Source organism: Narcine bancroftii, chromosome 2 (genome assembly GCF_036971445.1).
Source record: "Narcine bancroftii isolate sNarBan1 chromosome 2, sNarBan1.hap1, whole genome shotgun sequence".
In the NCBI taxonomy this organism is placed as follows: Eukaryota; Metazoa; Chordata; class Chondrichthyes; order Torpediniformes; family Narcinidae; genus Narcine; species Narcine bancroftii.
Window position 1 is genome coordinate 85,547,891 of NC_091470.1, and position 223,188 is coordinate 85,771,078.

Below are 223,188 nucleotides of genomic sequence, written 5' to 3' on the forward strand. Positions count from 1 at the left end.
CTCATCTCCATCCTAAATCTACTACCCTGAATCTTGAGGTTATGTCCTCTAGTTCCGGTATCCTCACCAATGGAAACAGCCATCTTTCCACTCACATACCACTTTGTAATCCCTATGCCATTGGTGCTCTTGATTAGTAAGGGATTGCTTAAGACGGTATGTGGGTGGGAAGGGAAGGTTGAGAACCACTGTTCTAGACCCAATTTTTACTGAAATATTTTGGTTGATAAAAATTGTTATTGGCCCATTTCCTTTGGAATTCTGAAACCGTGCACATAACGAATCAATTAGGTATGTTTAAAACAGTGGTTTTCAATCTTTTTCTTTCCACCCACATCCCACCTTAAGCAATCCCTTACTAATCACAGAGCACCGATGTGAGTGGAAATAAAAGGTTAAGAACCACTGGGTTAATGGATAGAGCACATGTTGGTGGTGGTGACTAGAACATTGGGCAATGCTCAAAAATAGTTTGGGAACAGAATATGGTTCTGACTGTACAGGATTTTAAAACTGAAGACAATCAAATTAAGGTGGTCTCCAATAAGTTAATTGGGGACAAATCTCTGCAGCTCCAATTGGCCTGAATCAAGTTCCCTCCCAGACAATAAGATAAGAGAGCAGCAGGGATCTTCCTGAGGGAGAAGCAATAGTGCAAAGCATGAGAGACTTGCATGAAGAACAGACAGCAATGAAGACTCACAGGGCCATGTGGTCTGCAAACACCATGCTGTTCCACAGCCAGGGATAAAATTCCACCTCTTTAAATGGATAGTTGGTCTTTAATTTCCAAGCTTCCAATTGTTTAGAACAGAGAACATTACAGCACAGTACAGGCCCACTGGCCACCATGTTGTACTGACACATATAAACCTACTCAATGATCCAAAACTCCCCTACCTCATTCCCATAACCTCTATTTTTCTTTCATCCATGTGCCTCTCTTCGAGTCTTTTAAATGCCCATAGATTACCAGCTTCTACCATTGCCCCTGGAAATGCATTCTAGACACCCACTACTCCGTGTAAAAAAAAGCTTACCCCTGACTTCTCCCTTAAACTTTCTTCCTCTCACCTTAAACAGATGTCTTCTGATATTTGCTACTGTTACCTCAGGAAAAAGGTGCTGGTTGCCCCTCAATCTTGTAGACCTTCAAGTTTCCTCTCATCCTTCTCTGTTCCAAAGAGAAAAGTCCTAGCTCTGTTAACTCTGTCTCAAAAGAAATGTTCTCCAATCCAGGAAGCATCCTGGTAAATCTCCTCTGCACCCTCTCCAAAGCTTACACACCTTCCTATAATGAGACGACCAGAACTGAACACAATATTCCAAGTGTGGTCAAACCAGAGTTTAATAGAGCTGCAACACTACTTCATGGCTCTTGAAGTAAAACACAACTCTGCTGACTCCATGGTTGAAGTAAAAACAGAATGCTGGAGAAACTCAGCAGGTCAAACATTGTACTTTATATAGCAAAGATACATAACCAATTTTTTGGTCCTGAACCCTTCATCTGGGTATGAAAAATGTAGATAGGCACTCAAACAAAATGGTGGGTGAAGGATGGGCAGGTGGAGGAGCACAGACCCAAAGGCAGGAGGTCATAGGTTGCTAAGGGAGGGAGAGCACGCCAACAAGAAGGGGGAGGAGGGATGGCTCTCTGAATGGAGAGGGAAGAGCTGGACGTAAGAAGACATAGGGAAAAGGAAAGGAGGGTGAATGGAGAGTTGGCTGGCAGAAAGTGGAGCAGTCAATGTTAATGCCCTCTGGTTGGAGAGTACCCAGATGGAATATCAAGTGTTGCTCCTTCAATTTACGGGTGGTCTGGGTGGGACAGGCCATCATGAGTCCATTGACAGTCATGTGAGTATGGGTGTGTAGTATGGAATTGAAGTGGTTAGCTACTGGGAGATCCTGCCACTGATGCAGACAGAGTGGAGATATTCAGCGAAGTGATCTCCCAGTCTGCGACCAGTCTCTCCAATGTAGAGAAGGCCACAAAGGGAGCATCGGATGTAGTAAATCAGTCCTGTGGATACACAAGTGAAGTGTTGCTTCCCTTGAAAGGCCTGTTTGGGGCCCTTGACTGTGGTGATGGAGAAGGTGTGAGCACAAATGTGGCACCCTGCAGTCACAATGGAAGGTGCTGGAAGAGGGAGGGTGTGCAATCGATGGGGAGGGATGAATGCATGAGGGAATCACAGAGAGAGTAATTTCTACAGAAGGCAGAGATGGGAGGAGAGGTGAAGATGTGTCTGGTGGTAGGATCATGTTGTAGGTGGTGGAAATTATAAAGGATAATGTGTTGGGGGAGGAGTCACGTGATGGAGTAGTGGCCGGACGGAGAACTCCAGCCCTCTCCAGAAAAGTCGGGAAAAACAAGAGAAAATACAAAGGCACAGAAAAAAAAGTTAAAGAAAAGTGAGTATAAAGGTGAAAAGAAGGTGGAGACAAAAGAAGAAAAATCAAAATCAATGGTAAGAAGAGAAGAAGAGAAGACAACGGAGGAAAAAGGTGAAGGCCTTACCTGTCCGAAGAGGCCCGCTGTGGAGAGAGGAGCCCGACCTCGGGTCGGTAGAAATTGGACTACAAAAATGGCTCGCTGAGCCGAATAAAAGTGCGCAACCGCGCATGCGCGACTCCTCGCGCATGCGCGATGCGCATGAAAAAAAAACACACCGACGGGAGGGGGGACCAGCTGGGGAGTCGATCTCCACAGCCGGCAACGACAGCTGCAGAACACCTGCAGCAAGAAGAGACCACAGAAAACAATGAAAACAAGAAAGAAGAGAAGGAAAGGGCAACAAAGAAACAACAGATGGCCAACCCAGAGGAAGAAGAAGAGGAAGAATATAGTGAAATAGATGAAGGGAAAGGCAAGGTAAAGGATATACTTGCTATTGTTAGAGAATACATGGAGTCATTTAAAGAATGGCAAACACAGGAATTCAATGATTTAAGAAGAAGAATAAACAACACAGAAGAGAAAGTGAATAAAATAGATATGACCTTAACAGAAATGGGGAAAAAAATGGACAAGATGGAAGAACGGGCAGTAGCAGCAGAAATGGAGGTAGAAGACTTAAAAAAGAAATTGGAGGAATCTAATAAAAAAACTAAAGAGACACAAGAACTACTAGCTCAAAAAATAGATATAATGGAAAATTATAACAGAAGAAATAACATAAAGATAGTGGGCCTTAGGGAAGATGAAGAAGGCAAGAATATGAGGGAGTTTATAAAAGAGTGGATCCCTAAGACCCTAGGATGTCCAGAACTACAGCAAGAAATGGAAATAGAAAGGGCACATAGAGCATTGGCCTCTAAACCACAACCACAACAAAAACCAAGATCTATTGTAGTAAAATTCCTAAGATATACTACAAGAGAAAAGGTACTGGAGAAGACAATGGAAAAAGTAAGAGAGGGCAACAAACCACTGGAGTATAAAGGGCAAAAAATCTTCATTTATCCAGATATAAGTTTTGAACTCCTAAAGAAGAGAAAAGAGTTCAATACAGCAAAGGCGATCTTATGGAAGAAAGGGTATAAATTTATACTGAAGCATCCTGCGGTATTGAAAATATTTATTCCAGGACAACAAAACAGACTGTTCTCGGATCCAGAAGAAGCACGAAAATTTGCAGAACAATTACAAAAATAGACTGAGAGATGAAGACGGGTAATGAGAGTAAAAATGATCACGATTGATAAGTATGTGGGTAAAGACAAAAATAGACTGAGGGATGAAGACGGGTAATGAGGGTAAAAATGACCACGATTGATAAGTATGCGGTTAAAGAGGTATAAGAGTGAATAGAGACAATGGGCATACGTGAAAGTATCTGTAATTAGAGGAAAACATAGATAGTATAGGCAAGAATTAATAAGGGAAGGTAATGGAATAGAGAGAATAAGGAGGGAATTAAAAGAGTGACCTTTGTGACATATGAAAAGTGAAATCTTTTCTGGGGGGGGCTGGGTGGGGGAAAAGAGCGGTCACTGCAAAATCAGTTGACGCTTGCGAGTGGATTCGCAAATCCAAATGGAGAGGGGAGATGTGGTTGTCCGACAAGGGATAAAGGGCAACTCAGGAGGGGAAGGGGAGATTGGGGATAAAGAAGCTAGAAATAGGAGAATAAGGAAAATGTTGGATGTTGTAGGAATGTTGTCTGGTAAAGAGTTGAAAATAAGAAAACAGAAATGGAAAAGGAGGAAAGGTAATGATGGAAAAACGGAAAGAGAATATAAACAAAATATAAAATGGCTACGCTGAACTATATGACTTTAAATATTAATGGAATACATAACCAAATTAAAAGGAAGAAACTACTAAATTTACTGAAAAAGGAAAAAATAGATATAGCATTTGTCCAAGAAACACACTTAACTGAATTGGAGCACAAGAAATTAAAGAGAGATTGGGTAGGACATGTAACAGCAGCATCGTATAATTCAAAAGCAAGAGGAGTGGCTATATTAATTAGCAAAAGTGTGCCATTTAAAATAGAAGAGGAAATAATAGATCCAGCAGGGAGATATGTTATGATAAAATGTCAGATATATTCGGAGCTTTGGAATCTACTTAATATATATTCACTTAACGAAGAAGATCAAAAGTTTATGCAAGATATCTTTTTGAAGGTAGCTAATACGCAAGGGAACATACTAATAGGAGGGGATTTCAATCTGAATTTGGATCCAAATATGGATAAAACGGGGAAAAAAATTAACAGGAAGAACAAAGTAACCAAATTTATAATTAAATCAATGCAAGAAATGAAACTTGTGGACATATGGAGGAAACAAAACCCAAAAGAAAAGGAATACTCATACTACTCGACTAGACATAAAACATACTCAAGAATAGACCTATTTTTGTTATCAGCTAGTATGCAGGATAGAGTAAGAAAAACAGAATATAAAGCGAGAATGCTATCGGACTATTCACCCTTAATACTGACAGTAAAGCTAGAGGACATCCCTCCAAGAATGTATAGATGGAGATTAAACCCCATGCTACTTAAAAGACAGGATTTTAGAGAATTTATTGAAAAACAATTAAAAATGTATTTTGAAGTAAATACGGAATCAGTGGAAGATAAGTTTATACTATGAGACGCAATGAAAGCATTCATTAGAGGACAAATAATAAGTTATGCAACCAAGATGAAGAAGGACTATAATCAGGAAACAGAACAGTTGGAAAGGGAAATAGTAAACATAGAAAAAAAATTAGCAATAAAGGAAGATACAACCAAAAGAAGAGAATTGGCGGATAAAAAAATAAAATATGAAAATTACAAACATATAAGGTGGAGAAGAATATAATGAAGACAAAACAGAAATATTATGAACTAGGTGAAAAAACACACAAAATCTTAGCATGGCAGCTTAAGACAGAGCAAACTAAGAAAATGGTATTGGCAACAAGGAAAAAAGACAAACAAATTACATATAATCCAAAAGAAATTAAGGAAAACTTCAGAGAATTCTATGAACAATTATACCGAACTGAAAACGAAGGGAAAGAAGGGAAAATAGATGAATTTTTGACTAAAATTGAACTACCAAAACTACAAATAGAGGAACAAAATAAATTAACAGAACCATTTGGAACAGTAGAAATACAAGAGATAATAAAAAAATTACCAAATAATAAGACACCAGGAGAGGTTGGACTCCCAATAGAATTCTACAAAACATTTAAAGACCTATTAATACCACCCCTCCTGGATGTAATCAACCAGATTGATGAGACACAAAACTTACCAGATTCATGTAAAACAGCAATAATTACAGTGATACTAAAACAAGGGAAAGATCCACTCTCACCAGCGTCATATAGACCAATATCTTTGCTAAACACAGATTATAAGATAATAGCTAAACTATTAGCAAACAGATTAGCAGAACAGGTACCGAAAATGGTAAATTTAGACCAAACTGGATTTATCAAAAAAAGACGCACAACAGACAATATTTGTAAATTTATTAACTTAATTCATGCAGTAGAAGGAAATAAAGCACCTACAGTAGCAGTTGCTTTAGACGTAGAGAAGGCCTTCGACAGAGTAGAATGGAATTATTTGTTCAAAGTATTGCAAAAATTCAGTTTACCGGAGAAGTATATTAATTGGATTAAAGCATTATATAAGGGACCGTTAGCGAAAGTAACAGTAAATGGACATGTATCAAAGCAATTTAACTTAAGCAGGTCAACGCGGCAGGGATGCCCACTATCACCATTATTGTTTGCGCTAGCTATAGAACCACTAGCAGAATCGATAAGAATAGATAATAATATAAAAGGAATAAAAATAAAAGACAGGGAATATAAAATCAGTCTATTTGCGGATGATGTGATAGTGTACTTAACAGAACCAGAACTATCAATAAAAGAACTATATAAGAAATTGAAGGAATATGGAGAAGTGTCGGGATACAAGATAAACGTAAATAAAAGTGAAGCATTGCCTATGAATAATGCGGATTTCTCAAAATTTAAGAAGGAATCCCCATTCAGATGGCAAATGCAGGCAATAAGATACCTAGGTGTACAAATAAACAAAAATCTAGGCCAATTATATAAACTCAATTACAATCCACTAATGAAAAAATTACAGGACGATTTAGAGCATTGGAAAGAGCTACCACTAACACTGATAGGAAGGATAAACTGTATTAAAATGAACATTTTTCCAAGGATACTATACTTATTTCAGGCATTGCCAATACAACTGACAGAAAAATTCTTCAAAGAGTTAAAGAAAATAATAAGGAAATAAACAAAAATCTAGGCCAATTATATAAACTCAATTACAATCCACTAATGAAAAAATTACAGGACGATTTAGAGCATTGGAAAGAGCTACCACTAACACTGATAGGAAGGATAAACTGTATTAAAATGAACATTTTTCCAAGGATACTATACTTATTTCAGGCATTGCCAATACAACTGACAGAAAAATTCTTCAAAGAGTTAAAGAAAATAATAAGGAAATAAACAAAAATCTAGGCCAATTATATAAACTCAATTACAATCCACTAATGAAAAAATTACAGGACGATTTAGAGCATTGGAAAGAGCTACCACTAACACTGATAGGAAGGATAAACTGTATTAAAATGAACATTTTTCCAAGGATACTATACTTATTTCAGGCATTGCCAATACAACTGACAGAAAAATTCTTCAAAGAGTTAAAGAAAATAATAAGGAAATTTTTATGGAGAGGGGGGAAACCGAGGATAGCACTAGATAAATTAACAGAATGGTATAAACAAGGAGGCTTACAATTGCCAAACTTCAAAAATTATTATAGAGCCGCACAATTAAGATACCTATCAGATTTTTATCTAACAAGGGAAAAGCCAGATTGGACTAGATTAGAACTAGATAAAATAGGGGAGAAGATACCCGAACATATATTATATAAATGGGATGAAAAATTGGTGCAACGTAGGAATTCTCCAGTATTACATCATCTGCTCAATATTTGGAAGAAGATTCATGTAGAAAGAAATAAAACAAATTATCAATTACCAAAACTAATATTGACGCAAAATAAGCTACTCCCTTTTACAATAGACAACCTTTCCTTTAGAAAATGGGAAAAAAAAGGGATTAAAAGAATAGAAAATTGTTTTTCAGGAAGTAGATTCTTATCCTTTGAACAAATGAGAGATAAATACAACATAACTGGAGATACAGCGCTGGCATATTACCAACTGAGATCCTACTTGAAAGATAAATTAGGAAGCAATTTGAGTTTACCAGAGGGAAGTAACCTTGAATATGTGATTACAGATACAATGTTAATCAAAAGATTTATAACAAATATGTATATTAAACTGCAAGAAAAGGAGAATGAGGAAACAAATGGTAAAACTAAACAAAAATGGGAACAGGATTTAAATATAAAGATAAAAAAGGAAACATGGGAGAAATAATGTTCTGGAACGATGAGAAATACAATAAATACGAGGCTGCGTATGATACAATATAATTGGTTACACAGACTATACATTACACTGCAAAAGTTAAATAAATGGGACCCAACAGTATCTGATAGATGTTTTCGATGTAAAAAAGAAAGGGGAACAACAATTCATGCAATCTGGACATGTGAGAGAGTAGAAAAATTTTGGGATGATCTCAATCAGATATTAAATAAAATAACAGAAAACAATATACCAAAGAATCCAGAGATCTTTCTCCTAAGTAACATAAAAAATAAAGAATTTGGAATTGACTTGGAAGATGCACAAAAAAGATTTGTTAAGATAGCCCTAGCCGTAGCAAAAAAATGTATTATGTCAACCTGGAAATTGGAAGATAATTTGAAAATACAACAATGGTATATAGAAATGAATAAATGTATTCCATTAGAAAAAATAACATATAGTTTAAGAAATAATATTGAAATATTCGAACAAGTATGGGAGCCTTACATTAAATACAATAACGAAAACCTACCGGGAACAAACATTATCTAAGTTGATGGAAGGAGAAGAGAAGAAAAGAATGGACTCAGTAGAATTTCTGGTGTATTTTTGTTGAATGACAACATTGTCTGACTGGCTTAATGCAACCTAGATTGTATACCTAAAATGGATGAGAGGGGGGGGTGGGGGGGTGGCTTGGGAGGAGGGAGGGGGGGGGGAGAAAAAGTCACTGTATATGTGTGAAAAAGAAAAAGTGTATATCATGGCTAACGTGATTTATGGTGTGAAAAATAAAAAATTTAAAAAAAAAAAGGATAATGTGTTGGATGTGGAGGCTGGTAGGATGGTAAGTAAGGACAAGGAGAATCCTGTGTTTGTTACGTCTGGGGGCAGAGGGGGTCAGGGCAGATCAGGGGGAAATGCAGGTAAGGGCTGACTTGATGGTGGTAGAGGGGAAGCCACGTTTGTGGAAGAAGGCAGACATTTCAGATGATCTGGACTGGAAGACCTCATCTTGGGAACAGATACGGCGGAGACGGAGAAAATGTGAGAAGCAGAAGGAGCAGGGGACAGAGTGTAAAGAAGTGTAGGCAAGGTAGTTGTGGGAGTTAGTAGAGAAATATGTCAGAGATAGATACAGAGAGATTAAGAAAGGGGAGAGTGCTGACGGTGATGTACCACATGAATTTGAGATCGAGGTGGAAATCGGCAGCAAAGTGAATGAAGTTGATGAGCTTATCACGGGTGCATGAGGCAGCCCCGATGTAGTCATCAATATAGTGGAAGAAGAAGAGTTGAGGGGCCTTGCGTTCATGGCTCTTGAACTCAATTCCTTGACTAATGGGGGCCAGCATATCATAAACCTTATTAATTACCCTTTCAACCTTGAGAAATCGATGAATTTGGACATCAAGGACTCCCTGTCTCACCTGTTAAGAATCCTGCCATGCACCATGTACTTCACCTTCAAGTTGGACCTTCTAAAATGCATCAACTTCGGTGATTAAATTCCAAATTTCATCCCCCTCCCCCCAAGTTCATTGTTGGGCTGCTCTCCAAAATATTATTTCTGGAACAAAAAAAATATAAGTACAATTGAAGTGCAACTGCAAGTGGAGCAAGATTGCAGCTGCCCTCTCTATGGAAGCTGCCTGACCAGCTGAGTCCCTCCAGCAGCTCGTTGTTTGCTCAGGATTCCAGTGCCTATAGTTCTTGTGTCTCTCCATGGTTTCGAAGAGCACATTAACACATACGTGACGTCAACTAGGCCAGCCTTGTTAAATGTACCTGGTGTGGCCCCTTCTACATTGGTGAGACTAAACCCAGACTGGGTGACTGCTTTGCTGAATACCTCCTCTCTTGTCTATGGGACTTCTGGTAGCCAACCTTTCCAAACTCCATCCCCCCAAAACAAGTTTAGAGTCCAGACCCAATCAGGTCTATGCTGGTATTTATGCTGTCACTCACACCATCACATTCCTCTCTCCTGTGTTTTTGCTCCACAAGTTCCTGTCATGATTAAATTTAGATTTTTTAAAATTTAAACTTACAGCACAGAAATAGGTCATTTCAGCTCACGAGTCCGTGCCACCCAATTAACCTACATCCCTGGTACGCTTCGAACATGGGGAGGAAACCAGAGCCCCCAGGGAAAACCCATACAGACACAGGGAGAACGTACAAACTCCTTACAGACAGTGTAGGATTTTAACCCCAGTCCCAATTGCTTGCGCTGTAAAGGCATTGCGCTAACCGCTACGCCAATCGTGCCACCCCAGTTCTCATTCAGCTTCCTATTCTACTGATGTCTGTCACTGCACAAAAATTGAATGTTTTTCTAAATAGAACGTAGAAAGCTACATCATAGTACAGGCTCTTTGACCCAGTGTTGTGCCAACATAATAACCTGCTCTACCATCTACCCAGAATTTCCCTACTGTTTAACCTTCCATTTTTCTTACTTCTACATATTTATCTAATAGCCTCTGAAGTTAAAAGGTACAGAATGTGAGGAATAATCAGGGTCCATTGCTTGTTAAAAATAACAGGGTGTTTTTTTTTAATGCTGAATTGAGTCAAGCTGTGATTAAATATCATAAAGAATTTAATTCAGTTAAACCTGTCCTGTGGAAGAAGAGCTATAAATTTCCATTTTATTACCCTGCTGTTTTTTATGGAGATTATCAGTCTCAATTTTTTTCTGATGAAGCTAAAGCTCTTGTCTTTGCTAACTCTTTATCTGATCATAGACACGCTTTCTCCGCAGCTTGTTCTTATTCAGAAAGGGAAGAATGGTAAACATGAGATGGAATCTCAGCAGTTGATTGATATTGGCATTGATGATGATCAAGTCAACTGAGATTTGGAAAAGACGTCTCATACGAGACAATTTTTTGTGTTAATTTTGATTGTTCTGCTCGGGTTGGGGGGGTGAGGGTTGGGTGGTTTAACTACTGACTCTTCTGAAGTCGTCGGCCACCTTGTGGCATTTGTCACTCCCGCATAATTGAAGGAGGTAATACTATTGAGAATTCTTTTTTTTTGCTGTTTTTTTTCATGGGGATTCTTTTTTCTTTTCTTGGAGACCTTTAGCTTTTTTTGGTATTGATGCCATGAGGAGGTATATAGAGATACTATTATAGAGATACTTTATGGCTAACTTAAATTTTGCTACTTTTAATGTTAATGGGCTGAATAACCCAATTAAGAAAAAGAGAGTATTGGCTTATATTAAAAAAATTGAAGGTTGATGTGGCTTTTTTGCAAGAAACTAATTTGACTGATAAAGAACATCAAAAATTAAGAAGTGATTGGGTTGGGCAGGTTATATCATCTTCTTTTAACTCTAAAGCAAGGAGGATTGCTATTTTGATTAATAAAAAGTTACCTTTTAAATTGGAATCAGTTTTTGAAGTGGCTGGTAGGCTTTTGATAGTTAATTGTACTACTTGTTATGAATATTGGACCTTAATGAATGTTCATGCCCCCAATATTGATGATGAACAATTCATGGAGGATTATTTTTTTAAATTTAAATCAAGCTTATGATAAAATTATGGTAGAAGGTGATTTTAATTGTTGTTTAGATCTATTATTGGACAAATCTCCCAAATCGGTAATTAGAACTAAAATGGCTAAGCAGCATGAAAGACATGAATTTAGTATATATATGGAGGAAATTAAATCTGAAGGAAAAAGATTTTTCATTTTATTCATTTTGCCACAATTCTTATTCAAGAATAGTTTTATTTTTAGTATCAGCCCAATTACAAGGTTGATTTTGTAAGGCTGAATGTAAGTCTAGGATTTTGTCTGATCGTTCCTTGTTAATAATTACCTTTACTGCTTCAGAGAGAGTTGAGAATGTTTATCATTGGAGATTTAATTCTTTTTTGTTGAAGGATCCTGAATTCTGTAAATTCACAAGAGATGAAATTCAAATCTTTTTGAAAACAAATATAGGATCAGTTGATAGTAAATTTGTTTTGTGGGATGCTTTGAAGGCTTGTTTAAGAGGAGAAATTATTAATTATACTGTTAAAGTTAAGAAACAACAAATATCTGAACTTAATAAATTGGAAAAGGAGATAGGTAGTTTGGAAAAAGATTTACAACGAACTTGTACAGAAGATAAGAAAATACGTTTAGTCATTTTGAAATTACAGTATAATTCCTTTCAAACATATAAGTTTGAGAAACTATTACAGAGAACCAAGCAGCGGTATTATAAATTGGGGGAGAGAGCTCATAAAGTTTTAGCATGGCAGTTAAAAATGGAACAGACTTCTAGAACAATAAACACAATTAGGCATCATTCAATGATTACGTATAAACCTCAAGAGATTAATGATGAGTTTCGTATATTTTGTGAGAAATTGTATACTTCTGAGGTAGTGCAAGATGAGGTTAAAATTGAAAACTTTTTATCTGGCTTGAGTTAACCCTCTTTGAAGGATATGGATATTAAGGAACTGGATACTTCTCTTACTGCTAAAGAATTGATTGACGCACTTCGGTCTATGCCAAGTGGTAAGCCTCCAGGTGATGATGGGTTTACTTCTGAATTTTATAAGGAATTTCAAGATTTATTAATTCCCTTATTGATGGAGGTTTTAGATCAAGTGGAAAAGATTGGGTCCTTTCTGGATTCTTTTACAAAAGCAATTATTACTGTCATCCTTAAGAAGGATAGGGTCCTCTTGAAAGCCGGATCTTATAGACCTATTTCTTTGCTAAAATTGTAGCCAAGGTTCTGGCTAATAGATTGGCTAAATGTTTACCTGATTTGATACATGTAGACCAGGTGAGTTTTATTAAGAATCATTATACAGGTACACAATCCATTATCCGGACATCTAAAATCTGGAAAGCTCCAAAATCCGGAAAGTGGGGAGAAACTGGCAGCGCAAGTCAAGCAGGTGAGGGGGAGAGACCGGCAGCACGAGTCGGGTGGTCGAGAGACTGGCAGTGCGAGTTTGGCGGGCAAGGGGGAGACCGGCAGCATGAGTCAGGCAGGCGAGGGGGTGAGGCCGGAAGCGCAAGTCAGGCGGGTAAGAAACTGGCAGCACTACTCAGGCAGGTGAGGGAGGGGGGGGGGGGGGAGACCGGCAGCGCGAGTCGGGCGTGCGAGGGGAGGGTGACGGCAGCATAACTGGAAGGGGGTGGGGGTGGATACGGCAGCACAATTCAGATGAGCTTAAATCTGGGTTTCTGAAATCCGGAAAAATCTGAAATTTGGAACACACTGTCCCCCAAGGGTTCCGGATAAAGGATAATGTTGTGAAGTTGATTTCATTAATTAATATTTCTTGGGAGCTTTGCGGAAACTGCCAAAATGTTTGGCCTGGAAGTCAGCCTGAAGAAAACTGAGGTCCTCCATCAGCCAGCTCCCCACCATGACTACCAGCCCCCCCACATCTCCATCGGGCACACAAAACTCAAAACGGTCAACCAGTTTACCTATCTCGGCTGCACCATTTCATCAGATGCAAGGATCGACAATGAGATAGACAACAGACTCGCCAAGGCAAATAGCGCCTTTGGAAGACTACACAAAAGAGTCTGGAAAAACAACCAACTGAAAAACCTCACAAAGATAAGCGTATACAGAGCCGTTGTCATACCCACACTCCTGTTCGGCTCCGAATCATGGGTCCTCTACCGGCACCACCTACGGCTCCTAGAACGCTTCCACCAGCGTTGTCTCCGCTCCATCCTCAACATCCATTGGAGCGCTCACACCCCTAACGTCGAGGTACTCGAGATGGCAGAGGTCGACAGCATCGAGTCCACGCTGCTGAAGATCCAGCTGCGCTGGATGGGTCACGTCTCCAGAATGGAGGACCATCGCCTTCCCAAGATCGTATTATATGGCGAGCTCTCCACTGGCCACCGTGACAGAGGTGCACCAAAGAAAAGGTACAAGGACTGCCTAAAGAAATCTCTTGGTGCCTGCCACATTGACCACCGCCAGTGGGCTGATAACGCCTCAAACCGTGCATCTTGGCGCCTCACAGTTTGGCGGGCAGCAGCCTCCTTTGAAGAAGACCGCAGAACCCACCTCACTGACAAAAGGCAAAGGAGGAAAAACCCAACACCCAACCCCAACCAACCAATTTTCCCTTGCAACCGCTGCAATCGTGTCTGCCTGTCCCGCATCGGACTGGTCAGCCACAAACGAGCCTGCAGCTGACGTGGACTTTTTACCCCCTCCATAAATCTTCGTCCGCGAAGCCAAGCCAAAGTAAAGTAAATTTCTTGGGAGCAATCTGACCAACCAATGGTAATTTCCCTTGATGCAGAAAATGCCTTTGATAGGGTGGAATGGAGTTTTTTGTTTAAAGTTTTGGAAAAGTTTAACTTTGGCCCTCTTTTTATTGGTTGGATTAAGGTGTTATATAAAAGTTCTACTGCGAGAGTGGTGACAAATGGACAAGTGTCTTTACTTTTTGTGTTATCTAGATCGATCTGACAAGGCTGTCCTCTGTCACCAGCTCTGTTTGCTTTAGTCATTGAACCTTTAGCCCAGGTGATTAGGTAGGATGATACTATTAAAGGTATTATGGTGAATTCTGATGAATATAAGATTAGTTTGTTTGTGGATGATGTCTTGATGTATTTAACACACCCTTTGCAGTCTTTGGAGACTTTGCATAAACGATTGGAACAGTATGGTGCATTATTGGGATATAAAGTTAACTGGGAAAAAAGTGAGCCTTTAGCTCAAGTGGATTATTTGTCTTGTAGACAGGTTGTGAAATTTAAATTGTCTGATCAGATTAAGTGTTTAGGTATTATTATTGATAGTGATTATAATCATTTATTTGTTTCAACTACTTATCCTTACTGTCGAGAATTAAGTAAGAATTGAATCAGAGGAAGGATTTACCCATAACGTTGATAGGACAGGTTAATTGTATTAAAATGAATATCTTTCCCTGAATTCAATATCTTCTTCAATCTATTCCATGTAGGATCCCTCAAAAATTCTTTGAAGATTTGAATACTTCGGTGAGAAAATTTTTGTGGAAAGATAAAATGATGAGAGTTTCACTGCAGAAGTTAACTTGGAAATATGTATAAGGAGGTTTGCAACTTCCTAATTTTCAAAATTATTATGAATCAGCTCAGTTGAAATTTATTAATAGGATGATTCAAGTGGACAACCCTCTGATATGGGCTAATATTGAATTATCTCAGATAGGTGAAAAGAGGATGGATCAATTTATTTATCAATGGAATTCTCAGTTATTAAGTAATTATAATTTACCAGTGTTAAAACATCTGATGGAATGAGAGAATAAAAAAATTGAACTTATAGGTACCCAAGGGAAAATTTTGGCTGAAACACCTTTATTTCAAAATAAGCTTTTTCCCTTTACAGTTAATAACTAACTTTTAAAGTTGTGGGAGAAAAAGGAATAAATTGGTAGAAGATTGTTATGACAGCACGTGCTTGTAGCGTGTGCAGATGAAACCACGTGATTCGCAGCGTCATTGTAATTAGGTAATAATGACAGCTCTGACCGGAGCGCATTAGAAGGTTCAAAAATTAGCATAGAGTTTTAGCCTCAATACATGTAACATGCTTACGAAAAATGTTTTTCTTGTTATAACTAACTACAGGGACATTTTTATATAAATAATAAATTTGCTCTGAAACACTGCACAGAACTTTTATAGACAATCATTTTGGTGTCACCCACCCCCACCCCACTCCCTGATGGTGTCACCAGGTGGTGGTCCGCACCCCCCACACCCCCAACCCTAGTGGCACCGGTGCCAGATTGTGATGCAACCAGTCAATATACTTTCTGCCTTAGTCAGAAAGGCTCCAGCAATTGCTCCAGATTGCACTCTGCTGGCTGATGTCGTATTTTCACATTAGGTCAATGAATATTTATGTCAGAAGGAAGCTATCCGATTACTGCCACGTCTTTGTCATTAAAATCAAGTATCCCAGATGTCTTCTGGATGACTCTACCATGTTGAGGCATTTGAAAGCACTGCCCTCTATATTTCAATAGCCTCTTACTACAACCACTTGTCGACATCTAAAATTTTTCCCCCTGTGGATAAATTCTCAATTCTGCAATCACAGATCTCACTGACTCACAGTTGTCATCAAGTAAGTGCTTGGTTTTGATATTGTATTCTCACTTCTATCCTTGCTTCTGCTCTCATCCCTCCTTATCTGTAACATTACCCGTAAGGTTTATAGACAAGAAGGCGTATGAACCGTAGAATATTACAAAACAGAAACAGGCCCTTCAGCCCATCTAGTCTGTGCCAAATATTATTCTGCCTAGTCCAGTGGTTCTCAACCTTTTTATTTCCACTCACATACCACTTGAAGTAATCCCTATGCCATCAGTTGCTTTTTGATTAGTAAGGGATTGCTTAAGGTGGGATGTGGGTGGGAAGGGGAGAATCAATGCTCTAGACCCAATTGTTACTGAAATATTTGGCTTGAGAAAAATTGTCATTGGCCCATTTCCTTTGGAATTATGAAACCATGCACATAATGAGTCAATTAGGGACAATTAAAGCAATGGTTCTCAACCCTTTTCTTCCCACCCACATACCACCTTAAGTAATCCCTTACTAATCACAGAGCACATATGGCATAGGGAATATTTAAAGTGGTATGTGAGTGGAAAGAGAACCACTGGCCTAGTCTCACTGACCCGCACCCAGTCCATATCACTTCATACCTCCCCAATCCATGCACCTGTCCAAATTTTCTTAAAAGTTAAAATTGAGCCTGCATTCACCACTTTATATGGCAGTTCATTCCACAGTCCCACCACTCTTGGAGTGAAGAAATTCCCCCTAATATTCCCCTTAAACCTTTCCTCTTTCATCCTTAACCCATGTCCTCTGGTTTGTATCTCACCTAACCTCAGTGGAAAAAGCAGACTTGCATTCACTCATCTATACCCCTCATAATTGTGAATATTGTAGATCCCCCCTTATCCGCGGAGGATATGTTCCAAGATCCTCAGCGGATGCCTGAAACCACGGATAGTACCAAACCCTACATACAGTATACTGTCTTTTCCTATACATACACACCTATGATAAAGTTTAATTTATAAATTAGACACAATAAGAGATTAGCAACAATAACTAATAATAAAATAGAATATTTATAATAATATTCTGTATTGCATTCCATAAATGTATATGGGCTACTTGAACACAAGCACTGTGATACCATGACAGTCGATCTGATAACTGATACAGCTACTAAGTGACTAATGGTGGGTAGCATATACAGTGTGGATATGCTGGACAAAGGGATGATTCACATCCCGGGCAGGGTGACATGAGATTTCATTATGCTAATCAGAACGGCGCACAATTTAAACCTTATGAATTATTTATTTCTGGAATTTTCCATTTAATATTTTTGGACCATGGTTAACTGAAACTGAAACTGCAGATAAGAGGGGGGTGGGGGGAACCACTGTACTTTAAATCTCCCCTCATTCTTCAATGTTCCAGGGAATAAAGTCCTAAACTGTTTAACCTTTCCCTATAACTCAGCTCCTCAAGTTCCAGTGACAACCTAGTAAATCTTCTCTGCGCTTTTTCAATCTTATTGATATCTTTCCTGGAGTTAGGTGACCAAAGCTGCATACAATACTGCAAGTTTATTATCATCCAATTTTACAAATTCAACTGGACAAAACTGGTCCTTGGTGCAAAAACATGCAATCACACATGCAGACATAGCACCCATATAAATGATTTACATCCAGTACATACAGTGCATACATATATAAAAATAGATAAATCTTGTTAAATAAATAGTAGCGTCTTGGCGGGTTTGTACGAGCAGTTCAACATTCATTAAGCAGTCTCATTGTCCCTGTTCCTCAGCCTCTGAGACCTGTATCTCTTTCCCAACGGGAGTACCTGGAAGATCCTGTGTGTGTGGGGTGGTAGGGGCCCTTAACAATTTTCGATTTTATTTTCCTTCATATTTAGCCTCACCAATGTTTTGCACAAATATACCATAACATTACAATTCTGACATTCAGTACATTGATTTAAGAAGGCCAATGTTCCAAAAGCTCTCTTTACAACCCTATCTCCCTGTGGCACCACTTTTAGGGACTTAGATATCTGTATCGACAGATCCCTCAATCTCACACTCCTTAGTGCCCTACCATTTACCATGTATCTCCTACCTTGGTTTGTCCTTCCAAAATGCAACACCTCACACTTGTCTGCATTAAATTTAATCTACCATTTTGCAACCCATTTTACCAGCTGGTCCAGATCCTATTGCAAGCTTTGAAAGCCTTCCTCACTGTCTACTACTTCTGTAGGAACTGCTAAACTCTCATCACACAAATAAAGATGATTCACACTGCTAGCTTCACCAAACAACCTTGTGTCATTTATTCTTCATATTCAACCATATCCAAAGAACTCCCCACTTGCCCTTCTCTCCCATGGCCCCGCACTGCTTGATTCACTCCTTCCTCACAGGTGACCGCGACGCTGCCCTTGCTCCCACTGTCAGCCCGCTCATGCTCGTTTGCATACTTGAGTGTGACCTCCGTTGTGTCACAAACAACAACTGGCCCACAAAGCCCGCATGGGCGTGCGGCCATGACATTCCCCCCATAGTCTCTGAGTAATGCAAGGTGGCGACTGTCTGGATCTGTCCTGCCACATAACAGTCAGGTGGGTTGATTGACTGGCCTGATTTGGTCTGGTACTGAAGGATTGGCAGGATGGGCTGGGGTCTTCGCTGGTTTATTGGATGCCATTGTCAGCTGGTTCTCGACGTACGCTGGCTTTACATGGTCAGCAGATACAGTGTCAGTCTTTCTGTCCTGATGGATCACAAAACCTTTGAGGTGGTGTTGGATGACTTGGTATGGGCCATCATATAATTGCTGAAGCAGACATCGAATGGCATCATGCTGAACCAAGGCATGTGTGCAGTGAGGTAAGTCAGCTGGCAAGTAGATCGTGGTGGCTGCTTGCTGCATTGGCCTGAGTGATTGCATGGATTGCCAGTCAGATGACATAACTGGCAGAGTAAAGTGATCTAGTTTTAAGAGCGTGGTCAACAAATTCTCCGGGAAGTGTAAGAATGGTGCCAGAGACCATCTTTGCCGCTGGGCAACCTAGCTCTGCTTTTATGGCCATAAGAATGCCAGGCAATTGTCTCCGTAGAGATATCGATGACTGGGATAGCCTCTTGCCAACTTGTAGTCCGATCTTCACAGGTGAATAAATAGGTATAACTTCTCGATCATGGGAGTGGACTGAGCAGATCAAGGAGGACATATTTGAAATGAGAATCTGGGACAGGAAAATCACCGAGTGTGGTCTTGGTGTGTCTGCAGACCTTGGGATGCTGATATGGCAAGCAGGTCTTTGCCCATACTCCGATGTTGTGCTTAATGTGTGGCCTGGTGAAACATTCAGTAACCAGCTTAATCGTCACTTTCTTGCCTGGATGAGAAAGGTTGTGTGGCACACTGAAGACTACCCAGTTCTTTGTTGTGGGCACAAAGGGTCTTGGCTTGCCAGTGGATGTGTTGCATGCTATTGTTCTACCTAGTCATCAATACACAAGTATTCCAGTTTGAGACTTGTGTCATTCTGGTGGTACTGAATGAGCTCGGGATCAGAGTGCTGAGCGCAGCTCTTTGCATTGAAATCGATAGTTGCAAACCATTCACTTCCAGTCACGAGAGGGCATCAGCCACAGGATTCAATTTCCCTCTGATGGTGGATGGTAGCAGCTGTTCCTGGCCTGGTGGTGTGAGTCTTGTGACACCTCTACTTTTTTCAATGGCAGAAGCGAGTACATTGTGTGCTGGGTGGTGGATTCTTGATTGCTGCTGCTTTCTGACGGCAGTGCAAGGAAAATGAGCAGTGAGGTCATGGAACCTATACTGATTAAATAGGAGGAGGTGCTTACTATCTTAAAGCAAATGAGGGTGGATAAATCCCCAGGGCCTTGGACCTTGAGGGAGGCTAGTATGGAAATTGCAGGGGCTCTGGCAGAAATATTTAAATGTAATGAGATTGATGGAGCTATTTAAAATTATGAGGGGATAGACAGTTAATATAGATAAGCTTTTTCCAATGAAGATGGGTGAGATATAAACCAGAAGACATGGGTTAAAGGTGAAAGGGGAAAAGTTCAGGGGAAATATGAGAAGGAACATCTTCACACAGAGAGTAGTGGGAGTGTGGAACGAGCTTCCATCTGAAGTGGTGAATGTGGGCTCATTTTTAATAGTTAAGTAGAATTTGGACAGGTACATGGATGGAAGAGGTGCAGAGGGCTATGGACTGAGTGCAGGTGAGTGGGACAAGGCAAAAAAATTAGTTTGGCACAGACTAGAAGGGCTAAAGAGGCTCGCTCTGACAGGGCATAGACCCACCTGTTTCAAACAGGCCCAAATGTACTGGTGAAACGCGATAGGCTGCAGGCACTGTGATTGAGGTAAACACCAAAATGCTGGAGGAACTCAGCTGATCTTTTCAGCATCTATAGGAGAGAAAGATATATTCCTGAAATTTTGGACCTGAGGTATCCTTCGAGAAAAAATCAGAACAGGCAGAAGCAGGATCTATCAGAAAGAACAACTTCCTCCACCTGGACACCTCGTTCTGGTCTTCAACCTGCTCTGGACCTTTATATTTCCAACTCCCACCGTGACATCAACCGTATTGACTTCACCTCTCACTCATTCCAATCTCACCCCCTCAGAAAGCCTGGCCCTCCACACTCTCCACACCAATCCAAACCTTACCATCAAACCTGCAGACAAGGGTGATGCTGTTGTGATCTGGGGCATTGACCTCTATCTGGCTGAAGGCAGGCAACAACTCTTAGACACACCCCTCCAACAGGACCCCACCAAAACTCATCAAACCACTGTATCAGGCACCTTCTCTGAACTCACCTCCCTGGCACAGCCTCCAACCTTATTGTTTCCCAACCCATACTGCCCGTTTCTACCTCCTACCCAAATCCACACACCCAATTGTCTTGGTAGACCCATTGTGTCTGCGTGCTCCTCCCCCACCGAATTGATCTCCACTTACCTTGACTCTGTTTTGTCTCCCCAGTCTAGTCCCTCCCACCTATATCTGGGACACTTCACAAGCCATCACTTCAACAACTTCCAGTTCCTTCAACTTAATTGTCTCATATTTACCATGAATATCCAATCCCTATACAACTCCATCCCCCATACTGAAGGCCTCAAAGCCCTTTGTTGCTTTCTGGACAATAGAACCAACCTGTCCACCTCTATCACCGCCTTCCTTCGGCTGGCAGAACTTGTCCTCACTCTTAATAATTTCTCCTTTGATTCATCCCACTTCCTCCAGGTTAAAGAGGTAGCCATGGGTACCCACATGGACTGGCTTTTTGTTGGCTACATGGAACAATCTATGCTGCAAGCCAGCACAGGCAAGGCCCCTCAATTCTTTCTCCATTACATCAATGACTACTTTGATGCTGCCTCATGAACCCATGATGAGCTCATTGACTTCATCCACTTCACTGCCAATTTCCACCCCAACGTCAAATTCACTTGGTCCATCTCTAGCAACACTCTCCCTTTCCTCGATCTCTCTGATTTTTCCTTGAAGAAGGGCTCAGGCCCAAAACGTCGGCATTATATCTTTGTCTCCTATAGATGTTGAAAAGACCAGCTGAGTTCCTCCAGCATTTCAGTGTGTTTACTCAAATGCACTGGTGCTCAAGTACAGTGTGGTAACCTGCTTAAATGAGTAGCAACTAGTGACACTCACAGCTACAATGATAAAGTGTTGGTGTTTTTTTGAAATATTTTATTTAGTATAAAACCACTAGCAAACGTATCACAATATTTCAAACTTAATCCAAATGCCTGTGGTATTTTATAAAAACGAAGAAAGTAAAAAAAACAAAAAAAAAGAAAACTTCCCCTAAATCCTCCCCATCCCCCCAACCCCCTAAAAACTAAAAAAAAAATGAAAAGAAAAAGAGGGACAGGTAAACCACAACAGGAGCACTTCACTTTCTGATACCGTTAAATATATAAATGTTCATGGAGACCTTTAAGAGAAAGGGTATTTTCGAGATTCATTTAAATTTTAATACCAACAGTATGTAAATATGTGCTCCATATTTCATAAAATGTATGATATTTATCTCTTAAATGATAAGTAATTTTATCAAGTGGAGTATAACTGCAAACTTCTGCATGCCAGCTGTCCATTCCCAAATCAGTATCCGACTTCCAAGTTATAGCAATACATTTCCTAGTTATTGCCAAGGAAATTTGAACAAATCCTTGATACATATTCAATTTTAATTTAGGTTTAATCCCTCTAACATCTCCCAATAAAAATAACATTGGATCCTGTAGGAATCTTACTCCAGTTATTTGTTCAAATAAATTATTCAAATCAAGCCAAAAAGATTTAATTGTGGAACACTGCTAAGTTGAATGAAAATAAAGTACCAACTTCTTGTCCATATCTAAAACATAAATCTGAATATATATAATTCATATTATGAAACTTTTGTGGTGTTAAATATAACTGATGAATAAAATTATACTTAACTAACTGCAATCTCACTTTTATTTTACCTTTCATACTTTCTCTACATATCTGAATACATCTACATTCATTTGCTTATTTATGTCTTGATTTATGAACTCCTGTTTGAGCCTTCTTTTGTACTAATTTAGACATCTCTGAAATGAATTTCTTTCCATCCCAAGTATTTAATAATAATTCTACTTCTGTCTCCGCTGAAAATACTAAATCTTGACCAAAAGAGAGGCTGGTGTTGAAGTATATCAGCTCCAGTCTGAGTAGAGACACGGATCACTTCCAATTTGTCTACTGCAGCAATCTCTTTGGATTTACATAAAACCCTGACACATCTGGACAACTAAGATGCATACATCGGGATGCTCTTTATTAACAATAGTTCAGAATTCAACATCATAATTCCTGAAAACTAATCAACAAACCCCAAGACCTGGGCCTCAATATTTCACTATGTAATTGGATCCTGAAGTTCCTCAGCTCCAGACACCAATCAGTGTGGATTGCCAAGAACATCTCCTCCACAATCTCCACCAGCACTGGAGCACGACAGGGCTGCATACTTAGACCCTTGCTCTACTTGCGTTACACTTATGACTGTATGGCCACACCACCATTTATTAATTTGTTGATGATACCATGGTAGTGGGTTGTATAAAAAGGGGAAATGAGTCAGCATAGAGGAGGGAGACTGAAAACTTTACTGAATGTATACTAACAACAACCTCTCACTCAATATCACCAAATCCAGTGAACTGATTGTAGACTTTAGGAAGGGAAAACGAGAGGTGTACAATCCCATGATCGTTGGGAGATCAGAGTGGAGAGAGTGGGCAAATTTAAATTCCTGGGAGTCACTATCTTGGATGACCTTTCCTGGACACAAAATACTAATGTAGTTGAGAAGAAAGCATGTTAGCACCTTTACTTTCTCAGGAGCTTGTGGTGGTTCAGCATGGCATTGGAAACCTTGGCAAACTTCTACAGATGTGCAGTGGAAAATGTGCTGACTGGCTCACCATTGCCTGGCACTGGGGCATCAATACCTCCGAGTGGAGTGAGGGAGGGAGGGGGGAAAAAGGGGGAGAAAACGACACTGTATATATTTAAGAAGAAAAATGTCTGTATGTATCTTGGTCAATATGGTTGAAAGTGTGAAAAATAAAAAATTTAAAAAAAACAAAAAACCTCAGAGTGGAAAGCCCTGCAAAAGGTCGTAGATGCAACTCTGCTCACCATTGAGAAAATCTACCGGGAATACTGTGGTCAGAGAACTGCAGCAATCATCAAATATCTGCACCCTTCGGGACATGCTCTGTTCTTGCTGCTGCCATCAGGAAAGAGGTGTAGGTGCCACAAGACTCATACCACCAGGTTCAGGAATAGTTGCTATCCCCCCACCATCCCACTCTTAAAAACAACAGATTGAATCAGAGACTCGTTTCAGAATTCCAACTTTACATATTATTTATTACTGAATATTTATTTTTTGCTGTAAAGCAGTCAGTTTGTTCATATTTATTTCTTTGTTTACATCACTCTATTTTGTATACATATCTGTCTTCTTGAGTACAGTTTACAGTTACTGATAAGTAGAAATTCTGCCTGGCCCGCAGGAAAAATAATCTCAGGGTTGTATGTACTGACAATAAATCTGAACGAACTTTGACTTTGAATTTTGAACTTTGAATGTCTCTGTTGAACAACCCTACAGGCACTCACTACTTTCTCAGTAAAACATGTACCTCTAACACAGTGGTTCTCAACCTTTTTCTTTCCACTCACATACCACTTTAAGTATTCCCTATGCCATTAGTGCTCTGTGATTAGTAAGGGATTGCTTAACCTGGTATGTGAGTGGAAAGAAAAAGACTGAAAACCACTGTTTTAATCGTCCCTAATTGACTTGTTATGTGCACAGTTTCATAACTCCAAAAGAAATGGGACAATGAGAATTTTTCTCAAGCCAAATATTTCAGTAGCAATTGGGTCTAGAGCAGTGATTCTCAACTTTCCCTTCCCTCCCACATTCTTAAGGTGGTATGAGGCCATCGACCTCATAGCAGAATATATCCATCTACTATAACCCTCTTATATTTGCAGGCAAGTTAATTCCCAATTGAATCAACCAAGATTCCTTGGATCCCATGGCTCATGACTTTCTGAATGAGCCCATCGGTGGGGGTGGCAAGGGGGGGTGGAGGAGAGGGGGACCTTGTCAAACGCCTTATCAAACTCACCCCTACCAACTCCAACTTACCCCTGCCAAAACCAACCCTTCAAACCCTTGACCCTGTCTCAAAGCTTGACCCTAACCTTAAGTCTAATCCAAACATTAAATTTAACCCAAACCTGTACCCTAACCATAACCTATACTTGAACCCTAACCTTAATCCTCATCTCCTCCACCCCTAACCTGTTCTCTAACCCTAACCTTAATGCTTCTCAGGATCCTGGCTGCATTTGGACACGGCTCTCTAAATCACAGCCTCCTCAGAAATGGGTCCAAAATAATTTAAAAGCTCCCAGGCCTACACCATCCTCAGGAGCCCCTACAGCCAAAATCCCCATGCCATAGGGGTGAACATGTCCACTACCTGTTACTTTGGGCCTCTTGTCGCAGTTAGATGATGCCCCCAAACCATAATGTCCTCACAATTCTGTCCACATCACTCAAAATCCTTTCAGACACACACTTTCCTCTATTACTCCCTATCCAGAGTAGGGGTGTACAACCCCAACAAAAGAATGGGAATAAAGTCACCCACTAAACATTGGACATAACAGCCTTGAAGAGAAGAGGGAGACACTGATCCCAATAAGGGCCAGGAATAGGACGAGAGTAATGAAGGCATGTGCTAACACAAAGTGGCAGTTAACAGTGACATGGAACCTCCAAGAATGGATGATAATCCTGCTGCCCATACATCAACACCCTAACCCTAACACTGAGAAGTGGTGAGAATGGAGGGCAGCTTGCGATTTGGGGAGGAAGCTGACAGGAGTGGAAGGGGGCTGCTGAGTTTGACACACAGCTGCAAGAGTAGCAGGGAGCTGGTTAGAGTTGGAGGCAGATGGTGAGAATGGGAGACTCACTGTTCTGATGGTTCTACACTCACCTGGTATCCATCCATCAAGGATTGGAAGCTCTCCTCCCCAATCTCTAATGCGGGTCATCACCTAGGCCTTGGCTGCCAACAGGATCAAGCCTCCGTCATATAAAATATCACAGACTTTTGTGTTTCACTGACTTTGTTGTTCCCTGCTTTCATGGTGAAATTTGAATCTCGGTCTTTGCATTACTGCTCCAGAGATGCTCTTTATTCAAGTGAAACAGAGGAAGGCCATTGCTGACATTTCTCAAGATGTCCCTTACATTGGACACAAGCAGAATGCAGATTTTTGTAAACATAGCAATTATAGTGAACAAATTATTTCAGACTTCTAACCTCTAAGTGAGAAATTGTCTTCATAGATACAATTCCAATTAGTTACTTGATTTACAATATGCCTGGAGATTTTAATTGCAACATATTCTCAAAACAGGTTTTCTATTCAAACATTCACAAACTTAATTCAGCTTTTATCCCCCCAGAATGTGCAGCGCCATTAGAGTAGCGGTTAGCACCTTGCTGTTACAGCATCAGTGAAGAGGTTTGAATCTGGAGTTATCTGTTAGTAGTCTGTACATTTTCCCCATGGTCATGTGTTTCCTCTGAGTGCTCTGGTTTCCTCCTACCCTCCAAAAACAAAACATGCAGGGTTTGTAGGTTAATTGGTGTATCAGGCTCGTGGACTGGAAGGGCCCAATACTGTGCTGTATCTCCAAAAAAGAACTAAGTATAAATATTCTCTTTTTATCAAATAAAAACACAAGACATTGGAGCAAATTAGGCCACTCAGCCCATTGAGTCTGATCTGCCATTCGAATCATGCCTGATGTAGTTTTCCTCACAACTCCATTCTTCTGCTTTCTCTCCATAATCTTTGACACTGTAGAAGTGATCTGTGTGTGTGTGTCTCTCTCTGAGAGAAAGCCTTTGACTCTCTCTGCTTGCAAAACCACATGACCCTCTTAGAACAGCAAGTTCCACTGCAGACAGAATGCAGCTCCGACAAGCTCTTTTATCTGTTGCCTTTTTTTTAAACAACACTCCATTAGTGAAGTCTCTTGGGCAAAGGCTTTGAGACCCCGATTAGCAGAGCTCTAGTATTTTAAATATCTGTTTTAAAGTGTTTGTTTGTGACCTACTCTAATAAACCCTGCCCCAATTTATCTCCCAAAAACATTTCTATATTCTGTCACAAAGGACAGCAAAGTTACTGTAGTAGTTAGCGCAATGATATCACAGCTTCAGTGACACGGATCAAATCTGTTGCTGGGATTCCTCCGGATACTCCAGTTCCCTCCCAGGTTCGAAAGATGGACGAGTTTGGCAGGTTAATTGATCACATTTATTTACAAAGAGCCATGCCATCAGTGTTGAAGATTTATTTATTCAAGGAGATTAAAGTCATACAACTCTCAACTCCCACACAACATGTGTGAATGAGACTTTTTAAATAGGAGAAAGCTCATGACATTTTTTTTGATGTCTTTGAAAAGTTTATAGAATACACCTAGCATGAAAGCTTTTCAGATTGGAGTCCTGTGACTAGTGGTGAGCCTCAGGGATCGGGGCTGGGACCATTGTTGTTTGTCATCTATATCAGTGATCTGGATGATAATGTGGTAAATTGGATCAGCAGGTTTGCAGATGAAACTAAGATTGGAGGTGCTATGGACAGCAAAGGTTTTCAAAGCTTGCAGAGGGACCTGGACCATCTAGCAAAATGGGCTAAAATATTGCAGATGTAACCGTTGAGGGCTGGAAGGGCCTGTAGCTGCGCTGTGTCTGTCAGTTAAGATCAATGCCTTGTGGGACCAAAGAGTGATTGTTGTGAAACGTTGATAACAGAATGTCTTCAATTAGAATTGAGCAACAGGAGACTGCAGGAAACAAATAAGGTTGTTAACCTAACATCTGCTGTCGCAAGATTACTGGAATCTTTAATTAAGAACTGAACAATTTAACATTTTGACAATTTTTAGTCAATTGGAGAACACCACAAAAAGATGCAGAGCTAACTGGTCTTCATTTTCCCCCTTGATATTTGTCATATTTACTAAAGAATAGTCAAGAGCACAAATGACAGAACTTTGGTGGAGTCCTGAGTAACCTTCCACTGTTTATACCCCTGTTTCCACTGAAGGAGTTGAAAAAAAGTGTCTGGTGGATTAGCTGCTGTTTGGTGGAATTTTTCTTTGTTAGTATTATCTTGTATGTGTTAATGATGATGAGAGTTTATTGGCATACACATTGTACAATGCGCATATGCACCAAAAGTTTCCTTGCTGCAACTGAAAAGGTACTTCATTAAAAAAAAACAATATTAGAACATTAGAATAAATTGAAAAAATAAATACGAGGGCTCATCTGCTGAGGCTATATGGGTGGAGCTAAGGAACGCAAAGGTATGACCACACTCATGGGGTCATATTATAGACAGCCCAATAGTCAACGAGAATTGGAGGAGCAGATCTGTAGAGAGATAGCAGACAGCTGCAGGAAACATAAAGTTATGATAGTATGGGATTTCAATTTTCCACATATAGACTGGGGCTCCCGGATTGTAAAAGGGTTGGATGGCTTGGGGTTTGTTAAATACTTTCAGGAAAGTTTTATAAATAAATATATAGAGGTACCAACGAGAGAGAATGCAATACTGCATCTTATTAATACTGAACAAGACAGGACAGATGACAGAAGTATGCATAGGGGAAGATTTTGGGTGCAATGATCATAATGTCATTCAAGTTAATTATGGAGAAGGATAGGTCTGGGCCTTGTGTTGAGATTCTAAATTGGAGAAAGCCCAACTTTGAGGGAATGAGAAAAGATCTAGAATGCGTGAATTGGGATAAGCTGTTCTGTGGCAAGGACGTGCGAGGTAAGAGGAGGACCTTCAAAGGTGAAATTTTGAGAGTACAGAGTTTGTATGTTCCTGTCAGGATCAAAGACAAGGTTAGAAGGTTCAGGGAACCTTGGTTTTCAAGGGATATTGGGGATTTGGTTTGGAAGAAGAAACAGATGTATAACAGGTATAGGCAACATGGAGAAAATGAGGTACTTGAGGAGTATAAAAAAATGCAAGAAAAATCTCAAGAAATCAGGAAGCCTAAAAGAAGCACGAGGTTGCTATGGTAGACAATGTGAAGGAAAATTCTAAGGGGTTCTATTGGTATATTAAGAGCAAAAGAATAGAAAGGGACAAAATTGGTACCTTTGAAGATCAGAGTAGTCGGCTTTGTTTGGAGCAAAAAGATATGGGAAGATCTTAAATTTTTTTTTCCTATCACAATTCACTCAGGAAACGGGCATAGAGTCATGGGAAGTAAGGAAAATGAGCGGTGAGGCCATGGAACCTATACAGATTAAAGAGGAGGAAGTGTTTACTGCCTTTAAGCAAATAAGGGTGGATAAATCCTCAGGGCCTGACAAGATATACCCTCAGATCTTGAGGGAAGCTAGTGCAGAAATTGCAGGAGCTCTGGCAGAAATATTTAAAATGTTCTTAGCCATGGATTTGGTGCCAGAGGATTAGACGGTAGCTCACGTTGTTCCATTGTTTAAAAAAGGCTTCAAAAGTTATCCTGGAAATTATAGGCCAGTAAACCTGGCATCAGTAGTAGGTAAATTATTGGAAGGTGTTTGAAGAGATTAGATATCAATTATTTGGATAGCCAGATACTGATTAGGGATAATCTACATGATTTTGTGCATTCTAGGTCGTGTTTAACCAATCTTATAGATTTTTGAGGAGATTACCAGGAAAGTTGATGAAGGAAAGGTCGTGGATGTTGTCTACATTGGTGGTTAAGTCAGGAAGGTTCAAATGCTAGGTATTCATGGTGAATTAGTAAACTGATTGAACATTGGCTGTATGGGAGAAGCCAGAGATTAGTGGCGGAAGATTGCTTCTCAGATTCGAATCCTGTGGTGTGCATCAGGGATTGATGCTGGGATCATTGTTGTTTGTCATCTATATCAATAATTTAGATGATAATGTGGTAAATTAGATGAGCAAGTTTGCAGATGACACTAAGATTAGAGATGTGATGGACAACAAAGAAGGTTTTCAAAGTTTGCAGAGGGACCTAGACCAGCTGGCAGAATGGGCTAAAAAAATGGCAGATGAAATTTAATGAAGACAAGTGAGAGGTATTGCATTTTGGAAGGACAAACCAGGAAAGGATCTACAGAGTAAATGGAAGGGAACTGAGGAGTGCAGTAGAACAGAGGGATCTGGGAATACAGATACATAATTCCCTGAACATGGTGTGACAGGTGCATAGGATTGCAAAGAGAGGTTTTGACATATTAGCCTTCATAAATCAAAGTACTGAGTGCAGAAGGGGATGTTATATTAAAGTTGTATAAGACATTGGTGAGGCCAGATTTGGAGTATTGTGTGCAGTTTTGGTCGCCTAACTACAGGAAAGATATCAATAAGATAGAAAGAATGCAGAGAAGATTTACTAGGATGTTGCCCGCAATACAGGAACTGAGTTACAGGGAAAGGGTCAACAGGTTAGGACTTTATTCCCTGGAGTGTAGAAAAATATGGAGAGATTTAAATGAGGTATTTAAAATTATAAAAATACTACTTCATGCTTTGCATTTTCTTCACTCAGGAGAATAAAGTGGTTCTCAATGACATTTTTGAACTGTCCACTTGTGATCTTTTTAAATCATTAACTGTATTTTATTAAATAACCAGCTATTAAATAAAATTGAAAATTTTCAACACCTTTTGGCCCTTAACTAAATTTGGCTCAATATTAATCAAGCTTTGACCAAATGCCTCATATGAGGAGGCTAAAAGATACCTGCTCAGAGACATTTTGAGTAACATTAAATTTCAAGAATTAGATCTATTGTAGCGGTAGCTACGATGAAGGAGACTCACAACCATCATGTTGGAGGTTCTCAACAGCAGTTTATTTCAAAACTCACGTGTGCCCCTTTAAGGGTAGCTTGAGCTCCGCCCCTGCAAGGGCGGTGACATCATCACGCCTGTCTGAGGCGTGCGTTGGGTTCAAGCCATGAGGCAAAGAGGTCCCCCGATTGCGCCATCTTCTTGTGGGTGCCTCAGCCACGTGGCGGTACAAGTGGGGCCGGTTCACCGTGAGTATGTGCGCCGCCACACAACCACCCCCCCCAGAACCGGCTCATGCGTTCTGCTGCTTTGGCGGCCGGCCTCGACGTTTGGGCCGTCTGAATTGGCTGACTGAGGTCCAGGTGTGCCGCCTTGAGGTGGTCAACCATGAACAGTTCCCTTTTACCCCCAATGTCCAATGTGAAAGTCTTGCTGGATCGCTGCAGGACTCTGAAGGGGCCTTCATAAGGGCACTACAGGGGCGCAGTGTGCGAGCAACGCCAGACGAAAACGTAATCGGCCGTCTCCAGGTCCATTGGCAAATGGGATAGTCAGCTACCATGGTGGGTGGGGGAAGTGGGAGCTAGCGAGGCGAGCTTGCTGCGGAGGTCTGCCAACAACATTGGGTTGTTGGTTGCTGAGTCTATGTCCGGACCGAAAAATTCCCCAGGTAGCGACAGTGGTGTGCCGTAAACCAACTCCGTGGATGATACCTGCAGATCCTCCTTCGGGGCCGCCCTGATGCCGAGCAGGACCCAGGGCAACTTGTCCGCCCAGCCGGGACCGGTGAGTCGAGCCATGAGGGCCGACTTCAGATGTCAGTGGAATCGCTCCACCAGGCCGTTTGCTTGAGGATGGTACGCCGTGGTGTGGTGGAGCTTGACCCCCAGAAGGCTTGCCACTTGTGCCCAGAGGGTGGATGTGAATTGGGCGCCACTGTCGCTGGTAATATGTGCCGGGACCCCAAACCTGGCGATCCCGTGAGCGAGCAAGTTCCTAGCGCACGTTTTGGCAGAAGTGTCCTTGAGTGGGATGGCTTCCGGCCACCTCGTAGCTCGGTCGACCTCGTAGCGCACCTCCCTGGACACCGGCAGGGGGCCCACGATGTCTACGTGTATATGCTGGAGCCTCTTGGCCGCAAAGTCGAACTGTTGTATTGGGGCGTTAGTGTGATGATGGACTTTGGAGGTCTGACATTACTTGCAGCTCCTCGCCATCTGGGCTACCTGCTTCTTGAGCCCATGCCACACAAACTGCTCTGCCACTATCCACACCTATGTCTTGACCGAGGGGTGGGCTAGGTCGTGGGCCATTCTGGATGCCCGCGACCTCCTCTGAGGCGGGTCTACTGGGCGTGGCAAGCCGGTGGAAACATCGCAGAGTAGTGTGTCCGGGCTGCCCGGCACACAGATGTCTTGGAGTTGGAGCCCTGTAATGGTAGTGCGGAGGGCCTGTGTTTCCGCGTCCTCCCTCTAGACCTGCGCCAGCTGGGCGTAGTTAAGGCCGGGGGAAAGGTTGTGAATTGCAGGTCGTGGAAGTGCGTCAGCCACAACATTGTCATTACCTGCCCAGTGTCGGATGTTGGTGGTGAACTCCGACACGTAGGATAGGTGTCGCTGCTGGCGAGCCAACCAAGGGATCTTTAGCCATCATGAGGGCTTGCGTGAGCAGCTTGTAATCGGTGAATGCGGTGAATGGCCTTCCCTCCAGGAAGTACTGGAAATGTCTGATGGCCAGGTACAGGGCCAGGAGCTCCCTGTCGAAGGCGCTGTACTCCCGGGGGTCGGAGGTGCTTGCTGAAGTAGGCTAGCGGGTGCCACTGGCCATCGACCCATTGTTCCAGCACGCACCCAATGGCTGTGGCTGAGACATCCACCGAGAGCACAGTGTGGGCCTCTGGGCGCAGGTGGGCCAATAACGTGGCGCTCACCAGCGCATCCTTCATTGTGGTAAAAGCACCCTCCGCCTCATCTGACCTTACCAGGACCTCATCGTTCACGGCGATCAGCGAGAATAACGGCCGCATGATGCAGGCTACCCCGGGGATAAACCGGTGGTAGAAGTTCATCATGGTGACGAACTCCTGCAGGCCCTTGAGGATGGTGGGTTTCGGGAACTGGCGCATGGCTGTGACCTTCTCTGGTCCCAGGAAGGATCCGGCCGCCGAGATGGTGTGTCCCAGGAATTGCAGTGTCTGACTGCCAAACTGGCACTTGGCCACGTTGACCGTCCAAGCAGGTGAACAGGGTACGGAGATGGACCTTGTGCTCATTGTGGTCTCGGCTGGCGATGAGGATGTCATCAAGGTAGATGAACACAAAGTCCAGGTCCCTGCCCACTGCGTCTATCAGGCGATGGAAAGTTTGGGCCGCGTTCTTTAATCAGAAGGGCATCCGCAAGAATTCGAACAGTCCAAACGGGGTGACAATCACGGTCTTCGGGGTCGACCGGGATTTGATGGTAGCCCCATACCAGGTAGACTTTTGAGAAGACCCGTGCACCGTGCAAGTTCGCCAAGAAGTCCTGGATACGCGGAATGGGATATCAGTCCGGCGTAGTCGCATCGTTAAGGCGGCGATAGTCCCCACAGGGCACCAGCCTCCCGAAGTCTTGGGTACCATGTGGAGGGGGGTGGGAAGCCCAGGGACAATCAGACCTGCAGAGGATTCCCAGCTCCTGCAGGCGGGAGAACTCTTCCTTGGACAGTTGTAGCTTTTCTGGGGGTAATCGCCTGGCCTTGGCGTGCAGCAGGGGGCCCTGAGTGGAGATGTGATGATAGACTCAATGTTGGGGCATGGCGGCGGTGAACTGTGGCAGCAGGATGGCGGGGAATTCGTCAAGTATGCTGGAATACTAGATCCTGGGTGCGCAGATGACAGCTATCTCCGGCTTAGAGGCTTCCGTGATGTCAAGGCGACGGACTGAAAAGTGCGGGTGTTGACTAACCATTTGCCCTTGAGGAAGTTGGCCCCCAGCAGCCCAGTGCCCACTGAGCATGAACCTCCAGCGGAACTTGTCCTTCCCGATCCGGATCTGCGCCTTGCGGGTGCCAAAGGTCTTGATGGCGGATCTGTTGGCTGCCCGTAGGGTAGGGCCCTGTGCTTGGGTGTGGATCTCAAAGGCAGTTGGGGGTAAAATGCTCAGTTCCGCTCCAGTGTCCATTAGGAAACATTGGCCGGTGGACTTGTCTTTCACGTGCAGGAGGCTGTTCGTGTGGCCAACTACTGCAGCCATCAATGGCGGCTGGCTGAGTCATTTCCCTGAAAGGTACAGGGCTGTCTGTATTTATGGGCTTGAGCCCCCCCAGCGTTGGTGGTATTGACATGAGGTGGGTGGTGTTCCTCCGGCTTGTGCTTGGGGGGGGTGGGGCGGTGCTTGCAGCCGATTAGGCCCTGAGTGTGTGACCTGGTGGTGGGCAGCTTCGTTCTCTCGCTTGGTGCGTCAGAGGATGTCTGAATGGGCCACGACTCGCCGTGGATCAGAGAAGTCCTCGTCCACCAGCAAGAGCTGTATGTCTTCAGGCATTTGCTCGAGGAAGATCTGACGGAACAAGAAGCAGGGCTTGTGATCCTCCGCCAGCGCTAGCATCTCATCCATCAGGGCTGACGGGGTTCCGTCTCCCAATCCGTCCAGGTGCAGGAGTCTGGAGGCGCGCTGTTGCAGGGAGAGAATGAAGGTGCCAAGGAGTTGTTTCTTGAGGGCGGGGAATTTACCGACCTCCAACAGGTTTTGGATGAGGTCATCCACCCTGGCTGTGGTCTCCTCGTCGAGTACGCTCACGACGTGGTAAAACATCGTGGCGTCTGAAGAAATGTTTTGGAGGCGAAACTGCGCTTCCACCTGCCCGAACCATGCATGTGGGCGATGTGTCCAGAAAGGTGGCAGTTTCACCATGACTGCATTGATCTTTGCGGAATCCATACCGAGAGGCCAGAGAAACGCCTGGACTTGTCGGGATCACTAATGTAGCGGTAGCTACAATGAAGGAGACTCACAACCACCACTTTGGAGGTTCTCAATGATCATTTATTTCAAAACTCGGGCACGCTCCTTTAAGGGCAGCATGAGCTCCGCCCCCGTGAGGGCGGTGACGTCATCATGCCTGCCTGAGCTGCGCGCTGGGTTCAAGCCACGAGACAATGTCCCCTGATGGTGCCATCTTCTCGTGGCTGCCCCGCCACAATGTCCCCTGATGGTGCCATCTTCTCGTGGCTGCCCCGCCACGTGGCGGAATAAGCGGGGCCGGTTCGCCTTGAGTATGTGCACCGCCACACTATTATCTTAGTTTTGGCTCTTAATATATTGAGTTGCTTATCTGTGAACAATTTTTTTCCCTTGTTGATAGGACATACATGATGCCTATCGTTCCTTCTTAATTGCCTCTGAACTGAAGAGACAGTTTCATCGGCCACTTTGATTGTCCGGGAGTGTCATACAGGCCAGAAAGTGTAAGAATGACAGATTTCCTTTCCAGACATTTAGTTTCACTCTAGTTAATGACAATAATAATTTTTAAATTTCATAATTACTTGAATTTAAATTCCCTAATTGCCACGGTAGGATTGAACCTCATTGTCTGTAGATTAACAGACGAGAAATCTGGCTCCCACTTTTGATACCACGATGCTTCCATGCTCCTTATGTACCAGATGTGAGGTCACCTAAATCAGATAAAAGAAAGCTAAAGTGGAGAATGGTGAGAAGCTGGAAACATGGAACATCAAAGAGTCCGGAGTGCCATTGTATTTAGATCATTATAATGTCAGGAACAGGAGTAGAAAATTGGTGCAGACTATTGGACCTTTTCATCTTGGGAAAGAGCATATAAGGGGTTGGAAGTTATCAGCACCAAAAAGCCACTGAACATCAGAACTGGGAAAGTGAAATACAAGCATGTTTTAAGTTGCAGATAAGGGCATGGGGGAGTCTGCTGCCAGTAATAACAAAGTTATAAAGGCATGAAAAACATGAAAGGTAGATATGAAGTTACTTGAAATTGGTTTTTGAAGATGAGATTCTCTACGCTTGTTAAGAATATAGCAAAATGTCAAAGCAATGGAAGTTATAGTACAGCTAATGCAAAGCTTTACTAAGATTTTATCTAAAGCTTTTAACAATTAACCAATACATTGGCCTTGGATGGAGTGCAAGATATTAACAGAGTACCACAAAAATGATAAGAGCTAAGGAAAGATTGCACAAACTGCAACTATACTCCCAAGACATTTCATATTTAGATGGCAGATTGATCAAAAGGTTCAAGGTTATTACTTGAAACAGAGGGTAGATAGGACCAGATTAATGAGAGTTCAGGTTTTCGAGAGTAAAATTTAAAAACAGTTCTCCGTGGAAAGGGAGGCCTAATTTCTTTTTGCATAGTTGATCTTCAAATCAGAAATTGGTTTTGTTTTCTATGGTTTTTGAACATGAGTTCAAAGTTTGATATGTGGAGCAAGATCACAAATTAGCTAATATCTTTAATGGCTTATATATCTTCTGCAAATTTAGATCCATTGATCACCTGTGCAATTTCACCAATGCCCCAATGGTGACAGGACACTACTCTGCGACTTGTCCATGGGCCACTCCTGCATGGCTTACTCTCGTTTCATATGGCACGGCTTGTGAAAACAGGTCAGTGAATGGGCACAGATGTGGATGGCCAAGGTCCATAGGCACACTAAAGCCCCCCTTGGCAGATTTGCTCCTATACACGTCGACATCATAGGGCCCCCTACCAGTCTCTCAAGGCTACTGGTACCTCCTCAGCATCGTCGGCCAGTTCACCAGACGGCCCAAGGCTGTTCCCATCACCGAAACCACAGCTGACTCCTGCGCCAGAGCCCTGCTGTCCACGTAGGTACCCCATTTCAGCATCCCAGCACATCTAACCACAGACCAATGACCCCAGTTCACTTCTGCCCTTTGATTAGAATCAGCCAGACTTCTTGGCACAGATATGCCACACCACACCCTACCACCCCCAATCCATCGACCTCTTTGAACGGTTTCATAGGCACCTCAGATCTGCCCTCGTGGCTAGGTTAGCTAGTCCCAATTGGGTTGATGAGCTACCCTGAGTCCTCCTCGGGATCCGCATGGCCCCAAAGAAAGACCTACAGGTGTCATCAGCTGAGATGGTGTATGGTGTACCCCTGACAGTTCCTGGCGGTCACACGCAACCAAGGCCTGAAAACACCGTAGTGCTACGATGACTCTGTGAGAAACTAGGCAACCTTGCACCTAAACCACCAGTCCATCATGGACAATCCACCTCCTCCATCCCCAAAGACTTAAAGCACTCTGAGTTTGTGTTCATCCGCAGGGCATGCATTGCTCGCTCCTCCAACGACCTTACGAGGGCCCTTACTTGGCTCTACTTTCACTTTGGACACTGGGGGAAAAGAGGAGCTTTTCAGCATTGACCATTTGAAACCGACACACCTGGACTTAAGCCAGACTGTTTCACTACAGCTGGCCAAGCGCAGGGGTAGACCCCCTAAAAGTATGACTGTGCAAACTTTGCACAATACAGACACTAGTGCTGGTTCGAGGTGGTGGTGGTGGTGGTGGGGGTTTGTGCAATGATGCACATCATTGATGGACAGGTAAACTGGTTCCATGTGTTACACGCACGTCAGCGGAATAGCCGCATCAAAGATGGCACCGCGCAGTCTTTCTTATCCAAAAGAATGTTGGAGCCCGTGTGTGCGCAGGAGCGTGGAATGCCTTAAAACGGCAGCATGCTAGCCATAATAAAGTTCCCAAGTTCTGACGAGCCCATCGACCGCGGGTCTCGTTCATTCACTTAGTCAGGTTGCTCACAACATGATCTGTTTTACTGTTTGAAGCAAATGAGAATTTCAAAGTACAGTTAGACACAGTTTAGAGAAAAAAAAGTACATTTTCAGTACAAGTTCCGTAGGAAAAGAATGCTGACCTTTTGGTGTGATCTCTGCCGAATTTGCTCATTCTAAGATTGTAGTTCTTATAGGTGTTCTGGTTTCCTTTCATGCACCAAAAACATGCAGGTTGGCTGGGCAATTGGCTGCTTCAAGTTGCCCTGAGTGTGTAAAGTGATTGGCTGAATCTGAAGGAACGAGAAAAATGTGGGGAGAACAAAACATGCAATGAATGTCAGATATTAAATGGATTGTTTCCATGGCTGAAGGAGTGTGTTTCTATCGACATTTGCATAGACACATGATGGTGTTTGACAATAGTTCTGACAGTTTACAACATAGGAGAATTATGGCAAAGTTATGAAAAGTCCTGGGATCTTCCAGGATTATTTCCCTGCCACTTGACTTCACAGGACAGGATGGAATATTCTGCATAGCATTTAATTAACCTTTAAGTAACCTTGCCACTCAAGCAGTGAAAGTTCAAACTTCATACAAATTATATACATGTCCAAACCACAACATAAGAATCAAGAATGGTGCATGCACAAGTGTCAAGAGAAGTGCTTTCGACTCATATAAAGTTCACATGGCATGATGAATTTCTTCTCAAGGATGGAATTATTCAAATAATCCTTGCAAATAATTTTGATAGAGTAATCCAGCTGATAAACTGAGCTCTTTTCACTGCTATATATAATGTTGGAGATAACCTGTTTGTCTGTTTGCATAAGAACCCTTCTCACAGTACTAGGTATTTTGTGACAAACTTAAGTTCACACCATTCCATTTAAAGACTATTAACAGCATCAAAGGCAATCCATAAACTTCCACACCTATTGTGTACCTAATTTATTAAGCTATAGCTTAATTTAGTTTAATTCAAACAAAAGACCAGGAGGCAAAATAACAAGGATAAAATAGTTTTTATTTATAGTCCTCATAGTAAAGGTCAGCCTCAACTTGCAAGACAATTCTTGGCAGTATGTACAACATACCTGTAACTTCCATGGAATGGAATCAAATAACAAAGACAAATCTACATAATACTACAACCTAGTTTAAGCTGAGACCAGTAATTGAAAAGGCAGAGACAGACAAATGTACACGCACCCTTGACGTAGCTTGAATGTGCCTGGCAGTCAGTTGATTGTTCAAACATCAATAATTAGCTGTTTGCAAATCATTTTAATTTTGTATTACGATGACTGCGGCTTAAATTCAATTATTTCAGTTCCTGCTAAAAAACTTAAATTTTACATAACTTTTCTGGATGTACTGACAGCTAATATTTCAGTATCAAATATTCCTTCATGGGCACTGAAGCTGTTCCATCATTTTTTTTGTTTGTAGAGTCAAACCAAAGCGATTCATGGCACAGAATATTTGAGTACTTTAATCTGTTAGACATTTAGAAAAAATGAAGTGCAACGACTAAAGTTGGAGTTTAATGTCAAGTTTCAATGAAATTTCATAATTGAATAATGGCAAAAAACATTCAAAGCAATATTTTAAAAAGTCATCGGCAAATAGTTTGAAATACACAAACCTACAGATTAACAGCATATCAAATAACATGTGCCTTGTTTCTTTAATCATTCAATCGCATAAAATTTCCACTGGGTGCCACGAGTGGACAAGTCTTAAGAAATGCTGCAAAGTTTCTTTAACAGCAGAGTCCGTAATAGTTTAACAGCTGCCATTGTAACTTCGAGGAGGAGCAGGGAGTCCTTCTACTGATGAACCAAGATACTTTCCAATTAATAGCATCTTGTTAGAAATCCTTACAGCACAAAGGGGTCTGACAGAAGACAAACTGAAAAGTAAAGCTATACACAAGAATCCCTAGTAAAAGCCAGCCAGTTTATAGCCCAAACAGGCTCAGCTTGCCTCGATTCGCAATTTCTTTCTGGTCTGGGGTTCTTCGGTTTCGGACTCTGAAGTCGAGTCGGAACCTCCGTCAAAGGCAGAAACTGCGCTGCCCTTGGGATTGGTGTACAAACTGCTGTCAGAGGATGAAAAGTTGGCTTGTAGCTGAGCCGCTGCTCGTGCCTTTTCCAATGCACGTACTGTAAGAGAAAGGCAAGCCCATGAGATAACTAGACAAAAAAATGTTCACAGCACAGAGAAACTCGACTGCAGTCAACTTCCACACAGAACAGTTGAAATGATCATGCAGCTTCTTGGAATCTTCTACTGCAATAAAAATGCTAAGTAATATTCCTGATAGAAAATATGGATTTATCTGGCTGTAACTTCCAAACAAAAATTCTGCTTAAGTTTATGTTCAAAAAGATGGAAAATCTTGCAACAGGTTACAGTCTTTGTTGCTGTCTGTAAGATGCTTGTACTTTCTCCCAGTCTCTGCCTTTCCTTCAGGTGCTTCAGTTGCCTCCCACCCTTCAAAATTGTACAGGGTTTGAATGTTAATTGTGTACTCAGGAAGAATAGGCTTGAAGGGCTTGTTACTACACTGCAATTTAAATATTTTTAAAAAGGAGTTCTACAATTACTATTAGTGAAATTGGATTAATGTTTTAGATTATCGACTGCTCTTGTGAAAGTAAAAGAAATAATCGAGCGCAGATGGGAATGAGGAGGTACAATTGGATCAGCCTTAATCTTACCGAGTGTCAGAGCAGGTCCAAGGGAATGAATGCTATGCACATATTCCTGCTTTGTATGTTTACACATATGCTCTGCATACAACAAACCCCATGCAATGGAAAAATCCTTACAGGCAATCAGCTGAAAATTTCATAGATTGTTCAGTACAGAAACAGGCCCTTTGAGCTCACTTTGTCAATGCTAACCATGATGTCCATCTATATTAATCCCATTTGTCTGCATTAGGGCTATCTTTCTCATCCAAGTAATTGTCCAAAAGCTTTTTCTAAAAAAAATGTAGCTTCCACAACCCTCTGGCAGCTCATTCCAGATGACCACCACTCTACGTATAGACAAACTGATCCATCAAATTTCTTTCCTGATTAAAACCTCTGCTCTTGAGTCCTCAATTACCTGAAGCCGGGAAAAGGACTGATCATCTATGCCCCACATAATTTCTATGAGCTTCTCAGGTCACTTCTCAACCTCCTATGAGGATGAACCCAGCCTATCCATGTAACTAAGCTCCCCATTCTAAGCCACATCCTGGTGATATATTTTCTGCACTCTCTTTAGTGCTGACATATCCTTCTGAACTGTGGTGACCAGAATGGTACATAATACTTCAAATGCAGACCAACCAATCTTTTGTACCGCTGCAATATAACTTCTCCATTCCTGCTCATTGCCACAACCTGAGGTTAATATACAAAATGTCTTTTTTTCACTACTGATCCACCCATGTTACTAGTTTCAGGTGGAGAGGAATGTGCACCCCAAGGTCTCTTTCTACGTGAATACTTCCAAGGTCCCTGCCACACAATCCTGCAAATCAAATTCTGGTAGGACAAAGTGAGCAATCTCATACTTAACTGGATTAAATAAAATCTGTCACCGCTCTGCCCATTTCTCAGCTAATCTTTGTACCTCTGCATCCCAAGACAACTTTCTTCACAATCTATGACCACCAATTTGAAGTTCTCAGACAATCGACATTCTCAATGAAGCCATACAAAAGCAATTAAGGTACAAATGCCAATCATTATGATACACCACTTGATACAGACTTCCGGTCAGAAAAACACCCATCCACCATCATTAAGCCAAGTTTAGAATAGTTTACAACACAAAAAGTGGCCCTATTGCCCATCCCATTGAAGTTGTCCAAACTAGACCCATTTGATTGTGTTCACCCATATTCCTCTAACCTTTCCTATCCAAATTGACAGTTTGCAATATATCTCAGATCCTTTGTGCCCTAATCTTTTGGACCTGTCAACTATGTGGGTCTATGTCAAAAGCCAAACTGAAGTCTGTAAACCATGAAGCTGCCTTCATCTGCTTTCTTAGTCAACTCAAAAAACTCAGATTTGTGAGTCATCGTCTCTGCACAAAACCATGCCGACGATTCCTCATCTGTCCCTGCCTTTCCAAGTGAACACAAATCCAGTCCATCGGAATCTTCTCGAACACCTTTCCGACCGCTGATACAAGGCTCCCCAGCCAGTAGCTTACAGGCTGATACCAAATGCCCTTTTTTGAAATGGGAACAACATTGTCTCAATTCTTCTGCAACCTCAAGGGTAGCTAACAAAGATGCAAATCCTCAGTGAAAGTCCCAGTAATCTGCCTTTATATCTTCGCATCCTCAGATAGATGCAGTGCAGCCCTGGAGATTTAGTATCTTTAATGTGTGCCAGCATTTCTTATGTTTCCTTCCTGATACAAATGTACTTCAGAATATCAGAACACCCCTCTCTTAACCACCCAGACTCCACATTCTTCTCCCTGCTGAACAACAATGTTAAATAATCACTGACCTCAGTGCAAGGAGAGTTCAGGGAGTTGGACACTAGGCTAAAGGGCAGGACCTCCAGGGTTGTGATCTCAGGATTGCTACCTGTGCCTCATGCTAGTGAGGTTAGAAATAGGAAAATATGTAGCTTAACGCATGACTGAAGACATGGGTGTAGGAGGGAAGGATTCAGGTTTCTGGATTATTAGACTCTCTTCCAGGGAAAGTGGGACATGTTCTGAAGGGACATTTTGCATCTGAACTGGAGGAGGACTAATATTCTTGCGGGATGGTTTGCTAGTGCTGCTCCAGTGGGTTTAAACTAGATTTGCAGGGTGATGGGATCTAGAGTGACAGAGCAGAGAGAGGAATGAAGGAGGGAAGGATGATGTGAAAATTGCATGGACCCTTTGAAGTCAACAGGTTGAACATGGTGAAAATGTTCTAAGGTGCATCTATTTCAATGCAAGGAGTATTGTAGGAAAGGCAAACGAGCTTAGAGCGTGGATTGGCATGTCAAATTATGATATGGTGGCCATTAGTGAAACTTGGTTGCAGGAGGGGTAGGACTGGCAGCTCAATGTTCCAGGCTTCCATTGCTTTAGACGTGATAGAATGAGGGGAGATGAAAGGGGGAGGAGTGGTATTACTTGTCAAGGAAAAATTACAGCTGTGCTCAGGCAGGGCAGACCAGACGGCTTGTCTACTGAGGTTATATGGGTGGAGCTGAAGAACAGAAAAGGTATGACCACACTCATTGGGTTGTATTATAGACCACCCAATCGTTAGCAAGAATTGGAGGAAAAAAATCTGTAGAGAGATAGCAGACAGCTTCAGGAAAAAAAAGTTGTGACAGTTGGAGATTTTAACTTTCCACATATTAACTGGGACTCCCATACTGTGAAAGGGGCTGGATAGCTTGGAGCTTGTCAAATGCGTTCAGGAAAGTTTTCTAAATCAATAAAGATACCAACTGGAGAGAGTGCAATGCTTGATCTCATATGAGGGAAAGAGATAGGACAGCTGACAGAAGTATGTTTAGGGGAACATTTTGAGTTCAGTGATCATAATGCCATTAGTTTCAAGTTAATTATGGAGAAGGATAGGAGAAAGGTTGGAGAAAGATCAATTTTGAGTAAATGAGAAAGGTTCTAGAATGCATGGATTGGGACAGTTTGTTTTCCAGAAAGGATGTGTGAGGTAAGTGAAGGACAAGGTGAAATTTTGAGAGTACAGTGTTTGTACGTTCCTGTCAGGATCAAAGGCATGGATAGAAGGTATAGGGAACCTTGGTTTTCAAGGGTTATTGGGGATCTGATTCAGAAGAGAAGTGAATAACCAGTATAGGCAACATGGAGCAAATGAGATTCTTGATGACTATAAAAAAGCAAGAAAAACATCAAGAAATAAATCAGGAAAGCTAAAAGACACAAGGTTGCTTTGGCAGGCAATATGAAGGAAATTCCTAAGGGTTTCTGCAGTTATATTAAGAGAAAAAGGATAGTAAGGGACAAAATTAGTCCCCTTGAAGATCAGAGTTCAGCTTTGTATGGAGCTAAAAGAGATGGGGAGATCTTAACATTTTTTTTCATCAGTATTCACTCAGGAAACAGGCACGGAGCCATGGGAAGTAAGGAAAACAAGCATTGCGGTCATGGAACCTATATTGTTTAAAGAGGAGGAGGTGCTTGGTGTCTTAAAGCAAATAAGGGTGATACATTCCCAGGGCCTGGACCTTGATGGAGGCTAGTGCAGAAATTGCAAGGGCTCTGGCAGAAATATTTAAAACATCCTTAGCCATTGGTGTGGTGTAGCTTACATTGCTCCATTGTTTAAAAACAGCTCCAAAAGTAATCCTGGAAATTATAGGCCAGTGAACCTGACTTCAGTAATGGGTAAATTATTGGAATGTGTTCTAAGAGATTGGATATACAATTATTTGAATAGCCAAGAACTAATTATAAATAATCAAAATGGCTTTGTGCAGGGTAGGTTGTGTTTAACTGATCTTATAATTTTTTGAGGTTACCAGGAAAGTCAACGAAGGCCGTGGATGTTGTCTTCGTGGACTTTAGTAAGGGCACTGACAAGGTCCCGCATGGGAGGTTATTTAGGAAGGTTCAGATGCTAGGTATTCATGGTGAAGTAGTGAACTTGATTTAACAATGGCTGGATGGGAGAAGCTAGAGTAGTGGTGGAAGATTGTTTCTCAGATTGGAGGCCTGTGACTAGTGGTGAGCATCAGGGATCAGCACTGGGACCATTGTTGTTTGTCATTATATCAATGATCTGGATGATAGTTTGCAGATGACACTAAATTGGAGGCATTGTGGATAGCGAAGGAGGTTTTAAAAGTTTGCAGAGGTATCTGAACCAGCTGGTAAAATGTGTTGAAAAATGGTAGATGGGAGTTTAATTCAGAAAAGTGTAAGGTGTTGCATTTTGGAAGGATGAACTGAGAAAGCAGAGGTAGGGCATTGAAGAGTGCAGAAGAACAGAGGGATCTAAGAATACAGATACATAATTCCCTGAAAGTGGCTTCACAGGTGGATGGGGTTGTAAAGAGAGCTTTTGGCCTAGTGGCCATCATATATCAAAGTATTGAGTACAGGATTTGGGATGTTATGTTAAAGTTGCATAAGATATTGGTGAGGCCAAATTTGGAGTATTGTGTGCAGTTTTGGTCACTTAACTACAGGAAAGATAGCTATAAGATAGAAAGATTGCAGTAAAGATTTACTAGGATGTTGCCTGGACCTCAGCAATTGAGTTACAGGGAAGGGTTAAAATGGTTAGAAAATTATTCCCTGGAGTGTAGAAAAATGAGGGGAGATTTGATGAAGGTATTTAAAATTATGAGGATAAATGTAGATAGGGTTTTTCCACTGAGGGGAGGTGAGATACAAATCAGAGGACATGGGTTAAGGGTGAAAGGCGAAAAGTTTAGGGAAGGGGTGTCAAACTCAAATTCACAGAGGGCCAAAATTAAAAACTTGGACTAAGTCGTGGGCTGAACTAAATATTTATTGAAAATTTTCAACAACATCTGCATGTTTTCTCTTCTTTCAACATATGTAATGTTAAACTTTTTCTTATTAAAATAAATGTTTAATAATAGTTTTGGTTAAACTCTTTCCAGAAGAAGCATCAACAAATTAGAAATAAAATATTCAATAAATAATATTTCTCTATAGCCTTTAAGCTCCTTTTAAATATATTTTTTTCCACAAGCCAACAAGTCAAAAAAATAACAACTTGCTTCAATGACAAACAGGTTTGTCTTTTAAAATGATGAACATATAGTCTGCCTCCCACCTGTCTTGAAAGGTCCTGTTTTCTGTCTTTCATTTGGCCATTTTTCGTAAGGGGTTTATTACATGTGAGTTGGGCGACAGGTCGCAGATGCTAATGAGAGTAAAGAGAGGAGGTGGGGGCGATTAACGGGCAGACGCGAACGCATTTGCAAAGCATTCTGGGATTTGTAGTATTAGCTGTGCATGCACTATACTGGCACGGCGGCCAGCAGGCCAGCTCTAATACATATTTGATATGATCTTGCGGGCCAAATATAATTATATCACGGGCCAAATTTGGCCCGCGGGCCTGAGTTTGACATGTGTGGTTAGGGAATCAAGAGGGAAAAACTTATTCACACGTAGAGTGGTGGGAATATGGAATGAGCTTCCAGCTGAAGTGGTAAATGCAGACTCAATTTTAACATTTAAGAATTTGTACAAGTACATGGATGGGCGAGGTATGGAGGGCAATGGGCTGGGTGCAGGTCAGTGAGATTAGGAAAAAATGGTTCGGCCTGTTTCTGTGCCGTAATTGTTCGAGGGTTAACATGTGTGGACCGTTTAATGGCTCTGGGCCTGTATTCGCTGGAGTTTAGAAGGAAATTAAAACCTACTGAATATTGAAAGGGCTGGATAGAGTGGAAATGAAGATGGTTTCAGTTGCAGGAAGGTCTGGGACCTAAGGGAACAGCCTCAGAATGAAAGGACATCCGTTTAGAACAGAGATGAGGATAAATTTGTTTTGCCACAGGGTGGTGAATCTGTGAAATTTGTTGCCACAGAAAGATGTGGAGACTGTCACTGAATAAGTTTAATGTGAAGGCTGACACATTCTTTATCAGTGTATCAAAGTTTATGGGATAAGGCAGGAAAATGGGGCTGAAAGGAGGACTATATCAGCCATGATATGAATGGCAGAGCCCCCTTGATGGGCCAAATGCTCTATTCCCAACTTTTATGGTCTAAAAGGCTTAAAAATATATCATCTTTAATTTTGCATCACACAATTATGGTAATGAATAACAAGAACATTTGAATTCAGTTGAAATACTGATACAGTTGAATTAAAGCCTGATTAATCACTGAAACCTGTAGCTGTGATGCAGGGAGCCATTAATGAAAAACCTAGTTTTGATTCCCAAGTATGGAAGACAAACCTGGATATTCTGTATCTCGTTTTCAGTTGAGAAAACTATTTCAAGGGATCTGCAGTTTTATTTGTGATGGGGGGTGGGGGGTGTGGGCAGTAAAAGACACCATGGTGCTCAGGTATGATCTGTGTAGCCACCGGAAATTATAAGCTTAAATACCAAATGAATGTTTCCCAATTTACTTGGTGTTTGAGAATACTCTTCTGTGGCTAAATTAAATCATAATGGTTTTTTTTAAAAAAAATACCATTGTCAGATTTTTGATTTACTTGTTGATATTTAAGTAATAATGTGACCACTTAAAAGTACTTTCACCAAGTGGCTAAATTGGCATACACATTCCTTTATCCAGTCCCTGCTGCACACGATGAAAGCTTAAAGAGCTGAATGGATTTAATTCATGAAGCTGTGAAAGTATTTCAGTCATAGTGTAGATATAAAAGATAAAACAGGAGTATTCTATTACAGATGATAGCAAATATTTTACTGTTTTCTTGCATGCATAATTAATTAAATATACCCTGCTTCTTCACTGGAGTATTAAGGGTATTAATGTAAATAACTCCAGGTAAATAGAAACTGAAGCCAGTTCTTTAATAAGGCAACTGCTCCTTTTCATTGCTGCAAAATGAAAATGTTGGCAACTTCTGCTTCAAAACTTTAATGATTAGAAACTTTTTTTTCTTAGAACCAGTGTGAATGAGAGGGCCACAGCCAGGATATACATTAATGCAAATTTAAAAATATGAACACAGCAAACTGTATATTTCTGCTCTTCTACCGTGTCAAATTGTTTATTTGTAAATTCATTCTGATAACACTTGGAAGAAAAGCAATTTATATCCACTTTCAAGCTTTTCCTACTGTTTTAATGAAGAAGCATTGGAAACATGTTATGCAATATTCATTATTCAGTCAAATCCAATACTTTTATATAGACTGCATTCAAAATGAGCTCAGCTGATGAAATCCTCATTGGAGACCAAGGGAGAGGATGAAAGGAGAGGCAGGGGAGGACCGCAGGCCACAGCCAAGAGAACATAGGTGGATAAGAGGGCAGGACTTAGAAAAATGGTAACGCTGCCAGAGCTGCTGCAATGAGAGCACTGTCGTTGGTGTGGATCCGTGGAGCCACAGTATTCCCATGAGGTCCAACTGCCCACCCCAACTTCAGTCAGTTCTGTACAGGGTTTAAACAGCCTGTAAATGGTGTCAATGGTGATTTTATTTAAAAAATACTGCAATTGCTGGGTCTGACCCAAGGTGGGGGAAACCTGTGATCGGCAGTAGCCATGAGATTACAGACTCCAGGGAAGCAGAGTACTGGTGCAGGGCATCAGAAAACAAAACCACCCCCTGTTTGAGAAGGAGAAGCAGAGGTGATGACTCTGTGGGAATAGTGTCCATGGCAGCAGACCAGTGACGGGCTCTGAGGCTGAAGAAAATAGAGGCAATGGGCTGTTAACGATTCGAGGCGAGGAACCCATCCAGGCGGTGGGCTATTGGCGACTGAGTTTGAAGGATTCACACTGGGCTGTGGACTGCTGGAGCCTGGCTCAAGACTGGATAAGGGGTACTAGGTATTACAACTGGGATGCAAGAGGGTGCCGAGGTCACTGAAGGGTTCCTAATCATATCAGAGGTTCAGATCTGGAGCTTGGATTGCCGATGGTCTGGACTGGACTCTGTGGCCTCAGAGGCAGTGCTGAAGGCAAATCCATGGACATACCTGTATGGTGACAGGTTTTATAGCTTTTCTTTCTCTGACTGCAAGAGGCCCTTCAGGCAATTTCTGCCCTTTGGCAGATGAAAACAAATTTTGTATAATATTTATTACATAACAATAAATTGAATCTTTAAGTCTCTAAACATGGAGGAAATTTCCACATTCACATTAATTCAAAATGAAGGCTTTTTCATCCAAATGTCTTTCAACACAAATCCACAATTGGTGTCTTTGTACAACACAGGTGTATTAATAAAAATTAAGAAGCCTTTACAATGAAAGTAATAGGAACAAATAAAATTAGTCCCATCTTTTATTGCCTTGGGAGAAATGTTAATTTTAATGGTCTTAAATACTTATTGGTCTTAAAATGGTGTGTTTAGTTCTGGATAAATCTTCTGTAGATCATCAGTTGCCATCTTAAAGTTAATATTCAAAAGTGCTGAAGGAATTCAGCAGTTCTCGCGGTGTCCATGAGGGGGCAGACATACTGTATTGGACATGAGCCCGTCATCAAGATGTGAGCAAAGAGTATGCAGACATCTGAATAAAAAAGGGGGCGGGGGCGGGAGAGAGAGAATGAGGGGCAGGGGGTGGAGCACAGGGCACGGTCAAGAGGACATAGGTGGAAGGGAGGGCAGGAGAGATAAATCTGAGAATTGATTAGGGGAGGGGAGTAGCTTTATGAATGCAGAGCTAGGAGGGGGGAGAGAGAGGGGGGAGAGAGAGGGAGAGGGGGGGAGAGGGGGGGAGAGGGGGGGAGAGGGGGGGAGAGGGGGGGAGAGGGGGGGAGAGGGGGGGAGAGGGGGGGAGAGGGGGGGAGAGGGGGGGAGAGGGGGGGAGAGGGGGGGAGAGGGGGGGAGAGGGGGGGAGAGAGGGGAGAGAGGGGAGAGAGGGGAGAGAGGGGAGAGAGGGGAGAGAGGGGAGAGAGGGGAGAGAGGGGAGAGAGGGGAGAGAGGGGAGAGAGGGGAGAGAGGGGAGAGAGGGGAGAGAGGGGAGAGAGGGGAGAGAGGGGAGAGAGGGGAGAGAGGGGAGAGAGGGGAGAGAGGGGAGAGAGGGGAGAGAGGGGAGAGAGGGGAGAGAGGGGAGAGAGGGGAGAGAGGGGAGAGAGGGGAGAGAGGGGAGAGAGGGGAGAGAGGGGAGAGAGGGGAGAGAGGGGAGAGAGGGGAGAGAGGGGAGAGAGGGGAGAGAGATGGGGGTTGTTAAGTTAAACTGAAAGAATTGATGTTAATGCCTTCTGGTTGTAGTTTTCAGATGACATACAAGGTTTTTTTAAAATTTAGACATACAGTAGAGTAATAGGCCATTTCGGCCTACAAGCTCGTGCCACCCACCCAATTAACCTACAACCCCCTGTATGCTTTGACAGAGGGAGGAAACCGGAGCCCCCGGAGAAAACCCACAAAGACATGGGGAGAACAGACAGCACAGAATTCAAACCCTGGTCCCTATCACTACCACTGTAACAGCATTGCACTAACCACTATGCTATGCTAACTGTGCCGCTCCAGTGCTGTTTCACCAATTTGAGAGTGGTCTTGGTTTTGCAGTGTATAAGACCATGGACAGACATGTCAGCATGGGAATGGGGTGGGGAAATGAAATGGGTTGCCACTAGGCGATGCCCGCTATTACAGCGGACAAAGTGAAGGTGTTCAATTAAGCAATCTCTCAGTCCACGCCCAGTTTCTCCGATTATAGACGAGGCCACAATGGGAGCACTGGACATAGAAGATGACTTTTGCAAATTCACAAGTGAAGTCTTGCTTCGCTTGGAAATTGTTTGAGGCCCCGAATGGTGGTGAGGGACAAGGTGTGGGCACATGTGTAGCATTTCCTGTGATCATGGGTAGGTACCAAGAGGACGATTAATAGGAAGGGATGAGTGGACAGGGGAGTCACGAAGGAAGCAGTCCCTGCGGAAGACAGAGAGGGGAAGATGTGTCCCGTGATATCGTGTTGTAGGTGGCGGAAATTGCAGAGGATGATATGGAGTCTGGTTGGGTGGAAGGTGAGGACAAGTGCACATGGAGTGTTAATCTTAATGTATTTGTGTCTGCAGAAAACTTAAGTGCATTAAACTGAGTATCCATTGCAAGCTAAATGGATCAGTGGACAAGATTTTAGCAAGAATTCCCATATGGAGGAATCAAATTGTAAAAAATCTTTGTTCCAAAACTCCTAATACAAAACACTCTTACCTTGCTGCTCAAGCAGAGTATTTTGTCGTTTCAGGTCATCTATGTCCTGTTGATGCGTGTGGTTTTTCCGCCTCATATACTGAATATACTCTGTAGCTTTATCTAAGATTTGGGCACGAGATGCCTATTGGAACAAATTCAAGTAAAAGTGCAAATTAAAGTTGCTGAAGCATTGTGCTATCAATCCAAGTACAAATCTTCATTCCATCAAGGTAGCAAAATGTCGTGGTCAAAGAATGAAATTTGCCAATTCAATATTGATTTTTTTTGGTCTCCAATATGGTCACGTCTTTTAGTATCTTAGAGGAGCACATAGTTCCCACAGTGATGAACTAAGATTGCTGCAGTCCACAATGGCGACTTGACGTATATCAAAAAGCATCTCAAGCTTTCAAGGAAAAGGAATAAACATGATTTAAAAAAATCAAGAATCTTAAATGAGGCACCTTATTGGTTTTTACATCTGAAATATGGGAAATAGACTAAAGCTTAAAAATATCCAAATAAGAAATGGGACTCAAGTCTAACAGCTCCTCAAAATATCCCATTCATTAAAACCACAACTTATCATCTAACTCATCGCTTTCTCACACAATCCCAAATTTGACTTCAAGCCAAAAAATGTCATGTGTACTCAACAATTTTGTACCATATGCCATGCAGAAACTCAGTAGTATTATGTTGCCCATATAACCAAGTGCTTGAATACCAATGCAAGATGCAGCAATCGAAGGATTAAAATACTATATTCAGAGCCACAAATTCAAATCTCAACATGACAGTTGAGAAATTTAAATTAATTTGAATAAGCCTAGAATTAGAAATTGTTATTCACAGCAATGATGAGACTGAAACTGCTGGACTGTTGTACAAACCCATCTACTTTACTAATATCCAGGAGGTTGACAATTAGCTGCCCTTCTCAATTCAGAGCCAATTTAGATTGAAGATAAATGTCACATTTGCAGTACTGTCTAAATCAGAGCATCAACAGAAGCTTAGTCATTTTTATGAAGATCACAGTTCAAGATTATTTTCCTTCCAAAGCAATTACCTATTATAGTAAATTCATGTCTAGGGCTGACTGCACTGTTCATGTCAAACAACAAGCATCTTGCATGGGTAACTAAAATTAACGACGACTTTGGCGACTCCTCTTGCTTTACTTGAGGTGCTTTTGTAATGAGTTTATGAATGGTGTATTGGATCATTATACTAGTTAACAAAAAAAAACTGACATGCAAACAATTGCACAAACGTTAAATCATAATTCAAGCTTTTACCTGTTCTAACATACTCAATGCTAACAAATTCCTATAAAGATGACTATTCAATGAATTATTCATATTTATCCCTTTATAGATGTTATCAAAAGAGTAGCCAAACAATTATTGCACAATACAAGAAGGAAATGGTTCAAATAGGAAGCCAGTAATTTTCATTTTAACCAAAAGATCAAAATCAAAAAAACACATTACAAAATTGTTTCATCACACCAAATGATGGAAAAAGTAATTTTATTTTTCACCAAATTTATCAATTTTTCACAAAACAGTCTCTGCACAGACAAGTCTCTGCATGGAACTGCATATGTCGATTTAAATAATTGGAAGTTCAAATATCTTGCACTTCAAAACAAACATTGCATTTACAATTTTAACTTGAGTTAATTTAAATGCACCCAAATTATTTTAATTACTCAAAAGCAAAAAAAATGATTCCGGAAACAACTTGAGATGTTAATCACAGATGCTGCCTAATCTACAGAATATCTCCATCATTTCAACGCTGCTGGAGCTGCTGCCGCAGGTGTGGACCTGCGGGTAGAGGAATTACAGCGCTCCTGAGGGATCCAACTGCCCAGACTGAATGCTATCAGCTCCAAACAGTCTTTGTAACTGGAGCCAATGGTGGCTTTATTTAAAAATACTGCAACCACAGGGTCTACGCCCAAGATGGTGGTGTCTATGATTGGCAGTAGCCACAAGGGATTACAGACTCCAAGATTGGCACCAGAAAACGGGGAGACCACCCACCCAACCATTTAAAAGGAAGCAGAGAAGTCAACCCACAGATCGATGTCCACAAAGGCAGACCAGTGAGGGGCTCTGTGGTTGAAGAAACACAGGCAGCAGGCTGTTGGTTACTCGAGGCAAGGAACCCACACAGGCTGTGGACTGCTGGTGTCTTCAGTTGAGGGATTCATACTGGGGTGTAGACCGTTGGAGACTGGCTCAAGGCCGGGATGCCAGAGGGTGCTGAGGCATTGAAGGGTTCCTGATTGTGTCAGAGGTTCGGATCTGGAGCTTGGGCTGATGATGATTTGGACTGGACTCTGTATGGCTGCGGGAGCCGAATCCACAGACACTCGTTGCTTCCATCTCTGAAGATAAGAGGTGCTTTTTTTTTTTTTTTAAATTTTTTAATTTTTCACTCCATAAACCACATTGACCATGATACATACATTTTCATTTTCAAATATATAGTGTCATTTTCTCCACCCCCCTCCTCCCATCCCACCCTCCCTACCTCCCCCCCCATGGTGAATCTGTCTGCCTTTCGACAGACAAAAATAAATTTCATCTGTGTCATATTGCATTGTCTTTATTTGCAAATAAATTCTGTGCAATAATGCAATGTCTTTATTACATGACAGTAAATTGAATCTTGAATTTTGTTAAGATATATCAACAAACATTCAATTTTCAACAGCTAAGACTGGTGGTCTGTTTCATTATGCTAGTACAATTGATGGGAAGAAAAATAATAGCAGATCTTGTGTCACCTTGAGCCTGCTCCATGATTAAAAGTAATCATAGCTGATCCTCAAAATAGTTTTTCCTCTCGTTGTACCTCGATGCCATGAGAATAAATCTGTTGATATATTTGACATGGCCTCCAAACCAGCCATTCTCAACTCTTAGGACTGCTCAGTTTATAGGCCCCCTTGTGAAGCAGTCAAGTTTAGTTGGTTTCTTCTATATTTTTCTCTCCTACCGACTACATAAATTTTTTTTTTTCATGATTTTCAGTCCAAGGCTTCCCCCAAATATGCTGTGGTCCTCAGAAGAGGCATATGGCCCCAGTTGAGAATGGCTTTTCTAAACTCTTACAGGCGGGAATTCTGCAACATTCTCTCTAGCTCAGTTCAACACATTGTGTTCTGTAAATTGGGATCGTGATTCCTGGGTTTAGACCCCTAGTCCACCCAGCCAGGTAACACATCTGCTGAGAATTGGGCCTGTCATGCCCAACCAGAACTTTGTCCCTCTCAATAGTTTGCTATTACTGGAACTCCACATGGCCAAGAGCAGTACTAATCAGTTCAGAAGCAGCTGCTCTACGGAAGATAAAAATCAGCTACCTGCACCAGGTAAGGGTGTGTTTAGCAGGCTGTAACACATATACTCATCAAGGAATCTCAGCTATAACAAATTACAGCTCTCAATTTTTTCACTGTGTATACATAATAAATACATCTGAACAATGGATTTCCTTAAAGGCACCTGTCTCATAAAAAATAAGAGTTTAACAAATACTTTCCCTCACCCACTTCAGCAAAAGTCTCGTCACTGAAGAGTCTTAATTAGGTTTTTCTAACCAAGCTTTTACTTTCATTTTTTTTCTCATTTGATATATTTTGCAATAAATTGAACAGGAAGTTTGGTGGAGATGGGATGAAAATAAAACAGAATCCTTGTGAAACTTAGGGTAAAGTTACAGCTGATAGGGCATTCCTTAGTGCATGCACGATGCAAACCCATACACCTTTAACACATGACAATTTCAAAGTGAAATAGAATGCAATTTAAAATTAGAAACTGCGGGAAGCTCTCAGCAGGGTTGACAGCATCTATAAAAGGAGATACTTTTCCAATTGAAGACCCACATTTTCAGTTTCACAAGTTTAATTTTCAATGTAATAAAATAAATCGAAATTCCACAAAAATACTTCTCATGCTATGACAATCTAAAATCAAAACAATTTGTATAATTGGATTGAATGGATATTGAATTGTTTTTCCATGGTTAGATCACATCATTAATTGTAAACTAAATTAAACAAGGCATCTTACTGGTCTTCAGTTGAACTTATTCATAGTGGTTCTATATACTTTGTTAAATGCAGCTGAAATTAATCATTACTGATTTTATAAAACAGTAAACTATTCTCATTTACCTCTTTTCACAAAGCAATGGGAAAAATATGCAAAAACCTTGATCAACCACATCAGTCCTGCCTTATTTTTTAAAAAAACAGCAGTAATGACCACCTGCATTTTGGCTACTAGTTCCAAGCACAAAGCTGCATCATAGCCAATTCAACATCTTAATGGCATTAGCTTGCCTCATTTCTGCAACTCTCATAACCCCTTCTAGCAACTTGATTCTCTCTTATCTCTCCAACACCCTTCACTGGTGCTTCTTAACCTTCTGTTTATCAGCTATAGGCCATCTTTTATTACCCCTTTACTTACTGGAAACCAAAAACACTGGACCAAATCCAAGGGTTCACTAGTGGGGGTGGTTTGCTGGTGAGCTCAAGCTCCTTCCTGTATGACTGACAGGATTGGTTTTTCATTTTGATGGGAATATTTTATAAATTTGCAAGTATCAAATTTACAACTTTTTTTTTAACATATTACTTGTTTATTATATTTGTATTATATAATGTTCGTCATCATTGTGTTGCAGACTACCTGTAACAAACCCAAGGACCAGAGAACTAGTGCCCTACACACATTTATTCCTGAAATGGCATCAAGAAAAACAAATTCTTAAAACTAGTTTACTTATTAGTATTGTGCCTGCTGCAACAAATATTATTTGTACTTTTTATTATTCATTTTGGTGTAATGCCTACTTCTCCATGGTAGCAGAACAAGCAGACGAAGTTACTCTAAACTCAAAAGCTGCGAAGGCAGACGAAGGCTGCAACAAATCCATCAGTTCCAATCGTCGTGGCTTTCATGTCAGTGGAATTAGTGGATTTGTGAAGTATCGTGCGCTCTTTGGAATGTTAGTGCAACATCAAGTACAAATTAAACAAATAAACGGACAGGTGTCTTCGTTGTGGATCAACGGAATGAAGGCCGTCATCCTCGACTACGAGGGATAGCCACAAAAAAAGAAATTGAAGGACACTGTTACAATTATTTAATGCTCTGGTTAAATTGCATCTGGATAACTGTGTACAGGTCTGATCCCCTCATCCAAAGATGAAATGGCAAGAGAGGGAATGCAGCAAAAGTTCAGAGATGGCAGGTGCTTCACACCAGAAAATAAAATGGTTGACTGATATTTCCCCTGTCTAGAACAGCAGGTCACAGAAGCATTAAAGCAGAGGTGAGATTTTTTCCTCTCCCAGATGTTGTGAATTTGTAATTCTCTACCTTGAAAATTGGGGCTAAAAAGTGAAGACAAATGGAATGGTTTCTTTCATATAGGAAGTCAATGGAGGGAGATGGCAATGAGTTAAAATATCAGCCATTATCTTTTGAAATGGAAAAGTAAGCAAATTGCCCAGCTCTTCCTTTATTCCCTTGAAGTCTTATGTTAACAATGAACAAAGAAACATCACACTAGTGGGTCAGTCAATCAGATGTGATAATAGATAAAATATGAACATGGCTAACTGTTCAAAATTCTATTTACCCATTTCTTCTGATGTGGTTGATATGTGACAGCACATCTGATAGAAATCAACATGGCAAATTGATTGGGAGGATTAAGGAAACTGGCAGGTGAAACAAAAGGCTGACAGTGTCAGGGGACAAAAGATTGTGGTCAATGGGAATTTTATTGATTGTTTTTGTAGGACTCATTAATGATCACTTTGCTTCAAGAAATATTGAAGTGAGTTGAACTAAATGGAGGAATCATAATTGGAAAATTTGTTGAAAACAAAAAAATTGGAGAAGATAGTTCTTGGCTACAGGAATATACACATGGATTAAATGGATGGAATTCTGTCCCAAGTGCAAGGTAATTAATTTTGATGGCAAATGGGGCATCTGAATACATAATAGATGAAAGAATAATGGGAAAAATGGTGGAATGTCTGTGGTCATTGTCTCTTGGTACAATAGTTGATGCATGCAGAACATCTGAGATTTGGGATAATTGATTGCAAAATTAAGGGAATTTTATTTGACCATGGATAGCAATAGGCATCCAATTCTGGTTGACTATAATGGTTTCACCATTTTTCAGCCCTGAAGACCTTTATGGAAAAGGCATATCAATATCAAATTTTAAATGTTTCAATCGTCTCCTTTTAAAAATATTTTGGCAGAGTTACACCGTTCTTTCTGAGGAGTTCTTCCTGATGTCAATCCTAATCTGGAAAGCTTACTCTTGAAATTTTTTACCCTTGTTCCAGATGCAGAACAAATATTTTACACCCTTTCAAATCTTCTGATCTCCTTCCACAGCAAGACTTAATTTCCTAATCTTCCATTTTCAACAATAAATATCTCTTCTTAAAACTCTATTTATAATTTAACCCTTCTTAGCCCTGGTACCATTCCCACAAATTTGTGCCACACTTTCACAATACTTCCAAAAAAAAGTACTTATTTTGAAGTAATGCCCAAACAGTAAAGATATTCAATAGAATGGCATTATACTGTATACATGATCACATTATGTTACAGCTGAAGGGCAAAGAGGTAATGAGTAACAATTTTCAAGTTATAAATGTACATGATAAATTTGGTATATTCTGTGATGAGTCTTGCTCAGTGAAATGACAGGAATGAGTGGAAAAGCCACAATGGCTGTCTTGATGAATGGCACTGATGTGTCACAAACAGCATAACTTTTTAAAGGATGCTGCGTGCCCTGCTTAGATTCTCCAGCACTTTTGTGTACTGCATAACATTTTAAAGCAAATATATTAATTGAAGCTTGAACTGTGTGCAACGAAGTGACAAGAATGGGAATATAAAACAAAATAAAAGGTGCCAGTATGTTAAGTTGAACACCAACCTTTTCCCCCTGGAGTGATGGTACGGAGTCACGTAAACTGTGAAAGCTGTCTTTGATGTGATCCCTCCGTTTACGCTCCAATGCATTGTGATGTGCTCGTTTGTCTGCCTGAAAGACAATTATCATTCTTTAAAGTATACTTTCATGTCAATTTTAAAATGTCTTTTACTGTTGCAAACTTAGTGGCATTCATGATTTGATTTTCCTAAAAGTATAAACAAAAGTTTAATGGATTTCAGCACATTTTGATAATATTTTGAATTGGCAACATTCCAAGTTTATTTGACAATCAGCTGAAGAAATTCAAATCATGTTCCCAAAACCCACTTTCTCAGGGTGACCATCTCCAAATAAGACAATCTAACCATTTCTATCTGACTTTCAGCCTTACATTACCAAACCTTCAGATCAACAATGACCAGAAACTTAACCAAAGCAGCCACATAAACAGTAGAGAGATTGGGTAATGTGTGGTAAGAATCTTACCCAACAGACTGCTCAAAGCTTCACCATAGGAAGTGATAAGCCTGAGGGAATACAACAATTTGTGCAGATTGCTTTCCAAATCACTTGTTCACAACATGCAGGAGAGAGCAATCTGCTTGACTGGCACCCCATCTACCATCTCCAGATTCAAGGTTTCCCCAATGGGATGTAGTGCACTAGTACTAAAGAACAAACGGTATCACCATTAACTATCTCAACTGGGAATTCTTTACTTCAAGAAGATAATCAGGGTACTTCCTTCCCCACAGCATCACAGGTGTGTCATCATATGGACTACAGTGGTTCAATGAAGCAAGTCATAAATCCTGGCATTTTAACAATCCCATACAACAATATTTTTTGCTAATTTTCAGTCTTAACTTCAAGATTTTTTTTTTAAAAAGCAACCAGTTTTCAATTAAGAAATTTTGACAAATTAAAATCTAGCCATCACCTGCCACTTTGATCAATATGCATAAAAATAACATGCTATTTCTGAGAAACATGACAGGAAATAATAGTTTAATCCAGTCTTTCCACAATAGAATTCCAGCACTTCTTGAAACTTAAACTGGCATCTATAATCAAAGTTTATTCATCATTATACCATTCAAATTAATGAAAAAAAGATAGTTACTAACATTGACATATTTATATTAATAAGCACGATTTCAAACTGAAATAAAATATCACAAGGGGAAAGAAGAAATATTAAAATTCATATATAGGTTCTCCTGTAATGAAAGGAGCAGGTAATAAGAGGAACATGGTAATTGCATTATATGTAATACTCCAATATATGTAATACGAGGAACATATATCAGAGAGGAAAAAATCTTGAACAGACTGTTTTTAATAATGTTCTGCTCTCTAAAAGGCTCAAGCTTTTTAAAAAACAAACTAGCTGCAAGTATCACACACCCCAATCACATAAATCACTTCACCATCAAATCCACTGGCACATACCAAAAAAAAATTAGTTAGAAATGCAGAATGACAAGAGCAACATGCAATTATAGAAGAATTGTCAAGAGGTTGTGTCACAATAAATTGGCCTCTATTATCAATGACCCTAATCTTCCAGGCCACGCCATCCTCTCACTGCTACCATTAGGAAGGAGATACTGGATCCTGAAAATTAATACCAAGCAGTCCAAAACCAGCCTCTTCCCCTCCACCATCAGATTTCTGAAGAGACAATGAATCACAAGCACTACCTCACCTTTTCACCGATTTATTTATTAATTTAAAAAATATAAATGTTTAGTAATTTTGCACCTGTAATGCTGTTGCAAAATGAATTTTGTAACACATGTTCATGAAAATAAAGTGTGATTCTGAATGGTAGAAGCTTATGGCATGTAGCAAGGTCAATGTAATTTAAAAATTTTTTAGACATACAGCACAGTAACAAGCCATTTCGGCCCACGAGCCCATGCTGTACAATTTACCTACCCCCTCTGTGTTTATGTTCAATAAAACTAACATTTACACCTACGATTATTATTTCATTTAATTCTTTCCACTTTCAATTTTCTATTTAGAATTTTGTATAATGACGAGGAAATGCTGAATAAAAGTATTGTCAAAACTGTGCTGATCTCAAATATCAGTACATACAGTGAAGTGAAAAAAGGACAATTGTAGTCATACCAGTGGACAGGCAGGAGTTAGTGACTTTAAATTTATGAACTCAGCTATAATTGGAGGTAATTAGTAAATCTCATACTCGTTAAAGCAAAAAGTGTTTCATTTCTGTACTGCTCCTGCACATCTACTGACATTGGAAGCGTGTTTTTAAAAAAAATAGTCTTGATCATATTTTGGAAGACCAATTTAGTGTGGAAAACTAAAACTCAAAGAAAGCAAATCTGGAGTCTTGAAGCAAAAGACAAACTGATGGAAGAACTCAGTGGATTGAGCAGCATCCGTGGGAGAAAAAGAATTGTCAATGATTTGGGCTGGAGTCCTACAGCTTTTGTATCCAGAAGGAACAAATTTTACTTTAAGGTCCTGCAATAATCCTTACTCAGGATCACTGCATTGCTCGGGTGGGTTTTAAGGTAATGCAGCATGGAAACAAGACCTTCTGCCTAAAGTCAGCACCAACGACCAATCTACAGTAAAACAATTATATTTTTCCCACATTCTCATCAACTCCACCTCCTTCCCCACTATATATTAACCACACACAAGGGGCAATTCACAGCAGCTAAATTTACTGACAGTACATGAAAGATATGCAGATTCACTGGAAAATTGAAGAGAAAGAATCTAATCATTCAAGAACCACAAGATTCTTCAAGGGTAAATTCTGAAAGTCTCACTCCCTGATTGGTGTCAAGAACCAGGACAAGAATCAGAATAAAGGGCCAGCCATAACAACATAATGAAAACACTCAAGAAGCATCTATTAAAACAGAAACTGTTTTAGGTCAAAGTGCCTGTGTCAGTTTCCTTTCTCTATCCTTAGATACTGCTTTAATTATTGAGAATCCTAACAATTTGTTTTTATTTCAGATTTCCAACATGAAGTTTCACTTTAATTTGTCTGCAGATCTGAGATGCCAGGAGGCCGTGGATATATAGTAAATGAGCACTCACATCATCAGGTTTTTGGATCTTGGAAAAATTAACCCAATCTATAAATGATCTGACAACTATGAAGGAGGTTGGTGGAAAATATTACCTGTGACATTTGCCTGGGTGAATCCAATACCAAGTTTTTCTTTATAAAAAGATTTTGTAATTGAAAATCAAGACCAGGAAAATGTAAAAATGCACAAACAGTCCTACTGCAATTTAGATAAGGCTTGAAATTGTTTTGGAACGCAGGAAAATAAAAATGTTCTAAAGTACAGGCTGCAATTAATTTACAACCTACTTAAAGTTTATAAAACTCCTGAATTGAGCAATCCTTCAAATTATTTGGAGCACCACATTTATTTCACTCCAAATGTATACTTGCAGTAGGTGAAGGATTGGCACTGCCCCTCAGTCAGCACAAAAAAGCAGGCCTATTCAATTTCCATGACAATTTCTCCAAAATTACCCAAATTTTAATGTTACTGTAATTACTGATAAAGTTTATCTCAATTATGGGTGATATTATGAACCAACATTTCCACAAAACCAAATCATCTTAACGCACTCCCTTATTTTCAGGAAATCCAACAGCAAGATTGCAGACTCCTGACACGCCCTCAACTCTGCTGACATTCTGATAAGTTTTTAGATTTCATTAAAGCGATTATGTTTTCTCCTAAATTGGAACATCCCCAGGGCCTACAACTGGACAACATTCACAAATCTGACAAGGAGCTGGATACTAAAGAGGCAATCTGGTTGATATCATGCAAATGTCATATGTAGACTATGCTGTATAATCACAAAATGAGCTACATCGTTCCAAGATCTCTTTTTTTTTTAAATTTCATTGATTTTATAGACTTTGGATATCCTGGCAGATCCTGGAGGGAAAGCAAGTTAAAAACTTCGAAAAGGAAACTGTTTTGTGAACGGATGAAGAATGATGTATACAAACTTCCTGGAGTCCATTTTGTGTTATACACCCACAATCCAAACAAAAACCTCGTACATCTGAATTAACTATTTACATTTGTTATTCATCTTTTTAAAGTGTTTCTTGAAGAACACGAGTAAAGAATCCTGTTCAGCAGCTGCTCATCCGAAGACACTGGATGAAATACATTTACACAACTGCAAGAGAGGAAAGGAGGGGGTGGGGGGGGTAGAAAGAAAGCGTCACGACGAATTTCTCGCGTTTATCTTTCCAAGCCTTTTTTCTCTCGGGGTTTCGACGTGTCAACGGGCTGGGGAAAGAAGGTGGGACCCACAAAATGTGGGTTAGGGTTAGAAAGAGGGGGGAAAATGCAATCAATTGCAGTCATTTTCAAGCTTCCGCACAAGGGCGCCGAGGCAAAAATGGATCTACCCTGAACAGTGGAGAAGCAAATTCTTCCCCCCGGGAGGTGGGGGGGGGGGGGGAGAAAGAAACAAAAACATCTAGGACAACCAGGGTTCTTTCGTGGTTAAAAAAAAAGCCTCACTTCGGTACGTTTCAATATCCAGAGCGCTGTTATTTTGCTCTGAAGTGAATTTCTCTCTTGAGAGGCCGGCGGTCGGGCAGAACAGTGCAAGGTTGGCGGTGGCCTTCCTTGAACACATCAGCCAGACTAGATTTTAACCAAAAACACACCACTCAAGAGAGAAAAAGGTGGGGGGGGGGGCAGAAATTTTGCTACAAAAATTCGGAATGGTGCTGGATAATTGAATTTGGCTGGGAATATGGGAAAAACAAAGCGTCGACACGGGGTTTATGTTAATCCTCCGTTACGTACCGCTGTCTGAAACCTCGGCTGTTCTTCCTGAAAAAAAGACAAGTGACATAATGATCATAAAGGGCGAGAATCTGGTGGCGCTTCATACACAAAAAAAATCGACGGAGTGAGGTGGGGGTGGGGGGAGTCCGTAACTACAGAGAAAGGAAAAGAAATGTGTAATGATGTGGAAGGAATGAAAAACAAGACGGTCAGTTCAACACAGCGGGGCCGAGGCCGCACTTACGTCGCTCTCCACCTCGATGTCATCGTTGTCGCTCATGCTTTGCACAGAACCGAGAGACGGGGGTGGGGGGGGGGGGGGGGAAGGAGGAAAGAAATACGAGCCCGTCGACCCGAAACTTAAAACTCCACGGGCGCAGAAATGGACCGGCGTCAATCAAGGGAGGGAGGGAGGGGAGGGGGGGGGATGAGAGGGAGCGGAGGAGATAAACAGACGGAGGCTGAGAAAGCAGCGGAAAGTCCACTCGCGACGACCAGCACCACCGCTCACAGGCCCCGGGCGTCACCGCGCATGCGCGTCGGGCGCGGCGCACGTCGGGAGTTGTAGTCGCCCGGAGGTTGTCTGAATTTGAACCTCCCCCGCATTAAAAAAAAACAAACTTCGGGCAGCACTTTTGTGGGTTGTCAGCTGCGTGGGAGAAATGGGATGGTCGAAGTTTCAGGCTGGAATCTCATCAAGGCCGCAAGTTGGTTTGAGGTTCGAGGTGGGGGACTGCATTTCCCAGAAAGCTGTCTTTGTTTTTTTTAATTTCGAGGATTGGTGAGGGCAAGTTGTTGTTGTTTTCTCTCAGGGTGCCGGAAGTTGCACGTTGCGGATTGTTCGTGGGGCACGATGGGAAATGTAGTTTGGCGAAGACGGCATGTTTTCCAAGAAGCAGAGCGGGACGAGGCTTGGGGGCGGGGCGGGGGTGGAGAGGATGGAGCCGCACTAAAGGCGTTGGAGGAACCCAGCAGGTCGGACAGTCGACGTTTGCAACCGAAATCCTTCATCAGGAGTGATGTAGATCAATCAGTGCCAGGTAGCTCTTAGGATTTACTATGGACGCATTCGATCCACTTAAATCTAAAGGTAAAGGTACCATTATGGTCAGGTAATACTACATTTAGAATGTGACATACATGAAATTCTTTAACTTTTGACCAACGCCCCTCATGGGAACCTGCAGCACCTGGTGTTCTGAGGTGGTCTCCCCTCCAAGTACTGACCAGTCCCGAGCCTGCCTAGCATCTCAGGTGTATTCAGGCTATTAGATACCTTAATTAAAAAAAATATGTGGGGGAGATGCTATGGGTTGAGCAGTGATGAAGATTTTGGGCCCGGACCCTCTTCTGTCCTCACATCCTGTTTCCAACACCATTAAAACACAGGAGCAGGCCCTTCGACCCATGTCTTCACCAAACTTAATTCCCAAATTAAACTAAAACTTTGCTGCTTGCACTTCACTTATTTGAAGTATGACAGATTATGTTATATTTTCTATTGTATATAGATATATTTTAAAGGAGATAAATTGTGGCGGTTTTTTTTAGTGTAGGTCACAAACAGACACTTCACAGCACAGATCTCATTTAAAATGCTAGAGCCAGACAGTCCAGGCCCCGAGTGTCTTTACAAAAACTTTGAAGAATGCCTATAAAGACTTCACAAGTAGGCATTAATTGGACATGCTGTGGAATAATGGATTTGGAAAGCAACAGATGAATGGACTCAAAGGATTGGGTCTGGTGCTGCAGTCTGAGTGCAGTTTGCTGTTCTAAGAGGGTTGTGTGGTTTCTCTGAGAGAGAGAGAGAATTCAGTTCAGCAGCAGCAGCTGGGACTGGAACATGACAAGTTGGCAAGCTTGTGGGAAAAAAAAACATTTTGAAGACAGGTTGTGAGTTCTGAGTTCAGCCTGTTCAAAGCCCTTGTGGTCCATACAAGAGGAGGTGGCTGGCTGTATAATGCTTCACCTGAGATAAGGGAAACAGAAGGAGCTCTGTGGTGACCTGAAAGAAAGAGGTTATTATCTGGGAAAACCCTGATGGGACAAGTTTCTTCAGCAAGCCACTAAAGTGGCTGATCGGAAGTAATCAGTTTGTGTCCAACGAGCCACAAATCTCTCTGAAAACCAACAAGAACCTTCCAGAGTGGTAACCATTTACCTTGCAAGCTCCAAAGCCTGGTGAAATACATAAATATTAAATTCTGTGCACAGTATAAGAATTGCCTGGAGTTGGAGGAGTGAGAGGTGAGATGAGACTGTAAATCAAATAACTTTTCCGAACTGACACACGTTACATACATGTGCACTTAGAATTAGGAGGTGGTTAATTTAATAGTAGTAAGTTACAGTTTGATCCTTTTTTCATGTTTAAAAATAATTAAAAGCAACTTTTGTGTAATAGCCATTTGTCTTAGTGAATTTCTATTGCTGCTGGGTTTTGGGGTCTTCTGGGCCCATCACAGAAGACTCTTAAATGCTGTTGTTGTATTAGCTGCTACCAGTACTCCTGTCAGCCGGTTCCAGGTACCCAACACTGTGTGGTAAAGATTTGCCCTGCGCATCTCATGGGACAGTGCATTGCAGGCCCTTCAGCCAACAATGTTGTGCTATTCTCTGGGAAACCTACTCCACAACAATCTTTGATTTCCCTATCTGGCACTCATAGCTGTTCATTTTTCTTACGTCTGTGTGCCTATCTAAGAGTGTTTTGAATGTCCCTATTGTATCAGTACCACCACCACACTTGGCAATGCATTTCAGGAACTCAACCACTCTGAGTTTAAAAAAAAACTAGCTACCTCTGGCATCTGTCATAAACCTTCCTCCACTCATCTTAAACCAATGTCTTTTGGTATTTATTATTGTTGCCTCAGAAAAAAAAGTGCTGGGATAAGATCCTCACATACCTTGTATGTGCTTTTATACCTCTATTAAGTTGCCTCTCATCCTTTTCCAAAGAGAAAAGCCTAAGTTCTGTCAACCTTGTTTCATATGGGTGAAGTCACGTGATGGTGTAGTGGCTGGTCGGGTTGAACCAGCCCTCTCCAGAAAAAAAGTTTGGAAAAGACAGAGCTCAACGAATATAAAACTCAAGAAATAGAAGATAAAGTTACAGAGAAGAACAAGAAGATGGCACCTAAGAAAGAGAAAGTAAGAACAATGGGAAAAAAAGAAGAAAAATCACCGGAGAAGAAAGAAGAAGGCCTTACCTGCATGAAGGAGCAGGGAGCTGCGGTGGTGAAGAACAGCCGATCTCCAAGGTTGGTGAGTGCCCTGCTAAGTCGCGACCTCCCGACTGGTGGACTCCAAAAATGGCTTTTGGAGCCAAACAAATGTGCGCAATCAAAGGAAAAAGTGAACACCGGCGGGAGGGGGGCTCAGCCGAGGAGCAGGTAGTTACGACACGACCAGCTGAGGGATGCCTGGCACCAGGGCACTCAGCTGAGGATAAAAATAACGGCGAGGAAAGGAGCCGGATGTGGGAGAACGACAGTAGGGTGACGACAACAAGAGGATCAACAGCAGGAGGCCCAACAAAGACATAGAAGTAATTCATCTGGAAAAACAGAAGAGACACAGATAAAAAGAAGAGAAGACGATGACACAAACACAGGTACAGATACAGAAGAAGAGGAAGAAGAAGGCCAAGATCTTCACAGGGAAATAGAAGGTAAAACAGGTGGACAGAATATAGATAAAGCTATTTTTGAAGAACAAATGAGATCATTAGAAGAATGGTTTTCATTAGAATTTAGTGCAATTAAAAGAAAAATGAAAGGAGCAGAAGATAAAATGCAAAGTTTAGAACTGGTCATGACAGAAATAGGGAAAAGAGTAGAAAATGTGCAGGAGCGGGAAACTGCTGTAGAATTGGAAGTAAATGATTTAAGAGAAAAATTGGAAGAAAGTGACAAAAAAATTAAAGAGACACAGAGTTGTTATCTCAGAAAATTGATATTTTGGAAAATTATAGTAGGCGAAAAAACATAAAAATAGTGGGCCTGAAGGAGGAGGAAGAAGGCGAAGACATGAAGGAATTTATAAAAGGATGGATCCGAAGGTTTTGGGAACGACAGAAATGCAGGAAGAAATGGAAATAGAAAGGACACACAGAGCATTAGTTCCGAAACCACAGGCACATCAAAAACCAAGATCAATCTTAGTAAAATTTTTAAGATATACGACAAGAAAAAATATACTGGAGCAGGCAAGGAATAAAGTTAGAGAAGATAATAAGCCATTGGAATATAAGGGACAAGAATATTTTTTTACCCAGACATAAATTTTGAACTTTTAAAAAAGAGGAAGGAATTTAATACAGCGAAAGCGATTTTATGGAAAAAAGGTAATAAATTCATGTTAGACATCCAGCCGTACTTAAAATATTTATACCTGGGCAGCATAACAGTCTGTTCTCGGATCTGGAGGAAGTACAAGAATTTGCAGTATGTTTGCAGGACACAAGAAGGGATGAAGACCGGTGATAAAGTATATATAAAGATGTAAAAATAATGTATGTAAAATATATGTAAAAAACTAATGATGGAAAAGAGAAGCAAAGGAAGGAAGAAGGGGGGAAAAAAGAGAGAGCTTTGTTATATGTATAAAAGAAAGGTGTTTTTTTTGGGGGTGGGGAGAGAATAACTGTCACTGCGAAATCAGTTGACGCTTGTGAGCATGATCGCAAACCAATCATATAAGGGGAAGGGGAGTTATGGTTGCCCGGCAAGGGATCGGGGCAACTCAGAGAGGGGGTGGGGGTGCATTTGGTGTTAACATAACATAACATAACAATTACAGCACGGAAACAGGCCATTAGGCCCTTCTAGTCCGCACCGAACCAAACACCCCTTTCTAGTCCCACCTCCTTGCACAATGCCCATAACCCTCCATCTTCTTCTCATCCATATACCTGTCCAACCTTTTCTTAAATAATACAATTGACTCCGCCGCCACTATTTCTCCCGGAAGATCATTCCACATGGCTACCACTCTCTGAGTAAAGAAGTTCCTCCTCATGTTACCTCTAAACCTCTGCCCCTTAATTCTTAACTCATGTCCTCTTGTTTTAATCTTTCCTCCTCTTAACGGAAATAGTCTATCCACATCCACTCTGTCTATCCCTTTCATAATCTTAAATACTTCTATCAAATCCCCTCTCAACCTTCTACGCTCCAAAGAATAAAGACCTAATCTGTCCAATCTCTCCCTATATTCTAGATGCTTAAACCCAGGTGTTATTGGGTGTGGGAATTGTTGGAGTATTTTATGTTTTAAATGTGTTGTCATACATTGAGTTTAAAATGGGAATATTAAAAGAAAAATGGGGAAAAGGGAGATGAAGGAGGCAGAAAAGAGGTGTAAACAAGATATAAGATGGCCACGTTAAACTATATGACTATAAACATTAATGAAATACATAACCAAATTAAAAGGAAGAGGCTACTAAATATACTGAAAAAATAAAAAATAGACATAGCATTTGTACAGGAAATGCATCTAGCTGAAGTGGAACATAACAAATTAAAGAGAGACTGGGTAGGACACATAGCGGCAGCATCATATAATTCAAAAGCTAGAGGTGTAGCCATATTAGTTAACAAAAATGTATCAATCAAGATAGAGGAGGAAATAACAGATCCAGCAGGGAGGTATGTAATGATAAAGTGTCAGATATACTCAGAATTTTGGAATTTGCTCAATATATATGCACCTAATGAGGAAGATCAAAAGTTTATACAGGATATTTTTTTGAAGATTGCAGACACACAAGGAAATATATTGATAGGAGGGAATTTAAATCTTAATTTGGATCCATTGTTGGATAAAACTGGACAAAAGACAAGCAAAAAGAATAAAGTAGCCAAATTTATGGTTAAATCAATGCAGGAAATGAAACTTATGGATATATGGAGGAGGCAGCACCCAAAAGAGAAGGAATATTCATTTTATTCGAGTAGGCATAAAACATACTCAAGGATTGATACGTTTTTGTTGTCGGCTCATATTCAAGGGAGAGTTAGAAAAACTGAGTATAAAGCTAGACTACTTTCAGATAATTCACCCCTATTATTAGCAATAGAACTGAAGGACATCCCACCAAGAACATATAGATGGAGGTTAAACTCCATGCTACTTAAAAGGCAGGAATTTAGAGAGTTTATTGAATGCCAAATTAAAACATATTTTGAAATAAACACAGAATCGGTGAAAGATAAATTTATACTATGAGATGCAATGAAAGCTTTAATTAGAGGGCAGATAATAAGTTATGTAACTAAGATAAAAAAGGATTACAATTGGGAAATAGAGCAGCTGGAAAGGGAGATAGCATGTTTAGAAAAGGAACTAGTGAAAAGGGATGATATAAAGAAAAAGAGAGAATTGGCGGACAAAAAGTAAAATACAAAACATTACAAACATAAAAGGTGGAGAAGAACATAATGAAAACAAATCAAAAATCTTACGAATTGGGAGAAAAAACACATAAAATATTGGCCTGGCAACTTTAAGCAGAACAAGCTAAAAGAACTCTATTGGCATCAAGGAAAAAAGGACAAACAAATCACATAAAACCCAACAGAGATTAATTAAAACTTTAAGGAATCTTTTCAACAATTATATCAAACTGAGAATGAAGGGAAAGATGACAAAATAGGAGAGTTTTTTAGCTAAAATTTAACTGCTGAAATTGCAAGAAGAGGAACAAAACAAACTGATTAAACCATTTGAAATAGAGGAAGTACAAGATATATTAAAAAAGCTGCCTAACAATAAAACACCAGGAGAAGATGGATTTCCAACAGAATTTTATAAAACATTTAAAGAGTTATTAATTCCTCCTCTCCTGGAAGCAATGAATCAGGTAGAAGAAACACAAAACTTGCCAGACTCATGTAAGACAGCAATAATGTGCCCGAGAAAAACTCTTTAACCAGCATCTCGGGGATCCAGTTCTTGAAAATTTTTATTGGATCAGATCCTTCAATATCCTCTGGAAGACCCACAGACTTTGATTTTCCAGTGAATCAATCTTTGTTAATAAATCTCTCTTCTGGATTCCCCAATCCACGAACGAATCTTCCACTTTCTCTATTTTGTCCTTATTACGCACAATTTGATCCTTACATTCAGAAAAAGCTGTCTGTTTTTAAAAAATTTCTTGTACTACATCCACTGATGTAAGGCATTTATTGACATCCCTCTTAAGTGGAGACATATCTTCCGACATATTAGAGATTTTAGTTGTCACCTGAGTCATTTGTTGAGATATGTTATCCATATGATAGGCAATCCCTTCCAGGACAGCAAAAATAGAATCCAATCAAAGTTCCAGTTCCATATCTTGAGCCCCACCTTCTGCAAACTCCTCCTCCAATTGTTCCTGTGAACGGATCATTGCAGGTAAGTCTTTTTTTTGCTCCACTATTATCGGGCCTTTTCCTGTGCGGCTGCAGGTCTGCACACCCGACAGCGGCACCCTGACCACATCGGGATGCTGCTGCTCAGGCCCCCCCCACAGACCACACACATTCCAGCAAATCGCAGACCCTAGAAGCACCACGCATGCCCGGCAAGACCAGGGGTCGTGCAGGGGCGGTCTCAAATGCCATCCTGCGCATCCTCAGCTCCCTCGACGGCAGTGCGGACTCGAGGGGCCTCCTCTCAGTCGGGTCGCCCGCGCGTCCGACATTGCAAATGCGTGGGCCAACGTCGGCTGAACTCGTACGTTACGGAATAAACCATTACCAGGACAACCACCACGAGCTATTTTAATTTGGTGCCTGAATTATCAAGATAGAGAAATGATTTTGTGGTTGGAGGTACAGAAGACAAGACAAAGTCAAGCTCAATGATGATTCAGAACAATAGAGTTTTTTAATGCAGATTTGAGTCAAGAAATTATTAGGCATCGACGGGAGTTTAATTCGGCTAAAGATGTGTTGTGGCGGAAGGGATATAAATTTGCTTTTCGATACCCTGCTGTGTTGAAGGTCTACGGCAATTTTCAATCTCAATTTTTTGAGAATGATCATGATGCATTGGTTTTTGCTAATTCATTACTGGACTTGCATGGCCAGGGAAGAGTTTTGCTGTCATTGCCTAAAAGGAGGGCTAATGGAAATGGAAATGGACAGAATGGGAAGAATGGGAAAGATGGAAAGAAGAAGGTTTTGACACACAGTCTTATTGATGTTGAAGACCCGAACCAGTCATTGGGAATGGAATCTTTGGGCTGAATATTTTTATAATACTGAATTGTATCATATATATTGTGTTTCTGGCTGTGGGGGGGGAGGGGTGGATGGGACTGAAATCTTTGATAGTCATCTGCCACTGGTGGGGTTCACCACACCAAGTTTTTTAGGGCATTACGACCTTTAGGTGTTTTTTTTTCTTTTTTGGGAACAAATTATATTTCTTTTTCTATATAAACTTTCTTTAAAATATTAGGGGAGGGAGAGTGGATTTCGTTTATTAGTATGGGAGCAATATTTTGTATTAAGTGAATATATTGTTCGTTTGTTAAGATGTCTAGTTTGAAATTTGCAACTTTTAGTGTTCAGGGATTAAATAATCCAATTAAGTGAAAGCGAGTTTTAGCTTATATTAAGAAAATGAAAATTGATATGGCCTTTTTACAAGAAACACATTTGACTGAAAAAAAGCATTTGAAATTGAAAAGAGATTGGGTTGGTCATGTGTTTTTTTTCTTCATTTAACTCTTAGGCAAAGGGTGTAGCGATTTTAGTTCTTAAGAATTTGTCTTTTGAGTTGCACATTATGGAGGGGAATGCTGGGAGGGTTTTAAAAGTGGATTTTAAAATCTTTAATAAACTTTGGACTCTACTTAATATCTATGCACCTCATGTGGATGATGTGTTTTATCTCAGATGCTTTTTTGTTATTAAGTCAAGCTAATGAAAATATTTTAGTTGGGAGGGATTTCAACTGTGTTTTGGGTCCTTTGATGGATAGATCCCCTAAATGTATAAGGAAATCAAAGATGGTGATACAAATTGGGGCCTTAATGAAAAATTTAAATTTAGTAGATATTTGGAGAAGGGTTAATCCCGACAGAGAAAGATTTTTTTTTCATTCTTCTACATGATTCTTTTTCTAGAATAGATTTTTAAAAAATATTGGCACATTTACAAGGAAAGGTATTGCAGGCAGAATATAAGAGTAGAGTTATATCAGATAACTTATGGAAGTTCAGAAGTAATACGTTCATCCTATAGATGGAGATTCAATACAATGTTGTTGAAAAAACCTGAGTTTGTTACTTTTGTTAAGGAACAGATTGGTTTTTTCTTAACCGAAAATGCTAATTCAGTTAAAAGTTGTTTTGTTTTATGGGATGTGTTAAAAGCTTACTTTAGAGGGCAGATAAATAGTTATACTACTAAAGTTAAGAAAGGGTTTATGGGTGAAAGTCTTCAATTAGAGAAGCAAATTGATGAATTGGAGAAGGAATTCCAGAAGAAAGTGACAGAGGACCAGAAAATAGCTTTGACTAGATTGAAACTGCGTTATAATATGTTGCAGACTTATCAATTTGAATGTTTACTGAATCGATCTAAGCAACAATATTATGAGTTGAGTGAGAGGGCACATAAAGTACTTGCATGGCAGTTAAAGAAGGAACAGGCTTCACAGATTATTAATGCTGTTAAAAAGAATTCAACAGTTACCTATAAACCTCAGGAAATCAATGACCAGTTTTATTCATTTTATAAAAAAATTATATACCTCTGAGGGGAGACAGGACAATGGATCTATTGATTCCTTTTTATCTACACTAACATTATCAGCATTAGAAGAAGAGGATGTTATAGATTTGGAAGCTCCGTTTACAGATTTGGAAATTAAGACGGCTATGTTGGAAATGTCTAATGGCAAGTCACTAGGCGATGACGGGTTTTTGGTGGAATTTTATAAAGTTTTTTATGAAGATTTACCTTCGGTGTTTGGGGAGGTATTACAACAAGTGACTGAACATTATGAGTTACCAAAATTTTGTTCTAGTGCTTTAATTACTGTAATTCCAAAGAAAGATAGAGATCTGTTAAAGGTGTCTTTGTATAGACCTATTTCTTTACTGAATATGGATTATAAAATAACAGCCAAAATGCTAGCAAATCAACTTGCTAAGTATTTGCCTAAATTGATACAGGTTTTATTAAAAATGGACATGTTTCAGATAATATTCTTCGATTAATTAGTTTGGTCAATGCATATCGACAGCAACCCAACCATTGAATGGTGGTTGCACTTGATGCGGAAAAAGCTTTTGACAAGGTTGAATGGGATTTTTTATTTAAAGTTTTGGAGAAGTTTAAATTTGGCCCTTTTTCATTGGTTGGGTTAAAGCTTTATATACGAACCCAACTGCTAGGGTGGTGACAAATGGTCAAGTTTCACACGTTCAACCCGACGAGGTTGTCCCTTGTCACCAGCCCTATTTGCATTGGCTACTGAACTGTTAGCTCAATTAATAAGGCAGAATGAACAGATACGATGGATGAGAGTTATGGATGAAGAGTATAAGATTAATTTGTTTGCAGGTGATGTTTTGATATATTTAACAAACCCAGAACAATCATTGTCACATTTACAGGAATGTTTATTACAGTATGGAATATTGTCTGGATATAAAGTTAATTGGGATAAAAGTGAAATTTTACTGGTCGGTGAAGGAGATTATTCAGTGTATAAAAATATTATTAACTTGAAATGATTGGATAAAATTAAATATTTAGGAATAATTGTGAACACTTGAGTATCAATCTTTATATAAATTAAATTATGTTCCATTATTGAAAAAGATCAAAGCAGATTTAATTAAGTGGAAGAACCTTCCGTTAACTCTAATTGGTCGGGTTAATTGCATTAAGATTAACATTTTTCCTCGTATTCAATACTTGTTTCAATAAATACCATGTTTTCTTACAAAGAACTTTTTTCAGGACTTAAATAAAGTCATTAGGGTATTTTTATGGAAAGGTAAATTACCATGGGTAGCATTAAGTAAAATTACTTGGAAATTTGCATTAGGTGGGTTACAATTACCTCATTTTCAGAACTATTATGAAGCAGCCCAGTTCAAATTCATTAGTGGTTTGATGGATTTGGATCGGCCTCCAAGTTGGGCTAAAGTTGAGATGGCATGTATTTCTGAAATTGCAGTGCATCAATTTATATTTTGGTGGAATGTAAATTTGCTACTGGAGTATAATATGCCGATATTAAAACATTTATTGATGTTATGGACAAAAAAAATAAGACTATAGGATCAAAAGGTAAATTGTCCATTTTAATGCCATTATATAATAATCAGCTTATTCCTTTTTCAATATTTAATAGTCATTTAAAGAGTTGGGATTCTAAGGGTATAAAAACATTACAGGATTGCTTTGTAGAAAGACAGTTTCTTTCTTTTAATCAATTGAAAGAATGTTTTGATATTACTGTAAATTCTTTATTTGTCTATTATCAACGATCTTTGGTGAAAAATATGTATGGTAGAGAGATGATTTTACCTCTATTGTCGGGATTCGAGTCTTTGATTTCTTCTGTACCAAAAAAGGGCTATATTTCTGTTATGTACCAAGTATTACAAGATAATATGGATAAGCCTAAGTTTAAATGGGAAAATGACTTAACTTTTGTTTTTCCTGAAGAATATTGGGTGGATATGTGTCATGATAGTGTTACTAAATTGACGATGCGCGGTATGGAATGGTTAATTATAATTTTTTTTTAACATCAGTTTTATTTAACTCCAGAGAAATTGAAAAAATATGGTTTTAGTAATTCGGATTCCTGTTTTCGGTGAGGTATGTGTGTGGGAACTTTTTTACATGCTGTTTGATCCTCTATTTATGTGCAACCATTTTGGGAAGAAGTCAAGTTAATTTTGGAAAAACTGTATAATTTTAAGTTACCATTAGATCCAACCATTTTTTTACTGGGTTATATGATTCCTTAAAGGGGATTAGGATTGGATAAATTTCAAATTACATCTGTATATCTAGTATTGTCCATAGCTCAAAAATGTGTAGCAACTACTTGGAAAGATAATGTGGTGGTTAATATAATGCGATGGCATAACGAATTGAAAGCTTGTAATATTATGTAAAAAATTACATATGTTTTGCATGATAATTACTCTTTTTTTGTTAACAAGTGGTTACCATATTTGGAATATATGTATTTAGATATATTTTGAACTAGTATAACTGTTAGTTTTTGTTCATATCTTTTTGGCTCTCCTTAAGAGAGCTGGCTGATGGGAGGGGAGGGTGGATGGGAATTTAATTTGATTTTGTTTAAAATTTTTTTCATTATTTATTTATTATTAATCATTTTTTTCTTTGACTTTTATAAAATTGTTGTTATTGACTGTACTTTGTAATATTATTCATGGTTTCTCAAATAAATAATGTTTAAAAAAAAGACAGCAATAATTACAGTAATACCAAAGAAGTGGAAGGATCCATTAACACGACTTAACTTAGATTAAAAGATAATAGCAAAATTATTAGCAAACAGATTGGCCGACTGTGTACCAAAAATAGTAAAACAAGATCAAACTGGATTTATTAAGAAAAGACGAACAGCAGATAATGTCTGTAAACTTATTAATCTAATTCATGCAGCTCAAGGAAACAAGAAACCAATGTTGCCTTAGACGCAGAAAAAGCCTTTGACAGGGTAGAGTGGAACTACTTATTTAAAGTATTACAGAAGTTCAATCTGCTAGAAAAATATATTAATTGGATTAAAGCATTACATAATGGACCGTTAGCAAAGGTAGTAGTAAATGGATATGTATCGAACCTATTCAAATTAAGTAGATCAACAAGGCAGGGATGTCCATTTTCTCCCTCATTGTTCGCCTTAGCAATAGAGCCATTGGCAGAGCTGAGAAGAATAGAAAACAAAATAAAAGGGATAAAAATAAAGGAGAAGGAATATAAAATCAGTTTATATGCAGATGACTTCATAGTATACCTAACACATGCTGAAGAAGATTGAAAAGAGGGTTGGTGCGAGAACACAGCCTTGCTTCACGCCATTGTTAATGGAGAAGGGTTCAGAGAGCTCATTGCTGTATCTGACCCGACCTTGTTGGTTTTCGTGCAGTTGGATAATCATGTTGAGGAACTTTGGGGGACATCCGATGCGCTCTAGTATTTGCCAAAGCCCTTTCCTGCTCACGGTGTCGAAGGCTTTGGTGAGGTCAACAAAGGTGATGTAGAGTCCTTTGTTTTGTTCTCTGCACTTTTCTTGGAGCTGTCTGAGGGCAAAGACCATGTCAGTAGTTCCTCTGTTTGCGCGAAAGCCGCACTGTGATTCTGGGAGAATATTCTCGGCGACGCTAGGTATTATTCTATTTAGTAGAATCCTAGCGAAGATTTTGCCTGCAATGGAGAGCAACGTGATTCCCCTGTAGTTTGAGCAGTCTGATTTCTCGCCTTTGTTTTTGTACAGGGTGATGATGGTGGCATCACGAAGATCCTGAGGCAGTTTTCCTTGGTCCCAACAAAGCTTTTCAATCTTCTTCAGCATGATGCTGAACCAAGCCATGAAAGACCCCAACAATGAAGACGCTGTTTACATCCGGAACCGCACGGATGGCAGTCTCTTCAATCTGAGGCGCCTGCAAGCTCACACCAAGACACAAGAGAAACTTGTCCGTGAACTACTCTTTGCAGACGATGCTGCTTTAGTTGCCCATTCAGAGCCAGCTCTTCAGCGCTTGACGTCCTGCTTTGCGGAAACTGCCAAAATGTTTGGCCTGGAAGTCAGCCTGAAGAAAACTGAGGTCCTCCATCAGCCAGCTCCCCACCATGACTACCAGCCCCCCCACATCTCCATCGGGCACACAAAACTCAAAACGGTCAACCAGTTTACCTATCTCGGCTGCACCATTTCATCAGATGCAAGGATCGACAATGAGATAGACAACAGACTCGCCAAGGCAAATAGCACCTTTGGAAGACTACACAAAAGAGTCTGGAAAAACAACCAACTGAAAAACCTCACAAAGATAAGCGTATACAGAGCCGTTGTCATACCCACACTCCTGTTCGGCTCCGAATCATGGGTCCTCTACCGGCATCACCTACGGCTCCTAGAACGCTTCCACCAGCGTTGTCTCCGCTCCATCCTCAACATCCATTGGAGCGCTTTCATCCCTAACGTCGATGTACTCGAGATGGCAAAGGTCGACAGCATCAAGTCCACGCTGCTGAAGATCCAGCTGCGCTGGATGGGTCACGTCTCCAGAATGGAGGACCATCGCCTTCCCAAGATCGTGTTATATGGCGAGCTCTCCACTGGCCACCGTGACAGAGGTGCACCAAAGAAAAGGTACAAGGACTGCCTAAAGAAATCTCTTGGTGCCTGCCACATTGACCACCGCCAGTGGGCTGATAACGCCTCAAACCGTGCATCTTGGCGCCTCACAGTTTGGCGGGCAGCAACCTCCTTTGAAGAAGACCGCAGAGCCCACCTCACTGACAAAAGGCAAAGGAGGAAAAACCCAACACCCAACCCCAACCAACCAATTTTCCCCTGCAGCCGCTGCAACCGTGTCTGCCTGTCCCGCATCGGACTTGTCAGCCACAAACGAGCCTGCAGCTGACGTGGACTTTTACCCCCTCCATAAATCTTCGTCCGCGAAGCCAAGCCAAAGAAAGATACCTAACACAACTGGAGATATCAATAAAAGAATTACGTAAGAAATTGAAGGAATATGGAGAAATATCGGGGTACAAGGTCAACGCAAATAGAAGTGAAGTGATGCCAATGAGTAATGCGGATTATATAGAACTTAAAAACGAACATGGCAAGCATAAGCAATCCGATACCTAGGTATCAGGTTAGACAATAACTTAAGCCACTTGTACAAACTAAATTATCAGCCACTAATAAAGAAATTACAGGAAGACTTAAAGCATTGGAAATAATTACTGCTAATGTTGATAGGGTGGGTGAATTGCATTAAAATGAATGTGTTCCCAAGGATATAATACTTATTTCAAATGTTACCAATTCTCTTAACAGAGAAATTCTTTGATGAACTAAAGAGAATAATAAGGAAATTCTTGTGGAAAGGGGGGAAACCAAGGGTAGCGTTAGATAAATAAACAGAGAGGTATAACCAAGGTGGTTTGCAGTTACCAAACTTCAGAAATTATTATAGAACAGCACAATTAAGGTATTTATCAGATTTTTACCAGACAAGGGAAAAACCAGACTGGACTAAGATAGAACTAGATAAAATAGGGGAGAAGGTACCGGAACATATACTTTATAAGTGGGATGAAAAGCTGGTGCAATATAAAAGCTCACCAGTATTGCATCATTTACTTAATATATGGAAGATCCACGTAGAAAGGAAAAAAAACGAATTACCAAATACCAAAATTGTTATTGACGCAAAATCCACTAATCCCTTTTTACAATAGATAACCTTTCCTTTAGAGAATGGGAGAGAAAAGGAATCAAAATAATAGAAAATTGTTTTTTGGGAAATAATTTATTAACATTTGAACAGTTGAAGTATAAATATGGAATAACTCACGGTACAATGTTTGCATATCATCAACTGAAAGCTTATTTAAAGGATAAATTGGGAAACAGACTGAGATTACCAGAAGGAAGCAGCTTTGAATATGTGATTACAGACATAATGATAATTAAAAGATTTATAACAAACATATACATTAAGTTGCAAGATAAGGAAAAGGATGAAATAGCTATAAACCTAAACAAAAGTGGGAAAAGGATTTAAACATAAAGATAAAGAATGAAGTATGGGAAAAGTTATGTTTTGGAACTATGAAGAATACAATAAACACAAGGTTACGCATGATACAGTATAATGGTTACACAGGTTATAGATCACTCCTCAAAAATTAAAAGAATGGGAACCAACATTATCAGATAGGTGTTTTCACTGTAAGAAGGAAATGGGAACAACAATACATGCAATTTGGGCATGTTCGAAAGTGAATACGTTTTGGGAAGAACTAAATCAGATACTAAATAAAATCACAAAAAACAACATACCAAAAAATCCAGAGATCTTTCTTTTAAATAACATAAGAAGTAAAGAATTAGGCTTCAAATTGGATAAAGCGCAAAAAAGATTAATTATGATTGCCTTAGCAGTAGCAAAAAAATGTATAATGTCAACTTCGAAAATGGAAGAGAGCTTGATAATATAGCAATGGTACATGGAAATGAATAAGTGTATTCCATTTGAAAAAAATAATATAAAAAATAAAGTCACATTGTTTGAACAAATTTGGGAACCATAACAGAGAGAGCTTGACTCGGACTTCCATCAGATGACACATTTTTCTTGTTTGTTTTTCCTTTGTGTGAAGACATTGTTTTATGGTTTTATTGTATTGGATATGTTGAATATTTATTGGTTTTGGAGGGGGGTGGGAAGGGGGAAAATGCCACTGTATATTTAATGAGTAACGTTTGTACATATTTTAGTTGATATGGTTCACAGTGTGAAAAATAAAAAAAAATTATAAAATAAACCTTGTTTCATATGACATATTCTCCAATCCAGGCACCATTCTGGTAAATCTCTCTCTCTCTCCAATTTGTCTAAAAAAATCTTTAAAATATCATCACTGTCAACCCCAAACTGTGAAACATTCTCTTTTGGATTTACAGAAATGTGTGCAGTGAAAATCTGTGCCAACCTACTGGCTGGAGTGTTCACATACATTTTCAATCTCTCACTGCTGATGTCAGAGATTTCCATCTGCTTGAAAATGGCATCAATCATACTTGTGCCCAAGTAGAGCAAAGGGAGCTTCCTCAATGACTATCACCCAGTAGCACTCTCAATGCTTTGAGAGGTTGGTCATGGTTAGAATGATCAAATAACCAAAGAAAAGACCTGAACTTACTGCAATTTACCAACTGCCACAATCATTCCACAGCAGATGCAATCTCACTGGCTCTCCATACTGCTCTGGATTTCGTGGACAACAGCAATACCTGCATCAGGGTGCTTTTTATTGATTATAGGTCAGCTTTCAATACCATCATTCCCCTCAGTACTGGTCAGCAACTTTCAAAACTTGGGCCTCTTCATCTGAATCCTTGACTTCCTCATAGTCAGTACAGATTGGTAACAACATCTCCTCACTTACAATCAACATAGTCACACCTCAAGCATGTGTGCTTAACCCACTGCTCTACTCTCTACACCCATGACTGTGTGGCTAGGCCCAATTAAAATGCCATCTACACATTTTCCGATGACACCTTGGCTGTGAGCAGAATCACAGATGGCAAGGAGAAAGGTTACAGGAGTGAATAATTGATTTTGGACTTCAGGAAGGGGAAGCCAGGAGAACACAAACCAGTCCTCATTGAGGGGTCAACAGTAGAGAGGGTAAATACTTGAAATTCTTGGGTGTCAACATCTCTGAAGATTTATCCTGGAGTCATCATGTCAATGCAATCATGAAGAGGCTCGCCAGCTGATATATTTTGTCAAGAGTTTGAGAGGATTCAGTAAGTTACCAAAGATGAAGAAATTTCTACAGGTGTACTGTGGAGCGCATTCTGACTGGTGGCATCACTGTCTGGATGGGGGTGCCAGTGCACAGGACTGGAAAAGGTTGTAAACTGAGCCTGGACATCAGTCTTCATTCCATTAAGGACACCTTTAAGAGGCAGTGTCTCAAGAAAGCAGCCTCTATTATCAAGGACATGCACCATCCAGGCCATGCACTGCTCTTACTGCTACCGTCAGGAAGGAGATACAGGAGCCTGAAGATGCACCTGCATTGTTGCAAAAGTAGCTATTCCTCTCCGCCATCAGATTGTTGAACGGACAATGTACTATAAGCATTACCACTTATTCTGCCTGATTCTACAATGGATATGTATCCTGTGGTATTGTTTAATATTCACTTTACTATTCACAACCCCTCTAATCTTTATGTCATCTGCGAGCTTACTAACCCACCCACGTACTTTTTCATCCAAGTCATCTATATACTTCACAAACAATAGGGTTGCCAACCATCTACAAATTTGCTGACGATACCAGGGTAGTGGGTTGTTTAGAAAGGACGATGAGTCAGTGTACATGAGGGAGATTGAAAACTTGGTTGAATGGTGTACGTACAATAACCTCACACTCAATGTCACCGACACCAAAGATCTGATTGTTGATTTCAGGAAGGGAAAACCAGAGGTACAAGATCCAGTGATCATTGGGGGATCAGAGGTGGAGAGGGTGAGCAAAAATTTAAGTTCTTGGGAGTCATTGTCTCAGGATCTTTCCTGGACCCATTACATGAATGTAATCATGAAGAAAGCACGTCAGGGGTTTGCGGAGGTTTGGATTGACACAAGAAACTGGCAAATTTCTTCAGATATGTGGTGGAAAGTTCACTGACTGGCTGCATCCCCACTGAATGTAAAGCCCTACAAGAGGTTGTGGACACAGCTCAAGACATCAAAGGCAAAACCCTCCCCACCAATGAGAGCAGCTACAGGAAACACTGCTGTCGGAGTGCAGCAGCAATCATCAAGAATCCACAGCACACGCTCTGTTCTCACTGCTGCCATCAGGAAAGAGGAATAGGTGCCACAAGACTTGCACCACCAGGTTCAGGAACAGCTGCTATCCCTCTACCATCAGACAAACTCAATCAGGGACTCAAGGACTTTTGTACACTTTATTGATTTTTTACATACCTCTCTATTGCACAGTCAGTTTATTTACATTTCTTTGTTTGTTTATATGTGTACATTGAGCCCTTTTTTTGCACTACCAATAAGTGGTAATTCTAAGTCACCCACAGGAAAAAGAATCTCACGGTTTTTTGTGATGTCATGCATGTACTAATAAATCTGAAATCTGATCCCTGTGGTCATGGCCCTCAAGCCACTGCTACCCTCTTGTCTTGTATGGGTGAGCCATTTCTGAATACAAATTATTAATTTGCAGTGTATCTCATGCATCCCTGCCTTCCGTGAGGGATCAGCCTGCCATGATTATCCTTGCTAAATGCCTAACTAAAGTTCACGTAGACAACATAAACTGCCCTACCCCCATCAATTACCTTTGTCATCTCAAAATCTGAATCAAATCTGATCATGCCTTTCCAAATGTATTGAAATTATTTCCAATCATTTAATTACCGCTGATGTGAAGCTTAACTGTATTATCCTTATTTCCCTTCTTGTGCAAATGGACAACATGAGCGATTCTCCAGTCCTCTGGGACTTCTCCTGTCATGAGAGATGATCCAAAGATGTCTTCACTTTATTATTTTATTAGTCAATGATATATTCCATCAGGCCCTAGGAATTTCTCCACTCAAAAGTTCCTCAACTACTTGGTTCTTTATCTCAAAATGCACTAACACATGAGTATCTTCCATATATGCTTCCTACCATTGTCCTCCATGTTCGCTTCCTTGGTAGATACTAATGCAAAGTACGTATTTAGCATCCAAGTCTCTTTCTACAAGGACCCTATTGCTTCTGCAACTTTTCATAATATCAGTTCAATTCCTCCACCTCCTGGTTCTTCCTCTACCCGTCCCTTCTCTGCCCTGTAGTGTTGACAGATCACTTTATAAAAACACTAACTGTAACTGTCAATATTTATGTAATATTTCTTGCCTCTTTTTCTGTGTGGGCAAATTGTGAAAATTTAAATTACATTCTGGGTGTATCTTCCGTACTGTGTGGCTGCAGCCAGCAAGAATGTCGGTGCATCTTGTACATTATACTTGTGAATATAACAATAAACTCACATCATCATTGTCCTAGGATCTCCGTCACTTCACTGAATCTGCCCCTTCGTTGCCTTCCTCCAACTCTTCTGACATTAATCTGGGCTTCAACTCCAATTCTTGCTGGGTCTTCACCATCCCTTCTGACCCTACGTATTTCTTGTCTCCTCATTGAATTCATTTAGTTTGCGATGAAAGATTTTTTTGTTGCCTGTACCTGTTTGACTGCAACAAGTTAGAATTTTGGTGCGTTTGTATGTTGTACAATGTGTGTGACAACTCATTTTTATTATCCTCCTCTCTGATGCTGAGCAGTTGGTCCTCAGCAGAGGCCTCACATTTGTGCTCCTCCACAAGTGACCCTCCCACAGTGCCAATACCTCAGTCTGTCATTATCTCATGGAACATGCTCAATATTTAGTATTGCTCAGAGTGTAGCAATTCTGAGTTATTAATTTAACCTCAGAAGACTTGGATCATCCTTGTGTCTAAAAAGAGCAGAGGGAGCTGCCTCAATGACTGCCCAGTAGCACTGACATCTACTGTGAGGAAATGCTTTGAGAGGCTGGTCATAGCCAGAATTAACATGAACCAAAGCAAAGGTCTGAACCCACTGCAATTTATCTATCATCACAATCGCTCCACCGCAGGCACAATATCGCTGGCTCTCCATTCAGCACTGGATCACTTCGAAAACAGCAACTCATCCATACGACTGCTCTTCATTGACCACAGCTTGGCTTTTAATACCATTATTCCCTCAGTGCTGGTCAAGAAGCTAGAAACTCTAGGCCTCTGGACCCCACTCTGCAACTGGATCCTTGACTTCCTCATCAGAAGACCACAGTCAATACAAATTGGAAACAACGTCTCCTCACTGATTATCAGCCCAGGTGTACCTTAAGGATGTGTGTTTAGCCCACTGCTCTACTTATTATACATCCACAACCGTGTGGCCAGCCACAAATCCAATGCTATCTACGACTTTTCCGATGACACCACATTTGCCGGCAGAATCACAAATGGCAATGAGGAAGCTTACAGGAGGGAGATAGCTCAGTTCAATGAGTGGTGTCACGCCAATAACCTTGTGCTCAACTTTAACAAAACCAAGATGACTGTGGACTTTAGTAGGAAGTCAGGGGAACATGACCTAGTCCTCATCGAGGACTCAGTAGTGGAGAGGGTCAAGAACTTTAAATTCCTGGGTGTCAACATCTCTGAGGATTGTTGCCAAAGATTCAGGTAAACTTCTACAGGTGTACTGTGGAGAGTATTCTGGCTGGTTGCATCACTGTTTGGTATGGAGGTGCCAACTCTCAGGACAAGAATAAACTCCAGAGACCCAACCTGAAAGTAGTGAAACTGAATGAATGGTCTGGATGTGGAGTACACCCAAATTTGTAACAAAAATGTACTATGCTGTCCAGAGTGAAAGTGCAAAACCAGGGTTGCAGAGGTCAAGGGAAAGATGGGAGTCGGACTTGAGTGTGGTGATTTCAGAAAGAAGCTGGTCTGATGGTGTAAGGACAGCATCACATCAATTATAGATGCAAGATATGGACTGGTTCAGTATAATTTTTTGCACCAATTATATTTTTTTCTTTGGCTTGGCTTCGCGGACGAAGATTTATGGAGGGGGTAAAAAGTCCACGTCAGCTGCAGGCTCATTTGTGGCTGACAAGTCCGATGCGGGACAGGCAGACACGATTGCAGCGGTTGCAAGGGAAAATTGGCTGGTTGGGGTTGGGTGTTGGGTTTTTCCTCCTTTGCCTTTTGTCAGTGAGGTGGGCTCTGCGGTCTTCTTCAAAGGAGGTTGCTGCCCGCCAAACTGTGAGGCGCCAAGATGCACGGTTTGAGGCGTTATCAGCCCACTGGTGGTGGTCAATGTGGCAGGCACCAAGAGATTTCTTTAGGCCGTCCAATTATATATTACCCCACAAAAGTAACACAGATCAGAGATGTGTTTCAGATGTGGGACTGAAACAGGAACTTTTCTACATGCCACGTGGTCGTGCGTGAAAGTGAGGCCATTTTGGGAAGAAATTGCAGAAAAATGAACCAGGGTAACAGGAGTGGCCTTCACGGGCAACCTGGAGCGATATCTACTAGGTAATTTCATGGAAATAAGCAACAAATTGAACAAATATCAAATCTCATTTATAAATTAGCACTGGCGGTAGCAGAAAAATGTATCATGAAAATGTATCATCCATACCTGGACCACATAGGTAATAAAAAGGATTTTAAAAGGGTATAAAAGTAACTATTATATATATAAAAACGTTTTCTATATACTTAAAATATGCATAAGCTCTGATGGTGAATGGATCTGTATGTATGGAAGGAGGGAGGGAGGGAGGAACTTTTTTGTGAAAATAAATTAATATATCGTATATTTAAAATGTTACTGTGTATATGTTTTGAAAATTTAAAAAAAACTCCAGATGGTTGTTAACTCAGCCTGCGAGATCACAGACACTTGCCTTCACTCCATTGAGGACATCGACATGAGGTGGTGTCTTAAAAAAAGCAGTATCTATCATCAAAGACCCCCTCCACCCAGGCCATGCCCTCTTCACTCTGCTACCGTTGGGAAAAGGTACAAGAGCTGTAATGCGCGTCGAAAGAACCAAAGACTTGTTGATCCAAACCAAGGCTTTTATTAACTAAAAGACTGGAGCATATCACAAGTAGGTCGACCAGTCCAGAATGATCTGGTCTGGCTAGGAGCAATCCTTTAAGACCTGCCAGTAGGTGTGGCTACACTGTCAGCCATTCACGCATCCTACACTACCATCTGTACACATGTACATATACACATTGGTGAAAGAATCTGTACTATGACAAGAGCCTAAAGACGAGCACTCAGCGGCACATGGACAGCTTCTTCCCCGCTGCCATCAGATTCCTGAATAATCAATGAACCAAAGGGACTGCCTAACCTTTTGTGCTCTTTTCAAAAATAAATTATTGTTGTAAGGTGGTTTATAAGAATATTTGCATTATGATGTTGCCAATAAACACCAAATTTTGTGCTTGTTCATGACAATAAATTCTGATTCCGATCATTGCGCATTGAGGCAGTCTTTTAGTCGGAGAGAAATTTGAACTTATGCCAGTTCAGAATAAACATGAATGTACCATGTTTTCATTTTTATTTCCTAGTTCTGATGAAAGGGCTAGGTTGGCAGCAGAACGAGCACTGGCACACCTCAGAGCTGTGTGCTCATCCGTGGCTCTTCATGCTATTGACCTATGACTGCGTCACCAGATCCAGCTCCAGCAGAGTCTTCAAGTTTGCAGATGACCTGACGGATTGCAGTCGGCCCCATCAGCAACAACGATGAGTCGCACTACAGAGAAGAGGTTGAAAACCTCCTGAAATCTCCAACCCCACCCCCTGCCCCCCATTCATCCATGCCATTCTTGGGATTCCCCGGAATCGATGTATAAAGAGGGTTCATGGTTATCAGTGAGCACCCCTACAATCACTATAAACCCCTTCAACCTCTCCAACCCCTTCAGCTACTCCAGTCAGGAAAGAGATACAGGAATATTAGAGTCAGAACTGAGGAACAGGTTCTTCCCACGGGCAGAAGACTGCTGGACGACTGATGAACTGCTCATACCAACCTTCCATGTCTCAATTATTGATTTATTTTAATATTTGCATATCTATCATTAGTAGATGTGTGTCTGTATGTGTGTTGCATCGAAGACTGGAGAACGCTATTTCGCCAAGAAACTTGTAGAATGGATGCTCAATAAACTTGAATTTATACCTAAACTGTTAACTGTGTTTCTCTTTCCATTTGATGCTGCCTGATTTGCTGAGTTTTTCCAGTATTTTCTGTTTTTTTATTTTAAAATCTGCAGTATTTCTGATTTTTGAGACGCTACTGTTCAGTTGGAAATGGTATCACTTCAAAGTACATTCTTTAATCCTCTGTACAATGTAGTCCTGTGGGCCATGCATTGAGCTGCCAGCTGTCAATACCTGGCTGATTTCTGAGATGGATGAAAAAGAGCAAGGAATCAAGATTTTTTTTTTAAATTATAGAGGCAGAAACATTAGTTGAGGAAAGAGCAAAAAATGGAGGGTGAATTGCAGGGGTGATTTTTAATAGCAAAGCTAATGGGAACAAGTAAGAAGCAAAAACATGTGTCAAGGAAGGCATTAGATTATTTTGCATGCAAAGATGAAGTGTGTTTGATGATGGTGTGCAGGAAGTTACCAAAATGAATTATTGCAAGTGCGCAAAAGTGGATTCAATTATAAAATGGTTATCTTTAGTATTATGAAATGAGAAAGAATTATTGGAGTAAGAAAAATGATCACAGTCTTCTGTATTGAGTAGAAGTGACACCATTTGTATCAGAAACTGAAGTCATAACTTGAAACCTCAATTAATTTAAATTCCATTAAGTAATAAAGCTACAAGGGAAAAGTGATTGGCTGAGGCCAACTGAGAGTTATTAAGAACATCATATTCAAAAAAATGGTTGACATTATTGCCAAGAATAGCTGTAAGATAGTATTGGCACAATATTAGGATTCACAAACAACTAGGCAAAAGAAATTGAAGTAACAAGAAGGTAAAATTTGAGTAAACCAACCTGAACGTAAGCTGAAGAATATAAAGAACAAAAAACCAAGAGGTGGGGGGTGCGGGGGAGAATATTGGTTGCAAATGTGAGTCCTTCAGGGTTAGAGAGGAAAGTCAAGAGTGGAAAAAGGAAAATAGCTGAAACATAAAACATATTTTGTGTGTCTTCATGATGGAAATACAGGGGGCGTGGCAAGATAATCCTTCCCAGACAGTTTTTTTCAAACACCCATTTCTAAACTTTAAGTATATAAACGTTTTATTTTTGCTTTTAAGTACATTAGTTGTCTATAATGGCGGCTAATATTAAAAAACCTAAGACTCAATTACAGAAAAAAATACTTTTTAAAAGTGCTGAAGAAATGAGGGCTACTTGTCCAGTTGGAACTACAGAGTTGTCATTGGGAATTTTCCAAGCCACAGAGAACTCTAGCTCGGCTAAGTATTATGCCGGCGCCAGTCTTGTCTCTGCAAGATGGTGTCAGCTTCTTGATGAAATTGACCAACGTTGACCCACGCATTCGCGATGTCATACATGCAGATGACCCGATTGAGCAAAGAGCCCTTAGGCCTATGCTGCCGGCGGGGGAGTCAGGGATGTGCAGGAAGGCGTTGGAGACCGCCCCTGCGCAGCCCCTGGCCCTGCTGGGCATACACGGTGCTTCCAGGGTCCACAATTTACTGGAGCGTGTGTGGTCTGCGGGGGGGGGGCGGGGGGCCCGAGTGGTGGCACCCTGATGTGGTCGGGGTGCCGTCAACAATTGGAGGAGGAGCTTGTAGAAAGTGGGTCTCAAGATGTGGGATTGGAATCTGGATTGAACTCTACTTTTACTGTGCTGGAAGGGATTGCTTACCATATGGATACAATGTCTCATCGAATGACTCAAATGCAATCTACAATGTTTAATGTTTCTGAAGATATATCTACACTTAAGAGAGATGTTAATAAATGCCTTACTTCAGTAGATGTAGTACAAGAAAATTTTAAAAAGCTTGAGACAGCTTTCTCTGAATGTAAAGAGCGGGTTATACGTAATAAAGATAAAATAGAGAAAGTGGAAGATTCGTTCGTGGATTGGGGAATTCTGAAGAGAGATATATTGAAAAAAATTGATTCATTGGAAAATCAAAGTTGGAAAAGTAATGTAAAAATTCTGGGTCTTCCGGAAGATATTGAAGGTGCAGATCCAATAAAAAATTTTTAAGAATTGGATCCCTGAGATGTTAGGTAAAGAATTCTTTCCGGGTGGTTTGGTACTGGAAAGAGCACATAGAGCGTTGAGGAGGAAACCGTTATCGGGTCAACCATCACAAGCAGTGTTAATTCAGTGTTTGAATGATCAGGATAGAGAAATTATTTTACAGTTGGCGGTACAGAAGGCAAGACAAAGTCAAGCTCCAATGATGAGTCAGAATAATATAGTTTTTTTTAATGCAGATTTGAGTCAAGAAATTATTAGATGTCAACGTGAGTTTAATTCAGCCAAAGATGTGCTGTGGCAGAAAGGATATAAATTTGCTTTTCAAAACCCTGCAGTGTTGAAGGTTTTTTATGGCAATTATCAGTCTCAATTTTTTGAGAATGATCACGATGCATTGGTTTTTGCTAATTTGTTACCGGATTTACGTGGTCAGGGAAGAATTTCACCATCGTCACCAAAAAGAAAGGCCAATGGACATGGAAATGGACAGAATGGAAAGAATGGGAAGAATGGGAAAGATGGGAAGAAGAGAGGCTTTGACACACAGTCCTAGTGATGTTGAAGATTCGAATCAATCTCTGGGACTGGAGTCCCAGGGCTGAATATATTAATGATGTTGAATTTCATTATTATATATTGTATCTCTGGCTGCGGGGAGGTGGATGCACTGATATCTTTGATAGTCATCTGCCACTGGTGGGGTTTTCCACACCCAGTTTTTTAGGGGATTACTACCTTTGGGTGGTTTTTTTTTCTTTTTTGGGGGGAATTAATTGTATTCCTTTTCATATTAACTTTTTTATAAAATTAGGGGAGGGAGAGTAGATTTTGTTTATTAACAGGAGAGCATTTTTTTTTATACTACGTTTTTATATTAATAGTTTACTAAAATGTCTAGTTTGAAATTGGCAACTTTTAATGTTCAGGGATTAAATAATCCAATTAAGCGAAAGTGAGTTTTAGCTTATATTAAGAAAATGAAAATTGATATTGCTTTTTTACAAGAAACACATTTGACTGAAAAAGAACATTTGAAATTGAAAAGAGATTGGGTTGGTCATGTCTTTTCCTTCTTCATTTAATTCTAAGGCAAAAGGTGTAGCGATTTTAGTTCATAAGAATTTATCTTTAGAGTTACAGACTGTAGAGGGGAATGCTGGGAGGGTTTTAAAAGTGGATTGTAAAATCTTTAATGAACTTTGGACTCTACTTAATATCTATGCACCTCATGTGGATGATGTGTTTTTATCTCAGATGCTTTTTTGTTATTAAGTCAAGCTAATGAAAATATTCTAGTTGGGGAAGATTTTAATTGCGTTTTGGATCCATTAATGGATAAATCCCCAAAATGTATTAGAAAATCAAAGATGGCAATACAAATAGGGTCTTTAATGAAAGACTTAAATTCCCACCATGACTACCAGCCCCCCCACATCTCCATCGGGCACACAAAACTCAAAACGGTCAACCAGTTTACCTATCTCGGCTGCACCATTTCATCAGATGCAAGGATCGACAATGAGATAGACAACAGACTCGCCAAGGCAAATAGCGCCTTTGGAAGACTACACAAAAGAGTCTGGAAAAACAACCAACTGAAAAACCTCACAAAGATAAGCGTATACAGAGCCGTTGTCATACCCACACTCCTGTTCGGCTCCGAATCATGGGTCCTCTACCGGCACCACCTACGGCTCCTAGAACGCTTCCACCAGCGTTGTCTCCGCTCCATCCTCAACATCCATTGGAGCGCTCACACCCCTAACGTCGAGGTACTCGAGATGGCAGAGGTCGACAGCATCGAGTCCACGCTGCTGAAGATCCAGCTGCGCTGGATGGGTCACGTCTCCAGAATGGAGGACCATCGCCTTCCCAAGATCGTATTATATGGCGAGCTCTCCACTGGCCACCGTGACAGAGGTGCACCAAAGAAAAGGTACAAGGACTGCCTAAAGAAATCTCTTGGTGCCTGCCACATTGACCACCGCCAGTGGGCTGATAACGCCTCAAACCGTGCATCTTGGCGCCTCACAGTTTGGCGGGCAGCAGCCTCCTTTGAAGAAGGCCGCAGAGCCCACCTCACTGACAAAAGGCAAAGGAGGAAAAACCCAACACCCAACCCCAACCAACCAATTTTCCCTTGCAACCGCTGCAATCGTGTCTGCCTGTCCCGCATCGGACTGGTCAGCCACAAACGAGCCTGCAGCTGACGTGGACTTTTTACCCCCTCCATAAATCTTCGTCCGCGAAGCCAAGCCAAAGAAAGAATCCTAGAGAGAAAGATTTTTCTTTTTATTCTTCTAGGTATGATTCCTTTCCTAGAATAGATTTTTTTTTACTATCAGCACATTTACAGGGAAAGATAATGCAGGCAGATTATAAAAGTAGAGTAATATCTGATCATTCTTTATTATTTTTTTCTTATGAAAGTTCGGAGGTGTTACGTCCATCTTATAGATGGAGGTTTAATACAATGTTGTTGAAAAAACCTGAGTTTGTTGCTTTTGTTAAGAAACAGATTGATTTTTTCTTAACGGAAAATGTTAACTCTGTTCAAAGTAGATTTGTTTTATGGGATGCGTTAAAGGCTTATTTTTTGGCTGCCTCCTTTGAAGAAGACCGCAGAGCCCACCTCACTGACAAAAGGCAAAGGAGGAAAAACCCAACACCCAACCCCAACCAACCAATTTTCCCTTGCAACCGCTGCAATCGTGTCTGCCTGTCCCGCATCGGACTGGTCAGCCACAAACGAGCCTGCAGCTGACGTGGACTTTTTACCCCCTCCATAAATCTTCGTCCGCGAAGCCAAGCCAAAGAAAGAAAGAAAGAAAGAAAGGCTTATTTAAGAGGACAAATAATTAGTTATGCTACTAAAGTTAAGAAAGGATATATGGCTGAAAGTATTAAATTAGAAAAGCAGATTGATGAATTGGAGAAGGAATTTCAGAAGGGAGTAACAGAAGATCAGACGATAGTTATGACTAGTTTGAAATTGCGATATAATATGTTACAGACTTATCAATTTGAATGTTTACTTAATTGAACCAAACAACGATATTATGAGTGGGTTGAGAAGGCGCATAAAGTACTTACATTGCAGTTAAAGAAGGAGCAAACCTCAAGGGTTATTAATGCTGTTAAAAAGGATTCAATAGTTACCTATAAATCTCAGGAAATCAATGAACAGTTTTATTCATTTTATAAAAAATTATATACCTCTGAGAGGGAAACAGGATAATGGATCTATTGATTCTTTTTTATCTACATTAAAGTTACCAGCATTAGATGAAGAGGATATTATAGATTTGGAAGCTCCGTTCACAGATTTAGAAATTAAGACCGCTATGATGGAAATGCCTAATGGCAAGTCACCAGGCGATGACGGGTTTTTGGTGGAATTTTATAAAGTTTTTTTATGAAGATTTATCTTCGGTGTTTGGGGAGGTATTACAACAAGTGACTGAACATTATGAGTTACCAGAATCTTGTTCTAGTGCTTTAATTACTGTAATTCTAAAGAAAGATAGAGATCCATTAAAAGTGTCTTCGTATAGACCTATTTCTTTATTGAATGTAGACTATAAAATAATAGCTAAATTGTTATCAAATCGGCTTGCTAAATATTTACCTAAATTGATACATGTAGATCAAACAGGTTTTATTAAAAATAGATATGCTTCAGATAATATTCTTTGACTAATTAGTTTGACTAATGCATATCGACGGCAGCCCAACCATCCAATGGTGATTGCACTTGATGCGGAAAAAGATTTTGATAGGGTCGAATGGAATTTTTTATTTAAGGTCTTGGAAAAGTTTAAATTTGGCCCTTTTTTTATTGGCTGGGTTAAAGCTTTATATACAAACCCGACTGCTAGGGTGATGACAAATGGACAGATTTCATTGTTATTTAAATTAACATGTTCTATTCGACAGGGTTTTCCATTGTCACCAGCCCTATTTGCTTTGGTTATTGAACCATTAGCTCAATTGGTATGGCAAAATTAGCAGATACAAGGGATGAGAGTTTTGGATGAGGAGTACAAGATTAATCTATTTGCAGATGATACTTTGATATACTTAACAAATCTGGAACAATCTTTGCCGCATTTAAGGGAATGTTTATTACAGTATTAATCACTATCTGGGTATAAAGTTAATTGGGATAAAAGTGAAATTTTACCAGTAGGTGAAGGAGATTATTTAGTTTATAAAAATGTTTTTAATTTGAAATGGACAGATAAAATTAAATATTTAGGAATAATTGTGAATACTGAGTATCAATCTTCATATAAATTGGATTATGTTCCATTATTGAAAAAGATAAAAGCAGACTTAATTAAGTGGAAAGACCTTCCGTTAACTTTAATTGGCTGGGTTAATTGTATTAAAATGAATATTTTTCCACGTATTCAATATTTGTTTTAATCAATACCATGTTTTCTTACAAGGAACTTTTTTTAGAATTTAAATAAAGCTACCAGGGAATTTTTATGAAAATGTAAATTACCAAGGGTAGCATTAAATAAGCTTACTTGGAAGTACACATTAGGTGGATTGCAATTACCTCATTTTCAGAATTATTATGAGGCAGCTCAACTTAAATTTATTAGTGGTTTGATGGATTTGGATCAATCTCCAAGTTGGGCTAAAGTTGAGATGGCATGTATTTCTGGAACTGCAGTACATCAATTTATATTTCGGTGGAATATAGATCTATTACGGCAGTATAATGTGCTGATATTAAAACATCTGTTGATGTTATTGACAAAAAAGAATAAAATTATAGTATCAAAAGGTAAATTATCTATTTTAACACCATTATATAATAATCAGCTTATTCCTTTTTCATTGTTTAACAGTCATTTAAAGAATTGGGATTTTAAGGGTATAAAAATATTGCAGGATTGTTTTGTAGAAGGTCAATTTCTTTCTTTTACTCAATTGAAAGAACGTTTTGATATTGCCGAAAATTCTTCATTTGTTTATTATCAACTTCGATCGTTGGTAAAAAAAAATGTATGGTAGAGAAATGATTTTACCTGTATTGTCAGAGTTTAAGTCTTTGATTTCTTCTATGCATTTAGAGGTACTTTGATTAATTTTATTTTTTTTTTAGTTTTTTAAAAAATATATTTTTGGCTCTCCTTAAGAGAGCTGGCTGAAGGGGTGGGGGGGATTTATTTCTCTTTTTTTTCTTTTTCTTTTTATATATATAAAAATTTTGTTGTGAAGTGTATTTTGTACGTTTACCAATTATTTTTAATAAAGTTTGAAAAAAAAAAGATGGAAATACAATGTAAAAATATTGGGAAACAAAAGATTTCACGTCATGGTTCTCAACCTTTTTCTTTCCACCACATACCACTTTAAGTATTTCCTATCCCTCTGTGATTAGTAATGAATTGCTTAAGGTGGTATGTGGGTGGAAAGAAAAAGGTTGAAAACTACTGTTTTAATCATCCCTAATTGACTCATTATGTGCACAGTTTCAGAACTCCAAAGAAAAAGGGCTAACGAGAATTTTTCTCAAGCAAAATATTTGAATAAAAATTGGGTCTAGAGTATGACTCTCAACTTTCCCTTCCCACTCACATTCCACCTGAAGCAATTGCTTAATAATCGCAGAGCACCAATGGCATAGGGATTACTTAAAATGGTATGTGAGGGGAAAGAAAAAGGTTGAGAACCACTGAGCTCATCCCTGAAGTATCTCAAGCCTCAACCAGCAGCAATGATGGAGGAGACATGCTGGTCCAGGAGGAGGAGGCTGCCACTGAGGACTCCGCTGCCACGGATTTGAGAGAGGCAGCGCGGAGTTCACTGTCCCTGGAAGTGGCGAGGCATCACTCTCACCAGAGAACACAGGTACAGTAGCATTGAGGTTGTGTTTATGGAGAAGCACTCAAGTCCAATACTGATGCGCTTTTCCTGTTTCAATCCACAGCCTCTGGTTCCACACGCAAACGTCAGCGGCTAACCAAGGCTCAGGTTCTCGCTAAGGAGCTGCAGGCGATGATGATGGCACTTGACAGGGAGGACAGAGAGGGGGACCGCCAGCGTGCAGAGGAGTTGCTGGATCAGGAGAGACCCATGCTCGCCAACCTGAGGGAGAAGGAGAAAGCAATGTGCTGGCCTGAAGTGGACATGCATGCCCAGTCGGTGATTGGGTTGTCAGCCTCTCTGCAGGAACTGAGTACCACAATGGACAGGCAGTCTGCCATCTTCAACAGATTGGTCACATGAATGGAGGCCTGTCCATCCCCATTCCCACAGTCATATCTTAATCCCATGTACTAGCCACTCCAGCCAACATGCCATTGAATTCCACACCAGTGCATCACGGTAGTGGATGCAAGGGCATGACTGAGATGCTGGGATCCAGGACAGGTTCCTTAACCCTCCCCTCATTCCTCTCAATGCTGGAGTGAGGTGAGCGTCGGACTAAACTTACTTAATGCTGCTAACTCACTGTTCATTTTTGTGGTTCATGAAGCCCTTATTTGTGCAATGTTCTGGGCAACACTTTAAGGATTGAAACACTCAGCAGTGAGATGCTATGGTGTCGGGTGGAGGTGTTTGTTTTGTTTACCGTTTTTGTGTTTGTTCTGTGGTGTTCAAGTGTGGAGTGGATTTGAACTGTCTTTTGTCCATTCCATGGTTTATATCTAGTTTAAGCATAATTTTAAATGTTTACATCGTGTTATCTACCTCACATATTTATGAATCAATAAGATTTCTTGAAAAATGATTTTTATTAAATTTTTGACAAGCACAGAAGGCTCAGGTTTCATTTATATGCAACCGTTCCTTCATGAGAACACATAAGATGCCAGGCAGCAGGCTCATGTTGCTGCATGGGGGGGGTTTGAGAGGGGAGTAAGTTGTGGGAATTGGGGTGCTGGGTGGCAGGGTCATGCCCTTACATGCCCTTGTAAGGGCAGAACGGATGCCCTGGTGCCCATGGGCCTGATCATGCTGATCATGACAATCTGGGCAATTGGATTCAGGGCCATCTGCTTCAGCCAATGTCCTCTCTGACAGGAAGTCTTCCTTGTTAATCTCACATATGTTGTGCAGTACACAGCAGGCAACCACAACATCTGGGACTAAGGTGGTAGAGATATCCAGACGCTTGGACAGGCACTGCCAGCGGCCTTTTAGATGCCCAAACGCATGTTCCACCACTATTCTTGCAGAATTAAGGGCCTTGTTAAATCTTCACTGAGCAGGATCCAGTACTCGGAGCTGTGTGAACCCCTTCATCAGCCAGGTTCGTAGGTGTATACCGCATCACTCACAAGATGTGCTGGAACCTCCACTCCATCAATATCCTTGGACACCTACAGGCACACAATGCAGAAATATAGTTAATTCGTACACCTGACCGTTGACACAATAAATGTGCATTACATTGATACACGGAGCTTTGAAGGGTGAACACTCGCGTCACGTGGGAAGAGGTATCCGGCCTGATCCTCTGCCTTTCTATACAGAGGAGAGTTGGCAAGCATTCGGGCATATGCGTGTGGCCCGGCCAACCCACAAACACATCTGAGAAGCTGTAACATGGATGGAAAGCATATTTAAGTTATTGACATTGAGATGTGATGTAATAAAGATCAGTAAAGGCTTAGCTCACCAGAACCTGTGGTCGACCACTGCTTGCAGAACCACCGAGTGCCACCCTTTGCGATTGTAGTAGGCTGCAGCATCCACGCTGGGGGCGATAATGGGAATATGTGACCCATCAATGGTACCAGCACACATTGGTATCCCTCTTGCGCATGGAGATTAAACGTTTACCGAGGAACTTCCTCAAAGTGCCAGTCACCTGCTGCACCACCTTGGTCACTGTGCTCATGCCTATTCCAAAGATGTACTGATGGATTGATTCTCACAAGGGTGGCATACTACCACAGGGCCACAGCTAATTGAAGTCCAGGCTCCAATGGTCACTGCAAGCCTGGTCTATGCGGCTTCAGGTGAGGTTCTATGAGTTCCAGAACAAAGTGAAAGGTGCCACGTGACATACAAAAGTGTCTCCTCCACTCATCATCATCAAATTTGGTGAGGACATTACTCCAGAACTCAGCGCCCTGGGATCGGTTCAACCTCCAGAGAGATCGATGTGTTACCATAGCTAATTGACTGACAAGCAGCATTAACCTTCGTCTGCAGCACTTACGCTCTGCTCGCCTTTCAGCCTCTAACTGCCGCCTTCTTGCCCACAATCTTTACAGGAACCTTCGCCTGATTGCACCTATATGATTTTCAGATTTCCAGGACATTTGAAGAGCTTCAACAGCATTAATGGACTTACCAAGGATCTGACTAATCTCGTTCTGAACACTCAGAAAGGCTGAAACCATCATCATTATGTCTCCTGCCTGCTCTGGGTCTGCCATCATCCTGTATTCCTTCTAGTCACGCTCAAAATGACATCACATCAGTGGGCGGGAGTACAGCTGACAGTGGACAGGACCCAGAGTGCGCTCAGAGGCGCATCGGGTGCAGCTGTCCCTTCAGGTGGCTAGTGCTGCGCTTTTAGCGCTGCCACCTGAACGGCAATTCAAAGGTCTGCTTCCGCCTCTGCAGGAGCATTCTTAGCGGAGAATGTACCTGAAGAAGCCTAGAGGCACATAGATGTAAGAAAGATGGGTCATGGGCTGTGGGGAAGGGAAGGGCTAGATTTATCGTGGAGTAGGTTTATACGGGTTGGCACAACATTGTAGGTTGAAGGTCCTGTGCTGTGCTGTGCTGTGCTGTGCTGTTCTATATTCTAAAAAAACAAATAAACTATTAAAATATTTAATTAAATTTGCTATAAAAATCCCTTCTTTTTTTCCTGAAGGAATCAAAGGGTATTCAATTTTACCCCGCCTTGCACTTTGCAGTAGGTTCCAAAAGAAATTAACTTGCCACAGTGAGTAATTAGCATAATTTATTTATTGATTTAAATGATTGTATTGCAGTCCTGGTGTAAGTAACCTGACTCAAGGAGAAGTACTTCTTATGCTCTAGACTAACCTTTTACTTCAATGACTTAGAGCTATGAGTACAATATTTATTATCTGGTTTCAACTTAAATAAACATTAATATCAGGTTTGATCCCTCCCTCTACCCTTTTTCTGTTTTCTTCTATCTCCAATCACTTGCTGATTGTGGAATTTCAAAAGCTGATGCTTGTCATTGCAAACTTTGCTTTTTGGAAGACTGATCTGAAGTATAAAATATTTGAATCATCATTTAAAGGCATTCCAGGCTTTATGTTGGCTTGGCTTTGCAGACGAAGATTTATGGAGGGGTATGTCCACTTCTGCTGCAGGCTCGTTGGTGACTGACAAGTCCGATGCGGGACAGGCAGGCACGGTGGCAGCGGTTGCAAGGGAAAATTGGTTGGTTGGGGTTGGGTGTTGGGTTTTTCCTCCTTTGTCTTTTGTCAGTGAGGTGGGCTCTGCGGTCTTCTTCAAAGGAGGATGCTGACCACCGAACTGTGAGGCGCCAGGATGCACAGTTTGAGGCGATATCAGCCCACTGGCGGTGGTCAATGTGGCAGGCACCAAGAGATTTCTTTAAGCAGTCCTTGTACCTCTTCTTTGGTGCACCTCTGTCTCGGTGGCCAGTGGAGAGCTCGCCATATAACACGATCTTGGGAAGGCGATGGTCCTCCATTCTGGAGACGAGACCCACCCAGCGCAGTTGGGTCTTCAGCAGCGTGGATTCGATGCTTGCAGACTCTGCCAGCTCAAGTGCTTCGATGTTGGCACATTATTCTTGTGCTTGTAATTAATTTTCTAAACTCTAGGTGGTGCTCTTTTACTTTTTGAATTATACATTGAGGGTTAGGTTGTAAAAAGATGAACTCAGACAAGAGCAACAGAACAACTGGTCAGAGAATGAATAATCAGGTATCACTTCTTGCGGAACTGGATTAACTCTTTGAAGCAACTCAGAATTCATTTTTCGCACTGCTGAATTACATTAATTACCAATTAAGCATGTATAGTCATTCACAAACAAGCAAAACAATCCTGCCTTAACTACTTTCATCAGTTTTTCACCAATATATCACAACAGTGTTGTCTTGAACATGTATGAGTTGCAAACAAAACCACTTGGTTGCAAAATATCTTCCTCAAAATATACATCAATTTGTATCTTTACATTTTCCGATCTGATTTCAAGACGTTTATTTGTTAAATTTAAATTTAGACATATAGTAAGGTAACTGGCATTTCAGCCCACAAGTCTGTGCCACCCACTTTACACCCAATAACCCCAGTATGTTTCAAGTGGGTGGGAAGAAACCAGAGTCCCCAGGGAAAACCTATGCAGACACAGGGAGAACGTACAAGTGCGGGATTCGAACACGGGTCCTAATTGCTGGTGCTATGAAGGCGTTGCGCTAACTGCTACACCAATTGTGCCGCCATAAATCTACATAAGAATTGACAATATAATTTAGACCCATTTTAATTGAATTTAAATGGAAATCTTCCATGGACGTTTACTTTTTTTGAGATGTTATTTTTAGTGGTCACAGTTCAGCTGCATGCTTTCCATTTTCCCTAACAAGATATACCTAGTAATCTTAATTTAAAAAAAATGCAATTTCTATTTTGACATAACCTTCCCATATCTATCTCTTCAAGTAAAACCACAAATAAGAAGTTTAGTGTTGGTGGGGGAGGGGGGTAGAGGGCAGGAACACAAGGTTTCAGGTGATAAGTGACCGTAAATGGGTGAGGAAAGAAAAGAGGTGGTGGGGAGGGGGCAGATAACTGAAAAAGATGCTGTCTGATAGGAGGAAGGAAGGGAAGGGGGTAGGCAACAGAAGAAGGAAAGTGTGGATGACAGGCAAGGCAAAGATAAAGGAGTCAACAATGAGGGAAAGTGAAGGGGCGAGGAAAAAGAGAAGGGGGCTAGGGGAAATTTAATGTTGATATTGATGCTGTCTGATAGAAGACTGTTGAGATGGTGTTGTTTCTGTGATTTACTAGAGTGGCATTATCTGACAGTACAAGGCTATGGATAGACTTGTCAGTTTGGCAATGAGATGTGGAATTGAAGTGGCTGGCCATGGGGCACTCCTTGCTGTTGCAGCAAACAGTGTGAAGGTGCTCAATGAAACGATCCCCTAATCTGCGCCCATCTCCCTGATGTAGAGGCGGATGCACCGAGAGTACCAGGTGCAATAAATGACCACAATGGAATCACAGGTGAAGTGTTGCTTCATTTGAAAAAGACTGAATGATGGTGAGGGAGGTGGTGTAGATGCAAGTGTTACATTTTTTGCAAGAAATTGCAAATTACTCCTGCCTGATAATCATAAACTGCCTTTGTTCAACATTGTCAGAAATACACAATCTGAGAAACATCAAGAAAGCCACTGTTTTTTATTAAAAAATAGAATTGGTCCATCTCTGATTTTTCCTCTCAAATTCTGAGTCTTGAAATACTGAATAACTGAACAAGGAAATCTTGATCCATCTTGACTTTAAATAGCTGACCCATTATCCCCAGACTACAAGCCCCTTCTTTTATGAGCCAGGAATTCAGAAGCAGCCTTTCTTCGTATCCTGTCAAGCTAACTGAATTTCAAAGAGATCACCTTTCAATCCTCTGAGCTTCAAAGATATCTGCTGAATGTTAACATCTAAGACATTTTCATCCTATCAAACATGATGACAGTGTCTTTCCCGTTTGAGTACCAATGTTCTAAATCAATTGTTCTCAACCCTTTTTCACCCACAGAATATTTTAAATAAGTCTCTTATTTATTCAAGGCCTTTTCCCAACCATGGGCAGGAATTTTGTGAATTTTAATTTTTTTTGTTGTTAAGTTTACAACCTTGTTTTACATGTTTATTACGTCTGTCATATTTGTCTTGGCCCCATCACTGTGGGCCACCTCTAACAAGACCACGAACCAAAGATTGAGCAATAATGTTCAAAATAATTGCAGGGAGATCTCCTTGTGGATAGTCCAGTGGTATAGTCCAGGACCAGAGGGCACAGCTTTAGAAAATAAAGGACGTCTCTTCAGCCGAAGGGTAGTGAATCTCTAGAATTCATTGCAGCAGAGAGCTGTGGAGACCAATTCATTTGGGTTTGTTTAAAGCAGAAGTTGACTGGTTCTTGATTGGTAAGGGCGTCTAAGGTTATTGAGAGAAGGCAGGAAAATGGGGTTGAGTGGAATCATCAACTATGATTCAAACTGCCTCATTTGACCCTGATGTTTTGTGGTCTTACTCTTCCACCCAAACCACCCAGCAATAAAGTTTCAACTATTTTGTCTTCTAACTGAAACCAAGTAGTTTAACTCTGTCACAAAATAAATTTACAACATTACTAGAAATTAATTCAACTGTAGGTCAGATATAAATTGTGTGCATTGATGATTTGGCAGGACAGATTGGCAATAACAGGGCAGATGTTCAACACCAGTTCTGCACTTGTCCTCCAATAGCGTAACACACCAGGAAGTGAGAAATAAGATTATGCACTCAATCCTGCGGAGTGGAATATTAATGCAATAGACAAAGGTGCTGGAGCTTCTATAGGAAGGAAAGGGTAACCAACGTTTCAGGCCTAAGCTCTTCCTTCATCAAGGTATGAGCAAATTGCAGGCAGGCACCTGAATAAAAAGGTTGGGGGAGGAGAGGATGGAGGAAGGGGCATGGGGAGGAGTACAAGCCAACATGTAAGAGTATATAGGTGGAAGAGAAAAAAGCTGAGAAGTGACAGGGAGAGGAGGTAGCTCTCTGAATGGAGAGAGAAGGAAAGGAGGTGGGGAGCTGGAGGAAAGGAGACAGAGGGATCCTAGGTATATCTAAGGTATGGCAGCTAGGGCACATGCCCTGGGCGCCAATGTCTCCACCTTGCTTGCCCAATATCCAAGCCCACAGCCCAACACAAATTCTCCATCTCACTTGATTGCCTCAGAGTGCCAATCGGGAACCTAACCGGACTACTCCAGGCCAGCATCTCATTGGGCCGCTTCAGGGCTGCAGCCACCTCAGGGCTGTTGCAGCTCCTCACTGTGGTGGCATCTCAATGGGCAAAATGGCTGCCTTCCTTACCCATAATCCCATATGCAGCTAGAACCTCTCTGCCGGTTGAGCCACTGCCACCACAAGGTGCTCGAGCGGCCCCAAAACCAAAGTGGCCCGATGACATGCTGGAGCACCCCGGTGATGTGCCGAGCCCAGAGGGGTTGACCAACCCAAAGTTATCAGGAGCACAGAAGTTGCAGGTCCTCCTGCAGAGGCTACAGCTTCTAGTCGGGAACAGCAGGTAATAAGCACAAGGCTTGGGTTGGCGACTGGAAATAATAAACCTAAACATGGTGTGGCATGGTTCGCAATCAAGGGTTCTGTTAGTGAGGGTGGGAGGGAGAGGAGGAGGGGAGTGAGAGAAGGGGGGGATTGTGAGGAGGGGGGAGCGAGAGGAGGTGGGAGTGAGAAAGGGGATCCTTTCCCTCACTAAAGCTCAGCCTAGGGGCCTGGGTGGGAGTTAATCCACTGGTTCACTTCCAATTATAATGCAATGTGTGAAATTTCCAAGGATATGTCGGATGGCATGGTTGGTGTAGTGGTTAGTGCCAGCCCAATTGTGCGTGAAATCACCCAACTGTCAATTTTATGTGCGATTCTTTTAAAAGGCGGGGTGCAATTTCAGTGCTTGCTATAGGCGCTATTTTACCTAGATACGCCACTGAGATGGATAGGGAAGAGAGAGAGACTTGGGGAAGGGGTTTAACTGGCAAAGTCAATGTTAATGTAGTGTGGTTGCTGAGTGCCCAGATGGCATTAACCTACAAAATACTGCCCAAATGGAATATAGGATATGAACCTACAATATTCTGATTTGTCTTCTCTCTCTGGGGCAAGGTTGACACCACCTTTAAACATGGTTCAGAGCTGAGTTTAAAAGCTGATCCTGAATTTCAGAACAATCAATAAGTAACCCATGATTAGAACTTTATGGACCAGAAAAATGGCAGGGTTTCTGGAGCTGCTGCAACCCAGGGAGAGCAGGGAGAGGAGACATGGAGCTTCCCTGTGGTGTCTAACTGCTCAATCCGACTGCTTTAAACAGCCTGTCAAAGGAGCTGACAATGGTTTATTTGAAAATCCTACTATCGTAGGTTCTGGGCCCAAGATGGGGACACCTGTGATTGACAGTAGCAACGAGGGGTTGCAGACTTCTGGGGAAAGCAAAAGACTGGCACAGGGGACCAGAAAATGGGGAGACCACCCACTGTTTTAGAAGGTGAAGCAGAGGAGAAAGCCCTCTGAGACACTGACCACAAATTGGCCAGTGAGGGGCAGTGTCTCGGGGGGGGGGGGGGGTGACACACTCTCTCTTGCTTCTCTTGCTCTGACTGTAAGGAGCGGAGGGCAACTTCGGCTGATAGTGAATCTTTTTCTGCCTTACAGTAGACTAAAGGAAATTTTGTGTAATAGCACATTTTCTGTTTTATTACATGACAATAAAAATAATCTTGAAGAATAAAGCAATTCAATCCAGGGCATTATTTCCATGTAAAATGTAGGTTTAAATTGGTGAGACTAAAAGTATGAGTTCATCACACAATAACTGACATTTGGAAGTGATGTTTGTGTAGGGGTTAAACCTGGGAGGAATTCATCTTCAATTGACAACTGTAAATGTACAAAAGTTGTTTGTTAGAACTTAGACAGAAATTAAGCATGTTGCCTCGAGGATGTAATAAGCCACTGACTAGCTCACCATAATAACCCTTAAATGTTGGCGTGAAATCCCATGGATGGTTTTGTTTCTCAATGTTAGAAATTGTATGTTGCCAGAGGGGATAACAAGGTGATGTGAGAAATGGATTTTAATGGAGCAACTTTAACCTGGACTTGTGATCTGGATGTGAATGCAAGAGATATGATTCATAAGTTCTCGGTTGGCGCAAGAAGTGGTGATTTTGATCGAGAAGAGGGCAATCTTTGGCTACTAAATGATATTGATCATTTGGGAAGACGGCAGAGAACTAGCAGATGGAATTCAATCCTGAAGAAAATGAGGTGATGCATTTTGGAGCAATTAATAAGACAAGGATGCACACAATGAATGGGAAGATTCCAGCAAGTACCAAGGAACAGAAGAAACTGTTAATGGCCAAAGATCTTTGAAGGCAGCAGAACATTAGATATATTGTAGATGTACACTGTACCTGTGTATGACAATAGACTTATTATCATTGTCATTAGGTGGTAAGACATCTTGATGACTTATTTACCAGGGCATTGAATACAAGATCAGTGAGGTTATAGTCTAACTATATGAAACATCTCTAAAGCCACAGATGAATTAATTGTAGTATGCAGTTCGAGTCACCACATTACAGGAGGACATAATTGTACTGAGGAGACTGCAGAGGTGATTCACCAGGATGGAGCCCTTCATTTACAAGAGAAGACTGCATAGCCCTGAATGTATCCTTCAGAGCTGAGAAAATTGTTGGGGGTGGGGGTGGGTGTTGAAATTGATTGAGGCACGCAAAGTTATGAGAGGCACAGATGATGTAAAAGGTAACAAAGGTTTCCCCAGAGAAGAGATGTCTGAAGCCAGAATGCATAGGTTGAAGCTTTAAGGGGAGGGGTGAAATAATTAAACTTGATTTGGGGGAAAATATTTTTCACCAATATTATGTGGTTGAAATCTGGAGCAGTGTCTGAGAAGGTGCTGGAGCCAGGTGCTCTCACACTGTTAAAAAAATGTTTGGATGAGCAGTTGAAACACCAAGGAAAAAAAGGCTTTGGGCCAAGTGCTGTCAATTAGATGATTACCTGATGGTCAATGTGTACAAGGTGAACTGAAGGGACTGCTTCCATGCCTTATGACTTTATAATTCTATGACAATCAAACAGACATTGAAAAAGTCTGAGAATTTAAGTTCTGGAGCTGAAGATATGCATTGCCAATGTGTCTTTACATCAGAAAAGCCAATGGCTCATTCTGATCTGCTTTTCCGTACTGGCTTAGAAAATTTATATGGGAAGAAAGGTGCCAAACATTTATGGCAATAGTACATAAAAGTTTCGTGGGCAAGAGCAAACTTGACAATTCACATTATTTCCTCGGACCATACACGTGAACAGTATTCTTGATATTGCTGCTGATGTCATCCCAACTGAACTCCAGTGAATTCAACACGAGAGCATCAGTTTTCTGCAGTCTCTTCTAGTCTGTGTCAAACTATTATTTTGCCTAGACCCACTGACCTGCACCATATCCCTCCATAATCCTCCCATACATGTACCTGCTCAATTTTATCTTAAACATCAAAATTGAGCCTGCATTTACTAATTGAACTGGCTGCTCATTCCACACTTACACGATTTTCTATGTGAAGGTTCCTTCTAATGTTCCCTTGAAACTTTTCTTTCATTCTTAATCCATGCCCTCTATCTTTTATTTCTTTTAATCTCAGTGAAAAATCCCTGCTTGCATTTACTCTGTATATACTAATCATAATTTTGTATACCTCTCTCAAATCTTTTTTTACTCCAGGGAATAAAGTCATAAGCTTTTTAACCTTTCCCTGTTACTTGGTTCTTCAAGGCCCAGCAACATCTTTGTAAACCTACTTTGGACTCTTTCATCCTTCTTGGTGTCTGTCCTGTAGTTTGGTGACCAAAACTGAACACAATAGTCCAAATTTAACAAGAATTCTTACAAGAATTCACCATAACATCCCAACTCCTATACTCAATGCAGTAAAAGTTCTAAAATGTGGATTGCTCAGGAATTGGATTGGTCTGGACTTTTGGATTTTCAAAATTCTCAGGCAGTACTTTTAAAATTCAAATTTAAGAAGAATAAACATGTAGATTTTGATAGTTTAGTAATGAAACACTTTTTCATATAAAATACAAAGTACAAAAAAACCCCAAATAAATATATTTTCTTACATTTCTGCAACTTCCACATGATTTCCACTGTGTATCTGTGGTGCTTACGTATTGGGGTCAGGGTTACCACATAAAAGCTGAGAGTTTTTGAGAAATACGGATTCTTGGAAGGGACGCAGGGCTGAGGACAACATTGTCAGGAGAGGATGAATATGAGGAGATGCTCGCTACACTCCAGCTAAATCAGGCAAGTCCATACAGTTTGGCAGACGCCACAGCACATGTAAGAGTAAATGGACATAAAGTTAGCTGCTTGTTTGAAAGTGGCAGCAGAGAGAGCTTTATAGATCACAGAACGGTAGTGGAATGTGGGTCACTGGTATACCCCAGTAAACATCAGATCCTCTTAGCCTCTAACAGTCACTCGGTAACAGTACAGGGGTACTGTGTAGTTGAGCTGCGGGTTAATGGAAGGGAGTACAGGGATTACAAACAGCTCTGCGCCCCAGTACTGTTAGGACTGGATTTTGTTGGAACCAAGGGGTTAAGTTATCATAGAAAATATAAGGTAAGAGGGCAAAACTTTAGGAGAAATATTAGAGGATGCTTCTTCACTCATAGAGTGGTGGCAGATTGGAATGTTCTTCCGAATGAGATCATTGCGGCAGGGTCCCTTCTGTCATTCAAGAGAAGGTTGGATGTGTACATGGAGGTGAGGGGGTTGGAGGGATATTGGCGGAGAGTGAGAGGATTGAGCTAGTGGAGTTTTTCAAGTGAGCTGGTGCGGACTCGAAAGGGCGACATGGCCTGTTTCCGCTCTGTAAATGGTTATATGGTATGGATTTAAGGCAAAAGTTTCTGAGGTCTGGATTCTCGGGTAGTCCGGCTTTCTGAAATTGGATTTTTGGACTTTTACTGTAATTTGATTAATGAAGGCCAATGTGCCAAAAGCTCCCTTTATGACCTCATCTATCTGTGACACAACTTTCAGGGAATTGTGTATCCCCAGATCCCTCTATTCTGCCACACTCCTCAGTGCCTTCCCATTTACTGTGTATGTCCTACCTTTGTTTATCCTTGCAAAGTGCAACTTTGAAATAGACACGCCTAAGAACATTTTTCTCACCATGCACAACCCTTTGATTTCTGTCTTTAGTATGCAGTCTTAACATCATCTTTTTCCACCCCCACTCCAGCATTTGCTCTGACATTCTGGTTTTCAATCCCCTGTAAATCTGGTTTAAACCTCACATAGCAACACTAGCAAACTTTCCCACAAGGATATTAGTCCCTCTCCAGATGCAAACTGTCTTGCCCCTACAGGTCTTACCTTCCCTGGAAGTGAGCCTAATGATCCAGAATTCTGAAGCCTTCCCTCCTGCACCATCTCATTAGCCACATATTAAACTGCATTATCCTCCTATTTCTAACCTCTCTAGCTCTTTCCTCTCAAAGCTGTGTGCATGTGCATGCACCCAAATGCTTTGAAATCAGCACAGTTAGAAAATTAATGTGCGTACAAAAGGTTAGCTACCTAAAATAATAGTAATTAATAATTATACTTATTAAAACTAATCTCTTAGCTTACTGTTTCTGTAAACTGGTTAGTCAGTGTTACGAGTCCAGAGGACCCCAAAACCAAGCAGCAATAGAAATTCAACAAGACAAATGGTTACTTAAACAAAAGTTGCTTTTAATTTTCTTTAAACATAAAAACAGGATCAAACTTAAACTTATTACTATTAACTTAACTTAACATAACTTAACCCCTTTCTAATTCTAAGTGCACATGTATGTAATGTGTCTATGTTTAGGAAAGTTCTTTGATTCACAGTCCAATCTCACTTCTCACTCCTCCAAGTTCACCAGTATCAGGCAATTCTTATACTGTGCACAGCATTTAATATTTATGAATTTTCACCAGGCTCTGTTGCTGAAAGGTGAATGGTTACTGCTTAGGAAGGTTCTTGTTGGTTTCAGAGAGAGAATTGTTTCTTGTTGGACACACACGCAAACTGATTCCCTCCGATCAGCCACTTGAGTGTCTTGCTGAAGAAACTTGCCCCATCAGGGTTTTCCAAATGATAACCTCTTCTTCTGCAGGTCACCACAGAGTTCGTTTTGTTTCCCTTATTTCAGGAGAAACACTCCAGCCAGCCATTTCTTCTTGAAAGGACTACAGGGATTTTCAACAGGCTGAACTCAGAACTCACAACCTGTCTTCAAAATGGGGTTTTCAACAAACCTGCCAGCTTGCCATGTTGCAGCCTCCCAAAAGCCACTGCAGAACTCTTCTGACTGTCTGTCTGTCTGTCTGTCTCTCTCTAAAAGAGAAAGTTTTGGTCTCTCTCTCTCTCTCTCTCGCTCTGCTTGCAAAACCACATGACCTTCTTAGAACAGCAAACTGCAACCAGGCAGATTGCTGGCAATCAGTTTCCTGAGCCTAGCCATCTGTTGCTTTAAAGACAATAGTCATTTACTCCCCAGCATCAGTCCAATTAACACCTATTTGTGAAGTCTCCATAGGCATTCTTAAGTTTCTGCAAAATCACTGTGGACATGACATCTCTACTTCTGAATTGCTCTTGCATTTCAAATGAGATGTGAAGTGTAAGTATCTGTTTGTGAAGTGACCTACACTAAACCCCACAATCTATCTCTTTTAAAGACATATTTATATATAATCTAATTTATAATATACCCTGTAACATCAGTTTTTCAAATAGCTCATTTGCACATCACTAATTTACATTACGTCACCTTTCCTGTTCTGGTTTGCTCAGCAGCAGCACGGAAACAGCCAGGTTTGGTGGATAGTTTTCATATTGTAAAGTTTATAAAGATCGGTTTCAAATTCTGTAGATAGCCTACTGAGTTTTTATTGAAAAATATATTGATTCACTATGTCGAATTCAAAAGAAACGAAGGGCGGGGGCGTGGCCATGGAAAGGATCTGGACAGACATGTCTTGGATGAGCATTCCATGAAGAGTATTAAAAAGACAGTTTAAAAATTTAAAATTAAGAATTTTTTCACTGTGAATGAAGAAAATGAACACTAAGAAGCCAAGACAGCAAAAAACAAAATCGAAGAAACACTGATTCAGCCGGGAATGTCAAGTGAGATGGAGTGGCATAAGAGTGGCCTTGGGATCATCTGCACCCGGCAGTGCTGGGGGTGGGGTTAGTGTGAGACCTGAATATAATCCTGGATAAGATGGAGACCTTATGCACTCATTTTATGGGTGTTGAAACCTCAATGAGAGATAAGTCAGAGAAGATGACTAAATTTAAAGATGAAATTGAGGATTTAATGCAACGAATGGGCTGTGGAAGTCGACTTGGTTAAAAAGCAAGAAAAGCTGAAAGCTTCAGAAGAGGATGCAAAGAATTGGGACTTGGATAAATAAATTATGCTGGATCAGATCAACCACTTGGAGAATTTCAGCAGATGCAATAATGTTCGGATTATTCGTTTGAAGGAAGGGACTGAAGGGAGAGACCTGGTGAACTACTTTGAAAATTGGAACCCACGAGTGTTGGGAGAAAATAAATTCAACGGAATACTACAAATAGAAAGGGATCATCAAACCCTCGGATCCAGATCTAACAAGCAACGACCACGGCTGGTCCTGGTAAGACTTGAGTTACTGGGAACGGGAAGCTGTTTTTGGAGCAGCATTTGATTACTCCAAGCAACACAATAGCCCACTTGAGATTGATGGCAGAAAGGTGTTATTCTTTCAAGACTTTAGCCCAACCTTGATTAAACAAAGGAAGGAGTTTGTTGATGTAAAAAGTCAACTGGATGATATATCCTGAGTCTCTGAAGGTTTAAGAAATGGAAGGCAATTGATGTTTTATCAAGACCAAGGAAGAAATGGAAGAATTTCTTTGAAGATTATGAAAAGATTAAAGATATTAGAATATTAAGAAGAATATTTCCCATGGAACCGTAAAAAGTATATTTTTGAACTGTCTTGTACTTATTGATAAATATTATTGAAATTTTCATGGAGGGCTCAAGAATGAGTGAGAACTTAGTATAAATAGTAGCAGGGTGGAGACTCCAGTTGAAAGGGGATAGTGGTGCTGGAAGAGGAGCAGTTTTGCAAGATGGTGCTAAAGGGAGGGGTTCTTCTTTCTCAGAAGACTTCATGGGCCTTTATAAAGGATATCTTTTTAAAAGCAGCAGAGGCAAGACAAAATATATTGGTTGGGGGGGGGGGTTTAATTTTTGTTTGGATCTGATATTGGATAAATCAGCGAAACTGGCAACAATTGTGAAAGCCACAAAAGCAATGCTATCATTTATGAAAGAGTTAAATCTGATTGATATTTGGAGGCAGGTTAACCCCATAGAAAGAGACTACTCATTCTACTCAAGGGTCCATGACTCACATACAAGAATTGATTTATTTTTAATGTCTGCCCAATTAAAAAATAGAGATAAAAACAGAATACATGGTGGGACTATTCTCAGACCATTAACCTTAACGACTGCGAATGCAGAAAAACAAGAAAATGTGTACAGGTGGTGCCTTAATGCCACATTGTTGAAAAGGACAATGTGAGTTTATTTGAAGACAGATAGAACTATTTTGTTAGACAAATCTTCCTTCCACTGATAAGAGCGTCTTGATATGCTTAAAGCTTATCTGAGAGAGCAAATTATTTTTCATACAAAAAATCTTAAAAGAGAACATAATGTAGAATTGGATGGATTGGAGAAAGTGTTACGAGCCCAGAGGACCCCAAAACCCAGCAGCAATAGATATTCACCAAGACAAATGGTTACTTAAACAAAAGTTGCTTTTAATTATCTTTAAACATGAAAATAGAATCACACTTTAACATCGCCATTAACTTAACTAACCTAACTTAACCCTCTTCTAATTCTAAGCACACGTGTATGTAATATGTGTGTAAGTTCAGAAAAGTTATTTGGTTCACAGTCCAATCTCACTTCTCATTCCTCCAAGTTCACTGGTTGCAGGCAATTCTTATACTTTGCACAGAATTTAATATTTATAAAGTTCACTAGGTTTTGGTGCTTGAAAGGTAAATGGTTACCGCTCAGGGAGGTTTTTGTCAATTTTCAGAGAGAGATTTGTTGTTTCAGGACATCCACAGCTGATTCCTTTTTAATCAGCCACTCCAGTGTCTTGCTGATGAAACTTGCTCCCTTCAAGGTTATCCAGAGGATAACCTCTTTCTTTCAGGTCACCACAGTGTGACTTTTTGTTTTTCTTATTTCAAGTGAAACATTAGACAGCCAGCCCTCTCCTCTTGCATGAACCACAAGGGCTTTGACCAGGCTGAACAAAGCACTTACAAACCCATCTTCCAAATGGGTTTTTCCCCACAAGCTTGCCAGCTTGTCCAGTTCCAGTTCCAGTCTCTGAGAAAAAGCCTGTTTGTCTCTCTCTGCTTGCAAAACCACATGACCCTCTTAGAACATCTCCAGACAATCTGTGGCTCCAAACAAGAGCTTTCATATGTTGCCTTTTGTAAACAACAATCCATTAGTGAAGTCTCTTGACCACTCTCCAAACCTCTTGCAAAAGCTGTGGAGCCAATATATCTAGCATTAGCAGAGCTTATCTGAAGGTAGCATTCCACTGCTACCTTCAGATAAGATCTTTTCTACAGGACAAATTAGGTCCAACTATGGCCCTACTAAAGTGTAGTGACATAGAGACCATAATTTGAAGAGAGATCACACGGAAATTTATTTTGGCAATGTATTTCCTGCACCAAGTGGAAAGACCCAAACGAGGTCTCCACTAATTGAGACAGAGGTGGGAGTCGGATTTGGGAACAACGATTGATGAGCAGTGCTGGTTCGATCTGTGTCGGATCAGCATGACGATGGTAATGAATGTGAGATATAGGCTGGTGCAATATAATTTCTTGCACCAACTGTATCTGATGCCGCAAAAGATTAGCAGGTCTAAGCCAGAACTGTCAGATCAGTGTTTCAGATGTGGCATTGAGACAGGAACCTTTGTGCATGCGACCTGGACATATACCAAGGTGAGGCCCTTCTGGGCAGAGCTAGGCGAAGTCCTAGGGAAAATCATAGGTAAGGAATTCCCACAGGATCCTGAGTTGTTCCTGTTGGGTAACATGATGGACACAAGACTTACAAAAAAGCTGTTCAAATTCCAAATTCAATTTGTAATGATCACATTGGTGGTGGCCAGGAGGTGGGAATCCGACTCTTGCCTGAGTATTGTGCAATGGAGCAAGGAGATGCGAGCCTGTGTTCCCCTGGAGAAAGTTGCCTATAACCTGAGGGGATGGTACGGCACCTTCCAAAAAATTTGACAACCGTACCTGAGCCATATAGGTTGTGTAAGAGATAACTTTGCCTCGGGGCCCGGTTCGCCCCAATTCCTCCCCAATCTCTGGAGGGGTGGGGGAGGACAAGGTGTCTGCCTCAGTCCAGCCAGGAAAAGTCAGGAAAGCAAAGGAAAATCAGCCCAATTTCTGGCTGCTGGACCAGACCAGACCCACAACTCCCCGATATGATTTATTCCCGTGTATTGCATGTTTTAATGCCTTAAATGTTTTTTTTCTTTGGTTGTCTAAGTGTTAAATGTTGGAGGTCGAGGAAATGGGCTGGGGGGAGGGAGAAAGGGGAGTGTTAGGTTTGGACTTGACAGAAAATTCCCATCGATGGGACAAGGATACGTTGTAATTGACACAGATTTGTGAAAACAGTTGATGACATGAATGTAAACTGTTGAGTTCAATTTTGAAAACTACAAATAAAATATTTTTAAAAAGATTGAAACAGCACTGTTTTTACATGCTACAAGATTGATTGTGAAGGTGAGGCCTTTTTGGCAGGAAATTGCAGAAATATTAACAAGGATAACAGAGGTGACTTCGCAGATGATCCAGAGCTTTATTTTTTAGGTAATAAATTCCAAATTTATTTTGTTAAAGTAGCTTTAGCAGTGGCTAAGAAATGTTTGCAACTCTTTGGAAGTCAAACTCCCCCTTACTCACAGCATGGTGAAGTACAGAGATGAATGGTTGTATATCTATGGAGAAAATTACATACAATCTAAAAAACAAGTTTGATATACTTGTCAAGATATGACACCTATGTTGGGGCCCAATTATAACAATATAAACAGATGTGACCTCCCCACATAGATTCTTTATAGATTTTTTTATGGATAGTATAAGTGTGAACTCTGATGGTGTGTGGTTTAATATTTTGTAGGAAGAGGGGTGGGGTTTTTGTTCGATTTTTGTTTGAAAAAGTTTAATATATTGTAAAATTGAAGATTTTACTATGTATATTTATTTGAAAAAATATTCAAAAAAAAGAGGTGAAGGGCATGAAGTGCAAAACACTTGACTTTTTGAAACATCATTTGGCAAGTAATTCACATTTGGATGGTGTACAAAGTTCAGGCAACAAAACCCGTCATTACCTGTTACAGGAGTGTTACATGAGAGTTCAGATGAGTGAGAGTGAAAACGATCAAACCCAGAGGAGATCAAAGTTCTTATCGGCAGTGTGTTGTTAACTGTTAAAATGAATAACTTTTTACATTCAGTTTAACAAATTGATGAACATATGGAAAAGTATGTTCAATTCCCAGACAGCTGGCAAAGCAAAAATTATGCGTTCAAATTTCTGGAGACCGTCAACTATATTGTTCAGAAAGACATGTTTGAAGAAATAGCATCAGCCAGATTTTAACATGTTAACAGTTGATGAAACCATAGACTTATCTCAAGTCAAGTCACTTTTATTTTTCATTCATACCATGTTCACACGGTAAAGAGAAAGCTTTTCTACAGGACCATGGAGCATATTTGCATAAATATAATTTAGAATGGAAGTTAAACATTTTGAAATATTAAGATGTATACAGTAAAAGTCTACAGTATATTATCTACATATATTATTGGAATTCAAGAGCCTGATGGCTGGGGGAAAAACTGTTGCCCAATCTGGAAGTAAGAGTACGAGTGCTACAGTACCTCCTACCAGACGGTAGAAGGGAGAACAGTTTACATGAGGGGGGTGTGGAGTCCTTCACAGCGTTTATTGCCTTTCACCTGCATCGAGTGTTGTAGATGTCCTTCATGGTAGGAAGAGAGCCCCCAATGATCTTTTCCGCTGACTTCACTATCCTTTGAAGGGTCTTGTGGTCCGAGGTAGTACAACTTCCAAATCAGGCAGTGATGAGAGTTCAGATGAGTGAGAGTGAAAACGATCAAACCCAGTGGAGATCAAAGTTCTTATCGGCAGTGTGTTGTTAACTGTTAAAATGAATAACTTTTTACATTCAGCTCAACACAGGATGTTCTCAATACATCTCCTGCAGAATGTAGTGAGGATAGAGGGTGGGAGATGAACCTTCCTAAGCTTTCTCAGAAAGTAGAGGCACTCCTGGGCTTTCTTGGCTATGGAGGTGGTGTTAAGGGAACAGGTGAAATTCTCCACCAAGTGCCCTCAAAGGATCTTTATTCTCTTGACAACCTTAATGGTTGAGCCATCAGTGGTCAGTGGAGCATGGTCCCCTGGGTCCTCCTGAAGTTGACAACCATCTCTTTTGTTTTATTAATGTTCAGGTACAGTTTGTTGGCTCTGAATCAGTCCGTTAGTGTCTGTACCTCATCTCTGTATACTGGCTCCTCATTCTTACTAATAAGGCCCACCATGGTTGTGTTGTCAGCGAACTTGATGATGTGCTTCAAGCTGTGTTTAGCTGCACAGTCATGGGTCAGCAGAGTGAACAGCAGTGGATTAAGCACACAGCCGTGGGGGGCCTCCGTGCTCAGTGTGATGGTCTTGGAAGTGTTGTTACCAATCCGGACTGCTTGACAGAATCCAACCTATCAACAAATGTCTCATTCTGTACTTCAAATTCAGATCTAGAGATTGTACTGTGTATGAAATGTTTTTTGGCGAATAGTTCTCCTGCAGGTGTGCGATGCTTCTATTGTTTCAGCGATTAAGCAGTCTTCTGAAGAGAAGAAACTTGACCTCCATAAAATGGTGATGTTTACGTTTGATGGAGCATCAGTAATGTTGGGCAGAGTTAATGGTTTCGCAGCAAGACTGAAACAGGACATTCCACACTTAGTTCATTAACACTGTGTCGTACACTGTGAAGATCTGACGATTTGTGATGCATGGAAAGAACTCAATAAGAGACAGTGAAACTTTGATGAGAACAATCTTTACAGTGTTTTTTTGTTCTACAGTTAAAAGATGCAAATTTAATGCAGAGGCCTCTGAAAATGAAGTTACTGCTTTCAGACCACGAAATGAAGTCAGATGGTTATCCAGACACTTTGCATAGTAGGCAATAATAAACAATTATGAGGCACTCATCACAGACTTTGAAGAAGATAAGTCAAATGTCCCTGTGGCTACATAACTGTCACAAGAAATTGATGAACATCACATACAAAGTAGGTTTTAAGTGATGTCTTTGAAGAACTGGCTGCACCATGCAAGATTCTGCAAAAGAGTGGCGTGACACTGATTGATTCACTTCATTTTGCACGAGGCAAAATTAACAAGATAAGAAAGCAGTATCTGGGAGACAATGTTTTGTGGAGTGACAAAGTTAAAGTTTTGCTAAGCCAACAACGTGAAGAAAACTTCACAGTAGATACAAGTTCACTGTTGACTTCTATAAATCGTCTTTGTGTGCATTTAGAAGAGAAGTTTCTTGAAGATGAGATAGAAGAATGGTCAGCTTTTGATTTCTCTGCAATTGCAGCTTGTGACTTCACATTTGCCAATAAGCAAGTTAATGTCTTATGTTAAAATATCATGATTTTCTAGTTGAAAATACTATAATAGATAGTTTAATGATTTAAAAATTTCCATTCAAGAAAAAATTAAATCCAAACTGATTTCAAACTTTGCTCAAATAGTGGCATTTCTACTTCAAAATGAACAGTTTTGCAACCTGGCAAAGTGATGGACATTGGGGAAAACTTCCTTGCGTCTAGTGCAGACAATGAGCGAGATTTTAGCCTAATGAATCAACTAAAAAACAAGCTGAGAAACCGTTTAGGTGAATGTCATCTGGGTATGCTAATGAGAATCAATTGGATGGAAGTTCTATTTTTCTAGATTAGAGATCTCCAAAGTGGTCGGTGGGACTATCTAGAGGGTTGAAAAATGTCAGGGGGTAAAAATGGGGGATCGATAAACAGCAGGGGGTCGATTGAACTCCTAGGTTGAAAAAATTGTAGAGCCCGAGGTCCCCACTCCTGCCTGGGAGCCAGGGCCGACTTCTTCGATGCAGACTGCACCACATCTGATGTAGTGAATGGAATTGCCATCGCTAATGCTGAAGATGATGCTTCAGGAGGAAGTCGGGGGAACACAACCCAGTCCACATTGAAGGCTCAGTAGTGGAGAAGGTCAAGGACTTCAAATTCTTGGGTCAACATCTCTGATGATCTGTCCTGGAGCCTCCATGTTGATGCAATGTCAAAGAAGTGGGTATACTTTGAGAGGTGTTTGAGGAGATTCAGAAAGTCACCAAAGACTATCGTAAATTTCTACAGGTGTACCGTAGAGAGTATTCTAGCTGGTTGCATCACTGCCTGATATGGAGTCGCCAACTCTCAGGACAAGAATAAACTCCAGAGGGTTGTTAACTCGGCATGTGGCATCACAGACACCAGACTTCACTCCGTCGAGGACATCTACACGAGGCAGTGTCTTAAAAAAGCAGCCTCCATCCTCAAAGACCCCCACCATCCAGGCCATGCCCTCTTCACTCTGCTACCATCAGGAAAAAGGTACAGGAGCCTAAAGACGAGCACTCAGCAGCACAAGGACAGCTTTGTCCCTGCTGCCACCAGATTCCTGAATAATCAATAAACCAAAGACACTGCCTTACTTTACGTGCCCTGTTATTTTTTTTAATATAAGGTCATTGTCGTAAGATGGTTATTAAGTGAATGTTTGCTCTATAATGCTGCCGCAAAGCACTGAATTTCATGACTTTTACATGACAATAAATTCTGATTCTGATTCTGACTTGGACCCAGCTCTGTTTGGCATCTTCCCAGCCAGAAGCAAAGGATTTTTTTTAACTGTTATTGTAATCACTTGCCTGCTAAATTTACAGATTTTTTACTTGGTGAATGGGGTGTTGTAACAAAGTTTGGGTTGTTGCCATGAGGCCCGGACACCATGCATATGGTATGCAGTTTCCCTCACTAGTGCATATGGAAACTGCATGTCTACTTATTCATTTTTGTACATGTCTGGGGGTCTATGAGGGATTAAGGATTCCATGAAGGGGTCGATGGACTTAAAAATTTGGGGACCACTAGTCTAGATAGAGTTTACAAAGAATGGGTAAGTACCAAGGACAGAAGAGAGAAAAAAAATAACTGAGTGACTTAAATATGTACATTATTCTGTTGTTACTCTTTTGTATTTTATAAACCTACATAAACTGTGCTGTGTGAAGATTTTCATAATAAGCATCTGCAAAGCTTATCAACTTGCTTTGTAATCAAATGATTACAAAGCGAGCAACTTTAATAATAATAATCTATGAATTGATGGGTGTTATTGTTAACTTATTTAGATTATGCATCACATAAAAATAAGAAATACTCATTGATGTTTTATTTAATGGAATAACAAACTCAACAAAGTAGTTCAAAGTACAGAATAAAATCTTAACTAAATACATTACTTTGTCGAATACAATCATACTTCTATTACATTAAAATGTGCCGATACAGTTTTATTAGCCATGAGAGATAGGCTGTGCCAAAATGATCTTGAAACAATTTTAAGTTTACATTTGCACAAGCTTTCAGTGCACACATAATTTTGTCACCGGTAAAAAAATCTGCACAACGTAAGATTTTTGCGCCCACTGACGACTAAAATATAGAGGGAACATTGCTCATTAACACATGGCATGGATAACAATCCTGAGATTACAACCCTGGAGGTTCTATCCTTCAACTTAATGCCTAACTCCCTGAACTCTCTTTACAGGACCTCATCTCCCTTCCTATCCTCATTATCAGTATCTATATGGACCACAACATCTGGCCTGCTCACCCTCCCTCTTGAGAATGCTGTGAACTCAATCTGAGATTTCCTTCACCATGGCACCTTGGAGGCAACATACCATCTGGGATTCTTGATCTCTTTCACAGAATTTTTTACCTGTTCCTTTGACTTTGAATCCCCTTTCACTACAACCCGCCTCTTGTCCTCCCTTTTTTTAGGCAAAAGGCCAAACTCCGTGCTAGAGACCTAATGGCTATGGCTCGTCCCTGATAGGTCATCCCCCTCAACAGTATCCAAAATGGTTTGTGTGTTATTTGGGGGGCAACCCAACTACCTTCCTCCTGCCTCCTAAGATGTGATTGCTTTAATGAATCCATGGGGTGTTGAACCCTGTGCTTTATTAAAATAAATTCAGTTTACAAGACTCTGCCTTTGTGTGCATTTTCATTCTGAAGTTAGATAAGCTGTTCCTAATGTGATGACAAAATGTGAAGAACCTGATTAAGTCAAATCATTCTGAATGAGCTTCTCCATCAGGGAAGGAGAACAAAGGTCATTTATATTCCCTCTCTAGGATTGCCAAAGCGTGACCTTTAAGGTCTGGTCACATGGATAGGATCAGCTCTTTGCAACAGCAATATAGCAGTGGTTTTGCTTGAGGTACACTTCAAGTTAAGTTCAGTTTATTATCATCTGTAGATATACAGAACAACCAGATGAAGTAGCATTTCCCCAGAGCATGGTGAACACACGTGCCCTCACAACTCTCGGCTTGGCTTCGCGAACAAAGATTTAGGAAAAGGATTGTAGACATGGGCATGTCCTTTCAACCTGCACTATGGATTTTTTAGGTGGAGTGCAGTGTGTGCAGTACTGGCCAACCTTTTACACCCGGAATTTATCTGCCATGGCCTACCACACTGGGACAGTGACAGCCATGTCCTCGGGTCATAGGTCTTATGTCAGAGTATCCTTCTCCTAGATCAATGGCCTGATGAGGCTAATGAGCCCCATCTGCCCGGATTTGAAATCAGAGTTTTCTTTCTCTTAGGCTGGCTGCTAACCAAGGCTAACGAGGCCAGCCTACCCTTCCAGTTATACTGCCAAACACTTGGTCGTGTCATGACATAGTAAATTCAGTGAAAATGGAGGCACCACCACGAGAAGGTGTTGCTAAGGACTCATTAATATAAGAGAGGCCATTTGCAGTGACCTTCTGTCTGACAAGCCAGACAGTGACCACATGGCGGTACTACACCGAGAAAGGAGAGGCAATGTATTACGCGTGCACTTTCCCTAGGTGAGCGGTTCACCAAGCCCAGACCTCACCTGCCCCCCAGTTTTGTATTCCTCACCCACAAAATACAACACATAATAATCACATTTGTACATAAAGATGTAAATCTTCTGGAATAATTTACTCCATATTCATTTATAAGAGGCTCAAGGTTTCAGAAGCCTTCCTGCTTTTTGGTCACACCTTGAAGAAGGGCTCAGGCCTGAAACATTGGCTATTTCTCTTTATCTCCATGGACACTGCGTGACTTGCTATGTTCCTCCAGCATTTTTTGTTTTTACTACAATCGTAGCATCTGTAGACTTCCGTGTTTCACTCAGTTTCTATCCTATTGTATTCTACAATAATCTTCAGCAGTATCCACAACACTGCTAACCTTTGTATTGTCTGCAAATGTACTGACCCACCCCTCTACTTCTTCATCCAAGTCAATAAAAAATGTATGTTGAGGATATTAGAATATCATGGCGGCTCCCCTAAGCACAGTTTGAAGCACGGGTGAACTGCTGACATAAGCAACCAGGAGGATTCTGACTGCAGGGTGAACCATGGGCCGGAAGGTGCATGGGTTTCATGGGAGGAATGTTAAAAATGTGCGTGTGTGTGAACAAGTAAACTGTTTTCCAAATGGACGCCACTTGAGTCAGACTCATTCTTTCTCTCGCTGTGACACAGCACGACTACAATATCTTGATGAAGGGATTCGACCTGAAACATCATCAATTCCTTCCCCACCTATTGACATTGCTTTGTCAGCTCAGTTCCTCCAGTTGAATGCTTTTTGTTTGCTCCTCATTCCAGATCTTTGAACTTTTATTCTAGCACCAGGGCATGGGGACCGAGTGCATGATTCCTCAAGGTTAATGTTCAGGTTGAGTTGTTAGTCAGGAAGGTAAGTGCAATGTTAGCATTCATTTCCAGAACATAAAAGCAGGAATACTATGCTGAGGCTTAATAAGGTGTTGGTCAGACTATATTTGGAATATTATGAGGAATTTTGGGCCCCAGAGCTAAGGAAGGATGTGCTTGTGTTGGAGAAGGTCCAGTTGAGGTTTGAGGGATGAGATGAGAAGGGTCATATGTGAGAAGCCTATGATAATTCTGGTACTCACTGGAGTTTAGAAAGATGAGAGGGAATCTCATTGACATATTCCGAGTATTGACAAGGCTGGAGAGAGTGGAGTTAGAGAAGATGTTTCCAGTAGTTAGATTTTGGTTGGTATTTGTGGGCACAACCTCACAATAAAGGATGTACCTTTAGAGCAGAGATGAGAAGAAATTTCTTCAGCCAGAGGGTGGTGAACCTGGAATTCTTTGCCACATAGGTCTGTGGAGCCAAGTCATTGGGTATATTTAAAACAGAGGTTGATAAGTTTTTGATTAGTTGGGGTGTCAAAAGTTATGGGGAGAAGGCAGGAGAAGGGGTTGAGAGGGAAAATACATCAGTCATGATTCGAATGGTGGAGTAGACTTGATGGGCTGAATAATCTAATTCTGCTCCTACATCTTGTAGTCTTGGGTCTCCAGATGGATATTAAGTCAGGTGAAGATACCTGCAGATTTTGCATTTCAAATTGACAAAATGACGTAGAAGTAAAAATCAGAGACTAGTTACCAGATAGAACCTACTCTGTGAAATTCTTACTGCAATGATGAAGGAAAAAAATAAAAAGACGAAACAGGGAATAATTTACCAAAGAGAAATTAAGAGATATAGGGGTGAGAGGAATTCTAAATGGATGTTCCCTGTGCAAAAAGATAAACTATATAATTAGCAATTCCCTTGGAACACTGACTTACGACTTTACTATAAAAATAACAATAACAGTGGGCGAAAAGTAAGGCAGTATCTTTGGTTCGTTGATTATTCAGGAATCTGACGGCAGCAGGGAAGAAGCTGTCCTTGTGCCGCTGAGAGCTCGTCTTTAGGCTCCTGGACCTTTTTCCCGATGGTAGCAGAGTGAAGACGGTATGGCCTGGCTGGTTGGGGTCTTTGACGATTGAGGCTTACTTTTTTAAGACACTGCCTCATGTAGATTACCTTGATGGAGTGAAGTTTGGTGCCTGTGATGATGCAGGCCGAGTTAACAACCCTCAGGAGTTTATTCTTGTCTTGAGAGTTGACACCTCCCTACCAGGTAGTGATGCAACTGGTCAGAATGCTCTCCAAGGTTCACCTGTAGAAATTTACAAGAGTCTTCGGTGATGTACCTTACATTTTGTGTTGACAATAATTTTATCAGTATGCATGTTAGAAAAAAGCCTGCTGGTTTTTTCTTCACAATGCAGGATCTAACTCAATTTCAGAACAACTTTGAATAAGATGGAATTTGCCTGGCATGTTAAATGAGCAATATTGCACAAGGTGACTTCTGTGCTCTATATGATTGCTGCTGGAACAGAAATGATGACAGTGGGGAAATCCAAGTAAAGGAAGTCAACTAAAGTAGGAAATAAAGCCTGTAGCTTCACTGTGTGAGGATGAAACAGTGGGTCTGTTTATTTGGAGTGAAAGAACACAATCCAGAGAAGGGGACATATCAGAAGTAAATCCTGTGGTTTATTAGAGGGTCAAAGCAGAAAATTGTCCATATTTGGGAAGAGAAGTCAGTTTGAATTTATTCTCTTGAATTGCATGTCACAATAATAACATAAATAATAAAATAGGTGAGAAGAATATGATGATTAATTATTTTGTGAAAAGCACAAGAGTAACTGTTTCGGAGTTGAAATGGGAGTCTTTTTGCATTTGTCAATCCTAATTCCAAATAAAGACAACAAAGGAATTCAATTTAATGTTTCAAATTATAGATGAAGGAAAATTTAAAAAAAAGAAAATTATTATTAATAGAAAATTGTCTATTTGGTCTCTTCGGCTCTGTCTGTTAAGAATTTGTATGTTCTCCCCATTTCTGCGTGGGTTTCCTCTGGGTGGTGTGGTTGGTGTTGAGGTTAGCGCAACACCTTTACAGCACCAGCAAAAAGGGTCATGATATTTCAATAGTGGAGGCAGATCTTTGGTGGTCACAGAATAGTTTATGTAGAATAGTTCGAAGAGCTTCAATAACTTGGGAAAAAATCTGCTCTTAAAATTGGAAGTGCTGGATGAAAAGTTTATGTACCTTCTCAGTAAAGGCAGCAGTGAGAAGAGGTTGTGACCAGTATGATGTTTCTTCTATATCAATAAAGAAACGTGGGTTCTTTTTGAAACAACTTAGTTAATAACTAAGCAAACAGCTAGAACATACACATGCCAAACCTCATGTGGATGCATCCATCTTGAATCTACCCAAGATGCAACAGCATTCCCAGATGCTACACTCTGTCTCTGACTCCTCCTAGTGGTAGCACTCTATCACTACAACCAGGGTGATGGCCCTATGACATTGGCTGCCTACTTGAAACATTGCCTCACATAGATATCTCTATGTGAAGAAGAAGTGTTGGATCTTCTTAGAAACATCAATATTGATAAATCCCCAGGGTCGGACACAATATACCCCAGGTTGCTGTGGGAAGTGAGAGAAAAGATAGCTGAGGCAGTAGCTATGATCTTTGAATCCTCTGGCTTTAGGGCATGTGTCGGAGGATTGAGGAATGGCAAATGTAGATCCCTTGTTTAAAAAAGGTAATAGGGTGTATCCTGGGAATTATTGACTGGTGAGTCTTACGTCAGTGGTGTGCAAACTATTTGAGAGGATTCTTAAGGAAAGGATCTATGAGCATTTGGAGAAGTACAGTCTACTCAAGGGAAAGTCATTCCTCATGAGCCTAATATTAGTTTTTCGAGGAGGTAGCAAAAGAAATTGATGAGGTTAGGGTGGTAGGTGTGGTCTACATGGATTTTATCAAGGTATTTGACAAGGTCCCTCATAAGAGACTCGTACAGAAAGTCATGAGGCATGGGATCATTGGAATCTTGGCTGTGTGAATAAAAAATTGGCTTGCAAAAAGAAAACAGAGTAGTTGTGGAGGGGAAGTATTCTGCCTGGAAGTCAGTGACTAGTAGAGTGCCATAAGGATCTCTTCTGGGACCCCTGGTCCTTGTGATTTTTATAAATGACCTGGATGAAGAGGCTGAAGGATGGGTCAGTAAGTTTGCATATGATACGAAGGTTGGAGGAGTTGTGGAATGAGCTGAAGGTGGTCGAAGGTTACAAGGGGACATAGATAGGATGCAGAGTTGGGCAGAAAAGTGCCAGATGGAGTTCAATCCGGATAAATATGAGGTGATGCATTTTGGAATGCTGAGTATAGGGTTAATGCTTGGTTACTTAGGAGTGTGGATGAACAGAGGGACCTTGGGGTTCAAATCCATACATCTCTCAAGGCCGCTGCACAGGTTGATAGGATAGTTAAGAAGGCCTATGGAATGCTGGGATTCATTAATAGGGGGATTGAGTTCAGGAGTAGAGAGGTCATGTTGCAACTCTACAAATCTCTGGTGAGACCACACTTGGAATATTGTGTTCCATTCCGGTCACCTCATTATTGGAAGGATGTGGAAGCCATGGAGAAGGTGCAGAGGAGATTTACTATGACGTTGCCTGGATTGGAAAACAAGTTTTATGAGGCAAGGCTCGCAAAGCTGGGACTTTTGGAGTGCAGAAGGATAAGACTTAATAGAGCTCTACAAGATTATGAGAAGCATAGATAAGATGGACAGCCAGCGCCTGTTTCCCAGGGCAGGATCAGCAAACACCAGTGGACATATGCACAAAGTTAGGGGAGATAAGTTTAGGAGACATCAGGAGTATTTTTTTACACAGAGAATTGTGGGTGCTGGAATGCCTTGCCTGGGATGGTGGTGGAGGCTGAAATGTAAGGGGAATTTAAGAGAGACAGGCACATGGATGGAAGAAAAATAGTGGGTTATAGGTAGGGTGTGTTTAATACTTTTTTTTGTTGTTGGGATATATGGGTTGGCTCCACATTGAGGGCTGAGGGGCCTGTTCTATGTTTTAGGTTCAATGAATGGAATGTTGGTCCCTGTGATGGAATTGGCTCAGGTTGCTGCTTTCTGCAGCCAACTGTGATCCTTTAATTCCCAACCGACTGTGATGCAGACAGTCAGCATACTTTCCACAGAACACCTTTAGAAGTTTGATAGAGTATTTTTCAACATGCCAAACCTCCTCAGACTTCTTAGAAAGCAGAGGCACTGGTGTGCCTTCTTCACATTAGTTGGAGGAATATGAAGATACTAACCTAGTCCACCACCATTCCATTAATGAAGACAATCGTGTGGTCTCTTGGCCTTCCCTTCCTCAAGTAGATTGTCATCTGACTGTACATACACAACCAGTTGAAACAATGTAACTCCGGACCACAGTGCACAAACATACACACATGATACACAGCACATAATAATCACATTGAGATATAATTTAAAATAAATATATATAAATATTTTGGGATGCTTTACTCATTACAGAATACCGTTCATCAATCTCACAGCTTGCGGGAAGAAGCTATTTCCCAGCCTGGCAGTCCTTATTTTGTTGCTCCTGTTCCTCCTTCTTGATGCTAGTAGGTCAAACATACTGTGTGATGGATGGTGGGGATCCTCAATAATTCTTTTACTCCTATTCAAGCAATGTTCCCAATAAATGAGGTCAATAGAGGAAAGGGAGACCCCAGTGATTTTCTTGGGCACTTTGACGATCCTCTGTGTTGATTTCCAATCTGATGCTTTGCAGCTACTTTACCACACAATGATGCAGCCAGACAGGACACTCTTAATAGTGCTATAAATGAATGAATAAATGTACAGGTGCGACTGCTCAAACCAATGCTCTGAAAAGGCACCATTGATGACAGATGAAATTTGCCACTCCCCTTGACCTTTTGCTGGGACTCCAACTCTGTGCTCCCTTTCCACTTGCTGGGTACCGATGCTCACTCTTCCCATCCACTGTCAGAAACCAGGGATCCAAGGACCTTTACTTCTTCCTGAAGTCTCAGTTCCTGCATTGCCCTGTTCACTCAGTGGAGCCCATAATCCAAACTAGCTTTAAACTCGCCTGGTTCGATTAGCTGAACTCCCTTGAAATATACCCGCTTTTGTTTCCTATGGTCCCTTTAAACTTATCCAGGCCATTTCCCAGGCTCTCTTTAAACTAAAGGATAATTTATCTACAGCACAACATTAAAAAAAAAGTCTTGGAGCATGAATATAATAATATCCAGATGTCTGGAAAATTTGCAAGCTGACTTCATAAAAGTTCCAAGTTTGCTGAATTAAAGGAGTTTTACAGTAAACATGGTCCTTGGCTCTGTTTTTGCAGATTGCATCTTTTGTTCCTGAGGCTTCATTTATTCTTTTTTAGCATCTAATTTTCCCTTATTGATAACACCTCTTTTTATTTGAGCAATTTTGTCAAATAAAACTGGCAAGCTGCTTTCTGTGTGATTAATTCAGATTGTCAGGTTTTAAATCTTGAACCACTCTGCATTGATATTATTTGAAATTTCAAAGTCGGTATGATAGCAGTTCAAAAGTGTGAACGCAGTTCTGACTGAGATCCAACAACAAACAACTCAGCAGATCAAGCAGTATTCACAGGGGGAACTGGTTATTCAGCATTTTGGACCAGGTCCCTTTCTCAGGGCTAAAGTAAAAAGGAGAGATATTATGCAATAATAGGGGTTGGAAGCTGGGGTTGGACCAAAAGGTGATGGGACAGATGGTGCGAGAGGTGGAGAATAGGTAAAGAAAAGATGGAAACAGTGGAACTAGATGGACCTAAAGTTCTTGCTCTTCGGTTTCAGATTGTCCAAGAGGAATGGACTCTGCCTAACCTACTGAGTTCCTCCAGCACCTCAGGATACCAGTATCTGCAATTTTGTATTTCTCTGATGGAGAGCAGGCTGTCTTGGGGATCACGAGAACGATAACGAGTTTATTGTCGTACACAATGTACATCTGCACCAAAATGCTAACTTGCTGCAGCCAAAAAGTTACTTGCAAAGAAAACCTATAGTAGTAAACAAATTGAATTAAAAGAGGTAGTAAATGCATAAGATGAATAATAAACATTCAGAGTAATCCATGTGTAAAATGGACTTAGCTATAGTGTGGATAGACAATAGACAATAGACAATAGGAGCTGGAGTAGGCCCTTTGGCCCGTCGAGCCAGCACCGCCATTTTACAGATCATGGCTGATCACTACCATCAGTACCCCTTTCCAGCCTCATCCCCATAACCCTTAACTCCTTTGCCCACTAGAGTCTTATCTAACTCTCTTTTGAACATAATCAGCGAATCTGCCTCTACCACCCTCTGTCGCAGAGCATTCCACAGATTCACACTTCTCTGGGTAAAAAAATGTTTTCTCATCTCCGTCCTAAAGGCCCTACCCTGTATTCTTAAACTATGCCCTCTAGTCCTCGTCTCCCCCATCATTGGGAACAAGTAATCCGACTTCACCCGGTCTATCCCCCTGATAATTTTGTATACCTCAATCATGTCCCCCCTCATCCTTCTAAACTCCATCAGATACAAGTCCAGTTTTTCTAGCCTTTCAGCATATGTCAACCCCGCCATCCCTGGAACTAACCTTGTAAATCTGCGCTGCACACCCTCTATAGCTAGTATGTCCTTCCTCAAAATTGGAGACCAGAACTGGACGCAATACTTCAGCTGGGGTCTCACCAGGGCCCTGTACAACTGCAGAAGGGTGTCTCTGATCCTATACTCCAATCCCCTCTTTATGAAATAGTGCGGATGGTTCTTTTATATTGTCGGAGCAATCTATGATTAGGGTGCCAAGGTAAGGTTCAAGAAATAAATTGTTCTTGGACCAAGAGATGGTGGTCTTCACACAATGGTAGCAGTGAAAAAAAATGTTGTGACCTGGGTGATGGAGTCCTTTATGATGTTGGTGGTCTTCTTGAATCAGCACCCCACATTAATGTCTACAATGGATGGGAGGTCAAAGCCTGTGAAGATGGAATGGCATAATCTCTAACTTATCATCAGGTTCCTTTCATTCCATGATTTTAACAACCAGGAGTCTTGAATTTGTGACAGTAAGACCCATTAACATCTGGAAATGACTGATGAGCTGTTGTATTCCAACTGTATATACCATGCCTGTTTGTCATTGGGCACCTCAGTTACCATGGGCTACTCATTTTGGCTACAGCTGGGACACTCTATTCTCAGCTCACTGATTGCTATTATCTCTGTGCTATTATCTATTATCCCACAGGGATTGGCTCTGGACCCATTGTTGCTCAGCTTTCATGTCATCCATCTGGATGAGAATGTATGTGGCATGGTTAATAAGTTTGCAAATGACCCAACAGTTGGTGGTGTAGTGGTTAATGAGGAAGATTATCTACGATTACGGTGGGATTTTGTTCAACTGAGTCAGTGGGCTGAGAAAAAGAGTTTAATTCACATTAGTATGAGGAGTTTCACTTGGGACAGTAAAAGCAGGGGAGGGCTTATACAGTACATAGCAGGGATCTGTGGAGTGATGTAGAATGGAGAAATCTGGGGATAGTGGTACATAGTTCCTTGAAAGTGGCAACACAGTTAACCAGGAGGATAAAGAAAGCATATAGCATTCTTGCCTCCAACGGTCAGATCATTGAGTACAGGAGCTGGAACCTCATGTTAAGGTTAGAGTTAGGGTTAAGTGTATAAGATGTTGGTAGGGCCACATTTGGAAAAATGCAGGCAGTTCTGCTCATGTTGATGCAGAAAAACGTCATTAAAATGGAAAGGGTGCACAAGGAAGACTTAAATTGTAGAGAGAGGCTGGAGGGCCTTTTCCCCTGGAGCGTAGAAGACAGAAGGATGATTTAATAGACTATAAAATCATGAGAGGCATGGATAAAGTGAATATTCACAATATTTTTCCTGGGGTAGGCAGGGGAATCTATACCTGGAAGATTTAAGGTGATGGGGAAGATTTAATAGGGACCCAAGGCACAACCTTTTCATACAGAGGTGGTGTATACTGTAGAACGAGATGCCAGAAGAAGTGGTAGAGGTGGGGACAATGACAACATTTAAGATATTTAAGATCTTAGAGGTATTGACCTAACACAGGAAGTAGCTTAGACTTGATTGACATGGACAAAATGGGCCCAAGGCACTGTTTCCATGTTGTATGACTTTGACATTAATGGAACTTAACTAAAAGACTATGAGCTTGTCCTTATCAGTTAAAAGCTTTTAATCAAATTGAGATAAAAACATTTAAAATTGCTCTCCATGGAAGAACAGAGGTATAAGGTAAGGTAACAGATTATCAAGAATTAGCAAGTATTTTTGATGGAGAATAGGTCTTCTCTTGGAAAAGGACGCAGTAAGAAGTCGTGGATTAAAACCACTTGGCAAAGAGGAGAAATTATTTTCACTCTAATCTTTGCCAGGATTGAGAGCACCCTGCAGTTCATTCAGTGATCAACTTAAAAAGTTTAGACAAAAGCAGTTAGCAGAGCTATAGACAAAAAGTAAAATATGGGATATTGCATGATCATTGTTTCAAAGAGCCAGCACCTCACAAGATCACAAGATAAAGGAACAGAAGCAGGCCACTAGGCCCATTAGATATAAACAAAATAGAGAGAGTGCAGAGAAGGTTCACGAGAATGTTGACAGGATTTCAGGGTCTGAGTTATAGGGAAAGGTTGTGCAGACTGGGACTTTTTTCTCTGGAGCATAGAAGATTGAGAGGGGACTTGATAGAGGTGTTTAAGATTTTAAAAGGGACAGACAGAGTAAATGTGGATAGGCTTTTTCAATTAAGAAAGGGGGAGATTCAAACTAGAGGACATGGTTTAAGATTGAAGGGGGGAAATTATAAGGGGAACATGAGGGGAAATTTCTTTACGCAGAGGGTGGTGGGGATGTGGAATGAGCTTCCGGGAGACGTGGTCGAGGCGGGATCATTGGTTACATTTAAGGAAAGACTGGATCGTTACATGGATAGGAGGGGACTAGAGGGGTATGGACCGGGTGCTGGTCAGTGGGACTAGGAGGGTGGGGATTTGCTACGGCATGGACTAGTAGGGCCGAACTGGCCTGTTCTGTGCTGTAAGTGGTTATATGGTTATATGGAGTCTGTTCCATGTGTTATGGGCTGAATGGCCTCCAGCCGAGTCAGATATTACTGATGAATTAATGTACTGCAGAGAGGTACTCAGCTTCATGCTTTTATTTGAAAGAGATTGTGGAATTTGGTAATTGAAGAATCAGCTCCCATCTGCATTGCATCGTACCATTGCTTACCCATAGGCCTTTAACAGAGTACACACTGATAACACAAAATTAATGAATTTGAGTTGAAGTTGAGTAAGATGTCCAATGCTTGACAAGGTTAGTGGACTTACTTCGCAGAATCTATTTGAAGAGTTGAGGAAACAGAGACCATGGCAACTTCTCCCAATTAAAGCAGAGGGTGGATAATGGTTACACATAAATTAAGTTCATAAAATCAATGGCAATCAGTTACAGTAGTGTGGGCACCAAGCTGATCAATGAAAGAATTAACCAGTCATCTTAGCCTGACTTTAGCACAGTATTACAATAAAGGATAATTTGTTGTATATGATTTTGATGAAGTCCAATCAATGTTATATGTGGTATTTAGGATCACGAGTCTCAGTCTTACCTTAGGTTCACTTATTAATTAAACACCTTGCTGCTAAAATTTCTTATTTACCAGGCAAAGTTACTGTATCAAGAGTGGGCACATTCAAAACCATGAAAAAAGAGAACTTAGAACAGTACAGCACAGCACAGGCCCTTCAGCCAGATGTTGTGCTGATCTTTGTAAACCTACTTCATAATAATCTAATTTTTCCCTACTTCACAACCATAACCCACTATTTTTCTTACATCCATGTGCTCATCTAAGAGTCTTCTGAATGTCCCTGTTGTACCAGCCTCTACCAGCCCCAGCAATACATTCCAGGCACCCATCACTCTCTGTATATCTTCCCTGAACTTTTCTCCACTCACCATAATTAGATGTCCTCTGGTATTTGCCATTGCCGCCTGAGGAAAAAGGGTCCTGCTGTCCACCCTATCTGTGCCTCTCATAATCTTATACACCTCGGTTAAGTCACCTCTCATCCATTGATACTCCTGAAGGTAGAATCTCATGTGGATAGGGTGGTGAAGAAGGATTTTAGTATGCTGGCCTTATAGATCAATGCATAGAATACAGGAGTTGAGAGGTGATGTTGAGACTGTTCAAAGCATTGGTGAGGCCACATTTAGAATACTGTGTGCAGTTATGGTCACTGAATTATAGGAAGGATATCAACAAAGTAGAGAGAGTGCAGAGAAGATTTACGAAAATGTTACCTGGATTTCAGCATCTAGATTACAAAGAAAGATTGAGGAAATTAGGTCTTTATTCTTTGGAGCGTGTAAGGTTGAGAGGTATTAAGATTATGAGAGGGATGGTTAGAGTTGATGTGGATAGGCTTTTCTATTGAGAGTAGGAGAGATTGAAACAAGAGGTCATGAGTTGAGTTAAGGGGCAAAAGTTTAGAAGTAACACGAGGGCTGTAGTGGCGGCTGGGTCAATTTTGTAATTTTGTAATTTAAGGAAAAATTGGATAGGTATATGGATGGGAGGGGAATGGAGGGTTATGGGGAAGTAGGTGGGACTTGAAGGTCAAAAATGGCCAGTTTCCGTGCTGTAATTGTTATATGGTTATAGAAAGTTCTAGCTCTGTCAACCTTGCTTCATGTTCTCCAATCAGGGAACATCCTGGTAAATCTCCTCTCTAAAGCATCTAGATCTTTGCAGTAATGAAGTAACCAGAATGGAACACAATATTTTAATATCTGGTTCATCCATTTAAGTTGAAAACTTATCTCCATGTTAAGCACTTGTTTCAATGTTCCACTGTGTCTGAAAATCAGTGATGAATTAATCAGAATTCATGTTGCAGATTGGATTGATGAGTTTCTGAGTAAGTTATAGTGATAAATTTTGACCATTGCATAATAACCTGTAATCAAACAAAGATAGGCATGGAGCTTAACTGATGTTAATGTTTGTTATTCTGGATAGGCATGATGATTCCATCTGATCTATACAATGTTCAGAATGTACCACATGGTTTTGAGTACTGGGGCAGAAGCAACATTTTCATCATTTGTTTCTTGTTGCTGGAATATGACTTTTAGGAATCAATCAGAGGAGCCCAGTCAACATTGTTTGTACAAAACCTTACAGTTGATATTCTGGCTTTTGACTTGAATTTATTGAGGGCAATATTAATGTTTTCCTCTGAGCTAGATGATTATGGCCTCAAGCCTTTCTAGCCCAAAGAGCACATAATTAGAGCTAGAAATATTGACCAGAATTCTTGACTTTTTGAAAAAATATCTCTCCCAGGTAATACAGGGAGATTAAAAAAATTGATGGCTGAAGTAGATAATGATAATGAGTTTATTGTCAAATACTGTACATTGCATCACAGACGAATGCACTGAAATTCTGACTTGCTGCAACTGAACAGGTAAAAATAATGACTGCAAAGACAACTAAAAAGCAACTATAATTGTATACCTAATTGAATTAAAAAGAGACAATAAATAAAAATAACCAGACAATAAATATCCAAATGCAAAAGAAGAGCCTTGAAGAAATACTTCTGTACATGGTGAATTGCTGTACAGTAGATGTCAGTTTTGCCCCAGTCTTGTATCATGAGTTCACACACTAATTAATCAGGGTTTCGTTGAGAGAAAAGCTTACATGCTAGTTTGGGTCATTGTAAAAGATGCTAAGGCACAACTGAACAAAAGGCAAGACAGTTTATGGTGACTCTTGGCAGCAACTTGGGGTCATTACTGAGCAGGAGGCAATGTCGGCATTTATTAAAATTAATATTTAAATTACTATCTGCAACATGCAGAAATTAGATTGTCTTTCCTTATGTATTAATATTCAGTTACACTGATTGAATAGTTGGTTCTGCAGAATCAACAAATGTATAAATTCCATAGAGGAAAGTGAACTTTGTTGATAATTGTATTCTGACATTAAAAATCTGCTAGATGTAGATCGGAGCACGTTGTCTGAAGTAGAGAAGGAAAATTGTGTGTCCCTGTGCTCCAAAAAGATGGAATTATGTCATTCCATGTAACTTCAACATTGACATATATTATTTTCAGTAAAGTGGCTCTCAAATTTATGACTTAACATTAAGTTTAATGTAGTTTTAACCATGGCAGGAAGCCAAATTTATGAAATGCTTTTGCCATCCAGCAGTGGTGTAGATATTGGATAAGCGCATACTTATGTCTCTTGAATGTCAGAAGATTGCAAGAGGACTTGCTATGGTATTAGAGAGATGATCATAGGCACTTCCCAACTCAATTCACGATATAACCCAACACCATACACAATGAATCTCTGATTTCTATGGTTTGTGCACTGATACATAAGAAATAGGAGTAGAGGTCGGCAAATAGGAGAAGGCCACTCCGATATAAAACCTACGACCCAAGGACCTCGCTGCCACGTCCCAGCTTGCTCGGCCACGGCACACGAACCATGGGTGTAAAGGGTGGGGCCAGTACTGCGCGCACTGCACTCCACCTAAAAGCTCCTTTGCGTAGGCCCGAGGACAGGTCCACGTCCTCCCCCTCCATGTCCTCCCCCTGCTAACGTGGACTTTTACCCCCTCCATAAATCTTCGTCCACGAAGCCAAGCCAAAGAAGAAGAGGTCGGCCAATAGCCCCGTTTCCGACCTACCTTTCAATAAGACCATGACTGATGCAATCTTGACTTCACACCAGCTTCTCACTTTCACCCCTTACCTTTGACTGAATTACAATTCATAGGTTCATCTGTCTCCTCTTTGAATGCATTCAATTATTTGATGCCACACAAACCTCCAAAGAATTAACACTCATGAAGAGAAGAAATTCTTCTTCTTATCCATTTTATATGGCAACCTATTATTCTGAAACTATGCCCTTTGGTTTTAATTTTAATTTTTAATTTAATTTTAATTCAGAGATAAAGCAGAGTTACAGGCCCTTCCGGGCCACGGATCCACGCCACCCAAATGCATCCATGTGACCACCGAATCTACTAACCCCATACATATTTGGAACATGGAAGTAAACTGGATCACCTGGAGGAAATTCATCTGGTTACAGGGAGATCATACATACAGTGATGGATTTGAACCCTGGTCACTGGCACTGTAAAAGTGTTGATCTAACCCTTTCTTCCTCAAAGAAATCCCACTCAGGAAAATATCCTGGCGGCATCAATGCTGTCAATCTCCTCAGTTTTACATCAGAGCAAGCCATTGTTCCAAGGGATGACCATTGTTGATCACTTTGTGAACAGTGTGCTTTCATAAAATGGCAGCTCCGTGCAAAGGGGGCCCTGAATCCACGACCACTGCTGGAAACTACATTTTTTTGCATTCAGTTTACTTGTATTCTCCAGTGCACCCCCCTTCCCCCAACATCCACAGTGAGGTGATGAGTATCCACCCCCTCCCCATCTCTTCCCAAACAGCTCCAACCTCTGGTCATGGCTCCTGCCAGCCCTCAATGTGCCGGCACTATTCCTCCTCAGACTGGAGAAACTCAGCAGGTCAAACAGTGTACTTTAAATAAAAAAGATAAAATTACATAAGCAGCGTTTCGGGCTGGAGCCAGATGAGACTTCTATTGGGTCCCAGGTGTCATCCCTCTGAACCATCCCCAACTTCCTTATATCCCTTTGCACAGTCAATGGTCTTTGACATGTTGCATTGCTGCATCTTTCTTTTATCAGTGCCAAAAATACATCTGATGAGAGTGCTGGAAATTTGAACAAGAACCTACAATATATTCTCAGAGCCAGCGGAGGGCAGTGCAAGCAGCAGAAAGTCTCATTTGATACTCCATTCCAACTTAAATTTGGACTAATTTCACGTCGTGAACATTGATTTCAATAATTTTAGGTAACCCATACTGCTATTTAATTCCACTGTTCCCATCTCTTCTTTACCTTCTCTTGTACTTAGTTTTTTTTTCTAACTTTTCTTTCCCTACCCTCTTCCTAGTTCCCCCTCTCTCTCTCAAATTCCTTCTCTCCCACCCCATCCTTCCCCTCCCTCTACCTGTCTCTCCACCTATCCTCCAGGTCCCCTCCCCAAGCTTCTTTTCGTTGACTGACGATTTCTACCCATGGATACTGCCTGGCCCATTGAATCCCTTCAGCCAATCTTTGTTGATTGAAGATTCCAGTACCTGCAAATTTTATGTTTCTCTCTTGAACTCGGGCACTCTGGGCAAATAATTAGTTCCAAACCTTTCAAAGGCCAAGACATCAATATAGCTTCCAGTATCTTGTATTGATTATACAAAACTGAAAAACAACTTCATTGTCAGTGACACGCAAGAGACTGCAGATGCTGGAGCCTGGAGCTAAAAGCAGCTTGCTGGATGAACTCAGTGGGTAGAGCAGCATCAGTGGGAGAAAAGCGATTGGAACCCTTCATCAGGACTGAGAGTGCAGCTATGAGACGATGCTGCCTGTCTCCTCTCTACATAACCAATGTTTCAGGCTTCACAGAAGAGTTGATTTTGTATCTTTATCTTTGCTATATAAAGTACACTGTTTGACCCGCTGAGTTTCTCCGCCCTTATGGTTTTACTTCAATCACAGTATGTGCAGACTTTCATGTTTTACAGCTGTTGGAACAGAACTGTTCTTGAACCCAGTGCAGGTCTTCTTCCTGAAGGTAGCAGTGGGAAGAGGTTGTGACCAGGATGATGAGGGTCCTTAATGATGTTGGCTGCCTTCTTGAAGCCACACCTCACATACATGTCTGCAATGGAAAGGAGGTCAGAGCCTGAATTGGAACTGGCTATGTTTGTTATTTTTGAGAATCTTCCTGGGCATTTGAATTCCCAAGCCATGCTGTGATGCAACCAGTCAGAGCGCTTTCTACAGAACACTTGAAGAAGCTTGATGCAGTATTCAACAGCATACCAAATCTCCACAGTTTCCTGAGAAAGTACAAGTACATTTGCACAGAAATAGAACAAGTACTTCATTAAAATTAAGAGCTAAACAGCAAAATTCAACTGGGTAAATGCACAAAAATGTCTAGTATTGAGGATTGTGGGGCTAGATCACTAGAGTTATTTAAAGAGGTAGTTACAGTATTGCAAGATCAAGGAACTGAGGTCCATGGATCAGAAGAAGATTTGAGGCCTTAACAGACCAATTATGATCCATATTGAATGGTGGGGCAGAATGGAGGGGCTGAGTGGCAACTCCTGCTCTGATTTTCTTGTGTTCTTGTGACACTGATGCAGAATGTGTGGAAGTGAAGAATGTGCTCATTGAAAAGGAAGTGGAAGCAAATTTCACAACCCTTCTCAAAGGGCATGAGCACCCGAGAGGGGAAGGGGAAAGATAGGCCCATTTTCAGTTAAGGAGAAAGAACTGCAAGTGGATAAATTGAAGAGGTCTTGCATAGAGCTGATGCAAGCCCAAAGGTCTTTGCTGGAAGGTTGCAATTCACAAGAAGGAGCACTATGACTCTATATAAGATGGTTTTGGAGATCAGGTACCAACAACGAAAGCAGCACACAACAGCCTATAGAGCCCACCCACCCACACGATGAAGTACTCCCCTACCCACCTGTGGCTGAGCCTGAGGATCTTGTGTTGAAGTCATCAGCCACCTTAAAACCCCCAAACTAAGTAGAAGCAAGTTCAAGCCTGAACCTAAGGGACTGCCTCAGGGGAGTAGGATGGATTGTGGCATTAGATAGAATCAAAGAAATGACTTCCAGGCATTATAACCAGGTATGGCTTGTCTAGGTAGAGCTCAAACAATAGCCCTAAGTTCCCCTAGAATATTATTGAGGAAGTTCTTCAGCTTGCTGCCCTGCATCAACATGGCATTCCCAATTGACTGTCACCGTATGGATATCTCCAAAACATTGCATCTGTTGGATCCATGATTCCATTTACTTCTTCTATGAGAAGTTAAACATGGAATTTATATCTTGCTAGAATAGTAAATATATGAGCAAAAGTTAATATCTCTTTTCAATTTGCTATTCCACTTTAATTTCTTGTGACTGGATCAATCTGGAATGAAAGTCTACAATTCACCCCCCCCCTCCCCACAAGGACTCCATCCCCTTCTCTCAATTTCTCCGTCTCCACCGTATCTGCTCCCAAGATGAGGTCTTCCAGTCCAGAGCCTCTGTAATGTCTGCCTTCTTCCACACATGTGGCTTCCCTCCACCACTATTATCTCAGCCCTCACCTGCATCTTCTCTATTCCCTGCTCACCTGCCCTAGCCCCCCTGCCCCTAGAAACAATAAACACAAAATCCCCCTCATTCTCACCACCCCACCAGCCTCCACATCCAGCACATTAACCACTGAAATTTCTGGCACTTACTACAAGACCCCACCACCAGACAAATTTTTCCTTCTCCTCCCCTCTCAGCCTTTCGTAGGGATCACACTCCCTCCATGTTTCCCTTGTGCACTCTTCCCTCCCCACTCATTGCCCCCCCCCAGCACCTTCCACTGTGGTCATAGGAGGCGCAATTCTTACACCCACACCTCCTCCCTCACCACGGTCCGAGTCCCAAACAGACCTTTCAGGTGAAGCAACACTTCACCTGTACCTCCAAAGAACTCATTTACTGCATTTGGTGCACCCTCTGTGGCCTTCTCTACATTGGAAAGACCGGTCACAGATTAAGAGATCACTTCGCCCAGCACCTCCTCTCCCACCACAACAAAAGCGATCTCTCCGTAGCCAACCATTTCAATTCTGAGTCACACTCTCAAGCTCACATGTCTCTCCATGGCCTTTTACATTACCCCACCCTGACCACCCGCAGATTGGAGGAACAACACCTCATTTTTCATCTGGGCACTCTCCAGCCCCAGGGCATGAATATTAATCAGCTTGCCTTTCCCCCCCCCTCCCTCCCTTAACTAGTCATTCCAGTTCCTACTTCCTTTCTCCTTGCCTAGACTCCTCCCCCCTCCATCTATCGGCCCTCATCCTCACCAACCCCCCTCATCCCTTCCCCCTTTTGTTTGGACATCTCTCCTGTTCCCCCACACCTTGATCCCGAAGCGTTGGTGATGTATCTTCACCTTTGCTACATAAAGGCACGGCTTGACCTGCTGAGTTTCTCCAGCATTTGTGTGTTTTTTTTCCCTCTCCGGCCTATCATCATAATATCTGGCACATTCAATGAGATTCCACCTGCATACACATCTTTCCTTCTCAATGTTCATGGAAACAAAGAGACTGTCCCTTTCGTGATTCCGTGTTCCTTCTCCCTACTCGAAGTACCTTTGATACAACTGTATGAGAAGCATCACATGCTCTTTCTTACCTTCCAGGAACTAAACAGACCTTCCAGGTGGAGCAGCAGTTTGCTTGCATTTCTTCCGTTTTATGTACAATGGTCAGTCCTCATGTCAGTGGGGGAGGTAACAATCCTCACCTTAATTTCCCAAGCGAGTATACAAGATGTCATGGCAATATTTTGGTGGAAGACGGCTGGGAAACACTGGCATAAATTACAGTAGTAATGACCTATCCTGGGACGAACACGTTGACGCGACAGTAAGAATATGCACCGATGCCTTTAGTAATATTTTCCCTGCTGTTGCAATCAATATCCATTTTTACAGCAGCACCAGATAAAACTGATGACCTGGTCATTATTATATTGCATAAAACAGGGTCACACAAAGCGTATATTGCACCCATATTTTCTACATTATTGTGGTACTAAACCAAAAGCAGTTAATAGGCTTTAAATACTCACAGATAATCTGATGCCACAAAAACAACCAAATATATTCACTTCTTTCTGTCCAATTCATGCATAACATCTTGCATGAACAGGACTGCTCAGACAATCGAATTTTAATCGTTTTGCTTGTGGAATAAATATTGGCCATAACACTAGCTAAGCCACCAGCTTTTCAAATCTTTAGCATCTCATCTGAAAAATGATATCCCAAACCTCTCCATCATTATCAAAGTGCACAAGTCAGGAGCATGATGGAATACTCTCTACTTCTTCATGTTTAAGTTTGAAGTTTGTTTATTTGTCACCAAATACTTGGTCAGTGAGAAGGATTCTTTTGCGAACAAACTAACAGGTGATCTTTAACATTCATATGACCGTGTAAAGGCCACAATTTACAGAGTACAGGATTACAATGAAAAGGACAATCAATTATTACCAAGCAAAGCAGCTTGAGAGCACTGTTATGTGGTTCATTCAGGAACCTGATGGCTGCAGGGAAGAAGTTGGCTTCAAACCTGTTGGTGTGTACATTTATCCTCTCACTGAAAGGAGGGGAGAAAAAAAATGTGTATCCGTGGTGTAATGGGTCCTTTAATATGTTGGCTGCCTTTTTTAGACAGTTGGAGATGTAGGTAAAAGACCATAGTGGGAATGGATGTTTGTGTGATGTTCTGAGCTACCATCACCACCTTCAGTTTCTTTCGATCGTGAACAGAGCAGCTCCTGTCCCATACTGTGATTCATCCAGCAAGTATGGATTTGATGGTACACCTGTAGAGGTTGTTGAGGGACAAGGGCGTACATGCCAAATTTCATCTGACTTTGGAGAAAGTAAAGGCATCGGTGCATATTCTTACTGTCGCGTCAACGTGTTCGTCCCAGGATAGGTCATTCGACATGTTTATTCCCAAGAACTTGAAGCTATCTACTTTTTCTACTTCTCCCCCCATGCCCATATTCTGTCTTGTTGTTACTTGATTCCTGGCCTACTACTGTGGTGTCATCAGTGAATTTGAAGCTGGAGTTGGAATGATATTTATCTGTACAGTCATGGATGTAGATGAAGTATACTGTAGTTGGGGACAGAGTACACATCCTTAAGAAGCACCAGTGTTGCATGTGATCGAGGAGGAGATGTTGTTCCCCATCTTTGCTGATTGTGGTCTGTTGAAAGGAAGTCAAGGATCCAGTTACAGAGAGGGGGTGGGGGTCACTGAGCCTAGATCCTGAAATTTGGGAATGAATTTACTCAAAACTATGGTGTTGAAAGTAGAGCTGTCGTCTGTGATCTTCTGAGGTGTTCCGGGGCCAAGTGAAGAGCCAGGGAGATGGTGTCTCTATGGATGGTTGGCAAATTGAAGTGGGCCAAAGCTGTTGAGAGGCTGGAGAAGATGTGGAGCATGACTTCAATCTCAGAGATAGGAAGTCATTTAGGCCCATTTTAATGTTTTTCTTTTGTACTGGAATGATGATGGCTTCCCTTGAAGCAAGTGGAGACTTTAGACTGTTGCAAGGAGAGAGTAAAGCTGTTTGTAAATCTGTCCACCTGCTGATCTGCGAAGGCTGTCAGGATGCGTCCTGGGATTCCATCAGGCCAGTCATTATCCCTGGGTTCACCCGCTGACTGGCTACCTTGACTTCAGCAGCAGTAACCATGGATGCAACATCACTTGTAGTCATTGACATGGTCATTAGCCTGCCTGGATAGGTACAATTTCAACAGTGTTCAAGAAAGTTAACACTGACCAGAAGACAAAGCATTAAGCTTTCATGGCCTCGCAACCGGCATGTGCATATCAAGTCATGTCACCAACTAGTAGGGTGGTCATTCCAAAAGAATGACGTGGTTATAGGTTACCGTATATATACAATGTGTTTAAAAAATATATTTTTTGTAAGATTTAAATAGTATTGCAAAAACAACAAATGCAAACACATTGTATACACTTTGGTGTATGACCATGGCTTTCTTTTGGAATGGTCACCCTACCAGCTGGACACTGAATCTGCAATTTCCTTTTTCCTTATTTCTGATGAAGGGCTCGGGCCTGAAATGTTGGTTACCCTTTACTTCCTATGGCTGTTGTGCGACCTGAATTTCTGCAGCACTTTTGTGTACTGCACCCATCCCCAGTGCCTGGAGTCTTTCTTGTTTAAGTGAATCTGCAGCCTGTGCCGCCAAAGGCATGAGATGCATTTGCACACCCAGGTCACTTCAATTGCATCTCTCAAATCTGTCATTTTCTGAGCTATTAAGAACAAAGGAAGCAGATGCAAGGGAAAATCTTCTCCTGCAGATCCCCTCACCTTTATTTTAATTCTGACTTTACAAATACATTGCAGTTCTCTCCTTGTCACTGGGTCCACCTCCAGGAACTCATTCACCAACAGCAGGAGGATTTCATCAGTTCAAGATAGCAACTCATCACCACCTCCTGTAGGGTATTCAGAGATGGAGACAAAATTATGGAAATTGCAGCAATGCCCAAATCACACGATTTAAAAATACTTGAAATATAATTACACAGGTCTGTGTCAAACTGGATGATTGGGTTAAAGCATTGTGTTATGAAACTTTGGTCTTCAAGCACAGTGCTAGGAATGTCACCAGGGATACAAAAGCAACAAAACAAAAGATTTTAGCAGAAGTAGCACTTGGATTCACATCATCTGGAATATTAATCCTGCAGTGTAAATATTAATCTTTTATTACATTTAATTAAATTTAGACATATAGCATAGTTACAGGCTCTTTCGGCCCACCAGCCCGTGCCGCCCAATCACACCCAATTGACCTACAACTCCTGGTGCATTTCGAACAGTGAGAGGAAACCGGAGTCCCTGGGGAAAACCCATGCAGACGCAGGGAGAACGTACAAACTCTGTACAGACAGCCTGGGATTCAAATCCCGGTCCCGATTGCTGGCGCCGTAATAGTGTTGCGCTAACTGTGCCGCCCAGAAGAATTCCTTGAGGAGAATTCTGTTTAGTACTTGAAACATTTTAATTCCAGTCTGAAAACATTTCATTATATTTCGATAGACATTTGGGCAAACTTAATGGAAAGCTGTTGGAACTGGTGCATGCGATAAACACTTAGCCTAAGTATTTTCTGGATCATTTTGATAACACTGCTGTATGATGTATCTTTGGCTTCTGAGCATGAATGAACATTTTATTTATCCTTTAATTATCAAGTTCCCTGGTGGATATCTTGTATTGCATATATGAACTCTTAAAACCTTTTTAATAAACAGCTAACCAGTTTTTATTACTGGACTTGTCATAAGAAACTCAATTATTACTCTGTCGGTGTGAAAGTCAATAGCTGAGTGCCCTAACTGGCTATCTTCTTCACTGATAGCTTTTGCCTTCAGAAACAAAACTGATTTAGCCCATTGAGTTAACTGTGAACATTTTTCATGTATAATGTAAAATATTTGATAGTCAGAAGTGGGTTTGTAATTTACATTTATGCTGCATTGAGAGAAAAAAATTATAGAAAGTCCTAAACAGCTTTTTTTATACATTAGACAATGAGTATCCAACAAAAATATGACTTTATGGCAACAAACCAGTGCATTAAAAAACAATTTGAAAGTGATTTGAAGGAGGTTGTCTCGTCCTAATGTTTGAATCACTTCTATGCCTGATAATGAGACTAGATTCTTTGATTATACAACATTCTTGTGGTATGTTCAACACACTTGAAGCATTAGTTGTTCTTGGACTGGATGTGTTTACGCCTCTAACCAGCAACAACAGAAAACACAATTCAAAAGGGTTAAATTTTAACTCTAAATTTATTAATGACTATTAAGAATATAACGTTTTAACCTAATTAACCCCACTCTAAGTATCTATTCTGGCGGCCTGCAATTGTGGAGATCGGGCCGGCACATCGCGCGGCAGCGGACGTGGACAGAGATCGCTAAAGCGACTCCCAGGACAACGAACCGGCGGGGTAGAAGCTGGGGCAGCATCAGACCAACAGCCCTAAAATGGCATTGATCAGGCTGCCCAGCTAACTCAGCAGAAACAGGCTGGGGAAGAAGGGCATCCATATACATGGATGTTCCCGCCCGCTATTGTTAATCATATGGATGACTCAGTCAATCAGCAAAAACGGCGGGAAGTTGAACAGTATAAAAGCAGCCTTTCCAGCCCTAAATAAAATGAGCATTATCTGCCACACTCTGTGTGTGTGTGTGTGTGTGTGTGTGTGTGTGTGTGTGTGTGTGTGTGTTTCTTTGTAGTAGTCGGCTACACTATAATAAATATTTATTATACATTTATAAACAGTGTGTATGTGAAAATCCAGACCATTGCAGTCTGTGCCCAATATTCAAAAAGGAAAAATTCCCTCAATACCCCAGGTCAGTCAAGCAAGTAAATCAGTCCAAAAAACACAGTCCACAGAATTCAATCTCAAAGCTCAATGTCCAAATTCAGTTCTTTAACCTGAATAACAGAAAGACGTATTGAATGTTGGAGAGAGAAATGACTGATGATCCTTTTTCAAAGCTTCCTTAGATGACTTCCCTCAGTTCTAAAATTGTTTTTTTTAAACCCTTCATTAACTTAAAGCTGCTCCAACTGCAGTTCTGCCTCTCCGACTGCCATTCCGAACATTCCATTCTCTCTCTCTCTCTGCACAGCTCGACCCAGCTGCACCACAAGTCACCCAGAGTTCCCAGCAGAATTCCATCCTTTATGATGATAGTCCACAGTCCCAAAGGTCAGTCCTTGGACCATAACAGGTGGTAAGCCTAAAATTGAGTCCATCTCATATGCAGTTCTCCCCAAGAAAATGGGAACGGGATGATTTTGCTCTTCACTTATGGTTTTTTTTAGACTGCAGGCATGTAATGGCACAATCAAGAAATTTTGCCGATACATGAGCAGTCTCAAAAGGAATTTTGAATCAATTCCTGCACCACGATTTATCCTGCAAGACCCCTACAACTTTTTGGAGGAAGCCTGCAGTGTAAATCATACTGGAAACATTCATTGTCGGTCATCGACTCGACTGGACATCCAACCACTGGGACTGTTGCACTCAGGTACTTGCAGTCCAAAAAGGCACCCCCAGTGTGAATGACCACACGGGCAGTAATTATGTTAATTTTTTTCTGTGATTTTCCTGACATTGCAGTCTAAAAACCTTAACTGGTAGAATTTATGTTTGAAATTTCCAAATATTGTTTTTATTTTATGTTGAGATTTATGCATCTACTTTCTATGAACTTGTCCACTGGATTTTTCATTGTGCTTAGCTACTGTTAACTGAGGCATCGCATCAACTAACAGTAATGTTGCAGCCTTACCTCCATATCAGCGTTGCACTGACCTGCTGTATTTTTCATCAATAAGACTATTAGATTTGTTTTCCTTTAGGTTTGAAAACCTGATTTAAACTAGAGTTAACATTTTGAAATGGTTATACCAAGCAGAGAACAGTTAACTAATGTAACAATTTATTTTGAAAGAAGTCCAAATGCATAGTTGAGGAAGTTAAGCTGATGTAGTTATATGTCGAGTTTCAGAAGGTTTTCAACAAACTTTCTCACTGGAGACCTCAGAGGCATTTTGGTTGAGTGGAAATTGAAGCACAATTAGTCAAATAATTTGCAGAATTTGGTTTAAATGCTAGCATATGGAACCATTGAACACTACACCATAGAAACAAGATCTTAAGCCCATCTAACTATTATTTTGCCTAGTCCCATTGACCTGCACCCAAACCATAGTCCTCCATAACCCTTCCATCCATGAACCTGTCCACAATTTTCTTAATTGTCAAAATTGAGGCCACATTCACCACCTCAGCTGGCAGCTTGATCCACCACTCTCTGTTTGAAGAAGTTCCCCTTCATTAAGCATTTCATCTTTCACCCTTAACCCATGCCCTCTAGTTCTTGTCTCACCTGGTTGATATGTTTCTGATCCCACATGAACACTTTTAATTATCCACCAACAGGCTATTACTTAGTTGCATCAAAAATAACTCAGCATAATGTTCTTGGAGTCCTGAGAAATCATTCCCATCCAATGTACAAATTTAAATAAAATATTGTGAAATGGATATACAATTGGCCTTTAAACAGGAAACAAAGCAACAGAGGAATGTTAACTGGTGAAGACTGGGTTATGACTGATCGTCGGATTACTCTGTGTGATGTAGCCGACTGCTATAAAGAAACACACACACTCGCAGTATGGGAGGTTAAGCTCTGAGATTTATTGAGGCTGGAAAGGCTCCTTTTATACAGATGGAGTTCCCGCTGGTTGTTTGATTGGCTGACATCAGCCGCATGAATAACAATAGCAGGAGGGAACATTATTGCATGTGAATACCCGTCTTCCCCAGCCTGTTATTGATCTATTAGCTGGGCAGCTTGACCAGTGCCATTTTAGGGCTGCTGGTCCTGTACTGCTCCAGCTTTCAACCGCGCCGGTTCGTCGTGTTAAGGGACACGTTGCAGTGTGTTATGCTGCTGTTTACTACTGCGCGCGCTGCACGATGTGCTGGCTCGATCTCCGCGGTGGCGGGCCGCCACAGTGGCATAATTATTTTTTCCTTATCAATCGATAGTTTGCACAAAGAAGCAAATAATACCAACTACTAAACCCTAATGTAAATCTGAAATAGAAAATGAAAGCAATGAAAACACTCGGGGTAGAGAAACAGAATTAATATTTCAAGTACTGTATTTGAAGGCATGTTTTTCTCCCAAAAATGGCTCAAAAATATCCCCCAGGTTTTATATTTGAAGTTGAAATTAGGGTGATGATGGGGACTAACTCCGACAGTGATCATCTTCGCTTTGTGGCTCACTAGTCCAGTGGTTCTCAACCTTTTTCTTCCCACTCACATCCCACTTTAAGTATTCCCTATGTCATCGGTGCTCTGTGATGAGTCAGGGATTACTTAAGGTGGGATGTGAGTGGGAAGGGAAGGTTGAGAATCACTGCTCCAGACCCAATTGTTCCTGAAATGTTTTGCTTGAGAAAAATTGTCATTGGCCCATTTCCTTTGGAGTTCTGAAACTGTGCACATAACGAGTCAATTAGATACGATTAAAACAGTGGTTTTCAAACTTTTTTTTCCACCCACATACTACTTTAAATAATCCCTTACTAATCACAGAGCACCTGTGGCATAGGGATTACTTAAAGTAGTATGTGAGTGGAAAGAAAAAGGTTGAGAACCACAGTGACTAGCAACACTCCCATCTGTTGTTGGGGATTGGTGGTAGGCTGTTGGGAGACTCGCCTGGTGTCCCCCACACCGGGAGAGAGCAGGCAATGGGATCAGTGTGGGAACCGACAGTGGCAGTTTGTTTTTATAAAAGTTTTCTGCTATATCTAAGCTGCTTTTGTTTTGTCTTGTAAATTACAGCAGTATTATTATTAAAAAGATTTTTCCTGTTGTCCTAGTTGTATGTTTTGTCTAAGGTTTTTTTCTGCTATACTGTAGCTACATGTTTCAATAATGTTAAATGGTTACCCATAAATACACCAAAAAAAAATTCTTCATATTCCCTGCTGAAATTGGGGGGGGTCTCATATATACCATCAAATACGGTAGATTATTTTTAATTGGAACAGTTTAATAAGCATGTATTGATGTGAAACTTTGACGATCTATGATTCTTCATTCTGACAGGATTGGAGAAGAATTTTGTGATCTGAAAAACTTTAAGTGGGTTCATGAGGGTTTTTAGGGGTTAGTGGAATAGGTGGATGGGTTTTGGATATTCTTGATATTGAAATAGAATATTTTGGAAATAGGAGATTATGTGCAATGGAAATTAGCTGAACTAGGTGCAGCAGTGGAATAGACATGCAGTCGTTGAAAGAGTTTGCTTCTATGTATTTAGATGCAGATTGATATCTAAGAACCCACTGAAATTTGGAATTCATAAGTGAGGACCAAGGGTTTGACCGAGTTTCCATTAAAAGCCTTGTTAAAGGTGATGGTTGGAAAAGTTGGAAAAAAACCTGTGCAGTTTTCATGGCTACATGTGTAAACTTGAAAATTACACCCATTGAAGGGTTATTATCATGAAACCAAGGCTGGGATAAGTCAAAACAAAGGAGACTGCATATACTGGAATCTGGAACAAAAATAGAGACACTTGAAGGACTTAGGCATTATAGAGGAGGTTCACCAAATTGATTCCAGGGATGAGAGAGTTAGCTTATGAGGAGAGATTGAGTTGCCTGGGACTGTACTTGCTGGAAGTCAGAAGACTGAGAGGGGATCTCAGAGAAACAAAACAATTATTAAAAGATTATATAAAACAGAGGCAGTAAAGTTGTTTTTACTGGCAGGTGAGGCTCGAACATAGCCTCAAGATTCAGTGGAATAGATTTAGGACACAGATGAGGACGAACTACTTTTCCTAGCAAGTAGTGAATCTGTGGAATTCTCTGCCTGAGGAAACAGAAGGGGCTGCCTTATTAAATATACTTAAGACACAGTTGAGTAATAGGGGAATTAAGGATTATGAGGAAAATGCAGGTAAATAGAGCTGCCAGATCAACCTCAATAGGAAAAACGTTGGGCTAACCATGCTGCCAAAATTGTCCTTCCAATTTGTGTTAGACTTTCCCATAACAATGGAAAGGCAAAGGACAGACAGGTTGATATGGGAGTGAATGGAAGAGTTTCAGTCCAGAACCCTTTATTATTCCTTTTTTCCCTCCCACCAATGCTACTTGACCTGCTGATTACCTCCTGCAGATTGTCCATCACTCTGGGTTTTAGTCTTTCATGCGTCAACTGGAATCTTGAGATGATGGTGGTGGACAAAGCACACGTGCTTTGCAAAACAATTACCTCGTGTGTGCTTGCCTCCGCCAATGTGGTGGAGCCCACATCGTGAGCACTGATGTAGATGACTGTTTTAGAAGGTGTTTAGGGAAACTTTTGACTCACTTGGAAAGGCTGTTAAGACCCTGATGGTGGTGAGGGAGGAAGTAAAGGGATAGATACAAGCAACCATACCAGGGAATAGAGAGGTGTGGATGGGGAGGAATGAGCATACAAGAGAGTTACAAAGAAAGTGATCCCAAAGGAAAGCAGAGAGAGTGGGGAAGATGTGACTGCTGCTGGGATCATGTCGGAGCTGACAGAAGTGGTGGACAATGATGTGTTGGATGCGGAGGCTGGTGAGGACAAAGCATCTCTTCTGTCAGGGGAGAAGGTGGGCTGAGAGCAGATGTGCAGCAAATGTTTATGAGGGCTCAATCAATTATGACAGACGTGAGACCATACTTCTTCATGAAAGACACATTTCAGAAGCCCAAGAAGAGAAGAACAGATGCATGGAGAAATTGAGAAAATGGGATATATCCTTGCAGGGGGGATGGGTGGGAGGGGTACAATGCAGGTAGCTGTTGGAGATGGTGGGTATCAATATCAGTGGCTGTTGGAGATGGTGGGAATCAATATCAGTGACAACTCTGTCTCCTGAGATGGAGAGAGAGAGATATGTCAAGAAAGAGAAGAATCCTGTGCTGTTTGTAAGTTCTCCATGTAGCTGTGTGGGTTTCCCCTGGGTGCTGTGGTGTCCTCCCACCCTTCAAAGCATACAGGGATTGTAGGTTAATTGGGCTGGAATGGCCTGTAACTGTGCTGTTCGTCTAAATAAAAAAAAATTAAAATTAAAGTGTCAGAGATAGAGAAAGATGGAAAATGGTATCCATGAAGAACAATAAGATGTCCATGCCAAATAAGTTGAATAATCTTTGAGGTATGTCATGGAGATTTTTTAAAAATTGTGATTGATTTAATAAAATGAATCAGGAAATATGGAGTGGTTAGTGCAAAGCTATTATTATACCAGCAACCTTAGTTCAAATCTGCTGCTGTTGACTGTAAGGAGTTTGTACGTTCTCTCTGTGATTGTGTTGGATTCCTCTGGGTGCTCCATTTTCCTCACATGAGCCAAAGATGCACAGAGTTGGTTAATTGGTTACAAGGGTGTATTTGGGTGACGCAGGCTTGTGGGCTCGAAGGGCCTGTTACTGTGCTGTATCTCTAAATTAAATTAAAACTATTGTCTACAATTCTAACCTTAGACATATAACATGATTCAACAGAGTGAACTCCAGAAATGGCGCTGACATGACCAAATTGTGTGGCTATTGCTGTTAGCCAAGGATGAATTTCCCAACGTATATTCATTGAATCAGGACCAAGTAACAAGTTTTCATTGATTTTATGCTGTATTCAAAATAAAGGAGGGAGAATGCAAGGAAATTGCATTTGTTAATGAGTAGAAGATAAGTCAAAGGCCAAAGCATTGTGTAATTTCAGATTGTTCAATAAATATGAAATGGCAGACACAAAGGAATGAACTTTTATCTTTTCAAGTTCTGCGGTTCTATCCAAGTTGATTCTGTCATAATTGCATCACTAGCTTGGACCTCTCACAATTAGGTTTCTTTTCATGAGGTAACTTGATCGAGTCAAATTGATTATAATCACACTTTGTGATTCCAAAACTGGCTTGCCCACAGAAGGCAAAGAGTGGGTGTAGACTAGTCATATAATGCATGGAAGTCAGTGACCAGTAGTGTTCTCAGGGATCTTATTCTTCGTGATTTTTAAAAATGACTTGGATGAGGAAGAGGATGGATGGGTTAGTAAGTTTTCTAATGACACGAAGGTTGGGGGTGTTGTGGATAGTGTGGAAGGTTGTCAGAGGTTATAGCGGGATATTGATAGGATGCAAAACTGGATTGAGAAGTGACAGATTGTGTACAACCCAGATAAGAGTGAAGTGGTCCATTTTGGTAAGTCAAATATGATCTCTGAATATAGTATTAATGGTAAGACTATTGGCAGTGTGGAGGATCAGAGGGATCTTGGGGTCCGAGTCCATAGGATGCTCAAAGCAGATGTGGAGGTTGTTTCTATGGTTAAGAAATCATGCGGTGTATTGGCCTTCATTAATTGTGGAATTGAATTTAGGAGCCGAGAGGCAATATTGCAGCAATATAGGACCTTGGTCAGGCTCCACTTGGAGTACTGTGCGTAGTTCTAGTCACATTCACTATCAGAAGGATGTGGAAGCCATAGAAAAGGTGCAGAGAGATTTACAAGGATGTGGCCTGGTTAATGAAAACAGGTTGAGTGAACTCGGCCTTTTCTCCTCGAGGTGGCGAAGGATGAGGGGTGACCTGATAGAGATGTATTTGATGATGAGAGGCATTGATATGAAAATAGGATTTTCCCCAGGGCTGAAATGGTTACCACGAGAAGACATGGGTTTAAGGTGCTGGGGAGTAGGTACAAAGGCGATGTCAAGGATAACTTTTTTTATTCAGAGAGTGGTAGGTGTGTGGATTGGGCTGCCGGCAATGGTGCTGGAGGCAGATATGTTAGGGTCCTCAAGAAACTTTTGAATAGGTACATGAAGGTTAGAAAAATAGAGGGCTATGAGAAAGCTTAGTAATTTCTAAGGGGGCACATGCTCAGCACAACTTTGTGGGCCGAAGGGCCTGTATGGTGCTGTAGATTTTCTATGTTTATATTAGTAACATGCAATGCTTGCAGTAGCTCATATCTGAAAGAGGTGTCTTGAATGCAGGATCACCATCTCAGGTAACAACCAAACAATTCAGGATTGAGATGAGGAGAACTCTCTTCACTCAGAGGACAATGAATCTGTGGAATTTGGAGATCTGGAGAAAGTCTGAATAAATTTAAGGAGATAAGTTCACATTTACTGTCAGAGTACATACGTGACATTACATGCAGCCTGAGATTTTTTTTTCTTGTGGGCAGAATTCCTAATGATCGTTACTGGAATCTTATGGCACATGAACCTTTCTCCTGATGACAGCAATGAGAATAGCATACATCCTGAGTGGTGCGGATCTTTGACAATTGCTGCTGCTCTTCGATGGTAGCATTCCATGTTCTCGATGTTGGGGAGAGTTTTGCCTGTAATGTACAGTATCCACTACCTTTTGCAGGACTTACTGTTCAGAGTTATTGGTGCCCCCATGCCAGGCTGTAATGCAGCTGGTCAGCACACTTTCCACAACACATCTGAAGAAGTTTGCCAAGGTTTCCAATGACATACTGAACCTCTGAGGAAGTAGAGATGCTGATGTGCTTTCTTCACAGTGGGATTAGTATGATGGATCCAGGAAAGGTCCTCTGAGATAGTGACTCCCAGGAATTTAAATTTTGCTCAGCCTCTCCACCTCTGATTCCCCCAATGATCATTGGATTGAGCACCTCTGGTTTTCCCCACCTGAAGTTCACAATCAGCTCTTTGATCTTGATGACATTGAATTAGAGGTTGTAGTTGATGCAACATTCAGCCAAGTTTGGATCTCCCTCCTGTATGCTGATTCATTGCCCTATTTTATACAACCCACTACGGAGGTATTGGAAGCAATAGTAATGAGTGCTATCAAGTTGAATGGTTGAGCAGGTTTGAAAGTCAAATGGCCTACTCCTAATCTTCTGTGTTCCTCTAGAAATTTATATCTTAAATAAATCAAGTTTTAAGGTTTGCATCTTTACTCTTTGTCTCCCTGTTAATCAATCACATTTCACACGAGTGCTTTGTGAGTGAACTTTAAAGAATAAGTAGTTTGGTGTCTCCAGACACTGTCTTTGTAAAGTGATTATAACTGCTGCAGCATCAATCAAAAATGAGAAGCAAATAACTCAAAAGTATGCCAATCAAAGGTAAAACATGGGCAATTCAGCAATCTGTGTCAATGTCTCTACTTCCTCAGAAGTTTGCAGAGGTTTAGTAGGACATCGGAAACCCTGGCAAATTTCTACAGAGGTGTGGTGGAAAGTGTGCCAACCCACTGGTCTGGGGACATCATTGCCACTGAATGAAAAGCTCTCCGAAAGGTAGTGGGCACAGCCCAGGGCGTCACAGACAAAACCCTCCCCACCCTTGAGAACATCTGCTGGGAACGCTGCCGTCAGAGGGCAGCCACAATCTTCAAAGGTCCACACTGCCCAGCACACGCTCTGTTCTTGCAGCTGCCATCAGGAGAGAGGTCTAGCTACCACAAGACTCGCACCACCAGTTTCAGTGGCAGCTGCTACCCCTCCACCATCAGACTCCTCAACCACAAACTTCATCATTTAAGGACTCTTACTTCTTTGTATTTTTTCCCTCTCTGTATCGCACAGTCAGTTGTTTCCATGTGTACATTGAGTTTTTTTTTTTGCCTACAGGGAAAAGGAATCTCAGGGTGATATGTGATGTCATATATGGACTCTGACAATAAATCTGAAATAACACTCGACCCCAACACCTGCAGACTTTCTTATTTAACTGGTTTACTTTTTATTCCTCTCTTGTTGTAAGAGTGCAGATCTTTTTCTGAGCGAAACATTTTCATGAAAGAAAGGGAGAACTTTCAGTTTACAATGCATCATGACCATAGAACATGCAGTTAACTTTTGATATCCAGTCATTGTTCCAAAGTCGGAGAATTAGACAATTGTCCCACAAAAGGTTTATATAAATGGCAAAGCAGTAATTAACAGGTAACCTGCTTACATGGTGTAGGTTGAGGGCCATTAAAAACGAGCACGCTGAGGATAACTACTTTTACAGTGGGACCATGAAATAATTTACCTCTATTGGCACAGTGTACTATTATTGAATCAAAGGATAAAAACAGCATGATCGCAATCCCTCTGGCTATTAAATCCATTCTGTCCATAAAGCACCTGTTAGCACCAGCTTTCCCTTCTCTCTGCCCTATTCTTCCTCCTCCTCCTTTCCTATTTTCCCCTCCTTGACTTCTCTACCTGCCTGTCCCCACATCTTCCTTCCTTCAGCTCCCCATCCCCTTCCCTTCCTTCCTTCTGATAGAGTGTATCTTCATCAACCTTCTGCCTCGTCCTCCTCTTACCTCCTACCTTCTTACTTTTATTCCATTTGTCCCCCCCCCCCTCACCTGTATTGACCTGCCATCCCATGCACCTGCCCCCCCTCACCCATTTATTCGGGAGTCTGACCATTTCTGGCTCTCCCCGTTGAAGGGTTTTGGCCTAAAATGTTGACTTGGATGATCCCTGTTCTGCTGAGTTCCTCCAGTACTTTGTGTATTTCTTTGTTAAAACTAATGCCATTGAACTCGCTCTACATCCACATCAATACCTCTCCCATTCTCCCCCACCTGTCAACCATACTACCAATCATAAAGGAATGGGACCTGAAGCAGCTTCAGTGCAGCATTGATCTCTCGACTGAAGCTTTTCTTGCATTGGTTGATTGAACATATCCCTTGGAATTACTTTATCTAGTGAAGATATTATGATCAGATTATTTCTGTTAGATTTGCTCTGTGCATTTCAACTGTCAGTTTGAATATTCCGTTTAGTGATCTAGTTTTTGAATTAGAGAATTATTCAGATGTTAAATTTATTATTTCACATTGGTGTAGCACTTAAATCTGATAAACTGAGTATTTGAGATATCGGGAAAACCATCATAGATTTATGTTTATTTCAGTGGAATGGAAGACTTCTAATCTGCAGCATTGTGTGAATGATCTTTACAATGTCATTTTTAATCTTCATTGAAAAAGTTCATGGGGAATAGAGCTGGCTGACCATCTGATCTGTTTGTTCAATGATTCCTGCCAGTGATCAGATGGATATGTGTTTGATTTCTGTTATGGACCCTGGACAATTTTATTTTCGGACCAGGGAAAGGATTGAACATGCGGTGGGACAGAGAGGATCGTGTGCTGCTGTGAAGCACTGAAACAACACTGGGAAAAACTGACACTGGTGTGGGAAGTGCTAAAGGAGCGCTGGGAGAAATGACAGCTGTCAGAAGTGCGAGAACCACGCGCTGGAAGCCGGAGGGCTGTGGAGAGTGTGCCTGCTGTTCTCAACCTCTCTCCACCAATTGGGAGAGCTGAAGCCACGTGCTGGGGCAGTTGAAGAGCCCAGCGCACTGAGTTTTGAACAGGTTGGTCAGCTAGTTGGTTGGTTGGAGGGCAGTCAGTCAGACAGTCAGTCTGTGTATGTGAGCTCACCTGGCAGCTTCAGCAAACAAGAGGCTGAGTTGCTTTGTTCACAGGTCCTAGCACTGCCATTGTAACTGTCTGTCAGTGGGCTCACCCAATAGTGTCAGTGGGAGAAAGAAGACTGAGCTACTTTGTCCGCAGGTGCCAGCACTGTTGTCCTGACAGCATTTTGTGCCAGTCTGATACCCAGAGAGAGAGAGTGAGAGAGAGAGAGAGAGAGAGAGAGAGAGAGAGAGAGAGAGAGAGAGAGAGAGTGTGTGTGTGTGTGTGTGTGTGTGTGTGTGTGTGTGTGTGTGTGTGTGTGTGTGTGTGTGTGTGTGTGTGTGTGTGTGTGTGTGGCTTCCCCAGTCCCTTTCCAAGAGGAGGACTTTGTGTGACAGGAGACCCTTGACGACCCAAGATAGGGTGTTTAGAGGGGAAGACTTGTGTGACAGAGGCCACTTGTTAACCTTTTGATGGCCCACGGTGGCGGCAATCAAGTCTGTGCTCCAGGCGGTGAGTGCAACCAAAGGCCAGCAGCTCACACAGCGACACTGGTCCCAGCAAGTAAACTGGCGGGAAAATGACAAGGGCAGCTTAAAGCATAGCAACCCCAAAATGGCACTGGCCTTGCTGCACAGCCTACAGACAGGAACAGAGCAGAGGGGCGAAGGGAATTGTTATGCAAGAAGGTACCCACATGTGGGAAATTCACTTTTGTTATGCGGGCTGTGACGTCAGTAATGGGGGGCAATGGCAGGAAGGGTGTGAATATAAAAGTCGGTCCTGAGCCCACAATAAAACACAGAGTTTAACCTAACTACACTATGTGTGTGTGTGTCTTCTTTCCAGTAGCGCGTGGCTACAACCTTAAGGTGGGCTTCTTAGGCATTAACCTCGTGTAGTGACTGGGAGATCACTGGGTGAAAATTCCAATGTGAAGAAATCAAAGGTGGTTGTTGCCACATTCGAAACTCAGGAAAGTCGTAAGTCTACAGTGATCGTAATTATGCAGTGATCACGGCCATCTGTCTCCACATCCAACAAAAAGAGCAGTGAGTAATGAAACTAAGAATCCCCAGCCTGGAGACCAGACTCTGCGAGCTGTTGCTTTTTGACTGACGGACTTGACGTGACTGACTTGAGGGTTTTGTTTTGGATGTTTTCTTTGGGGCATTTTGAGCTTGGACTGTATTGGTCTGGGATTTTTTTCCACATCCACCCTCTAAATATCTGTTGTTAATGTAGAGTTGCCAGCCAGGTGTTAAGTTTATTGAGGTAATTCTATTATTATTAATTTGTTAAAAATTTTGCTGCTGATGAGGCGAAACATTTCCAATTCCTATCCAAAAAATCTTCAGTATGGCTGGGTCATATTCAATGAATGAAATAGACAAGGTGTTCCCTCCATTGCTCCACCGTGCAGCCCCTGGAATTTGAGGGAAGATTTGTTTTTGAATATTTTTTGACAGCAGTTGCTAGATTTTGGCATAACTGCCCAGCCCTTGCAAGAAGATGGGAAGAAGGCAGATAAGTTCCCAATAAAAGTATTTAAAATGTTACTCATTTTATGGACTATTCCTGATGTGCAGTCACAGGAATCTCTATGGGCTTGATCACAGTAGAGCAATTGGGTAAAGTTAGACACCAAGCCACAAAAAGGAGCTGGGTCATGTATCAGGTTCCATCAGGACATGTTGACCACTTCCTGTTCAGTACTTATCTCATTTCCACTTTGTGCACTGGGAAAATAACAGAGTCAGGCAGGGTGTTTAATGCCAGTTTAATGCTGAATTCACCAGTATGAGCAGTTTGGATGCACGTCACATCTATCCCCACAAACTTACACCAGGAAGGTCACTGTTGGAACCATGACTCAGCTATCCAATGGGCATCAGTGGTTTGCATTTTATTTTGCTTTTTTTAAATTCCTTGCTCTCACTTAAAGGCATTTTTGGATTACATTTGCAAAAGTTGGAAATACTCTGTATGTCGGGCAGCATCTGTGCAGAGGGAACCCAGTGATGCTGCATGTATTTCCTGTAGTTTAAAAAAAAATTAAGCATCTGTAGTATTTTGATATTGTTTCTTCTTTTACTCTTAAAAATTGTGCATATTTCTCTGAACTGTTTGCAAATACCTCAGAATATTATATATATTTAAAATTAATTTTGAAATCATTTGGCAGTTGTAAATTGTCAGGGTCTCAGGATCCAATTCCTATGGTCTGCTCAAGGCCCAATACTTGCTCTCTAGCGTACAGGATATTAGCAAGGTGAACACGGTTGGTGTAGCGGTTAACGCCACGCTGTTAAAGCACCAGCGATTGGCACTGGGATTCGAATTCTGTGCTGAATGAAAGGAGTTAGTTTGTTCTCCCCATGTCTGCATGGGTGTCCCCGGGGGCTCCGGCTTCCTCCCACCGTTCAAAATGTACTGGGGAGTGTAGGTTAATTGGGTGTAATTTGGGTGGCACAGGCTTGTGGGCCGAAATGGCCTGTAACCATGCTAAGAAAAAACAAAACCTTATAGTTTGTGCAGGTGGGTGGCACACTGGTAGCCAGACACTGGACCCTATCCCAGATGAAGCAGCTTATGAAAAGCATTGTAAAGAGCAAAATTTCAGATGCAACTTGAAAGAGAAGTGAAATGGATAAATTAAGAAATATAGATCAAGAACATTTGAGCTTTGGAGTAGAGCAGCTGAAAGGACGGTGTTTAAAATTCAAGGTGTGGAGACTTCAATAAAGACAACTTGCATCCAGGGTCTGATTAAGCTAGCGCTGGACCTATAACATATGTTATAAAGGGGCCCTAAATTAAAAAAAATACACATAAATATTAAAATACATATCATATATTTCGACGTATAAGTCAAGTTGTGAAACCCTAAAAAATTTCTCAAAAGGTGGGGGAATCTACTTATACACTGGATATACTCTTGAGACCTTAAATTCACTGAGAAAAAAACAGATTGGCGTTGATTTGGTTTATGTTGATGCTGGAAGCACCTCCCCACAGCCACTCCCCGCCACCTCCCCACCGATGGGCGCCGCCATAACAGCTCCTACAACCCTGGGGTTGCTGTTGTCGCTCCTGCCTGGTAGGCCAAGGTTCCTGCTCCCACTGGGAGCACAAATTTGGTGTTCCAGCTCCGTGGGCCATCGCCGCTGCTGCCTGATAGGCCGAGGATTTTTTAAAAATTTACTTAATTTACAGCTTTGTTACTTGTGATTAGGGTGTTTTAAAATTTTTTGGGTTGTTCCTGGGAAGCCCAAAAAATTGGGTTCGACTTACACGCCAGATATACTATAAAACCCTTAAAATTAGGCTGAAAAATGGGGGTCGACATACGCCAGTCAATTTATACACTGAAATATATGGTAAATCTTTTACTTGCATGGCAGAGTTGGCGTCAGAAGAGATCTTATCAGGGAGGGCATTAGGGTAACAGCGGGGTGGAGGGAGCACAAACTGCCATTTGAGAACTCATTCAGCAGTGGGGGGGAGAATGGTTGACATCTCTGCCGTAGGCTCCTCCGTCCGCTGCTGCGCCCTCACTCTTGCCCTGTCTGGGAGCTTGTCTGTCTCCTGTCCGCCCCTCCGTCAGTCTGACTGCTGCTCCCATCCAACCGTGTGGCTAGGGGGAAAGGGGCTGTAGTTGGGACACACTCTCTGCCCACAACATTGTCAGGGATACTTCTCCCTGATTGGTCCGATGTAACAGGTGGCGTGGTCTCTGCACTCACCCCCTCCCGGCCCCTTCTTTCACCGACCCGACTGTGGGGGTTCAAGGCCCCGGTCGGACCTCTCCCAGACCTTGGTGCCACTTGCCCTTCTCCTCAAGGCCGCACTTACACCCCAGCAGCACCTCCACCTCCGGTGGAGCTCCAAAAAGGGCCGGGCCAACACCCCGGGCATTGAGCATTCGAAACAACCCCCCTGGCTGCTTCTACTTCTCCTGGGGTAAGTCTTACCTCCACCACCAAACCCAGACTGCAGCCTCCTCCATGGACCGGCCCGTTGCTGAGGGAGCAGTGCTCAGTGACGCACACGGGCACTGTGATGTCAATGTGCACACGTCTTGGCAGGGGCATGCCGTCACGTGATGGGGTGGCAGCAGGCCGGAAGGGACGAGGTGAAATGTCAGTCAGAGGAATCGCAGCGGGCAGTAACTGTGCACAGGAGCTTCACAGAGAACTTGCCTAGCTTCTCATGACAACATGTCAGGTTGAGGTAGGCCTCAGTGATGTGATCCGGGTCGTCCATCTGGCAGTCCGCCTTGGACTGGGCCACGGTGGTGCAGCATGTCCTTGTATTTGAATTGATAGCTTTCAAGCACTTAAAAATGTGGGGCCCATAGCATATGCTACTTTTGCTACTAGGTTAATCCGGCACTGCTTGCATTAAAATACCAACTTCAATGCAGCAAATTGTCTCAAGGAGGATGTTACCAGGGATATATTTTTTTGAGTTTCAAGGAGCTCTCAGAGCACCTGGCCAAAATTTTCGACAAAGTGGATAGTTTTTAAAAAGGACAAAAAAGCCAAAGCTTTTGGGAAAGAGCTGCAGAGCTGAGGTTTTTTGAGAGCTGAGGGTATTGCTCCCTTTAATGGAGCAGTTACCATTGGGGATGATCAAACTATTGGGCTTGCAGGAGAGCAGACTTATTGATGAATGGTATGGCTGGTAGTTGTTACAAGAGATGGAATTGATGAGTACCAGAGATGGGATGATGATTTAAACACAAGTTGGAATATTAGAAGTTCACAGAGAAAAGTGATCAATGTAGTTTAACAGGTAATGTGCAACACTTGGGAAATGATTAAATCTAAGACTGGGTTTTATTTCATTCTTGATGATTGTTGTGGCTTCACCTCCTAAATGTAAAAATTTTAAAACATGCCAAAAATGAAAGACATGAAAACCTAATGCTGCAATCAATAACCACTCAAGTTTTAACAGTTCTTGTATCAGACCCTTCACTCACAGGAAGAAGTAAATTGAATGCCCACCTCAGGGATATGATTCAAGCTGCCTCTTCAATTTAATCTAATTTAGAGACACAGCACCGTTACAGCCCTTTCCGGCCCATGAGCCCGCACTGCCCAAATACACCCACATGACTAATAAACACACTAATATTGTCTGTTTTTGGAACATGGGAGGAAATTGGATCACCCAGAGGAAACCCATGCGGACGTGGGAAGAATGTACAAACTTACAGACAGTGCCAGATTTGAACGCAGACCCCTGGCGGTGCCTGAAACGTCAGCAGTATATCTTTAAGCCATTTCATGTCAGGCCTCTGCCTGGAGGCTGGCAACAAGAACGGATGGAAAACATAAAACTTACCTTTCAGACAGCAGCCCGAAAAGGCTGCTCCAGCGTCCCATTCATATCTGGATCCGATGGAGGTGGGGCAACTGGTGCCATAGCGCCACCCATCATAAATATGCGGCAGAGCAATGGCCGTCTTCCCTACCCATAATCCCCCATGCAGCTGGAAACGCTCTGTGGTTTCCAGAACAGTTCCAGCTGCGTGGAGGATTATGGGTAGGGAAGACGGCCATTGTTCTGCCGCATTTTGATCCACAGAGAGCACCCTGAAGGCTGAAGCGGCCCGGTGAGGCTGTTACAGACCGCATTGGCCGCCCCCTGATGTCTCCCACTGGCTCCCGCTAGCTCCTGCTGCCCTGCCAGTTCCCGTTGCCATGGCGGCTCTCGTGGGCTCCTGTTGCTCTGCTGGCTCCCGCTGCCCTGACGGCCTCTGCTGCCCCGACGGCTCCCGCCCACCGCCCCTGCCTTGAGGGGGTCATGGAGGGAGAGGGGTGAGTGGGGAGATGAGTCACAGGCTGATGGCACCAGCAGCCCGCTCCTAACCAGTCACTTGCAGTGGCAGACCGCTACGCTCTGCCGATTATCTTTCCCCGAGAAGGGTTGGAATCGGGGCCTCGGAGCTGGCCACATCGCATTCAGGAAGGTGCGTCTTTAGGCATAAAGACGAAGAGCCTCTGCCTTTACAGACGGGTGTTTTCCCTGCTTGAAAGTGCCTTTTGTCAAATCCTATGGAAGCTGAAAAGGCCAGCTGAGTTCCTCCAGCATTTTGGTGTGTTTTCATAGTAAAGTTCTAGAAGCATCCATGTCCTGATCATTTGTTTTTGTCATGGGTCCTTTACCGGCATCACCTACGACTCCTAGAATGCTTCCACCATCGTTGTCTCCGCTCAATTCTCAACATTCATTGGAGCGACTTCATCCCTAACATCGAAGTACTTGAGATGGTAGAGGCCGACAGCATCGAATCCACGCTACTGAAGATCCAACTGCGCTGAGTAGGTCATGTCTCCAGAATGGAGGACCATTGCCTCCCCAAGATCGTGTTATATGGCGAGCTCTCCACTGGCCACCGTGACAGAGGTGCACCAAAGAAGAGGTACAAGGACTGCTTAAAGAAATCTCTTGGTGCCTGCCACATTGACCACCGCCAGTGGGCTGATATCGCCTCAAACCATGCATCTTGGCGCCTCACAGTTCGGTGGGCAGCAACTTCCTTTGAAGAAGACCGCAGAGCCCACCTCACTGACAAAAGACAAAGGAGGAAAAACCCAACACCCAACCCCAACCAACCAATTTTCCCCTGCAACCGCTGCAAACGTGTCTGCCTGTCCCGCATCGGACTTGTCACCCACAAACGAGCCTGCAGCTGATATGGACATTTACCCCTCCATAAATCTTCGTCCGCGAAGCCAAGCCAAAGAAAAAGAAAAGAATGGAGGAATCAGTCTCAGACAGAACAACTGCAGTTCTCTTTTCCAACAGTGCTATCATCTTTTAAGTCCTCCTGTGAGACATTTGGTTTAATCTATCAATCAAGTTTTCCTCATTATCAAGCTGTGCTGATCCCTGGAGAGGAACTTGATTGTTTCTGGTGACACACAGAATGAATAACTGAGGGGACTTGTTTAATAATGTTGGGTACATGATACCAAATACCACCATGGAAGTTTAATTTCAGTTCCCAAAATCAATTTGGAAGTTGAAAGCTCACTTAAATAATGGTGACAATGAGACGACTGGACAATGATGCATAACATCTGATTTGTTTCTATACATCTGAGAAATAAATCTATGCTTGTGACTCCACACTTTGGTTTAAAATTTGGTTTAAAATTAACTTTAAAAAGTGCAGAGAAAGTTTGAAATACTTTGTTCCAATATTTCTCAAGACTTTGACATGTCCAGAACATATAAATTAATGAAACATCTCCATTGATGCATTTATCACAATGAGAAATACCATGCATAAAAAAAATGACTTGAGACGTGTTAGCCATATGGACCACTTTAAATTGTAGGACAGAGTGGTGGGCACATAAAGAAGAGGTATTAACCAATTTGAAAATTACATTCCAACTATCTTCAGGAATTGAAAGTTGTAGGTCCTGATCCCAGGTTTTAAAAATTTTATTTGAGGGAGCATCTCTTGTTTCCAACAACATATCATAGAAGTTAGATATGTTTCAAAGAATTTTGAATCCAGATGCTGGATAATTTGATCACCTTTTCTTGATTAATATTTTACTGTTTGGGGTATAATGGATTTCTTAAATGCTGTCCTCCTCTGATTGAAAAACTTGAATGTTGAGTCCATTGAGACACTGTTTTCTTTTTCAACTTCACCCATAGCTAATTCTACTGTCAGCTGTCTATTTTACTTTCTGCGTGAAAGAACATTGAGGTGTTGTTGACAGTGTAGAAGGTTGTAAGGCTCACCTTACAAAGCCGTCCTGGCCAGAGAAGAAACAAGCCTTCCGTCGCGCATGCAGCCATCTTCAGTGCAAACTCCGGGAGATCCAAAATGAGTGGTGGACTAGCCTCGCCAAGCGAACCCAGCTCAGCACGGACATTGGCGACTTCAGGGGCTTTTACGAGGCTCTAAAGGCTGTGTATGGCCCCTCACATCAAGTCCAAAGCCCGCTGCGCAGCTCAGATGGCAAAGTCCTCCTCAGCGACAAGATCTCCATCCTCAACCGAAGGTCAGAACACTTCCAATCTCTTTTCAGTGCCAACCGCTCAGTCCAAGATTCCGCCCTGCTCCAGCTCCCTCAACAGCCCCTAAGGCTAGAGCTGGATGAGGTCCTCACCCGGGTAGAGACATATATGGCAATTGAAAAACCGAAAAGTGGCAAAGCAGCAGGTATGGATGGAATCCCCCCAGAGGTCTGGAAGGCTGGCGGCAAAACTCTGCAAGTCAAACTGCATGAGTTTTTCAAGCTTTGTTGGGACCAAGGAAAACTGCCTCAGGACCTTCATGATGCCATCATCATCACCCTGTACAAAAACAAAGGCGAGAAATCAGACTGCTCAAACTACAGGGGAATCACGCTGCTCTCCATTGCAGGCAAAATCTTCGCTAGGATTCTCCTAAATAGAATAATACCTAGTGTCGCCGAGAATGTTCTCCCAGAATCTCAGTGCGGCTTTCGCGCAAACACAGGAACTACTGACATGGTCTTTGCCCTCAGAAAGCTCCAAGAAAAGTGCAGGGAACAAAACAAAGGACTCTACATCACCTTTGTTGACCTCACCAAAGCCTTCGACACCGTGAGCAGGAAAGGGCTTTGGCAAATACTAGAGTGCATCGGATGCCCCCCAAAGTTCCTCAACATGGCTATCCAACTGCACGAAAACCAACAAGGTCGGGTCAGATACAGCAATGAGCTCTCTGAACCCTTCTCCATTAACAATGGCGTGAAGCATGTTAGGTCTGCTTTGTTCAAGAATGAGTGAGTCAGACACCAGACTGAGTCGAAATCAAGGTTCTTTATTACCGGATTGTAACACTTACAACTAACAGTGTTAGTTGGAGAAGGCGCATTCTAACGATATCAGCAAGTGGTGATTTTTTTATACCTCAGGACACGCACTTAGTAAATTATCATACCATTACATTGTCCAATGAATAAGCTGTTGCTACCCTTCTCTGTTAGTCTGCTGCACATCATTCTTGTTAGTGCCAAGCTTATCTTGAGTGTACAAGGTCACATCTGCATTCTGTTACTCCTTAGTACTGGGTGACTCCTTCTCCGGTCCCATCTCATGATGTTTTTACCTTACAATCCCTCCTTTGTCCTCTTTAGAGGACAATCTTGCCCTGACTACGCTACCACCGTGTTACATTAGTTCGCCTATTATTGCCAAGCTCTATACAGGTTCTGTTCACGGGGTTTTTCGGCTGGTGGGCGAGGGCTCCCCCCAACCCTCTTTAGCGTATACCCCCCCATCTGTTTCCCCGATCCCATTGCCCGTTTACAAGTTTCCTCCCCGTTTGCCCCCAAGCAAATAACTGGCTATCCCTTCTAAGCATTTGTAATTAGTTAAGATAAAAGTTAACATTTGTGCTACAATCTATTTTACAATATTTGTTCTACAATCTATTTTATAATCCCTCCTCCCCGTCACATTCTCCATCAGACTCCGGATTGATCTCAGCAATTTTTGACGCCTCCTGTGACGTGAGATAGTCCCGCTCCGTAGCTTGTAGAGCTTGATATTTTGGAGGCAGCTCATCGCGGTTGGCAAAGGCTCTCTCAATGGTTCTCGTGACCAACGTTCGAATGCATGGAATACAACAACAGCCACAAGTGATAAAAATGGATACAGAAATGAACAATCCTAGGAAAAGTTGTCCCAACATTGTGCCCCATTTCCCAAACACTCCATGTAACCAGGACAAAACAGGGTTAGAGACTCCAGATTGGGCTTTTAATTCCTTCGCCAATGCCTTAAGTTTTGTCAGCCCCTTAGTGAGTGACCCATCTGGCCCTGTGTTATTAGAGATAGAAGTGCAGCATAGATCGAACTGGAAGGTGCTATCCTTGTCTTTATCTATCTTCAGAATAACTTTGGCCCTGCATGGATCCGAACTACTCTGTTGGCTTGTTTGGCAACCCATCAGCAGGAATGCCCATAGGGCCCTCAGCATTGTCCTCATGAGTCTCATCATATTTTCCAATACTCACTACTTGTTGTTTTGCCTTGGAGCAAAAGGCAAAATGATGCCAATTATTATCCCCTGGTTTGTCAATTCTTACCGACCTATCTGTCACGGCGGTAACAGTGTATGGTCCAGTCCATCTAATTTCAGTCCAATGTACCTTCCCTGGTTTACGGATATACACCAGGTCTCCCTCCTTCACTGGAACTCCTTCAATGTCGGGGTTCTCCTCATTTGCATTCGCCACCTGTTGTGAAACTAAAGCAACCATATTACCCAGCATCTGCATATAATGGTCCAGTTCCACTTCCCTTTCTTCTCAAATCTTTACCCAGGCTGGATCAGTCTTTGGACCGGGCATGGGTCGACCCGTTAGAATCTCGTGTGGTGACAGGAAGGTATCTTTGGCCTTCTCTTGTCGCATAGACATCAGTACTAATGGCAATGCCTCGACCCAATTCAACCTGGTCCCACCAAAAACCTTTCCTAATTTGGATTTTTATCGTCCTGTTTGCCCTTTCTACTAGCCCCTGGCTCTCAGGCCTATAGACACTACTGAAACAGTGTTTGATCCCTAAGTATTCTTCAACCTGTCGGATCAGCTCATTCTTAAAGTGGGACCCATTATCAGAGCATATTCTGCTGGGGACCCCGTAGCGGGGTATCAACTCTCGCGTCAGCCAGCCTATTACACTATCCGCATCCTCCCTCTTCGTTGGGACAGCCTCCACCCACCGTGAGAACCTATCTACCGCCAATAACAGATATCGATATCCTTCCTTTGTTCTAAGGTCAGTACCCATATCCGTATAGTCAATATAGATCTCTTTCCATGGGGCTGTCGGTACTGGAAATCGTAAAAGCGGGTGGGGTAAGGTGATCCTTTGGTTATGCCCATTGCAGATAGTACATTCAGCTCTAAAATTGTCAATGTGCTCGCGTAAGTGGGGATTCCACCAATGTTGTTTAAGCGTATTATAAGTTTTGGTGGCGCTAATGTGAGTCGGCCCATGTGCTTCTTCAAATAATAGCGGAAGTAATTGGCGGGGGGGAACTATTGTACCTATTGGGGAGCGCCAGACATGTACTGTCCGATTGTCATAGATGATCTCCTGTCGTGTAGCACCGCGTTTCATCCATTCCTCTTTCTTGGGCTAGCTTTTTCCTGTATTTCTATCAGATGTTCAATATTTGGTGGGGGTCCCTCTCCCTCCTTCTCTTTTTGGTCACTCAACTTACTGCTATTTTCTCTTCTCTCTAATTCCTCTTTTTTGCCATGGGACCTCAGAATCATCCCCTGTATAGGTTCTTGATATCCAGTAACCTGTTTGGCTGCTCTGTCAGCCGCCGTGTTTCCTTTCCCTTCCTTTGTGTTTTGTAGGGAATGGCCTGCCACCTTAATTAGGCTTAGAGCCCGGGGAAGCATGACTGCCCTGACAAGTCTCCGTAAAACCAGATCATGTCGGAGAGATTTATTGTCAGAGTACATACATGACATCACATACATCCAGAGACTGTGAGAGAGAGAGAGAGAGAGCATAGCGAGAGAAAGAGATAGAGAGGCAGATACACAGAGCATGAGAGATAGAGAGAGAAAATGCCTTGCACTGGCCCCACTGGGAGAAAAGTCTTCAGATTAACACTTCTGTTGCATGGTTACACCTTTAAAAGGTTCTCATCCTGTGATCACTGGTCTGGATCAGATTGGGTCTCCCACCACAGGGAACCACCACTCCTTCCTTCCCTCCCACCTCGAGTGAGCTACACGTCAGCCCACAACGTCTGCCCTGATCCCACAATGGTGGGGGTGCGGGAAAGAAGGAGGGAGAGAGGATAAAATAGGATCCCATTTGATGCGGAGCTGGAATTGTGGGCACAAAATTAAAACCAAATTGTATTTCTCTGCCCTGCCCCACCTGGGGATTTCAGGGCAGCACCGCCACAGATTGGGATTGGGAGGGGGAGTGGGTGAGAGAGGAGGAGGGGGGAGAAGAGAGAGAGGGGGAGAGAAGAGAGAGGGGAGAGGGGGAAAGGAGGGAGGGAGAGAGCAAACCCGGACACTTCGTGGGTGGAAACCGGAAACAGGCACTTTTCCTTTCCCTTCTGTGTTTTGTTTCTTCCAGCTTATCTAAGACCCTATGCTTTAGAATTTTGTTTCCCTCACCTGTCAGGAACATCTCAGCGCTCCTGGGTAACCACCCCATCTTCCTCCAGCGATCTACACATTTTCGGAGAATCTTTTGTTTCTCCAATGCCTCTTTACTGGCATTTCGCTTCTCTCATTCCTGATTAATTTCCCTAATAACTTGGTCAAAGGTCTTAGCAGACAACTGTGCAGCCATTGCTGCGGGGTCGCTTCCTAATGCCTCTTTTAATTTAGGTTCTTGTCCGTTTAGGGGATCTATGTTAACGAAAATCGCTTTTAAAAATGTCTCTTTGCAGGCCGGATGACAAAAATTTTTTAGTGAAACAGTCTCTAAGTCTGGTCCTCCGGTGGACCTCAGACTGTCCTGTATACTCTGATTGCTCGTCTTCCACTCTCTGTTTTCCCAAAGAGGTCTGAAAGTTAGGTTACAACTAGGAAACCAAGTTTTTGGGCTATATTTTTGTCCAGCTTCCCTGTACCAATTTATGAATTTACGTAACTTTATCTCCTTGGTGATGCTGGGAATACCTTCATTTAACTTGTCAAAAATATTTCAAATAAACCGTGTGTCTCTTAAGATTCTGTCAACTTTTTCATTGATATCTCCTACCTGATCCGGACACAGCTTTTGCAGTCTTTGGTCGTCGCCCTTGTTCACCAGGCAGGCATCTCTGAGTACTCTTTTTGTCGTCTCGAGATCTCTAATGTCCGCTGTGGTATTCCACCACGGCGAATTTGGGAAATAAATTCTTAAGTTTTCAAGTGTACAGACATTATCATACCTACCGGACATTTATAAGCCAGTCTTTTTATACAATTGAGACCAATAAGCCTGAACCTTCGTTTTCTTTCAAAGTCCAACCTTCACGTGGGAGATTTCTCCTCTTAATAACCAGTTTAGGGCAGAAAACTCAGGTCCCCAATTGTTCATAGACCACCTTCTCACTCTTGGACTTTGCAACGACACAATAAAGACTTTTTAAAATCTAGTAGTTTGTCGGCGAAGCACTTATCAAATGTCACTCAAACACCTTAAGGACTTTTATAGTTTTGTCTGTAAACACTTATGTGTTACAATCCTGGCAGGTGACGACCTTCAATTATGATCATCTAATTTGTCCGATCTCCAGTTCTTACTGACAATCATAGAGATTTAAATGAGAGAATTTTGTTAAAACAGACTTCTCTGGACCTTTTTGTCAGCCGGCTGAGATGATTGTCAAGAAAAACAGAAACCGTCGTCTAGTGTCCACTCACCCATCACGGTGGGGTCACCAAATTGTTAGGTCTGCTTTGTTCAAGAATGAGTGAGTCAGACACCAGACTGAGTCGAAATCAAGGTTCTTTATTACCGGATTTTAACACTTACAACTAACAGTGTTAGTTGGAGAAGGCGCATTCTAACGATATCAGCAAGTGGTGATTTTTTTATACCTCAGGACACGCACTTAGTAAATTATCATACCATTACATTGTCCAATGAATTCGCTGTTGCTACCCTTCTCTGTTAGTCTGCTGCACATCATTCTTGTTAGTGCAAAGCTTATCTTGAGTGTACAAGGTCACATCTGCATTCTGTTACTCCTTAGTACTGGGTGACTCCTTCTCCGGTCCCATCTCATGATGTTTTTACCTTACAAGCAAGGCTGCATTCTCACACCAACCCTCTTTTCAATCTTCTTCAGCACGATGCTGAACCAAGCCATGAAAGACCTCAACAATGAAGACGCTGTTTACATCCGGTACCGCATGGATGGCAGTCTCTTCAATCTGAGGCGCCTGCAAGCTCACACCAAGACACAAGAGAAACTTGTCCGTGAACTACTCTTTGCAGACGATGCCGCTTTAGTTGCCCATTCAGAGCCAGCTCTTCAGCGCTTGACGTCCTGTTTTGCGGAAACTGCCAAAATGTTTGGCCTGGAAGTCAGCCTGAAGAAAACGGAGGTCCTCCATCAGCCAGCTCCCCACCATGACTACCAGCCCCCCCACATCTCCATCGGGCACACAAAACTCAAAACGGTCAACCAGCTTACCTACCTCGACTGCACCATTTCATAAGATGCAAGGATCGACAACGAGATAGACAACAGACTCGCCAAGGCAAATAGCGCTTTTGGAAGACTGCACAAAAGAGTCTGGAAAAACAACCAACTGAAAAACCTCACAAAGATAAGCATATACAGAACCGTTGTTATACCCACACTCCTGTTCGGCTCCGAATCATGGGTCCTCTACCGGCATCACCTACGTCTCCTAGAACGCTTCCACCAGCGTTGTCTCCGCTCCATCCTCAACATTCATTGGAGCGACTTCATCCCTAACATCGAAGTACTCGAGATGGCAGAGGCCGACAGCATCAAATCCACTCTGCTGAAGATCCAACTGCGCAGGGTAGGTCACGTCTCCAGAATGGAAGACCATCGCCTTCCCAAGATTGTGTTATATGGCGAGCTCTCCACTGGCAACCGTGACAGAGGTGCACCAAAGAAGAGGTACAAGGACTGCCTAAAGAAATCTCTTGGTGCCTGCCACATTGACCACCGCCAGTGGGCTGATATCGCCTCAAACCGTGCATCTTGGCACCTCACAGTTCGGCGGGCAGCAACCTCCTTTGAAGAAGACCGCAGAGCCCACCTCACTGACAAAAGGCAAAGGAGGAAAAACCCAACGCCCAACCCCAACCAACCAATTTTCCCCTGCAACCGCTGCAACCGTGTCTGCCTGTCCCGCATCGGACTTGTCAGCCACAATCGAGCCTGCAGCTGACGTGGACTTTTACCCCCTCCATAAATCTTCGTCCGCGAAGCCAAGCCAAAGAAGTAGAAAGAAGGTTGTCGTACATTACAGCAGGATATAGACAGGATGCAGGGTTGGGCAGAAAAGTGTCGGATGGAGTTCCTCCTGGGTAAGTGTGAAGTGATGCATTTTTGAAGGTTGAACTTGAAGATGGAGTACAAGATGGAATAGAGGGACCTTGGAGTCTAAATCCATAGATCTCTCAAGGTTGCCACAGGGGGAAAGGGAGTCACGTGATGGTGTAGTGGGCGGTCGGGAAAACCAGCCCTCTCCAGGAAAATAGAAAAAAAAGTCAGGAAAAAGCAAAGCATTACAGAAATAAAGTACAAGAAATAGAAGGTAAAGATACAGAGAAGAGAAAGAAGATGGCTTCCAAGAAGGAGAAAGTAAGAACAGCTGGAAAAAAAGAAGTAAAAACGTCACTGGAGAAGAAGGAAGAAGGCCTTACCTGCAGGAAGGAACATGATGCTGTGGTGACGAAGAGCGCCTGACCCTCGAGGTCAGTACCTGCCCTACAGATTCGCAACCCACCAGCCAGTACACTACAAAAATGGCCCTCGGAGCCAAAGAAAAGTGCGCAACGGCGCATGCGTGAGGAGTCGCGCGTGCGTGGTGCGCAAACAGAGGAGAAAGAGGACACCAGAGGGAGGGGGCTCAGCAGAGGAGCGAGCTGTCACAGACCAAGCAGCTGAGAGACGGCCGACACCAGGGCTCTCAGCTGGAGGATAAGGAAGACAGCAGAAGAGGGTGCGATGAAACAGACGTGGAAGACAGACGGAGGAAAGATCGAAAAGAAGACCAATGTCAAGAAGCACAACAGACGAGAAGCCCAAGAGGGGAGGAACAGCAACAAAAGGCCCAGCAAGAAGAGGCCCGACAAAGAGATACAAGCAGCTCATCAGGAAAAACAAAAGAGACACAGACACAAAGAAGAGAAGAAGAAGACACAAACACAGATACAGACACAGAAGAAGATTAAGATCTTCAAAGAGAAATAGAAGGTAAAACTGATGGACAAAGAGAAATAAAAGGTAAAACTGATGGACAGAAAATAGATAAAGTCTTTTTTGAAGAACAAATGAGTTCACTAAAAGAATGGTTATCATTAGAATTTAATGCAATTAAAAGGAAAATGAAAAGAACAGAAGATAAAATGCAAAGGTTAGAACTGGTAATGACAGAAATAGGGAAAAGAGTAGAGAATGTGGAAGAGCGGGAAATGGCTGCAGAAATGGAAGTGAATGACTTAAGAGAAAAATTGGAAGAAAGTGACAAAAAAAAATTAAAGAGACACAAGAGTTGTTATCTCAGAAAATTGATATGTTGGAAAATTATAGTAGACGAAACAACATAAAAATAATGGGCCTGAAGGAGGGTGAAGAAGGCACAGACATGAAGGAATTTATAAACGATGGATCCCGAAGGTCCTGGGAATGACAGAAATGCAGGAAGAAATGGAAATAGAAAGGGCTCACAGAGCATTAGCTCCGAAACCCCAGGCACATCAAAAACCAAGATCCATCTTAGTAAAATTCTTGAGATATACGACAAGAGAAAATATACTGAAACGGGCAAGGAATAAAATTAGAGAAGATAATAAACTATTGGAATACAAGTGTCAAAAACTATTTTTTTTTTTAACCCAGACATAAGTTTTTAACTCTTAAAGAGGAGGAAGGAATTTAATACAGCGAAATCAATTTTATGGAAAAAAGGTTACAAATTCATATTAAGACATCCAGCCGTGCTTAAAATATTTATACCCGGGGAGCAAAGCAGACTGTTCTTGGATCCAGAGAAAGCGCAAGAATTTGCAGAACATTTGCAGGACAGGAGAAGAGATGTAACAAGAATGAAGAACGGCGATAAAGTATATATAAAGATGTAAAAACAATGTATATGTAAAGAACTAAAGAGAGAAAAGAGAAAGGAAGGAAGGGAGTAAGGGGGTAAAAAGAAGAGAGAGCTTTGTTATATGTGTTTAAAAAAAAAGTGTTTTCTGGAGAGGTCTGTGTGGAGGGGGAATAACCGTCACTGCAAAATCAGTTGACGCTGCGAACAAGATCGCAACCCAAATGAAAAGGGGAGTTGTGGTTGCCCGGCAAGAGGTATGGGGAAACTCAGAGGGAGGGGGGAACTTTGGGGTTAAGGTATTAGTGGATGTGGGAACTGTGGGGGTACTTTATGTCTTAAATGTATTGTCGTATATTAGGTGTAATAAGAGAAAACTAAGAGATGAAAATGGGGAAAAGGGGGATGGAGGTGGCAAAGAAGTGGAAAAGAAATGTATGCAAGAACGTTTTGGGAAGAATTAAATCAGATACTAAATAAAATTACAAAAAATAACATACCAAAAAAACCAGAGATATTTCTTTTAAGTAACATAAGAAGTAGAGAATTAGGCCTCAAAATGGATAAAGTGCAAAAAAAATTCATTATGATAGCCTTAGCGATAGCAAAATAATGTATAATGTCAACTTGGAAAATGGAAGAGAGCATGAGTATACAGCAATAGTACATGAAAATGAATAAATGTATTCCATTGAAAAAAATAACATAAAATTTAAAAAATAAAGTCACAATGTTTGAACAAATTTGGGAACCATACATGGAACATATCAGAGAGAGCTTGCCTACGACCTCCATCTCCTAAAATGAGAATGAAAATGATAAGAAGATTGGATTCAGTGTGTAATGAATAGATGACGCATTTTTCTTGTTTGTTTTCCTTTGTGTGAAAATATTGTTTTATGGTTTTATTGTATTGTATACGTTGAATATTTATGGGTATTGGAGGAGGGTGGGTAGAGGGGAGGGAGGGAAGGGGGGGGAAAAGGGGAGAAAAGACCACTGTGTAAATTTAATGAGATACGTTTGTACATATTTTGGTTGATATGGTTCACAGTGTGAAAAATAAAAAATAATTAAAAAAAAGTTTGCCACAGGGGTTGATAGAATAGTTTAGCTTATGATATGCTGGCCTTCATTAGTTGGGGAATTGAGTTCAAAAGGCATGAGGTAATGTTGCAGCTCTATAAAACTTTGGATTGACTGTGATTGGCTCATTACAGGAAGGAATAAATCAGAGGTGATTTATCAGGATATTGTCTGGATTGGAGAAGATGTCTTATGAAGCAAGGTTAACCATGCTAAGGCTTTTCTCTTTGTCTGAAGAAGTATGAGAAGTGACTTAATAGAGGTCTACAAGATTATGAGAGGCACAGGTAGGGTGAACACCCAGCTCCTTTTTTCTGGGGCAACAGTAGCAAATACCAAAGGATGTCTATTCAGGTGAAGGGAGGAAAGTTTAGGTGAGACATCAGGACTAAATTATTTTACACAGAAAATCATTTCCTGGAATGTGTTGACAGGGGTGGTGGTGGTGGGGGCTGGTATAATAGAAATATTTAAAAAAACTCTTGGACAGGCACATAGATGCAATAAAAATAGTGGGTTATAGGTGTGAGATAGGGAAGGTTTAGTTTGTTGAGTAGGTTTATACAGGTTGGCACAACATCATGGACCAAAGGCCTTGCTGTGCCGTAATGTTTTATGAGCTTTGTTCTTGATAGCTGATGTAAATTAAAACCAATAGTCACCATGTCAGCAAATCATGGAGCTAATTTGATCTTGACATTGTTTTCCCAACCACTACTCACAGTTTCTGATATTTTGTGAACGTGATATATTAACTGTCCATAAGTTTTACACGAATTCCAATTACTTTGAGTTTAATGAGCATTGCCATACATAAAACAAAATACTGGTTGGAAGTCAAAGTATCTTGGCATATTAACATACTTCGATGAAGGGCTCAAGCCCGAAACGCCAGTTATGCATCTCTGCCTTTGCTATATAAAGGGCACTTCGACCTGCTGAGTTTCTCCAGCATTTTGTGTTTTTACTTCAACCACAGTGTCTGCAGAATTTTGGGTTTTACTCTTGGCACAATAACATGAGAGTTATTTTTTGGATTATTAGATGGCCTGGAGACAAAAGGTCAAATTGAACCGTGGCAGCGGAGGAATTTCAATGTGGTTAAATAAATAAAAAAAGAATATGAAATTAGTATATGTGTTTATTGACATCCACATCGTTGCACCAAATTTCTAACTTGCTGCAACCAAACAGGTATTTGTAAATAAACTCTATAACAGTATGTTAACTGAATTAAATTAAAGGAGACAATAAATGCATAATACATGTTCACATTCATCCTAAAGCAGAAAAAAGACTTGCTATCATGCAGATTGTGCTGTTCAGAACAGTCTATGATTAGGCTAACAAAAGGAGGTTCAAGGGTCTGATCACTGTTTTTGAACCCAAAGGGGCTGGTTTTTAGGCTTGCGTACCTTCTGCCCAAAGTTATCAGTGAGAAGCTGTTGGGGGACTTCCGTGTGTTGGTCTGCAGGGCTGGTGTAGAAAGTAGAGGCGTTGGTTTTGTGTGGGAAGGGAAAAAAGTTTGATAGGTTCTAAGAACAGCAGGTCTGGACACAGGCTGAATGAAGAAATAACCTTTATTGAAACACATGTAAGGGTATCGCAACAGGGATAATACAAGCAAGTACACTCCATCACATAACACAGTACAACCCAGTCACATTGGACTTAAATACTACCAATACTAGCAACTGTTTATACAAACTTATCACAACCAGGACTGCAATATGCTACCTGCTGTTCCTTGTCAAACATGGACACAGCTCAGATGCTATCTACGACTAGTAGTATAACAGTAGTAAGCTGGAGGATCCAGCCCAAGGAATCAGTAGGTGATTAAAGGCACCAATTGTTAGGTGTGCACCAATGGGTGGGCAGAGTCCAACCTTGGTTGGCAGCTGATGCAACTTCCAACTAGATTCCAGACCACAGGAGACCAGTAGACTGGGGTGACAATTTGGACCTATAGAGGAAGAAGGTTGGGCACCACATGGCATCCCTCCTTGATAAGTCGAGATTTCCTAAGAATGAGTGGAATTACGGTTGGGGGGGGGGGGGGTGGTGTGGCAGCTTTGGCTTGTAGCTTCTCTCCTGAGACACTACTGTGGAATTAGGTCAACAGAGTGCCCAGAAAGTTAGGAAAATAGAATTCCTCCAGCATTGCCATTGTGCCCTACAGGAGGCAGCGCAGACTGTCCAAGTTCAAGCCGCCAACTTAAAAATCAAGAGTACAGAAGCAGTTTGCAAGCTGATTAAAATGCAGCAACTTCAAGTGGGTTGTGGTCTGGCTGGCAGCTCAACCCAGTTAAGGTCTGAGCCATTGTCCAGCAGGGAGAAGAGGACAACATGTGGTTGGAGGATGGGGACCTGTGGATTGACAGTAATAACTATGAGGAAGCTGAGTCCTATCACACGCGTTCTCCACGCTGTGTGCCTGAGCCTTTGCAAGTCTGACCAGTGACCATGCGGTCCCATACCTGCAAAGAGGGCACACCGCCGAGCCTCCAAAATGGGGAAATAGCCGAAGATGTAGGGACCTCAGGTGGGTCACTGTGAGAGCACAAGAGAAACCTGAGACTACTCTAGCAAGGAACCAACCTAGGGGACCAATACTGCCATCATCAGGTGAATACCTAGCTGTATGGCTGCTATGGCTATGGATCAAGGAGCCCCCCTCCCCACCCAATATCTGCCTCTCTCATTTGGAAGCGAGCACCTTAGGCAGTTTGTCTGATCTACAGACGATTATCAACACATTGCAGCTGCCTCTGGAAGGGTTGATGATGCCACCACGCTAGGGATCGGGTTGTGACTGTTGTCTGGGCCAGGTTCCCTCCCCTTCTAGAATGGAACCTAAATGGCTGGCCGCAATGTATACCATCAATGAAGGGACAAGAGTCATTAGGGAGGGGCACTAATCACGGGCATCTACAGGGGCGTCCATGGGCGTCATTTCCCCATGAACACAAGGGTGACTGGCGCCTTAGTGGGATACTTAGTTACTACCACATGCCCTGACTTTAGAGAAGTGGTATTGCCCCTCATGGGATCGGCAACCGGCAATCTGTCCGAGAAGCTATTACCATCCTGGAAGGACTAGAGTACATACAGCAGGGAGCACCCACTCAGGTTTGCAGGGCTGAGACAAAGTGCAGCAATGCCATCTTGCTGTTGACCCGCAGAGACATGTACATAGATCTAACGAGCACTATCGTGGATCATGCCTGTATTCACAGAATTACCAAGTTCACTATGCATGCTCTCTGGAAGTTCTGTAAGGGCAGAGCTTCTAATTCACTGCCCATTCTGACCCAGACCTCCATCCCCTCTGCTCTTTCCCCACCAGAGGGGCCGCTGACTTCCTCCGATTTGATCTTAGATCCCTCCTGAGAGAAGAAATAACCCTTATCCAGCAGCAGGAAACATCACTCACAGGGTGACAGACCTCCACTTCCCTCCCATAGGATGGGTACCAAGACCGAAATGGCTTGTTGTTGTGCTGTATGTCTAAATTAAAACAGAACATGTTTTAAAGATGACCCTTCCAGCTGTTCCTCTTCCAGCCTATGCTGATCGGTGCTGTGGAAGCCTATAACGTCAATAGTCACGCAGCACCGCCATGCCAGACTGCTTCACTTGCAACGCTGCTCTAGCACATGCAACTGAGGGTCTTCCACTTGCGCTGGTCCCAGTTGACAACAGCTACAGACTCTCTAAGCCCCAAAGGTTTCGGTAATGACAGCGTTCTTCCACTCCCCTTACCACTTAACCACCTCACTTCCAATAATCTTGCTGGGGTAGGAGCGTCTGGAACTGGTTTATTTTTCCCATTCATACAATTTGGTACACAAACAGTCCTGATTCTCCCAAAGGGAACATGCCTTGGCAATGTGGGGCACCTAGTTCAGTCAGTACCAGTTCAAGCAATCAGTGTAGGAACAGCATCCTGGCATGAGATGGCCAACAGCCCACAACCCAGCAATAGGGTTCTCCTACATGAATATTGGTGTGCCTTAGATGTGCGCCTGCCTCTGGCTTCCCACGGGATGGCACAGCGGTGGCCGTCTGGGATGGGTGCCTTCAAACAATGGGAGAATGGTCACCATGGTGGAAATGCTGGCCAAAGAAAGGGTTGTGGTACTTTAGAATAAGGGAAAGCCAGATGAAAGCCAGATAACCTTGCACTACCTGCTTGCAGATGAAGGCGGTGACGGTGCTGTTGCTGGTATGATGTGCTGCTCACACATTCTGGGCGAGTGGGAGAGACCACATATGACAGACAGTAAGTGACAAAAATAAAACATACAGATAGGGGCCAGTTCTCACAGTACAACACTCCAAGACCCTTTTGGTTGGCTGTTGTCATTTTCTGAAACAATACCTTCTCCCTTCCGTGTGCTTATCCGTTTATTCACCACGCACTTGCACTGTAACAATATATTTACCTTTTGTAACAATGTATTAATTTTTTTGTAATAATATTTTTACTTGTTTGCAAATGATTGGCAAGTGGTGTAACTTCTGAGGGGTGGAAGGTAGCGTGGATTGTGGAGGGTCACATGACCTCTCCATCCTGAACCTGGAGGGATTGTGGAGGGTCACGTGACCTCTCCGTCTGCAGCTTGGTGAGAATGTGGATTGTGGAGACTCATGTGATCTTTCCATCTGGAACCTAGTGGGAATGTGGATTGGGAAAAATCGCGTGGCCCTCCACAATCTACACTACAGTTGTCATGTATCTTCACAGTTGCCTCGATGTGTTCTTCTAAAAGATGGACTCCCAGCGACTTCAAAGATCTGACTTTTTGCACCTCCATCCCATCAATGCAGACAGATGCTGGTCCCTTGGCCTTTCCAATCATGGAATACTGGATGGTCATGAAAATCCATCTGGTTGATCAATATTCTTTAGGAAAAGAAATCTTTCAATTGAATTGCATTGCTGATTGGCATGCACCAAGACAAAGTGAAAAGCCTTGTTTTGTGTGCTTTGCAGGCAAGTCAAGTCAATAAGTGCAATAAAACAAAAGTACATGGTGAAGTGTTACAGGAAGTACGAGTGCAGGGTTTAGTGTCACAGGAGAGGACATAGAAAAATTCATTTAAAACAGCGCGACATCATCTTTCACAGCAAGAAGTTCGTTTAAGAGGCTGATAACTGCAGGAAAGAGACTGTTCTTGGATCTGGAGGTTTGTGTTTCCAAGTTTGCGTATCTTCTGTCTGACAGAGGAGGGAGAGGAGAATGTGTCTGGGATGGCATGGGCCCTTTTGTATGGTGGCCTGTTTCTCAAGCCTTTTGTGTGTTTATAGAGGTGATCACAACATCCTGGGTTGAAGGCCCTGCAATGTGCAGTAATGTTTTATGTTCTATATAGATGGAGGTGACAAAAGGGAGGTTAATCTGTTGATGGCCTGAGCTGAGCTGTGTTCACAGCCCTGCAAAAATTGATTGTCTGGTCTATTTGTTGACTTCGGCACAAAGTGATTCAGCTGCATTGTGAAGTAGCCCAACAGAACGCCACTGTCTCAGTGCAGAGACTTTTCTCTTACATCAAAATAAAAAAATTCCAAAAGCACACCTGCAAAAGAATTTCTGATGTCACTTTAACCTAGAACAAAGTACAGCAGTGGTTCTCCAACTTTTTATTTTCACTCACATCCCACTTTAAGTATTCCCTCTGCCATCGGTGCTCTGTGATTAGTAAGGGATTGCTTATGTGGGTGGAAAGAAAAAGTTTGAAAATTGACTCGTTATGTGCAGGGTTTCAGAACTCCAAAAGAAATGAGCCAATGACCATTTTTCTCAAGCAAAGTATTTCAGTCACAATTGGGTCAAGAGCAGTGATTCTCAACCTTCCCTTCCCACCCACATATTCCCTTAAGCAATCCCTTACTCATCACAGAGCACTGATGGCATAGGGATTACTTAAAGTGGGATGTGAGTGTTCAGAAAAAGGTTGAGAAGCACTGACAGGCAGCCAAGGTACATGATATCCTAATGAAACTAAAAATCTCCTGCTTGCACCTGATAGATGTCTCCCCAACCCTTTTCTTTTCATGTGTCTACCAAGAAGCCTCTTAATCCCTACTTTTGTATCTGCTTCCACTGCTACTCCTCTCGGCGTACAAAAATCTGTGTTATTACTGTGTAATACACAAAAGTGCTGGAGAAACACAGCAGGTCATGCACCATCTACAGGAAGTAAAAGGCTTTAACCAGCATTTTGTGCCTGAGCCCTTTGTCAAGGTATGAGCAAAAGGTTGGCAGGCGTCTGAATAAAAGGGTAGGGGGAAGAGAGGACAGGGAGAGGAGCACAGGCCAACACGTATAAGGTCATATGTGGATATGGATTGGAGAGTGGAAGAGAAAAATGTTGAGAAGTGATGGGGGAGGGGGTAGCTCTCTGAACAGAGAGGGAAAGTAGGAGGTGGGGAGTTGGAGAAAGGAGCCATAGGGATATGAAAAGTGAGAGGAGCAAATGTGGGGCTTAACAGGAACTGGAGAAGTCGATGTTCATGCTATCTAGTTGGAATTGGAGTGCCCAGATGGAATATTAGGTGTTCTTCCTACAATTTGCAGGTGGCCTCAGTTTGGCAGTCCATGAGGCCATGGACAGACATGTTGGTGTGGGAATGGGGTGTGGAATTGAAATAGTTGGTCACTGTACGTGTATTGCAGTGGACAGAGTGAAACGATTTCCCAGTCTGAGTTCAGTTTCTGCTTTTTGCTCATACCTTGTGTAGCGCAAATAAAAGGGAGCGAGAACACATGCTTTTATTAGCTTACAAAGAGTAGGGTCTCACAGTAGTCTTCGGAAGGGATCATGGTTTAGGCAGGAAACCTGGGTTACATGTGGATAGATGGGGGAAGAGCCTGGGGGGGGAGCCAACCATCTTCACAACTCATTACCAAAGAATCTCAGTTCATTACATTCACGCCTTCCTGCAGAATTAGGGCCTATGGATGAAGATGGAGAACACAGACTCAGCAAAAAAAAAAATCAGAATATGTACAATTATTTACAGATTTAGATGATCTGAAGGTCTGGAAATCCTGGAGGAGCACCTCAGCACTAGTGGGCCTTGGGCTCCTTGGGGCTCCTGATCCCCTCGTAGGGGAGGTACAGTGTGTGTGGTAGGGTCTCTGGTTCTATGACGGAGGGGGATGACTCTTCCTTCTGAACTGAATCTCCTGAAGCCCTGATTGGGGATGGAAAGAGAGATGAAGAAAAAAAGTTGTGGAACCTATGGGTCACTGGAGGCAACAGATTCTCTGTTCCGGCAAGTGCCAGAACCTTGATAGAGACGGTGTCTTCCCTGCCATCTGGGTACTCCACGTAGGAGTATGTGGAGTTGACATGGAGCAGTCTCACCCTATCCACCAGGGCATCAGTTTTGATTCTCCTCACGCCCTTTCTTAGAAGAACTGGATAGACCTGGTGTGGTGACCCAGGTTGGGAGTGTGGTTCCCGATGCTGATCTCCATTCAAAATTGAATAAAAGCTCATGAGGAGTCGCATTGGTCACTGTACAGAGTAGTGACTGAATGGAGTGGAGGCCATGGGTAGGACATCCTGCCAGCATGAGTCTGGAAGGCCTCATGACTTGAGGGCCAAATTGACGGCTTTCCAGACTGTGGCATTTTCTTTTTCAACCTGCCTGTTTCCCCAGGGTTGGTAGCTAGTAGGTCTGCTGGATGTGATGCCCCTTGCCCACTCATAAATAATGAGCCCCGGTCGCTATGGACATAGCTGGGATACCCAAACAGGATGAAAATAGAATCTAGGGCCTTAATAACCAAAGAGGTGGAGGTGTTTGGACTTGGGATGGTGAACGGGAAGCGGGAGTACTCATCAATGATGGAGAGGAAGAATGTGTTCCCGTTAATGGAAGGTAGAGGTCCCTTAAGATCAACACTGAGCCGTTCGAAGGGCCTGGATGACTTGATCAGATGAGCCTTTGTGGGGCAGTAGAAGTGCAGCTTCCACTCCACGCAGACCTGGCAGGACCTGGTAATTTCTCTGACATCTTCCATTGAATAGGCAGATTGCGTGCCTTGACAAATTGAGCCATGCGGGTATCCCCTGGATGGCAGAGCTCATTATGCAGGGACTACAGTTGGCCAGTGTGTGCTGAGGCACAGCTTCCTCTGGATAAGGCATCTGGGGGCTCAATAATGGAACCTGGCTGATAAGCGGTGTAATAATTGTAGGTCAAGAGTTTGATCCTCCACTTAACAATTTTGTCATTTTTGATTTGCCCCTCTTGACATTATTAAACATAAATGCGACAGAGCGATGGTCAGTGAGGAGCGTAAATTTCCTACCAGCCAGATAGTGCCTCCAGTGCCTGATGGTCTCTACAGTGGCTTGAACCTCTTTCTCCACAGAGGGATTCCGGAGTTCGTGGTCTTGCAGCATCTGAGAGAAAAATGCAACTGGCCTGCCCACCTGGTTAAGGGTAGTGGCCAGAGCCATATCTGAAGTGTCACTTTCCACTTGGAAAGGTACATTCTCGTCCACCGTGTGCATAGTGTCTTTTGCAATGTGGCTTCAGATGTAGGTAAAAGACATTTGGACTTCAGCTGAGAGGGGAAAAGTAGTGGATTTTAAGAGGGGTGGACCTTATTAGCATATTGAGGGACCCACTGGGTGTAATATGAGAAAACTCTAGGCATCTCCTCAAGGCTTTCATGGTCCTTGGAATAGGTAGCTCTACAGGGGCATATCCTATCGGGGTTGTGGCCAATAATACCATTCTCCACCACTTAACCGAGGATAACCAGTCGTTTAGTCATGAACACACACTTGCTGGGGTTATAAGTGAGGTTCAGGGCTTTTGCCACGTGGAGAAAGCTCTAAAGGTTGGCAGTATGATCCTCCAAGGTATGACCTCAGATGGTGACATTGTCGAGGTAAGGTAGCCTTCAACTCATACTCGTCTACCCTCCTGTCCATCTGCCTCTGGAAGATGGAAATCTCATTGATAATACTGAAAGGGACCCTCTGGAATTGATAGAGACAGCTGTTTACCTCAAAAGAAGTATAGGGACGGTCCTCAGAACGGATTGGCAACTGGTGATAGGCACCCTTCAGGTCAATGGTTGAAAAGACCTGATACTGCACAATATCATTCACTATGTCCGAAATTCGAGGAAGGGGGTATGCGTCCAGAACTGTTGTCATAATCAATTATTAGCCTGGACTTATTTTCCCCTTTTCTACCACCACTTGCACTCTCCATGGGCTAGTGCGGGCTCAATGATTTTTCTCATTGAGCAGGCATTGAGTGTCTGATTTTATGAACTCATGATCAGCAGTACTGTACTGCCTGCTTTTCGTAGTTATTGGCTTGCAATCTGGAGAGAGGTTTGAGAAGAGAGGTGGGGGGGGGTCGATGTTAAGTGTGGAGAGGCTGCATGTGGGTTCTGATTTCAATGGCCCTCCGTTCCAAGCCATTGTGGGAGGGAGAGGACCAGAGTACTCCAACGTCACTCTTTTAAGATGACACAAAGAAGTCAAGACCCAAAAACACCGGAGTACACAAATAATCAAGTACATACAACCAAAATTTACAAAATTCCCCCCTTCGAAGGACTAACGTGTAGTACAATGTTCTTGAATAAGAGTAGAGTGCGAATGAGACGCTAAAGATATACAGCAATTAGAAAGTACCATTTAAATTTGTATTCCCAAACAGTCTGAGAGCCTATGAAACTTTCAGTAGACTCAGTGTCAATTCAACATTGAGTTGAGTGTCCGTTTACCTTGACAGTCACCAAAGAGTTGCTACCATAGAGTTGCTGAGTTGATGTGGTCTGTCTTGGTCCAGAATCATCGATGCTAGGACCCCAGAGACTCTGTAGTCCCCCTTGATCGAGTAGCTCCCACTTTCCTGAGGCGCAAGATGGCGTTGACCTTGTGGTTTGGTAAGATGGCCACCCTTCATCCTCCTCTGACAATGGTGGTGCTAATTTCTAATCACGCAAGATGGTTGCCATGGCTTTTCATGCTGTTTTTCAACCGCCACCATTCATCAGTGAGTAGCGCAGCAGGTAGGCTCTGGCGAGTTGGGGGCTGAGGGAGATGGCTTGGGCTGGAGTCGGAGTCGGAAGCTGTGCAGGCTGCGGATTTCCCAGGGTCCCCTTTGTGCGGCAGACCCTCGACCAGTGTCTTCTCTTATTGCAGCTGGAACAGTCAGAGTCCTTAGCTGGGCATCGGGATAGAGGGTGCTGGCTTCTACTGCAGAAGAAGTATTTCCTAGCGCGGGAAGGCTCCCTATCATGGGAAGTGGCTGCCGTAAGGGCCAGGGCAGTGGGAGTTGCTGGTCCTGGGAAGCGTTCGCTGGGAAGAGCATTGTCGTTGGCCTCAAAGTCGTTGGTCTCGAGCTGGGCCTACTTAAGGGACTTGGCCAGTTCAACGTGGGTGGCCAAGTCTTTCTTACCTGAGTCAAGGAGTCGCTGCCTCACGTATCTTGAGCGGATCCCTGCGACTAGGGTATCCTGGATCTGCTCTTTCTCATGAACACAGCTGGTAGCAGTTTCATACTGGCACTTCTTGGCGAGAGTCCACAGGTCGAGCAGGTAGTCATTGATGGTCTCTCCTGGACGCTGCCGATGCAGAGCGAGTTGTTGCCTTGCTAGGACCTTGTTTGGCGGCTTCAGGTACTGAGCCTTCAGAACCTCAATGGCTGCATCATAGCTTGCACAGTCCCGAATGACTGCATACTCTAGTCCCTACCCTGGGTACGAGGGCTGACCCCCTGAGTTCATCCATGTTGAACACGTCCCTGGTCGTGGAAACAGACTAGCCAGTAAGCAAACTCCTCGGAGACAGAGAGTCAATCAGGAGCATATTCAGCTTGAGCAGTGCTTTCATTTTTGAGTTTGTAAGCTAATAAAATTGTAGTGTGAATAAAAGCTCATAACTGGTGGGAGAACACCCTTTTATTAGCTTACAACAAGGGGTAAGGTCTCATGGTAGTCTTCGGAAGGGATCAGGGTTTAGGCAGGAAACCTGGGTTATATGTGGGTAGATGGGGGCGGAGCCTGGGGGAAGAACCAGCCATCTGAACAACCCATTACCAGTGAATCTCATTTCACTGCACCTTGACGCAGGGCTCAGGCCTGAAACATTGTTTATATCCCTTTGCTTCCTATAGACGCTGTATGAGCCACTGAGTTTTTCCAGCACTTTGTGTATTGCACTATAATCACAGTGTCTGCTTCACTGGATTATTACTTTTTCTGACTACTAAAAAGAGTCATGTTCAATGAAGTTGCAATCATCTGACACAAAATGTGGAGTTATGCTTTGTGTTAGCCTCACAGCACTATCTAACCAGTGGCAGTTGGCTCTCATTTTGTTGGTTACGAGCTCAGGAATCTCCGAGTTCAATTCTCTCAACAGTGTGGTATATATTCTATCTTACTCAGGGGAACCATCTTCTTAAGCTTCTTCTGCACGTTGGAAATGTGAACTCATTTATATACATGAGCTGACCTTACCTTTGTGTTGATTGGGGGTTATTTTTCTCTTTGAAGACAGCACGTGTCATATCTCTTCATGACTGAACATTGTGAGAGTCTATCATTTGGAGCAAGCCCTGTTCAGGCTTTTCACAGAAATGAGTCTGATCTTGAGAAAGGGCAAGAGAAATAAAGCTCTGGGGAATAATTATTTGTGACCGAGGATAATGAGTGGGCATCAGTTCAAAGGAAGGTACCTGGCGATACCTGGTACCCCTTCAGCTAGTCTTGAGCCAGTCTCCAGCAGTCTGCAGCCCAGTGTGAATCCCTCGACCGCATTTGCCAGCTGCCTGCAGCCTAGGCGGTTTCCTTGCCTCGAGTCGCCATCAGCCCACCACCTGAATGTTCTTCAGGTTCAGGGCCCCTCACTGGTCCGCCACCCTGGTCACTGCCCTAGGGGTGTTCTCCTCTGCTTCTCCTTCTCAAACAGGGGTGGGGGAGGGGTGGTCGCCTTGTTTTATGGTGTCCTGCGCCAGTCCTTTGCTTCCTCAGAATTGCAACCCTTTGTGGCGGCTCCCAATCATAGGCGCCATCATCTTGGGATCAGACCTCGCAGTCACAGTATTTTTAAATAAAGCCACCATCGGCTCCATTGACAGGCCATCTAAAGCCTGTATAGAGCTGACGGCAGTTGGATTGGGCGGTTGGACCCCGTGGGAGTGCTGTATCTCCGCACTCCACTTAGCACACCAGCGGCAGCACTGCTGTTACAGCAGTTCCAACAGCTGACGGGGAGGGACAAGGTGTAGTTGAGGTAGCTGTGGTAGTTGATGGATTTATAGAATATATCTGTTGAGAGTTTGTCTCCTGAAATGGAGACAGAGAAATCAAGAAAGAGGAGAGGGTTGCGAGAGGTGGACCAAGTGAGGTCAGGTGAAAGTTAGCAGCAAATTGGATAAAGCTAACAAGTTCATCATGGATGCATGAGGCAGCGCCAATGTCATAGTCAGTGTAGCAGAGGAAGGGTTGAGGAATCTTGCCTGTGTTGGCTTGTAGCATGGATTGCTCCATATCACCAACAGACAGAGCTGGGACTCATGTGAGTACCCATGGCTACCCATTTGACTTGGGGAATGTGGGATGAGCCAAAAGAGAAGTTATTGAGGGTGAGAACATGTTCTGTCAGGTGGAGGAGGGTGGTGGTGGAAGGGGACTCATTGGGTCTGTTACTGAGAAAAAAATGGTGAGCTTTGATTCCTAACTCATTGGAATGGCATCATTTTTTGCCAATGAGAGGCCCATTCAAGAATCTGATCTGGAGGTTTGTGTTTTCAAGGTCATGTAACCCTCAGCTCAACAGAAGAGGAGAAAAGAGATTGTGACTGGAGTGAGATGGGTCTTTTAATATAGTGGCAGCTTGAAGAGAGTGAACGGAAAATGTAGTGGATGAAACAGGTTTTGCAGTGTGTTTATTTTAAAGCAGATGATGATAATTTTTAAGAGGAGTTGCAGACCAAGGGGCAGAGACCATTTTCCCCAGTGTGTCAGCTCTGTCATTTGAATCATGACTGAAGCATTTTTCCTCTCTCAACCCATTCTCTCCATAAGCTTTGACACCCTTTGACAGGTCGATTAAGACTGCAAAATAAATGGGACAATGCGAGGTGGGGTATCCACATTACATTTTTGGACAAATCTGTGCTCATGAAGAGTTTTGGGGAACTATCAAGTGTAATATTTAGAGCAGCTTTTAAAATTTTTTCTCTTTTTCGGGATGTGGGCAGTATTGCTTGGAAAGCCAGGTATTATTCTTTTGAGAGAAATAGTGGTGAGTTGTGGTGGGGGGTTTGGAGAAAGATGGAAGAACTGATGAACAAAGAGGATAGAGTAGTTCACTGAGAAATAGGGAGGGTTTTTGGGATTAATAGGATTGCTCTGAAGGCTAGCAACAACTTGTTGGGCTGAATGATCTGCTCCGATGTTGGGAGATGATTCAATTTAGCTTCAAAACTCTTTGGAGAAGTTTTACAAGGAGACCAATTAATGTTACAAGTTTAAATATGCGTTATAAGTTCTGCCAGGGAAGGAAGGTAGTGGTGGAGGGGGACTGGTTATGTCACTTATTAAGGAAGAAGCGGAGAGCCTTGGGGCCCCCTTTATGGAGGTTGGAGGTGTATAGGGACTAGATGTCTCCCTCACCACCATTCATGGCCCCAAACAGTCCTATGGAGTGAAGTAACACCCAACTTGTGAATCTGTAGTGCTCACTTACTGTATCCGATGTGACCTCCTCTACATCAGGGACATTGGTTGCAGATTGAGAGATCATTTCATTGAGCACCTTTGCTTTGTCTGCTGCCACAGTAAGGACATCCTGGTGTCCAAATGTTTTAACTTCACACACCATTGCCACACCAATAGATCTGTCCATGACCTCATGTCTGTGAAATTGAGACCTCCTGCAAATTGGAGAAACAACACCTTATATTCTGACTTGACAGTCTCCAACCAGACAGCATCAACATCAACCTCCATTTCGTTAATCCCTTCCCCTGATCTCTCTCTTTCCTTACCCCTCTGTCTCCTTTTCTCCTGCCCGCCATCCTTCCTTCTCCTATCAGAGAGCTAAACTTCTTTACCCTCTGCCCTTTCCCCTTTCACTTATCAGGTTCTTTTATTCTACCCTCCCATCTGTATCTACTAATTACCTTTTACCTGTCAGCCTATGCTAACTTTCTCCTCCCCATCTTTTTATTCAGGTGTCTACCATTTTTCCAGATTCCTGACAAAGAGGTCAGACCTGAAACGTTGATTGCCTTTTACTTTCTTTGGATGCTGTGTGACCTGCTAAGGTTCCCCAACACCTTTGAATATTGTGCTAGACCCCAGCAGATATTTGTTAGTGTTGTTTATCACTTACTCGTGTAATAGTCAATTACATTTAATAATCGATCCCCCCCCCTCCCACTTTTTGGCCATTTAACCACTGTAAAATACACCTATATGTTTGCTACACTACAGTAATAGCATTGACAGTACTTAGAGGAATATGTTTTAGAGGAGTCGACCCCCCCCCCCCATTTTTGGCCTTGACCCCCAACCCATCCAAGCACCCAATGCCCCGAGCGCCCGCCCATCCAAGCTCCCGATGTCCCAGCCACAGAGTCTCTCCTAGGCCCCGGCCACCTTCCCACCAGAACTCCCAATGCCCTGTTTAAAGATTGTCACCTCGACCACCCGCCCAACTGAGCTCCTGATACCCTGAATGTGAACTCATCACCCGGTCCCGGCCATCCGAGCTCCTGATGCCTTGAGTGATGCAGGTACTTACTGCGGTCAAATTTATGACCCATGTAAAAGTCGACCCCCACCCCCAATTTGACCCAAAAAATTGGTCCAAAAAACTCAACTATTACACAAGTATATATGGTAAGTAGCAGAGTTCCTAATGTTCTGGGAGGAAAAAAATACACCTATATGTTGGCTACACTACAGTGATAGCATTGACAGTACTTAGAAGGGTATGTTTTGCTTTTATTATTGATAGCATTCAGAAACATTACATTTGCAATTTAAATTCCAATTTTAAAATTCACTTTGCTTAATCTGCAGCCAAAGGAGATTACTAATTAGAGTGCATCATAAATCATTAGTATTATGTGCAGCAAAAGTAATTTACCGGCATTTCACAGTGCAGGACACAAAAGTGCTGGTGAAACTAAGCAGGTCCAGCAGTTTCCATAGGAATTAAAAAGCAGCCAATGTTTCATGCCTCAGTCTTTCTTCATGAGTGACTCCTAAGGAAGGGCTCAGGCCTGAGATGTTAACTGCCTTATACTTCTTCTGGTTGTTGTGTGACCTGTTGAGTTTGCACTAGATCTGCAGACTTTCTTGTTTATGACCTTCACTTGCATTTACACCCTTTATCTCAATAAATATTGTAAAAGCTGTGTGCATTTTGTCCTTTATAACAGCCATTACTATTTTTCACAGATGTGAGCAGGTGCAATTCAAGAAATGAAACTTTGTTTTGATGCAACCATTCTATTTTGGTAGGCCTGAACCTCAGCAGGGTTAGCATGGCAGTCAGTGCAATACTATTACATTGCCAGCAACCTGGATTCAAATCCACTGGCGTCTGTAAGGAGTTTATACGTTCTCTCTGTGAATTTCCTCTGGGTGCTCTGGTTTCCTCGTACCTTCCAAAAAATGTACTGGGTAAATTAGTTAATTGGGTGTATTTGGCATATGTTTCAATGGCCAGAATCAACTTTTGCCATGTAAAATAGATAGATAGATGAAATGGTCCATAAGAGCGGCAGACAGGCTCACTGGGGTCTCCCGTTTTTCCCCCCCCCCCCCCCTGACTTGATCTACCTGGATCGTTGCCTGAAGAGGACGCACAAAATCATTGAGGACCGCTTCCACCCTGCACATGGCATCTTCCAGCTGCTCCCGTTGGGGAAGAGATACAGAGCTTTTTCCCACGGGCCATGAGAATGCTGAATGATCAAAGGAAGTGCTCACATTAACCATCCGAGACTCTCGTATGTTCAAAACAATATTTATTTGTAGATATGATTACTTGTCCTGCATATGCATTGATATGTGTACTATATATGGTTGTATGTCTGCTTGTTTTGCACCAAGGACCGGAGAACGCTGTTTCATCAGGGTGTACTTGTACAATTAGATGACGATAAACTTGACTTAAATTGACTTGAATGTTAGATAGATAGATTGATAGATTAAAAACATAGCAATGTTTGTACATTGATACCTGGTATAGGAGGTATGGTATTAAAATGGATAGAGAATTGGTTGAGGGACAGGAAGCAAAGAATAGGAATAAATGGGTTCTTTTCAGAATGGCAGCCAGTGACTAGTGGGGTACCGCAGTGCTCAGTGTTGGGGCCACAGTTGTTTACGATATATATCAATGACTTAGATGTGGGAATAGATAGCAGTATCTCAAAATTTGCAGACGATATGAAGTTGGGTGGCAGGGTTATCTGTGTGAAGGATGCTAGGAGAGTGCAGGGTGATTTGGACAAGTTAGATGAGTGGGCCAGGACGTGGCAGATGCAGTTTAATGTGGATAAATGCGAGGTTATCCACTTTGGAGGTAAGAACAGGAAAGAGGATTATTATTTAAATGGTATCTGTTTAGAAAAAGGGGAGATGCAGCGAGACTTGGGTGTTGCTGTGCATCAGTCGTTGAAAGTGGGCGTGCAGGTGCAGCAGGCGGTGAGGAGGGTGAATGGTATGTTGGTGTTCATAGCGAGAGGATTTGAGTACAGGAGTAGGGAGATCCTGCTGCAGCTGTACAGGGCCTTGGTGAGACCACACCTGGAGTACTGCGTGCAGTTTTGGTCACCTTATCTGAGGAAGGATATTCTTGTCTTGGAGGGGGTGCAGAGAAGGTTCACTAGGCTGATACCAGGGATGGAGGGACTTACATATGAAGAAAGGTTGGATAGACTAGGCTTGTATTCTCTGGAATTTAGAAGATTGAGGGGGGATCTTATAGAAACTTAAAATTCTTAAGGGTTTGGACAGACTAGATGCAGGAAGATTGTTTCCAATGCTGGGAAAAACCAGGACCAGGGGCCATAGTTTAAGGATAAGGGGGAATTTTTTTTAGGACTGAGATGAGGAAAAATTTCTTCTCTCAGAGAGTGGTAAATGTATGGAATTCTTTGCCACAGGAAGTAGTTGAGGCCGGTTCCCTGTCAATATTAGATTTGGCCCTTGTGGCCAAAGGGATTAGGGGGTATAGGGAGAAGGCAGGAACCGGGTACTGATCAGCCATGATCATAATGATTGGCGGTGGAGACTTGAATGGCCAAATGGCCTACTCCTTCACCTATTTTCTATGTTTCTATTTTAAATTCTGGGCAAATTTTTGTCAAATTATTGACCATGGCTTTGTATGAGAAGATGAAAGACCATGAGGAAATTAAGGTTCTATAATCCAGTACAGGTAAAGTGCTGTGGTATGCCTGATTTTGATCATGGGTTAAGTCAGATACTCTACGCAGGACCTGCTTTGCTGGGCTTATAGGAAATTGGGTGACCGCTGACCTCTACAGATTGGTTCGCATCCGCCGACTCCCTTGATAATATTTTGTGGCATTAAAATTCAAAGGAACTGTAACTTTTACAACCACAGCTGTGCGGGTTGAAATTGGCTGTGGTTCAAAGAGAAACATTTGGCATAACTCTGATATTGCTTCAGACAGATATGTTGTCTCCTCAAATACCGTCTTACATACAAATCCAACAAAAGGAGTTTGTCCACATCTGATGACACTTATGTCCTCAGCTCCATTGCATGCATTCTCTTGTCTGGAATTCTATGAGGGGAGGCTAAGCTGATTCTGTTCTGCAAATTTATTCTGGCCTTCACTATACCTCCTCCACTCCCTTCATCATATCAGCCTTGCTGCAGGACATAGGGATTTCAAAATGGAAAATTGCAAAGCTTTTGGGCACCATTGCTCTGTGCTTCATCTCCCTCTCTAATTTGAGTGCTGACAAACCATTATATTTTTCAATTTTTTCTCAACCTTTGATGATTCTTTCCCGCTTTTGGAACTGAACTGCTTTTAAATATCTTTCAATATCATGAGGTAGAGCTGGGAAAGCACAAATAAATTGGGAAGTGAAAGGAACGAGGAGGGCCACTCTCCATCCAAGAGTTGAATAGAAGAACGCTCTTCCATGTTTTTCTTTTCTTAATGTACGTGGTATGACGGTTGTACATGATATCATGCATTTACTCTGACAATAAATCTGAACTTTGAACTCCCTGTATTTCTCAAGGAATCCAAAGTTGGAAATTTCATCAGTATTCCTGCCCATGCCCTTGTTTCCATTAAGAAAAATTGTAGCTTTATATGTGGTGTGGAGGTGGGAACTTTCATCCACTCGACCTGGCTTTGCTCAAAGGTGAGGTCTTTCTGGGAAGACCAAGTGGATATTCTAAAAAAAATTACGAGTGGTTTTTCCCACAGAACCCGGAGCTGTACTTCTTGGGGGATATTAGAGAAGTACAGGTTAGACTGACTAAATTCCAAATTTTGTTTGTGAAGGTTGCTTTGGCAGTAGCCAGGAAGTGTATAGCAGTTTCTCGGAAGTCCGACTCCCAGCAAAGTACCACACGATGGAATATGGAAAGGCAGAGTTGCATTCCCCTGGAGAAAATCACATACAACCTACGGAGGAAATGTGACACATTCGCTAGAGTATGGCAACCTTACTTGGTTCTCAGATCGATTGATCCCCCCCTTTTAAATAGGGATAAGGTTAAATCATCAGTACGGCCAGAAGTGTGATTACGGAAATAGGACTTGGTGCAGACAACGCACCTGCCCTTTTCTTTTCAGGCCCTTAGTTTTCTTTTTCTTTTGAGTTTGTCTCTTTTCTTTGTAGTGTTTTCTTTGAATGGCGTTGCCATTGTGATATCTTTTCTTTACAGGTCTTGATAGGAGTCGTGTGCCCCACGATGAGTGGGATTGAGAGAAATTTTTGAAATATATTTGCTGTGGCGGGTGGGGGATGGGTGTTGGGAGAAATACGGACTTTGGGTATGCATATGTACATGAATGTCTTTGTTTTTTGGATTTTGTAAGTATGAAAACTAAAATAAAATATTTAAAAAAAAAGAAATTTGTAGGTTCTCCGGCATGGGCAGGAATACTGATGAAATTTCCAACTTTGGATTCCTTGAGAAATACAGAGGAGTTCAAAGTTCAGATTTATTGTCAGAGTAAATGCATGATATCATGTACAACCGTCATACCACGTACATTAAGAAAAGAAAAACATGGAAGAGCGTACTTCTATTCAACTCTTGGATGGAGAGTGGCCCTCCTCGTTCCTTTCACTTCCCAATTTATTTGTGCTTTCCCAGCTCTACCTCATGATATTGAAAGATATTTAAAAGCAGTTCAGTTCCAAAAGCGGGAAAGAATCATCAAAGGTTGAGAAAAAACTGAAAAATATAATGGTTTGTCAGCACTCAAATTAGAGAGGGAGATGAAGCACAGAGTAATGGTGCCCAAAAGCTTTGCAGTTTTCCATTTTGAAATCCCTATGTCCTGCAGCAGGACTTGTTTATTCCAATGAGTGGATACCCTGGTTTTGGAGGAGTCAGTTGTGTCATTCATTCAAATTATATTGATTCTTTTGTTTACATCCTTTTTATGGTATTCATGCATTAACTTGAGCATTGCCCGCCAACCATTTTAATGGGACAGATATGGAGGTGATCCTCAACTTGATAACCAGAAACTGCATTGGGTATGACCAGTTTTAAGAGGAATCTCAGTTTGAAAGTTTGGATTCACTGATGTAAATAAATCTCACTGCTCTGTGCTGATGAATTCAGTTATTTATCTTTGACAGTTCCTCACATGATTTCATTGGTCTTCATTAATCACACAGAGATAAAACAAAACAAGCATGACAACGCCAAAGTGGTACATAAATATCCCTTTGAATGTTGAGTCCTTTGGCTCAGGGAATATTTTGCTCAAGGGCATTCACTTGATTTGGGCTTTGTCCCACCATGATTTCAATGCTTGCAAAGTCGATGAGCCATGCTTTCGTTAAATTTGGAGATACTGCATGGTAACAGGCTCTTTCAGCCCATGAGCTGCCCCACCCAAATATATCTCTGTGTCTAATTAACATACTAATCCATTTTGTCTTTGGAACGTGGGAGGAAACTTGAAAACTCAGAGGAAACCCATGCAGACATGGGGATAATGTACAAATGCCTTAGACAGTGGCCGATTTGAACCCGGGATGCTGGTGCTGTGAATACTAACCATGCTGCCCCCAAATGGCTGTTCTACTTGTTTGGCTGTTTGCACAGATTTCTTGAAGTCATTAGGCCATCACTCCATCTCATCAAATATCAGCACATGGTGCCTTTTGAAGCTGGATGAATCATCAAATGCCACAATTGTCTTGAAGACCAATCACCACAGAAGTGACCAAGAAAGGAGATCCATTGATGATCCAATGCGCCAACACATAAAATTTGCATCCATACTCATTACTACCGTGTTTGACTGGAACTGAGCCAGACGTGGGCAGCAGGGTTGGTGTAGTGGTTAGCGCAACACCTTTACAGTGCCAGGTATCGGGACCGGGATTCGAATACCATGCTGACTGTAAGGATTTTGTACGTTCTCCCTGTGTCTGCGTAGGTTTTCCCAGAAGGCTTGGGTTTCCTCCCACTGTTCAAAACATACTGGGTTTAATTAGGTGTAAATTGGGTGGCATGGATTTGTGAATTGAAATGGCTTGTTACTGTGCCTGTATGTCTAAATTTAAATTTTAGATTTAAATTTAAACCTGGGGTACTGAGCTCAAGAACCATGATGTCATGCTGCAGCTCTATAAAACCCTGGTAAGACCACACTTGAAGTACTGTGTACAGTTTTGGTCACCTCATTATAGGAAGGATGCAGACACTTTGGAAAGGGTAGAGAGGAGATTTACCAGGATGTTGTCTGGTAATATGAAGCATAGTTTATAGAGCTGGAGTATTTCTCTTTTAGTGATGAAGGATGAGAATTGATTTTATAAGGTATATAAGATCATGAGCAACTTAGATAGGGTGGAGAGCCTGCACATTTTTCCTCGGGCAACAATAGCAAATAGAAGGGAACATTGGTTTAAGATGAGTGGAGGAAAGTTTAAGGAGATGTTAGAGGTAAGTTCTTTACTCAGAGGGTACTCTTTGCAGACGATGCCGCTTTAGTTGCCCATTCAGAGCCAGCTCTTCAGCGCTTGACGTCCTGCTTTGCGGAAACTGCCAAAATGTTTGGCCTGGAAGTCAGCCTGAAGAAAACTGAGGTCCTCCATCAGCCAGCTCCCCACCATGACTACCAGCCCCCCCACATCTCCATTGGGCACACAAAACTCAAAACGGTCAACCAGTTTACCTATCTCGGCTGCACCATTTCATCAGATGCAAGGATCGACAATGAGATAGACAACAGACTCGCCAAGGCAAATAGCGCCTTTGGAAGACTACACAAAAGAGACTGGAAAAACAACCAACTGAAAAACCTCACAAAGATAAGCGTATACAGAGCCGTTGTCATACCCACACTCCTGTTCAGCTCCGAATCATGGGTCCTCTACCGGCACCACCTACGGCTCCTAGAACGCTTCCACCAGCGTTGTCTCCGCTCCATCCTCAACATCCATTGGAGCGCTTTCATCCCTAACGTCGAAGTACTCGAGATGGCAGAGGTCGACAGCATCGAGTCCACGCTGCTGAAGATCCAGCTGCGCTGGATGGGTCACGTCTCCAGAATGGAGGACCATCGCCTTCCCAAGATCGTGTTATATGGCGAGCTCTCCACTGGCCACCGTGACAGAGGTGCACCAAAGAAAAGGTACAAGGACTGCCTAAAGAAATCTCTTGGTGCCTGCCACATTGACCACCGCCAGTGGGCTGATAACGCCTCAAACCGTGCATCTTGGCGCCTCACAGTTTGGCGGGCAGCAACCTCCTTTGAAGAAGACCGCAGAGCCCACCTCACTGACAAAAGGCAAAGGAGGAAAAACCCAACACCCAACCCCAACCCACCAATTTTCCCCTGCAACCGCTGCAACCGTGTCTGCCTGTCCCGCATCGGACTTGTCAGCCACAAACGAGCCTGCAGCTGACGTGGACTTTTTACCCCCTCCATAAATCTTCGTCCGCGAAGCCAAGCCAAAGAAGGAGTGGTACCTGGAATGCATTGCCAGGAGGTTGGTACAATGGGGGGATTCAAAAGACTCTTAGACAGGCACATGGATATTAGAAAAATAGAGGGAATTGGGTGAGGTCAGGAAAAATTAGTTTATTTACACGGGTCAGCACAATATCATGGTTGAAGGGTCTGTACTGTGCTATAATGGGCTAAGTTCTATTATCATAGTGGGTCATTTCAGGTAGTGCTGCTATTTCAAGCCTCCTTTCGATGCTTAAAGGTATCCTGCACGAAAGCATTGGCAGCAGCAGGTAATAGAAGCTTTTTCACAGCCCATTGCAACCCCCTACAGCAATACATAAAAGTGCTGGAGAAACTCCCAAGTCACGCAGCTTCCATAGAAATCAAAAGGCAGTTGAACTTTCGTGACTGAGTCCTCCGTCAGGAGTGCCAAAAGTCAGCCAAATGCCAAATAAGAATGTGGTTGGGAAGGGGGATGGGGAAGGGGGTGGAGCAGGTGATAGATGGATATAAGAGGGAGAGGGAAGAAGAGGAAGGAACTGAGGTGATGGGGCAGAGGGCTGAGAAAGATGCTCTCTAATAGGAGAGGTAGGGAGCTGGAGGAAGGGAGACAAAGGGAAAGAGAGTTTGGAGGAGGGAGTTAATGGCAATTGGAGAAGTCAATATTGATGGTGTCTAGTTGGAGACTGTGGAGACAGAATATAAGGTGTTGTAAAATGCTGGAGGAACTCAGCCAGTCTTTCAGGGCCCATAGGAGTCAAAGATATATTGCTGATGCTTCAGGCTTGAACCCTTCAAGGAATGACCCATTTGCTTATTCCTTGAAGAAGGGCCAGGCTTATGCCCGCTGAAAGGCCGGCTGAGTTCCTCCAGGATTTTGGTGTGTTTTTACTACAATCACAGCATCTGCAGAGTTTCATGTTTCACCCTTATAAAGGTGTTGTTCCAATTTACTCACTGCAGGGTTGCATTATAGTTAGGTGGAAAATGGCAGCTTTCTGATCACTGCACAAGACTCTGGTGATGTGCCATATTCAATGATATAGCGTCTTTTCATTCAGCAATTAATATTTTTTTCTGAATGCACTATATCTTTGCGAAAGACCCACAATAGAGTGAGAGTACAGTCATTGATACCCCGCACTGTTCAGAAGCCACAAATTCTGGCATTGCCATGTGCGTGCACTTCTTTATTGCTCTTCAGCCAGAAAGAACGAGAGGGGGGATTCGTCTTTTCTGGGACGGTGAGTGTTATGATTTCCCTCATTTCACTGTGTGCTTTAAAATGGGAAAGACTCCTGCTCCAGAATAGAACCAGAAACATAAATTGATAGCCCACATTCGTGACTTGCTCTTTGCTGATATTTGTGGGATATTTTAGCAGGGAGCCCTTCCCTGAGAGGTTGGCTCCTCAATTATTGCTCCCTACTTGGGTAGGCTGAAGTGCATTCTTCCCTCCACAACCTGGCACACAGAAGGCATCCTACTGAGGCTCCATCACAACCACTGATTCACTGTTCCCTAATGAATGCTCAAAGACTGCTAGTCATGACCAATTCTCTGCTCAGCGGGGATCTCTGTGCCCTGTCGTGTGAGTAGCATCTGCCTCATAGGCCATGAACCATTGAAAGCAAACCATAGAAGGTGGATGATGTGGTCTATTCCCAGGATTGCAGATATGCTTCTTTCAGTCTTCTGCGGAGCAGGAGAATGTCTCTCCTTCTGAGTGTTACATGAAATGGAGCCTCTAGTGTAGCATTGGAGAACACGATTTCTCTTCTTGACGCTTGCAGCTATCTCTTTCAGTCCATCTGCTGCCTGTGCACTTCTTAAAACTCAGGTAACTATGCCCAACTATCCCTTTCAGGCCCCCAACAGTCAATGAATCTGAAGGTATATTCTGGCAGGAGCATCATCTTGGTCCACATTTTATTGGAAGGTCATTGAAATATTCCACATTCACATCTTGCACTCAAGTAAGTAAAATAAATTGGTCATGATACTGACAGCTCCATCTAGGTTTTCAACAACCCCCCAGAGGAGATGGTGATGCCAGTGTTTGCCAGCGGTCCACAATGATTGTGGGCTCTGGGAATCATTGAACCTCCTCTCTCCTCTGCCTCTCATGAGAAGGAGAAGCCTGGGAGAGGAATTTACAGGGAATATGACTACAGCATAAGACCAGCGAGAGGCTGAGAGGCTGAAGGACTCACACCAGGTTGCGGGCTTCTAAGAACTGCCTCGTGGGAAGCAGAATCAAGACTGGGATTTGTTAAGGTGCCAGTAGTGAGCAGGGCTCCAAAAGGGCTTCATGTATTAACAACTACCAAATCACATTGGAAGTTTGGAATAGAGATCTTGGGTTCATTGCTGGAATGTCAGAAGTTCATGTGGCTACAAAAGTCATGGGAACACTGGAGGCGAATCTATGGACATTCAATGTCTTTCTCTTATTGGTGTGGGTGTCAGGCTAGGCTAATGACACTGCTGTATGCCTTAATGGCAGGCAAAAGTTGACAAATTTTGTTTATTTATTATATGAAGATAAAGGAATGAATCTTGAAATCGCACTTGCTCCAATCTTACTGATTTTCTCTTTAAGTCTATACACTCTATACAATTTAATTTGTTGTACCTCTGTATGGATTCACTTGCTAGATAGCATACAAAACAAACCTTTCACTCTCCTTCAGTGCACATTTCAGATTTCAGATTTATTGTTAGAGTACATACATGATATCACACATAACCTTGAAATTCTTTTCCCTGCGGGCGAGGCAGAATTACCACTTAGTGTATGGATTGACTTGCTAGATAGTACACAAAACAAACCTTTCACTCTCCTTCAGTGCACATTTCAGATTTCAGATTTATTGTTAGAGTACATACATGATATCACACATAACCTTGAAATTCTTTTCACTGCGGGCAAGGCAGAATTACTACTTAGTGATAGTGAAAAAAAAACCCCTGTATCCAGCATATGCAGTACGTTTCCGATTATCCAGAAACCGATCTACCAAAAATTTTTCAAAGTGTGAATATTTTTTTGGCTGAGACATGACGTTACAATTTCAATAAAGTTGAATTTTTTTTACCTACCATGCTCAAGTGGGGGTCTGACGCGCAGTTAGTGCCATTTTGAATCAACGGAGCTCTTGTGTACTGTTCGGAGATATAGCTGCAATGGTTAAAAAAAAGTCTGCATATAGCACTGTCATTGTCAGTGAGAAGAAAAGGAGGAAGCATTTATGTCTGACTATAGAACAAAAAGTCAAAACTGGACAGTGGTGTAAGTGTGAAACGTCAAAAGGAGTGTGGTGTTGGAACAACTACAATCTAAGACCTGAGGAAGCAGAAGGATAAACTGTTGAAATTCTGTTCTGAAGAATAGAAGTTAATGAAAGATAGAAAAACATTGTGTAAAGGTAAAAATGGCGAACTGGAGCATGCATTGATGAAGTGGATCCGAAGCGTCACAGTGAACACATGGCACTCAATCGCTTGCTGATCATGCGACATGCAAAGCTCTATCATGATGATCTGAAAATTGAAGGGAACTGTGAATATTCTGTTGGCTGGTTGAGCAGATTTAAGAAAAGACATGACATTAAAATGTAAAAGATGAGTGGCGATAAAGCATCTGCTGATCATGAAGCAGTGGAGAGATTCATTGACAAATTTGCCAGGATCATCGCTGATGCCAGAACAAGTCCATAATGCCGATGAAACAACACTGTTTTGGTGTTTTTGCTCTGGAACAACATTAGCAACAGCTGATAAGACAGCCCCTACAGGAATTAAGGATGTCACAGACAGAATAACTGTGCTGGGATGTGTTAATGCAGCAGGCACGCATATGTGTAAGCTGGCTGCAATAGGCAAAAGCATGCGTCCTTGTTGTTTTAAAGAAGTGAATTTCTTACATCCATTTTTATGCCAACAAAAAGGCATGGGTCACTAGGGAATTTTTTTTTGATTGGTTTAACAAACATTTTGCGCCAACAGGTCATGCTCTCTGCAGGGAAGCTCGACTGGATGACAACTGCAAGATTTTTTTATCACTTGACAACTGTTCTGCTCATCTTCCATCTGAAAATCTCAACAAACATAATGTTCATGTCATGTACCTTCCCCCAAATGTGACTTCCTTAATTCAGCTGTGACCAAGGTATCCTTAGATCACTGAAAAGTGAATATCGAAACACTTTCTTGAACAACATGCTGTCAGCAGTGAACAGAGGCTTGGGTGTGACGGGTTTCCAAAAGGAGTTTACCATAAAGGATGCTATTTATGCTGCTCCAACACTTGGAGCAAAGTGACCAAAGACACAGTTGTACGTGCCTGGCACAATCTCTGGCCTGCAGCTACGTTCCTTGAAGATGATGGTGATTTTGAAGGATTCCGTGTGTCAGGGAGAAAAATGTGTTGTCTAATCTCCTTGCATATGCAAAAAAATATACTTTCAGAGTCCGTCAGTAAGCTGGAAGCAAAGGATATGAAGAAATTTTTAACATTGATAATTAGGCCCCAGTTGTTCATTCACTGACTGATGGCGAAATAGCTGAAATTGTTTTGCATCCAGGTGAGCGCCATGAAGAGGACTTAGTTAACACTGCAGAAAAAGTGCCCGTGGATGACATTGTGCACATGTGTGATGGACTTTTTGATGCACTGGAGCAGCGCGCATTCATAACAGAACAAGAGATCATGTCAGTGTACAGAATCAAAGAAAGATTGCTAAGACAAAGACCATTGTTAATGAAGTAGATGACACTGGAGGAAATATTGGAAAAACCAGTCATGCAGAAATTCTAGTGTTGCTCATTATTTCATGCTTGAAAAACCTGTTGTTATTTGTTGTTGTTTAACTGCGGATACAAGTGTTCTGCTGATGCTTTTGTCCTGCTTAAAGAAATTTCTCAATTATCTGAAAAATCCAGATAACCTAGATAGATCAGGCATTTTGGATAATCAGAAGTTTAAACAGATAATGAATGTAAACAAACTATGCAATACAGAGAGAATGAAAAAAAAATCAATGAAGTGCACAATTAAGAGTCCTTAAATGAGTCCCTGATTAAGTTTATTGTTGAGGAACCTGATGGTGAGGGGTAGCAGCTGTTCTGAACCTGGTGGTGTGAGTCTTGTTACACCTATACCTCTTTCCTGATGGCAGCAGTGAGAACAGAGTGTGTACTGGGTGGTGTGGGTCCTTGATGATTGCTGCTGCTCTCCGACGGCAGCGTTCATTGTAGATGTTCTTGATAATGGGGAGGGTTTTGCCTGTGATGTCCTCGGCTGTGTCCACTAACTTTTACAGGGCTTTACACTCAAGGATATTGGTGTTCCTATACCTGATCGTGATGCAGCTAGTCAGCACACTTTCTACGACACATCTGGAGAAATTTGCCAGGGTTTCTGGTGTCAATACAAACCTCTGCAAACTCCTGAGGAAGTGGAGGTGCTGATATGCTTTATTTACAATACCATTGGTGTGTTGGGTCCAGGAAATATCCTCCGAGATAATGACTCCCAAGAACCTACGTTTGCTCACCCTTTCCACCTCTGATCTCCCAATGATCACTGGATTGTATACCTCTCGCTTTTCTTTCCTGAAGTCAATGTTTTGGTGACATTGAGTTGTTGTTGTTGGTGCACCCTTCGGCCAAGTTTTCACTCTCCCTCCTGCATGCTGATTCATCCCCTTTCTTTATACAACCCACTACAGTGGTATTGTCAGCAAATTTGTAGATAGTGTTATTATGGTACCAAGCTGCCCAGTAGTAGGTGTAAAGTGAGTAGGGCGGGAGATAAGAACACAGCCCTGTGGTGCTCTGGTACTGATGGAGATTGTGGAGGAGATGTTCTAACCATCCTTCACTGATAGTGGTCTGGACGGAGGTGATCCATTTACACAGTGGGGTGTTGATTCCCAGGTCTTGGAGTTTGCTGATCAGTTTTGAGGGGTTGGTGGTGTTAAATGCTGAACTGTAGTTGATAAAGAGCATCCTGCTGTATGCATTTTTACTGTCCAGGTGTGCCAGGGTTTGTGTAGAGCCTGTGAGATGGGATCTGCTGTCGACCTGTTGCTGTGATAGGCGAATTGGATTGTATCCATGCTGCCACTCAGACAGGAGCCGATAGGTTTCAAAACACTTAATCACTTTTGATATGTGCTACTGGTCGATAGTCATTAAGGCAGGTTGCTGCACTCTTCTTGATGCCTGTTTGAAACAGATGGGTACCATGCCCTGCTGGAGTGAGATATTGAATATATCTGTGAATTCATTGGTAAGTTGGTCAGCATAGATTTTTAATACTTGGCCAGGTACTCCATCTGAACCAGATGCTTTCCTCTGATTCACTCTCTTGAAGGCAGCGCACAAGTCATCTTCAAATTCAGGCAGGATGGGATTATCAGGGGATTTGGGACGTATAGTGGTAGTTTTTCGCTGTTACTGTGGTCAAATTGGGCGTCAAAGGCATTGAATTCCTCTGGGAGAGAAACTTTGCCATTTGCTACTTCACCAGATTTGGTTGACAATAAACTTGAATTTGGTCTTGTTTCCTTAGGAGGATATCCCTCAATTGACATAACAGTTAAACACGTATTATCTGTACCTCACTCTTCAAATGTGCAATAAATGTCATTGAATGTGTCTCTTTTCATCCCTTCATGTTCAATACCCAGGGCTATCCATTCCAATATAGTAAGAAGAATAAAAATGGATCTCAGGGAAGCTGCTCTAAATTTATGCAGACCAGACCCTAAGGAATCAAAAATTGGGCAGGGAAAGGTAATGAGATTGTCATTTGAGCTCAGACATCTGATTTAAGTAAAATAGAAGGCTTTAATCTCAGTGAGGCAAATGCTATGAGCACAGAAATGGAATGGTATAAGGAAATGTGAGTGCAAGGAGTAGAGAGAGCGATCAGGGCACTTGGATTCTCCATTGTTGTGTTAGAATCTGGTAAGTGGATAGCAGTGATCTTTCCTTCATATACAATGGACCGAAGCTGTTTGGCCCTCAACTGCTATGACACTAGAGGGTTTATACGTGTGGAAATGACAGCAATTTGGCAGTTTGGACAAGGGTGCTAGATCGCAGGAACTTCAATGACCCTTGCTTAAGTCTTCAAAGTTAGAATGCTGCATTGTCCCTCTTTGTCCCACCTCCACCAACAGATTCTCAGAAACGATCCTGGGAAAGATGCCTTGGTTGCAGAGTAGAGGTACTGTAGGTGCCTCACTGATGTTCTTCAGTCACCGTGGTTGGTTCCAAACCAGCCAGATAGCCAACAGATGCCAAGTCCTACAAAATGGAGTTCCTCAACAGTGTTCTCAATGGAGTCAAATGACTCTTTCTCCTCCCAGGAGCATCAGGATTGAAAGACGACCTCACCAGGCATCATAAACTTGCACAACATGAAGCTAAACCCACTCTGCTGAGGGAACACAGCGGGTCGAGCAGCATTAGTGAGAAAAGAGGATGGCCAACGTTTTGAACCTAAGCATTATCAAGGCTTAATTAAGGGTTCTGGATCAAAATGTCGCTCATGCCTTTTCTCCTTCTGATCCTGCTCGACCCGCTGAGTTCCTCCAGCAGGTTGGGCTTAGCTTCAGCAGTTAGTGCTTACTTCAGCTTCCAACATCTACTGTCTTCAGTTGCACAGAAGTATGCATTTTTTTGGAAGCACTAATATTTTAATGGACTATTTGTTTCATAATTTTTTTTGGTACTGGGCCTGCTGCTTGTTGTCTTGACAGAAATTTGATGTCAAGATTCCAGTTTGAACTGAAAGAAGGCAGGCTGTTTACGGTTGAATGGACAATGGAGTGTCTTGGTGCACTGGTGATCAGCTGTTTTATTTGTGATGAGCCATTCATCGAGCGCAGAATGGTCTGGGATAATATGTCCAAAGATGGATTTTAGATAGTGATGTGAAGTGCTGGTAATGGGTGTATATGTCCCAGATATCAAGATTTAAAGATTCCTTCATTGTCCTTATAAATACACACAATTTGTGAACTTTTGCCAGCCATAAAGACACACAATTAGACACCACTAGATGGCACCCCTGCCAGCAAGAGAAAGAGAAGCAAAAGAAAGCCCCTTCAGAGACACGGAGCCTCTGCGGCGACACGGCCTCCTGACCGTTTCAGCGGTGAATCCGAGCTCCCGGTTCCGAACTTCCGATACGATCAGAAAACTGTTGGCACCTAAGGCCCTTTCGGGAGCCCTTCTTGCCGTCAGCACCGTCACGAATCCCTTTCCGATAGCTGATGCCCATGTGGTCCTTCACATTGCTATTTTCATTTTTCCGTTTACCGAGTGCAACAGATGTGCTGTTGTAATTGATGCCGGAACATACTTCAGGCATCACAATAATCGTTTCTCGAGGTTCTTCTCCCTTGATTTATAATCTCATTATCAGCTCTCCAGTCTGGTGCATTTTGCCACAGGCTTTGATATTTGTAACTGCGCACAGTAAACTGGCTTTCATTTGTATTGCAGATTATGATGTATATTGGGAGGACTGAGGTTCTTGTTTATTATTGTTCAACAAATTTAGTAATTGAAGCAGTTCAAAACCAGCAAGGAATGTTTACCAAGCGGTGAATTATCACTGAATTATAATGAATACTCAGTGAGCGCATCTCCATCACCAGGTTCACTGTGAGCAGTGTTCTATCAACGTCTGAACCAATGTCAGCCAAGAGGCTGATGTCTTCTTGATACATTATCCAGCCAGACAACTCACTTAATCAGACAGGGATTTTGTGCATGGAGTGCAACTAAATCTGGAGAGGTAAGGATAACCTCAGAAGGGTGGCATAGTTAGTGTAGCAGTTAGTGCCATGCCTTTGCAGAGCCAGCGATTGAGACCTGGGTTCGAATCCTACACCATCTGTAGGAAGTTTGTACATTCTCCCCATGTCTGTGTGGGTTTACCCCGGGGGCTCTGGTTTCCTCCCATCATTTGAAACATACTGGGGGCTGTAGGCTAATTGGGTGGCACGGACTCATGGGCCAAAATGGCCTGTTACTGTGCTATATGTGTACATTTTTTTAAAAATGCCACTTTCTTGATCTTCCTTCTAATAGTTGGGATGAGATAGGGTGATGAGTATTACACCATGGGAAAGAACCAGCAACTAGTGGCTTGCTGTTTTCTAGTGGTGCTAGATATTTACTCATTTTAAATATTTTTCATCCGATCTTATCCCTTTGAAGGTACAGGTACTAACTGAGATTCTGATTTTCTGTAAATAATTTTGTGTCTGCAATTTGCCCTGTGCTGAAGTATGTGTTAGAAATGATGAGTTTGCCTGACTGCTAAATGAATGAAGTTGCAGAGTGAACATTTACCCCCATTTGATTCACTGGCTGGGTGCTGGGGATCACTTCAAAAAGATGATGAACGTTGAATGAATTGGAGTATGAATAATATAACCTCTCTTCCCCACCACACCCTCCAACCTGCAACTCCTCATTTGTACAGCACTGTCTGAGCTATCTCTGGGTGATCTTTTGGCTATTGTATCTGGTAACTGGCGGGGGGGGGGGGGGGGGTGGGGGGGTATGAGAGAAAGAGGGAGAGAGAGCTGAGAGAGGTGTGTGAGGAAGGGAGGGAACACCTCAATAATAACTCCATATTATGTTGTCTCATCTGATGGTGAAAGATGTACGAATTTTAAAATTATCCACTGTGCAGCCAAGCACAAGCTTTTTTTGTTTAGCCCATAACAAGAGCTTAACAGTGCTTAATCAGAAATATGTTATTTAATTTTTCACACAATAATATCAATAACAATAATAACAAAGAAGAACAATAATCTTCATAGAATAATGTGAAATGATGAGTACAGGAATCCATTACTGTTTTACCGCTTGCTTACCCGTTTGACAGACCCCAACGTAAAGCCGCCTAAAATACCCGAATGCAGCTGTTGGGAGGCCACCTTAAAGCGGAGAACCCTGACCCGAGGAGTACTTACCCAGCCCTCCTCGGGTAGGTGTATTCTCCATTTCCGAGCGCTCCCACCAGGCACCTGAAAGCAGGCGGGACTATGGCCACAGTCGACGGGAGCCGGCGTTTGCTCCGCAGTGACTCTCCCTGCTGTGGATCTTTCAGGTGCCAGAACAGCGCTTTTAGCCCTGCCACCTGAATGATGCTTCGCACACACCCGCAGCCAGCTCTGGAGCTGCAATCTTCCAGCTATTCCACCTGAAAGCAGCTTATAACTCATCAAATCACCATCTCACACTTTATCTCTGAGCTCATCACTTCCAATCATCTTCCTTCCTTGTCTTCCAACTTTATTGTTTACCAGCTCCACACTACTCAGATGTAGCCCTTACCCAAGATCCACAAACCAAATTGTCCCAGTAGATGCATTATTTCTGCATGCTCCTGGCCCACCAAACTGTTATCTGCCTATCTCATCTTCCCCCCCCCACCCAGTTCAGTCTCTTCTCACCTACATCCCTAATCCCTCACATGCCCTCCATCACTTCAACAACTTCCAGTTCCTTGAATGACCACCTCATCTTCACCATGGACATCCAATCCTTGCACAGTTCCATCTCGCATACCAATGGCCTCAAAGCCCTTTGTTTCTTCCTTAACAACAGGTCCCACTAGATCACCTTCACCACCATCCTCCTCCGGCTGGCAGAACTTGTTCTCACCCTCAACAATGTCTCCTTTGATGCACCCCATCAAAGGGGTAGCCGTTGGGTACCCAAATGGGCTCTAGCTATGTCTGCCTTTTGTTGGCTATGTAGAGCCATCCATACTACAGGCGAGACTCTTCAACTCTTCCTCCCCTCCATTGACGACTACATTGTTGCTGCATCTTGCACCCATAATGAGATTGTCAACTTTATCCACTTTGTGGGCAACTTCTACCCCTACCCGACCGCAAATTCATTTGGTCCATGTTCAGCAACACTCTCCACTTTCTCAATCTCTCTGTCTCCATCTCACGAGATGAGGTCTCAACAGACATTTTCTATAAACCCACCAACTCCCACGGCTACCTTGACTATACCTCCACACCCTGTCCCTTAGAAGGATTCTATGCCTTTCTCACAATTCCTCTGTCTCCATCACATCTGTCCACAGGACAAAGTCTTCCATATGAAATCATCCATGATCTCCTTCAAAAAAACTTGGCTTCCCATCCACTGCCATCAACTCAGCCCTCACCCGCATATCCTTCATTACTCACCCATCTGACCTTGCCCACACCGACCCCAGATGCAACAAGGACAGGATTTCCCTTGTCCTCACCAGTTTGTGCATCCAATATATCATCCTCCACAATTTTTGCTACCTACAATGTGATCCCACCCGCAGTCACATCTTCCCCTCTTCCCCTTTCTGCCTTCTACAGAAACCGCTCCCTCTGTGACTCCCTCGTTCACTCATCCTCTCCCACCAATTTCCCCATTGGTATCTACCATTGTCCCCACACCTTCTCCCTCACCACCATTCGGGGCCTCAAATGGTCCTTCCAAGTGAAGTGGGAGATCGCTTCATTGAGCACTTTCATTCACTTTGTCCACCGTAGCAGCGAGGATCTCCTGTGGCCACTGTTAGGTCTGCTTTGTTCATGAATGAGTGAGACAAACACCAGGCTGAGTCGAAATCAGGGTTCTTTGTTCTTTATTACCGGATTGTAACACTTGCGACTAACCATGTTAGTCGGAGAATGCATTCTGCCGTTATCAGCAAAATGGTGATTTTTTATACCCTTGGATATGTGCTTAGAACATCATCATATCATTACTTGTCCAATGACTAAAACTGTTGCTATCCTTTCCCTGCTAGCTTCCTGCCTCTCAATCCATCAATGTCTCTCTTATCTTGTAAGTACAAGGATGCATTCACATCTTGTTACAGCCCTGTACATTCCCATCTCATGATGTTTTACCTAACAGGAGTACAAGGACACCTCCCCTTCTTGTTACTGCCCTGTACAGGGTAACTCCCTACACATTCCCATCTCATGATGTTTTACCTTACAATCCCTCCTTTGTCCTCTTTAGAGGACAATCTCGCCCTGACTATGCTACCACCGCGTTACATTAGTTCGCCTATTATTGCCAAGCTCTATACGGGTTCTATTCACAGGGCAGTTCGGCTGGTGGGCGAGGGCTCCCCCAACCCTCCTTTGCGTACACCCCCCATCCGTCACCCCGATCCCATTGCCCGTTTACAAGTTTCATCCCATTTGCCCCCAAGCAAAAAACTAGCTAACCCCCCGTACATTAGTAAATACCCAAGTTAACATATGGTCTACAATCTAATTCATAATACTTGTTCTACAGTCTGATTAATAATGTTTGTGTTACAATCCATGTTATAATATTTGGGTTACAAGCAAGGTTAAAATTATATGTGTAACAATCTAATTCACAATCCCTCCTTCCCATCACATTCCCCTTCAGACTCCAGATCGATCTCAGCAACTTTCTCCGCCTCCTGTAATGTGAGATAGTCTTGCTCCACAGCCTGCACAGCTTGATATTTCGGAGGCAGTTCATCACGGTCAGCAAAGGCTGTCTCTATGGTCCTCGTGACCAGCGTTCGAATGCATGGAATACAACAACAGCCACAAGTGATAAAAATTGATACAGAAATGAACAAACCCAGCAAAAGTTGTCCTAACAATGTGCTCCATCTCCCAAACACTCCCTGTAACCAGGATAAAACAGGATTGGAGACTCCAGACTGGGCTTTTAATTCTTTCGCCAATGCCCTAAGTTTCGTTAACCCCTTAGTGAGTGATCCATCTGGCCCTGTGTTATTAGAGATAGAAGTGCAGCATAGATCTCCAAACATAGCACACACTCCACCTTTCTCTGCCAGGACCATATCAATCGCTATCTTATTCTGAAGTGTCATAAGGGAAGTTTCTGACAGTTGTTGATGTATTGCCTCAACAACGTCCCTGGTCAAATTTGCAAGGCGCTGGACATTATAGTGAATAAGGTTGATCCTATTAACATTCTTATTTACAGTGATGGGAAATATTGCACTAAAAACAGGAAAGCTTTCAAACCCAGCTGCAATCTCATCGGCTAATTTAAATTCGTCCGGAATATTCCGGGCTTGGCCAATGGCATCAATCCATACCCCATCAGGGTTCCTTCCTCCCGGCCCCAAGAGTCCAACACTCCTCCTTTTTCTCCACAGCCAACTCTCTGTGTGGCGCAATTCTAGGGAATCCTCGTCTCCCTCCTGCATTTTGACAATCAGCACTGGCGCATTAAAGGTTACTAGAGCACACCGACCATCCCAGTTAGCGGGGAGCCAGTTGTACAGCACTCTTCCTCCACAAAACTCATCTGTGTAGTCATTCAATCTGCTACAAGTCTCCTTAGTTTCAGATTCATTTTTTTTGTTATGGGACCTCAAAATCATCCCCTGTATATGTTCATGATAACCAGTAACCTGTTTGGCTGCCCTGTCAGGCACCCATGTGGCGTTTTCCCTGCTAATAGTAGGTCGTCTACATACTGAATCAGTGTAACATCTTCCGGGAGCTTTAATTTCATTAGGATTTCGCTAAGGGCCTGATTGAACAGTCCTGGACTGTCCTTATAACCCTGAGGTAATCTAGTGTATGTGTACAGATGTGCTTGGTAAGTGAAAGTTAACCAGTCTTGCCATTCCTCAGCTAAATTCAAGCAGAAGAATGCGTTTGCCAGATCAATGACAGTATAGTATTAGTATTCGTGCTCCGGACTCAGAGCCCTAAGTGCTACATATGGGTCTGGGACTGGTCTCCCGATGGTCTTGGTAGCCAAGTTAATCTCCCGGAGGTCGTGTACCATCCTCCAGTCTTTTCTACCCGGTTTGGGAACAGGCATGATGGGCGTGTTCCACATACTGTCAGGTGCCGCCCTTAAAACCCCTGACTCCATTAACCCTTCTATCGTTCCTTTAATACCCTCCTCCTGACTGGGCGACAAGCGGTATTGTTTTCTCCATATTGGTTTCTGCCCGGGGTTGGCCAATTCTAGAAATACCTCTCCTTTTATTACTCCCACATCATAGGGCCCCGTTGTCCATATATGTGGACTCAGATTAGAAAGATATTTGTCTGAGTCTCTGTGATCAATATTTTCTCCTTCTATGGCTTGGTCTCTTTCTACTTTCTCATTCACTACCTGGTCCCATGCTTCAATATTCAGTCTGACAAATTTTCCTCCCTCCGAGGTGGAATATCCCGGGATTTCTGTCTGCCTGTATTCACACCCTATCGCTTCCTTTACCATCGGACCCAGCTGTCGAGCGTGATGATCTTTGGCAATACCCAAGGTCACATGAGGCACACTTTCTACTCCTAAGCAGAACCACTCCATTTGTTCTTCTGTCATGACAACCATACCCTCCTTACCTACAAAGATAAATGGACAATGTATCGTTTCTGTCTTCCCTTCTTTTAAAGAGTCCCACCTCTCCTCATATTCCTGGTCCGGGTGGATGGTGTAGTTTAATGTAACATGCATAGGATCTAGTGGATAATGGTAATCCCCATACCGAGGAATACTGGCCCTCCACTCAAAAAACTGTTTAACCAGCCCTGGGCCTGGTTCATCATACAGTAGCCGACTCCAGAAAATACTAACCTCCACAGAGTCTTCTGAAGCGTTAGATGGGGTCATTACTATAAACTGTCCTCCCCTTCTTATTGTATCCCCTGGGTATGTTAACCGAAGGCCCTTCTCAGAACATTGTATGGTTATTCCTAGTTTGGTAAGAATGTCCCTTGCTAATAAATTAATGGGGCAACTTGGCACAACCAGGACAGGCGTTTTAACCCTTTGTCGTCCAAATGTCATGTCGATGTTATCTGTATAGGGCTGTGTTTCCCTTATCCCGGAGAATCCTATTGTAGATAATGTTTTGCCCGAAAATGTGCTCCCTGGGGGTTTTTTAATCACTGTCGTAACTGCTGCCCCTGTGTCAACCATAAATTCAATTTTTTCTCCATTTACCGTCCCCCAAATTTTTGGTGGCTCCCAGGGAGGCGTGATTTTTGATTCTCCTGGGCACCTTCAATAATCAAATTCAGCACCTTCCTCAATATAGTCATTACACTGAGGTGCCTGGACTTGTTGATCACTCTGCCACCCCCCGATTCTCTGGGGCCCATCAATGTGTCCACCCCTACCCCTTGCTTGTCCTCTTAAGTTTCCTCCTCTTCCCCGATAGCCTCTCATAGAGGGTAATCTTTTTCCCCTTGCTCTCCCAGCCTCCGGACAGTTCCGCTGGTAGTGTCCAGGATTTTGGCAGTACCAGCATACTGCATGTTCCCCTCTATACATTGTACCTAGCTGTCTTTCCCAACCATTTCTTACTTGGGGTCCCGGATTTATCACTGGCCCCATGACCTGTGGGACTATCTGTTGGGCCGCTAATTTAACCCCTATATGTTCTATGGCTCTCACCAATTTATCGGTTGTTTTGTCCACCTCCTTCTGGGACGCACTTTCTGACTTAGCATGCTCTGATTGACGATGTCGTTTGATTGCATGTGTCAGGTGTCTTTTCCACAAATCCTCTGACATTGTCTCTAATCCCACAATGTCCCTTAATTTTGCTTGAACCGTAGCAGGTAGTCCGTTTATTATCCCATTACGAAAGTGAGCCCTTCCTAAGGGGCTGTGGTCGGGTCTTTCTCCAGTCCCTGTTTCCCATAAGTCCCATGCTCGAGTGAAATACTCGTGTGCAGTCTATCCTTCCTTTAGTTGAAGGGTTACCAAGGCATCCAAACTATAGGGTGTAGGAAATGTTTCTCTAAGTGCTTCCCAAAATTTATTCCGAAGTGGGTTAAATTCTATTTCATCCCCCAATTTACTGCTTCTTACAATTTTCTCTATTTGCTTCAGGGCCCCTTCTGCCTTTAATTTTATCATGATAGTTCTGACATCTGCGAGTGCTAATTGTTCTTGGCAGGTTTCTCGCTCAAAACAAGAAATCCATGGACTAGCCCCATTACTCAACGGAGGTAGTTTTTTCATTAAACTCTCTAAGTCCATTCGTGACCAGGGTACATATTTTTGAGTTCCCCGTCCCGTGATCAGTAATGGGCATTGATATCTCAATTTTGGGGATTTCTGCTCCTTCTTTACTCTTGGCATGCATTTATTTATCCCACCTTGTTCTGACTCTTCTTCGTCACTGTCACTGTCCCTATCAGCTTCCAATGTCTCAGGGTCAAAGGTATATTGGTCACGTTCATCTCTAAGATAATCTTTTCGGCCATAGTTTAGTTGTTTCACATCTTTCTCTTTTGTTCTAACTATGTCCAGGTAGGCATGTCTATTTTTCTCCCTCCCGAGTCTTTTCCTTTTACTTTCCTCCCATGGTGGATCGTATCTCGTTTCCTCATCTGTACTACACTTTTCGTCCTTTACTCCTATTACCATTCCTTCAGCTTTAATTTCTCCTGACAGTGTTGTAGTTATCTTTTCCACTTCCTTCAATACACCTACCATTAATTCTTTTTGATCCTCACTGATCTGCCCCAGCACATTAATATCTCTGTTTAAGTTTTTAATGTTATCCTGAACCTTTTTCATGTTCCATTTCTGTATCTCTAACTCCTTTTCTATTTTCTTGGACTCCAGAGGGGTCTCTACATCTATTACTCCCCCTTCTATTTTTATTAAAGGGGCCTGTACCTCGTCTGATGTGTCCCTATTCCCGAGGTTCTTGTCACACCCCAGTGTCTCAATATCTGGATATAAGGGACGTGACTCCAGGATCCCATCTGGGGTGCCAGGGGCACCTTTTGACTCCACATATGTATAGGGCAGGGGTCTACAAGCTATTTCTACAGGGGCAGTAACAGGTGGGTTACCAGGGAGACCAAATTCTTCAAATAGAGCTAGGACATCGCGGTACTGAATCTCCTTGTCTCTCACCCTCTTTTTTGCTGACTCGCGATTAAAGATTTTCCTTTCTATGTCCCGTTTGTATAATAGTATAAGACTCACTTATAAATGATTTATTGTCAGAGTACATACATGACATCACATACATCCAGAGACTATGAGAGAGAGAGAGAGAGAGAGAGAGAGAGAGCATAGCGAGAGAAAGAGATAGAGAGGCAGATACACAGAGCACAAGAGATAGAGAGAGAAAATGCCTTGCACTGGCCCCACTGGGAGAAAAGTCTTCAGATTAACACTTTCGTTTCAAAGGTTTTAAAAGGTTCTCATCCTGTGATCACTGGTCTGGATCAGATTGGGTCTCCCACCACTGGGAACTATCACTCCTTCCTTCCCTCCCACCTCGAGTGAGCTACACGTCAGCCCACAATGTCTGCCCTGATCCCGCAATGGTGGGGGTGCGGGAAAGAGGGAGGGAGAGAGGATAAAACAGGATCCCATCTGATGCGGAGCTGGAATTGTGGGCACAAAATTAAAACCAAATTGTATTTCTCTGCCCTGCCCAACCTGGGGATTTCAGGGCAGCACCGCCACAGATTGGGATTGGGAGGGGGAGTGGGTGAGAGAGGAGGGGGTGGAGAAGAGAGAGAGGGGGAGAGAAGAGAGAGGGGGGGAGAGAAGAGAGAGGGGTGAGGGTGAAAGGAGGGAGGGAGAGAGCAAACCCGGACACTTCGTGGCTGGAAACTGGAAACAGGCACTTTTCCTTTCCCTTCTGTGTTTTGTTTCTTCCAGCTTATCTAAGCCTCTACGTTTTAAAATTTTTTTTCCTCACCTGTCAGGAACATCTCAGTGCCCCCGGGTAACCAACCCCTCTTCCTCCAGCGGTCTACACATTTTCGGAGCATTTTTTGTTTTTCCAATGCCGCATTACTGGTATTTCGCTCCTCTAATTCCTGATTAATTTCCTTAATAACTTGGTCAAAAGTCTTAGCAGGCAACTGTACAGCCATAGCTGCGGGACCGCTTTCTAATGCCTGTTTTAATTTAGGTTTTTGTCCGTTTAGGGGATCTATGTCAACGAAAATTGCTTTTAAAAATGTCTCCTTGCAAGCTGGATGACTAATATCATTTAAAGGAACAGTCTAAGTCTTGTCCTCCAATTGACTTCAGACTGTCCTGTATACTCTGATTGCTCGTTTTCCACTCTCTGTTTTCCCAAAGGGGTCTGAAAGTTAAATTACAACTAGAAAACCAAATATTTGGGCTATACTTTTGTCCTGTTTCCCTGTACCAATCTATGAATTTACGTAACTTTATCTCCTTGGTGATGTTGGGAATACCCTCATTTAACTTATCAAAAGTATTTCGAATAAACTGGGTGTCTCTTAGGAGTTTGTCAACTTTTTCATTAATATCTCCTACCTGATCCGGACACAGCTGTCGCAGCCTTCTGTCGTCGTTCTTGTTCACCAGGCAGGCGTCCCTGAGTACTTTTTTTGTTGTCTCAAGGTCTCTAGTGTCTGCTGTGGTATTCCACCACGGCGAATTGGGGAAATAAATTCTTAACTTCTCAAGTGTACAGACATTATCATACCTACCGGACATTTATAAGTCAGTCTCTCAGATACAATTGAGGCCAATAAGCCTGAACCTTTGTTTTCTTTCAAAGCCCAACCTTCACGTGGGAGATTTCTCCTCTTAATAACCAGTTTAGGGCAGAAAACTCAGGTCCTCAATTGTTTATAGACCACCTTCTCACTCTATTGGACTTTGCAACGACACAATAAAGACTTTTAAACTCTAGTAGTTTCTTGCGAAGCACTTAATAAATGTCATTCAAACACCTTAAGGACTTTTATCTTGTCTGTAATCACTTACGTGTTACAATCCTGGCATGCGACCTTCAATTGTGGTCGTCTAATTTGTCCGATCTCCAGTTCTTACTGACAATCATAAAGATTTTTAAAAAAAAAAGAGAATTTTGTTAAAACAGGCTTCTCTGGACCTTTTTATCAGCCGGCTGAGATGATTGTCAGAAAAAACAGAAACCGTCGTCCAGTGTTCACTCACCCATCACGTCGGGGTCACCAAATTGTTAGGTCTGCTTTGTTCATGAATGAGTGAGACAAACACCAGGCTGAGTCGAAATCAGGGTTCTTTGTTCTTTATTACCGGATTGTAACACTTGCGACTAACCATGTTAGTCGGAGAATGCATTCCGCCGTTATCAGCAAAATGGTGATTTTTTATACCCTTGGATATGTGCTTAGAACATCATCATATCATTACTTGTCCAATGACTAAAACTGTTGCTATCCTTTCCCTGCTAGCTTCCTGCCTCTCAATCCATCAATGTCTCTCTTATCTTGTAAGTACAAGGATGCATTCACATCTTGTTACAGCCCTGTACATTCCCATCTCATGATGTTTTACCTAACAGGAGTACAAGGACACCTCCCCTTCTTGTTACTGCCCTGTACAGGGTAACTCCCTACACATTCCCATCTCATGATGTTTTACCTTACACCACCCATTTCAATTCCCCATCCCATTCACATGCTGACATGTCTGCCCATGGTCTAATGCGCTGCCCAACCGAGACCACCCACAAATTGGAGGAACAACACCTCATTTCCATCTGGGGATGTCTATCCAGATGACATTAACACTGACTTCTCTGATTTTTGTGAAGCCTTTCCCCCCCCCCAACCCAACTCTCTCCCTATCCCTCTGTCTTCTTTCTTCCACATCTGCATTCACAGAACTAATTCCCCTCCCATCCACTGATCAATTCTCAGCTTTTCTCTACTACCCTCCTGTTCATGTCCACCTCTGGCCTCTTGGCTGTTGGCCTGTGCTCTTACCCCTGCCCCTTCTTGCCTCCTTCCCCCTAACCTTTTTATTCAGGTGCCTTCCTGCTTTTTGCTCAAACCTTGAAGAAGGGCCCAGGCCCAAAACGTTGGTTATCCATCTTTGCCTCCTATGGACGCTGCAGGACCTGCTGAGTTTGTCCAGCAATGAAAGTGTATTTTCTACAATCACTGCATCTGCAGACTTGTTTCACACATTGGGGGAATATGTGTTTCAGGAGAGGGACGGCAGATTTTAAAGGAATTTTATGGAGCCAAAGTTTTACAAAGGCAATGGATCCGTCTGCCAGTGGTGCTGGAAGGTGAAAAGCAATAGTGATTAAGAGGACACATGAATATGCATGGTAGAGATGGATACATATCACTTGCAAGCAGCAGAATTTTAATTTAGCGAGGGCACCATGTTCAGCGCAGATAAGAGGGCTGAAGGGTGCGTTGCAGTCTTCACTGCCCTATGTTCTGAGCAACTTTTTTTAGGTAATTCCTCATCAGTTTGTAAAATTTGAAGAGGAACTCTCCGATCTGATTTTTGGAAATATATCACTTTCTGATGCCTGCCTGTTTTTGCTCAGACCTGACGAAGGAACCAGGCCAGAAACATTAGGTTACCATTTACTTCCCATGGATGCCATGTGACCTGTTCAGTTTCTGCAGCATCTTGTCTATTCCACTTGACCACAGCATCTGCAGACTTTCTTGTTGGACTCGTATCAATTTATGAGCATTGCTGGTGAAATTACAATACTTGCCTGGTATGTGACCACCTCTATGAACTCTTCTGGCACAAGTAATTCTTTGCGGAAGAATGCCATGAAGTTATGTACTCTAGTGAAAACACAGTGCTGGAGAAACTCGGCAAGTCAAACAGAGTACTTCACGTAGCAAAGATAAAGATACATAGCCAACGTTTTAGCTTGACCCCTTCATCAAGGTATGAAAAATTGTTGGCAGGCACTCAGACATAATGGTGGGAGGGGAGGGGTAGGAAAAGGAACACTCTCTCAAAGGCAGGAGGTAATAGGTAGATAAGGGAGGAAGAGCACACCAGAAATGAGGGGGAGGGGGAAGGGTTGGAGAACTAGAGGAAAATACTTGCCCTGCACAACTCCCTTAGAATTCCTCCCACTCACCTTAAAAACATGTCCTCTAGTATGTGACACCCGAGGAAAAGATTCTTACTGCCCACCCTATCGATGGCACACATGACTTTATAAATCCATCAGGTTTCCCCTCAGACTCTGAGGCTCCAGAGAAAACAACCCAAATATGTCCCATGTCTCCCCATTGTTCATATCCCCAAAACCTGGCAATATCTTACTTGTTATACTAGCCGCTTTCAGGTACATTATCTGCCAAGAATGCGCCTGCAGAAGCGGATTCAGACCTGTGGAATGGTTGTTCAGGTGGCAGCGCTAAAAGCGCAGTGCTGGCCACCTGAAAGGGACAGCTGCTCAGAAGGCGCCTCGGAGCGCACTCCACCTCTTGTCCACTGTCCGCTGTACTCCCGCCCACTGGCGTGACGTCATTTTAAGCTTGACTAGAAGGAACACAGGATTATGGCGGACCCAGAGCAGGCAAAAGAAATACTGATGATGGTTTCAGCCTTTCTCAGTGTTCAGAACAAGATACGTCAAATCCTTGGTAAGGCCATTAATGCTGTTGAAGTTCTTCACACGTACTTGAGATCTGAAAATTGTATAGGTTCGATCAGGTGCAAAGGTAGTGGGCAAGAAGGCGGCAGTTAGAGGTGGAAAGGCACGCAGAGCGTAGGTGCCACAGATGACGGCGAATGCTGCTTGGTGGCATATCCATCTCTCTGGAGGTTGAACTGATCCCAGGGCATTGAGTTCTGGAGTAATGTCCTCACCAAATTTGAAGATGCTAAGTGGAGGAGACACTTTCGTATGTCGCATGGCACCTTTCACTTCGTGCTGGAATTCATAGAACCTCACCTGAAGCCACATAAACCAGACTTGTAGCGTCTATTGGAGCTGGGACTTTGATTAGCTGTGGCCCTGTGGTGGTATGCCAACCCTTGTGAGTATCAGTCCATCAGTACCATCTTTGGAATAGGCATGAGCACCGTGAACAAGGTGGTGCAGCAGGTGACTGGTGCTTTGAGGAAGGTCCTCAGTAAATGTTTCATCTCCCTGCCTAGCGGAACACGTCTCCAGGAGACTATTGATGGCTTTGTGCAAAGGGGATACCCAATGTGTGCTGGTGCCATTGATGGGTCACATATTCCCATTATCATCCCCAACGTGGATGCTACAGCCTACTACAATCATAAAGGGTGGCACTCAGTGGTTCTACAGGCAGTGGTTGACCACAGGTTCTGGTGAGTTAAAGCCATTGATCTTTATCACTTCATGTCTCAATATCTATGACTTCAATGTGCTTTCCATTCATGTTACAGCTTCTCAGATGTGTTCATGGGTTGGCTGGGCTGCACGCATGATGCCCGAATGCTTGCCAACTCTCCTCTGTTTAGAAAGGCAGAGGACCAGGCCGGATACCTCTTCTCACGTGACGTGAGTGTTCACCCTTCAAAGCTCCATGTGTCAATGTTATGCACACTTATTGTGTCAATGGGCAGGTGTACGAATTAACTATATTTCTGCATTGTTGTCCCCACAGGTGTCCAAGGATGTAGATGGAATGAATGTTCCAGCGCATCTTGTCAGTGATGTGCCATACCCCCTACGAACCTGGCTGATGAAGAGGTTCACACAGCACCGAGTACTGGATCCGGATCAGTGAAGATTTTAAAAAGCCCTTAATTCTGCAAGGATAGTGGTGGAACATGCATTTGGGCGTCTAAAATACCGCTGGCGGTGCCTGTCCAAGCATCTGGATATCTCTACCGTCTTTGACCCAGATGTTGTGTTTGCCTGCTGTCTACTGCAATATATGTGAGATTAACAAGGATGACTTCCTGTTAGAATGGACATTGGTTGAAGCAGATGGCCTTGAACCCAATAGCCCAGATTGTAATGATCAGCAGGTCCATGGGCACGAGGCCATCCGTTCTGCCATTATGTCCATCCTGTAAGGGGGAGGGGTGAATCTCAGGGGTAGCGACTTCCACTCGGGTATGTCCCTGCCACTCAGCTCCCCAACTCCCACAACTTGCTCCCCCCTCCACCACCCCCCCTGAATGCAGCTACATGAACTTGCTGCCTGGAATCTTATGTGACACTGTGTTCTCGTGAAGGAACAGTGCGTATAAATGAAACATGAGACTTCAGTGCTTGTCAAAAATTTAATAAAAATCGTTTTTCAAGAAACCTTTTTGCTTCATAAATATCTGAGGTAGATAACGCGACATAACAATTCAATGTATGCACCAAACTAGATGTAAACCATGGAATGGAGAAAACACAGTGCAAATCCACTCCACACTTGAACACCACAGATCAAACACAAAAATGGTAAACACAACAAACACCTCCACCTGGCACCATACCATCTCACTGCTGAGTGTTTCAATCCTTAAAGTGGTGCACAGAAAATTGCACCTATCAGGGCTTCATGAACAACAAAAGCGAACAGAGTTAGCAGCATTAAGGAAGTTCATTCCGATGCACACTTCATTCCAGTTTTGAGAGGAATGAGGTGAGGTGGTGGGGGAGGAACCTGTTCTGAACCCCAGCATCTTAGTCATGTCCTAGTGTCCACTACCGTGATGCCCTGGTGTGGAATGAAATGGCATGCTGGCAGGAGGGACCAGGTACATGGGATTAGGGAGACAATATGACTGTGGGAATGGGGGCGGACAGGCCTCCATTCCCGTGACCATTCTGTGGAAGATGGAGGACTGCCTGTCCATTGCGGCACTGAGTTGCTGCAGGGAAGCTGACAACCCAGTCACCGCTTGGACCTGCCTGTCCACTTCGGACCGATGCATTACTTCCTCCTCCTCCCTCAGGTCAGCGAGCAGGGCTCTCTCCTGCTCCAGCGACTCCTCTGCACGCTGGTGGTCCCCCTCTCTGTCCTCCATGTCAAATGCCATTATTATCGCCTGCAGCTCCTTAGCAAGAACCTGAGCCTTGGTCAGCCGCTGGCCCTTGCATCTGGGACCAGAGGCTGTGGGTCGAAACAGGAAAAGTGCATCAGTATTGGAATTATGTGCTTTTCCATAAACACAACCTCAATGCTACTGTACCTGTGTTCTCTGGTGAGAGTGATGCCTCGCCACTTCCAGGGACAGTGAGCTCTGCGCTGCCTCTCTCGGTGGCCTCCAAATCCATGCCAGTGGAGTCCCCTGCGGCGGCCTGCACCTCCTGGACCTGCGTGTCTCTGCCACCATTGCCGCTGGTTGAGGCCTGAGATTCCTCAGGGATGAGCTCTGGGAATCAGGGCTCTCCAGAACACTGGCTACATTCAAGGGAGTAGCTAAGCAACTAACCCCCCAGATAGTGTGGCACTAGTCAAAGCACTGCCACTCCCTGTGCCCATTGCTGCTCCTCCTGTTGTGGTCCAGGACCGAGTTGAACTTCTTCCTCAGGCTCTTCAGCTTTGTAACCACCTGATTTTTACTGCGGGTATGACAAGCGTTCAAATGTGGGACCATCCCTCAATGTCCCAGTGAGTTTCCTTTCCTGGGATTCCTGAGACAGATAGTCTAGACGCGGTCTGATCTCTGCTTCACACCAGTTTGAAGCCTTTGCAGCCATAGTTCGATTATAATTTTATCCTGTAAGGCACTGAAAAACGCGACTGTACCTGCAATACCCTGCCTGCACACTGTGTTTCAAAATTCGCACCAAATGTATCTGCCTGACGACGTCACTGTGACGTCATCAGCCTGCCCTTTAGCAGCCACTTTAGGCAGCTGAATTCAGGTGCCTGGGGGGACCTCAGTGCTCCGGCGATTATCCCTTCCGGAGGAGGGTTAGAAAGTGCGCCTCGCAGGTGCCTCCTGCTCTTTCAGGTGGCCTCCCAACAGCCGCATAGGGGTAGAATATGCAGCTTTACATTGAGGTATTTTGGCCACCTGAAAGTGTCTATAGTCAGGATAATTTGAACTATTTTGGTACCGTGTAAGAATACACCCTTCTCACTGTAGTAACAGTAGTGAACCATTGTGGGGCATATGTCTATGTATTCGAATATGTGAATAGTTTCCTGAGATGGTGGAAGACATCAGTAAGTAAAATCTCTTCTGTTATTTGAATCTTGCCTCTTTAAGTTATTTCAGAAGCCTCCCAAGTAACACAGAGAATCCTTTAACAAGCCTCCACATCCTTCCTTCACTGGTAGAGGTTTGACAGGCATGTGTTTTAACCCTTTGGACTCCGGCCATTTTTAATCTTTTATTATATATACTCTGGACTGGGTCCATGGGTAAACTACAGTATGAACACTAGAACAAACTAGCTGATGGTTGGGCATAAAATCAGTATCAGAAAATGGGGATGGAGTATATGCACTTGTCTGTAGTTCTTGAAAACTGGGACATCGAGTATATGCACTTGCTGATAGTCCATGAAATCAGGGACACAGAGTCTAAAGGGTTAATACATTTGGGACTGTAACATGCTGAAAAGATATTTCTCTCTCTCTCTCTCTCTCTCCCCTACCATGTGATATCCTGATTGATTACAAAGGATAACAAAGGTAACAAAGAATACACTATCCTCATTCAGAAGCTTGCAGCCATAGTTTACATTGAGGAAGATTATTCTGGGAACTCCTTCAGGAACAAGCATTATTTCTTTCCTCTCTTTCAACCTTAGTGCCATATTTGATCTTGTTTGACACTGGTCTTCACTATTTGTGGTTCTGTGGTGAAGCCACTGGTTAATATTTCGGCTTGCATGCTAATCATGGAACATTCTTAAGAGGGAGATAAATTTTCTGTGGACAGCTAAGATTGAAGAGGGTATTCCACACTTCCTCCCATTGATGGCAGTGTTGAATTTGGAAAGGGCCAGGTGCTGTTTCTTTGAGTTGTTGCGTAGTCACGACCATGTCCACATTGTGATTCAGGGTGAAGCTCTTTGCCCATGGTGGTTGCAAAGGACCCTGATAATGACTTCCTCCATGACATGCAGCAGAGAGATTCTTCTTTAATTCCAAGAGCTAAATGCGTCTCCTTTCTCGAAGATTGTTTGTGATTTTGGCACTTTTGAAGTCCTATGGAATGTCCTTCTTTTCCTGAACGTGGGTGGTGGGGTTGAAGATTTGAAATTGAAGCTCCTCATCATGCCTTTTTAGGATTTGAGCAAGGAATCCATCCACTCCCCAGCCTCATTATTCCTAAGTCTGGGTTTGGCCTTTGTGATTCTTGTCTGTCAAATAGCATTGGCAAGGCGGTCCTGAATGGGTGCACATCAGATGGTAACACGTCTACTTGCATCAAAAACGGGAGTCACTGATCGGGAGCTCTTGAAGTGTTCCTTCACAGATTGATTGCCTCTCTGTTCCCGGTAAGTTCACCCATCTCCCTGGCTCTCATTGGGAAAGGGCATTGGGTGATTGACCCATGAGTGACCTTAAAGAAGTGTGTCAAATTGCTGAGCCTGCTGTGGTTTCTTCACCAATCTACTGCTCTTAAGGCCACAGATTTCCTTTGGATATCTGCCTTCAGGGTTCATGCAAAGCACTGGCCTTTTGTGCAGAGGATTCACGACACTCTGGATGAAGGAATTTCTTTGAAACTCTGTCCTGAATAGCTAACACCTTATTTTTTTAACAGTAATCTTCTGTCAGGGTAGTGTTATCCCTGCATCAATGACAGCACTGCAAGAGCCATTGTAAAGGCAGCGCTGCCGCTGGTGCAGACCCGCGGGGAGCAAGGAGTGGAGATACAGTGCTTCCATGGTGTCCTACTGCCCAGTCTGACTACCATCAGCTCTGTACAGGCTTTCAATGGCCCATTAAAGGAATCAACAGTAGTTTCATTTAAAATCCCGCGACCGCAAGGTCTGTGCCTAAGATAGCGTTGCCTATGATCGGCAGCAGCCACAATGGGTTGCAGTCTCCAGGGGATTGGAGGACTGGTGCAGGGCACCAGAAAATGGGGAGACTATCTCTCATCTGAGAAGGAGAGGAGACAACCCACGGGATGGTGACCATGGTGGCGGATCAGCGAGGGTTTCTACGGCTGAAAGACTTGAAGTGAGGAACCCACAGAGGCTGTGGGCTGCTGGAGTCTGCTGCCAGGCTGCATATTGCTGGAGACCGGCTCGAAACTGGCTGAATGGGGACCAGGTATTGGAACTGAGGTGAGAGGGGGTGCTGAAGACCCTGAAGTGTTCTTGACCATGTCAGATCTGGAGCTCGGGCTGCAAATAGTTTGGACTGGACTCAGTGTGGCTATGGAGGCTTCAGAAGCGCTGGAGGAAAATCTATGGACACTCATTGACTCTGGGGGTGGATTCTCTTTTGCTTCTTTTTCCTCTGTAAGAAGCACTTCAGGCAATTTCTGCTGTTGGCGAATCTGTTTGCCTTACAGCAGGCAAAAGCAATTTCATGTAATATGACACTGTTTTATTACAATGACCATAAATTGAATTTGAATCTTGAATCCTGCCAGGATCTGTAAAAATATTACATATTTCAAAGCAGTCATCTCTGATTCTTCTGAATTTAAGAGAATATAGGCCAAGTTTGTTTAATCTCTTCTCCAACGACAAACCTGTTATTCCAGGAATTAATGTAATACCTTCTCTGTTTCTACACATTGCATGTATATCCTTCCTAAGGAAGAGAGTCTCGATCTGCAGTGTTCCAGTCGCAATCTCATCAAGCCCTAAATAATTAGAATAAGGCACCTCGACATTCTGCACCCAAATTCCCTTGCAATCTTATGCATCCATCATGTCAAGTGGTGAAGCGCACAAGCCCCCAAATAGTCAATTGCCAAGCCACCAGCCATCCCATATTGATAGGAGACAAGATGTCTTCACTTCATGGAGAGGGCTTGAAGGATTACTGGCCCTCATGAAGCACGTTGATCAGACTAAGAAATGGTTTGCAAAAGACAAAAGAACAGGACAAATAAAATGTGAAGTAATCAGCTACTATGCATGAGGTAGGACATATGAAACTGATTATAATCATTCTGTCAATCTTGATTTTAAATTCATATTTTATTGCTGATCATGGAATCTTCTTTGTTCATATATCAGTGAATTCTCACAGCTGTGCAATTATGTAAAACAAATAGATACGTTTAATTTAACACTTAAAAGTGTCATATTTCAATTATGACAAGCTACAGTATTATTTCCTCCTTTCCTTGCCCAGTTTTCTTCTGCTCCTTTTCAAGTCATCAGTTTCTTGCATTGATGTGGATTTTAATGGTACTGGATGCTAGGTGAAATCTCAATCAACCTTGTCTCTCTTTAAAGGGTGTCATTAGTGAATTGATTATCAAGTGTTCAGGGGAGATTTAATAATGGAATTCAAAATGATTGACAGAGTTTTACTGACTGAAAGATCAGTAGAGGAGAAATATGTTAATGTAATAAGACCATAAGATCATAAGACATTGGAGCAGAAGTAGGTCATTCACCTATCGAATCCACTCTGCCATTCCATCATGAGCTGATCCATTCTCCCACTCAGTCCCATCCCTTGCCTTCTTCCCATAACCTTTGATAACCTGATTATTCAGATACCCTTCATAAATGCACCCAATGACCTAGCCTCCACAGCTGCCTAGGGCAGCAAATTGCAGTTTCACCATTCTCTGCAAATGAAATTCCTCCACATCTCTTTTTAAAGTTGGTGCCCTTCTAACCTGAAGTTGTGCTCTCTTGTCCCTAACTACCATGGTCCAGGCCTTTCAACATTCAAAATGCTTCAGTGATGTCCCCCTTCATTTTCTGAACTCCAAGAAGTACAGCCCAAGAGCCATCAAACATTCCTCATATGCTAATTCCTTCATTCCAAGAATTATTCTTGTAAGTCTTCTCTGATCCCTCTCCAACACCAGCACATCCTTTCTTAAATAAGGACCCCAAAACTGTCCCCCCTGCTCCAAGTGAAGCCTCACCAGAGCCTTATAAAGTCTCAGCATCACATCCCTGCTCTAATATCCTATTCCTTTGGATTTGAAGGCCAACAGTACATTCACCTTCTTCACCACCAACTTTACCTGTAGACTCATAAGTCCCTTTGGACCTCGGAGTTTTGAATTTTCTCCCCATCCAAATAATAATCTGCCCTTTTATTCCTTTCACCAAAGTGTATGACCGTGCGCACTCAAACATTGTATTTCATTTGCTACTTCTCTGCCCATTCTCCTCATCTAAGTTTTTCTATAGCCTTTCCATGCACTCAACACTATCTGACCTTCCACCTATCTTTGTTTTATCTGCAAATGTAGCCACAAAGCCATTTATTCTGCAATCCCAATCAATCAGATGCAACACAAAAAGAAGTGGCCCCATCACTGACCTCTGCAGGACACCAATGGTAAACAATAGCAAACCAGAATAGGGTCCCTTACCATGCCTTGTCTGAAAGAGAAACAGTTTTCAGTGATAACCAACATACTCAGTAACCAAGCACAACAATATGGATGAATTAGAAATTTGTTACATACTTGAAAAAGAAACATTTTTTGTTTTGTGAGGAAGCAAATGAGGAGTGGTCTTTCAAAGACCAAACATGGATGTGATGGGGTGGCTAAATGGGCTCCATTATTATGTTGTGTTACAACGTTCTACGTCTCCAGAAAGTTCCATTAATATTTTGCAGCTCGGAGAGGAACTATTCACCTGACACAATCTGAAGCAAGAAAACAGCAGGAAAATAGCAAATGTTGTTCACAAGGAATATGATGTGTGCAATATATGTGTCACGGTTCAACATGAGGACCAAAGAGCCTGAAACACTTTTGATGGAAATGGCCTTCCATTATGAGCATTTTTCAATCTTCTCCTCTTCTGTTTTTACATTTTTTAATTGAATTTACAACACTGGAGAAGCTGATTCCAGCCACTGAGAACCCTGCTGCCCAATTACTATCCAATTAACCTACAAGTGCCCTCTGCCCATTCTCCCAGTCAGGGTTAACACAAGGGAATTATGACTGATCTACCGATACTCTTTTGTCTGTGACCTTTGTAAGCATCTACCATAATACAAACCTTTGAAACGACTCAAGCAAGTGCTAAAATCTCGTGCAATTGTTATGAGCCTCCAGCAGAAGTCAGTGAGGATTTAACGTGTTACAGGTATGATGATTTCTTTTTTTTTAAATTTTTTATTTTTCACACCATAAATCACATTAGCCATGATACACACTTTTTCTTTTTCACACATTTACAGTGACTTTTTCTCCCCCCCACCTCCCTCCTCCCAAGCCACCCCCCACCCCCCCCCCTCTCATCCATTTTAGGTATACAATCTAGGTTGCATTAAGCCAGACAGACAATGTTGTCATTCAACAAAAATACACCAGAAATTCTACAGAGTCCATTCTTTTCTTTCCTTCTCCTTCCATCAACTTAGGTAATGTTTGTCCTTTAAGAAGTGGTGGTGTATGATGGTGGGTGAGGACTGATGTGCATATTCAGCCAAAAAGAGATGAACAAATGTGTTCAGCAACAGTTTTCACCCTGACAGCATGATCTGTCCTCTATGCACACTTTCTTCCAGTTATCAGTTAAAGTGCTCTGCAAGAGAGCAGGTTGGTCTAGGTGTGGGCAATGGAGGAGAAATGGGCAAACCTTTCTCACTCTGAGTAACATTTGTGCTGCTTGACTAAAATTGCAGTCAATGTCAGTGGATTGAACTTGGGACTTCCTTGGTCAATGTAATTCAACTACCTTTTGGATTAATTACCCCATACAACCTGCTCCTTGTTTGTAATCCTCCACCAACATGGCTTATTTCAGAAACAGCCTGGGTTAGAATAATATTTAGTCACAACTAATTTACCAGCCATTAGTTTACTTTAAAATTCTAATAATTAATTCACAAGAACGATTCAGGCATTTTCAGTCAATTTCTGAGCAATATAATCTAACTTTATTTCAGGAAGCACCATAGCTTCTTCATTTTTTTTATTGATCCTGTTTTGATTGCTAGATTCCTCAATGCATGTTCATGCATCAATTGCATCCTTTAGCTCACAAACCATTTTATTTCATATTATATCCTTGCTGCTGAAGATCCAGCTGCGCTGGGTGGGTCACGTCTCCAGAATGGAGGACCATCGCCTTCCCAAGATCGTGTTATATGGCGAGCTCTCCACTGGCCACCGTGACAGAGGTGCACCAAAGAAAAGGTACAAGGACTGCCTAAAGAAATCTCTTGGTGCCTGCCACATTGACCACCGCCAGTGGGCTGATAACGCCTCAAACCGTGCATCTTGGCGCCTCACAGTTTGGCGGGCAGCAACCTCCTTTGAAGAAGACCGCAGAGCCCACCTCACTGACAAAAGGCAAAGGAGGAAAAACCCAACACCCAACCCCAACCAACCAATTTTCCCTTGCAACCGCTGCAATCGTGTCTGCCTGTCCCGCATCGGACTTGTCAGCCACAAACGAGCCTGCAGCTGACGTGGACTTTTTACCCCCTCCATAAATCTTCGTCCGCGAAGCCAAGCCAAAGAAAGATATCCTTGCCACACAACCGACCAGCCAACCTACTTCTCAGCTCTCTCCCATCTCTTTCATTTCTCTTTC

At 42.2% G+C, this 223,188-nt stretch overlaps 1 protein-coding gene and 1 long non-coding RNA gene across 4 annotated transcripts; one reads left to right on the forward strand and one right to left on the reverse strand.

The window, feature by feature from the left end:
• Positions 1–38,325: 38,325 nt before the first annotated feature.
• max (myc associated factor X) lies at positions 38,326–62,550 on the reverse strand. 2 transcript variants are annotated; one of them, XM_069917361.1, is made up of 5 exons: positions 62,258–62,550; positions 62,032–62,058; positions 57,185–57,292; positions 50,195–50,318; positions 38,326–39,487 (listed from the first exon to the last, which is right to left on the reverse strand). In XM_069917361.1, exons 1-5 carry the CDS (start codon positions 62,291–62,293, stop codon positions 39,300–39,302), a joined length of 483 nt encoding a protein of 160 aa, XP_069773462.1. In that variant the 5' UTR covers positions 62,294–62,550; the 3' UTR covers positions 38,326–39,299. The 2 variants fall into 2 exon arrangements, with proteins under 2 accessions (XP_069773462.1, XP_069773463.1); XM_069917362.1 differs by lacking the exon at positions 62,032–62,058 and having other exon boundaries at positions 62,258–62,549.
• Positions 62,551–62,925: 375 nt separating this feature from the next.
• On the forward strand, positions 62,926–214,779 carry LOC138752400 (uncharacterized). Of its 2 annotated transcripts, XR_011350596.1 has the most exons (4): positions 62,926–63,103; positions 96,485–96,556; positions 213,960–214,074; positions 214,181–214,779. It is a non-coding gene; the product is annotated as an uncharacterized lncRNA (long non-coding RNA). The 2 variants fall into 2 exon arrangements; XR_011350597.1 differs by lacking the exon at positions 96,485–96,556.
• Positions 214,780–223,188: the final 8,409 nt, after the last annotated feature.

What these genes read in the sequence shown, in the direction of transcription:
- max (XM_069917361.1), bottom strand. Translation starts at nt 62,293, where the DNA reads ATGAGCGACAACGATGACATCGAGGTGGAGAGCGAC. An exon ending in ACATCGAGGTGGAGAGCGAC is followed by an intron (nt 62,059 to 62,257) that starts GTAAGTGCGGCC and finishes TCTTTTTTTCAG; the next exon opens with GAAGAACAGCCGAGGTTTCA. An exon ending in AGCCGAGGTTTCAGACAGCG is followed by an intron (nt 57,293 to 62,031) that starts GTACGTAACGGA and finishes ATTGTCTTTCAG; the next exon opens with GCAGACAAACGAGCACATCA.